Genomic DNA, 288,358 nt, shown 5'->3' with positions numbered 1-288,358 from the left:
AGCGAGTCGACCAAAGTGGCAATTTTTTTTTCTGAGATGTCTGAGAAAGATTACAAAACAAACATTAAAAGGCAACTGATGTGAGCTTAAACCCTTAAATATCCCTTAGATAAAAGGAGAAAACATTTTCACAGGAGAGTGGGGTTCCTACTTTGTAGAATGTCTGGGATTATCTCCTGGAACTACTGACCCTCTGAAATCCACTGCAGCAGAGCTGGCAGGGCCATGAAGAAAACACAATGAGGATGACAGTGTAAAACAGCACAGATTAAGTGAACAAATGCAGTGGGCTGTTAAAGCAGTATTTTCAAGAGCTCACACATACACAGTTGCTCCACATATTTTAGTACATACTTGTGCCCAAGTTCAAAGTTACAAAACTTTGCAATGAATTTTCAAGGGCTTTCTGCTGCAGCATTGCCATGTATGCAAGACTCGAATTGTGAATTCAGGGATGGCCACATCCTGGCTTTAGTTGCACCATCCTTGCTGGTAAAATAAAGTTAGTAAATTGATAAGAACTACTTGGTGGAAGGTAACTGCAGTAGCTGAAATGCAAGATCAGCTTGTTCTTCATGAATGTGGCTGATTTGGTGAAGATTAAAGCGTGGTTTAATATTGCAGCAAAGGAAGCTATAAAATCAAATATTACAATTGTGAAAATACTCCACCTATGATTTACTTAAAGTGGAGCCCCTCAGTAATTACCAGAGCCTTGTGTGTGTTTTCAGTTCTTTCATTAGTCAGAGGCTTAACGAAACCTCTCAAACGAAAGCAGGAAGGGCTGTGTGCTAATTCTTGGTGATTCATTGATTTCCTTCCTTTCATCCCCAGCTAGAGCTTTGCTGGGTAAGTCTGCACAGCAGTGTGCATAGTGCTGCAGTCAAGTAATGCCCGTGTAAGATAGACTCACCAGCCATGGGAAAGCCACGGCAACATGAGCACTGTCCTCCACAAACACCTTCAGTGCCTCCTGACAGACCACAGGGCTCTCTGAGGAATACCTGTCATCTTTAGTGATACTCTCCAATGAACTCTGCAGCAGACAAGCAGGCCACAGCCGTGTGGTTACCAGCCTTGTCTTGCTTTCATGGCCTGACAGACCACTTTATTCTGTGTGCCTGAGAAACAAGGTGACGGATTACCAGCTCAGATTACTTTTATTACAAAAGCAGGCTGTAAAATAAGAAAATTTAAGTTTTAAATACATCTGAAGGTGTTCTCTTCTCTGACCTGTCATACGTGATTTCTCCAAGGTGTCTCTTAGCTGCACTAGCTCAAACTCACTCCGTAAAACTCTCCAATGAGCCCTAGCTTCCGAAGACGTTTCCCCTGTTCCAGTAAGATCAGAGATACCTGTTAGGGTGTTCCTATGTAAAAGTTCATCTTCCAAGCACCTCTTGAGTCATGATTTTTCCTTTTTTAAAAAAATATTATTTAAACAAATCAGTGTAGTGGAACTCAAATGTGTATGTATCTTAAATGAGCTTGTGATGTCTGCAAGGGTATAAATGAAGCAGCATTCCAAACCGTCCTGGAAATATCCTGCAGTAAGATGATTTCTCCAACTGTACTGCTTCAAAAAAAATCAGACAATGTTATGTTCACAACGTACTTCAGATCATGAAACACACCAGGATCCTCATGTCCCAGCTGGAGGGTTGCCTGATAGTCCAACTGTGTGCCTGGAATTTAACTGTGTTTTGACCTGTCTCTTTGGAAGCCCTTGATTATTTATGGGATAATTTTAATAGACAAGATCAAGAACCATTCAAGGTGGCTGGAATAACTTTTTCAAGTTTCTTGCACAATAAGCTCTACCTACCTATGTGTTTTCATTAGTGGTCAGAATAATATCAATAATTAGACATATCACTGCAGTCAGCCATAGAAAAATTATAGAAATTATGACACTTAAAACAGTTGTCTGAAGCAACTGGCATTGGGGAAGGACTCCCACTGGACTGGGGGTTGTAAGAGAGCTTTGATTTAGATTATGCTCTCTTTATACAGCACTTCCCTGACCTGCCAGTGTGGAAATCCAATTGACTTGAGAAGGAACAGGGATAAATCCAGGCTGAAAATCCCACCCTTGACTTCTTTTTATCTTCAAACAACTCATGTATGTTCAGTGAGATTATTCCAAAAGATACTTTTAACATATAAATACTAAAAGCAGCTCCACAGTTTCATTGAATTGCTTTTTCAACTAGTTCCTTTTATATCTGGGCTCTTCTCTTGTATCAGTTTTTACACAAAACAAACAGGCTAAACATTATTTCTGTATTATAACATGAGTGGCATAATTCCTCACTCTCTAAAGTCAATTGGAGTTTTCTCAGTAATGTGGAAAGGGGCAAAAGCTGGCTTCTAATGGCTGTAACACTTGGCCTGTTAAGAGCCGTGGCAAAACAGCTACTGAATTTAATGGAAGCTAGAGCTGCCCTTGGGTTCCTACATCCTTTATTTACATTGCAAGAATATCCAACTGTCCTGTTTGTTTTCCCTCTCTTGAACAGGATCCAATCACCTGTGCTTGTCCAGTCCCTGTATCCAAAGATCCCTATTTTAACTTTCAGAGTCTTATTGCCCCGTTAGCAGATGCATAATGTCAACCTGTCTAGTAAAAGGACATGGCCTAGCTCTCAGCAAAATCAGTAAAACCACTTTTACTAAGATCCCAGCAATGTGAATCAGACACAGATACATAACTGTGAGCCTTCCTCCATGGTCTTCTGCTCTTTAGTTTTGAATTCCTGTAGCCTCTCAGGAATTCTCTTTGCTTTTTCTTCCAAAGCTTTCAAAACAAAACTGATAAAATTATTTTTCTCTCTTCAGCTTGTCAAGGTTCTTCAGTCAAAGCAACTAAATAGTGAATGAAAACAAATTCAGCATAATGTTCTGTAAACAGAGGTCTCAGGACTGATGTGAACAAGACAGGAATTTCTAAGACAGGATAGGTGAGTGGTGCCTCTGGTCCCCTGTAATTCTCTGGATTACAAATCACACCTAATCGTCAAGCATTATTTCCAAATCACTAGCTGAGATACTGGAATTAACTATGCACAAGTTTATTTTTTTATGATTGTGAAAGTGAAGGGTAGCTATAGTCCTGGCCTGAACAGGAGGGCAGGACACAAGGAAGAATCATATACATCATGCATTTTACACAACTGTCACAGGACATTGAAGCCACTGCTAAGATTCACAACTGATTTCTTGTCCATCATAGGTCCAGCAGAGCAACAGCAGCAGGGATTAAGACAATACCATTGGAGCTGTTGAAGGGGAAATACAGACCCAACTCCCAACTTCACTCTGTGACCCATACGTGTCTTTGTATTTTGCACATCTTTGTTCCTGGGAAGAAATGCCTTGCTCTATTCTTATTTCAGACTGACACAACTTGAATCAAATTACTTAGTAAAATTTCTGCCTGCTCCAATTTCATCACTTTGATATTGTGTAGAGAGGAGAAAATTGGCTACTTGTCTTCTAAACAAAGCGAGGAACTCCTCACTTATTTAAGTTGGCTGCCTGGTATTGCCCTCCTAAAAGCTTGTTTAAGGTACCGGTAGCAACACTGTCTGTCGCTACAGGTGAAAGTCCTGAGTCACACTTCAGTTCTCACTCATTTATCCCACTGAATTCTCTCACTGCAAATTGCTCAGGATGTGATATCACACATAAAGAGGATGTGCATCATTATTGTGTTAATGTGTTTTTAGTATCTTTTTAAGTAAACTAATGTTTCAGTACAAAATACCATCATTTTTCAGTTTCAAAGGCAATTTTTTAGTTAAAATGGTGGTTAAGCTTCATTCTTTCCTTTTTCTTTTCCCATTGCAACTCTTCCATTCTGAAATCAGAGATGCCAAGCTTTGTCCTGAAGGAATTTTCCTAGCAGAATTGTGTCCCAAATACTAATAGTATTAGTACCATCCAAGCTGGATAATTGGCAATCCCAGAAGAACTGATAGGATCTGTTGCCTATATATTACTAGCTCAGGGCTATGTAATAGACAGCACTAATTGATTTTCTTTCTTTCCAGTCATACAAGTATAAATCATAGTTAAGAATTTTCTTAAGTAATTTCTATGATAGTAAGTGTCTGTAGTAGAGCATGCTGCCATCAAAACTAATACCTTTGATATGCTTTCTTCCTAGGACAGACAGAAAACATCATTCTTCATCCTGCCATTAAGAACAGATTGGACATTTAAACATGTAAGCCAAAGCTCAGACTACAGTAGTACATGATGTATAATAGAAGGGACCACATATATGTGAGTTCCATGTGAAAAAAAAAAAGCAGACGCTATGAAAATGTAATGATCAAAACACAGCCTCCCTGGCTCCCACTGCACTCAGCTACACTTAACAAGTCATACAATGCAGTAATAGCTACCCTCACAAATCTTTGTATAGATAGTGTGGCATAACTGAGTTGTGGAGTTCCAGGACTTTTAAAGCTCGTTAATTGGACCTTTAAAATGTATTAAATGTCTATTGAAATGCAGGCTGTAACAGCCCCCAGAGGAGAAGGGATTTAATAGCTTTATGTATTTAGGTATATAAGTGTATAAATGCATTAAATATATAATAGAAACATTGCTATATACATGTGTTAAATAAGCACAGGATGAAAACCTCTTTTTACAGAAACATAAATGAGTATGTGAAAGCAAAAGCAACACAGGTGAGCACAAGGTACACATGTACAGCAGATTATTTTGCACAGGCTTTAAAAAATAAAAGGTCAAAGCTTTTTGTTTAAAGAACATCCTGCAACATCTCCAAATAGGATATAAACAACACAGCAGCCACAAAGAAACTCTCTAGCTCCCCAAATAAACAAATGACGTTAGTTAACTGTTGTAAGAGACTGATAGAAACTTAAATAATGCCCCAGATCTTTTAGATCGGTTGAGCTGTGCTGGCTGTGTATCACAGTAGGAAAAGCAAGCAAATCTGGCACTAACCCAGTTTTCTTCTCTGAGAGCTGGGTGGTAAAAGCTGGAGTGTTCTGACATTACTCTGCCCTGTGCTGAATGTCCGCTGCCCTCCCAGGCCAGAATGGTAGCAAGAAGCCATCTGGATATAAGAAAGCCTCTTTCTTTTCACCAGATGATAACACAGGACTCCTTGGCTGTTACAGCCAGGATTGGGTCCATTTGAACTAATGAACCGAATGCATCCCGCAGCATCCATGTGGGTGTAATCGTTAGTCTACAAATAATCAGTATGTTTCTCTATACTAACTGCCTACCATATTTAAATGGAAATGTTTATGGCAATTGAGGCAGGTGGACCAAATAAGCTCAAATAAACCTCGAATACATGGTCACAGTTTACATATATGCCCAACAAAACTGTTATTTGTATAACTACAGAGGTGTATTACTTTCCACAACTTTTTTTTTTTTTCTCTTTCTCATTCTTTACTCAGGCAAAGCTCAGGGGAGCTTCTCCTGGGGCAAGAACTGAGCTGAGTGTTAGGTTAAACATTTCTTTGCTTCAGGTATTGTTCATTTTAACAGGTATGTTATATCAAATGTATATTAATTTTATATTACTAATGTACCGCACTGCATGTATGTACACACATATGTATGTAAAAATTGCAAGCGATTTCATCAGTTTCTCAGGTCAAAACCCAGGAAGACAGCCATTATTACTGTGTAGAACAATGTAAGGGCTGCAGCATTGGTGCTTGTTTCTACGATATCAGTGTCTTTCATGAAACTTCAGATGACTTATCACAAAAAAAAAAAAAAATGACAGTGAGTATTTTCAGGTGGTCAGGTCTGACTTGCCTCAAATTGGTGGAATCAGAGTTAAGATAATGCTGAAAATTTTTTCTCATTCAGTTCACCTGAGATGGCTGCCAAATTTTATTCAGGCTTCCAAACGAGGAATTAAGTCTCTGGAAGGGGCTGCTGCTACAAAGGGGTAAGAGTTTTTCTGCCCATTGATTTCAAGAGGACCCTGATCAGGCCCAAAGTCAAATGTGAAAAGTGGTCTCGTATACTTTTGAAATTCCCTTTTGCTTTCGGATATCAGGGTACAGAGGTTTGGATGGGTGAATAGGTGGACCATAAACAATGATCTCTGCTTCCATATTTACTTAGGAATGCTATACTTGGCACGTACTTCCAGTAGCAGAAAGCTCACTTCCTGATGTCAATATAATATTTGGCAGTTAACACATACTCCCTGAAGAAAACCATGGCACAATTGGAACACAGTGTGCAAGGGTCTACGATATTCAGACACACTGGCTAAGCTTTTACTTTTTCTACAAATCTTACACCAAAATGTGCAACACAAAAGAAAGACGGCTTAGGCACACAACCCAAGCAGACTGTGGGCTGTTGTTCCACAAACACTGACAGCAACTGTTGGAATATTTTCTTCACATACAAACAAATTGCAGTAATCCCTGATTGAAGGCAAGCTCTTGGCTACTTTGCGAAATAAATATTTTAATTGTATAGTGGATTAAAAAGCAAATTACATACGAGCCTGTGCCTATATTATCTAAGCTCCAGGATCCCAGGAACTACGGTCTTGTACAGCACCACACTTGCACAGTATCATTAAGAAATGTCAAGGCCATATTTTGCTCTACCCCTTTCATATATATAAGAGAAGAAAGATTTCAGTCACAAAAACATCTCCTTATTTTACCCGAAAAGTATGCAGTTTCCTTGGGAAAAATAATGAATTCTAATTTGGTTTTGAAGGAAGTAATCTTTTTTCTTGGCAGATCTGATAAAAACAACAGCCCATGATTATCTAATCTGAAGGTCATGTCACACTCAAATAACTAACATCTACACAGTGGATGGAAACTCTACTGTCACCACCCATCATGACAACTGTCGGCAAAATAAAAGCAATGCCGCTGCCTGCCTTCCTGGTACATCACAAATTGTCTAGATGGTAAAAATAACTCCTACGAACAACCCCCCCCAAAATCTGTAATATGTGGATATGCCAGCAAACTTTCAGACAGGAGAGAAATCAAGGTCAGCAGGAAAAGGAGCTTCAGTAACAACCATATCTTTGTAGCCACAGGACTTTAGCCATGCTCTGTCTAAGAAAGCAAGTGGGGAGGGTGATGTCGCTCTGAGGATCCAACATGCCACACTGCGAGCAGATGTGTTAGCAAAGCCTCGTCTTATCCAGGTAGCTCCCCTCTCTCCATTTCCACCTCCCATGCTCTTCCCCCACCCTTGTAATGCTTTCATTTCCCTACTCCAATCCCTCCCCCCACGCCTTGACCATGCCTGACCCCTCTTACCAGCCGTACCTTCTGCCTGGGCACCTCTCCCCGGCCCGGCTCCAGAACACACATGCTGGCTGGGCAATGCAGAAGGCAAAGTGAGGGGTCAGCAGTGCCGATTTCCCTTATGAAGGACACAGCTTGGGGGCTCTCCATCCTCTCTCCAGACACTAGTTTTCACACCCTTCTTCAGGGCCTCGTGTCTTTGAAGCCTTTGGTCTTGCTGACAGTGTGGGTAAAGTTACTCTACGAGCCCAGGCGCTGCAGGGTGAAAGGGGACAGGAGAGGAGCATGAGGCAGGGCTGTGCAGGGCTGCTCTCCTGAGGGGAGCTAAGGGTTTCACAGCCCCCGTAGGGAGTGCTGTGCACTGACAGGCCCTGCCTGAGCTGGCGTTCAGCCAGCCAGTGCTTCCAGCCTCTCATGGCAAAACAAAGCCATGAAATAACTATGTTATTGAATATGTCTCTGTTAATAAATACTAACCGCGTTGAAGCATACCTTAACAGCAGTGGAAGCTGTGAAGGACCAGGCGTGCCCGGGCCTTGCTGCCTGGCCGCCCCGTGGGCCCAGTGCTGCCCCAGGACAGGCCTGGCTGGGCCCTGCTCCTCACAGCCCTGGGGAAGGCAGCAGGAGGAACGACCCTGGCACTTCCTCCCTCGGGGGATAAAACACCATGGCTATCAAACTGTAGGGTGTTCCTTCTCAAGAAAAAAAACACAAAATCCAAACAAACCCAGCTGGTTCTTCACAGCAGCTTGTTAGCACAACAGTGCTGCCAGAGGAAGATCCCTGCTACTTCCCCAGCCCACACCAGATGGCACCAACATTTAGTTAAGATTACAGCCATGCTTTCTCTGCTTGTGGTGGGCAGGAGGTGCTGGCCGCTAACCTGAAAGGTGAGGCTTTTTGTGCCGAAGTGAAGGTATCGTTAAAAAACAACAACCACCACAAAGTACGTTCCTTGTCCATACTTGGAAAAACCTCTGGTTTTTATGCTACATGCTGCCTTCTCCCTTGCAACGTGCAGGGAACCAAAACACCAGCAGCTAGCTGTGGCTACCAGACTCTGGGGTTAGGCTTCATTTTCTCTTAATCTATTGCTTAGATTGATTAGCTCCCTCGTGCTTAACAAGTGGTCCTGACATTATTAATTTGCTGCAAAAGGAAGGGGAAAACTTGATTCACTCAGATCTTTTCAGAGCAAAGCCAAGCAGTGTAATTATTACTTAAATCACCTGAACTAATTAAACTATTTAGAAAAATTAAAGAAATTGAAAACAAGTGAGAAAGAGAAAAATTCTCCCTTTATGCTGCTGTACTGAAGTGCACACCTGAAATCATAGATGTGTCTTCTTCTTTGGAGCTTTTGCCAGTTTAAACACAGTATTTCCCCAGATCTTTTTTCTTTGTAGTTGCAAACCTGTCAAGGAAGAGAAAGAAAAACTTCTCATCATTAATGTTTATGTAAACAGCAAGTGATTGCCACACAGCTGCAGCAGCATGGCTTTTGTGCAAGGGTTCAGTAAGCGCTATGTCCAGCGCTGGGTTTGGAAGCATGCTAGAAAGCCAGTTTTCTTTGTATTACAGCAAAGGCTGTGTGTGAAGTGAAGAGAGGAACAAAGGTAGAAAATTAATTTAAAAAAATTACTTGATCCTCCCCTAGATCCTTCTGCTAGGCTGCTCCTGGAGCTGAGGAACCTGAACTGGGGGTCCTGAGCAAGAATCTGGGGAGGACAGGAGAGGAGATGTTCTTCCTCAGTGAGGACCCAACTGGCTTCATCTCGGCTGAAAGCTGCTGATGTTCTCCAAGCCACTTTGTTGATTGAACCTTGTGTATATCAAAGAGCAGTGGTTTACATTTAAGCAGTATCTTTAAACACAAAGGGCTCCACATGTCTTTACAGCCTTTGTATCTAAATTACATCACCTCCTGCCGAAATTCAAACAGATATATTTGATATGCAAAATAGCTGTAGACTAATTAAAAGCACTGCAGCTAGATTGCTCTGCATGCCACACTTGTACCCAAATATAATTTTATCCTGTATATTTTTATAAGTTAAACAGCGGTTGTATGGGAGGATAACCATGTCATCAGGAGACAAATGCAAGGCAGAAAGAAAAATCATGATCTGATAATAATCAAGGAGAAATACGATCTAATAATAATGAATATTACAGCCTTTGTGAATTTGTAATCAACTGTAATGTCCCTTTTGAACTGAGACCACAGCAATGCTATCACAGTCATGTCCCATTAAGAATTCAAGACACTCTGCTAAGGAAAACCACATTTTGTCTTTTCTGAAAGGAGTAAGAGGTGATTTTGCACAGAACCAGTCAGAACAGGAACAACTGCCAAAGATTTACTGTAGTCAGTGCAGAAATGTCTCCATTGCTTAAGGTAATGAATTGTCAGGTATAAGCATGCAACCGGAGAGGACCAAGCAAGTGATTTAAATATAACATTTCAGAACAAAATATTGTTGGGAATATTTTTGGTTCCAGGAAAAGCAAAAAAAAACCAAACCCCAGAAAACACTAAGGTAACTTCTGCAGAACCGGTAAAATGTCCCTAGTCCTACTCATATGTCACTTGTTTGAAACAAGTTAAATGGTAGCTAAAGAGATACTCCTTACAGAAGAGAGGTATATAGCTCAGTAATATGTTTGGTCCTCCTTAAAACAAAGATTTGCTTCCAAAGGCAAAGTATGTCACGGGCGTTAATACCTGAAGTCACGGGAATTTCTCTGTTTTTTAATGACGTATGCTGTATATTAGGTTTGTTAGTATATAACTGAAAGGGGAAAAATCCATTTGCAGCTTGATTGCTTGGATGAAGAGCAAGTGAAATCACGTTTAGATACTGGAAGTGTTTGAAGTGCAACACAACAAAAGTATAGTCACTCACAGCTGATAATGCTAGTGCTAGCTTTAGTAACAACCAGTATGTCTCCAAATGAATGCTAAAAAAGAATGAATATTTGCCCCCAGCTAATTCTCAGTTCATACCTGTTGATATGGTTAGTTGGTCACAGATAAGTCATCTTTTGATCATGGAAGTATGTAACAGGATCTTTTGAATATTTTTCCTTACTTCTCAAAGAAATTGCGGAACGACATTTGACATCCCATTCCATCTACTTGGAATAAATGTTGCTAGAAAGAACCTGGTTAATTTTGCATCGTTCTCTTGGAAGATATTCATTATGGTCCTGCTATTAGAAATTACTTTTTACATTAGAGACAGTTTGTGCAACTGTGGTTTCTAAGTAATCCAGAATGCAGAAGAGGGAACAAGAAACTTTTTCAGTGACTGAACACAACTTTAAGATTGTTAATGTGCTTTAAGAATTTTGTAGTGTGGCTTTGAAAAACAGAACAGGCTGGTTTCATACATGTTGAAGTTCATGCTAATAGACTGACTGAGGTAATTTCAATCAAGAATTAATGACCAATTACTTCCTCATAAATAAACTCTTTCTTTGAAAAAACCCACATCATATTGAAGCAGAAAACCTAGAAAAGATGTTTATTTCAATGCATTTAACTCTTACTGTCTGATTAGAGAAAACAAAGTTTCCTTAAGAGAGATATTCCCCCCTAAAAAAAACCACCAAAAACAAAAACCCAAAAACCAACCAAAAAACAACAACAAACATCTATTTAGGACATTGTAATGCTTTTTAAGAGTTCAGTATCATTTGTATGAAGAGTGTCATACAGTGTGTAGGGCCTCATATTTCAGTCAGGAAATGGTCTGTTATTCCACAGTTTACAGATAACTATAAACTATAGTTTCTGTTTCTGGAGTCTTCCCATCTTAGACAATTTACAATTTAAGGAATCTTTTACTTGTGTCAACATACCTGAACAGATCACAGAAATCTTCTAAATACCAATTCTTTGCGAACAGAATGGAAACCTGAAGTCAGCTCCAACCATTTCTGTAAAGAGCACTATAAACTGGTTACAGTGAACAGAAGTATCTGAAACGTGTTTGAATTAATAACACTTATGGGTCAACTGAGGAGGGAAGGAAATAGAAAAGGAGGAGACAAGACTGTAGCCCAGGCACGCTGAATAAACTAAGATTTTGGAAGTGCAGCATTAGGAACATAGGAGAAACTAAAGTGACTAAAGCCACTGCAGCAAGCTTTGAGATGCTCAGCGGAGCAGCCCACTGCTATCGTGGGCCATCCATTCTTCACAAAGTCAGGAGCCATACAAGGCAGATAAATACTATATTCAAGTACCAAAAAATATCTAATTTGGTATGGATAGGAAAAGAATTATGGTTACTCCTTGTAAGGGCAGGATCACAGAAGAAATAGGATCTTGCATATAGCTAGGATTTTCTCCTATGCAGCTTCCGTGAAAAATCTTTTTCCACCTCAGCTTGCCAATGTGTGAGCTAAATAAATATGTGTGCAATGGCAGTCCCCACCCTGCAGGGAGCACACTATAAAATACGTTTGTTCAAAAACACTCAGTGGAACAAAACATATATTTAACTCACAGTTAAGGGGCCACAGAGTTCAGCCACATTTGACCAACTTATTGCATGCTGATTCAAGCCTGCCAAAGACAATTTGTTGAAGTTCAGTAAGTATCTGACAAATGGCAGTGATGCTGAGTCACTCCTACATGTGAGCATCTTTCAGAGAAACCCTTTGGTAAGCATAAATTTTCCATTGTGAATGCACCCTAGTCACCAAGATTTCCACAGTAATTTGTAGCCATTGCACCATTTAAACTATCAAAGACTGGAGTGCTTTGAAAGTCCTTGTTCAGCTTTTGCTGACATCGAAAAGCCATGGAGGGCATGGGCATGGAGCGCTGCCCTCCACAACACTGGGAACTCTCTAAAGCTGAGCAATGGTGTACGTATGGCTTTTGGGAGCTGCTGCAAGTTGCTGATCTATGACAGGCAGTAGAAAATGGGAGCTTCACAACCATCTCCCTATCAACATTTCCAAAAAGAAGTCACCAGTGCCACAAAGATGGCAAAAGCCAGTGAGTCTGGCAAAGAGAGTTACTCTTGTCCTCAGCCTAAAGCTGGAAAGAGCTGAAGAAGACTTCACACTGATTTTTAACCACTGCCATGAGTCACCCTTGGATACGAACTGCACCATGCTGCATAAAGAAAAAAAGCACTTAGCATAAATGTAAAAGAAGGAAAGCCTCTCTCTTTTCTGTTTTTCCTTTCCTGTTCTATTAATTTCTTGAGGTTGTTACTTCATTGTCTCCTGGTAGTCACTGCTCCTTGCGCCACAGTCCTTTTTTAATATGCAAATTGTTATTCCTCCTCAGAGCTCCTGGTTTTACCAATCTACATTCAGATTTTAACCAGTAAATTTCCCTTCCTCACAAAATCTCCTTTGTCATCTTGGCTAACTTTTCTCCTTCCATGGCTCTCCTTCTTTTTCCATCAAACAGATTGTTTTCCAAACCTTCCGCTCCAGGTTGCCCGGTGTAATGTACTGGCTGTGTTGCTTGTTTGCATTATGTCATCCCATTGCAGGTGGCCCCCAGCCCAGAGAGGACATTGCTACTTAGCAGAGACTGGAGTTTTACTTTAGCTGTGGTGGAGGTTGTTTGAGCTCCCAGCTCTGCTCCATTACCCACCCCCTAGCTGTACCTCTGCGCATAAGGTGCCTCCTACACGGTGCTCAAGGCTTGGTGAACAGGTCCATCAGGAGGGGATCCACACCCTGCAGAGCTGCAAGAGGAGGGAAACCCTCCAGGTGTATATGGTAGGAGCAAATCCTTAAGCAATGCAGTCATGTGATCCAAAGTCTCTGTTGAATACAAGCGTGCTTTGCTTGTACTGTAAGGGCTTATTGTTGCTATTTTTTATTTTGGCTAAATGTGCTTGGTTTGCCATATGTTCAGCAAACAGCACTGTGACCTAACTGCTACCACCATGCCAAATTTCAAAGCAAAGAGACTGAAGTGATCTTTTAATATAGAACAGAATATTTCCCCCACTTGGCTTTGTTCTGGAAAAAAATACATCACTTTATTTTTACTTATATTTCGCGGGTGCTGCTCTGGGCCATCCCAGAATGGTCAGTCTCATCCTAGATGGTAACATTTGGCTAAACCGTAAGCATCTAAACCCAGGATATTACAGCAGAAAACTGGGTTTGTGCAGTAACATTGAGAGCTGGAAGGCCCTTCCCAGTTGTCCCCTCTCCTATGCCCATCAAAACAAGTAGAGATAACATCTGAATGCATTTGTGTCCAGTTAAAATCCTGTGCAAGTTTATAGACAAATTAAATGCAGATTTCTGACTTCCGGCAAGTTTTATTTGTGACTGCCAGTGCTGCAGCAGTTGATGCAGATGTGCAGGACTGTGGTGGAAAGAGTGCTTCCCAAAGGCATTTGCATCAACATCACAAAACCAGCTTTTCCCTCTCTCCCCAAGCAAGAAAGAGCGGCCAAGATGGATGGCAATTGAGTGACTCCAGGCTTGACATGTCACCTCCTTCCCTATGTGCATTTTTCTGCTCAGCTGGTGGGTTCACCTTCATTGTGCCCTGTGAGGCAGAAGGTAATGGTGTGTCGCAGGAGAGGACTGGTCAAGGAGTGAGATGATAGGAAGTGATGATTTCTGCCTTAATGCCCTTCAACACCACATGTTCATGAATGGGGGAGGAGGGGACCATGTCTGCCACTGGTCTGCGCAGGCAGCCTCACCTGCTTGAGCTGATTCACACGCGAGATGTGAAAAACCCAGACCAACACTTGCACAGCTCTGGAGGAAGGGATGTGGTAGTTTTAACACAAAAAAGTTTAGATTGTCTGTTCCCTCTGTGCAATGATGCATGTAGAAAAATGAAGGGGATTGGGTTCTCGCTGGCTCCTTTCCTCCCCTGCAAAGTAAGAGGCAATCTCTTTTTCAGCCTTCACATCTTTCTGGACAGTGTTTACTTACATGGGTTTAGAGCCAGAGACCATTATGGTGGCATAGGAACTGCTGGGACTGCAGTCGATGAGCAGATTTAATCGGCACACCAGAGCTAAACTTAGTCACCAGGAAAGAGTTTTATTTTGTGTGACTTCAGCCACGTTGGCATTTGATGTTCTGATCTGTTTGTTGTTTGTTCATTACGTCACCACAAGAAAGGGAGAAAACTTCTCATCCTCTAGAAACGTAATCTTTCCATGAGAATTCCTGAAGTTCCTCTCTTTATTAGATTTCCATTCAACTTTGTGTTTTATTTTTTTCTTTTAAAAATGTGCCTAGAGCTGTAAAGCAAGAGGCTGATCTGCTTTTCCATTGCATTCGGCTGTTTCTATGCCAAATCTCAACATATCCAGAGTCATGCACACTTGTTCCCTGCTTTAAAATAAGCAAAGAAATCCATGTTTCCCAGAAGAGTCACGAAAAAAAGGAAACCACTGTAATAAGCCACATTTCTTCCTGAAAGGGAGAAGCAGCAGAGAAAGGAAGAGGGAAAAACAGTAACATAGATGTGTTCATCCTATTAGCCTAGCAACAAAACACACTGGAAGGCAACAGTGCTTTGAGATTAAACACACGGAAAGTCCTCATGTCAACAAACAAAACCAAAAACATATTCATGATTGGGAAATTTCACCTTAACTTGATGTGTGTAATTTTGCCAGTGCCACTACAAGGGAAGTAAATCCTGCAATATCCATTTTATGTGAGGCTATATTTACCATAACAAGATAGATTTGTTCTGGAAAATTTTTTGTCAATATATCCTTTGTTAGGCAGTACCTTCATCTCCTAGCAACAGTGTGGGGAAATCCATCAGAGACATGGAATTTAGCAGCAAAATAGGATGGCTCACAGTAGCTTGTACCCTTTCAGAAATCTTCACTGACGTGCAAACACTTTCATGCACGTACAGTGTCTGTGTCCACTGACAGACTGATAAATTGAGCTGGAGGATGGAAACTGAAAAAACCCCGAATCTCTAATTAAAAACAAATTGACCAAGGCACATGAAACACTGGAACAACTTCTCTACCTCTTGCTCTTGAGAAGGCTCTTTCACACCCATACACATTGCCCACACCTCGTGGGAAATTGGATACATATATGCCACATTTAAAATGTTTAAATGTCATCACAAAACAGTTTTTCCAGCCTCAGAGATTTGCAGTGCCATATTTCTAAAGGTACGACAGCAATAATAAACCTTTTGTAAGCAACACAGGGGCAGAGCAGACAGGGCTGCAGAAGATGGCAATGCTCCTCCGGTGCCCATGCTTTTCAAGGCATGTCCCAGTCTCTTTATTTTTGTCTTTCCCAAGAGAGAACCTGTGAGGTTTAGGGTGGGCTAAAATGCTTTTACAAGTCTCTGAGGGATCTCTTAGCAGAGCTCTGCAATACCCCTCTGATCTGCATGCCGTTCTGCTGGCCGTTTTCCAAGATTGGATTTGTCCCTTGGGCTGGTCCCAGTTTCCCAGCAGGTGGCTCTCTCGGGGTGAAGCTACCATTGCTGCAGCTCAGGAAAGGGAGGGCTGGTACTGCAGCCTTGTGGCCCGCCTGTAGCATGAGGAAATGGGAATTCCCTGTCTGTCCTTGCCTCGTATGGAGCCTTGCAGCTGACAAAGCTTAGCTGTGTCTCAGGTCACCCCATGAGGGTATGAACCCCTCGGTTTCATTGGCTACGTGGCTCCAGAAACACATGGGCTGCAAGAAAAGGTCTGGGATGACATTCCAAAGACTTGGGGGGATGAGTTTAAGGCTTTCTGACTAAAGGTGTCTTCCAGGTGCATGTGCTTTGCCCCACGGCTCCCTGTGCACATTATCACAAACAAGAGCCTCTGTGCAAGCACCAGTGGGAGATTCACCCCACAGCGCCCTATGAGACAGCACTGTCTGAACCAGTCCCTCACCTACAACAGGTTCTTATGGACCACAAGTCAAAGCCCAGTAAAGACCTCTGAAGTCTTTGTGGGCTCACACCCGCACCCCATGAGAAACCTGATTTAAGACATAAATTGGACAGTTTAATCTCCCACATTTGTGTAAAAACAGTTTGTTATACACCAGTCAGATAAGAGGAATATTTCTGTGTCCCTTTACCACATGTTCAGAGGTGGCACAATAAGTGATATCACCTTTATATGTTCAGTACAATGTCCCTTGGGATTGGAAATCTTCCAATATATGTTGTGGCGAGTTTTCTTAATGAAAGAGGTGGCCCAGAAGTACAGTCAAGCACCCCTGAGGGACTGAGGTAGTGTCACATTGTTCTCACAATCCTTATTATCTCAGCTGGGGAAAGAGCAGCCAGCTGAGGGGAGCACCTCCATACCACTGAGCCAGCCTGAGAATGGGGCTGTTCATAGGAGGATGTTAGCAGCGTCATCAAATCAAAAAGAGTTTGGTTTTAATTATGCCTTATAGACATGCAAGGGCTGTAGGGGAGGGTTAATTTGCAACACAGCAAATAAATAGTGCTCAATGCAAAAACAGCTATTCAGATCTCTGCTGAACTTTGAAAAGGAAGTTAGGGAGACAAGTGGGGGAGAAAGCCAGTCTTTGGCAAAAGTCTGTGCTTCCAAGAGAAAAACAGTATCTAATTATTGGGTATTGCTCTTGTATGGGGGAGATCTGAGCAGGGACTCAAACTCACTTATGTCCGTCCCCATACTGAAAAGACTTCTGTTAAAGAAAATGCCAAGACCCTCTGTTCACACTGCCTGACCCTCAAGCATTTGTGGAGGACACGGGAACCATCCCAAGTAAATCTCCTGCTTTAAAAAGGCATTCAAATGGGTGTTTCACTTGTCATCTACCCTCCGATGAAATTAGCTTTCTGACTTGGGCATAATGATTTTAGTCAGTGTGAATTTATATCCACCTAAGCTGTGTTTGCTCTTGAACTTTTTGCTATTGACTCGCACACATGTTCGGTATATAGAGCAAACACTTTGGTGCGAAACAACATCATACACAATGAGTCACCCGTGCTCTGGTCCACAGCCATCCCACAGAGAGCTTGTGCTGTCATTCACTCTGTCATTTGCAAACATAGCTACAAACACTCAAAACCAGACAGTTATCTTGTATAACACCTTATGGAGAATCTGCCTTAAGCAAACGGGAGCCGTGTTAATGTATTTTTGGAAGAGCTAGAATAGAATGATAGATTTTTTTTGGTAAGAAATGAGGTTTTGGACAAGTTCTGTCTAAACTAATGCATCTGAATGCAATGATTTTTAAAATAATTATAAATTAACCTTTGACTTACAGTGGAACCTGCCCTGGTTTCTATGGCAATGTGCAGCTACCATCAAGCATTAACTTCTAGTGTGCAGAAAAAAAATGCATTTACTTTTTCTGGGGAATTGCACTAAATAAATCAACAGCACTAACTCCAGACATCCTGATGCCACTGTATTATTGACTGATAAACCTTAAATCCCTTAATCATGTACATACATTCATGCTAGACCTAACATCAGTCAAAAATGCAACCCAATATTTGAGAACCAAGGCATTTGCAAAATGTGGGTGTTACCATTTTGTCAATTATTTGATGAGTAGCAGCCATAGACTGGTAAAACAATGTCAGACAAGAACAACACATGCCTTTATAGAAAAAAAATAGCATAAGGCCTATATTCTCCTTCAAACTATTTGGAGACTGAAGTATCACATTGTTTGCATGCCCTCAGCACCAGGGCAGGCATCAGTCACTGTCAGCAGATAGTTTAGTTGGCATATCACTGCAAAATTTGGCATCTGTTATTCCCTGAATAAGCATCTTGCCACTGGCATGATTCTGCATGAAAAATAAGCACAAAAACTATTACCACTAATTATATTACTGATATACATTATTTTATATGAAATTGTTTGCTAATACTCGGTTACAGAGTGAAGATAGTATGGTAGATAGCTCATTGCTTCAAAATCCAGTCCAAAATCTTTCACTCCAGGATCATCCTGTGATGAAAAAGGAATTCAAAATGCACAAATATAGAAGTACAGGCCTGCAGTTAGGTGCCTCTTCCTCCTGATGAATACACCCCACAAAAATGTCAGAGGCTTGTTGGTGGAGGTCTAGTTTAAAAAGGTGACACAAAAACTCTGATAGTTTTTGCCCACCAGAGCCAGATGTGACCTTTGAGAGTTCCCTGACATTTTAGCAGATGCTGTGATTAAACAAGGTTAGAAATAGCCAAAGCAGTGCATAATGCTCTTTAAAAATGTGATTGCCCACACAGATATAAATACAGCCTGGTGTACAATTATGTCATCCCCCGAGAAAGAGGGAGTCACACTCAGAGCTGCTGCTTCTCCCGTTGCTCTAGGTGATGAGGAAAGTGGTATGAGGGATTTCCTACCCAAGCCCTGCTGAGCAAGCCTGTGAGCTCTGCTGGCTACCCTAGACTAAGGTGCCCAGCCTTTGACCCTTCAGCTCCCTGCCCCTGAAACAGCTATTTTCCCCCACAGATGCACTTTCAGAGAACTTAGGAAGCCAGAAACGCCATTCAGCTTTGAAACCCAAGTCCAAAATATGGTTGTACAATACCGCAGCTATACTAACAGAGCCTGTAGGCTGTCAATTTTAACCTGTTGTTGATCTTCTTTCTATCAGCACATACTCTAACTGCGGGTATAAAATCTGAAATACTTCAAAGTGCACGCAGATGGCCCAGCTTCTGCTCAGAAACATGGCTTTTCATTCCTGTGCAGTCAGAAACAAAAGCTTTGCATCTCTTCAGAGAACAGGCATTGCTTCACAACATTTACAGTTTTTTGACTCAGTAACCAGTTCCTCCCTGGGGAACCTTTATGTCAGGAAAGACAGAGGGGAAATTGTTTAAAACTTCACACTTAAGTCCATATTGACACACAAAGCCCATCTGCAGAGCCTTGTGCTATCTCTGAGGGGAGAGAGCTGCTGCCTTCCCTGCAAATGAATTAATTTGAGTGCGTGAAGTTTGGCCTATAACAGAAAAGAAATCCAAAATCATTGCCAGCAAGACTTTATTCTCAGACCTCTCTGAAAAGGAGTCAGCCTCAACTTCTGCCCACACGGGTCCAAATAGAGTAGATCCAATTACCCAATACCAGAATCTGAATCAATGCAATTTTTTTGTTTCAGCCAATATGCCCTGCTGTTGCTTATTTATCTTGCTCAAAATTGTAAAATTTAAACACTCAGAGATCATAAATACACTTTCCCAATGTTGGCCCTGAGGGTGTACTAAGGAAATTCATCCTGCAATTGATCAGAGTTGCTTAAGGATCTGTGATCAGCACAGTAAAGCTCATTTCCCTCAATAATATATACACACACACATACACACACATATATGCATTTTTCAATCTGAATGGGAAACGTGGGAGTTTTGCTCCTCCTTCCCTAACCAACCCCTTTTTGGTCTGGGAATACAGAATTCAAATTCCACTGAGCTCTGTCACAGCAAACAATTTCCAAACCATCTGCTATGTAATAAAACAATCCGTCTAGACAAACCCCAAGCCAGGCAACAAATCTGATATTGTACTTGAAGTTATCATAAGTATTAACAACCTGCCATTGCTAACCTGTCAAGCTTCTTCACTGGGAGAAGGACTCACATTTACAGTCTCAGGCACAGGGACTGGAAATGGGAAAGATTTTTTTCCATCATTAGATACAGAAAAGCTGCTCAGAGGAAGGGACAGGATCTGGTTAGCCCAGCTTTGGCATCATTTACACCCACGCATTCAGTGCCTAAGAAATCACTGAGCAGCAGAGAGAGGTGACTGCCTTTGAAGGGACCCGTCTGCTTGCACTGGAGCTCCCAAAGCTGGCTCAGTGTTAGTTAAAGTCAGGTAGTTGGGGTCCCATCAACCTTGCCTCCTCCTATACAATGGAAAACCCAGCATATTCAGGATTTGCTGGCAACCTGCTTTCAATTCACTGCCTCTGAGACAGTGGAAAGGGATCCTAGGTTTACTGAACTCAGACTTGTGAGAAATCAATGAGAAGTATTGTCTGTCTCCAACAACATAAAAAATGAGCTTTGTGTTGTGTGAGCTGAGCTTTTCCTTCCGTCGTCTTTTTTTTTTTTTCTAAGTGAGTTGATTTGAAAAGAAAACTGTCATCTCTCCTTGATAAAAGAGCTCTTAAATACCCAGAAGCACCAATAAAACAGGGCTCTAGTTTCTAGGCATTTCACTGTGCAATTCAGAGCCAAAGTCAGAGGGCAGCAGTCTTTCCAGGGAAGGGTCACAGGGCCAAGAAATAAGTTTCATTCCAGCTGTTTCAGGGAAGAGGTTTTGAAGCATCTTTTTTGTTAGGAAACCTGGGAAACCAAGTTATGGAAGTACATAGGCTGTTAAAAGACTTTCCTTAATCTCATTTTATTCTGTTCAGAAATATTCAGTCATGGGATAAAAAAAGCAAGCAAATAATAAGCATAGTGCTATAACATTTAGACATGAGTTACCTGTCTGATAGCTTTTTTCCCAAAGCCTTTAGCAGCTTGGTCCACTGGAGCTACATCCAAAAAAACCCCACAAACCCCAGCAGGGTCTGACCCAGCACCTCCTTTAAAGCTTCCCTCACTATGAAGCCAAGCAGCCACAGAAATGGAGTCAATGAGAATTAGGCATCTATTTTCAGTGAGAGCTTTTGCATAGCCTACAAAGTGCTAGTCTGTATCAGCATGTTGCATTACATCTGATCAATGGATCGCTGTGTGTCTATCCAAAGTTGTGCTTAAGCATGCAAGGCCAAATTTCCTCTCATGATGGCTGCAAAGGCATCAGGGAGGGTTAATGAGAGGGAGAGAAGTTCATCAAATCTCTTTTGGACACATTTGAGCTAAGCAGTGGCTGAGTAGCAAGGTATGCCCAGAAAGCACCTGGCTGTGTAGATGAGTGGCTGGTCCAAACAAACGTTGTTCTGCTGCAGCTGGGTTTTATTCCCACAAGAGGGGGAAAAAGTGAGGTATTGGGTAGGGACTGGTGCCCTCTGATATGGGAGCAGGGTGACGCTTAGAAACACACTTGGGTCCTCAGCTGAACCATAGCCAAAACACTGACAAAAATAGTTATTCAAGGTGCAGACCATGACACTGCAATGCTTGCAAATTCTGTCATTGTGTTGTAGACCAGTCAGAAATGGAGGATAAATTCCTAAACTGTGAACTCTGATCACAAACATTAAGGCTTCTCAAGTATGACTGGTGAGGTCACAGCATTGACTTTGCCACACTGAGTAAACTTGTGATCTTCATTTTCAGTGCTGAGGTGAGCCTGAGTTGTAACTGTTCCCAGTGAAATTGCACTTGATTTTGAGAAAAATGATGGTGAACTGGTAGAGACAAATCTGGAACAGAGAAGCATATTTGGAGACAGTGGAGTGGAGTGAGTAGTTGAACTCACCCAAATGAGATGATAAGGTGGGATGGTAAGAGAAAGTTAGTGACCCTCTGGAGGCAGAGGTTAAAGAAAGAGTCACCCAGTTGTACCCACCAGCATCATCTCCTCTGCAGTAGGCATGGATATGTTATGATGTATTCAGTCATTAGATGTTTCAAGATTTGCTTTCATGATACAATGTCATTGCTCATTAAACCAAGTCCAGGTGAAGGAAAGGCAGTGGGAAATGGAAAGAAGAGCCTGTAATTAAATCTTGCTGGTTTTGGTAACTGGAAGCAGAATGAAACAATCGACTGGAAACGGATTCTGCAGTAGCTGGATGACAAACTACAGGACATCCATGCCACCTTTAGCAGCATGGGCAAGACCACTTTAAAACCTATTTAAATTCTAAGAATAATAGCTATATTGATTAGGAATTACAGTCAATTTAGTGGTTTCCTTGTAGTAAAGCAGAAGTAAGGTGTTAATCTAAATTGCAGTAAATGTTACAAACGCATCCAATTTTGATTGAACTGCTACCAATGTAAACATGTAATTATAATGAAATCTAAGTAGTAGCAAGAATTGTGGTATCAAGTTCAAGCCAGATCTCAGTGACATTAAGATAATAGGTGGAAGTGCAGAAAGTATTGATCTTATGTGACTAATAGGCTGCTTAATAAAGGGAGAAAGACTTACACATTGAAGAACTGAAGATAAAAAACTGTTAACAGCAAACCTGAAGTGCTGCTTCAGTGCATGCTTGAAATATCACAAGATGTTAGAAAAACTCATTTACAGATTAATATTCCTTTCATATTTATGAAGTATGAGAATCTAGGGTAGTATATCTGTTATTGGCACACAGAACATTGACATTATGAGACATAACTATAGCGGAGGGGTTATACACTTATGTCTGAACATAAAGGAAGAATGTAGTTTTGTTCAGAAAGAGCAACATATGTTTTTTTCTTTCCTTCTCACTTAACATGATAAATCATGTGCGTATGTCCCTCCATTTTTCCATTTGTAAGTTGAAGATAATATTCCTATGGCATTTAAAAGGACAGTTCTGAGAAGAAAGTCATAAAGATAAGGAGGAATGTGGCTAGTGGAGCACTGATTACCATCTTAATTATGTATTCCTTCTCATTACATCTGATAGGATGCAAACAAACGCTTGCGGTTTATTTTCTGTCTGTGAAAGATATGCCCAGTTCAAATTCAGATTTCTGGCATGAGGATAACTCTGGGACAAATGCTTTCAGCCTCCGTATCCACCAAGTGAGAGGTGAGAGGACCCTTACCCACTCGTAAATACCGGCAAGTGCTGCTCTAGGTTTCACAGTGCCGAGTATGACCCAGCTGCAAGTCGCTCAGTCACAGCAAGACAATAACTGCGCTCAGAGGAAGCCATCAAAGACTTCCAAAACAAACCTGCTCTGAGATGAAAGAGAAAATTATTATGGTAATCAACTTTGCTAAGAGAAAAGGAAAGCTGTTTCTCTTTGGGAAATTTTCCAGTGTTGAAGAAAGGGGGGAGAAGGCAGGGAGGGAACATGATAAGGTCTCACACGTTCAGTTGATTGTTCACATCTAACAAAAATAGCCCCAGCCCGTTCACATTGTCCTGCAGCTGCTGGCTTCATCATGCTCATTGTGCGTTTCCTCGTGGCTGAGCAGCGCTGTTGCCCAGTTTCCCCTCCTTCATTTCCTAACAAGATCTGCAATGAACTGTAGGAAAAGCCAGCAGTACTTCAAAACAATGCCTTTCAAGTTTCTCTCAGGCCATCCAAAAACCCAGGCTACTGTCTCACAGCAACAGGCAAGCACAAGTGCAGGTAGCTGGGCCCTGTCCTGAATCAGGATCCTGTCACTTGCATATATTTTTTTTTTAATTCACAGGGCATATCTGCATTTCTGTGTACTTCAAGTTTGCTCATTAGGTGACAGGAGAAGCTTCCTGCACTGAGTGCCAAGGGATCTTAATCTTGGGAAAAGAATGCACACAAGGATGTGAACATTGAATTTAAAAGGTCTCCCTCACCTCTATATATTTAACAGCAAGTGTTAATTTTCTGAGAAATCATTCCTCTATATGCAAGCAGGTTTTGGATAAAGATCAGGATGCTAAAAGTGTTCCTCTTTATTCCTTCACTGGTCTTGGAGCCATTTAAGCTGAAATATCAAATTGACCTGGTGTGGCAAGATTGGTCATATGATGAACCTGCCCAGCTCTTGTGGAAATAAGCCATAGAAATCAAATTATCATTCTCAGAGTGGTATTGTCTGCATACAGAAGTTAAACACCATAGCATCGTAACTGTACACCACAAGATGGCTGAAAAAAATCCTAAGAGTGTTTTGGAGGCTATTAAACCCTCTTTAGCTGAATTTATCTCTGTCTTTCATTCCATCCCCAGGAAATTACAGAACACTTCTCTATAGAGAATTTACAGAAACAAGTATTTTGCATCTATGCACTGCTTCCAGCACTGATTAAAAATGCAAGCTCCCTCTCACGCCCTGTGACTCTTTTTTTTCTTTAAGAAATGTTATCTTCACTGAGGAGTTCGACTTATGCAGAAATCATTTCAGATGTTTTAAATAAAACCAGTGGAGGGAAAGATCTGCTTTTTCAATTGATGTCATTGTTATGCTTTACTATTTGTCAATACCTTAACTGTTCCACTGGTATGGAACAGTTCAAGAATCAGCTTGAACAAAGTACTGTAGGTGAAACAGAATTAACTTCTGGTGAGAGGTGCTGGTTAAGAAGTCCAGATGACTATGGACCAATCTCAAGGCTATTGGGAAGCCCCCTGCCCTGATATTTTGTCAAAAAGTGGCCGTTCAAGAGCAAATTGCTGGCACAAAGATGCAGGTTAGCTTTGCACATGGATGAAGGAAAGAAACCCTGTTTGGGAATAATCACCGAAAGGGAAAAGCACCTGTGAAAGCATCCTCAGTGAAAAAAAAATGTTTTTCCAGCCCTGCTTTTCCCTCAACAATCACTCCGCTTCCTGGACAAGGGACTTGCCAGCCCTGGAAATCGAGCCAAACAGATAAGCTACACTTTGGCTCACTTTATTTGCTGCCAGATCTTCAGTCTCAAAAACACTTAGTGCTCAACAATTCTTAATCCAAATGTTAGCCTTCTCTTCTCTCCTCCGCTCAAATATTTTGCATAGTTTGGAGTCAGGAAAACCTTTGCAGGCATTTTCAGAGCTGCTCGCAGCCCTCGCCACAGACCTTTCCTCCTCCTGGTCTTTACTGTGAGCACTCGACCCTTGAAATATATATTTGGACTTTTAAACAGGAATTTAAGGACACATCAAGCCTCTAAGAATAATTGAGAGGGTGAATAAATGCTTCTTGTGTTTTAGATAACAAAAAAGGGTAAGGGATACTATAAAGCAATGGCCAGTCCATGATTATCCATGACTTCAGGCAGCAGCTCACACAAAAATCATTCGGTTACCTGGAAACCACAAACTAATCAGGGTCTTAAAATTGCTGATAGGCTCTATTTGGAGTCTTTTCTTACTGTAGCTTGACCTGAATTCTCCAACAGTCACCAAAAAGCCTCATTTGACCAGAGAGAACATAAAAGAAGCTTAATTCAATGCCACTACTAATGCTCTGGCATGGATTTTAGCAGCTTTTCTAATATTTTTGTTCAATAACATAGTGATGTAATCATTCTCCCTGCATCAAGTCCCTTGAATTTGTAAATCCAACTTAAAGCTGAAATCAGAAAAAAACGGCATTAATTAGGTATCAACAGAGAAAAACAACAAAGTAATTGTTATATCTACCTATATCTACCTCATCAGCTCTATGACTGTTTCAAACATGCAGTACTTCATTAAGTTGAATTAGGAACAATAGAGAACAATTTATATTGATTAAATGTGAGAAAAAAGATGACATTAAATAAATGACAAGTCAGTTCCTCTGCAGAAAAAGAGAACTGTGCTGACTGTCTAGGCAAGGCATTTTCTTTTGAGTTTGTCAAAGCCTAGGTAAAGGACAAAGCAAATTTGTTCAACAGGCTATCCCTGTTGATCTTGGGAGATGTGGATAAAGAGCAAAGATCAGGTGTGAAAATGAATAGGGCCTGTGGTTAAGTCCTGATGTGCATGGAGAGATGCCATCCGGAGAAGTAATTCAGTATGACCTCCCCCTAATCACTTCTTTCTTGGATACTTCTTGGACTAAATTGTGCATTTGTTGTCCCTAAAGATCTTGAAATACTTACAGATATTTTTCATTATTATAGTGACTGTTTTGAGAGGAGCTGCTGATACAATCAGAGGCAACTGCCACTAGATAAACTGAATCAATCGTAGTTTTATTAGTTTTATGGTTCCTTCATACACACAGAACTAAAATAGAAAAACTGAGACACTGCTTGCTCCCAGGCCTGAGGCAGTTTGCACCTTGACTTGTATAGGCTGTGTCTAGTGAGAGACTGGGCTTTATATCCCACAGAAACTGGTCACATTGTCTAAAAATAGAGTCCCCCAACAGACTACAATTTATTTAGTTTTCTTACTGCTACATCTTACGCCTCATGCATGCCAGGGTAAGCCTAAATAGGGCTGTGCTTGAGATTCCCAGCTACCTCTGCCTGAGCTGAGCCAAGCACTGGAAGCAGCTTATGTGCAGGAAAGGTCCATGTCTGGACCAGCACAGCGGCCGTATGTCAGCACTTCATGCTTATGCTTCCAGCAGGCTTTGAAAACAAGATGAGGAAACTCTGGAGAGAGCTTCAAGGAAGACATTTCATTTTCATCCCCTTATAGCTTGGCAATTACAAATCTCTCTTTGAAGATCACAAATGTGGCTTTAAAATTTCTTAGGCCAATGGGAGATTTGAACAATGTATCTCCAAAATGCCTTCAAGCAAGAGTTACCACAAGCACCCTTCACATTTTCCAAGGTAAGACTGTAGCCCTCTCTGCCCTCCAAAAGACTGAGGGGACAAAACCCCCTGTCTTCAGGAAAGGCAGGCAGCTGCTGGCCTTTCTTGTAGCCCTGAGAGGACACTCTGGAAACAAGAATGATTCCAGACCTTTAAAAAAAAACATAAAAAATGTTTTTCCCAAGGACTACCCAGTGCAGAACCAAAACTCAGGCAGGCTGGCTGACAGCTGATTGTTCACTTCCTGCTTTCATTTTGCTTCTTTCCTTGCTTGCATGCATGAGTGTTTAAAAATAATTTTGCAGTTCTTAGACAGGATACCTCTTGATATCTTATGGAGTACCAGCAGTCTATGGACCAAAGTCTGAGAAACATCTCGAATAAGATTCCCTGCTCTGATACCTATTGATTTACCCAGAGATGCAAAGCACCTACCCTGTCCCAGGCATCTAGGTTTCTCTCTCTGGGACCTAGAAGTCAAGCACTGCAGTGCCTGAAGTTGTTTGTTTGCTCTAGCTCTACAACCATCACAAAAGAGCTTTCAATCCAAAAACCATGCTGGTAATGCTTTTGCCGCCTTTAGGAGCATAAGAACTTTCTCGGGCATATTTAGGAAGGATTAAATACATTTGACCTGATAACAGTTTGATGATGTTCTGAAGTACTGTAAATAAATTAGGGAACCACGCTACTGATGCTGTCCTCACTTTTTCATATCCTATAATAATCCATAAAACTCCTGCACTGCCTTTTTGGGACTGATTTGAAAATCTGAGCTGGAGACAGGCTGCCTCCCATTCTTCTGCAGACAGCTAAGTAAAGACAAAACAGACATGTGGACCTTTGTGAGGATTCACACAGCTGTAGTCATATATCGTATCAACAAAGAGGTTTGACCAGCCGGTTTTCTGTTCAGGTCTGCTGCAGATCCCTGCGATTATCGGTGCCACCTCCTGGTACAGAAACATACTGAGATCCAGCCATGCAGGAATGGAAGGATGAAGAAACACAAAATACCCCAGTCCCCACTTCCTATTCAATTTTTGCTGTTCTCTACAGCCTTTCATGAACAGCTATTTATTTCACACATAATCAAAAAGTTACATATTATTGTAGCTATAAATGAATGAAAGGGCAAGGGAGCTGTCAAAAGCAAGAAGTCCCTATGCATTTTCCTTTCCAGGATATCCATAACAAAGGTAAACTCGAACCAAATAAATGCTCATCAAAGCAGCTGAAGTTGAACAAGAGAAGGCTTGGAAGTTTGAAGTTTTATTCAAAAACATCTGCATTCATTGCAGGATTAAGGAAAATCTCCTTGCAGCATTTCTGAACCTTGGATACAAATCCTGAGATTTTGATTGAAGATTTGAAACTGGGAGTGTTGCCTGTCTCCACAGCTCAGGTATACAATTTACCCTGATTTACCCAGACAAATGAGAGGGAGGGAGGCAAGGCTATAGGTTAGGACACAGCTGCTGGCAGGAGTTGTAAGAATAGGACTCTGCTCAGGGCTTTGCCAACTTTCTTGAAGTGACCAAAGATGTGCCGTTTTTTCCTTTAGCAAGTCAGGTGTTGCCCTCAGCTACTTCACTGTCCTTATCACCCTCAAACAAAACCCCTCCAGCAGTTATTTTTGAGCTCCCCCATGGGCACTGCTTGCCACCTAGGCTCGGTCACATGTTTGCTAGCTTATTTAACAAGAAACCAATTCCCAGAAATGCAGGTGAGGGGGAAAACTGACATACATCCAAAAAAAGCAAACAATCTCAAAAGTCCAAGCACAGGATCTATTTTTTTGGTGATACATTCGCATGCCTTGTCCGTCCATCTTGCACAGAACCTCACAGTAAGAGAAATGACAGTCTCAGGTCTGAAAAAGCAGCAGTCCTCTCCCTTTGCCTCCATGTTAAATGAATTTTTGTTAGTGCTCGCTCGAGGAGAGGGCAGTGAAACATGGCTCAACTTGGCCAGGAAAGGGCAAATGCACCTTGACCTGCTCAGCAATGCCCACTTAGTCAACCCATTGATCTTGGTGGCCCAGACCCAGGCAGATTCAACAGGAGGAGCTGTGAGTGGGATTCCACGTGTTGCAAGGTCCAAAAATTTATTTGGGTCACTATTTCCTAGGAAAAAAAATGCAACCGCTTGTTCACTCTCTGTCCACGGAGAGGAAAAAATGTCATTAGGAGGCAGTGTTCACTTGCACTTAGGTTAATAGGTCTCATTTGTTCTGCCAGTGTGGAGGGAGACCAAAGCAAGAACTTGCAATTCTCCTTTATAATTAAGATAATGTGCTGCACCGGCCCTCAATCATATTTTTGGATGCTGCAGTGTCCATGACACATCTTGGAGAGACTGCTGCTGTGATTAAACATTTTTGATAACCTATAAATATAACATTAGTTGCCTCGGTTAGGCTTCTGATAACATCATTCATTTCAGATTATTCAATTAGTGCAGACAAAGGGGCTCTTTCCAGGAGACATAATGTCATTGTCTCTGGAAAGGAACGTACTTCCCAATGACTGTTTATCACTCTGTAATTACAGAGCTGTAGCAGCCATGCTCTATATTACAAGGAGTCCTTTTTGTGCCCAAGGATCCAGCAGTTCTTTGTTTTAATTTATTTTCCTCTTAAATACCTCCCGCTATTTAAGCAATAATTCCCTGTAAATCAATTGTTAGCAGCAGTTAATGACTGGTTGGTTAATTAATAGCTGAAAGCAAAGCTGAGGGTGTTCGCTGCTCTAACAAACCAGCAGACATTAACTGTGGGATTATTGCTAACATACCCTACAATCAGTGACTTCTTGCAGCGACAGGGTAGCCTATGTATCATTTAAAGAAGGGACCAGCTGGGCTGCACTAGGTGGTGGCATTAGGAAAAATAGTCGCCCACTTGTGGGTTGAGCCACATGCCCCTAAGCGGGCAGCGGGGTAACAGTGTAGCTGCAAACACAGCTCAGCTGTAGGGTCTGGGGTCCAAAGCTCCCATTGCTTTTGGGGAGATGCTTGTGCAACCTTCTCTTACAGCTGTGCAGCTTTGGCTACAGACTGACATGACCTGGGAAGGGTGGTGTGGGAGAGCATATGCCAGGCTTTAAGGGTGAAGTTTGCACAGACAGTGTTTTCCTCGCAGTAGGGAGTGCTCACGCATGGGGCAGGCTGTGCAGGCACCGTGAAAATCTGCGTGGGATGGCTGTGGCAAAGACAGGACTGTCCCTGTGCTCCCCTGGCTGCCTCTGATGGAGTGGTTTGGCTCAGAATCCTGCAGACCCCTCATACTCACACAGGGGTCAGCAGAACCCTAACTACTGAAATCAGGAGCTGCACCCTTGCCAACAACACATCAAAAAAGCCTCGGGTTTTTGCCTGTGTCCGGATTTGATTATTCAGAGTATTTAAGGGTGTCTGTGTTCTGCTAGAGAGCTGCATTAAGATGTTTTTAATGCAACAGTCTGTTCTGCTGCTCTCTCCAAGGGACAGATTCTCAGATAATCTCTTTTCACAACATTCTCAATTAATATTTATATAAGCCTGTTTTGTCTCTTATCTTCCATGAAATAAGGTTTGGAGTGATGCTGCCATGGAGAAAGAAGGAGAGACTAAAGCAGGCAGTAATTGATGTTCACAAAGAGAGTATGTGTAATGGACCAGCTGGCTTATTATGAACTAAAATACTGCAGTATCTTCAATACAGAGGATGGTAACAGAGAATAAATGTTGACATTTTCATGGTGAGCAATGCAAGACCATCAAATCAAACAATTTCTGGCATATAGTCAAAGCAACATTAAAATGGAAACTCAACAGCTAAGAACATTTTTACATTTAGATTTTTCTCCCTGAGTAGAAATGTGCAGCTGTAGGAAACCTCGTGGCATGAGTTCTTTGCACTGACACAGAACCAGAGGTTCCCAACTGGCACTGTCTGACTTGTCTTAAGGAAAAAAACAAACCAAACCAAACTAAGCCAACCAGACAAAAAAGCCAGCAAGAAGCATCCTTGCATGACTGTGCCAGCTCATCTCACCCTGACATTAAGCAGTAAATCAAGATAATTTCTGCTTGTTATCCTCTCCTCAACAAAACAGAACAGTTGCTCACTGTCTCATTCGCAGTCCCCACCTCTATACTGGATGTCTGCTGCCATGTTCTTCTCTCAGCCTTTGCTTTTCTGAAGTGAACAAACCCAATTCCATCGGCATCTCCTCCCAGTTCGTGCTTCCCAGCACCCTACATTCTGTTTTCCCTGGATTTTCTCCACTTCCTGTTTTATTTGCAGGAGAAGGTGGCACCCACAACTGGATGCAGTACCATGGGTGAAGCCAAGAAAGGAAAATAATTGTGGGCTATGTCTTAAGGCTGATACTCCTGCTCTTATAACCCAGAACATTTAATTAATGATTCCATGCAATCCTCAAGTCTTTTACACACATGCTGCTGCCTGGTTATTCCCCCCCACCATGAAGTCTCTCCATCTCTCTTTCCTAGGCACAGCACTTTGGACTGTTCCTGATATAATTGCATTTAAATATTTGAGAGTAATTTCTCCAAACTGTGAAGATCATTTCAAATTAAGATCCTGGCCTCCTAGGACTTGTAGCATCTCCTAATTGTGTCATCCACAAGCTGGGTTTGCTTGTTGTTCAGTTGTCAATAAAAACTCTTTAATAGAACTGGGTATAAGACAAATTGCTTAAAGACCTACTTGAAATACTCTCCCTGACATGATCCAGCACTAGCTGTTGCTGTGGAGCTATTTTTCAACAGGCTATGCACTTTCCCCATTGTAATTATATCTATACCATATTCTTTAGCTTGTCATATATGTCAAAAAGCATTACCAAAAATCAAGCACTATTGCATTTGCTGCTTCCTCTTTATTCACTAGACATGCTAGCATGACAGAGAAGGAAATTAGATTGATTTGATGTCAACCATTCTTGAAAAGCCTGTTTTCCTTGTTGTTTTTTTTTCTTTTCTTCCCTGTGCACCCCACCCCCCCCCCACCCCCCATCAGCTGGCTACTTGCAAATTGATTGTTTAATGATTTGTTCCTGAATCTTTTAAGGGCCTAAGTTAGATTGACAGCTCTGTAATTCCCTGGGTCCTTCTTTTCCCCTCTTTAAAATATAATACACTGTGTTTGCCCTTCTCTTGTCTTTAGGGACCTCCTCACTCCTCTGTGAGTTCTTAAAGATAATCACTAATGGCTCAGCGACTGCTTCAGACAGCGCCTTAAGTACTCCGGGGTGAATTCCATCAGGCCCTGCTGACTGGAGTACATCCATCTTATCTAAATATTCTTTAATCTATTCCCCTCCCCTTCCAGTCTGTACTTCTGCCTCCTTGTAAAAATTAAGTTTAAACAACCGGTTGTGTCCCCTGGTGACTGATACACTTCATAATTCAAAGCAATTAAACATTCTTCAGTATATCGTTCAATATTTACCAAGGTTTATGTTTCCATTCTCCACATTACAATTCTAAAAACCCAAGCTCATCAACCCCTGCTCACTGTCTGCTAAACAGAGATACCACTCTTAAGGACAGAGTCATGGCTGAGGATGGAGCAGAAAGAGGAAATGTGACTAAAAGGTGGGTTTTTTCATTTAGAACTTCAACATCCACTGTCAGACCTGTGCTGATTGCAACAACAGGTTTCCATTCCTCCCCAAGCTTCTCCTAAAATACAACTAGCACCTTCGTACCTGACAGTGTACATGCGGCAGTGTCCATGAGCCAAGCACTCCCTGTAATGAACAAATATGATGCTTTAAATTTTAGAAACTGCTAGGCCTGTTGTCTAGATATGCTCTAAATTACAATACTGAGTCCATGTGCTGTTTACTTGGGGGTTTTTTGTTTTTTAAATTAAACATCAAGATGTGCCAGAAGTCATGGTGGGTTTTCCACGTAAGTACTATGTGGAGATCAACTTCCTTTGCTCTTTCAGCCACCTGATGCTGTAGTACCCAGTGGGAAGATAACTAGGGTTTCCACCTGTGATAGCAGTACAGAACTATCTTTACTGCTGTCTTTAATAAAGTCTTTTTTTGCCCACCTTTCTCCTCAGTAGTTCAGTCATTACAGGCCTGAGTGACAGTTCTTGCATGCCAAGGCTCCCTCTAAAGCAAGGTATTTGTATGGTCAAATAATTAGTTTGTTTTCATTATCAGTTTGAGGGCTTTCTGCTGGCATAAGAGATATTTCATAACTGCAGTTACTTTTTAAAGGTCTATGGGTTTATGCCCCACCCCATTCCTGACAAATCAAAATGGTTGCAAGAAATCAGCTTTTAAATGAAAAGCACTTGGCTCAAGTGAGTGTCACAAAAACCAAGCAAGAAACAGGAGAAATCTGGAGAACCAGTGAAGACGCTCTCCTGTCCTACCTATCTCCTCCACATGCTGAAGTCTTGCAACACATGCTTTCTATTTGACCCTGCTAAGCCTGGATGACCAGACAGCATTGTTCATGGTCTGAAACCCTGCTCGCAACTCTCATATGAGAGTTTGCCCGGAATGATCCCTATATTTGTGACTCATCTGCAAGCATCCTCTTTACCTGATGCCAGATACAAAGGGTATGTTAGGGCACAAGTTAGGAAAGAGTATGGGGTTGCTCACTTCCTTGCCTTCTCTGTGCCTAGAGGAATATTTGAGATTTATCCTCCAGCCCTTCTACTCCTTAGTTTCATGTGTGTGGTTAAGGCTTTAAACTCAAGGTCCAGCTATGAAAAAGTCAGTGAATTTCAGTGTATTACTACCAGCAATTGCTGTGTGTTTCTGAAACTAAGAAGCCCAAATAATCTAGGATAAAGCTTCTGATGGCTCAGAATAAATGTTCGTGTTTGAAGGGATCCATCTCTGGAAATGCACATTTGGAGGAGATAGGTAAAATGAAAATTTAATTCTTCTTTCAAAAAGCTTTTCCTCTATGGGAAGAATGACATTGAAATTTGAAATGAGAGCTGGTTTGAGAATTTTCTAATTACTTTTTTCATTTAAAAAAAAAAAAAGTGTCAAAATTGACCCTTTTTGCAGTAACTTACTAGTTTTGATGAAACTCACTGGCAGCATTGCTGAGGTCTAGAGCAGAAATTGCATGAAACTCAGAAAGGGAGAGGCACACCACAGAGCTGGCAACTGCCAGTTGGAAGGACATTCACCCAAGATAATGCCATTTGCACTTATAATTATCCACATCCTATATGAACACAATGATCATCAGACCTATCTTCTGACAGACAGAAGGTTTTCAAAACCCCCACTATAGACTAACTCACTGCCACTTAAATCAAAATAGATTGGAAACTCTCATGTCTGGGATATTGTCCTGTGGAAAACTCAACTGTTGAACAAGATCTGAAAGAATTAACTACCAGATACAACTGTCCTATAATGCCTCAGGCTTACTTTCTCATTTCCTCCTTGGTCTGGAAACAGCACTGTTGGGTTCCTCAGCTGGGACAGCTGGCTGACATCCCTTCTCTGCTGCTTGCATGGAACAATTACCATGTTTTCTGAATTTGGAAAAAATCATATAAAAGGAGTCATTCTCATTTCATGAATCTTCTATACCTCATCTGATAGACAAACATAAATGCTGCTTAAATGGCACTTTTCTCTGAGCTTTACTGCCTTCTTTCTTTCTTACCCCAACCTTGTTCTTTCCACTATTTTTTCAGAAATTTTACTTTGAAGGACCCTCATCAATCTAAAAATGTTCATGAACCTGTCCAACCTACACTCAGATTATTATCTTTGGATTTTGCATTTTTATAATCTATTTGAGAATGACTGCATTTTCATGCCTAATTTTAAACTCCTACTTGAAATTTTGTCTTCTGTTATGAAAACCCCTTCATAACTCCCTGAGTGAGGAGATGATCAACAAGATGCTCTCCCAATGCCATCTTCCTCAAGGTTCAGTAACTCATCAGGCCAGCTTCAGCAGTAAGCTTCAACTTGCGAATGTTCCAGTTCTCGAAGCACAGAAACCAGGACTATAAATCAGTTTAAGAATCACTTGATAACAACCTATCGAATGAACAGGTTGGCCTTAACCAGAGGTTGAGTGAGTTTAGAAACATTCATGATTTTTTTTTTCCTTTGCAGTAAACCTTTGAACAGAGGTTTTCATGGTAAGAATCAGTAACAATCTCACTGGAATGAGGAACATCTCATCGTTTACTAATATTTTTAGACACCATCATTATTTCTGGGAAAGTAGAGTTGCCCATGGAGCTTTGCTCCCCACCAAAGACAGACCCTTTATCTTCTCTGCTTGAATTTGCTCACCAGCAATTTACCAGAGGGTAAAACTTGACTATTCCCATTGTCTTTGGTAAACATCACTGGTTTAGTGATTTTTAATGCCACACCTCCAGTCTTTAGGAACAGTAAATTTTCCAGTAGAATAAATTCCCTACTACTGCATGAAGGATTCAGAGCTTCCCACTGAGCTGCTCAAAAACCGTTAAAAAAAAGGGGGGGGGGGGGGAGGATGACGACGGGATGACAATGACATGGAATTCACTGTTATCTTTACTGGGAGAAAGAAGGTATAGGCCTTGGATCAAGCAGCTGTCCATGGCATCCAATTATTTCTTTTCATTGCACAAAAGAAAAAAGAAAGAAAAAAAAAAAAAAGAGTACAAGAAAATTAGCTACATTGGTTCAGTCATTGATTGCTGGCTGGGGTTTCATTTTGGGTTGCGCCTGGGACTGCAGCATCAGCAGGAGCAGTTACTTAGGCATGATTGTGCCACACAGCAAGTAACTGGATTGCTCCATGTGAGGACCACAGCTTTTTTCTGGTCTCTCAGTTGTGTGAGGAGGAAACCCGGCTCCCCATAATCACAGGCTGCCACCACAGAGGACACATAACTCACTCCCACAGCGCATGAGATACTACAGCCTTTATTATATGGTTCCCCCAAATAAAAAGAGCCTGTAGATCTTGACTGTGGGATCTTGGAAATTATTATTACTCAAAATACAATTCTAGCAGATCACTTTAACACTGCTTTTTAAGCTTTATTGAAACCAGGACATTTTAACTTGCATCTTGGAAAAAAGTCATCTATCTATAATAGGTTCCTGATTACAAAACCCTTATTATAATATGATCACATATTAAAGCTGTAATCATGCTCAGCTTCCCCTTGTGCCAGAAGCCCTATAATGGAAGGATAGTGCCCTTTCTCAAGTAGTAGTTGTACAAAACCATAATAAAAAAAACACAGTCTAATAAATTGTCAGGAAGAAAGGAACAATTCTGGGTGAAGCCAGAAGAAAACATTAGAGCAGGAAGCCACAGTTAGCTCATATTCTGGTCACTGTTTTCAGCCAGTAAATAGTACTAAACAATCTCTCCTCATTTAAAAGTTATGTCCCTGGAAGTGAGTTCGCTACTGTCTGTAAAACTTACTGTGATGAGCCACTGATACAGAAAAACAGCAATTGTCAGAATGTAGTATCTCAAAACAATCATCAATGATTACAGTCACACCTGAGCAAAACTCTGAATTCCTATGCAAAAGGGAACTTCTATGTTTGTTTAAAATGACTGTAAAAAACAAATTCTAATGCAAAGTTGAAGTTTTTTCAACATGTTAATTTTGACTGAAACAAAATGTTTCAGTTGTGTATGTTGAGGCAAATCAAAATATGTTGCTTTGGCTCCCTTCAAAGTGAAATAGTATTTCTGCATGGCCTAGCAGTGCCTCCCTGAGTTATGGTTTGCATGTTCTCCACGTGCCTCCCACAGTGGAGCTTCCCGTGCTAAATGGATTTCCTATTGCGCAGCTTAGGCCTCAGATAAAGAACTTTATGGCAGGTTAGTTCTCACCAGGAGGCTGCCAGCTGCCCAAAAAAATGAGGGCATTTTTCACTGTGGGATATAGTTAAACTGGCCTGCTACATGCACCGTTTTCTTTCCAGATGGACAGGAACATCACAGTTTGGGGAGCTGCAGCAGGGGAAAACGGGCATAAACATGCATCACCGAGAAAGCATTTAGGGGGTGGTGTAGGTCAATGCTGAACTCACTCAAACTACAGTATTTTGCTTCCATGCTTCAAATATGAAGATTTCAGTCTGTGCTAACCCCATGGCAAGAAAAGATTTCCTTTGCATTTTCCTTCCTGGAAAACCAGAATTCTTTTGTAGAAGTTTGATAACGGAAGAGCTACATTTTAACATGAAATTCCTAACAAACATTTTTGTTTGTATTTACAAGTGAATAACGGGACTACATGAGCCTAGCAGCTGTTAGTCAGCTGTTAAAATATCCAGTAACAGATTAGTAATATTTTGTAATCGGATCCATATTATTGAGTACAAGAGGGCTAAACCCATGGCACAGCAAAGTGAAGTGGTACTGGCTCACAGCCTCTTACACAGTCCCTCCTTCATAAGATCAAGGTATTTTTTTTTGCCTTCAGAAGAACCCTTCTCCCTTGAAATAGCCACACTCCTTAAGAACCTCCCTGCCTCTCCCGGACATCCCCAGTGTCACCCCGCTCCTGCAGCGCTTTTGCAGAACACCTCGGCAGCCAGCATGCTGAGGCTAAACAGCACCATCATCTTTTCTATGATAGCCTCCACCCTCGAGTCTGAAGCAGTATTTTTCCACTTCATGAGCTGCACACAGTGCATTGCCTACAGCAGCTTGTTTGAACATCCTGTCCCCTGGGATGGAGATGCTCAGAGGGTAGGTCCCTGTGCCACCCCCCCATTCCTCCTCCTCCCTGCTTGGATGAGCAGGGCCGAGGGACTGCCACAGAGAAATGGGGGGCTGTGGTGTAAGCATAGCACTGCTGTGTCTCGGCACTGCATTATCCTCCAAATTGAAAGGAAAATAAACAAGAGTAGCACAACACATCTTAATCTTCACTGCTGGTAGCAACAGCTTTACTCAATTTTAGACAGCTATGGAGTAATGAGAATAAATTAAGCAGCAGAAGGAAGGACTCCACTAGGATCCAATAAAGCAGTGGGCATTTGGAGTGCTTTGGAGTGTCACTGCACACCTTCCTTTTTTCATTATCCCCCTGGGTTCTTCTCCACTGCCATTGGCAGCTCTGAGCAGTTCCAGTCCACCAGGAAACCAGCTCCTCCTGCCACACCTATCACCAGGTTTCAGAAACAGCTGTCAGTCCAGCTTGTGTCCATGGGACCAAGTTATGCATGCATGCATACATGCCTATCTTTATCTACTTTGAAGAGTCTAATAAGAAGGCTTGAAATTGTTCGTACCTCCCAGCAAGTCCCCCTCACACCTTTAACTGAGAGCAGCACTTGTGCTTGGTCAGTGCTCCTGATCCCTCCTGTGCTCCACCAGCTATGATGGACATGGTGGGAGGTGTGGTTTCTTTGGAAGGCCAAAGGCAATTTCTCCTTTATAAGTCCCAGAGGAAAGGAGCAACCTCAGAAACACTTCACTCCCATGTTTGCAAAAAAATTACTAGCTGCTTTCAAAGGGCTTTTTTCTCAAAGGTCATCTCAGTTACAGCCTTCACATATGGAGGGATTGGGTATCGTTGGATGCAATAAGGATGGGATTTTAATTAATGCCTGTGATGTCCCTGTTAGTCAGAGATCAACTTTCACCCCCCAGTTTTGTGTTTTGTACACTGCGCAAGCCATGAGGGCATTTACAAATGCAAACTTCCAAGCACATCATTAGGGCACGAATTAGGACAGCTCTTGTGAAATCTCTGACTTCAACTGTGTTTTACCTCTGCCATTAAACTGTCACACATGGGCTCTAATCTGCAGTAATTCCATCTACCTGCACATACAAAGCAAACGGTTAATGGCTCCTTCATAAATCCTGGCAGCTGAGCAGTAAGCAGGCTACGGATGCAGTTTCTGCTAATTAAGCTGAGCGCAAACCTTCTCTTTTCAACACTAATAAATAACTATTTCCCTCGGAATGGGGCTGAAAGAACAGAATGGGAAAAGGTCCATGGCAAGCTAGAAGAGGACATCTAAAAGAAAGCAAGTTTTGGCACAAGGCGGTTATTCCTCATGGCTGCAGTGTGTTCCCTGACACAGGGCAATCCTGGCCCATGTTAACTCCAGTTAGAAAACAGATTTAGCCAAATTCTAGTCACATTTATCCTGCAAGAGAAGCAAAACTACTGAAAAATCTGAAGAACATGTAAACAGCCTTTGATTATGGATAATTACAAAACTACCCTGATCCAAGACCTTAATTTATTTTATTTTCCTCCAATCACTATTTGCCTCCTCCTACCTGAAACACCCCCACCCCACAGCAACTCCTTCTTGAAGCTCATTGCAACATCTCAAGAATTTCAAATGCCTGCTCCTAGAGGAAAATAGTTTCTAATTAAACATACTGTGTGGGTGTGAATGAAGCTGGGCCCACTCCTTGCCTCGCTGATGTCAACAGAGAAATGTTTTTCATTTTTACTGTGAGCGTCAGCAGAGGTAGGGGCAATGGGGCGTTGCTCCTCGACACGGTTTTGAAGGAATGTTCACCAGTATGGACAACTAACAAGGCTTTTCTTTAGGTTTGGCAAAAAAGCCTGAAGTTTTCTAAATTCCAGACTTAATAGTCAGGTTTGACTGGGAGGGTGTGCACTGGAGGGCCAGGAGAGCCTTGCCAGAGGTCAGAGCATGCCCGATGGGCAACAGCTAGCCAAGAAGCTGGGTTGTTCATGTAAACGTTAGCTACTTACAGGTCTACTCTGGACATCAGCATCAGAGCAGAGAATCTTAAAAACCTTCCCTGTACCACATTGGAGCACAGTTTTGTGGGTTTTGAATCAAATGTAAGTATTCAGGGAATGCTAACTGACGGTTTTGCAGCAAAATAGGTTATCTTGCAGACTGAAAAATCTGCCTAAATAATTTTCAGATATGTTCTTTGTTGGTCTGAGGACTCCATTCCAAAGATAATCCTATATTTCATATCTTTTTTCTCTTTCTATTATAATCCTTCCACAGAAACATCCAAAAAAATAAAAGAAAGTGTTCTAACTAAGGACAAACAGGTAGACACAAATCTCACCAACATCACAACATACTACAGTAAGGTGAAGATAGAGCACATTTTCCTTTCATCTAGGTGGCAGACTCCTCAGGCCAGAGTAGCTGTAGGTGTTCAAGCTCCTGATCTCTACCTCCCCAGCTCACCCCTCATCATCTTTCACAGCATTAACACAGCTCTGCACCGCTTGAGCAGCACAATAACATTTTGACCAGTGTGGTTGTAAGTTACATTTGGTAGTAACTCCTCAGAAAACACCCATTTGGAAAACTGGAGGAGAAAAAAAACTAACAAGCTGAAAGTTTTGCTTGACACCACCAGGAACTGCATAGTTTATTTGTTTGTTTGAGATAACTTAGCTTCATAACAGTGCAATGGATCCTGGTAGTGTCAGAAGAGAGATTCTGCCTCTACTCCAGATAAGCCTCCTGCCCTGTATGCAAGAAAAGCTGAGTGTGCTGATGGATTACAGCACCTCATATTCCATTTAAATTCTCAGTTATGAACACTCTAGTTATTTTTGCAACAGTAGCCGGTAAAGTAAGGGCCTGTGTGAAATAGGAAGAAATGAGAAATTTATTATATTTCAGTAACACAAAATTACATTTTCCTTGCAGAGCTACTCAGACTCTCAGAAAAAAAATAATCAGTAGCTTATCTCTGGAGGTCCATCCAGTCCTATATGCTCATCAAAGTTCACATTCCTGCACCTAACGATATATTTTCATTCAGAGCTTAGCTTGTCTGGAGATGGGAAGAAGTGATCTGGTGTTTCATTTTGATGAGGCTAGCACTTCTCAAAGTTCACCTATGAATAATGTTGGCAGGGAGATGTGCATCTAGCTGATTCAGAAGACACATTTGTGTCAAAATCCATTTCTCCCAATTTTCTCTGAAGTGCTTTGATATGCTATGGTACTTCACAAGATTGAAATAAATGCATTTCATAGCTCTCATCTCCCCCAACTTCCACCCTCCCAATAACCACATTTCCATCCTTTTTTTTTTTTTGCAGAAATACCTGAGGCTGCTTTTGTTTTTCGTAACACAAGACTCAGGGTAATTTGAGGACTTCTCTCTTGGACTTGTTTCCCCACAAGCCATAGCTCATCAGCATGGCAGCATCTTCCCTGCATGAGAGCGGCTCCAGGCCTTTCAGGTGCTGAGTTTCCCAGCAGAAAAAGAGTGGTGTCAAAACAGTATTTTCTTGCAATAATTATGTTTTCCCCCACTCCTCTCAAGTGTAAACACGTCATATTGGTTACTCTGATTTAAGGCTCAGTTGGATTTTTGGAGGAAAAAAACCCCAACACCCAAGTGTTTTTGCCTGTCTGTAATGCATACAATGGCTAAATTTTTTAATTACCACAAGATATACTTCAGCACTTTAAAAAAATCCTGCAAATGAGAGACTAACCACCTTCATGTATACCACTGAAATTGTGGCTCCAGCTGTTTTAACTTCCTATTCAGGCCTGTGGAGGAGCGATTAAAGCCGAAGTCCGAGTGATTTAGATGCAAGGCTTAAAGGTATTCCCTCCCACAGCTGCCATCCTAGCAAACATTATTTTTCTTGCAGGAAAGGCAGTAGACCAAGCTATGTGACCATCCTTTAGCCACTCTGGTTCATCACAGTCCTGATGTGATGCAAACCAGTGATCAGTGGTTTTATACTATGTTGGCAGTGCCTAAAATGTAGGCACGTTTCCTTCCCCCACCCCTGGAAGAGGAGCAAAGTAGGCGCAGACAGACAGGAGATGCTGAAGAGAAACCTGCCACAGGTTCTGGTAAAACCTTTGGTGGAAAGCACTAGCCCTGAGCTACATGTTCTTATTAAAGTAAACAGGGAAACACGTCTCCTTTCCAGACCCTGTATGACATGTGGGGACCTCCAGAAGGGGTGAGTGTGGGGGACAAAGCATTCTTTTAACCCTCAGGTTCTCAGCACTAACGTGGTTGTCAGTGCACTGGCACGGATTACCTACACTTAATGTGGCTTTTCATACTGACTGCTTGAACCCCACAGTGTATAATGTTCATGACGTTAATACTTCTTATTAGAGTAAGTTGAAGGATACAAGTGGAATAAAATAATTTTTTTTCGCATGTAAAGGTGGGTCTTACAGACAGCACAGAAATGCTATAATGATATACGAGAAAGGGGAAAAGCCATTGACAGCAAAGGACAAAAGTTTTTTATGTGAACTGAACAGCATTCTTTCTCAGACTTATTTAAAACTGAACCAGATCCATACGGATTAAAGAATCCTCCAATACTATGTTTCTGTGTCATGCCAAGAAAGATTTGCTGTGCCCCTGGGATAGAAGCTGGACTCTTACAGATGTCATGTAGGAAAGCAGAATAATAAGTATATGGGACAAACAAGAGAGAGAAAAAGAACAGAGGCATTCTCCACACCCACCCCCCGCCCCACCTCCACCCTCTTTTTTTTAAAACTAAATTCGAATTTTACTTACATAAAAGTGTGGAATGGTTCTTGTTTTGTCTTTGATTTCTGTGACCTTGTCACAGCAGAATGGCTGGGCTTTTTCTGTTTGCTGCGTTCAATCAGTATAAGACTTAATGAGTACTAGAAATCCCATGCAGGAAGCTGTGGGTCTAGAGGTTGAAATACCAGATTAATCTTGCCAGTTCAAGCATTTCAAATAATCACTAGACCTGCTGAATCCTTATTCAGCTTAGACTTCAAGGGGCTGACTAGTGGCCTGCCACACCAACACCAGCGTTGCAGGGTTGCATGCAGCTGCATGGAAAATGGGTCCCCACCCCATTCCCCATGTGCCTGAGCTGCTCCCAACACAAGATGCAAACTTTCATGCTGATCCAAGAGAAGAAATTTGCCCCTGAGCACAGAAGATATTACTGTGTCTCTTTGGTAGAGGAAAAATTATTTTTTTTTCTTTTCTTTCCCCTCCACCCCCACCCCCCCATAAAACCAGTTTAATTTCCTGACAAAAATGTGGAGGGCTGTGGCTGGGGTATTTCAGAGCCTGAGTAGTACAGATTCCCTGTGCAACACCATCCAGGCCCCTTGGGAGATTTTGAAGACCACGGGCTCGCTGTCAGTGCTAGCCCAAACCCAGCACAAAGCATTGTGGAAGAACATGAGGTTTATTTGGTCCTGCAGTGAATTTAAAGCGAAAGAAGGGTCTGGGGAAAGGAAAGAAATTACAAAATGGGGGCAGCTTGTCAGTTGTGAGAACCCTAGCTGAGGATGCTTGCGTGACCCTCTGATAAGCCTTGACTTACTGAAAGCAAAGAAGGACAGAGAAACAGAGAGGGGGCAAGGAACTGGCAGAGGAACCAGGGCTAGTCCCTGTTTTGGTATCCCAGGAAAATAAGGAGATCTTTCACTGGGACTCAGTACCATGCCTCATAATTTCTCATTGTAGAAAAAGTTTTATCATGTCAGCAAAATAATTTGTAGTATACAACACTCAAAATTTTGATCTGATAAAATAGCCCAAATATTACAGTGGTGATTTGATCTGACGTAGCATAAAACGGAGATAACCCACTCAAGAATCAGCTCATTTTTCTTTACCCAGAGCACCTTTTTTCACTGTCCCAGTTTTCCCGGAGGATGCAGCACACACGCACAGTTGTGTGTCCTTGTACCTCTAGTGCCAGATTTCGGCTTTGATGACCTTCACTGGACCCTGCATAGCTGCCCAGTGCAAACCTGCTGCGTCATGTACAACCCCACACTTAAACCTTCTGGGACTGAACCTATTTCATGGGTTTTCTGCTGAAATGCTGGAGTGGAATGAAATTAAACTCTGGCAGAGAGTCTCTCTTTTTCAGCATTAGTCCTTCCCAGTTTGTAGCTTCCTTTTCTCTCTTGATCCCTCTCTATGGGGGGAAAAATAGCCCAAAAAACTTACACAGAAGTTTAGCCATTGAGTAAAATTTCACAACTTGCTACAGGTTTCACAGAATGACTCAAAGAGCCTATTAATTTGCTTTTCAGATTTTGTAGGTTTAAAAAAGAAATGTCTAGCAAGTCCTACAATCCTACAGAGCCCTGCTGGTTATATTCCTCTCCAAGGCAAGTCTTTCTGCTCCTCTCCTTGGCTAGAAACCCACCACCTCCTCCATCTTAATTTAGATTTTACTTCTGACAGAGCAACATGAGATGCACCATGCCTTCCTCAAGGGGTTGCATGCTAGTCCTCATGAAAAGAGCACACAGTGAAATCTCCAGTGCTCAGGAAGAATATGGGATGAGCTCTACTCAACACTGGATGGAGATGCACTCCCTCCCTCGCACAGACCCCTTGGGTCCCTCAGTTTCCTTTGTTTGAGCTCAGGACCAGCACAGCCTTATTTTAGCTCAGGCTTCCCTGTCAAAACTAGACTAAGCAAACACAGAAGGTTCATCCAGTTTTGAAATGGAACTTAATTTTACCTTAGAAAGAAAATTGGGACAAAAAAACCCAGCCTGAGAGTGTCTAAAAAAATGCTGATTAAATATAACTTGCTCCATAAAGATTTGTTGCCATCTCTTGACAAAGATGATCTGGTACTTGCAACTTCCACTGAATTTCATTCCTATTGTAGCTGAACTTGGGGGAAGTGACAGGGGAAGGATATTAATATATCTTGGGGCTGAGAGAGAGCTGTTTTTCAAGTGAGACAGAAGAATAAGTGTTTTGAACACCTCATACTTCAGTGAAATCCAATTTTCTGTCACAGGTTTCGCACTGAAGCAAGAATGCACTTGGAAGTCAAAGCTGGGGATGCTATGTGGCGTCTATAAACTGCAGACGAGATGAATGCTTTCTGTATCTTTGTTGCTTGCAAATGTACCCTTTGGTCTGCAGCAGGAGTGAGCGTTAGCTGTTGGTGCAAGGCTTTGTGCTCAGAGGACTTCGCAGAGAATCCAAATTGCAGCTTACAGTTCCCTGCTAAGGCTGAAGAAAATATCCGTGAATTCCCGTGCTCAAGCGGCTAAGGAATGATGTCTGCCTTCCAACATTTTGAGAAGGTAGGGCACCTCTGCTGAGATAACAGCTCACGAAGGCAGGCTCAGACTTCAGCTAGTATAAGCTCTCACCAGTAAATTTCTGCATTTAACCCTTGGAGATTACCCTGTGCCACATCTGCTCCAGCTGGCCCCGAGGGAGACAGACAAGGATGAGAGCCAAGGGGTGGATGGAGGGAGCCCACGTTGATGGGTTACAAACTCAAATTGTTTGGGATGGAACATTTGACCAAATTTGTCCTAGCAAAGAACATGATAACAATAACAGCCCTCTTAACAGGATAAAGGCAAATCCCAGCACTGAGGCTGGTGGGATCTCTGAATTCTTTGTAGCTTAATCACAGCAAAGGAGTCAATCATGAGGGTAGCTCCTAGGGGGTAGGTGACAAACGTGCTGGTCTTCCAGTACAGCAAGCCTACAGCTATTTATTATTTCCTGGCTGTTCTATGGGTATAAGACCACAGCAGTGGCAGCAGCAAGACGCTGCCGCCCCTGATTCTCAAGTACAACACCCTGAAAGCATTAGTGGAAGGACTCCCATTGCCCTCCCTTTGAGGCAGAGACCTTAAGACACAGGTCTCTGCTTCTTGGACCGAAATATTTCATTAGCTTCAGCTGAATTACATATAACTAAGCCCTCAGATTGTGTCCAGAAGAAGTAATATGCATTTTACCTCCTGCCCAACTCACCAGTATAAATAAATTAGAGACACACTTTAAGCATGCCATAAACCACTCTTGGCTTAAGTTTATGCAGTCTTAGTAACACTGCATTTAGAATAAACTCCTAAGTGAAATAAATATGGTTAGAAAATAAGGCTTTTGCTCTCCTGGAAACAAAATATATTCTTTTGTCACTACTAAATAATGAGAACACCAGTACAAAACATCAGGAAACATTTAATAGGATGTAAGTGGGGATTTAAATAGATAAAAAGAATACATAGCAGCAATTTTTTTCTGTTCAGGGGAAAAGAACTTGAGACAATCCATGCCATGTCAGAGACCAGTACTTGGCCCTGGTTGTCACTTCTGCCCCTTCACCCCAGGAACGGGTACCACGTACGAGCACAAAAGCCCATTTCTTAAAATAGGGTCAGTGACCTGAATGCAGGAGCTGCTGGAGCTTGAAGCTTTGTTTTATTAATCAGTTTTCATGCATTTAGTTGAGGATTAGCATAGGCTGCCAGCTTTATCAGCATTAATTTAGAGTACCTTGAGGTATTGAGGACAGAGCTGTCTGCTGCTCATATAATGCCAGCGCATCATCCCCACCCCCTGACTGCTAAGGATTAAGAAACCATTAGGCCAAAATGAACACTTCAGATATGCACCACTCATTGCAGCTTTGCAGTCACAGCAGAGGCCAGAGGAAAATGCACTGAAAGTAGCACTTGCAGGTTACTCTGCAGCCAGGGGACGGCTGGGGCTGCAGGGCTGAGCAGGAAGCCCTGTGCACCTATGCTGCTGTAGGCTTGGCCCCTCCCCCCCCCCCCCCCAAGCCAAACTGTTGCCTCCATAAAAAAGCACAACCTCCTAACAGCACAGAGGCCTCCAAAGTTCATTACTGGAAGCATCACATCTCTAAACAATAAGGCTAAAAAAATACCTGAGAAAGATAAGAGATGGGTCCTTTAGGCTGCAGTACACAGACTTGGCAGGCGCCTATGCAGCTCGCTCCCCCATGTCTCACCTACCTTCTGGCTGGCTCACCACCTCTGGCTGAAGCAAGTCCAGCAAACCTGAAGGGCCAGTCATTCCCTTTTTCTCCCACTGATACTTTCAATGGATTATTATTTTTTTTGCCATGACAAAGGTTTCTGTGCCGTAGCAATCTCCATATAGCCTAGAAAGCATCTTGGGGCCAAAAGACACCATAGGACAGTTTGCCTACAGCCTGAAATAGTCAGCTGCAGCTGTAACAGCATCACAGTTAATGCCTCCCTAGCTGAGCAGTTAATGGTTCTCTACTTCAGAAGGCCACCTGGGCATAGATCTGCTAGAAGAGCTGAACATCTCCACTCATCACCTAAACCCAAGGAGTCCTGAATCGGCAACCACCACCTGCATTTGCAAACTTCTCCTCCTGGCTGAATCCAGGCAGCAGGTCAGACATTAGTAAAAAGTCCACAGGAAACCTCTGGCAGCATTTGAGCAGCTCACATATCTGTGTAGTGGAACTACCTAGTCTCAATCTAAAGCACCTGTCTCCCCTTTTGCTTGTTACATGTGCCAGAAATATGGTCAGGTGTCTTCAAGCAGAAGGGCTGGGAACTGTGATCAGATCAGAGTGACAATTTGGGTTCTGGGGATGACTGAGCACCCACAGAGACCTCTTTCTGCCAGAGCACACATCAGACCTGGAAAAGAGACTGTACTCTTGTGTTTGTCTGTAGTACACTCAAAGTTTCCTCTGGGATTCAATTATGAAATGAGAACAAATTAAATTCAGAGGTAAGTGCACCAAATGCACAGTAACATTGACACCCTACTGTGAAATAAAAGACAAAAATCTCTAGGAAGTTGGGATGAGGATGCAATTAAAAAGTACCTATGGTTTGTCAAATCCAGGTTTCTTTAGACCCAAGCTCTACTTGATCCAAGAGTCTTTTTGCCAACACCAGAGCAGAGTATAAAGAGATACCTTGGGCCTGGCACATTTCTCAGCTGAAAACCACAGTCCCACAAACACCAGAGTTCTATCTTGTGCATCCACATAGCTTGGGTTCTCCCACAGCAGCTGTGTTCCTCACTGACCCCCTGCCAGAGGCCATGGCCCTCCCAGAGTGGCAGCCTCTCACCATATCTCAGTTACAACCAGCTGATCACTCTTGTGCAGCAGCTGTTGCTGTTTTGGCTCCTTTGGATAGAAAGATGTTCGAGAGGACCTACCTGATCCCCTGCACTGGTGGGTTGGAGGTGGCAGTCACAGCATGTGAGAAGCAGCAGTCTCTTCAGGCAGCACCGCAGCAGCTGGAAAAAAAAACCATGAGATAAAGCTTTGAAGCAGGAGATACTTTCCCATGCTGGTGTACCTTCTTGGCTGTTCATGCCCAGGGCCAGCACAGCTCGGCTGCCTACTTCTTAGGGACTTCTTACGAGAGGGTGCCGTGCATTGGTATCTGGCACATCTCAGTGGGAGAAATGGCTTCTGGAGTCACGATTGTGACTTTGTACTGATCTTAGAAGTGAGGGAAGGCATTTACTGATTTCACTGTTAGGTCTAAGACAAAAGCTCCTTCAACATAATTATTCAAGACCTACAGAAAGAATATGTTATGCAGTGTTGGTCAGACTGGTCCCTAGCAGGAAGGAGTGACTACCAACAGGAATGAACCAGCAGGTACTTGATGTGTTTATCAGTGTTTTGTACAGGCAGATGGGATTGAAGACATCTGCCTTTATCAGTGCTTGAACAACAGAAGATGTGTTGCAGAAAGACACTGAAGTCCTCCAGGAGCAGTTGTTGCAGAGGTATACAGAGTACTGAAGCACAAGGGCTACCTCCAAACCCTCAGACATAAGGAAACTAACTAGTCGTGGTCCTGAAAAGCAGCTGACCAACAAATCAGCTACATTATAGGGCTGGGACCGAAGTTAATGCAGCTTCTGAACTGCAGCTGGCTCTGCTCTGTCTGGCTCAGGATATGGCAGTGGCCCATGTGCCCATACCTAACCATGTCATCCTGCCCTGGGAGAGACACCGTTGACTTAGAGCAGTGAGAGTGCCCAGTGCTCAGCAGCAAATAAAGCCTTCTCAGGGATAAGCTTCCCATTAATTGTCTCTTTGAAGTCCTATCTGGGGAGGCTGCTATGAAATCCAGCAAGAGAGTAAGATGATTGCTCTCATGCCACCTTGCAACTCACCAGAGAGACAGGAGCACAGTGGTATGGAGAAAATAATTACTCTTTTGTGAGTATGTGCCTGGTTTCAGTTTGTTTAAGTGTCTAGTTCTTGGTCATTGTATTCAATCTTATTTTTATTGGGGTCTTAAAACTTGTTCACCGTGGAGAGGTTTGTACCTCAATGGGAGCTTTCATAATACAGTGAAATACAACCATAAATGACAGAGGCACAGGTTGCTCCTTGGCATTTATGTATAATGCTCTTCTCTTGCCTCATTAATTTTGTGAGCATTTGGGTTTGCTAGAAATCGGTGTAATGTATACTAAATCAGTAAAGCAAGCAAGCTGAAATGCAAACATACTGAAACCACTCTTCCACACTGCATGTTGCTGCAGACAGAAAACTGGTTTCTTGAGGGAGGGAAAGCTGGCGAAGCTGCTGAGGCTGTGCTTTTTCACTGACGAAAACGTCACTGGACACATACCAAGGGGAGTTGCAGGTAGGGATATGACTACGAAACAGGGGCTGCAGCGGTGACACAGGGATGCTGTGGGCAGAAGAGCCACCACCCGCAGTCTGATGCATACATTGACCTGTGGCTCCAGACATTGAATAGCAATGTGCAATACCCTGTCTCTGCTATGCTTCCTTCTTTCCATGTTTCCCCCCAACTTGTTCAAGTGGTTCAAATCTGAGGAAAGAAAAAGCCCAGCCTGTTTTGCTTTGTGGGCTATATTCCTATGGGATGCTGCTCCTTAAAGAGCACAGCTGCATCGCTGTCAGGCAAACAAGCCCGCCCACCAAGGTCCAAGTTTGTTCTCTATGGGTGGCCAGATTATATTCTCTATAAAACACCCACTCACCCACCCACCCCCAACCTCACAGAAAAATTACCAACAGGCATGTAGCTCTTCCACACTCACCACTTTCTCGTTCTGCGTAAACATCAGAATTTTATTTTTCTCTGTCTTCACCATAGGCATTTTTAACCAGCTGAGTATCATTCCTGTTTTAGAAAACATTGCTTGGAAAAAAGAAGGGTGTAAAGTGACTTTGCTTTTTACTACAGGAAAAATACATTATCAGGTGTGAGCTACAGGTCTAGTCCCCTTGGTCTGCGAAGAAGGCCATTTCAAGTCTTTGCAGATTTATTTTCGTATTTTCTTTGACCAAATAGGTCATTAACATCAGTATGTACTGATGAAGTCCATCCAGCCCACTATCCACTGTTCCCCTGGGAAGGACAGTAATGAACGCTAGGGAAGGACCTAAAATAAGAAAGATTATAGCTATAAGTAATCCTACCTGTTCAGCTTCCTTGCATAGGGGTGGCCATTCATGTTACCAAGTTTGCTTCCAAAGGACAGTTAATACAATATGGCTTCTGAGCAGGAAAAGTAAATTTTGGAGAGAAAAATGTTCAGCATTATTGAACACAGACTCTTTTCATTCCCCACCCCACCCCGTCTTTTTACAAACAGCTCAGCTAGAGCATCTTTAGCTGGGTAGCGATGAGAGGATCTGCAGAGAACTGATGGACTTCACAGGTCAGTTGACTCTGCATTACTCTCTGAGAATCCCTCATTTCCCCATTTCTAAAGGCAGGAAGGGATAACAATATCATAATTACCTTGGAAGGGCATTAAAAAGTTTAACGAAGTCATGTTTGTCAAGCACTGGAGGCTCCTTGGGTGTGGTGAGTGCTTTTGTGGCATTACTCTGTGCAGTGCTGGTCTTCCACAAGATTACAGACTAAAGGGGCAGAATTTAAAAGTGACTATTTCCACAGACCTCGGGTTCATGATTTTGCAGGCTCCAGCACAAAGGCACCCCCACTTGTGCAAACCTGCTCTGAGGTAGTTAATATTTGCTAGGTGTTGAAATGCTCAGACACATTTCACCCCAAGGTATTTTGAGCCACAATCTGTGGAAGCCAATGAAAGGGACATACTAGGAAACATGTTAGAGTTCTTCCTGTGATCTTGTGATTCTTTCCCTTGGCATTTTTGTGCAGCTTCAAGCTAATGATTAACTTTCCATTAGCAAAATAAGGGCTATAAATGACCAGGAGAACTTGCTAGGTGTGCTCTTGAAATATCGGTTTGGGCTGATCTGGCTTCTGTGCTGCTCCAGCTCTGATGCATAGTGGGAGCGCAGAGGCTATAAAACGTGCTATTACTGCAGTTAAAAGTCAGGCAAAACTTTAGCTCAAGGGAGCACAAAGACTGGCTTTTTCCCTCCGCAGTAACTGATCAACTAGATTAGGAAAGGCTGGAGTCAGCTGCTTGTGTGGCAGGCTGGCTGTCCATGGGGCACAAGCCGGCAGCCTGGCAGTGGTCTACCTCCCTGAGGGGCAAGGAGCTCAGATGATGTCCCGCAGTGTCCCTCAAGCCAGGCAAGAACAAGAAGTCTCAGGTGGAAGAGGAGAGAATTTGGCAAAACAACCTCCCCAACCCAACGAAGAAAAACCCCAAAATAAAACATAACAAAAAAGCCCAATCAAGAAGATAAGAGCTACTGAGATTCCTCAGGTGGTGGTGGCTGCAGCTGACTATCATGGGTGGGAGCCAGGGGAAGCCCCCAGGGGTGGCCTCAAGCTGATGCTCCAGCACAGCAAGGAAGGAGATGGTGCAAGTTGGTGGCATGCAGAGGAACTGCGTGGTTTGCACCCTCTGTTGATGCTGACCATGGTGGTCTTGGCAGCCTCCAGGATGGTGAGCAACTTGGAGGGATGACACAGGTGGCAAGTTGGCTTGCACCATGGTTTGGTGACCAAGTGATCTCAGCTTTCAGCAGTTGCTAAAAATATGAGGAGCATCAGTAAAGTATCTATGGTAAAACTCAGCGTTTTTCTGCTTGTGTTCAGCCACACTGGTGTTCAGCACCTGTGTTAGGGCCTTGGATACAACGGGTGGCACTTAAATAAAATTGCTCACAGGAGCAAATGCTAGTAGGTGAGGATAAGGATGGCAGAATCAGGTTCTTAACAATCTTGATAGAGACTGTAAGCAGCCTAAAGAGAAGCCTAATTCAGATGCCTCGGTATGCAGCCTTTTTTATTACACCCACAAACCACCCACAACCTCTAAATTGCTATTCTTTAGAAACACCCTGCAGCATTTTCTGGTTTCCAATATACAGCAGTGCTGTAGGCTTAGCTGCTGGATTTGTGCATGCACATGCAAAAATAGCTAATGGAGAGCTTGATCAGACAGCAGGATCTTTTCTCAAATGACACATTTTAGTATTAAAGGAAATGTATTCTGTTATCCTGCTAGCATGGAATAATGAAACCGTAGCTTTTCCTTCCCAGCTTTTTTCCCTTCCTCCCCTTTGAGCCTTGCAAAGCAGAAACAATCCCTGGCTTGTAGGCTGCAGCAGCCCACAGGAGCTTTAAGAATAGCGTCAGAAACCCACAAACCCACACCGTTAATTGGGGACTGGATCACTGGTGACACTTTGGAGAGCCAGGCTGTCATTTCAACGCAGCAAGGTACTCTGCAGTTGCCAAAGCCTGACATTTCGTACCAGAGGGAGGAGGGTCCCGTACCACTGAGAAACGTTAGTTTGGCAGCTTTGTCAAGCAGACCACTGTCTGGGAGATCAAATCCCTCTTCCTGCAGGTCTGTGCCCATAATCTCTGTCCCTCCATACCTCCAAGGAGATGCACAGCTGTCACAAGGAGCGACGAACACACCACTTCCATGCTTTCCTTGTAAAATGTGCATGCATTATTCAAACCCTCGGCTTGGCACTGCTGCCCATATTGTCCAGTCGCTGTAACTCTCAAAGGAAGAGACTAAAGGAAAATAAGACAAGGCTGATATTTAGGCTTCCCTGCGAATGTCTGTTTTCTTTCTTGGGCAACTGGGCTTTTGTTTTAATTGCAATCTCAATTTCAGGCACAGGAGGGAAGATTGAGGGGAAAAAAAAACCAAACCAATTTTCTTCCCTTTCTGTCTATTGGGTGTGGTTTAAGAACAACATCTTCGCAGAGAGCTCCTGCAATCATAAATAAATCTGAACGGAAAAAGAAAAGTGCTACTCCTACTAACAGCTCCTGGCTTTTAAACATACTTTAAAAATATTTCAATGTTCTTCTCATCTTCCTATTCATTTTAGACCTCCATATTACCTGTTGTAACCACAATCCATATGAAGATCTGTGGTACCTTTTCCTCCAGAAGCTGCAAAGCATTAAAGCTGCCGGAGATATCAGAGGTAAGGAAGTATTGTTGGTGTTTTCTCCAGGAAGAGGAACACCACTCACTAGCCTTGGCCTCTCTCCCTGTAGTGCCTTCTTCAGCAGTCATATTTGCAGGTAATCATGTTCTGTCTTGTATTCCCTGTGTCCAGAGTTGTCATTGCAAGCCGTTGACACTGGTCCCCAATCTATCTGTAAGGCCACATACTGGAACAATGCCTCCTCCATGTGATGTACACCCATCTCCAACGCACGAACCATCACATTTAGCCTTGACTACTGTTTTCTGCTGGATGGTGCAGCCCAAGAAATTCCTCTGCCATTTATATATATCCTAGATAGCAACTGCTCCTTTTCTGCAATGCCCTTGAGCTGTAAAACACAGGGCACTGGCCCACAGCTTATCTGCTGTCTTTACTTTGGGTATATTAGATTATTCTGTGGGCAAAAGTGTGGTTCAGAGACTGGGAATTGCCTCATGCTCTAATGTTAGAAATTACTTTAGAATTATAACTGCATATTTATTAGTCTTTCCATCAAATGAATCTGATAGCATGAAATGCAACTTGTACTCTATTATACAAATTCATCAAAGCAAGAGCACAAGAAGCTCCTCAGTTTAAGGTCCCTCTCAAATAAAGCTCCCTCCGAGGCTGCCCCCTGCACTGCCACCTCCTCACTTCCCAGCTCTTCTCTGACAAGGACCACCCCTGCCAGCCCTGTGGCAGGAGAAAATCCCAGCCATTCTCTTGTAGAGAGTTTTCCCAGTGCAGCCCACTCTTACATGTATAATTCAGTTTCTTGCCTTTCTATTGATTCCATAAGCTCTCTCAGAGGCCAGCCACAAGAAGCTGATGTCTCTGCAAAGTGAGAATCGTTTGAAGCACGCAGAAAGGTACTATGCTCTCCTAGCAACCAAAGTTGTAAAATAATGTAATTGTATCCAAAATAATGTGATAAAAGATTATACGATGCTTGTATTGGGTTGTTATGGCAACTGAAATAAGCTTAAATGCGTGTATCCAGCATTTCAAACAAATAACCTAATTGTATGCAAAGTTACATTTCTAATTAATCTCACTCAGTTTACTGTCACCTCCATTCATTCATGTTTATAACAGGGCTGTTGTTAGGTCTTATTTTCATGGCCTTTACTGTGCTCCTGCCCAACCTGGTTTCTGTTTTGTTTTCAACTTTCTTTTCAGTGACTCTGCTGATGTAAACTGTTATTTCACCTCTGCATGTTTGAGTCAACAGATATTTGCATTTCAATGTATCATCTGTAACCTGGTCTTATTTCATTTTCCTTTCTAAACAACTTCGTTGCTTGGGGAAATGTTGTCCTAAGGCGGCAGGATTTACTTAACTCCTCCCCCCAACATATGTTGACGAATAACCAAAACAGCACTCCCAAGAGATGAAAATACTTGACCGAAGCCTGTGCGAGGACAACTCATCAGCTCAGCCACACTGCCAGCAGCCAGGGAAAGCAAGCCACCCAGGGGAGTGATGCTGCGGGCAGATGCTGCAGCCTCACCCGTGCTGGCCAAACCCAGCACCCTCTCACCGATTTCTGTTTGCACCTACCAAAATAGTGGCAAATTTCCCAAGAAAATCAATTGCCTTGCTCCCAAACTCCTGATTCTTATCACAAGACACGCTTTTAAAAAACATTTTCCACGTCTTTCGATTTCTCCCCTTTGAAACTGAATAAAACTCTAATTTCCATAGAGTGCCATCCTGAAATCAGCCCATCTCCTGTAATAGTCCCAGTGGGCTTATGTGGGGAACTAATTGTTTTCTGGATGAGGGTTTTATTCTCTGGTTCATTCCTGAGCTGCGATTTTTTAAGTGATTCAAAAAGATACAATATTTAAACTGATACCTCTGTTAAAATTTAGGGGTTTGTGCGTTTTCTAAATGTCCTCGTTCCTCCCCCATCCTTGCTGCATGTGGGGATGGTGATGATTGCCAGGGGCTCAGCCTAGCACTGCGCCAGGGCTGCGGGTATGAGGGTATAAACCACCCTGCAAAACCCATCCCTGAGCTGCAGCCTCCGCAGGCTGCCCCCGCTGAAGATGCCAGAGCGCCCTGGCAGGATGCAGCTCTGTAGGCAAAAGGAGAGCAGCCCTTCCCCCGCTCCAGAGCCCAACACACAGGAAGGTGGTTAATGGTCTTTTCCCTTAGGTTTTCCATGACCTGCCTCCATGCTGAGAGCACAACCCACATCCCAGGAGCCTCCCCACGTGCTTCAGGTTTTTTTACCTGCTACCTATGCACCTGAAGCAGCACTAATGTGCCAGTGAAAGCTTTGCCACTTTCAGTACCTCAAAAAAACCCAACAACAAAACAGCAGTCAAGAGGATGGAAAGAAGCGCATGGGGATGACAAATAACCTCAGTTGCCTCTGCAGAAGTGTATCTGGACAGGAACAGAGAGGCCCCAGGTGCCTGGCCAGTGCCCCTGTGGAGGACAGCCCAGCTACACAGTGCAGGCATAGTCCATGCTCTGTGGGATGCCTCCAGCAGCACCTGTTTTCCCCGTCTGGTGAAATATTTGGGGCAAACACTGTGCACTTCAACGGGCTGCCCATGCGATTGTAGTATCAGCCCAAAACAAAGACCATCAAGCCTAGAAAGTGCTTTGTGGAAACCAGCCATAGCAATGTGCTAAGCTTAAAAGCATCAGAGCCATTTGCCATGTAAGCCTTACACACTGCTTGGGTTTAGCCCTTCAGGTATGTTTATTTCTAGGCACAAAATTCCCCAGAGGGCATAGCAAAATATCAGGGAAACAAACCTTATGAAAATATAATTTATCCAGCTTTTCTTTCTTTTTTTTTTTTTGCACAATGACAAAAATAAGACTGATAATGTCCTTTCTTTAAAGGTACAAGTAGCTCTTTGGATGCACTAAAAATGCTTTCACAAAAGAGTTAGTACCATAAGGGTTTTTTAAAATAGTATGCTCTATCACCAAATTACAGTAGCAGCATGTGTAATATTCCTAAAATTTACCCATAACTTTCCAGCTTCCATCACAACCTGGGGAGTAGAAAAACTGGTTTAATTTGTCTCCGATACTGTACTAACACCCAGAGAAATGCCTAAGTGATGTTGTGTACATCATATGTTTCACACCAACTGCATCATCTTTCTGCACTTGTAGACTCTATCAATTAACCTTGGGCTGCAATGCCTTTCCTCCATCTCAGCATGATCTGAGAAGCCATCCCACTGGGTTCAACAGGAACAGCCAATACATGATGGTAACGTTGAAAGACAAAGTATATCACAAGGCAGGCATTGCATGGCACAGGTACATGTTTTGAAAACAAAGACCGGGAGCTCTAAATCCCTGAACTCACGCTGAAGGTCAGCTATAGTTTGTGCAGCAGATGACATTTGCTTATTTTATGTTGTATTTGAGTGCCTCGAAACAGGACGCACCACAGCTGAGGATTACACTATTTTGTCTTGCATCATCATGTCCCCTCAAAACCAATTACTTTTGTGGATTACATAAAACATACAATTTCTTTGTAAAATTAAACGTAGTCACTGAGAGCCCAACATTTCCTTTTACCCTTCTGTTGCTCCCACTCCTGTTTCTGTTTTTACAGTGTCACCTTTAACTGATTTCCCTTCCATCCCACTGAAGTCCCCAGAAATTGAACATACCCCTATACACTTTACTCAGGATACCCAGACATTTTGCTTTCTCATTGCCATAGGGTGCAGAGATCCCTGGTGGTCAACTGTTGTATTTTTCAAATGGGGATGGGGAAAGTGACAGTACGAGGTATTGAGATGCTCCTCACTGAGTCCCATCTCGCTTTGATGGGGCCATCACATGAACTGGCTGAAGGGACTCAGGTGTGAGTGAAGGAAGGAGATTTGAGATCATGAGAGGTCATGGAAGAAGCCAACACCCCTGTGGGCTGGGTGAGCAGAGACATGACCGGAATCTTAGTGTCCCAGCGTGAACAGGTCTGGAGTGGCTGGTGTGGGCTGTGAAATTCATCTCGAAATTAAGAGTTCTGGAGTCCACTTCAAATTAGGCCACTTGGAGTCTCCCACCAGACATCCAGAAATGCAGATCTTTAATTTAGGAGAAGTTTTGGAAACGTAACATGGAGGATGACAAAGAAGATCTTGTGTCAAAGGTGACTGTGAGCTTTTGGGGAGGGAAAAGACTTTCAGAGTGAGCAATACAGCACTCAGGAGTTGGAGATTTCGAGACAGAGGCTGGCTAGACTGTCTGAGCTGGGAGACCAGGGCAAAAGGGAGTTGGAAGCCTTGAAAGCAGTGATGGCAGATGAAGCATGCAGAAGAAGCAAAGCCTCCCAGAGGAGAGGCAGTGCAGATCTCAGGCAGTATTTTTCCATTGATCTCTTACCCAGCCTCTCTCTCTCACACTTCTAATACAGAAGGACTTGAAGGATTTTACAATAAGAGAAAGTAAATTAAAAAGTGGTATTTAATGAAATATAAAGACAAAGACTTTTCATGCATAATTATGCTCTTTTGGATTTGCTAGAAAGACCCGTGAGTGTGCATATAGCAGTTTTCTAAGAGGAATGAAGAATCAAATTCCATGTGTTAGGAGAAAGAACTCACAGCTTTTTTAATCTTTATTTTTGCCACTGTCAGACAAAATTTCAAGTTTATATTTATTAGGAATTTAACTAAAATGGGAAACCTGCACGTGAATTTAATTTTTGATAGGTCTGTTTTGCTGCCAAGAAAGTATGAAAATCAGCCTATGACTTTATTTGCTCATGTATAAACACTACAGTGAAAAGAAGGAGAAAGATCCATTATCTTTGCCTCCATAGAGCTCTCAAACTTCTTTTGGAAGTCCAAAATCTTTGAACAATTGAAAATAATCCTAGTGGTAATGTAAGGTAATATAGAGGGTTGGAGAAGTTTCGTACAAAACCATCGCGTGGTAGTTGCTTATCCTGTTTAGGTTCTTTGCATGGTTTCAGTGTGACTTATGCCAGCAGTACAATAATTAATCATTTATAAAGCTCGTATAAATCATGTGTTCAGAAAGTGGGTTTTTGTTCTGGTTAATAAACATTAATTGTATGCAAAATGGCATACAGCAACTCATCATACATCTGCTTTGCAAGGTAGTTATCTCCATTCAGGTAGGAAGATCATTTATTTGGATATTTCTAAGCTAGCCTTACAAGCATTTTAAGCACTTTTGCTAAGAAATAAAAAAGGTACTATTTGTCCAATTGTTATAAATACTAATAAAAGATGCAAATCTAGTCATCTGCATGATGAAAATGGGAAGCTAGGAAAGGCTGGGTTTAATCCAAATCCCTGTGCTGACTCCCTCTGCAGCAGTGAGGAAATTTTCTCTGTTCTCAGCCCCAGTTTTCCCCCTCAAGTGCTAATGCTAATTATACCTGCTTCGCCGAGGTTTTGTAACAAACAGCCTGCATGTGAAAACTACTTTGATGCAAGCAAGAGCCAAGTTTTAGTAATAAACATATGGTGAATGACATTTTGTCTCGTTTTATGCACTGGAAGAGTTTATTTAAATCAGATTTGGAAATGGATAGTGAGTCAGAGAAACACTGTGTTGTTTCTCAATCAATAAATAAATACTTGCTTGTATCCCTTGCTCTAAATATCTGAAAGCCTGGCTCTGCTCCAGGCATTAGGCAGTCAGGGTGCTCAGATTTTTTGCCCTTAGCTTCAGATTTTGAGCGCATTGTCCTCCCTGCCTATGCATGAGTTTAAGGGGAGAGGTGGCAGGTTGGAAAGTGGTGGGACCATCCGAGGCAGCGTTCCAGCACCCACGAGCCAGGGGAACACCCTCGCACAAAAAGCATGTTAAAGGCAAAGAACACCTAAAGAGGAAGATGGACCAAACCTAGATCCAGCCATCCCTAAAACTAGGCAGAGATGGGAATATGCTTTTTAGACTTTTTCCAGTGGCTGGGCTACCATGGCCAGAAAACCCCGAAATAAAATCATACTGGTATCTGTAGTCAAGAACTTCAAACTAATGTATGGATTACATTAGTGCACTTAAAGGCTCTTCATCTTAAAAGGCAGTCACTGACTTGGACAATTTACAGCCATAAATTATTTACAATTGCCTATTCATCAAAGTGGTAGGAGGAGGAGGGAAAGGAGATGGGATCGTGACACAGGCATAACTCTGCTTTGACTCTGTGCAACATTACAAGTGCATGGAGGTTTCAGCAGTGCAAGGAGCTCAAGCCCAAAATGCTTTGTTTTAATTGCAACCCCCTGAAGAGGCAAACCAGTTTTCTTTCATTTATTTTCTCTGGAAAGTTATTTTTCACTTTCAAATTATTTGAGCCGTGGTGATTTTGTGGCTGGGATCTCAGCCCTTCAAGGGCCCGATTGCCTCGCACAAGGCTGGGAGCCCTGGCCCTGCATGCATACACTCCCCCAACTGCAAACCCTTGCAAAGGCTTTCCCAACAGCTTTGCAGGCACACTGCAAACACTCAGCAGAAATTGCTTTCATTCTTTTGTTAATATTTAATGTAAAATTTTAATCTTGAAGGAGAAAGACCTTTTGATTCAGAGGCGAATCTGAAACAATTTTCGTATTAAGACTCTCAATTACTTCTTCCCAAATAAGTGTTTCCATATGGACAGTTGTATGACAAGTGGGATAGAGCTGTTTCTGCTTCCTTCAGCTGCAGCTGCTGACAATTTTCATAACACAGGATGGATTCCTTCACTTCAGCCCCAAATTAACTTTCCAAGATATGTGCATCTTCTTCCCCCCAGCCTCAATCTTAAATTACCAACACTGCAATCACAATGGAGAACTGGGAAACTGAGGTTATAAAAAATGTTTAATTTTTCTAATAGTTTTAATTACCATGTATTTTTAAAAACCTGTGACTTCTCACATTGCTGTGGGATAGCTGTTCTAATTTGAGTGGTGACAATGTATGTGGGTACAGAATTAAATTTAAACTTTTTATGGTTACCAACATCTATCATTAAGCTCTTCTAGCAAAGTAAAGGGTATATGATCTCCAGGAAGAAGCCTGCTCTTCCACCACTTCTACCCCTTATTTTCTTCTCCAGCATCACACAAGAGAATGATGGTTAGGTTTAAGGTTTAGAGTAGCAAGTCAAGTAACCTGTTGTCTCTTCTGTTGGGGATGTCAGTCTCCTAGAGGAGGTGAGGCAGATCCCAGCACTAGACCAACTTCTCTCCTGACACAGCTAAGACAGACCTAATACTACTTGTCACTGAACTAATTTTATTTTCTTATTCCCTCCACAAGCCTTTGCAATTCAGTGGGATGCTTTGTTTGCCAGCGGTGACAGCCAAATGGGTCTGTCCTCAGGAACCTCCAGTGGCTGGATACTACTGGACACGAGCCAACATGTTGAAATTTTGAAACCCCCAGTGACTGCAGAAGGGATCTGAGACTACCAAAGGTCTGGGTGGTAGAAGTAGAAGGATCTCCCTTAAGAAAAGTCATGCTAACAAAACAGTCTCGCTCCTTATCTACCGCAACTTAAAAGGACTTAAGAACAGGAACATCAGACAGTTTTCCTTCAGTAAACACGACAATCAGACTGCCGTGCCCCCTTTTCTGGCCTGGTCTTAACATTTATGAATGCACCGAAGCCTGGTGGGGAAACAGGCAGTCCCACCCATGATGTACACCAGCATCCTGGCTCTTGGGCGTGCAACTTATTAATCTTTCTGTGCATAGAAGACTAACATGGAAAAATAAAAGCCAAACAACAAGAAGAAAAGCAGCAAAATAACAGGATAAATTACTATGCAAAATAAACTTGTCCATAAATTACAGGGTTAATGTTTTATAAATTATCACTTCATAGCTGATCTATTTCTCCGTTAGAAACAGTATTTTGTAATCTGTATGAATTCTACTGCTTTATAGATGTTATTTTTTCTAATTCCCCACCAGAAAACTAAAATGCTGATCCAGATGACACAGCTGGTTAACATAGGCATTGTATTTGCAGATTTCCAAGAAAACTGTCAGGATGACTTGGAAAAAAATGTTTGGTTTATTATTTATAAGAAATGCTAGCTTTCCAATGCCAGCTAATTCACTTAAGATGCTATACCAATGTGCTAGGTTCAGCTGAGCAAGGGATTTCCAGTTTTGCACAATTATGGCTTTGGCAGCTAAATCTGCTTGCAGCAGGGCTTTTTTTCCTTTTTTTCACGGAAGTTAGCTAAATCCCTAAGTTTCTTCATATGCCCTAGAATATAAATCTGCAGGTTTCAAGGCAAATTTGTTTTCTTTTAAGTCATATTAATTTTCTCTTGAATGTAAACCCAAGAATATTTAACTGCTTGGAAATAGCCAGATCACACTGCTGGATGTGTATTTTTGGTCTGTCCTGGATGGTGAGACCTGTGGAACCAGACGATCAGAGATAGGAAGATGAGGAAGAGAGAGAGGATGGGGGGAAGATTAAGGCAGTGGGGGAAGAGATGTTGGGTTTGCAGCGCATGTGACCACATGGAAACCCTTCAAACCACATCCTGTAGTGGCACAGCTGAAGTGAGGGCAACCTTGCTTGCGCAGCTGGGCAATGGGAAAAGAGTTGGTCTGGAAAGTGAGAAGTGAGAATTTTTTTGTGTTGAACACTGCAGAAGGGTGAGCCATGAGTGTGTTTTTAATAACTAATGGAAGACAAGTAATTAGCAACAACATTAATGATCCTAAACGTCATTATCTTCAATCCTCCAAGTGTTTCTGCAGTGGAAAGTATAACCGCACATGTCAAAGATTGGAGGCATCTGGGCCCTTTGCTCCTCCATCTCCAGCTGCAAATCCCAAGCACTGACTTTCATTTCTCTCTGCTAACACCTTTCTTCTCTATAAAGAGAAAGGCTGATGGAGAAGCAATGACCTAATGCTTCCTAACAGCCTTTCTTCTGAAGATCAGGGATTAAAAAAAAAAAAGAACAAGGAAATACCTTCAGTTTTAAATGCAGGCTGACTTTTCTTTTTTTCCTCTTCATATTTTATTCATTGCATGGCACTCAGAAACTTCACGTTTGGATCCTCATTGGGCTGGTGGGACAGTGGCACAGCTCATGGTGGCAGGGACCTGGCAGCAGCTGTCCTGGGCTGCCCTGGCTGTGACAGCAGCTTCCCCTGGTGTGCGCCAGTGGCTGTGGAGAGGAGAGGTTGACACATGGAGACATCAGAGGTGGAGATGCTGCTGTTACGAACCAAATTGATGAACTGAAGGCAACAGGTTTCCTTTCCCATGCAGAGGGATGGGGAGGATGCTTTAGGGCTACAGGCTGGCAGGCGTCACAGCTCCTCCAAGTTCCTGCAGGAAAATGCACCCAGGGAAAGCTTCGAGACAGTTGATAGGAAGCATTGTCTTCATGCACCTGCATGCTGGGAGGTCCCCAGTCATCACTAAAACAAAAGCAGGTGTTTATGCGAACTGCAGTCAAAACTTTGGGATCGATCCCTCTGCAGACCAGTCTATACAGCCATTAGGAGACATCAGGCCTCAGAGAGCATCAGAGGCACTGGAGGCAGCCAGGTACCAGCTCACAGGCTGCCTCTGAAGCCAATGTGGTGGCAGAAATGGAAATGGGCACCAGCAGCACATCCCAAAGCTACCGTATGGCACAGCTCCCGCACGGCGCTCTGCTAAAGAAACCCACTGCTTCCACAAGAGCTGTCAGGCGCGGAGAGGGGTGGGCAGAAAAAGCTCCATTAGCCCCAGAAACCTTGTGAGGGGCTGGCTGCGCTCCCTGACAGCAGGGCAGGGAGCAGACACAGGTGCTCTCCCTCACCCGCTGGCCACTTGTGCGCACGCAACCTGTCGCACAAGCGCTGTGAGCGGTCACCAGGGCTCCATCCTGTCTCAGCAGAGGTGGGATGAAGTTAATTAATCCTTAGGTATTTCTCTGGTTACTATATTAGGCCAAAGGGAGGAGCCAGGAGAAGCGAGCGTGGTATGACCGGAGCTGGGGAGTCAAAAGAACCCTGCATAAATTTTTGTGGCAACTAACTCCGTTGGGGAAAGGCAGCAGTGGTGTGGCTGCAGGCGTCGTGACAGAGCGCTGCTTTCATATTCACGGATTTCATCAATGTGAGGTATGGCTGCTCAATGGCTAAATGGAGTCAGGTTCCTCCTGGGCATCCCAGCTGGGAAGGGCACGGGGGGACCAGGGCTGTAGAGGGACTGGGAGCAGGGGCCTGGTAGGATGGGCAGGCACATGGCTGGTCTATGTGGTGGGGCCTCCTGAGGAGAGACAGTAGAGCCTGCAGGAGGAGCATGTGGAGGACACATGCCTCCCCTGTCTCCAGACATCTTTTCCTAATTCATCCCCCAGGAGGCTGCCTTGCCACTGCAGCGTTTGCCGGGCCACCTGCCTCTGCCTGAAGAGCCACAGCACAATGGTCTGCTTTCATTTGAAACCATCTCCTGCCCTTCAGGCCGTCAAAATAACAAACCAACCAACACCCCCACCCCACAAAACCTGAAACAAAGCAAAAAAAACCCCCAACCTGTCGGTAGGTGGCCACCGTCCAACTGCTTTAACCATGCCTGGGCAACGGGCTCATGGAGATGGTGCAGAGACCTCAGCCAGCCAAATCTGCAGGTCACAGCACTGAGCAGAGGAAACACCTGTGGCCTATTTGTGTACAGCTTGCATGATTTTTCACTGGGCTGAGGCAGCCTGCTGAGGGACTTTCAGCTGGAAAGAAAAGTGAATAAAGCAGTTATGGACAACTTGCCTCAGGGAGCCTAAACAGACTGAAATGGTGGATCAGAGAAGAGGCCAGAAAGCTTCACTAATTAATTGACTGGCAGCGGGCACCACACAGGTAACACCAGCCCCTGCCTGCATCCTGCCCACCGGTCCCACTGGCCAAGGTGCCAGAGGCACACCGGGAAGAGGCAAAAGAAGCACCTCGGCAATGCACGTCTGCCACCGCTTCCCCATCTTCACACTCCTATTATCAATACCTGCATCCTCTGCCCAGAGGCAACCCAGGTGCCTTTATATTTCTTTTAAATGAAGGATACAATTGTGCAGTCCATCAGCATGTGAACACAAGCAGAACCTGGAAGTTTAAAAGCAATCTTTTAAGATATGGTAATCATAAAAGCAAATGCCTCTGCTGGTGCACACGCCACACAATGCTTCCCTGGGCATCACAGCAGCAGCTGCCTGTCCTGCCCTGCAACCAATGCCAGACCCAAAATCCTCCTTTTGCCCATGTGGGGCTGGGGCAGATGAACCACCTTGGCCATGCAGATGTTCCCCCACAAAAACAGCAGTGAGACACCTGACACCAGCAGATTTTGGTTCATCTCAGTGGTGTGAATGGTGGAAAGCAAGCACCGCTGCCAGCCAAACCCTGAGCCAGACAGGCTTCAACAAATCCCTACCAATAACTTGCGATCTCCCTGGAAACACACTGGCGGGCTTTGTAAAAAGCAGGACCCAGATTTATGGTGATGACTTTCCATTTATTTATTTATTTCTCTCCACCTCCCTCCCCATTTCTGTGTCTAAACAGCCCTGGGTTGTAATTAGCAGTGTGCTGCTTTCCCACCACTTACAAAAGCACAGAGAAAACCAGAATGCAGTGGGCAGGGAAACACATGCGGGATTAAATACCAGCATAAATCATTCTGAGGGTGTAGGACCAGGAACAATTTTATTTTTCACATTTCACTCAGTATTTAAAAAGCTTAACCACCTTCAAGCTCCAACAGGCACCTCCTCGCCTCCATTGTGAAATGGAAACCAGCATGACATGTGGGGTTCCCATCCTCCAGTCTCCCCCCCTTCCCCCAAATTCCTCTCTGCCCCCTTGGATGCCACTGGCTACAGCCCAGCCCTGGCTCCAGCTGCCCCACACTTGGCTGTGCACCTCAGATCAGCCTGGAGACCAGACCCAGTACAGAAGTTGGCATTCCTACTGAGGGAGGGATGTCCCCAGTGGCCTTGTACATCTGAATAATTCCTGTTGCTGGCCTCTCTCTCTGTGTGGTTTTTCACCTGCACAACTGGTGTGCCTGGCTCCTCTTTCATCTCCCGGCTTTTGCAGTGAGCAGCAGCCTGTTGCAGGGCTGCACCACAGTCTTCCTTCCTCCCTCCCTCTCTGCCTCTGCTTCTAGGTTTGTTATGTATTAGCTGCAATGGCCTCTGGAAGTTTTGCAACATCATATTTCCCAGTCCTTGCCCTTTTTTTCTCCCCATGCCTCATGCCTCAACTATGAACTATTTGTCCTTTTTCAGGAAATCTGATGATAGAAAGTTTTTGGCCGCTCCAGAAGGCCGGGAAGCTCTAGGAGGCCGGTTGAGCAGGAGCTGTAACCTCTGCCATATTCCCTTCTCCTACTCCTGCTGCGAGGCTGAGGGGGACCCTCACTTCACACCCTCTCCCACTGTGCTCCAGCTCCTTCTCACCCCACATGCACCTCACACTGCTTGCAAAGATATGTGTGTGGCTCCTGCCTCGCTACCTCGCTGGCTCTGACATCTGAGGGTAACTTTTTGTCAGTGGGGACCAGACCCCGATATCCTGCCCCATGCTGTGGGGAGCCTCACACTGAAATCAGTCGGGGGGCGGCGGGGGAGCCCAGAAGCTGCCTGCACTGAGGAGAGAGGTTTCACCAACCAGGCCAAAATAATGTTTTTTTAATCGTTATGACTTACAGCATTAGGAACAAAAGGTCCCAGTTATTTTCCTAATTCTTATTAAAACCAAAGTCTTTTGGGGAGTGCGGGAGCAGACCAATGGGGCAGAGCAGGTACATGGTCCCCAGGTAGCTCTCCCTAGTGCAGCAGGGCTGGGACCAGAGCCAGGAAAGCCCTGGCTGCTGCAGGGACCCAGGGGCACCGCAGCCTCACATCCCACTGCTCCAACAACCCCCAGCTCAGCCTTTGGATGGACAGGTGGTGCAGAAAAGCTCTCACCTCCCACAAGCAAACACAGCCCCCGTGCTCCGGAGGGATGAGCATCACGGGGACCGTCGGATGGCTGGTGTGTGAACCTCCTGTCCCTCCTCAGCAGGGCACTACACACAGACTGATGGACACATGCACGGCAAACGCTGCAGCTTCACAGACATCACTGCATTTCATGCCGCAGCTCTCACTGAAAGGTGCAGGCAAAGGTCTGGCAAACGAAGATTTCCTTAGCCTATAATACTCCTGTGCCTGATTATTATTAGATTTGTACGTTAAACCCAGGAGATTGTCTGGGGTTGTTGCATGTAATTACAAGACCGATAATTATATCAGGTGTAATCTTGCCTTACCTCTGTTCAGCCCAGCATAGATAAGCATTGGAAGAGCTACATTGCTTTAAGCAAGAAGGAACCCAGCCACCAAGTAGTGAAAATGCTACAAATCCCTCCCTGCACTTGTAAGATAAATACAGTCCAGCCTCTTATCAGCTGCAGCACAGGGTCCCAGAGCTAGCCTGTGTGTCCTGGAGAGCACCCGGGGTGCTGCAGAAGATAAAATCATCAACCTGTAATTAACACCGCCACCACTTCAGGGGGTTTGCCCCCAGTGCAAATGTTTTCTTTTCTGGTGAACCCCTGAATGCACCTCAGCAGTTAATGCCCATGCGATTTTGGGCATCACAGACCATATTTAGAAAGCCCACTGTCACCATGGCAACGGGTTTCACTTACACATAGCAATGTACAGGCACATGTGCTCCAAACCTGTGCAGGGAGGAAGGCGATGACACCCAAGCTCCTCACCGAGGGGCTGCATCAGTGCTTGCCACGCAGTAGGGTTAAAGGGCTGTGAGATTAGTAGTTTGGCCTTTCGGAATATTTTCGCTGGACGTTCGAATGCATCGCCTTTCTTCTTCTCCATTTCCATGTCAGGAGTTCCCATTCTTTCTTTTTTCCCATGAGGTAAAATTCAGTTCAGGGAAGGTGTCCATAGAGACGTCCCTGAAGGACATACCTTGCAAGCCTCTGTTGTTCTGAGCTGCACTGCGAAACTGCAGCTCTCCAGGAGGGAAAGGGGAGAGGGCTGCTGGAAGCAACGGGCAGCTGTGCAGCCACAGACCACCTCACGCATCGCTAGGGATGGCGGCAGCTTTCAAAGAGGGTGAGGTCCTTTCCAATGGCCTGGGAGGCTGGGGCACCAGCAGGAGACTTCGGCTGGGGTGGAAAAGAGCAGGGTTGAATTTAAAGCATGACTTACATTGTTTAAATAATCTATTGCTTGTGCTGCCCATTGCTCCTGACTTCCAGTGGCACACTCTGTAACTTCAAGTAGTTTTACTGGGTGGAGAGAGGGGTCACATATATTTCATGCCTGGGCTTTCCCCCCTTGTTTTCTTTGCATTGAGGAAGACATGTGTCCTGCCAGGGAGCCTGCAGGAAATGAGGGAAGGCAGGAGAACTCCCGGGGGAAGCAGCAAGGCATGCTCTTGGGTCTAGGAAAGGGCCATGTCCAACAGCAACACGCAGCTTCCCACTGAGCTTTTCATCTGTAATTTTCAAGCCATCACATTCCACAGTCCCCTGCAGCCATTACAGGTGTAATGTATCCACTGCAATCCACCGATGGAGCAGCTGCCTGCCTGTAACCAAGCAAGCTCACCCTGAAACAGCTATGCCAAAGGGTTTAGTGCTTGAGGCAATTACTAAAGCCCAGGGTTTTATTCTAACAACATACAAATGCTCACATGAGAATAACAATTTAATTTTCAGTGCTCAGCAGAATATGTATTTTTGTTGCACTTCAGCTGTGGCGCAGAGATAAATTATGTGTTTAGATTTTTGACAGTTTTCCCAAAGCTTAATTCCTAGCTGATCTCTTTCAAATGATCCATATTTCAAGGATTTTTATCTGTAATTAATCTTGGCAACAATAATAAGAAAACAACCCTGGAACTTTTTGGGGAAAAAAAAGAAGTATTTTCTGCTATTAAATTTGTACTTTCTCCCATTCCTCTCTCCTGTCCCTCCACTCCTCCAGCCTTGGCCTTTCACTGCCCTTGCAAACAGGCAATCTTCAAGACCTCTCCAGTACATGTGATACCGCAGGAGACTGGAAATATTTCTGAGCCAGGAAATAATGACAGTTATTCCATTAGATACAAAGGTTTTCCTCCGCAAGCTTCACTAAAAAAGCATTACACAGTTAATAACATTACCTAAAATTCCCTACCAGCTCTGAATGGCCCAGATATCCTCTTGGCCTACCGCTCCAGGCTGTATCATTCTCTTCTAAGAATGCTTTGGCAAAGAGTGCCCAACTGTTTGTTATGGTGAAAATACTCTACACATGCTCTCATCATCCTGATGTAAATCCCAGCAACTGACTGGGCAGCCCTGCTGGGCTCCTGTAGGTCCAGGTTTTCTGCAAATAGGTGCAGCGTGCTCCAAGCAGGTGAGTCCCCAATCAGCTGCTGGCTTCAGTTCCTCTGTAGCATGTTCCCACCTATAGAGTCCTCTCTAGCTATTGCTTCACCTGAAGGAAGTAGGGTATGGACAGGCAAGGCTGCCAGGCCAGGAACAGCAAGAAAAATAACAATGTTACCCAGTCATGTGTTTTTTGGCTCAAAAGTGTTGTTTCCTGGGATGTGCTCTGGTTCCTGAAAAATTTTGGCTGTGTGAGCCTCAGCTATCCCTCCCAGCCCTGGTTCCCATGGACCCAGTGCCCAGGGTTTTGGGCTGTGGGTGCTGTCAGTGCTGGTGCTTGCACACCTGGGGCTAAGTGGTTTTCACTGCTGGTTTTAAGGCATTGTTGGGTCTTCTCTGTGCTTCAGCTTTCCCGGAGAGTGGGGTAGAAAGTCCCTCTGTTTTTCTAGGAAAAGGCAGTGAAGAAACCCAGAGGAAGGGTCAGATTAGACATGCTGACACGGGGGGGGGAGAAAACAGCAGACGTGGCAGTGTCCCACTTTTGTATCTTGTCTCTTGATGCCTGTGGGGTAATAAGACAGGTCCAATGTAAAATGCTGAAAAAAGATCATATTTTCTCCTCAGAACACCTGTGTTAGTTAACACATACATATATGTCTATATCTATATCCTTGCAGGCAGAGCCTGTGCTGACGCTACATTCACACTCCTGATTACTCCTGGCTTCTCACGGCTTCATTTCAACACATTAGATACAAAGGTTACACTAGGTTAACTGTGTTTAAAAACATTAAAAGCACAATCAATAAGAAAAGGAAAAAGACAAAGTATTTTCACAGGGAGTTTTACCTAAATATTTGGACTCTATGACTGGCACAAGGGCAAGCAAAGATACCAAAGACCAGCCCAGCAAGAAATTCTGGAAACTGCAGAGTAACTGTGTGCTCTGTAACTACTGCATGAGTATTTTTATCTTACTAGTCAGAATAATTTACTGTAGATCTCATACCACATATTTTCATTCATTATGGAAGACTGCCACAGTGGTACTCATTCACAAGGATGAAGCCCCTTGAGTTTCGGACAAGCAACGTGATAGCTTAGATGGTTTAAGAGAAAACACGTCATTTAGGTGCTGCCAGCCCAGGCACTGCAGGAACCTTGACTGGGAAACTGGATGAATCAGGACCACAAGTACAGACATCGTTCCACCCATTGGCTTCTTTGGGAAGCTGAAGACATGCAGCCCCAGGGAATTCTAATCCAGGTGCACCTGCTTTTACACCCCTTTAGGAGGTCTGCGTGGCTCTCACCCAGTGTTTCTGGCAGGGAGCTTTGCAGGCTCATGCCCCAGCCCTTCCTGGGCACAGGAAATAAGCCTCAACCGTGGCACAGAAAGTTTGCTCCGTAAGCACACCCAGGGCATTTTCCTCCAACTCTGGGGGAGAAAGGGAGCGTTTAGCACTCAGGGCAGGCAGCCTTTATCAGCATTGCTTCAGACCCTGCCCATCTCCTCTAACTCTCAGCCTCCACAGAAGCCATTTGCTCTGACTTGCCCAGTGCCTCCTCGCATGGGTTCTGATAGCTCAGCGCTGCTTCCCCTGCAGCTGAGCCCCCCTGACCCGCCCCCCCGGCAGCAGCGGGGCTTTCTGGGGACGGGAATCCCTGCACCCTCCCCAAAGCCCACATGAGTCATCGAGCTGTTAGAAACAGGAGATTATTTCTGGATTTAACTTTCTGGACTGAGGGAAACACTGCCGTGTCAGCACCCAGCTGTGCTTTTAAGAGGTGCGTTGTTTGGCAAGTCTTGCAAATCTATTTCCATGCGAAAGCACACACATGAATAAGAAAAAGCTTATAAGAAAAAGCTGTGGAAGTGAAAGGGCCAAGAGAAATTCTTTGCTGGGAGATAGTGAAGGCAAAAATGACCATTTATTTTTTCTCCACTAACTAAAATAGCCACGCAGAGGCAGAAAAGACTGGGAGAAGCCCTCCTTCTCCCCCCATCCAGAGCGGATCTCGCTGCTTCTCCCCACCAGCTCCTCAGGAATGATGAGTGTTATCACTTACTGATGCCAACTTCCAGGGCAACGTCAGCACTTCTCACTACACATGCAAAGGCTTTTGTTACCAATATTATTTCCTCAGCTCTGAAAAGGAAAAAATAACTGTCTTATTCTCCTGCCAAGTCACCCTCTCTCCGCAAACACCAGTGTTTTCGTAATACCACCTATTCACAAGGAACGCTCCTGACTTAAGAAGAACAGAAAGCTCAAGGCAGTGACCTGCTGTGATGCTCCTGCACTCAGAACCAGTCTCCATGGAATTCATTGTTTTATTCTGGTTTTTTGTGAGCAGCAGCTGCCTGGACACACAGGCATCTAGGTCCAGGCACAGTGGAGGTACTGGCAGCAGCACAGGGAACTGAGGCAAGGTCACCCCCCGAGGTCACATGGAAGCGTGATCCTGGCTGCAGCGAGAGACACTGCCAGTCCATGCTTGCCTGGCAGGCAGACAGGCAGCTGGCAGTGCCCCAGGGGATCTGGGAAAAGGAACCAGTGGCAAAATGGTGGCTGTGATAAAGCAAAAGAACGAGGGAGAGAAAAGGAAAAGGAACAAGAGGGAAGGAAATTGGAGAGGAAAGGAAAACACGTGAAAGGGAGCTCCCTCCAGCAGTGATCCCTCCTAGTAATCCCCATCACCCTCCAGTGATCCTATCTCCCACTGAAAGCTGCTGAGGATGGACAGAGAGACAGATGCAAAAGGGAAGGGGGAAACAAATTATGATGCCACAAGCATTTCTTGCCTAGCTAAATTTCTATGTACTACCTCTGAGAAACATTGTCACCACCCAGAGTGTCCTCTCCCAACACTGACAGTTGTGGTCTTCCCTTCACCTTCCCTTTCCACCTTAACTTTCACGTACAGATTCCTGACATCCATAACTAACTTCTATTTGCCACACAGCACTGTAGTGAACAGCTCCTCTCACGCACATTTTGATCAGTGGTTCCTTCAAGATTTGCTTTAAATCTTTGCATGTGATTACACTCAGACCAATGGCCCTGCGGTTGCTCCTTTTTTATCTATACTTCTGAACCATATGTTCTCTAAATATATTTTCAAAATATGCCACCCAGTCAGAGAATTGCTATTTGACAAGTAAGCAAACACGGTATTTTCTATTGCAACTGCAGGAAAAACTATTGCATTTTCATTAAATAAGTGCATTAAACTCTGAATTTGTTCCCGTCTTGATCCCTATGGTTCTTGTTTCCATACCCTGAATCTCATTGTTGGCTTTCCTTCCACGGTGCTTTAGCTAATCCATCTACTTTAAACCTCTCCCTTATCCTCATTGCATCATTTCCCACTTATTTATACCTTGCTCTTTCTGTTCAAGTGTCTAGAAATGTTTTCTGCTGCTTTCCAACCACTATCACCAAGACAACTTACTTAGCTGGGCTCATGCTGATTTTCACTGTATTCCTAGCCTTTACTGGCCATCCCCAACTTGGCTTGACAGGCCATTTTTCCATTCCTTGTTAGCTTTTGCTTTTTCTGTTTGAGGCGTCCATTACCTGGTTGGTTTGCAAGTCCTGCCTTACAAGTCTAGTTGAGATTTAAGGTCCTCATAATTCTTGGCTTTTTATCCTGTACAGAGTCCAGGCTTTGGCTTGTCATCCCAGCTGACTTCATGGCAACTCCCTTGTATCAGGTCCGAATCCCTTAGTTACAGGCATCCTTGCATTTAAGATTAATTGATTAAACTCTTCAGCATGCAACACAGCATTCAATCCTGCAATCTGTGCTTCTTCCTCTGACAGGGCTGTGAGCCTGCTCATCATGGGTTTGCCCTCCAAAATGTCATTTCCCATGCCACTCCCTGCTCTCCTTTTATGCATGACCGCGCTTCAGGTCACAGCCTGAACTCCATCATCATCTTTAAGTGCACATCTAGTCTAAGGTGAATTTTATCAGCCTAAATAATTTCTGTCATTGCCTGTCCAAAGCCAAGGTATGTGGTGGAGTTTCTTTATTTCATCATCTCTGTCTTGCAGTGCAAGTGCTCAGGTCTCTGCTGCCACCACTGCCTCTTCTCCTACCTACCTTGAGAAAGTAATGAAATACACCAAGCTCTCCTGCCAGCCCCACTCCTCTTCCCTTTCCTTTCTCTGGTGCCCTGGTCCATGGCTGCAGGGCTTCCTCAGACTTTTGCATAAAGATCAGCTCTGCAGCCTTGTTTAAGCTCAGCCACAGCGTCACCCTCATATTCCCTTCAGAGTGCACTTCTTGTTTTAGAAAAATGCAGTCCAAGTGCAAAGCTTATTAAATATGTACTGAAACCAATAAACCACCAAGTGACAGAGAAAAAATGCATCTTTTCCTCAGGCAACCTCCTCAGCAGGTTACTCCTCCCTCCCCAGGGAGGCACAAGATCAGTCATTTATGTGATGTCCTGATTACACGTGCACAATCTGCACTACAATAATGACTACACAAATCATGTGCTTCAGGGCTTCAGCCGCTTGCCTGCTGAATCCAGGAAAGGACTATTTCCTTCAGTACAAGACTGACTAGATGCTTTTGATAACTTCTTTGTCTTCTGAAGCACCAAGGATCAGCAGCAGGCAGGACACAGTACAGGACAGTGATGAGGGTCCTCCCTCTTGCAATTGATACCTACCTGGATAACTTGCTGATCAAATTTATTACCAAATTTGGCAATAAATATTATTCCAATCTTCCACTGCCCTCTCAGACCGGTGAGGCATTAATTTTCTCTTACCTTCTTGGATCCGATTCTTAGTACATCTCAGCTCTGCAACTGCAACATACCTCTGCTGCTCCCATTTTCTGATGTATGGCTCCCATCTCTTCAACTTACAAGGCCAGAAATGTCTTCACTTGCCTTAAGTTACTAGCATCAATATATGTTTTAGGAACTTAATGGTACATACAGGGAACCAGGGCAGCTAGTTTAACTTGTGGCTCCCCCTGCTCAGCACTGGTGAGACACGCCTGGAGTGCCATGCCCAGGCCTGCGCTCCCCAGCACAGGAACGACAGGGACTTACTGGAGCGGGTTCAGCAAAGAGCCGTGATGGTGGTTAAGGGACTGGAACATCTGACCTACGAGGAGAGATGGAGAGAGCTGGGACTGCTCAACCTGGAGAAAAGGTGTAAAAATACTTGGTGGGGGGAGTAAAAAAAGATGAAGCCAGGCTCATCTCAGTGAGGCCTGGTGACAGGACAAGAGGCAATGGGCACAATCTGAAACACAAGACATTTTTACATGTAAGAAAAAAAAAAAATTACTGTAAGAGCCATCAAGCACTTTTCCCAGAGAGGCTGTGGATCCATCCTTGCAGATACTTGAAACCTGCCTGGCCACGGCCCTCAGCAGCCTGCTCCAGCTGCCCTTGCATGAGCAGTTGGGTTGGAGGAGCCCATCCTGGTGGTGCCTGCTGGCCTCTGTGTGTCTCGGTTCTGTAACCTAGTAGGCTCCTTGGGCCCAAACCACTGTGAAATTAGTCCAGGTTGCAGCATTTCGCTGCCCATTTAAAGCAAAAAGGATTATTAAATACCCAGATGTTAAGAGAAATGGGCTTGCTCGATCACACCGTGGCTGTCTGCACCAGCTGCCTCCAAGATGCAAGTATGAAATAACCACCTCTTGCTCAAGTCTTGCTGTGGTAGGAACTGCCTAACTTAGTGCCCAGACCCAAACCTCCAGCAAACCACCATGCAAGGCTCTGCCCAAAACGGAGAAGAGGCCTTGGTGAACTTCAGAGTAACTAGTGACAGCTGCTAGTGGACTCCACAAAGGAGCGGTCGTTGTCATGTCTGCCATCGTGCCTGCAGACTTCCCACTGGCAGCAAAATCAGTCCTTTAGCACATTCTTTGCCAAGTTACTTTACCTAAAACAAACTCTTGACAGGGATGACAGAGCCAAGGCAGCCCTTCCCTTTGCAATCATGTGCTGCAGCAGAATCCTGCCCAGAGCACACAGCTATCTGTCAACTTGATGAAACGTCGTGGTGCATGTAAAACTAAATCTGCCCTCAAGTTATTAAAAATAATAATACTAATAAAATCACAGCCTCATGAAACACACATTTTATATGGTATACTAGGCTTGATACTGTAGCCAGCTCAGCAAGACAAAAAAAGTCCCCTACCTCTAGCTCCACGAACTCCTCCTTTTTGTGACTCCCATGGAGGTGGCTGCAAGTCCTCTGTGTTTTTACATACATATGAACATACACATATGAACACAGGTGAAATTGGATGTGTTTTTTCCTAAATCACTGAAGAACCAGAAAGTTCACCCTTTTGCAAGCCAAAAATGGCCATTTTGAGCAGAATCAAACGTCCTCCCAAAAGCAACAAAGAAAGCGATCTGCAAACTATTTACCAGATGATGGTTGCTTTGGTGCTTGTATTTTTTTAACATTTGAAACAGCCGATTCTCACATCCATCCCTTTGCGAAAGAAGTGGGAAGATTCATGGATCTGACTAATCCAAGCAACAGTACCTTGAAAAAAGAAGGGAAACTGATTCCTAAGGACTAAAATTGTAAATTCAGTTTGAACCTAGAAAGCATCTGCGAATTTCTGTTTTTTACACTTGGAACTCCACTGTTTCACTAAAAACCAGGGCTAAAGTGAGAGAGGACAGAGATCAGGTCAGTGCTAACAAGCAGCATCTTTTGGTGCCAGTTTTCAGCCCTGCTTTATGACCTCAATTTCACTGGCCAAGTGCTCAGAGAAAGCCAAATTCCTCTAGAGGCTGAAGACGTCCTCCTCTGGCAATAAATAAAGTGTGAAGAAAAATGCTTGAAAGAACTTATATCTGTGCCCGACAGCTGGAAATTCTGGCACAAGCTTAAGCAGGGTTAAACCTACTGCAGTTCTGGGGAAAACCCTGGACAAAATTTGAACATTGTCTTCAGAAAATGTATGCTAAGAGCTAATATACTTCATGTTTAATAGCTGTTGAAAAGGAAAATTATGACAGTGCAGAAATTATAATATATGTATCCAATATACTATCTCACACACTGGGAATAAAGTGGTTAAAAAGTTACAGTAAATCCTGATGTAAGCACCAATGCTATTTTTTTGCATTAGAATAGCATATTTAGTAAAAAGGAAGAAACCTGTACTGGGAGACATACTCCAGTGCTTGACATGTTACTGAGTGAGGCCATGAAATCCAAAACTCAGCCTTCAGAGGCACCAGGGTTTTTCTTCAAATTCATCTACAGCTCCTTCTGCAGCAGGAAAAAGGACGGACCACTGGAAGAGATGGAATGCCCTGGAAAAAGATAACCTTTGGAGTTTTTTTTTTGTCCTTCCAGGAACATTTGAATATAGCCTAGAGTACCCCTCAGAGCCAGTCCAGAACCTGCCCCATGGTACAATGGCAGCTCACTCCAGAAGAGAGCCAAGCCATCCTAGATGGACACACAGGATACTTATCTTGCACGCTCCAGATATTTTTCATTCTTCTAAGATATAAAAAGTTCAAAAAACTTCCTTACTGACCAGGCAGAATTTGTACATTTCCTAATGCGTTATTCAGCCTGGGCTGCCTCTCTTGCCCATAAGGTCCCTGGCAATTACAGCAGGCATTTGCAAACCTACCACTGATTTGTAGCATGGATCTTTTGGGTTAAGCCTACCAATTGAGAAGTCTATGCCACACTGTCACTGCAGAGACGAAAACCCTCTTTCTTGCTGTTACATTGGTGCTAATTGTCTCTACAAAAAAAACTTAGCTGAGGTAACCTACAGCTGTTCACCTAGCACATACACAGGACCAAACTGGAAAGTAAAGTGGTCACTCAAACTTTCACCATTACTTTTTGCAGAGACCATGCTCATTAACCAGATGAACAGCTTCACTGATCGGATGAATTGTCAGACTCTGCATGTCTCTCCCTGTGCTATATTTCTACACAATCTGAAACAAAAATTTGCATTTAAAATTGATCCAGCTTCCTAGTCCTGTATATTATGAATAGTCTTCATTTTTGCCACCTGTCATATTTTCCCAAAATTAACAGGAGCTGAAGTGGGAAAAACACATAAGAGCGCAGGCATTGAGCCAACATTTCAAAATGCTACCTGAAAGGAAGACTAAAGCAGCACCCACAATATTACACCATTTGGCATCACCCATCAGTTCTCTGCAGGATGACGGACTGTAGAAGGGTGCTGAGCACAGTTAGGGAGAAAATGAGAACAAGGCAGAACTTTGACAGTTCACCTTTGACTGAAAACAGAGAGCATTTGACAGCTGAAATTGCTGATTTTTTTTTTTTTTCCTTAAAGGAATATTGTAATTGATATTAATTGACCTTTTCAAACACTCCAGATGAGGGGGTGGGGGGGGAGGGGGGGGAAGCATACATTTTTTTTTCTGCACTCTACCTGTGGGATACGTCCTACTCATTTTACTGAAAATCCAACTTTCTAACCAGAACTTGGGGGAAGTCTGCAGATGTTCAGTAGTCTAAAACAGTTGGGTAAGAAAATAAGCTTTTTCTTAGTAAAGAACTGACCTTGAATTGTGAAAAGAGTCGTTCTTCTCTTACACAGATGGTCTTCTGTCCAAAGCAAAAGAGAGCAACAAGTGCACACGCATGTGCCTGCATGCACTTCTGCAACTGAGCCAGCAAGAAAGGGAAGAGTGCTTAAGTTCATGCACATTTTTATTGAGTAGTAATATAAAATGCTTCTTTCATTGTTACAAGTGCATGCTTTGATTGCCAACATTTCAAAGTCAAATTACAAAGGCAAGGCTGTAGGCTGTAGTGAATTACTTGGGCACTTATACAATTGTTAAAAAATATTAATGGACTGTTTTGTTTTGTTTCTTTTTCTTTTTTAGAATGAACCAGTTGAAACCCGTAACTGATATACAAAGGGAAAAAAGTGAAAAAATTACACATTTTGTGGCACATGACAGAACAGAACAAAATGACTAAACCATTATGACATTAACAGTTATCATGCATTTAGAATTCCACATGTAACTACAAACTTATTTAAATTTCACAAGGTTTGCTAAACATGCTACCCATCTATATGTGCACTGACAAGCTTATGTTAAAAACTTTAAGAATACTCTCCCCTTAGATTTTTCAAAGCTTTTTTTGATTACAAAATTTCAAAGGCATTAAGCATTTTTTTTTTTTAGAGAATATAAAGTACGCCAGTATACATACATTTCCAGTATAAGTCAGACCACTAAGCGCATTACAGTCCCATACAGGCCTATACAGCCATTTTTTCTTAAAAAACATGCATAGGCAGATTTTTACAGAATATAGATGCTTTTCACTGCACTTAATATGGTGTCTTGTTCACTATACTTAAAAATGCACCACTCATAAATATTTAAATTCAGCAAGCCACAACCAAGACTTGATTTACCAAAAAAACCCAGAAAACCCCCCAAACCAAACCCCCTAAATATAAACAGAAAAAAAAGAGAAATATGTTATCATTATTCCAGTTTTTTTTTTTTTTAAACAAAGAAAAGGATAATTGCTGCCAAATTAGTAAGATAAGTGTTATATTTAAAGAAGGGCATTGAAGCACACTAAAGAAACCTGAGGTAAGCATAATCTGTACAAAATTAAACTATCGCTCTCTCGCTCTCTCTCACTCTCTCTCTCCATCTTTTTTTTTTTTTGGCATTTTAAACAAATTTCCAACATTCTTTTTTTTCTTTTTTTTTCTTTTTTTTCTATATTTTTAAAGACTGCCTAATTTATCTCATAGCCATTGTCTGACAAGAGTAGCAAAACATTATCAATAAATAGTCCTTATTTAGTTTGTACATTTTGTTAAAAATGTTTTGATGTTGTCCATGTTTAGTGCTGCAACTGTAAACGTACAATAGTTAGTAAGAAATTAAACAAAGTTTTCATGTCCAGTAACATAATAAAAGGCCTTTCAGTAACATACCTAGACGTTCCCAATGCAGTAGGAAAACACGTTCATTCCCCTAACTTTGCAATATATACCAGCATGAGCTCTCATTTTTCTACAAGCATTTTAAAGGCATATCCAAAGGAGGTGTCTCTCCCCCACCCCCCCTCCCACCAAATTAAAATTGACGATCTCTTCATAGATGATTTTTGTAAACTGAATCCAAACCTGGCCCCCAGAGCAAGTAAGCTATTATCAGAGGCAAGAACATCCCACTGCTGATGTGCAGCAACCCCATCGCGCCCTGCAGCTCAACCCCCCTCCCAGACAGTGGTCACTGAATATTGCTGCTATTACTGCCGTTGCTGTCCATGCCATTAGTCTCTGTGGAGATTGCCTTGTTGATGGAGTTAAGGTTGGCATCGGATGGCACGTCTCTGCGTGGAGGCATTCGCTCATTAATTCGATCTAAGCCTTTGGCCTCCTCGAAGCTAGTGATCTTATGCTGGGGTGAAAATCCTTTGATAGCTAAATAAAGGATTATTAAAAAGTAAAATTAGCAAGGTAAAACTCTCGGCAGCTTTTCCCCCAACTTATCAATGAGTACGAAAGTCCTTCTTTGCGAAGGCGACAATGAGAAGATCTGACAACACGACCGACTCCTTACCGTACTTAGAGCTGGGGGTTAACTACCACTGTGTCTTGCAACACAACTACTTTTTTCAACAGGATCAACTTACAATATTTTGTTTGTTGCCCACTGGGGTTCAGCTTAAAAAGCTAAGAAGCTGACAGGAAACTACAGTTTGCAATCAGGAACCATGTTTAGAGCACAGCCGTGAGCTGGTGAGTTAGCATTTGTCATCATCACTTACAGCCTTAAAGACAGTGTGCCTCGCCGTAACATCTTCATCAGGCAGAACTCCCATTTGACTTTCAAAGACCAGGGGAAAAAGTGCTGGCCAGTTACAGGTGGTGATGACGCAGAGAGGCCAGTTTGCGGGATATACATTAAAGCTATGGGAAATCTGGGGTGACCCTGCAACAGGTTTGCCTTGTGCTCTCAACACAGGCAAGATGCTTGTTGATCACTCAGGGCAGTTATCCTCCCCGACACGTCCCTGGACTTCTAGAAAGAAGCTTGAGTGAAACAGCAGTAATGCCGTGCAACACGAACCAGGGATATCGCAATTTTGGCACATTTGTACAATTTAACTTTGGAAACACACTGACAAACGACCAAAGTTCCAACTGAAGCTGAGGACTTTTCATCTGCTCTTCAGCAGCAACATTGATGAGGCCACACCAACCTCAGAAGGCAGCCACAGGCTGGGGACCGTATCTTTAGAGTGTGATTTTTATTTTATTTTATTTTGTTCTCTCTTTAATTGAAGAGTTGAAGATCTTTAGATTTAAAGCAAAAGAGAAAAAAGCACTGTAGGCAAACAGCAGGTCACAGCTCCATAGACAGTATGTCATAGCCTTCTGTGTGTTATTCTCTGATCTGCACCAAATCAATGCACTGCACTTCCAGAACTGACACTTTTGATACACCACTATCTTAACATGCCACAGAGCAGAAATGGTGTGTTAGTACCAGGAAACTGTAAACTCCCTGGGGAGAAAATGGTAGGGGAGTTTCAAAGATCAAATTCAGTATTGCTTCCCTCCCTTTATCTTCTTTACCCCAAAGTACTCCTGCTCTCCTTCCAATACGCAGTCCTGATTCTGGACAAGCTGGTAACTTCCATTAAAAAAAATAAGTGAACAAACCCAAAACCCTAGAACATCCCTGGTACCAATCTACCACTCCTTGCATTTTGGGGGGAGCGAGGAAAGTGTTTCCATGCTGATATTTTTGCCAACCGTTCCCGTGAAAATGGATAGATCCTGTTTGCCTCAGGATGTAGTTCCTTCGCCAGTTTCACAAATGTTATATTGAAACTTTGTGAAGTGCATGGGTTTTAACATGTATTATACTTCAACTCAGAAGAACAACAACAACATAATGGTGATTAGTTAAGTGAGCAGGGATGGAGCAGTGAAAACAGAACAGGCCCTACAGTGAGTTTTTTCAAGGTTTTGGGTTTTTTTATTTCTTTTTTTTTTTTTACTTTATCTTCTATCACAAAAATGAAGATGTCTAACAAGCACCCAGGCCAATCCCTTAAAGCAACAGTTTAATGGATGGCCATGCTGACGCTGAAACACTTTCTGCATCCTGGAGCTTGCCCGTAGCACAGCCCAGCTGCCGTTACCGAGCCCTGAATCAAACTGCAGAGGAACAATTGGTACAGGGTGAAACATTTTCTCCATCATTTTCTTCATCTACGTAGACTAGTCATTACGACTATGGTTACGGTGTCTAACTAGCCATGATGGCAAATCAAGAATCAACTAGAAGGGTGCATATTGCTAGAATGGGGACGTTCAATCGATTGTGTTTCAAGCTGACACAGTATCATCTGTAATACTGAGGAAGGTGCTCTGCTGTAGTTGCTGGTCAGACAATGAGGATTAGCAGTTTACATTGAGAGTATACTAAAACACAACACAGTCACAGAAAATCACAGAAAACAGCCAAACTGTCAACAAGAATGCACACTGCAGATTAGAGATTGCCGATAGGAATAGATAATTCCACCATAAATAGCAGCTTACTCACTGCTATTTAGAAAGCAGTTGTATTTTCTCTTACTTGTTTGTTCTGTAATTTTATTCACTGCTTTACAAAAATCAAAAACAAATTCAACTGGCCAAAAGGGCACATCTTACCAACAGACAGCAATCATCAAATTTGTTTGTTTGGTGTTTTTTTTTAACTAAAAAAAAAATACCCACAGAAAATTTGAGGGGCAAGAACAAAATACAACTGAAGAATTTTGTTTTAAAGGGGAATTCTGAAAACTCTTCTTCCAAAACTTTATAATGCTGAATGAATATTGTGCCTTTACATTGCAATACGTGATTACTTAGGCTTCAACCATAGTGCTAAAAATTGCTTAAGGGTTAAATTAGGGGTCTGTCAATAAAGCACCATAGTTTTCAATACTAAACATTCGGAAATCTTCTGAGGCAGCCAGTGACTTTATATTTGTAGATAAAATGGTGCTAGTGTTAATGGTTGCTCTAATGTAAATATCCAGTGTGTAAACTGCCACTACCAGAAGAAGCAGACATCTTGCAGACAAATGTCTCATGTTGTTTTACTTTTAAAGAGAAACAGAAACACGCTGAACTGTAACAAAAGACCAATAATTTTTTTTTTTACTAGTGACCTAAAGAAAAGAAACAAACTGAAGGAAGAAAGAAAAAGGGAAAACCAAAATGAACAAAAAGAGAGAATACTCATAAAAAGCTGTGTGTTTTCCTTGACCAGGGATTCCTGAGGATAGTTTGAGGCAGAGACAAGACCCTGCCTCCAGCACACAGCTTTTGAGCTATGCGTCACAGAGCATTTACGAGCTGCTGCCGAGTTATGACCCATGAAATCCAAGTCCCCTGATCTCCTCCTGTGGCATTACTCAGTGTGTAGTTCAACATACAGGAATTCCAACGTGATTGTAACTTTCAGAAAGAAAAAAACACCACAACAGCAGCAACAGAAAAAAAACACCAAAAAATATTTTCCCCTTTAAAGCAATTACATTTTGGTTAATACCGAGCCACAATTGTTAGCCCAACACCCACACAATCTGTACAAGCTACAGCAAAATGAATACACCCAGCAGAGCCCTTATCTGTTGTGGCACCAACAGAAAGGGGACTGGCCAATTTACCTTCATCAGCCTCAATAGCCTCAACAGTAGCTGAAGAGAAGAAAGGGGTAGCAAAACGAATGAGAAAAATGAGCAGAGGATTTTAACTCTAAGAACAAGTCAGTGAATAGCAAAGGAGCTACAACACTAATGTTACTGTAAGTGCTGGATTTTGGCAAAACAGACAAACACAGAAATGCTTACACAAAAACAATAATTTGCAGACTAAATTAAGCTACAGTTTGTTCTGAAGCAGAAGTTTCACAAACTAAAAGCTTTTAAAGACACAGTTGAGAAGTTTTCTTTTGACTCAAAAGAACTACAAAATTAAAATGTCTTCCATATTCCACACCTGACCTGAAAAGGTCATTGTGTAATTCTCCCAGCTTTGAATAAGAGCAGTTTGATTTGCCCTGTCAAAAGAGAAGGAAAAATGGCATAAAGCCATCACACAAAATTCATACCACTTACAATGTCAGTTTGAAAAGTATTAGCCACCAGTACAAGGTAAGGGAGCCACATATACAACTTTTTAGAATGACTTTTCCCTCTCTTCTGACTAAAAGAAACGTCCCCTCAGCATAGGGCAGTTTGCTCAGACAGCTTTGCCTTTGCTTGCAATCTTGCCCAGTCTGCTGCACCTGTAAGCATCCTTTTTGTCAACCCAGTCTCTGAAAAAAAACTTTATAGTATTATATTTAAATTAATGGACATAGGTACAAGATTGAAAGCTGTTGGACCTCCAAAATGGCAAAGCCTGGTCAGAGAGAGAATAGCTTGTAATCAGGAGGTTGCTGCAGTGTTATGAATACCATCAATCACTGTTTTGAAATCATTCATTGTTCTTAAAGACATAATTTCATTTCAATTCTACCCATCAGATTTGGGATGATTTTTTTTCTACAGTCAGAGATTTACAAGCTGATGCAAATCAGCAAATGCAATCCAATATAGCAATGGTACAGCTCAAATATTTAAAAAGAAATTATGATTTCCAAGAACTTCTCTGGTTTAGAGAACAGTTCAAGAAGCCAAGTTTTTAGGAATTCCTCTCTTCTTTTTTTGTCTTATTATCGCCTACATAAAAGCTTTCTTCATCCTCCATAAAATCCAAAGCAATTTTTTTTTTTTTTTTTTTTTTTACTTAGGACATTAAATATTAATTGAGATCAACACTAAAATATGTATGCTACTATCTTGCTGCATAGGGAAGTAAAGGATCTAACCCACATGCACCAAGGTAAGCCTATGTGCCTCTCAAGCTACAGAGCAAGAGAGACGGCAAAAAATCAGGGAACGAAACCAATGCAAACTTAAGAGAAAACACCATAACTAGGATGAGAAATGAAAATGAGTAACCAAATCCGAACCAGCACTGACACAGTAGAAAAAAAAAATGATGACTAATATGTATACTTCCACAACAGAACATAGTACTCTTATTTTCTGTTAATACATATGGTAATATGAATGTGTGTTTAACAGAAACTATGTAAAATTCAGGTTATTTGGTAAATGGGGTACTATGTGTTAACTAATACAGAAGCTTGTGTATAGCATTATTTTACTGAGCCAGGATACTGCAGTATGAGGAGATTTTCCCTTTAGCCATTGTGACAAAAACTTTAGGCAACTTTCTCAAATTAATTTCTTTCCCTAATATTTTTTCAGGGCAACAATAGCAGTTTCCTCGGACCAAATTTTCCAACAAATATTAAGCAACTATTATGGAGAAAAGTCTAGGTAAAAACCACAACCCCACTAAGAAAGGTATCCTATGGAATCATATTGCAGCATTTTCAATGCAGAATGTTACTATGTCTGTAATACACAAGTCATCAAAAAGAAAAAAGGCAAGGGGGGAAAAAAAAGAGGAAAGAAGGTTTACCACCGTATACCTGAATCTTCTACATAAAAGAGATAGTAAAGGGGAAAATACAGAGAAAGAATGCTCCAGGAAGGAAACAGGAAAACAAGAGGCTGAGACTGTGTTAAAGGTTGTAAGGCATTTCTATTTCTTATATCTACTGCCAACAGAACCTCAATAAGTGAGAGACATTCTTGTGTGCCTGCAATATACTCTGCAGCAATACACACAGGGAAAAAAAAAAAAAGGAGAGCTTACAATAGTAAATTAAATACTTTGCAGCTCCTTATTCCAAAAGGAATATTTCATCAAAAGCAGCCCTACTACAGACTTACAGATTTCCTGTAACAAGAAGCACTTGGTATAAAACTGAACTGACAATCTGTATTGTGTTTGTGTACAAGGCAAATGTGGTGTTTGCAAGAGCCTCCCTTCACTTGGGCTTAAATCAGAATGAAATTATTCTCATGCTGTCACCTAGAACTGCTAGGAGAGAAAATCTAATTCTAGAGCTATTTTCCATTGGTGATTCTCTGTGAGGAAGAACAAATCAGATAAAATGAGTGTCATTATCTAAGCTGCACCTTCAGTACTCCATGTATCAAAGGCTGCTCTTAAAAAAAACCAAAACAAACAGAAAGATGCTGTAAACTGTGGAAAGAGTGCATCTCACATGCAATGCTGATCTACCATTCTGAACAATTGATTTTCAGGGACCTTTTGCCCCTCTCTTTGTTTGAAAATCTGTGGCATGTAATGAGTCTTGAGAAGTGGCCTTACATGAACTGCTCACAAATGCTCCAGCACAACAAACCGCCTCTTTTATTCTGTCCTTTATTTTTTTCAGAGAAGACTGCAGTTAATTTTCTTGGGTTCTGCAGTTGAAAAACAATTGTTTTCTTTTACACATAACGACACACACAGGCAAACACGCTTACCGCTTTGCAGTGTTTGTTTTCCTCCAGAAAGCACACCACTGGGCAGCATTCCTGTTGGAGTCAAACCTTTCAGTGTCAGAACACTTTCACTCTCTTCTCTGCAGAAGGAAAAAAAAAAAAAAAGACACCCCAGATGTAAACAATTGTCTCTTTTTTAAAAAAAAAACCAAAAACACAGAACACCTTTTAGACACCTTAAGCTACACCTGCCCTGCAATGATCTGGTTTTCTCCTCACCAGGACAGGCTGAATATCTGGTGATAACACCAGCACCAGTGCAGTTACACTGCTGTGTAAGTGGTTCACCTTTGCACCACACCATACACAGACTCCCACTATAGTCAATACTCTAATCTACATCTATGAAACAACATATGACATAATTTTTGAACATATACATATAAACCCACAAACTCGTAAGGAGCAGTTATTGCCAACAATGTATTTAGGTGTCTTACACCATGTGGTCCAAAATCAACTTAAAATGTTTTGCTTTTGTCTGCACTAGCAGTCAGGTGCATTATTTATTAATGACCACCAGCCATTTAAAAAAAAAAAGGCAGCTAAAAGTTCATTAAAATTAATAAGCAGTTCCACCCTTACCAGCACTATTCTTAATAGTTTTGTATGCTAAAAATGATACTGATTCAAGAAAAATGTTCTAGGAAATCTAAATATATTTTTACTGGTCTTCAAATACATACAGTTTTTAATATATGGCTAGAGGAGTACAACAGCTCTATCCAGATAAGCCATTAAACACAGCTTTCTATGAGCTGTAGTGATATCTGTGATGACATACTTTCTCAGCAGCAAACCTGACACCAATTCTTTAAGAGAAATCTATTTTCAAAGTGCTTTACTTTGAAATACATAACGACATTAAGCTGGAGGAAGCAATCACAAAGACAGAATTTAGTTCCACATTCGCTTGAGGATAATGTGGTTTTGTCTATCAAAACCATCTCTCAGCAATTCTATTACTTAAAATTTTCTTTAGACCAATGTGCCCTGAATTACTCATGTATTTCAAACAACTCTTGTTTACCTACTACATATACTCTTCAAGTTCTATTTTTAGTTTAAAAACAATTCTCCTTGTACATGCTTTTCTTTGTGTCATAGTCAAAATCAAATTGTGACTGTTTTCCTTGTAGGTTTCCTAAGCAATTAGAACTAATGTGACAGCCAAATATTTCCAGAATTAACACAGCACTTTCATCATCTGGAGTTACACACCAAAGTTTTTGGTTTCTCTTGATCATTTGACCCTGCAAGCAATTGCATAATCTGCATTTTCAATTCTGTCCATTTTATCTCTCTCTCTTATTTTTTTTTTTTAATTAAACCATAATGGCACTTCTAGCCTCATCTTCATAGGATAAATTTATTCACTGTATTTTTATTATCTTTAAACAGCATATTCCCATGAAACCTCTATATCACAAATTTCAAGATTATTTTTTTTAGCCTTTGGTGTTCCTTAGTTTCTATCTGATGTCCTTCACTTACATTCTAAAAAAAGGCAAACAAACTGATTAAACATTTTATTTACCTCCCTCCTGTCTAAATATATCCAAAGAAAAGTCAGACTTAAGAAACAAAGCTGGAGAGAGGCAATGACAGGGAATTGTGAAGTCTTCCACTGAGTTTATGCCAATCATTCTATTGTGGCTATTCTCAGCAAAGCTCATTTATAACCTTTGAAACTCCATACAAAGCTAGTTTGATACCTAACTTTGAGACTAAAGTGGCTGAAATGACCTCAGTTTCACATTCAGGTTACATCCTTGAGGAAAGTGGCCACTCAAGTTTGGAGAAGAGACATTCGACTGAGTCCTTTGAAGGTGGTCAAGATCACGTGCTGATCATTTGGAAAGGCTTTTCAAGAATTAGTGAAATCAGTTTCGTAAACCAGCAATGACTCTAACAGGAACTTCAGAGGTCTCTGAAACAGGTTAGTTTAGATGATGGTGCCACCACAGCCTTTGCAGGATTACACACAATTATCAGACACTCGTGTGTTATGTGTGGATTGTGCTGCCAAGACCAAAAATGTAACTCAGGCTTTCCTATAGGCACAGAATTTGCAAGATTAACCTCATATAATTTTTGCTGCCTAGAAGCCTGGCACCTTAGCTGAGGAGAATCAACCTTTTCCAGCAAAAGAGAAAAGGTACTCCCAGGGGAGCAATGATGGCTGGGATGAAACGTCATTCGTTCTCCTAGAAGACTGGTCTGCCAAACTGCCCATTGGAGGTATCTGTTTATTTGCTGACTACACCTCTGACCACAGTAAGGATGCACTGTATTTGCTGGTTAAAGCTAAGGGAGAAGAAATATACTCTTCATCTTCAGTCCTTCCTGCAAAGTTTTAAGGTCCATCAGTAACCAAGAACTGTAAAAGCAGCTTCACTGAGTCAACCTGTGGCTTCTCCTCTACCAGAAACAGTCCATTCTGGTCTTCTGGAGATGCTGGGATGCATGTGGTAGGGGTAAAAAAATCACCTCATGAACAATTCTGAGATGAATTTGACCACTTTTCAGGGAAGATCAAGACTGATTTTCATCAGTGCTTAAAATATTGATTTTCATGAAATAATTTAAGAGGGCTCACAGTTTCAAACAGCGCTAAAACCCTAAGTTATGAGGCTTATGCATATCACTTTAGACAGGACACATGCCAAGAATTATCCTGTACCCTTCTTCCATCCCCGAAACCATTGAAAAGCTTCAGCCCCCATAGTCCCCTTTGAAAAAGTCTTTGACATATAGGTGACGTCAATCACCTGCAAGTAATCAAAACCCAGATATATCAGCTGAGCATCTAATTTCAGGACTTTCTGCCTATTAAAGTCTGCTTTCTGTTGAATTAATCCTACATTTCAAAAAGCGCTCGACAACAAAATACAGCAGATCCAGAACCTGCAGTTCAAGGTTATGGTAGAAAGCCAGGTTTCCCAAACTGTTTGCTCAACTATCATCAGAGAAAACTAATCGTGCTGTTTTACGAAGGTGGTGGCAATGTCAGCTCCAGGCTCTGTGCCAGACTTGGTACAGAGGAGCAGGTGGAAACATTTGATTGCTCCCCCGCCTTGTTTAAGGAAAAGGCATGATGCCAACTTCTCTTTTTTTTTTATGGGTACCACTTTGAAGTAGTTTGTGCATCACTAGTAATTCACATATAACACTTTGGGAACCCCAGGTAAAAGTCCTCCATCTCAGTATGCTATTTAAAGCCATGCTGCTGCAATCTGCAATGCATAGGCAAACTGCTGTGTTCACGTGAAGCCCTACTGACAACCTGCCCACTGCTTGCATGCTGCAGAAGAGTCTCAAATCAAGCAAGTTTGACAGTCTCATCTGAAATTAAGAGTGTAAGTTCTTCAAGGAACTATTTTTAATTCCCCTTTTTATCTCAATCATACAATCCTACCAATATATTCTTTGAAAATTCCTTTATTTTGTACTAACCATAATAGCCATAAACTGACTACAGCAGAGCCTGAGTGGGGGAAAAAAATAATCCCTCTGCTAAAAGGGAGGGAGAACTGTATTTTCTATATTTAGACTTCAGCACAGTACAGCATGTTTTCTGTTCTGCTCAGAGACATCGAATGGAGTGCACTAAACACTGGGTAGCAATTAGTTATGCATGTTCGTGTGTTTGGGGGAGTGCAGCCCAAGGTAACAAGTTGCTGTTGTCTGCACAATCATTTCCTGGGTTTATCATTAAAATACCCTAATGCTTTCATCTTTAATCATCTTTACTCATGGCAGTAGCAACAACTGTGGGTGACAAAGTGGGACAGTTGGCTTCCTTTCTGATGAGACATGATGTGGACAATGCCCTCTCTCCATATTTAACTCTTGCCTCCCAGTGGCTAAGAGTTAATTAGTACACTTGGCAAGCCAAAGTCTTAAAATAATAATTAAAGAGTAATTGCAGTTTTCTTTGCTGATGTCTTTTATTTGTCTGCTTTATGTTCAGCAAAAGCCCTGAGGAAGATGATTATTCAGAGCCATAATAAATAGCAGTATAAATAAACAAAGAAAAAGAAATCTTTAAAAGGTTCCAGTAAAACTTTGTTGGATGGTATACTGGTATACCAAAATATCAATTTTGCTGTTTGTTTAACAGTACTCTAAATAATCATTCAAAGATGTCCTTTAACATTAAAAACCAAATCTGAAAAAGCACAAAACCTTACCTTAACACTGAGAAAACTCTAGCCATTTTTCCTATTGCTCTTATCTTGTTCCTTATAACCTCCTTTCGAGCAGCAGCTGTTGCTCCTGTGGAAAACAGATTAAAACAGTTACAGAGAGCTGTAAACAATATGTAGCTATTCTAAACTCCAAATAGAAGAAACATCATATTAACACCATGGTTTGCCACACTAAGCCATATTTATAGTCAAACGCCAAAATACTATTTTTGTTATGTAAATCTCAAGACTGATGATTTTTTGACAATCTAGTTATTAGTACCTTTAGAGATGTGATCCTTTTCCTGCTACACATGAAGGCTGAATGTTTTTTCATCAAGGTAACATAATTTTCCATTTCAAAAACATTTTCGGAGACCATACTCTTATGAAAACAAGTTTTTTAGAAAGTAGTCATATTGCCAAAAAGTTATTTAACATGAACAGCACCCAAACCATAACAAAAATGTTAAAAGAAAAGCTAAACAACAATAGATTTAAAAATCTATTTCATAATCTTATCATTTTGAGTGAAAACCAATCACATTTCACTTAATTTTCTAAAAAAAAAGTGATTGGTTAAGCTTAAGACCAAGAGGGTCCAGTTAGGGTTTTGCCATCCCAGATAAAAAGTATTTAAATGGTTATAAAACCTAAAGGCAGAGTCCTGAAAACCAGCATGAAATGGTAGGGATTGTGCTGGCTGGCAGTGGTTAAGGGAGTTCCATAGAGCAACATCCTTCTTATCACTGCTACAGCCTGCTCGAAATTACGATCACTTTGAAATTTGGTAACTCACACAATAATCTGCCTTTAAAAAAATAATAAAATGTAATGCTGGAACAGAGACTACACTTCAGCTAAGTTTGCATGTGTACTTGTTACTTGGATATCATCAAAACCTAGAATATTATCTGTGTATCCAAGAAAGAACCACCTGAATGGGAAAAGCAAATAGTACTAAGTAATCAGAATGAGGAACATATTTTAATAAGGACCCCCATGTCCCCAAGAAAATGCCACATTATACTAAGTAAACCAGTTTCAGTTAATTATCACAATCATAACCACATACATCATGAAGATTTCTCCCAAAGGTTTCTCAGCGACAGGTAACCTTGGCTCATATGGATGCTGCCTGACAATGCCTGTCTGGGAGGTTCAGGAGTGCAACCTGAAAGCCACTACGCATCACGATAACGCTTCCTTCTTCACTGCTCCAGAATTCAAGGACAGAAGTGAAAATTTCTATTTTCAATTCTTAGCCAATTGATCCATTTTATGGAGTCCATCATGGAAACTAGAACAGCAGAAAGGGCCAAAAATGAGGGAGAAGGTTATGGCAGCAGAGGGAACAGCCCCAGGGAGTCAAGGTGGCAACAGAGACAGCCACCTGCGGGTGCCGGGCAGGGGAGCAAGGTGCTGCCAAACAGGGATGATGGGTGCCAGAGATGAAAAGCTGCAGAAGACATGGCCACAGAGCCTTGCCATGCAGACCTTCCCTATATGTATTATGAGCACAAAGTTACTTCAGCCAGAAGGGCTCATAATGAAACGTGGGCTCTGCTGAACTAAATGGCAAATGTCCCATCTGCTTCAGCAGCACCAGCGTTTCACACGCTGCTCCCTCTCTGTGCAGTCCTGGCCACTCTGGGCAGTGGTGGAGAAGTTCAGCGCAGCCACGCAGGGAGGTGCTGGGTGGCTTCTGGGAGCTGACTATGCAATAATTCTCAGTTTCAGTTTTCTCCACACATCTCTGCTGATGGCAGACCTGTGGCTCTTCTACCAGGTGCTGTCACCTTTCCTACTGTAGATTTCTCAATTACAATTAAACTCATAACAGTTTGAGACTACTGCTGGAAATGCAAGCGTTCCTGCCTCATGATATCTACTAGATGACTACGTGGCCTGGCTGATACCCTGGCACTTTAGAAGAGGTGAAAAAGTAGTACATCTTTTTTTTTTTTCTGTGCTTGACTTTCAAAACAAATAGTCATCCTTTCTGAAAAACTTTCAAAACTGAAAATAAATTCAAATCCTAGAGCTGTTCAAAAGGCAGCAAAGTAACTGTAGGAACAAATATCACAGATAAAGACATAAAAATGAATTCAGGATGAATCTCACCGCAACTTTTAGCACTGTGGGATTTAACCCCAAACAGTGCAAGGAGTGAGTTTGATAAAGCGGGAGCTCAATAGCCATGCCCAGGGAATCCTGCAAAGCTGCCTGTGGGGTTGCATGTCCCTGACCAGCCTACATACAAGTGGGTCCACACAAGCCACCTCGTACGTGCCCCCAGCTATCACAGTCTGCATGCTCAAATGTTTATAACTTGTACGCTTACGTACTGGGATATGTTCGTACACCTGCTGAGGAGTGTAAACTAGATGTCTTACAATCATGCATGACACTTTTGCATGCACCCATCTTTTGGGGCATGTATAAATGCATTATTTCCAGGCATTTCTAATGGTCCTCCTAGATAGTCTTAAATTATAAGCCTGTCTCTTGAAGTTCAAACTGAAAGAAACTACGCTCAGAATGGCTTTCAAACCTCCCCCACATAAAGATAAAAACATAAAGAAAAGATATAAAACCCAAAGATAAATAAAGTCTTAAGCATACATATCTCATTTTAGACAAGAGTGGGAGAAACAGCTGTAATTCAGCTGTAACTGAATTAAACAATATGTTCATAACAGTTTAATGAAAAAATAAAAAAAACCACAATGATTCAGCTGGGTTCTTCAGGAAACAGAGGGGACACACTCCTGCCTCAGTTACTACAATCTCACTGAACTGTACTCTCAAGACACGAGTTTCAGCCTTTTTTACCCTGAAAGCACTTAAACAGAATTTGTCTTCACCCACCCCCCGCCAAGTGGCACCATCCCTACTTCTTTATTACAAACCCACACTGTTCTAGTATATCTTCTATTTGACCTTTTCCTGTAGTCACTGTTTAACTTCCAGAAGAGTTGAGAACTGAAAAATGGAAATATAGTTTATGACTGAAGTGAATTACAATGCCTTACACTTAAGTATTAAATAAGAATGCAAAAAAAAAAATTACTTAATCACAAACCACAACAGGCTCAAAGGGAGTATTTTGTGCTCATCAATATACATAAAAGGCTACTTAAAAATACACTTAAAAGATTTTGGTCTCTACTGAATTCCCTGATTTGTAACCGATCTGTGAAAATGACTTAAAATATTCTATGTTTACTAAATATTAGTAATGATTTTATTTAGCCTATTTTTATTTTTAAACTCACAATGGTTTATTGCCCTGTTAGTTTTGACTGACTACAACTAACTGGATATAGTATTTGGATTCCCTATTTGTACATAAATCTGACTCACATTTCAAGTGTGAATACTCCCGTTTAGTATTCTGAATTCACTATCACTGTAAATCCTTATGGATGACTTCAGCTACACTTCAGCATACACTTACATGAAAGTAAACGGGTCATAACCTGAGAACTGGCTATGGGTAAAAAGGTTGATTTTTAGCCTTTGCAAACATTGCCTGATACTCTCTTAAGTTTTCTTTTAATATCTAAACAAACCCTACTGGCATGAAGGAACTTAAAAAAAAAAATCATCAACGAAGTCAAGTTATAAATTGGAGCAGAAAAATTATTAGGGAGGTAGAATAAAAGCTTGGAATCTTACTTCGGGAATTTAACAATTCTATTGGATTTTGGATTTGTAGCATCCAAACACAGATCTTGCAACCTGAATATACAGGATTTAAAGCAAAATGTAACTTAGACCTTCAGATTAAGCAGCAGAACAACGACAAAGACTATAAACTCTCAAACTATTCCAAGATGTAGGATTGAATAGACAGAACACAATACTGAGTAAAAAAGCCAAACCTTAATCTCTCACTGGTATCCTAATATATTACATATTATCTAATTAAGCATTTGGAAAATTAATGAAACTTAAGCCTTCCAAATTATTGAATACCTTTCTTCTGTGCATAAATGGGATCTTCTTATGAATTCCAAAGGGGAGGGGGGAAAGAAAAAGATCAGTGATGTTTGTAGAACGAAAATTAAAAAAAATACAGAACATTTGACAACATCAATGGAAATGCAATGTTTAAGTAAAGCCTGAAAAACAGAAAAGAAACAAATTAGGCAGGGAACATCCAAAAGGAAAGAAACAGATTGAGAATGATGGGAAAGAAAAGAAAAAAACACCTTTTCAGCTTAAAGCCTTGTTAGTAGGTTTTGCAGGAAACCAACACACAGGCAGAAGACCAGCAGCAAAGCTTTGCCTTGGTGTTACCAGCCCCATAACACATACTTTCTCCTGCTGCGTTATTGCAGCTGCGTCAACAAGGCTTAATCACTTCTCCAAGACTGTCACCCCAGTTCATGTGGGCATGCCTGCCTGATGACACCTATTTTCTTAGAGGAATCAAGACAATTCTTCCAGTTTATTTATGTCTGATATCTGACAGAACAGCTTACTATCATAGACATATCTGCTGCTTCTACCAAAAACCTGTGCTAACACACACATGCATGTGTTCAAATGGTCCAGCAGCTTACAGTTATCAAATCCAAACACTACCACAGCACAAAGTATTGCATTTTTCTTTGAGAGCAAGACAAGCATAGCACTCAGTGCCCAGGCACAACTGCACCACGACACACATGTTTTGGGGACACTGGTTATCTAGTGCACACTGCTAGGCTGGTCCAGAGGCACAGCACACCAGCATGCCATAACATGGCTCACATGCAAAATGCTTTGGGTGTGGAAACAACCACACCTGGCCAAATAAATGAATAAATACATCAAAAGATCACATTAAAAGGCCCCTCTGCCACCAACTCACAGAGATTAGGTATACACTGCAGCCCAACCTTGCTGGTTTGGAGGAAGAACGCACACAAACCAGTGGTAAAACCCCTTCATTTCTCTTCCAGTTAAAAATTAACTCATTGAAAAGCCAAGCCTCTCATCAGGTAGTATCATGAACACTCTTATCAATTAAGTAACGGAGACCTAATGACAAGGCTTTTTCTTTTGCTCTGTCAGCCTCTGTGTTAGGTACCAAGCTTGCTCCAGGCACAGTTTATGGCACTGAAGAGCTGTGTCAACTTTCGTATGCCACTCTTTACAGCAGATCCAGGACTGTTCACAGCAGAACCAGGTTTTGATCAGCAGGAGATGTTTTAACTTGGTAATTCTCTTTAGGCTTGGACTACAGCACTGTACTGGGGAAGCTGTATTCCAACCAGGGAATAAATGCTGCAGCTAGCACTGTGACAGTGGCTTCTCCACAAGAAGGATGCAAGCTACAATGCTGAAGGCAATACAAAACAATGCAGGTGATTTCGGAGTGCCTTTATGGGAAATCGTGATAGTGATGCATACAAAGCAAGCAGTGCATTTGTGTCAGCTTGTCTGTTATATTACTGCACCCTTTTAATTAGCAGCTTAGGGTTTTTTCAATTAAATGCGTGAGGCCAGAAATGTTGCTAATTAAAATAAAGCAGGACTCTGACTATATGCTGGCTAGGTAGAACTATCTGCAGCTCCTGTTGCTAAGCAATGTTTGATGCACAAACCATACAGCACGTGAGCTAACATTCACCCAAAACATTTTTTGCTGGATCAGATTATATTGCAACCACTGTAGCAAACAGGAAAGAGAAAGTACAGCAAGAGGAAACTATCAGAGACAAGAAAACCTGACTTATCAGATCCTCTCATTTTTAAAGCAAGTGAAATCAAAAGGCCAATATAGGCCAGCAGGGACATATGGGATAAAGGGCACTATGACTGCTGTGATTCTGGCTTTCTCCCACTAAGCATACACAGAAACCGTCTACAACAAATTGATCAGATCCCCATGGTGTCCTTCCTTAAGGAGAAAAAAAAAAAAGTAAAAAAAAAGAATGGGAATACACGCTGTTGAGCATCCTGCTTATGGCTAGATGCAACATGCATGACTTGGAACCAAAAAAAAAAAAAGGGTTCACAAGAACACCATGCAGTGAAGTCAGGCAATACTGATGGTACTTTTGTTTTGAAGAGGAAAGTGAGAGGAGAAGACAGAGGGCAAGAAAGTGTAAGAGAAGATAACAAATGAATGATCAGTGCAAACCATAGCGATGGACCATTCTCAATACATGTGGGAACCCAGGTCAGGGCATGTTCAAACTGCAAGGAGAGAAAGGAAATCAGCAGCAAGCCCTGAAAACTACTGATGATATAAAAATAAGCAATGATTTTAAAGAATCATTCCATCAAACAAAATGCATCTGCTGTTGCAGATGTGGCATTTCCTTCTATGGGAAATACCGCCAAAGAAAAATGTCAGTGGGCAACCAGGACTCTACTGCTGCAGTCCCCCAAGGAGGCTTGACAGAAATTACTGAAGAATAGTAGAAATGTTGAATGACTACAAGGCTGTCAATATATAGGCCTTACAGAAACAGTTTTAAGTCGATAATCATTCCAATCTGTTTCATCAAGAACACAAGTGAAATACACCTTGTAATTTCTCCCCCAAAAGGCAAGGCTCTAAGGAAAAACAAAACAAAAAAAAAAAAAAGGAAAAAAAGAAAAAGAAAAGAGAGAGAAGGAACTCAACTATCTCTGAGAGAAAGAGGATTTTCCTTTGTCATACAGATAATAAATCAGAGCCCACCAGGAAATGGTTACAGATACCAGCCTCTACTTGAATTTAAATCAATCCTCAAGTTTAATTTTATGCCCAAATCCTTCAGTCTCTTCCATGTGTATGATCCCCATGAGCCCACTGCTTCAAGTGGGCTGAGGTACAAGTGTGCACCCACAGCAAGCTGCAGCTCCAGCACCACAGATCCCATTTTACAGCTTTTCAGGGGATTATCCAGGAAAGCAGACACGAACATATGCCAGCTCTGGTTTTAGTTACACATGCTAAAGAAGACAACACTTCTAATATTTTTCTTTAACATAATGTTTTACACAGAGAAATCATTCATACAGGAAAAACTGAAAGCAGATTTAGACAACAGTATTAGCATTACAGTATCAAGAATGGTTTAATTATTCCTCATCTAGAAACTTTAATGCTGTTATATATTGTTATGCAGTGCGCACACATGCAAGCCCAGAGGATTTCAGCCTGTCTCTCTGCTTAGGCACCTGCAATGCTGCAAAATCCATGTCTGGAGGAGTGCCACTAGTCAAAGTCCTCGGGAGATGGGGAGGGGGTTCACCCTCCTCCTAGAAAAGCCGCAGTAGATGCAGAGACCTCCTGCAGGCAGGAAGGCTGCTGTCCCCAAAGACCCCTAATAATGCCTTGGCATTTCTGACTCTGATTTTGAAAACATTTCTGAACTGTAACTTAGGCATGGGAACACCAACACACTAAAATTTAAAAAAGTACTACAAGCACTGGCCTATTGATGCAAAATGGAAGTTTATAGTACAACTTTAAAACAAAGTATTAAGCCAATGCTAAATTAATTAAAAATCCTTCCCATAAAGCCTTTGCTTTGGCATTGCATCAGTGGGATTTCAGGCTGCGCTTAAGTGCTTTCTTGAGCCACGGATTTTAAGCACATGGGTTTGTTGCTACTGTATTTAATTTGACACAGTTTTTACTCATTGTATGCCTCTGTACTATTTCACATGCTGCTTTAATTGCACAGTAGCTACTTATTTAAATTTCATGAGAAAAAAATTGGGCACAATATTCAAACAGGTGTTTTCTTCTCTCCACTGATTACCGGTTTCAGTAAATTCAGTCTTTGTCCCAAGTCCTGCAAGATAATTGTTCACATCCACACTCAGTGGTGGATGCAGAACAGGGAATTCCACCTGGCTTTTCAGAGTAAAATCAAAGCACTATCATCCATACCCTTCTTCTCCATTGCAAAGGAAACATTTGTCAAAACCCATGATCTATCTCCTTTTCCAAAGACTAAAAATAAAGACTTTGAGAGAGAAGTTTAATTATTAATTAAAACTTCCAAATAAGACAAATATTTAATGCAGTTCTTTGCTTTCCTTGTTCACCCATTCTACCTATAAACATCTTGATTGTATTTGGTAGTGCTAGATTTTTCAAGGTTCTTTTAGAATTTTTTAAAATTTCTGGTTTTTTTTTTTTTTTTTTTTGTAAACACTCAAAGCATTCATAGCAAGAACATCAGGAATATGTAGAGTTGTTTTCAGTTTTGCTCAGTACTCAGTAGGGACATTCTGGAAAGCTGTACTTTACTCTTGCACAGCGTAACAGAAAATAATGGCTAATAAAATGAATTGACTTTCAAGATTCCCCAAATTGCAAGGTATAAAGTATTATTTACAGTCAAACCAATGGTACAAGGCAACTTATCATATAAACTCCAACCCAAACGACCAACAGAAGCAACCACTCCTCTCTCGGCAGAAATGTCAGGTGGGAACATTCTCTGGCTGTGTTTGCACATTTATTTTTGTTGATTCTGTTGCTTCTTAAAGCCTTTCAGATACACAAGTGCATTCAGAGGGGAGACTAATGAAATATTTCAAGTACAAGTCTTTTAAAGTTCCAGTACCGATGTTTTGGAAGGGCCTCTGCAGGATGCTTATTTCATTGTCAGAATATAATTTTATTGATATAATTCAACTTTCTATGGGAATTCCTGGGATCTTATGCATGAAATCAACATCTGCCCCTTTGTGACAACACAACTCTGATTTCAAGGAGGGAAATACAGTTTTTTAAACTAAATGAGTGAGACCAAGGAAAGGGTTAGAACAGGGCAGAAGATCCGTTATCTCCTTCCAAAGCATGCAGTAAGCAAATCCACTGGAGTCTACCACAACAGTTGCTTTTACCAGCACAGAACTTAAACAGGACTCAGAAAATCATCCCAGGATTAGTAAATAAACTTTTAAAGTAGTTTTAAGGCAAACACTCTCAATTAAGGGCAGAAGGCTCTTACCATCAAACCCATCTTCCTCTGTCCCCAATTCATCATCTGAGCAGATGTTCAGCACGTTTACCAGCATCTCTGTCACTAAAATGGAAAACAAATGCAAAACGTTGATGTTAAGCTTCCTTGGTCTGTCAGAGAGCAAACTCTAGCTGTAGTAGTGTTAATGAAAATTCAGTACAGAAATGGCATCCACATTTTAAACAATATGACCTTGTTTTATGCATGTATTAATGTAAGTTTGAAGTGTCTTGTGTACTTTCAGTTCAACACAACATTCACCCTTGTAAGATATTCACAAAGGGGTAATGTCCCTTGAAATCCAGGACAAATAGACTAGGTGGTCATTGTAGGCCCCTTCCAGCCAGAACTGTTCTATATTCAATAGAAACATCATTATCAGTGAATTCAGAATACATTCAGCTTGCTTACTTTGCAACCTGGGCACAGAAGGGTCAGCCTGAGGCTATCCCTAACCTGGTCTCAGCTCTTTCTGGAAAGGCAACAGTGAGACACTAACCAGAGAGTACACAGAGTAAGAACAGCCAAAAAAAAAACCCAACACAAAAACCCCAGCAAAAATCACAACCAAGGAAATGTAATTTAGAGATCAAAAAAGCCAAAGTTATGAGGTAAAATGTGAAATCATTAGCAGACTGAGAAAAACTCCACTACATCTACATGTAGTAAGCATTATTAAAAGGGTTACCAGGCATGCCTAGTCTTGCACTAGCTACACAGGTTGAAACTTTAATTTTTTTAATGAAGTTGTTATTGAAATCGTCTTCTGTGACAACTATGACGGCTTGGAACATTAGAAGGGTGGGAAAAAGCTATATTTTTCCTACATTAGTGAAGGATTTAATATTTTCCTTTGACAGGATTAGTGGAAAGATTTTCCACATTAACAACAACCAGTGAAACTAACAACTTCCTACCTTAGTTGGCCTTTGAGGGAAAAAATCTAAAAAAAAAAAAGGAAATAAATAAAAAGCTGTGTAGAACATCAACTCTTACATCCATGAGTTTTGTTTTACAGGGAAAGGGAAAACATTGGTTTCACTTGTCGGGGCTTTAAAACTTCCAAGCAATTGGTAAGAGTGACCACTGGGAAGGCCTTGAAGGAGGAAACCAAAAAGAAAAAGAAAAAAGAAGGAGGAGCATCCAGGGTCTCAGAACCTCAACAGATCTGACCATGCATACCTGAGGAGGCCACTGGTGGGAAGCCTCTGAAAAAATGACCTCACAGAACATCTCACAGAACTCTGAGTATGGAGAACAGGCCCATCTTGAAAATGGCCTGGCTGAGTTTATGGCCAAAGAAAATGAAAGCATTTTATCTGTCAAACAAGAGCCTGCAACACGTGTCAGTGTGGATTATGTAATGTCTCTGTTAGTAGCAACAGCTGTCTATTCTCTGTTAATCCCTATTTCATTGTCTATTTGCTTTGTTCACAGAGACCTCGGGCGTCTCACCAGCGGCTTTCCTCATACAAAAGAGTAGCTGCAAACAAAGCCAGTCATGACTGCAGGTAAGAGCCACAGCTGGCTATATTTCCAATTGCCTATTAAGAGAGAACTGTTATTCCAAGAAACTTTTAAGAGTTTATTATAGTTTTCTGGCAGTAATTGTTGTTGCAGCAATATACTATAATGGATGGATCAAAGCAAACTTCATCTCAGGCCCTAAATAAAATGACTTGGGGTTTAAGCAGTTTGCATTATGTATTCATTTAATATGTTAGACCAAGGTGTTTTCATGTCTTTTGTATTTCAGAGAAGGAAGTTGTCTTCCGGCAACATCAACAGTATCGTGTTTCAATAAAACATCATTTATGTTCTTTAGAGTCTTCTCGCCAGTAATGAGGCGCCACACACCCTGGGCAGAGAAGGAGCTGAGGAGCAGGTTTTCCTTCTTCCTGCCGTCTCTCTACTGTCTCCAGGAACAGTTAACCAGATTGGGTCTTAGCGTCATCAGATCTGTGTTTGCTGGTGAAAAGGCAACCTACCATCATCTTATCAGAAAGGTCAGGTGGGTAAGGATGTAACCATAATGCTGTGAAGCCTGTTGTGATGTCCTTTGAGCCACAAACAATATCCAAGGGAAGGCCCAAAAGCTTATAAAGGAACAACTAGTAAGAATTTTATTCAGTGCATGCATCTCTAGTCCGCAATACCATAAAATCTGCTTCTACAGCAGAAACATAATGGCACAGCCTGGAAAGAGTGGAAATTATAAAAACAAATGAGAAGTGTGATTAACCATTGGTAATCACTTGCCCCTCTGAGGCTTGTTTCTTCAAATTTGTCCTCAAAAGCAAGTCATCTGTCTTCAAATTATTCTTGCCATTTCAAATAAACGAGGCCACATGCACAATGACTAAGAAATGATTTTGCTGTTTCTATGAGCAGAGCCAATTTACATACCTTTCTCACCCACAAACGGCAAGGACCAGGTAAACACATCCATGAAGTTTGGAAGCCAGTATGGATGAGGAGAGCAGTTGAACTGTCTGATATTCATAACATTGTTCTCGTATTTCAATACTGCAGCTAGAAGACAGAAAGGAAAGAAAAGAAGAGAGACGTCAGCCACGTACATGTCACCAGCTACCAGATCAGCAACGCTCAGAGTGTGCACAGCCTGCAGAGCCGCTTGCCAGCTTTCAGTCACTTGACCCAGCAGCAACACTTCACTGCTAGTTAGAACAGGATATAGCCTCAAAGAAGTTGTAAGCCATTTCCAGTCTGAAAGCGGTGCCACCAGCTTCCCCGGCCCTAAGATGGGTTGGCAAGTGAATTAATAACTGTGAGTAATCACGAATGTAGGCTCTGGGATCTGTCACCGGTGGGGAACAAGGCAGAGAATCCACAACCAGCCACTTCACACAGTTGTCTGAGCTCCTCATAACCATACTTTGGAGATAAGAGAGAGAAGCACTTATCACTCAGAGCCTGAATGCTGCTCTTCCAACAAACATTTTCAACATATTTCATTCATAGTGCTGGACAACAGATGATACTTTCTTCTCACATTATTCAAACTCTAGGCACACAAGACTGTGCTCCCTATAGTATGAGTGAATAATATGATTTGCCTTGCACCACCATGTAAAATTTGTATCATTCTTGTCAACACACACACATTCACAGAAAGACTAGATTTGCTAATGGGCAGAAACACAGATATTCATGCCATAGCCACTCTGTAAAGCACTACACGAAGTTCTGCGTTAACTTGCACTAATGGACTTCAGGTTTGTTGTAAACCAAAGTTTTACAAAGCCTATCAGCAAGAAACAGCTATTTATTTCTAGAAGAGACTATAGCTGTTCCCAGGCCCAATGCAGTTAGAAGTCAGACAAAAGAGGGAAAGGCTGAATGTGGCTTGGGCATAACTGAGAGGGCATAGTGTGCAGGTGGGAGAGGAAGGGTCAATATCAATTTGGTTAAGGAGGAGCAAAGTAAACATACTGAAAATGTGGCAGATGAAATAAAATGAACGCTTACTATAAGCCTAGATAACTGTCTTTATCAAAATTTATTTTCCAAAGCATAAAGTTTGCCCAACACTATGCTAACACTGTTCCACACCAAATCTAGACTTTCATGCACTTTAAAAAAAATTCTACAGGAATTAGTGGTTATTAGGTGCTGTAGATTACCCAAACCACAGGCCATTCATTGGGACTGCCTGGAAGAACACAGAATGGAAGCGGGCTCAGCAGCTGTTTGTATAACAGGTCTATTTGTTGGCTTTAGAAGAATGCATTGAGGGAGAGCTTTCAATAATAAGGTCTTTTCAATAAAAATCATGCAGTGCTGGATTTCTATTGCTCACTTTATGGACCAACTGCCTCAGCTTGGGAAACAGTAAAACTAAGTCTCATCCCTTCCTTCTTCTTTTCTGTCTTCTTGCAAAGACACATGTAATGTCAAACCTTAATAACACAATTACTCAACCTGGTAACAGTATCCCTAACTTAATTAGGGTATGTTTTAATTTACATAATCTGTTTCCTGAAATTCAGTAATTTCTAAATTGCACAGGCACAGAATACATGTGCTCTTGGATGTGAACAGAGCCATTTATGAAACAGAAGAGCAAGTATTTCTTTGCTCATGGAGAAAAAGGTAATTTTGAGATGACTGCCTAAACCCAAAGGGACTCATAACTATCCTGAACACAAAGACATAAAAGTTTGTAAACAATACAATTACAGGAGTCTGCAGGCAGGTTCTTTAATCAGCAGCGTGGAACTAAAAGAGTCAACGCAAGCCGAGGCTTCCATCCACTGTCAAAGGTGCTGGCACTTTACAGTTTTATTACCAGAAACATAAGGGTGGGGTTTCACTTTTTAAAAGACAGCCCCGTGAACTTTACATGAAGTTTGCTGGTCATCTCACTACTACCATTTACATATAGCTCTGAATGCAATTGCTGCTCAGATGCTTACTCTCCTGTAGACAGCGCTGACTTCACTATGTCCGGCTGGTCACCACCTGAGCTTGTAGCAGTTCTAGTTCTGTGCTGTAGATGAGCTGTCATCAAATACTTTTTTACGCTAGGGACAATGTACTTAACATACCAGAAGACATGTAGGTAACTTTACAGAAATCATCTTCAATTTGCCTTTTTAAAGTAGGAATTAAGCCATCCTGATGAGATCACAGTAACCTGTGACCTTCAGATGGTCCTCCTCTGCTTCAGTGAAAGAAAAATGAATCAAGGAAGCAACACCCACAATAATGCCTTCATAAACGATGAAACAGCATGAATCAAAAGTATGTCAGAAATACACCACACCAGAGACACATAGAGAAGGAGGTATATCACATTTTGTTTTCCTCTTTCCTCCGGCCTTCCCATCTGTGGCTCCCCAGGGAGGAACATAGTTCCAAGGGCTAGTTATCACTTAACAGCAATGAAGTTGCATGACTGCAATATGGCACAGCACCATAGGAAATGCACTGTATCACAGCGTTGGCTGAAGGAGGTGAACAGTTTCTTCTGATTATTCATCTCCGTCCACTGACTGAAGTGTGTATCAATCAGAGACTTTTTTTGATGCACTAAACTGTTGCACAAAACCAACAAAAATTTATCAGGTTGCTACATGTCTTCCATTTTGTGGCTCATGAGAGTCCAAAGTGACCTGGGAGTTTCTGAAGCCTACTCACTGATAGACACAGAAAAGAGCTCACTAACATTTATGTGAACCTTTGCCAGGCAGACACCCTCCATTTAAATAAACCACATTTGACTTGCCCATCCTAGTCTGACAGTTGGCAGCCATTCTGCTGCTCAGTAAAACAAAAATGGCTTAATACTCCTATTAGCAAAAATGAGAAAACCAGTGTTGATGCTCTTAATATTTCCATCGCTTTTTGGCTGAAATTATATAAGGCAGATTGTAATTCATTCTTCTATTACAGTGACACAACTGCATAATAAAAATAAATAGCTTGTGGCTTTACAGCAAAAATGAGTCAAAACCACAGAAAAAGGACCACTTAATGGTTGTGAAGATTCATTTAGATAGACTAAAACTTCAAATTCATCATCTTAGTGAGCTAAGGTAGTTCCCCTTCCCACTTTTGCTTCAATTTATCTAAGCCTATTTCTGAATTCTGTGAAAGCCAAATAAATCATTTTTACAAGGAACTTTTAAAACTGGCCTCCAAAAAAGCTTGAACCATAAGCAGAACAGTTGGAAAACATAAAATTAAATATAAATGGCTTTAGTTGGGTTTGTTTTGTTGTTTTTTTTTTTTAAAAGGAAATTTATTTTGAGATTACTGTAAAAAATATCTTCACACCTTATTAATTTATATATCTGACTTTCTTACAAAAGCAAGTTCTAATAAAAGTGTTTTAAAAACTATTCTCTGTAAATGACCTGTACAGCTCCTCTACAAATGACTTCAAAAGCCACTTGAAAAAAAATAACACTATACAATAAAGCAGGGTAATAACAGAGAAAGATGTCTTCTGAAATAACCCTACACTTAAAAGAATAAAATAAAATAGGGTAGTTACCAGTATCACAGGTACTTTTCTGAGTTTTTCATTTAAAAATCTTTCATTTAACAAGCACAAGGTACCCCAAATATTTTTATTAGGCAATTAACAAAGATGATATTTGACATTAAACAAAGCGGCTCTTGTTATGAATGTGTAGTTCTGACTACTGCTTAATAGTCAAAAGAAAACACCTAGATCAAGAAGATGCTTCTTGGGTAACAGCAGGAGTTTCCCCAAGCTTTTCTGGCCCCTTGCTTTCTTTCAGTCACAGCTCTTTTATTCCTCTCTGCCGGCTCAGAAAAGGTTTGGGGGTTTCACCTCTGCTTCATTTCTTAGTCTACATTAACCTGATGCCCAAGTAGCTGTAGGAGACCCCAGGTGCCCTGAAAGAGCAGGAATCTTTTGAATGTTATATGACTACAGGCCACGTGGTTGCTGATGGAGACAGAAGAAAGCACGATGGGTTCCTTTGGTTATAAAACCTATAACCGAGGAAAACCCGACTCTCCAACATTTGCTTACTATTACAGGCTGCAACCCCTATACTTTTCTTTCCAGATGTATACTCAGACAGATGCTAGCAGACCAAGCTACCAGTCACAGTTTTATCATGCATAATCACCAACCAGAGCAAGAATCTTATTTTATTATTCTTAACAGCCACACACATTTTAACCTCATTTTGGTTCTCACTGTTGTAAATGAGTTTTAGAAGCTAATGCTTTGTAAAGTGAAGATGTGCAGATATCCCAAATGACATTACAGCTCTTTCCAATGCTAGTAAACTGAGATATCAGATGCTGAAATCACATCAGAGTGAAATGAAACACTAAGGCAGCTGGCAAAGGGCATTCATGCTGTTTAGCTTTAAGCATAACAGGCACCTAAGGCTGGAAATACAGGTGGTGAAAAATGTGCAGGTAAGAAACCTCCTTCAGCTAGAAATGGAGACAGCTCTTCTAACCTTCTCAGGGCCAAATACAAGCAACTAGTACCATCTGAGACCCCCTGAGGTATCCATCTCCTTGGTCTCCCTCGGTTAAATATGAGCCCAGATGCCCTTGTCTCCTGTGTCATACCTGTCAGATCCAACTAGGTGTCTCAGACACCTCTGGCATCTCAAACAGCACTTTAAAAGCCATGTTGGGAGGTTGATTAAGGCCTTCAGCAACACAAACAACATTAAACTGTGTGACCAATAGTTCAGAATTACTGAAAGATATTACATATCATGCTTCAGCATCTCCTGAATCATTTTTCAGTAACGTTTTCAGAGGTAAAAAATAATAAGCATTGTAGAAATACTAGCCCAGAATGAACTTAGATGTTTTTAGATAAACAACCTCAAAATAATTTTAGCAAACAAGTAATTTTCTTGTATTTTTCACAAAACTTATCCCTCATTTAGAAAATAAATGCAGTGAAAGATTTCTCAAATTCTTCATACCTTAGAAAGAATTTCAGTTTCTGATTTTAATGCCAAATTAACTTCTGCATTAACTGCGCAACTGAGAACAGTGCCTTCTTCTCCAGCAGTGTTGCTAAGTAACCACAGCATTTTCTGCCTGAGACAGGTCAAGGATAAGGGTTCATAAAATGCTTAAGGAGTTTAAACATTATCAAATGAAAAAAATATTTTCTATTCAAGGTAACGATGTAAATGATGTACAGAAGCAGGGCTAATTGCAGTTGGGAAAATCTTCCCTTACAGAATCCTTAGGATTTTTATTTTACATGTGTAATTGCGTCTTCCAAAGAAACAGCACAGTAATGTTCAAGATTTTATCAATAGACAGCGAAAATCACTTCTGGCAAACTTCTCTGCATCAGCAATGAGATGGCCTAGATACTCTGACAGCTCCTCTTTAAGAGCTTTTGTTTCCATGACAAGGCCTCATCACAACAGCAGAGATAAAGCATTAAAGAAAACTGATAGGGCAAACAGAAGGTTATGATGCTTTTCTCTCTCCCAAAGTGCTATTATTTCTCAAAGATCATCCTTGTCTCCAGGTATGTTACTCTGCCTTTTTCCAATATGAAAATAATTTTCCTGTTAGATCCATTTGGACCAGGTACATGTCTTAATGTGTACCTATGGTATACCACACGCTGATTCTTCATACACACTTCGTTGATATACGTTAACAAGCATACTGATGTACAGCTGGTTTTGATTTTTCTAGTATCCCAGACTCCCCTGCATACTTTCTATGTTTCTTTCCTTTGTCATCTGCTTTTCCTTTCAGCAACACTATGTATATGTTGCAGCATGTTGGAAGAAACATCTTGTCATTTATTTCGATAGCTTCGGATTCTCTGGTGGTTCTCTCATCACTACAAAACCTAATCATTTCAAAGTGTTCAAAAGTTGTCTGTAGACAGCTAGTTAAAATTGTTCACTCAGCCAAAAAGCATGCACTTTCTGAAGCGACAGCCAGACACTAAAATATGAAGTATTGCAATGATTTACAAATAAATTGCCTGCCTCTGCAGAACTCTGGTAAAATCTTTCACTTTTTTTTTTTGTTGTTGTTTTTTTTGGTTGGGGCACAAAAAGCATTACAGCAAGTCCTAATTAAGGCATTAAGAAGTATTAAATGTGGGAATGAAAATTTAGACAAAGCACAAAGCCAGCAGATCATACAATGCAGTAATTTTTGATATAAATTTTTGACATATCTGTTGATATAAACAACTTCTCCTTAAATCCAGGGGTAAAGCTGTATTTACACAACTTTCTCAGGGTTTCTTATAAGTACAGCCTTCCTCCAAGACCCTGAAGTCACAGGTAACTACTGCAATCCAATTAACATTTATCTTCTTGCATAAGGATTTTTGATCCTCTCCAGAAGGAGTAGTCTTAGAAAATCATCAATGCACCAGTACTTCTTATAATAAGTTTTAATAATAGTCTTAAAGTATCCTTTTTATTTATGCCTTTTAGTAGTCCAAATGAGAGCAGAAATGTTTGAGAAAGCTACAGAGGCACTGAAGTTCAGAATTTGCCAAAAACATATGTATAAATTCCTCCTCCCCTTTGCCAATGCTCTCCATAATAAGGATTACTGAAGGCATTAACAATAATGCAGAAGGATAGTCTTGAAAGAAGAGGGACACTAGGCTCCCCACATCTAGGTAGTTTCTGAGTCTCTGAAAGCATCTCTCTCTTGTCTCCATTAACCACACAGGGAGCCCCTGACAGGAGCCTCCTAATTGAAAAACCTAACTTTGGCACCCGAAGTTACGCATGTGTGTGGGCTGGGGTTGCGACAGGACCAGCAGCCACGTGATGGACAAATTACACACGCAGCCTTCACAAGGGAATGGCCAGTAACCAAAGGGATACACAAAACTCCCTTCAGTGCCAGAATTCAGTGGAGCAAAGCCAAAAGAGATTCCCATAGTGGGTTGGTACTGTGAGACAGCCCATACAGAGGGTACACAGCAGCACTATTGACAGCAGATATGCTGAATGTACTATTGTTTAGATAGTTTACCTTCAGCTACTCCTGCTGAGCCTCCTTTTACTCTGGGAATGTTGCCCCCCTACTGCTCTTTGAGGCCGTATCTGATCCCAGTGGCTGCTCTCCAGCGGGGATTGAATAAGCCCTTAGATAAAGTTGGCAAGGAAGCTCACTCCCCTTCTGAAGTACTTTCAAGAAATACAAGAAAATACATCTGCTTTAACAAGTACAAGAACTATCAACCTGGGGTAGAAAACTAGCATTCCAAGCCCTTTGCAGCTTTTTAAAAAATGTGTTTATCTTGAGCAACACTGCATTTAAAAATGACCCATTCATGTCAGTGGGAGCTGGAGCCTCTCAGGAATTTATTTAGGGTGACTTTACTAGCTAAGTGACAATCAGAAGCATACTAAGAATGCATACTAGAAAGGAAGGGACTTACTATCCTTTTCCAAGGACTGACAGTAACCAAAACCTCGAATGATCTGCAAAAATCAATCAGGTTCTGCACCAGTGCACAATGAGTCAGCTGGCGCAATTGCCCTGTAATACCCCTGAATGGAAAAGCTTTCCTTCACCTCCTGAAATCAGTCAGTCAGAAGCTTTGTGTTCTTAGTTAATTCTTCTTCTGCAAATCAAGGAAGCCAACAAGCAGCCCTGTTTTGGACTGACTCAGGATGATGGTGTTTTTCTTTCTTGAAGAGGGAAGCAAGCATTCCAATGCTATCCATATGAAGATGCATGAGCAATACAGCATGAAAAACTACACGATGGTCTTTAAATGCCAAGAGCCAGTGCAAGCAGTCACACGAAATAATGCATCAAAACTTCTAATGAGAGAAAAGGAGGCAGTTAAACTCAGCAGAAATTCATTACAAAGCTGCTAAAGGTCAGCCTGCAAATTTACAAGTCACACATTAAAAGAGTAGCACACCACTGCTGATCTCAAACCACTGCTGATCTGCCTGAACTCGCTCAGAGCAGATATTGCCAGCTACGCACCCAAACTTCAGCTGTGACCACAGATAACCAGCACCTCTCAGCAGCTCGCCTACAGCCTTTCACGAGAAAAGGCTTTCCACTAGTTTTAAGACCTGCCTGACACAGTGCATCACCCTGGAACAAGGAAAATGACCTCCTCTTCTAAAATGGAAATAAACAGAGGCACTTCTCTTCGCCACCCAAACTCCGTGCTTTCAAATTCAAGATTTTGAATATTGTGAGTCATTGCTTTACATTTAACATTTACCTTCATGACAAAAATCTCACACTGTTCACCCATTGCCTTCATGTGCACAGAACTGCTGCCTCCATGCATTAAGAAACAAAAGGTGAACACCTTCTGTCACCTTACTTGTACAAACCTGTCATCAGCCTGCCTTCTGCCCAAAGCAGCCAACCCAGAGACTAAACACACTTTTCCACCAACAGCAATGATGCTGCCAAGAAAACTAACACATTCCTTGTTTCATCCGGCGCTTTTTGGGCTGCTAGCAGAGTCCATATATTATTTACTTTTACGAAAGTGGCTACTGACAGCTCTGTTTGCATGTTTTTGCAGAATGCTTTTATTAATTTCTGCACAAGTTAATAGACATATTAAGAACACTGACGTGTACGAACCCCATTTCCTAATACTGAAGTGTTTCCTTCCCTTGCATACAGTTCATGGTATAACAGCTTTTAGATTATAAGTTTTAGAATATAAAATTATGCCAGAAAAAGTTTTCCTTAGCAAGTAAAAAAAAAAAAATTTAAAAATTGCTTACTTACTTTGCAGGCAAGCACCCAAATTACAAATGTCTCTTCTCAAGAAAGATTGATCTCTTTGCAATGGAGCTACTTTCAAGAATATATAGAAAAAAAAAAAGTCTGTTTTGCTCACAGAGGAACACAAAAAACTTTAGCTTTACTGGGAATAGGAAAAAGTAAACATTACTGCTCATTCCAAGATATAGGAGGACAGGTTTATTAGAATGCTTTATTTTTAGAAACATGATTTTTTCCCCCCCTTCTTTTACAGAAGATTTCAGAGAATACAAAAAACTAATAAACTCAGAGAAGCTGCAAATACTCATATTCAGTGGAGTTATAGATTGACAAGTGACTGCTTTTTTGTGCAGTAATTATTTTTTTTTTGGCTAATGATATTTCTTTTCCTACATAATAGTTTTCCAGTGATAACCCCCCCCAAAACATAAAGGAACTCAGACCATATCTATTCCATGCTTTATCCACTGATGATCTGTCAAAGTGTGTTAGCTGGCTAGAGGGTTTGCATATACAAACTACATTAATGTTTTTGGAAAGGAGCAAAGATGCAAGTAATTAATTGTAAGGAACACTTGGCTTTGAACATCTCACCCACAGCATTTCTTAATATACTTCTATTAGTTAATAGAGCTGTTTTCAGTTTTGCTTCCTGTGTAACATTTACTTAATAACTTGCAGTCAAGATACAGAAATATCCTAAGGCATATTAGAATCTACAGTTATGTTCAGAGACATACATCTGCCTGTAATAAATTTAATTAATTTGTATTGTTTAACAAATGGAATAGGCAAGAGCTAATAAATAAAGAAAATGGGCATGAACTGATAGAGAAAGGAGTGAAAAGGAAAACCAGTGTAATATGAGTTAAGACAAGTACAGTCCACTACATATACCAAACAGGAATTAAATTCTTACCTTTGTTATTGTATACATCTAGATAGTTTGGTGCTGAAAAAATTGTGATTAGTGAAGGGAAGCCTGTTGTCTGGCTTTTCCTGTACATACGATACCTAAAAGGAAAGAGACAACACTAATTATTGCTCAGTGTTGCATGTATATTTGTCACTGACCAACCATAGTGCAAAAACCCCTAGTACATTACTGCGCTGGCTGATAACAAATGCCAAGACAGAAAACCATGCATGTCTGCTTTTAAAAGCCATAGAAAAAAATATTTTCTGCAGGTGTATTCATTACATTCATTTGGGATGGCTGGGGATGCAACACCATGCTTGAAAGCTGTGTCTCCGCCTGAAACTTGGTGAGCTAGAGGTGGTGTTTGTTACGAATTCACTCAGTGCCTGTCCCTGAAGCCAGGTGGCCTCTGTGCATGCACCCCAGGACTTTCCCGGACTTTCCCTCTGTGGGACTGCAGGTGAAGGCAAGCACCAGCACGTGCCTTGGAGATGCACAGAAGTGCCTTCAGAAGTGCACGTCCTCCATGCCCCTCCAGCTGCCTGCACTCTGCGCATGCAAGCGATGGCAAGGCCAGGGGAGATGGAAAGTATGAGAAAGGGAGGGGAAACAGGGGATCCAATATTTTCGGTGCTGTGTCTAATCTCATCCAGTCTATTAGCCAGTGTATGAACGCTTTCATGTTTTCATTACCTAACCTTGCTGCCTTATGAAAAATAAAAGCCTTATTGGACCAACATATAATCAATCGAGCATCAAAGCTGCAAGCAATTGGAAGCAAACCAACCAAACAGTGCTTTTGTCTTACTAAGACACAAATACTGCTCTTTAGTCTTCAACTACAAGAAACTGAAGAAAGTGACAAATATCCACAATAGTTGCACTGAAACTATTGTGTAGTTTCACTGCAATCCCTTCCACAAAATTTTTTCACCCTTTATTGGAAAGCAATACAATAAAAATGAAATTTCATTACCCATGAGTATTTCATGCCAGCTATTTTTGTCAGAGTAATAGCTTGCTTTTAATTGCATTGAAGTTTTTAAGTATGTGACAATTCAAACATTCAGAATAGCTTTTTATACGCATAGTGAATATCGACCTCATTCCTACAATCTTGCTACTTTATCTTTTATCACTATTCAGGTTGGGTAAAATTTCTACCTCCAAATAAACACATTAATAATTTATGCAAGATATGCAAAGCTATTTATTCAGATACTAATCCTTCATTAACATCTCAGAAGTATGGTACAGTTCAATGAATAGATAGGGTTTGGTTGGGTTTTTTTTGTTTGGTTTTTTTGGGGTTTTTTTTTGTTTGTTTTTTTTTTTTAAAGCGGCATAAGAAGTTGTAGCTTTACACTAACAATAGTTTCATGAGAGAACCATCAACACTTGATGCTTGACCTGGGCTGTTTTTGCACAAGTGTCTTAATAAACTCGTTAAATTGATTAATGATAGTCCTGCATTAAATCATTTTTAGATATCACGCTCCACAAGTTTATTTTCTTGATAAACTGTATAACCACCAGGCCCAGAAGTCTCAGGTAGGTATGAAAGACTTGAATGGATGACAGTTATGGCCTTTGTGAGCCAAATCACTTCCAAGGCATCACGGCAATCAGTGTGTCAGAAGTCTCAGGAACATTTGCAAAACTTCTTTTTTCTGAGCTGAATTTGTTCTCCTTCCCAAGTCTGCCACTCAAGTAACTTTTGGTCATTTTATGCCACTTAAGATCACTAAGGCTAAGTAAGTGGGATATATGAGGGTTCATTAAGTCCTGTAACTCAGTAATAATAATGTAAAAGACATTCTAATGCCAGTGTACGTTTGTTCAGCATTCATAGAAAGTGAGAGCGGTTGCAACTTTAAGTTTTCCAGTTCATTCTCGCTCAGTTCTTTCTTTCCTTGCTCTGTTTGACAATGGTAAGCCATTATACATTATTAGTGCCCCCTCTCCACACACACTTACCCGGCATCCTGGGCTTCATGAGCTCGGAGTATAGATAACAAGTTATTGTGCTGTAGGAATTCACATACAGCAGGGTAACTGTTAGAAGAAAATAATAGCACCTGTTATGGCATTATCAGAAGCACCACATTCAGCTCCAGCTTTCAAAAATGTTTCATCCAACATGCATCATTCATGAAATCAGCCCCTGCTCTGCCAGCAGATTTCAGTAGAGACAACACTAGCAGCAGCACCTTCTTTAATCCCACCCCATAACTGTGTGGAGAGGAACTCTGGAATGTTGCAATTCATTGCGTAACAACAACCACCTTGTTTCTTGTCAGAAAGAAAGTAATTTCATTATACCTTAAGATTCAATGTACTCAAAAAAAAAGTGATACAATGGTTGCTTGCAACAGAAAAACGTCCTCAGCCACTAACTACAGTACCCACAGGCTGTTCATCGGCACCAGACAATGAAGTGGTGTGCCGAAAGAGAGGGAGAAATACAGAAAGGAGAAAGGCAAATCAGTCTCCAAACTGGAGACTTCTGATCTTCTGAACTTCATCTCCTCGATAAACAAGAATTATTTTTCCCCTTGGCAATTTTACATGTAAATTCTGTGACTTCTGAAATCCCCCAAATGTGCCGATTGAATTCCAAGACAAGTTCTATTGTATGAATGAAAAAAAAATATCATCAAGTAAAAATGGTGATAGAGGTATCTCTATCATATTTTTCATTGCACATGGACAGTGTTGTTTGAGGAGAACAGAGGAGCCCTTTCTTACAACCTCAGCACTGTGAAAACCACCCTTACTGTTTAAGACACTGAACACTTACGGAAATCACATACACGAAAAACAAAACATAGCACAACCTGAATGCAGCTTTGACAGCACAAGTGTGAAATATTAAGTTTTCAGAAAAAAACTACTTAAAATTATACCTAACTGTTACAGAACTTAAAATGACTCCACATTTCGTTGCTTTTGAAAATAAGTTTTTTCTGTAACAACTGTTTTCTTCTTGCTTTTAAACCGCTGATGAGACTCCATGCCTGCACTGAAGGATAAAAAGCACGATGGCCATCTATCATTTCAAGACAGGAAGCAAAACCTCTCTTCTCCTGTCATTAATAATTTAATACAGAACCCCAGAAAGCCAGATTCCTGGCTTCTCCTGTCAAAATCCAACTGTAGCAAGAACAAAACTGAACAAAGAACCTGCATGGAAGAGGGTAACGGTGAAGCGGCACTGGAATAAAGAAAGACTTCACAAATTTGACAAAAGGTTACCAGGAGCCTAAAAAAACACAACAAAACAATGCTAAAGGGTGGGAAAGACTTTTTATTCAGATGACACCTAGAGCTCTTCCCTTTCCCCCCTCCTTGGGCCAGCCCTATATGTTTTGTTTTGCCTTATCCAGATTTATTTCCCAGCCTTGAAACCAAGCGATCGTTCAGCTGATTGTTTTATATTTCATGACCTTTCAGCAGGGTGGGAAGTGGGCACCCCTGCGAGGTGGCAGGTGACCTCACCCACACCCCTGCAGCCCAGTGACCCTATGTCTGAAAGGCACTTCTGAACTGAACATTGCTCACTGGCAAGTACGCAGCATGGTATTGGCACCGTTCTGGCTAGCAGCTTAAAGGAGTCGCATTTTAAAACACTGATCTCGGGAGTAACCAAGTGTTACCGCCTCCTGTCACTATCTGAATTTACTTCCAGTCCCAGAGGCTGCCTGCACATCAGCAGCAAGACAAGCTGGCCAGGCACAGGAGTCTGAGCTGGTACTTTCCTGCACCCCCCTGTCCGACTGGAGCTTGACCAGCTCCAAGCACCCTAGCTCCAAAGCCAATGTGGTGGAGCTGCAGGCTGGCACATGTGGAGAGTTGGGCTGTTTTCTGAGCGCAGCCTGCCCCAGAGCAACATCTAACCTGAGACCAGGACCAAAACACAGCTTTTCCTGGATTTGAGGCCCAGGATGTGACACACAGACATTATAATTCCCTCTCTTCTCATTGCTGGGCAAATTGGAGAGCAACAATCAAAGTCATTGCTCAAAAAACCCCATCAAAACTGGTGGCAAAAGGTGTAAACCTCATATAGCAGCTCTGAAACATCATCTGACAGTCGTAGAAAAAGCGAGATAGACCCTACATTAACACCCATTCCCCATATTTATTTTCCACTATCGATTCAACTCTCCCATTGTTCAAATAACAGAACAGTTGGAAAGGTTTAGAGAAGGAAATACAAGGTGTTGGGGCAGACATTAAGGCATCTCCATGATCGCTCCTGTGCTGGTTCTGCAGCACAATGGGCTCACAGCGTGCCTGTAAATAACACAAATTTGCAGAGTCTCTGAATCTCCAAGTGTAACTCACATACAGGTATGTTACAGGATCGTACATACCATCAAAGACCCTGGCAAGAGCAGACCGTTCTGCAGTACCTTAGGGGCAAGATGCAGTCATACAGTTATATTACGCAAAATACTTAAGTAAAAGCTGTTGCTAAAAATACTGAGCAAGTTAAAAAAAAAGTATCTCTCAGCTAAACATTACACAAGAGACCTGCTGTCCCAGCCATGATTTCATGGACCACCTTCAGAGTCCACTTGCAATTGCTTAAGAGACCCATGAATTTCAACTTCATGCATTAAACAGATGAAAACTCAAAAAAAAAAAATAATGCAAAATCTAATGCATCATCTTCCTTCAGTTTATCCAAGAGAAATGCTACGGCTTGCTTCCAGTCTTCCTGGATATTTTGCAAAGCTGAAATGTCATTTGCAGCTAGAGGCTACAAATCCAGTAGAATGGTATATTGCTGGTTTTGGACTTGACCAATCTAGCATATATTCTCAGCTGCAGGTTTGGTATTTGGAATTGTCTAAAAAGATTGCCATTATAAAATAATTTCAATACCCAAATTACGTGGGGTATCATTTTGGCAACTGCAGTGATCTCACATACACTGACAGGCTGCCATTCAAACCACTGGCAAATGAGAACTAATTTGCATACATTTATTTTCATAATTAATTGTGACTAAATGTAGACTTATGGTACATGTTGTTTAGAAATTTTTACATTAACTTCTGAAAACTGGGGTCTATAGTGAAAAATCTGATAGACAGTTGATTATGTTCATTACCCATGCAGCTGCCCAAAACGTCTAGCCTACTACCTTTTCCCCCCCTAGTATTCTTTTCATCCAGTGTTAAGTACTGCTTTTAAAGTAGATATAATGAAGTGGTAAAAAAATGCTCCTGAATAGACACGATAGGCTCTTCTTTCCATTTCAAAAGTACAAAAGTGGTGTGGGTTTTTTTTATTTCTTAATTATCTTACTCTTCATAAATCGTGGAAAATAGACTTCTACTAGCAGAATTTGGCTGATTCTACAGGTTCCACACCTAGAAAGGCAGAGGTGCTACATAGTGCTCCATGCAAATACACACACACACACAAAAATTAAAATAAAAATCTGGCTGCCATCTTCTCTTCTAAGTGAATAGCATGGTATCTGCAATGAGCAAGCACTCATATACCCAGAGCACTACAACCTATGAGCAGTCTATCTGGATATTTTATTTTTAAAAAAGAAGCAGATCAACTCTCAGGCATTTTTCTTTAGCTATTTGTTAACGCTGGAGCTGGGGAGAAGCAAAGTTTCATCGTATGCAGTTATTATATATGTTATACCAGTGTGACAATAAATAAGGGGCTTTAATTTCCAGCACTTTCTTAACATCAGTGTGCTCCTGCCCAAATGTAATTTCACATTAAACAATATTCCCTCGACACAAAAATACATGCCTTCCAGGTAAACAGCAGGAAGTCCTGCAAAATGCCAACAAAATAGATATTATGGCAAAAGTTATCAGAAACTAGCTCCAACAGAAAATACTTCTGCTTGGAAATTTTTTTCTAGTCTTTCTAATGAAAATTATCATTTTGTCATCAAATTCCCTACTAGTTTTTCTGATTGCTACCCTTCCAGAAACACTCTCCTCCTTGCCCTCCTTTGCAGAACCCAGACTGTAACTCAGATGAGCCAGAAATAAAGCAGTTGGCCAACAGGGAAAACAAACAAACAGAACCCCCCCACGCAACAGGCTTTTCCAGAACGACCCAGCCTTCTGCCTGTGCTTCATGTGTCATGTTGAATCATGGAAGAGCAGTGACTCACAGAGAAAACAAAATACCCCCCCTCCCCCCGTAAAAGCCAGAGATGTTACTCCCGGTGGAGTATGTGACTGATATTCCCTACTTCAGCACCCTTTTTTCATTAAAATGCCTCATGCATAGTGTACTAGTTCTGAGGTCTCTTTTGCATGATCACTGATTACTTCTACACAGTTTTGGGAGAGGAGCAATACTTTGCTAATGTGAACCAAAATGGCAGACGTTTTCAGATTGCTCCTCAACCAATAACAGGAAAAAACTGGATGGATTTAATTATATATATTTTTTAATATTCTTCATCAAACCATTAAACCAGAGGTGTAAATGCTTTTTTAAAAAGAAGAAAATCAAATTTAACCCAACAGCTTCTCTAAGATTACATGCACATATAAAAACAGGCTTTCAGCAAAGCCCACAAGCCTCACACTTCAGTCTCCAAAAGGCAAATGCTTTTGGTGCTCTGTCCCAGGCAGCTCCGAGCACATATCTTTCCACGTGCTTTTTCTTGCCCTTAGCTGTGCTGTCTGCAAAGCTGCACTGAGAAGCAGAGCAGAGCAGAGAACTGCATTGGGATTAGAACAAACATGTTATCTTTTTTGCAGAGTCATTCTTTAGGCTTGGATATATTCCCAGGTCTGATGGAGCACATGAGCAATTCTACCAATACAGCTATGCAGATAATGTGAGGGCAGCAAAAAGCTTCTGGCCTGGAAGAAGGAAGAGTGGAAGAGTAGTTTAAAATGCTGCTACTGCAAAAAAAACCCCAGAACATTCACACAACGCTGCCTTCACCCTGAGGTGAAACATGGTACAATCTTCCAAAGCTTTTAGCAGATATTTCTCTAGTCCTTGCATACTCACAAACTTAACAAAAGTAAACCGCTGAAATGATGTGCTGGCAGTATTATTCTGCCCCAGAACATCTGTAAAGCCGAACCATTTCACTGCTATCCAAGGCTGGCAAATGAACTTCTTGACAAGTCTGCAAAACTAGTCACTCTTTGCCACTGCTAACCATTCTGCCTTTGCTTTTGAAAAATGTAACAACATAGTCAACAGCCAAACAGCTTTATAAAACTCAACATTCCTTAAGAACTGATAGTAGACTCACTATGAAAACCCAAGGCTGGACCACCACGCCAGCAGAAAACTTCTGAATATCTGCTCTGCTTCTGAGGCCATCCATTGACTTTGGCCAGGCTCATGCCACTCTCATGCTCTTGTTAACAGTCAGTAATTAACCAAGCCTTATACACATAAAGGATCCCAGAAAGTCAGTGTTAAGCTTGCACATGTGCTTACTCCTGATAGGAAGCCCTTGATATACTTTACATATGATAAAACACTGCTAATTAACTCAGTGGTGCAACCAAACTCCTGATGTTCTTTACCAGAGCTTTGACAATAGGGAAATGAAACAAGCTGGGTGTGGATCCAATCACAATTTTTCACAGTTAGAACCATGCATGCTCATAGTAACTTTGTCCAAATGTGATGAAAGAATATTTTAATTCTTCATCCATCCAGTAAATCTTATGGGAATGATGACATTCCCTGTCCTAGTGTGGCTTATAAAGAAAAGACTTTTCCCCACACCTTAACAATTGCTTAAACCCAATTGCTTAACTTAATCCTTAAGTTAATATTATTTTCAGAGAGAGAAGTCCAGCTGACTTCTTCAAGCTTTCTGATCACTGGAAAAAAACTATTCTCAAGACTGTAAGTAGCAGGATATCTTGCTAAGTCAGATAAGTTTCTTATAGAAATGCCTGGGAGTTACTTTGCCACTCGTCCTCGAAATAAATGCAAAGAGTCATTGGCAAGATCAGTACAGCCAGCTATGTGCAACTAAGTATTCAATAAATAAATTCAAGGCAATAGTAGATAGTCTGACAAACAAAGAGGAAAACTTCTTTACCAGCTGGATCAGCTGGAAAATCGGCAGGGGAAGAGAGGGAGGAACACCACTCAGGGACAAATTAATTCCCTCTCTTGTTCATAAGATTCCCTGAATAGGACATTATTTTGGGTACGGATGAAAGAAAAGCTTCACTTCATTAAAAAACAACTCACAACTAGCACCCAGCTATTTCTACTTTTTCATAAAATTGCACCAACATGACCATGACTATGAAGGATGTACAACCTTAAATTTCAGGAAGAGGAAAGGAAATCTCATCACTATCACTCCTTGCTCACTTTAAAGTCCAGAGAACATTAATAGATTTCCAAGATTTACTTAAATTTCAGAGTTACTTTTCACTGTGGCATTATACTATTGCTGTTTTCAAGGATCCATAAATTTCGACAATCCACATGGCAAAATGCTGCTGCATGCAAGAGGCTTGCATTAAGCAGTGACTCCTAGCACCCTTGAAAATTAAGCTGACTGTTCTTTACATCTCTAAATGACAGGTTAGGCCTGTGGTTTCAAGATCTGACATTTTACAGCGCTAGCCATAACAGTTTCAAGAAGTCTTACACAAAAGGAAACTTCTTGAAGAAAAATCAAGTCAGTTTGAAATTCAATAGGCTATACGTGAGCAACCACCTAAGGTAATGCACTGAGATGCTGGTCAGACTACTGTAAGCTACAATCTTTCTACTTTCCCATTTGTATTTACCTTATACAAATGGCTCAACATTTCATAAATGAGTTTTGGCTGAATGGAGATGAATTCATGTATTTCTGAGCTGGGAAGTCCTGTTAATATGTTGTATGTACACAGTTAGAAAGCCACAAAACCGTCATTTTCCTCATAGCATTTTGTTGTAGGAAGTTTAAATCACAGAAAAGACATTTGAAACGTGCCTTTATAATGAACATGTCTGTTAACTGTAATAAATGACTTTCATTTTATTTCTTGCAATTAAGCAATCAGAATCATCTAGAAATTTTCCTGCCTCACATGTGTGTCTGAAATCTTCCTGACCTTCCTTTAAAATGCCCACTGCTACCTTTTAACTTCCCTTTCTGGAAATGACTGAAGAAACAAAACAAATTTTATTCACTGAAGAATAAACACAGTCCATCCACCCAACAGACATTCTTGAGGGAGGACTGCATAATTCAGTCCTTCCTTTACAAACGTAGCTGGCTACAAACTTAGGGAAATTCACTCCTTTTCTCAGGAAGTAATCAGAAAAGGCAAGCAAAATTAGATGTTGCATACCAATGGATACCTTTTATTTTTTTTTTTCCCCCAGGGATTATCATTAGGTGAGCAATTAACGACCTTCCAGAGAAACGAGGCACTTCTATTAAGAAGACACGAACACTTGCCTTTATATAATCCCAGATAGTGTGACTCCAAGCATCGTCTGCTCGCATCATTAAGCAGTTACATGTCCCTCACGCATGACCTGACAAGTAGGTATCGTCCAAATACCTCCTTTTTTCCTGAAACACGCACTTTTCTCATTATGAGTCAGGACACAGACTAGATCTGGTATATTTTCAGGATAAAACTGATACATATTTTAAGGAAATTTTATGGTAATTTTAAGAAACAGAACTCTGGGGGGAAAAAGCCAACAAAAATCTAAGCGCTCTTCCAGTGTACAGTAAGCCCTGTATCTAAGCGCAAGGCATGTTTGCAAGGTTTTTCACTTTTGTAAGAGAGGTTTACGAGGGAAAACCGCTATTACTCACTGTTTGCGGTGCCTGGGAGTCCCAGGCACACTCTGGCGTTCGGTGCTGCTGAGATGAGGAGGAATGATTTCAGCCCTCAGAGTCATAAGCCCATTTATGCACCGATCAATTGTTTGCAGCAGCATAACACCTTCTTTCATAATGAGACAGAGCATGTTTATGGAGTCCCTTCCAGTCATTATTGATCCGAAGGTGGCAGTGTGACTGGCCTGCACAAGGTGCATGCCAGCAGCCCAGGCTGCACTGCAAACTGCTTCCTTCTCAGTCCAGCCCCACGCTGCAGCAATTACGGCTTGACAGAAGGACTAGGAAAACTAATTTCTAGAAGTCAAACCATCTGCTACCTTCCTAACTAACGTTACCAACAAGGAGGCGGTTGATTCCAGCGGCCCTGTCTCCTGGTTACTGGTGGAAGCCATTGATTTACTTCTGACATGTTACTAAACAGCTACAGGTCAGCTATGTCCAAGGTGAGATTTTCCAAGATAACTGAAAGAGCTGGATTCCTCACTTCTGCTGAGCTTGTTGGGAAAACTTAGACTTGCTTGTCACTAGCATGGGCTGAACCAGAACCGCACCCTCTAAAAGGTTCAACCACCCCTTAACACTTCAATAGCATCTTCACATTTCTTCCGAACAAGAAGTATTTTTTTTTAATTAAGATGTCACTGGATACATTGCTCATTTTGCCATTTAACCTCCTCCCCTGCCAGTTTTGTTACTCTTGTGTCCTTGTAACAACAACAAAAAAACCCCAACCAAACAAAATACGCAACAACAGCAACAATAAAAAAAACCCCAAACAAACAAGAAAAAATCAAAATCCCTCAAACCCGCCACACTGTCAGAGGAGGGTATAACATAATCATCGCCACTGTTCACGAGGTAACACAGGCCCGTCCTATGGGGAAGATGGAATGGAAGTACTGCTTGGAGGTTCTTCTCCACCACTTCAAGCACACCTAATGGGGTGTCCTCTGCCTGCTGCCTACAGGACTCTGTCTACAAACCAAGCTGCCTACCACTAGAAACAGAGAAAGGCAGCAGTCATCACCCAGGCACCACTGGGAGAAGGGAACAGTTTGTTGCTTGCTTTGGTCTCCCTGTGCATTGCTAAAGAGGGGCCAGGGACATGTCCCCTGGCACGCAAGGAAATCCGCTCCTTTAATGTGCAGGAGAGAGAGTCTTCTGGCTCCTTACTAAGAGAGAGAGAGAGAGAGAGAGAGAGAGACAAAAAGCCCCTACACTCAAAGGACAATTACCACGAAGTAGAACAGAAATGGAGAAGAAGGTTTCCTTTAAATAGTCACATTTACATTTGTTTTAGATATCCTTCTATCCCCATTACTATTACGTTTTCCAGGAACATTCTCAGTTATGTTTTAATAACAAAGGTCCATAGAAAGCAATAATTTTGAAGATTATTAATGTGATGTCTTTGCAGCATTTAAGTCATCATATGTTTCTGTAAGAATGTTACAGGCACCAACGCTGTTCAAATCCTGAACTCCTTGGGAAGAACTATTCCCAAACGAAAACAAAAGTTCGATAAAACTGAGAGAAAAAAAGTACCCGTGTGTGGGAATTCACAATATTTACTTACCCTGCAGAGTGATACGGTAGTGCGTTTTCCAATGCTGGCATCTTTCATCGAAAATTAAGTTCTAATTTTCAAACTAGAGATGTAGTTACCTATCCCTTTTAAAAAGCATCACAGTAATTCCCTAAATTACAAGAACAGCCATAAACACAACACACAGGCTTTGGTGAATAAAATTAAATAATTTTAGGGTTTCCCAGTTGTGGGTGAAAGCAAGATACAAACAAACCAAGCATGAATTTACCTGAAAACAAGGCAAGACTGCAGAAAAAAAGGCCCAGTTGTCTAGTGCCACAAACTTCAAGCAAATGTTTATATACCGCAAAACCAGAACAAGTTCATGTACAGAAACCCATTCAAAGTCGTAATACTCACCTGTAGAAGTACGAGCACCCCCTGACTGTGTTGTGAGTAAAGTGTTCCTGAGTCTTCTCATTTCCAAAGTCCTCCAGTGGGTCTGACCACAGGATGTCACACATAGGTCCGTACGCAGGTGGTTCCTTGAATCGATCTAACTAAGAAAAATAGGAGACAAAGAAATACTAACTTCTTTCAACCATGTATCAAAGAAACACTGAAGCAAAGTTGCCCTTTTCATCCCATGGGTGGGTAAACAGAGACCCAAAGCAATCTATTTTTCAGTTTTGGGCCGCTCTCAGCTTTATAGCAACCGATTTTGAGTAACAGTAAAACACTCCTTGCTAACACCGACAAAGAGGAGAAAAAACAGATATAACCAAAAACGAAGAGATACAGTAGATTGCCATTCTATATAATTTTTATGTGGAATTCCCCCCCCCCCCCTTTTTTCTACTGTATTTTGCAATCATTTCAGTAGACAAAAGAGAAGATGGTATTTCTGTATTTTGTAAATTTTTTTAACATCATGGCACTCAATTTATGTGCGTGAGGCACCTCAAGAAAAAAATACTGTAGTTATTTCAAAGCAAGTTCCCATTTTTATTTAAATAAATTTTCACAAAAAAATCATATTTAAATACCAAGACAATATCTCTGCATTACAGCATCTTGCCATGATATTCTTGTTGCTCTCATAACATTAACCTTAATCAAGCAGCTAAAGCCTCCTCTTTCTGCCTGACTACTGGTATTAAAAAATTCAAATTATATGGAATCTTACTGCGAATAAGACAAAGCATGCAAAATACAGAAATATTAAAAATCAGCATTCCTTTGCAAAAATTCTTTAATATAAAAGCACCCCTTGTTAAGACGTGTGTATGAATCAGGCTTGCACTACAAAACATTCTCTACTCTGACCAGAAAGATCAAGTAATGATTTAGTAGCATACCCAACTCATACCCCCCACGCTCCCTACTCCTCCCCAAAAAAATATTTCCAAGAGAAAGAATGTTTGTATGCTTTCAACACTCAGTTAAAAAGCTGTGATGAGACCTCTACAATTTTACTTTTGTGTCCTTGTCATGAAATATTCACGGCATACCTACACTTAACTTATTTCAGCCCTCTAACAATAATGCTTTTGTAACTAAAATTAGCTTTAAATTAAATAAAAATTCATAAATATGCAGAACCAAGATGAATAAACCTGCTCGCAGGGTGTGTGTATGTGTGAAGATGTTAATGACCTTAATCTAGAATCTGAGAACTTTTTATTCTGCCATAACATTCTTGCAAAGCCAGCTAATTTTTAGGCAGAGAATACTTATGTAATGAGATAGCAAACCCTTACCTCAGAAACAAAACTTTACATTCAATAATTTTTAAAAGTGCAGTTAATCTAACTGCTTTTAAATCAAAATGTGGAATTACTGGCTCAAGTTTGTTGTTGGTTTTTTTTTCTTTTTAAAACTGCATTAATTTCTTAGTAGGCTACAAATTAACTTCAGAATATAATTTATCTTTTAGTAACTTTAAAGCTCAGAAGTATACATTCGTGTTTGCAGGTTTCAAACTGCAAGCAAGAAACAAGAAAATCTCTTCTGCTGAGAACACTAAGAATGAATGGTTTAAATACCTGCTTTTAGAAATATCAACTGAGATCTCTTTTACTGAAAAAAGATCTGAAAAAAAATTAATCTTTCATAACGTGCAGCAACACTGGATTATGTGAAGAAAACATCTGACACTGTTCTTTGAACTTTCATGAGATTTTAAAGAAACTTCTCAGAACACGAGAGTACCACTCAAGCATCAATTTACTAAGCTTCACTTCATTTACTAGGCACTCAAATGCAGTACGATTAAAAATGTGGCAGGACCTACAGAGAACGAAGCTCTTGACATTTTTTAAAATAATAATGTTGTTTTAACTATAGTAATTACAATTATACCGTAATTTTTTATTATATCTTTTAAGTATCCTGAGTTTTTTCTACAGCTACTTTTACCTCTTCTCCAAGGAAGTGCAGAGTGCCTAACAAGGCACAAGGAGTCCTCAGATGGTGTGCTTACATTGTGCTAGTAGATTAATACTTGAAAGAAATTCATGCTATTTATTCATTCATTCCCAAATACTTATATACCTACAGATTATTGGGCTTTTTTTAGAACATGAAGATGATAAATACTTTGTTTTACTGGATGCCGGTGATTCCCTCACCTCAATAAAATAAGACTAATAGCAGCCATTCCTTTCATGTTCCATTTAAAGAGACCTTTAAAAGGTGATAATGTCAACATGAACGTCAAAATGACATATGAGCATCTCACACAAATGAACAACAGTAAGAAAGGATTCAAGTTGTAGTTGCTGGTGATTAATGGTTCACTTATTAGGCCTGAACACCATTCAGACTTACTTTTCTGATGTCATCTAAGGTGTTGATCTCTGGAGATAAGCCACCGTGTACACACAGGAATTGTTGGTTCATCAGAGCAGCCAAGGGAAGGCAGTCGAAGGCATCCATGCAGGCATCATATACACGTTCTGAATATTTGATTTTACCTTTTAAAGATCAAGATGGTATCAGAAAGTGCCATCAATATTTAAGAGGAAAAAAGAAATTAGGATGCTACTTAGTTTCTCAATCTGAGGACTGTATCAAAGCTTGCCTCATGCAAAAAATTATTTCGGATTATTGTTATTCGCTGCTGGAAAATTCTTCAGATTCTGAGGTGAAACTAGTGAGAGTTCTGCCAAATTTATTACTATTTTCTAAGAAAATGTAAATAAACAATTTAATATACTGTTATAGTCTGCCATGAAATCTACATAGCAAACCTTAAGAAGTCTGTTGAGTGGTTGTCTTCTGCTACATTACCACTCAATATAATCTCTATGAAGTAATCAGAACTTTAGCACAGTCTCTTGTAATTATCTACAGAAATGCCATTATGAAATGAACGAGGTGGTACAATGAGGCTGAAATGTTAATTTACCAATATGCATATTAAACTCAGTAAACCATGACGCCTTTGGAGCCAATTAATATTTCCTTTATCCCTTACGCCAAAAGGGGAACACAGATTTATGGCAATAGCTTCAGATTACAGTGCCACTGAAACAAACAAAGCTTCATTGCGCAAGTGAAGGTCTATATCTAATGAGCTTCTACATGTCCCTGTATCCTTTCTTGCAAAACAGAAAGGAATTCCTATAAAAAGGGCATACTGCAAAGTTTAAACCTAATTAGAGGTTAAATGTGAAAATGCTATACTTAAAGAAAAAACCCAACAACACAATATAAAAATCCTTTGCATTTTTCTCCTGCCGTACAGGAGAGCCAGTGAGATGCCACCTCCTCCTCAAGCGATCGGGGTCCTGTCAGAGATACCTGAGCTGGTGTGCTGGCAGGGTTTGATTGCTAGGCGGCTGCATGGGGCAGCAAACCAGCAGCTACTGCAAAAAGCAGTGCCAACATGGGTTTACCAAGAGCATCCAGGCTCAGGTGTCTGCACAGTAGCCCTGGGCTGCTTTGCAGGCCAGGCTGGCAAGCTGAAGTGCCTTGATACCTGCAGCACCAAGTGACAACACCCCTGGGTTTGTACAGGTGGTTGGTCACTACCCACTGTGGAGGGTCCAACCCCTTCCTTTCTGCACCACTGAGGACCCTCTCCAGCCTCTGCAAGGTGACTGCCTTCTCAGAGAATGATGATCACAATTTGACATTAATGATCGTTAAGAAGAAAAGTACATTTCAAATTAAACAAGCATCAAATACTCACAAAATAACAAATCAAGTTGTTGAAAAGGGAGTTAAGAGGAGAAAGATTAAGGCAGACTTACATTCTTGCTTAAATGTGAAATACTCTGTTAAATGTCTACATTCATGATTCCCACGAAGTAAAAACAGTGTTTTGGGGTAAAGGATTTTCAAGGCCCACAAGTACAGCACACACTGTAAATCAGAAACAAGAAAAAAAATATAATTCACAATTAAGGATGTAATTCAACCACGTAAGTACAGCTCCACCAAAAATACTAGCAGAAGAAAAAGTATTCCGTGTGAAACATTTACTTGCAATGTGTTAGCTTCACTCTTCATACATTACATGCAAACATTTCTTTGCACTTTAACCTGCACTGGCTGAAACTAGTATCCTATATTCTGATAAAGTTTCACACCTCTGCTCAGTGGTGTACTGCCTTCAGGGGCCCCAGCTATCAAGAAGCAATTGCTGCACACCTTTAAAACAAAGTGCGCGCTCTCCACCTGGTAGGTTAGGCAGAAATCTGCCGTGGAAACAATTTCACCGGAAGATCCATGTTTCCTGGCTTAAGGAAATATTGCCATAGAACAATTTAACTCACACTTCAGGAAATACCTCAGCTTCCAGTATTACACAGTTTTTCAATGAATGCTTGTTGATTTTTCACTTAACATTTTTCTGTACAAACAACGGAGAAAAAACCCACAAAGCTCTTGCATTAAATGAAGTTACTATAAAGCTTCTATAAAGCCTTTTATCTTTCCAGATTTCTATTTGAGATGACATTTCTTCTAGACATGTTTTCAAAGATAAAAAAAGAGAAGCCTGGGAGAGGCTAATCTGTGCTCAGACCTCTCAAAACCACAGGATTAAAATAGTTGTTTTGAAAACAAAACTGACACAGCAATGCTGCATTACAAGACTCTTGGCAAATGAGTAAACTCGCAAACTTAATGGAAGATTTATTCTTTGTGCAGGATGACCCTGCCCAGGTACCTGGCTGACAAACCCACAGCTACAAGGAAGCTGATGGAACTAAGACCCATTCACCCCATGAGATGCACCACCATCTGCAATAACACTGTACAGACCACAATGGCCTCTCAAAAAACTGGGGGTAGAAAACTGTCTGAACAACTTCTATTCCAATCTTTCCTTCATTAAATACCCACAAACTGCAGAACTGTTGCTCGAGAAACAAAAGGTCACAATGCCCCTGCCCCCCAGACTTTCATTTGCAGCTACCTCCTAACACTCCCCTTCCTTCTATTGACAAAAATTATTTATTTACCTTAATAATCAATAGATTGGAAACTCAGAATGTACTCCTAACCAGTTTCTACTAAAGAGCAAATTCAGCATTTTTGTCAGTGTAATGCCTCTGTATTTGTACAGCATCAATTCTCTTCTACAGTTCAGAATGTCTTGATAAACAGCATAATTACATTAATCATGTCTCAACGTTTTGATTTCTGCTCCCTCATTTGCTATGCAGTCCTCATCATATAAAAAAAAGGAAAAAGGATACAACACTTATGTTTGTGCTAAGCCTCACACTATCCATAGATAATTACATAGCAACAGGGGGTTTATACTACTCTTTGTCTTGAATTTATTACATATAAACACCTGGATGCTCTGCCTGCGCTCTGTAATTTCTGTTCTTCTATTCAGAGGGTCTAGAGCCAGGTAAAAGAGCAGAAAGTACAGGCAGCATCCTCCAGGACCTGCAAAATTAATTCTCCCCCTTGGAAACAGATGGAAGGCCTCCCAGCTCACACCACCTCTTCTGCCTCCCAGGCACTATTGCCACTGCAGGAAGAGAGAAGAGACATCAGAACGCCAGGTAGATCATGCTGACGGAAGCCAGCATGAAATTATGGCGTCAGGTCACAGGAATTACCTGCTGTGGCCCAAAACAACACAAAGGGTGAGCCTCGAGAATGTCTTCTCTCTGTACAAACTCCAGCAGACTTGGGTTTGAGGATTTCACTTCAATGGGGAAGGAAGCCTGCACTTCTCCACACCACTAGCTCAACCCTCCGTCTCTTTGAAGATGACTTCTTCATTCCTCCAAGAACTCCCAGAACTTTCTTCTTCTTAGAGCTTACTGGCTAATGCAAAAATTTGATGTAAAAGCTGTGAGACAGTAAGTTTAAAGTGATACCTCCATCCATGCAAGAACAACTCCAGCTTTTAAAGTTGTGTATTAGAGCTTCTAATCTTGCCAAAGGATCTTATAATTTAGAAAAGCACAATGATTAGTGCTTTACTAAAAAAAGAAAAGAGAAGGAGAGAGGGGAGAAAGAAGGAGAGAGGGGAGAAAGAAGGAGAGAGGGGAGAAAGAAGGAGAGAGGGGAGAAAGAAGGAGAGAGGGGAGAAAGAAGGAGAGAGGGGAGAAAGAAGGAGAGAGGGGAGAAAGAAGGAGAGAGGGGAGAAAGAAGGAGAGAGGGGAGAAAGAAGGAGAGAGGGGAGAAAGAAGGAGAGAGGGGAGAAAGAAGGAGAGAGGGGAGAAAGAAGGAGAGAGGGGAGAAAGAAGGAGAGAGGGGAGAAAGAAGGAGAGAGGGGAGAAAGAAGGAGAGAGGGGAGAAAGAAGGAGAGAGGGGAGAAAGAAGGAGAGAGGGGAGAAAGAAGGAGAGAGGGGAGAAAGAAGGAGAGAGGGGAGAAAGGAAAGAGAAGTGGTTTAACCTTCCCTCATAACTAACCTTTTCCATTTTCATAAAGCTTTGGCAACACTGAAGTGACTACTTTGGTACTCAAAATATCATCCAGATTTGGGAAGCAGTAAAAATGAGGAAAGCTGGAAGTTTTATCTTTTTGGCATTTGGTACTTACTTACAGGTAATCTCTTTAAATTTCCTTATCACAGATTTATTTTTTTTTCCCCTCTAGACTCATTGAACTAGACTGAGAAGATAAAGGAGAACCAATGCAGTCCAGAAAGTTCTGTGTTTCCCTGACAGTATTCAAGTAACGTAAGCCTACCATTCATATTTTGTGTTGTCAGCTGTACCATATCAAAGGCTTATTTTGTTTAGATAATTCCTTTAATTTTCTCCCTTTTCTGTTCAGTAGTCCAGTGATGTAACATTGTAACAGTAAACAAGAACTAATTAGCAGATTTTTTCTTCCCCATGCAAACTAAACAGCAAATATCAGGGTGACTATTTTTCATGGCTTTTCAACTTAGTCATTTACATACAAAATCCTTAAGTTCAAAAACAACATATCATGAGCAAACATTGTATTTTTTTCTAACTCTGCTTTGCATATCATGATTCTTACTGAAGTCAAAAGAGTTACAATAATTTGCCTTTGGTGAAAATCTGATCTTACAATGTTCAATTACTTGGTAATATTGCTTCCCAATAGCAAAATTTTAAAAGCTCTCTTTTTTCCTTCAACTTTTTCATCAAAAATATACTACTCATCAGCTCTGCTGTAGTTCTGTGTAACATACACAGCAGCAACCTTGCAATCTGGACATCTCTAAGGTATTTTTGGCCTGTCCCATTTCATACTACCAAAAAAAAATAAATACATCTCTTAAATGCCAGCCTTCACACTGCACCCCTGCTTACTTGCGTAGTCTTTCAGCTGTTGAAATAGCAGATATATTAAGTTTGTAACAAAGAGGTAATCTGCCCACCTCCCACCTTCCATAGTCAAGCTGTTTTCCTGCTGAGGTTCTGGCAGCCTCAGCATCAGGAAAGAAAAGGTCTGTGCAATTAAGCACAGTGTAAGCCAAAGGCATGTATTTTCAAAACAGACTTAGGATTTAACTCCACTGTTGCATGCTGAATTTCAGCCTTTGCACAGTTCAACAGTTTGACACCTCCTGAAATGGAAAACTGAAAGTCCCAGACCTCTTGCATGCATCTTAAGTTATGTGCTCAAAACAAGGAACCTTGGAAAATGGTTACCGTTGCCACTGGATTGCAACCACAGCAAAATCTGTAACACGGTGCACTCACTTCTGGGTGCTTTTGCACTGATCGTGCCAGGAAGAAAGAGATGCAGCTCCCTCTGTTAGCTGTGTGGCTTCGTACGGGTAACAAAAGATGAACTCTCCTTCCAAATGACTGTTGGCATTGGGCACTCCCCCAGCAGATGAAATTAAGTGTGAATAAATGCAAGGTAATTCATACTCAGAAGCATCATTTGAGCCATGCTTTGCTAAGGTCTGTACTGATGCTCTGTGGAACAGTGTACTAGCATAGCTCCTTCACTTGTAACACACACCTCACCTAAATATAAACACTGCATTGAAATAATTATACCATCATAGTACCTTGTACAGGTACAGCTTACAAAAATGGAATAACCACCTCAATGGAAATTGTAATTGCATTCACACTACTGGTATGACTATTTATTAGGGCTTTATTTCAGGGACAAATAAAGATACATAGGATCTGTAACCAAAATACTCACAAGAGATGCAAGTTATTGCTGTTTCTGAACTACCATCCCTTGATCACAGGGAAAGAAAACTTTGAACACTACTACAAATAAAGAAAAATTGTATTGCCTTCACTACAACAAGGACTTCATTCTTTTTGTTTCAAACTTTCAGGGCATAAAAGATGATCACTTCTCTTAAGGCTCTGCTGCAGAACAGGGACAACAAGGTAGTGCCACTTGCATCAAGCAGATCCTCAGTGAACAACTTAAAGTCTTTGTTGCAGCTTGTTTATCAATGTGCTGTTATTTACCTGGTTTTTGTGTTTCTAAGACCAGTGCTTATGCACATACAGGTTGCCTATTTAAAAATTAAAAAAGGCTACTGCTGTGGAAATAGACTTCTTATGGAGAAACAGTGAATTAATTCCTCATGGTCTGGGTCTCAGCTGTTTTAAGATGTTGTTCAAGAACTTATGTTTTGTGTTTTTTTTTTTTTTTATGAATGTCTGTTGAATATTCCCAAGCTGCTTTGGAATCTTGTTTTAAAATCTGCATGGTCCTTTAGCATCTCTAGACTTCAATTATTTTAACTCTCTTCTAGCTAGTCTCCCAGATGATTTTGTTAAAACATCACCTGCAAAACACCGCTACTTGCTTTGTACTCTTTTCTAGTATTTATTATATCTAGACTGCATCACTCCCATTTCAGCCCTTGGAAGGACCTTAAAATATCCAAGAAGGAAGGACCTCTTTTTCAACCAAAAAGTGACTGGAAGATTCTTTCTTTTTCTGAAATGTTCCTCTAATTCTTATAGCTAGAACTTTCTCAACAGGTATCTGTGTGCTGGCTCCTAGCTCTCCTCATTGGACCTCATGTCTTGGTCTCAGTTTTTTTCTGGTACAATGGGTCCCACAAAGAGATGGAAGCAGTGTGGGCTAAGCGGTGCCAGCAACCTCCAGGGCATTATCCCACTTGCATTAACCCCTGCAGCCAAAAGGGGTTCTTGGCATGCTGGGGACCCGCTTTGGGAAGAGCTGACACAGGACCAGGCAAGCTGAGAGGATGGCCCTGGTGCAAACAGATGTTCCAGTCTGGGAATCTAATACATATAGAAATAATCTGAATTTGCTGATTTACTGAATATTCACAGCTCCGAGGAGCACTGCCCAGCAAAAATAAGATCTTACAAGAAGCAAACTCTTATTACAGAGAAACATATTTGCTATTGTTACATAAAAGAAAACAGCAAGAAAATTTTAGGATAATTAAGGTGTAGAGATTTTTTTTACACTGAGAGAAGTGAAACAAACAATTGACTTCACTGGTGAACTATTACTGCCAGCCAAAACTTTTACATTTTAAATCAAGCTGTTTATTGGGAAACCTTAGCACATTAGAGCAATGGAGGAAACCAAAAGGTGTTTATTCTTCCAATAAAGTCCTAGAAAGTGCATGGAGATTTGAGAGGTAATAAACACATGACTTCACTAGCATTAACTTCACCCACAGTTTACTAACTTGAATTTATTTATACATAATTCTTTCCTTGGGAGAGACCAGTTAATAATTTCTAACAGTTTACCAAGTTCAGATGCATCTCAAGTGCCAGATGTTTTTTTAATTGATGCAAAGTCCGATTATCAAATTCCAGACTCACTCCAAACACTTCACTTTATTCTTGCTGGAAATATCCCAAGAAGAGTTTCTTGGTCTGGAATTTTGGTCTTTGTGTTCGAGAAATGAAGATGCATGCATGTTTTGAACCTTAAAACATAACTCCAGTATTATTCATTTTGAATATTGGTTTAATTCTCCGTTAACTATTTCTTAACTGTCTGCTCTATTAAAAATTATCACTATGAACCTTATGATATTCAACTGACATGTAAGCCTGTATGTTTTCATGTGGGACTGAGCAGGAAAGTAATTCCAACAATTCACTTATATAATATTATTAATGCATTCTAGTCAGTATTTACTCTGATTGCAATATTTCTAAGACTGTGATGAGAAGCAGTCTATATGTGTATACCCCACCCCCATCCCCTACAACGCATGGCATTTATGTCTGCCTTTCAAAAGAGAGTTTTCAGACTCAGGTAGAGATTAGTCATTCTTCCTTACAGTACATTCCTGTAGAATTACTTATGCTCTAACTATTCTTTGGTTTTAAAAATAGCCCTCTGTTTTGATCATTTGGGTTTCTTTCCTCCATGACCACAAAACTTACGTGAAAGTGAGTACTGAGGAGTTTCTACTCCAGAGTTTCCATTCCATTCCACCCTGGAATGGTGCACAAGCACATCAGGGAAATGTTATCACTTATGGAGCCAAGGAAACAAGTGTGTTGAATCAGATACTGCAATTTGCAGAAATTTTTTATTCTAAGTGAAGAAATGCTCGGGCTCTGCTGAAAGGTCAAATGGAAAAGAGGCTGCAGCTACAGAATAAAGATTTGGTCTGTGCTGAGAAACCTTGCCTCAGTCTGCCTACAATTTTGACATTCTTTGTTTTACCTGTTTTAATTCCTTTATTAGTCTCTCATCCTGTGACACCTTGCTTAGAACTAATTTTAAAGACACAAAACACATACCACCACTGCCTCCACCGCCCCCCTTCCCTGCCCCAAGCAGTGGAGCTAACTGGTAAAACCAAGTGCACAAAACAGAGCACATACATGAAGGATGGAGCCCTCGGATCAAAAAGCTCTGTGGGGCAAGGACTGTCATTTCTTAAGCAAATACTTTTCCCTTTTCCTCTCTGCATTATCAAATGCCTTCCACCTACCTTATGCAATTTCTTCCTCTGTTCTTAATGATAATAGCTTACATTATATAGTACCTTTCATCCAGAAGAATCCCAAGTGCTTTCCAGCCCACAGACAAGGATTATCTCGCCCACTTCCAGAACTCAGCTAGGTCTAAGCTCAATGGTGTCACTTTTACGCTAGATATCACATGGCAATTGAAGGGATTTTTTTAAAGCTTATATTACTCGCCATTAGTACCTTGGACTACCTACTTAATTCTTTCAGAAAGACCCCAGAACTGCAGTAATCTTCTGCAACACACAGCAGAAAGGGGAGCCAACAGACTGATGGAATAAAAATCACTGTGTTACTGACATGGTAGAAATACACACTGAAATCAGGCTAGGACTGTTTACTACCATGACTTCTCCAACACAAACTACAGACAAGAGCTGGTGCCTGCTAGAAATGCTCAGGGCCCCTTCTTCACCAAAATCACCCCCTACCCCCCCCACCCCCCAACATGCCAAGTTGCATTCTTCACCATTTTCCTTTCCTTGTCGCTACTTACTGTTCTGAGTTCATGCCTGAATGCATAGCTCTACATCCAAATAAATTTACAGAACAGAAACCCGCCTTTCCTTTCAAAGACATTCTTTAATCAAGGTGACAGGTGGGGAGAATTAGTTATTTGACCAAAAAAGTAGTGGTCTGAGAACATCACATACAAAAAGGAACAATATAAGTGACAGCTCAGATATTTCCTTGGTACTGCCAGAAGCCAGTACTGCTTCCAGTAGAAGAGTAGCATTCCAGAACAGAAAAGCTAAATTCAGAATATAATTTGCTAAATATGTAAGTGCAGGTTGCTAAATGAGGAATTTTAAGGGGCTTATTCCCCACCCATAAGCTATTTTACTTTGTGTTATATGCCTTTCTGTTGTTTTTAATTGGTAATAGCCCTGGAGTACATTTTGGCAAACTGTCAGATAAGCACTTGAAAGCTGAAGCAAATCCACTTGTTCTATTTCTTATATTAAAAACATCTATAGAAATGAAGACAAAACCCTCCTCTTCCAGATACAACTTGGGTCACTCAAAGTCTACAGGAGATCAGAACTAGGTTATCACAACTGAAAAATGGTGGTTCAAGACTGAGCTGCACAAAGGTTTAAACCTGTGAAGCCACCCCCCAACATTCCCAACCTTCCCCAAGTGATCCAGCATGGTAATCCACAGCAATAATTCAGCTCACAGTTCACTGTGGATCAGAAAAGGAAGGAAGTAGGCACACATGGCTCAAAAATATAAACATGATCAAAGTGCTGACTTCAGTATGAGACTAAATCCTGACTACATTGACGTCTGGCAGGTGGGTAAAAGAACCTCGCAATTCTTAAGTGTTTAGAGCATTTGCACTTGGAATAGCATATTTCTATTTGTAAAATGTACCAAAAGATTCTGTTTACATTTTAAATTAAGTTTTAACGTGAACTAATAAAGCAAAAGTAGTTGTATGGAATCTTATTTTTAAGAAACTTTTCACACTGTAAATATAACACTGGCAAGACAATGCACTGATCCATTTTACAAACACATTATAAATAACTCAGCTCCTTGGGATCACATATTTTACATCAGTATGGCAACAGTGTGCTAAGATGTGGTATGTAGAACGAAACAGCAGTATATGTGTTCTCGTGTGCTGCCGTCTTATCTAGTCACAGACACATAGCCGTGTATCGTAGGACCTATATTGCTTCTAAAAGACAATGGGTATTCTCCCCTCCTCACTTGGAGTTGAAGTCTGAACTTTTCAGAGAAAGGAGTCAACCTGTAGCTCAAAAGCTGCTGCAAGGCCTTCTGACTGGCCATTCCATGACTAGATCAACTATGATCTGCATGAATAAATGCAGGTCAGGTTTTATTTGATAAACATGCACATCATCTGTCAGTTTGCAAAACCAAGCAGCAACACAGAATAGAAGAAAAAATCCAGTTTGTTTTATGAGCACTGGAACAAAAGATTTGTGCTTGGTATTTGACTTGTTTCTAGTCAAAGACAGGCAGGTTGGACAGGACACTGTTTCTTTCACAAGCTAAAGATGCTATCACTTAACCTCGACATTCTACAACATGATACTGGAGTCTGCACCAGGTCTCAGCACCTTCAGCAGGGCACCTGTACATTCTCTGTGGATTAAAGTGCTGCATCAAAAGCCAGAGATCACTTACTCCTGCATGGAACTCAATCAGCCTCTCCAGCACAGCATGTTACCTGCTGGCTTTTTGTCCCATTTATCCCCTACCTAGTGCTTCCATTTTCATAAATTTTTGCATCCAGGAGACTCAGATTAAATAAAACTACAAGTTAAACTAAACGGAGTTGCTCATCCAGTTTTTCTGTTACGTGTCTTTTCTAATAGCTCATGTTTATTTAGCTTGTGCACACTGCAGACTGCCTTCCGTGCTATATTTGGACAGCCACTAGTCAGCACCAAGGTGTATCCTCCATCAGCTTTCCAGCATGGATACAGTGGGATTTGGCTGGATAACAAGCAACCTTTGCGAAAACACCAATAGTGACATTAACATGGACTACTTCTGCTCACAACTGGTATCTGTGAAGAGCTTCAGTATTCCCGAACTCGTTAAATTATGATGCTAAATACACACAATAGGCTGCAAGCAGTTTCACAGCCAAAACCAGAAGATACTTACTTCAATGCTGAAGTACCCTCTGTCCACGTAGTCCCCCAGGAAGAGATACCGCGTGTTGGCTGGAGAACCTCCCACTTCAAACAGTTTCATCAAGTCAAAAAACTGACCATGGATGTCTCCACAAACTAGAAGAGAAGAGCAGCAATATTCAGATTTACCATGCAAAGATCATCTTAGGCACACACATTCTGAAGTCACTGTCTTATAAGAAACACATTATGACAATTTTGTACATCATCCTCTAGTTAAACGACCAGTGAGAGCCGGCAGCTGCTCAGTAGCTGTTTTTCTATGACATGCATCCATATATGTGCGTGTAAAAGGCTACCAACTAATTATAGGAGAGCCATTAGACAAATCTGACCTACAATTATCTTCATAGGTATCTGTCTATTCTTCCTACTGCCCAGCGCAGTACACAACATTGGCAACAGTGGTAAGACAAACCAAAGTAGTCCTGAAAAAAAGAACATGTACAAGCATAGTTACTCTTTCATTTGACATTGCTGCTCTATTTCTCCTAGTCTTAAACTCAGACAAACACCGGAAGGCTTTCCACAAAATGCAAAGCATGCCTGTTTTGTGTATGCCACTGGTTAAACTGACAAACTTCTGACTTCTAGTTTCTGTATAGAAAAAATGGCCTGCTTCCTTTCCCACAGCATGTCTTCTACACGAGGACAGTGGCTTTTCATGCTTTAACCTCTACCGCTTTATTTAACCTCACATAATTATGATTTGTTTCACTTCACTGCAATGACGTAACTCTAACAAGTGGCTGCCCCAGAAAGAGCAGCCCCAATAAACGTGACAGACAGAGCGCAAGTGGTGTGCCACCGGGGCTAAGTGGGGATGCCTCCTTCTGTGCCTTAGAGTTAAGAGGTTGGCTCAGCTACCTTGTGAAATTGCAGACTCCGTGGTGGGTGATTTTAAGCTCCTGCAGGAAGGCAGGCAATGCTTGTGGAGGACCCCATGGAAGCTTAACTAACAGTGCTGTGTCAAAACCTGCATTGTTTTGCCTTGCTTTGTTTCCTCCACCCAAGGGAGGAGGAGAGCTCCACACCCCCAGTATAGGGCCAAGCCTATGCCTTTTCTGGAAATGATCCTTAACAAAGAAAACATTAACAGCCCTGACTTACGGAGGTCAGTTTGGAATGGTTCTCCCTTCAGTGATCCAAACAAATGCCTGATTTTCAAACTAGAAGGGTGATTATGACAAAACTGAATAAACCAAGGGTTCAACCTTGTCTTGCAACAGCAGCCCAGCTTCTTATTAACTGCTAACACTAAATTCAGTAGACTTCAGATGCTCTCTCTGATGCAATGTTCTTGTTCCATCACAGAGAAACAAACCTCATGTTTGTGGCATACCATGAAGAAGCTGAAGTCACATCGCCACATGGACACAAAATGACCACATAGAACAGCTGTAACACCAGATTCAACAAACTCGCAATGCAGTGTTCAGACATTATTGTCTTTCATCTCAGTCCAGTGTCACATTATATATTTTACTTGTATCACTTTTCTCTGAATGTATACAGTAATAATAGGATCAATATAATATTGTCATTCCATCCAAAAACTAAAGATAAAAAGAATCCCCATCCAAACCAAAACCAACCAAACAACTGCTCCCTGGGTACAGAAAAAACACTACTGATACCCCAGTCACTGCCCTCATGAATATTTATGTGAAACTGATGACACAATTCACCAGTACCAGCTAGGTGAGCGTTCTGTGACAGTAACAGGGTATTTTTCCCCATAAACCAGCATATAGCACTCTTACCACCACTATGTTACATTGTATAATCTTTTTCCTAGTTCATTCCCCCACCCCAAGAGTTTTAGATTACAACCTTCATTTGAAAACCATAAACATTTACAATTCCTAAGAATATCTGCTATTAATCAGGAAAAACAAATAGTATTTAAATCCTCCAATGGTATACCACCACTTTTATTTCTCTAAAAAATATTTGTACCCCAAAGGAAATTTTTGATAGCATTTTCATTTGAACACGTTAATCTACCAAACTAATACACACCGCTTGACTGTACTCCTCTGCATGGACACTGTGGGAAGATTAAAAACACATGTCGCATACTGATGGCCAAGCAATCTGCTCTCCTAACTTCCAGCAAAAAAGCTTTTAGTTATATAACTGTACAGCTCTACCAATTATCACCCGCCCCCATTTGCTCCAAGTGCAAAAACCTGAAGTTGAACAAGACTGAAAGATTTTAAAGGGATTTAACTTCTGCTCTTTCACTAAAGCACAAAGAAACAAGACTTTTGTTGTTGTTGTTGTTACATGGACATGTGTGAACAGGTAAACACATTGAGGCTTTTACAGAGAACCAAGAAGGTTAGAGAGCTTTCTCCAAGTAGCTCTATGTCCATGAATTTGTCACAAGTCAGAACAACAGAGCACAAATCACTGGACAGAAATAAGAAGTGCAGAGCTTAGCAATCCCATGACTTGCAAAATTCTGAACTGGACTTGAGAATTGATACTCAGTGGATACTCCAGGCACTTTGCACACAGGAGCCTACTCTTTTTATACATGACAACACATGCATAAATGTATCCAGGTGAAAAAAAAAGAAGAGAGGGTGGTGGTGGGGGGTGGTGGTGCAGGACACAGCTAAAAAGCCCCTCAAATCCAGCCTTGCCAATTAAAGTAGTTCCAAAAGAGAAGCTTAAAATCAGTAGGTAAAAGCAGTGGAAGGAGGCACTCGAGTTAATATTGAGATTTTAGGTTACTATGGTCAGATCTCAGATTCCTACTGAAAGACTACAACGCTACATACAGTTAATCAAATTGGCACTTTCATGTTGCTTTGCTGTTTCCCATCACTAAGGGCGAGCTTTGCAGTACTGTCCCACCAAGAGCCCACAGGAGAGGTTCTACTATGTCCACTCCATGTTGCCTCTGCAAAGCTCTTTTTGAAGTTCATTATCTTGCCCCGTCATGTTGCAGAAAAAAAATTCTGAAAGTACACTACTCTATATTCATGTTTACTCTTGTACAAGCATTACCTTTGAATCTGTATTTATATTATTATATTATATTATGTATATTATATATTTATTATATATTATATACAAAAAATTAGTTTTGCCAAAAATGCCCTTTTTTATACTTGTGCAGGCCCTTTTTTGGTACTGGAGCATTTGGTATTACAGTTCATTCAATGAGAGATGAACACTTTTCCATCAAAAACCAACAAAATAAAACCCAGCACAGTGAAGCAGGAAATTAAATTCTTAATGAAGATCTCCAAGATCAATATACTTATGGATTTAAAGTATGAACACAGGGAATATAAAACATCATTTGTATGTGTGTGGGATTGACATTAAAAGCAGCTGTATTTGTACAAAATAAATTTATCAAAAGGAGGAATACAGGGTGGTATGTCTTCTATTAGAACTTCACATATTTTGCTATGTCATTGGTTTCCCAAAAGTGCCATCAAGTCATGGCCTTTTTACATTTACCAATTTATGGTAATTAAATAATCTGACAGGATTATTTTTTTTCTTAAAAAGACTGCTTAATTTATCCAGTACTTTTCAACTGCCTTTATATCCTGAAATTGCCAGCTGGGCAACATAAAACAGTGTTTCCACTGGCTTACCGTTTCCAGGGAACAGTTCAGGCACTGAACTTGTCTATGGATTTGTCTGTCTGAGCCTGTCAACAGTGTCTCCTTACCTAACTGCTCAGGGCAGCAAGCTCCACAACTCCACAGATCACTACGTAAAGAACATTTTTAAGCTGTTTTAAACTGATCTCCTACAGAATTCATTAGGGCAATCAAAGTTTAAGAAACACTGGTTGGTTGTGGACTCCTTAGAAATGTATCTCTGTTGAAGTTTTCAGGGAAGACACAGGCCCCTCCAAAAGATTCAGGTTGAGAGGACTGCCCATGCAATTACTGAGAAATCGTATTTCTGAGCAGCTTTTCCTATTTGTTATGATTAGTACTTCAATCCACTACACCATCTTACATTATAGCAGCAGAACTTTCCCAATGTAACTGTACAGAAAATATTATTTAAAAAAAAAATATAAAAATTGGACATTGGGGAGAGAAGGGAGAATTTTTGTTTGTTTGTTTTTAGCAACTGTCATCCCAATACAAATTAAATTATGTTTCTGATGGCTTCATTGCGAGGATGTCCCTCTGCTTTATGTCAAAGGAAAAAGCAATATAGAAACAGGAACCATTAAGTTCAAGTTGTACTAGCAGTGAAGGAAACTCAAAGCTTAGCGGTAGTATTGTCAGCTTATTTATAGAAGACAAAGCAGCAGCACAGTAAGTTAGATTGCAATGATTATTGGCACAAATAAAAAGTCTGAAAGTGCTCTTCAGATACCTTCCTTGAAATAACTAAACACTCTTCGCTACACGAACTCAGTCTAGAGATTATTCTGTGTGGTTTCCCACTCCAGATGGATATTAAGAACAAAATGTATAGTCATAGAACATTAAACACTGTAAATTCAAAAAAAATTCTATCTGAAACAGTTTGGATATGCTGCACTTATTTTCTCATTTATCCTGTATATACTTAATTAGTGTTAGCATTACAGTCTGATAGTAAAATACCATTAATGTTTCAATAAATTTCCATTCCATGTATCACAAGATTATATTCCCATCTTCAAATGTCACCAGGGATTAGGAGCAGCTACACAACACTATCATCAGCTTCAGAAGTAACATCTACAAACGCATACACGTATGACAATTAAAAATAATGAAGCGAAGACACCTTTTAAAGAAGAAACTAACACTGCATAGGGAATATTATCCATCGCTTGAAAACTCATTCTTTACATTCACTGAGTTAGGGATGTCTTTGTACTGAGGTCCAAGAGATTGTGCTTCAGCAAAGCAGCATGGAATACTGCAAAATTTAAGGAAGAAAAACACCCTATGAGTTACACTGCAGAATGCAGACTTTGAGCCACAAAGGGGTTTGCTTTGTGCAACATTTAGGAAGTGTTTAGCTGCTTACCATTCCAGTAGCTAGCAAATACTTCCAAGAGCTTACTGTTTTCCGAGGACATCCAGAAAGTAAGCCTTACTGACAAACAGATGAGCACACCGCATAAACCTGCACTTCTGAGCTGACTATGGATGCTCATTTGTCCAGGTCTACAGGATAGGACGGTGAAGAGGCTGCATACTCGCAGTGAGAAGTATGTCCCAACCACTTCTCCAGGGAAGAAATTTGGAGCAATGAAAAATTACCAAAGGCTGAATGAAGAAGACAAGTGAGGAAGGAATACTTACAAGCAACAGTGGACACACAAAGGCAAAGCAAAACTGGTTAGACAAACTTCTGTAGCTAAGGAGTCAAAGATTGGGCTTCCTTGGCCAACTGATAATAGAAGCAAAAACACCAAAAACACTTACAAGAGCTATATGCCTGAAATTCTCAGGTGCTTCAAGAAAAACTACCGCATTGCTCCTGAAGGGCTCAACTAATGACCAGAAGGCTCTTGTTTTCCCCAAGATTTAACAAGTCACATGAGAGTCACATGTCTTTGATTACACAATATATGAATTTGAATGAGCTTTGTTTCCAAGAGTATGTGTTTTTGAGGAACGTTATATATCGCCACAGCAGTATGAAATGCTTGAAACACCAGAGTTTTGTTCCATATATGTATTTTGTTTTATTTGCTAAAGATAGATTGATTTTCTCCCTTACTTTTTGGAGAACAAGAAGGAAGTATGAAATAAAAGAAGAAACACTAAAAGTTTTATTTGTAGCTGCTTGCTGAAGCACAACTTAAGACACAAACTCAGTGGTTAAGTTACAGACATTGTTTTATAGTCATGCAGTTCTGTGTATAAGTCAGATGGTTTACACAACTTCCAGACTTTATTACTTACTCAAAATAAAGTCAGAATCATTTAGACAGCTCACTAAGTAACTCACCATCCTAAGAAAACATCTACTAGACTCAACATAATGGGCTTTCATATGAATGTTTGTTATATTAAGAGTATTGAACACAGCTCTGTATTTCCAAAAGAAGCAAGATCTCATTCATATTCATATCTGGTTATCTAACATGATTATACTAGGCTTTCATCTATCGTTTCCTTTCAGTCACTGCATGCAAATTGATGAGTTTATACTACAAAACTGAATTTGCACTAACAAAAAACTGCAATTACATATTTTCATAAAGAGGCCTGCTTCACCAAAGAAAGAGCCAGAAACTATTAACCACACAGGTACAGCAAAGGAAAATGCAAATGGACCATCAACACCACGTTTGACAATGTTGTTTCGATGCTGACTTTCCTTCCTTGTACTGAGGAAAAAAAAAGCAGCAGCATCTTGGGAAAAACTGTTTTCTGTGAACACACAAGCACACTATACTGTGTTCTGCTCTGCCAGCACTTGAAACACTAGTGTCTGTAAAGATCAACCCACGCTTACTCTTTGTAAAGGGAGTGAGTGTTCTCCCACCACCCCCTGAAGGCTAGAACAAATTAATGACACTTGAAGAGGTAGAGTGAAAAAGAGTGGGGAAGGGAGAACATCACATCAGAAAAGACCTTCAGGACAACAGTCATTAATATTCTCTGGTGAAGGAGGAAGCAAAAAAACCCCTAAACCATGTGGCAGCAAGCCAAATGTTTGTTAAGGCTACAAAAATATCTTCAGCCCAAAGTTTTTAAAAATAGCTCCACAAAATTACTTTTTGTATCACAACATTATTTGCAGTGTCTCAAAACAAATTAAAACCCAGGTACAGCCTGGCCAGCAGAGGAATGCCTTCATATATATAAAAGATACCAGAAGCAACAGAATGTTAGTAAGCAGGCTCTACCAAGTACTGTAGAACCTATACTGCAGAGAAAAATCCCTTCCTTCCACACTCCTACCCTTTCTGAATTTTTCAGGAGCATAAGTGGGTGACATAGCAGTGCGATGCCAAATGAAAACTTTCAATTCCCAGTCAAAGCAATGCAGCAGAATTGTAGTAGAAACAGGACGATCTGGTGAATAATTTACAGAATTTTTCCAAGATCAACAGGGAAAGGTGCTTTCATCACATATACCAGAAGATGCTGAATCAGGTCACAGGGAGAGAAACAAAATGGGATGGGAGTAAAACAACATTCACTGCCACACACATCAAAGAAACAACTGGCTCTTTCTCTGCCACCCTCCAAGGTCAGCACAGCCCCTGATCATCCTCTGCAGTAAATAGAAAAAGCAAATGCACCATCATTATCTTCTCTTAATGCACCCTCAGTATCAGGGAGCAATGCTTATTCCACAGATAACCCCATCAGAAGGATTACTCGTGAGCAAAGTGCTTCATTGGTGTACAGGTCTGGATTTCCAGCTCATATCCTTAGATCAAGTTTATTTATAGCAATAGGGAAATTCTGTTATCCTCAGTTTTACAGATAAAAAACAAAGGCCTGGGGAAGTTTAAAAATTTATAAGGTCACGAGTTCAGTCAGTGGAAGGGCAAGGACAGCCAGAGAGGAGCCTGGGGCAGGAGCTAGCCCAAATCTGCCTGGGTGCCAACCCTAATGCTGCCCAGAGTCCTGTCTACACATCCCCGCATTGCTCCATGCAGTTCAATGCACCAGAAGAAGAGAGCCTTTTCAATAACAAAGGAAGGTCCTGCAGAGCCTGGCTTTACATATGATGCTCCAAATGAAATTTAGGGAAGATGAAACAAGGCAAAATGGGAAAAGGGCTTCTGAAGAGGAAAAGCTCAAATATGCTCATCTTTGTACAAAAAAGAAGCATTAAATTCATGCTGTGTTTTATTCTGGGAATACCTTCTATTTCCATAGATTGGACTATAATATCCATCTATAACATACATGTTCGTTGTTAGAATTACACACTGTTCATCCTTCTCACTAATCTTGTTGAAGAGTCTGCTAATCGTTTTTTGTTAGACAACATTATTCCAGAGTCAGCAATTTGCTATTAGAAGTGGTTTGTAGCCAGCCCATTGCAATTTAATGTGATAGGCTGGAGGTGTGTGTGTGGAGGTGTGATGATTTAATTCAACTCAGGATCAGGTTTCTTTACAGTTAGTATTTCTCTCAACAGCACAAATCCAAACCCCAGTAAAGTTAAAACAAAGGCACTGGTATTACACAGATATAGTTATATAAAGCCCAAGGAAGCCCTGGGTATTTACAAGGGCTTGATGGATAGTATCCTTGTTTGCTCTTCTTACTGTAGAATTTTAGAGCAGTATTACCCTAACAGACTGCAATCCAATTACCTTCCAAGCACCCAACAATTTACAAGATTTTATGGGTAGCAGCATTAGCTTGTCGAGCTTCAGTATATGAATGCCTAGCATCCAAACACCTAACCACAAAAACTGGATGCTCATGTTGGCTTGTATTATATATTTTCCATTTTCACTGGAGGATAACATTTGTTGTCACAGTTTCATCATTTTATATCATCGCAGATCTGCTTTCTGCTGCATCCCACCCCTACTCAGTGTTTTATTAAGAATCAGAAGCATTACTCTATGACAAAAAGCATCTTCCTTCCTTAACCACAACAAGTTGTCTTGTCAGTGGAAAACAAACATTTGCTTGACACAAATACATTTGCTCATTACCTTTGGATATATAGCACTCTGTATTTCCCAGAAACAGCTACTAAGAACAAATAAAAACACTATTTCTCAAATTTCTGGGCTGTAATTAAGCACCTGGTAATATCAACATGGGAATTTGTATGCACCCTGAGTGGAAGGAACCAATTCAAAGAAGTTCTTTGAAGTTCAGCATTTGGGCTTAACAACAAAAAGAACCAGCAGTGCAGACCTACTGAGCTTCAACCTCAACTTTTGCACCCATGTCTTGAATAGGCTTGAGCTACTATTTTAATCTAACCTTTCTGTACTACAGGTGGTCATGTGCTAGTACATGGGTACAGGGTTAAGAAAAGCAAACAATGTGCAAATTTCCTAGTTCTAGCTCAAGCCACGTAAAATGACTTTTTAAAATCATAGAATCTGAATACCATAACCAAAGTCTTACACAAATCTAATTATTGGTGAAAAATGATTACCCTTTGAGGAAAGTGCTCTTAAGAAAAGCTCTCCATAGTAATTTATGTCCTGGTGCCACACATCATCTGACAATTAGTTAGGGGAGCCAGTGCAAAGAGGACTTGCCCACATTAATCTCCTCTTGCTGAAAACATATACCTAAACATGATCTTGAGTAGGTGGTTATATTCATATCCCAATCCTAAATCAACACGAATCACAGAATGGGTTGGCTTGGAAAGGATCTTAGAGATCCTCTAGTTCCAGAAAAAAACTGCTATCGCTTCATAGCAATTATATAAATAAACACAAAGAAGTCACACTGATGAACAGAATAGTCTTAATTATGCTTCTTTACTATTAGGCATATCAGGAGTGTATGCAATTTAGACAGGACTCTGGGCAGCATTAGGGTTGGCACCCAGGCAGATTTGGGCTAGCTCCTGCCCCAGGCTCCTCAAGCAAGCTAATCAGTCTCAATTGAGAATTGTTTTCTCAAAGGCTGGCTGAGGAGGGGAAAAAAAAAAGTTAGAGGAGAAGAGGGACAAGGGAAGAAATAGTCTTCTGGCCGACAGCCACCAACCACATCACATGCAGCAGGTTGTTCTGGGAGGTAACAGAGTACTGCTATTCAGAAACAGAGGTAAGAAGAACAGATCACCATAAAAAAATAGCTTGCAAAGAGAGTATCTGGTGAAAAAAATAGGGGGGGGGGGGGGGGGCAGGGAATCTACTATACTGAATTGGCGTTTATGGCACTGTTCTGGTCTGTAGTCTGTCAGTAGTCTCAATTATGACATCCTTTCAGGTTTCTACTACAGAGTTATCAAACACATTTTAAATAATTACAGACCAAACATTCCAAGGGGAGGTAAATAAATATTTAATATCTTACCAATCAGCCAAACAGGATTTCAGTGGCATTTGATTAGGTTAAACTTGATATGTGAATTAAGTGTATGTGAATTCAGTATCTCTGTCCAAGGATTTCCACCCACCTTACTTTTTGCACTTGCAGGATAAAGGCATCCATTGCTTGAATCGGCTTCCGCCAAAGAGATCATACGAAAGCAAAATCATGCAATCAGAATATACAAAGTCTGAAAACACTCCCAGCTACAGTTCCAGATGAGAAAAAAATATTCTCACAGATAGGGGATTTTAATAGAAACTTGTATGTACAGATATTAAATAAACTCCTGAGTCAGCTTTTTATATTTCAGGACAAGATCTGCAGGAAGTTCAGAGGATCTAGCTACAGAGATCATTAATTCTGATGGGAGCTAAGTGATTACTTCTTCCACAGCACTTCCTGGATTATCTGGTTTCAAAGAATATGGAATACCATAATCCTCAACATATACATAATCCAAATATTAAATATTTTTAATGTGACCTTATAAAATTTTGGTTTAAAATATAATGTACATCCATTTAAATGCAGCATGTATAATAAAGGAAGTATTTGCAAATACACTGCATTTCCTCTCAAAGCAACAACATTAATAAGGATGTGCTTTTACCTGAAAATACAACAGGTGAGACCAGCAACTGATTCCCTCAGATACCAGATTTTTTCTGAGAGCAATTCCAACCCTAAACATAAACCCAGCAAATCCCATCAGCAGGATGGTAACGATGGTAACGGTGTCACACCCCCAAAGAAGCAATTACCGTCCTTTAATGCAAATCCATGCAAAGTTCCTGACCAAAAAATTGTGTAAACCCCCTCAAATACAGGTTTTTCCAAAACACAGTACTGCAACTGTGGGTGTGCATTACTGAATGGCAAAGTAGCCATATCTGTGTGCCTGTACCGAAAGACTGCTGCACCAGTATGAAATAAAGCTTTGCACTTAATGTGACTGTAAAGATAAGTGGCTGGCTTTGCGCTCTACTGCTCTGCTGACGGCTGTAACACTCAAACCAGAATGTTGTTGGGCCAAATTTCTACTACGCAATGTCCGTTGTCTTCCTGCTTACGTAGTCCTTGACTTCACAGATCTGAAGAGACACAGCTTCACTTGGTAACTACTGGCATTGACTTCAAACAGTTCTTAGGCCAAATTTGGTTCCGCTCCACTCAGTTAACGCAACCTTGTCTTCTGTTGTTACACCTTCTGTCACAGGGATTTCCAAACTGCTATGAAGTAGATAATCTCCTAAATGTGCATTTTGTGAATTCATACTTACTAAGAAAAAGCTATCTGATAAGTAAATCAGTATTTTATCTGGGTTGCAAGTAGTTTCCTGGCTATTCTTAGAAGACTGGGAAATACCTATTGAACCCTCTTTCTCTGGATTTACTTGTCTGTATTAACACCGTAACTCATACTCTTCTTCCAGTGTTGGGACAGTATAAACAGTCTAAACTTGAAGAACTCCTAGTTCAGGGAGAAAGTCTAATCTCTTTACATCTGTTAGTTTTCATAATGAGATGACAGAAAAATCAAAAATATGACAGACAAGAAAATCCCCATCATTTTCTTTCTTTTGTTTTAAATAACTGAAGTCATTTCTGAAACAATGTCCCTTGTGCTCGCTCTTCTTGGGAGGTTGGTATATGAACTACTACTAGACACAAGCATAATACTATAGCTCTGTACGACATCATGTGTTTAAGGAGCAGAGTACTGCTAAATGACTATTAAATCCAGTGCACAAACACAAATCTATTTTAGGAGGAGACACTTACTGTTGAGAACCTTACTGGGCTAGTATCGGCTGTGCTTCCACAACACACTGGGCTAAACAGACCTGTCATTATTTTAGACCACAGTGCACATACTCCTTTGAATATTGTGTGTAACAGTATCCTGGGTCAAAGCATACAGGGCGTTTGTTACAAAGCTTTACTGGGGCACCAAAAGATGACCATTTCCCTGTTTCTATTCTATGCGAGTTGGGTACTAGTGATATTTTTTAACATCACCATGCTCATGCAGTAACTGAAGAAGTTACGCCCTTCCTTCAGAAGAACTTTCTTCTTTAACTCCTTTGCTCTGCAGAATGACTCATCTCAGAAAGAACATTGTCTACTTTTGGCTAAGATCAAATACATTATCAGTTTAATTTGTTCCAGAAAATGTTCTTTCTAGCTACAACTACTACAATACTAACCCCAAATCCATCCATAGTTCAGTTTACTTCTGTCCTGTACACACACACACAAATCCTGTTCATGGTATTAAAACAATTGCATTTATTTTTCTCATTTCTCCATTCTTTAGCATGCACTTTTTGCAGCTTTTAATACAGCTCACAGCTGTAGAAAACAAGGACTGAGGAAACATTTATGGTGAAAAATTATTTGGCAAAAGGAAACACTCGGCAATGCCCAGAGCTAGAGAGTATCTTCTACTTTAAACTATCTAGAGTGTTATTAGTCTGTGGGGTGTTTGTGACTCCTCATTAGCACTAAATTTCAGAGAGATATGTCACTTTCTACAACCTTTTACAGGCTGTGAGGTTTCATCCCATGTAGGCTGCTGATGAGCTGACCTCTGCAGCACATGCTTTTCCTCAAGTAAGCTGTGAAATCTCTGGTCAAAGTCAAGCAAAAATCCAAGGAAGTGCTCCAAACCTCAGGCCCTTATCAAGGCAGATACGGGAGTCACTCTGACCATAATCCTTGACTAGAACAATGAAATCATTGACTAAACCACTGAATCATCATTCACTAAATTCATTAAAACAAAAAATTAGTACCAAAGAGAAAAAGAAAAGGAAAAAACCCCAACCACTCCAAAACCACCTAAACCAAAACCCCCAAACAAACAAATCAAAAACCAAATGCCAAAAGAAAAGAGTCAACTTTCTCACATATTCAGGGAAAATGCACTAAACCCAGCACTTTGACAAATTTTCTTGCTGTCATTGGTAAAAAAAACAGCCAACACACAAGACTCCATTGGCTTTTTCAAGCAATGATGTTTTTGTCTGCATCTACCCTGGGTTTATAAGCTTTTATTGGTCAAGTGATAGTTCCAGATGCTTGACTTTTACATAATTTTAATTAAAATCAGTAATTATTGTTTTGATAAAATATCAGTAAAAATCAGTAATTATTGTTTTGAGAGAGCTGATGCTACCACCACCATTCACATGGTGTTAGCCAGAAAGTTTGGGCCCTAGCACCTGGCAAGAAACCATAACTCCAGCCTGAGTTCAACAGACCTTCACTACAAAAACTGGGTCCACTCAGCTTTCCTTTACTTACTATTTCATTTATTCCTTTATTAATGTCTAATTTGCTTTATTTTCTATAATGTGTAAGTATCTTAACTAATTGGGTCCTTTATAGGAGAAGAATAGCTAACCTGCCATCTTCTACACTGAAGATACTTTTTCACTACAGAATTTATACTATTTCTTTTATGCCTATTTCTGGCTATTCTATTCCTTGCTTACAAGTAAGCAAGAGGTCTTACTCCCAAGAACATGCTGCTTGATTTTATGAAACAAAAACCTTTTACCCTTGTTACAGATTCCTTTATGAAGCACAGACTACTGCTGCTGCTGCTTCTCCCTTGTATTGGTTAGTATAACTGATAGGTCAAATTTAGCTCTCAGCAGCCTGGCAATTCAAGGCAAACAGTTCTCTCATGGATTCGTTACTGTCAAATGAAAAATGTGTGCTAAGAAAAAAATGCACTATTTTCACTTCAGTGACTTCTCAGGCTGCTTGCTAGTCCCTCTGGATTGCAATAACACAGTTATTTGAAGCGACTGCAAGGCAGAAACCTTTCAGGGACATGAAAATAATAAAATTCTAATGTATTCTTAAGTTTGTTAAAGCTTGCCTGTGCTTAACTGAAACTGTAGAAATTGCTTGGCATTCTCCTTTTTTAGCCTCTTGTATCTGGCCAAGTAATAATAATAAAAAAATACCTCTTGGATCGTAAACCTGTATTTATTACACCCAAAAGTTTTCATAGACTCTGAAAAGTTTTATAACCTTCATTGAAAATCTTAAATGATTTTCTTGTGTCTATACAATTTCAATTTGAAATTGTAATGTTACTGAACTTCATAAAGAAAAATGATTAAAGACCTTCAACTGACATCGGTCTATCTACCATAAACAGCTTGCTAGAAAGCTGAAAAGCATGTGACCAAAAGAGCCAAATGAACAGAAGCTTCATACATCGTTGTGACTAAAAATATGAGTCAGTGCAGATAGGATCTTATCTTTAGAAAACATACAAGTAATCAGGTTTCAGAAGATCATCACCCACAAAAGAAAGTGATTGTGGCTCTGTGTTTTTGGTGTCCAAGAGAAGCAGGGATATCTGTGCATCACAGGAAGTGGGGCTGATGAATCTGCTATGAAAAAATGCAAGTTAAAAAGAACAGGCTTTCAACCCATTTTTTTCCTTTCTCATGCTGTCTTGGACAACACACGATTCTAAAATACCATCAAAAAACATTAATTCTCTTAACTCAAAATAATGCATGTAAAGCTAGGAAATATTTGAGGTTTTCCACCAAAGAAAGTAAAAATCTATATACAAAAAGACAGTTAGGTATGAAAATACTTATATGGAAGATAAGTATACATTCTCTGGAATAGCATCTTATCAGGACTACAAAAGATAAAATTAATCTCTACAACTGTTGCTAAGAACAAGAAGTGTCACCTTCCATTAATGTCAGTACATTTTTAGGAATTATTAAAGTCTAAAAGACTAGTTAAGAACTAAATACATGAAAAAAGTCCCCTTGGTTCATTTCAAACACCTGTTCAGCTTTGATTAAAGTCTTTAAGAAACTCACTGAAACTGGACCACATAAACGAGATCTAAAACACTGGAGCTGTTCAGACAATTTCTCTTAAAGGACTAAGGATTAGAAACCCGCTGTGCACAATGTTACTGTCACCTATTCCGCCAAGGACTGACAAACCAAGCACACAGCGACAGGGGATCCCAGGATCTGGACAGGGTCTAGAAGTTCCTCCTCCAACACAGGCAGAGTCTGAGCTGTCCGTCCCTCCGAAGCTGAGCAAGGAGCAGCTTCTGCTCCTGAGCTGCAATGGGGAAGGACTCAGGACTTTCTTTGAGCCCCTCTCATTGATCTACACTTACAAACCAAACAGCAGCAGTAACACAACTGAAAGAACAAAGCCTCAACAGACTTCTGCAGTCTAGCAAGGCTCCTGCACCAGGTACAAATCTTGCAGAAGTTTTCACTTTTTTTCCCCTGTGAAAACAGGTACAATTGAGTTCCACTAATGGTATTCGTATCTCTGCTAAAAACAAACTGTTTAAATATTATATTCTTAGTGAGCCATGACTAGCATGGGTAAATGATAAGGATGAGATGTGATTTCATGGGATCAATGATTCTTAATATTCGCTGTACTCCTTGCCTCAAGCCTTGGCTGGCTTGTTGTATATAACTGAATACAAATAGTTATCTCATATAAAATCATCTCAACTAAAGAACATAGTTTTTGCCATTTAAAGAAATTGGTGGGCAGCTCATACCCAAGAAACTTATTAGCATTAAGCAGTCCCTTCACAATAAAATCTTTATCCACTTACAAACTGACTCACAGTCATTAACTATTGTCTCTTCAGTAAAACACACCTCCAGAAATTTTTGCAAAAGAGAAAAAAATACCCAAATAAACACTTACTGCTTGTTTTCTGGGTGAGTTTTGTACTGGAGTTAGCAATATGATTATCTTACTTGCCTTTAATTATGGTGTCTTTTCAAGCACAGAAGATGATGTTGTAAAATGTCAAGTCCCACATGACTAAAGAGGCATTACAAGATATAGTCATTAAGAACTGGACTAACTCTTTCTTCTTTCTGTAGATCATTCATATTAATGATTTATGGGATTATTTTGTACCCGACTAGCCTAAAAGACTTATTCAGATTGAGATTCTGCCTCATCAGAGGTTTTTATTTGCCACCTACAAGAACAGTATTTCTGGGAAGTTCCTTTTTAAGTAAAAGATTAGAGAACTATCACTGAAGATAATGTTTCAGTGGACTGCAGGACTGTTGGGCTTTTCAAGGCAGCCCTTGAACATGGATGCTTTAATGATCTAGGCTCATTAACTAGAAATATATAAATCATTATTAGAGCAGGAAACAGACTGCAACATTTAAAACTCATTTAGTGACAACGCAAGCAAGTGCTAGCTGCAAAACTCTGGCTTTCTGTTGAATCAAAAATTTAGCAGAAGAATCAGCAGCAGGCCCTTCAGCTACTTTAGTCTGCTGGGAAATCAGGAAATATTTCTGTCTTGTAAATTGCAACAGTAAAAGAGTGTATTGGGTAACTTAAAAGGCCATTTCTATTCCCCGTAGCCTCACTTAAGTTTTTCATCATTCTTCCGTACAGTATTCTAATATTCTTTATTGGCTGATGAAGTTTTTGAGTTGCTAACCAGGATGAAGTAATTTTGTTAGCTTTCTGTTTTTTTTCTTGTATGAAATGCTATTTCATACAAGAGTGCCTCTTGGTTTTTAAAATGCATGTTAATTCAGTATATCTCTAGAAACTAAAAATCTACATATTGGAATTGCTGAAGAATACATCCCTCAAACTGGAGCAATGGTATAAGTGGTGGGAGAAGAGAGGAAAGCACACGGTGCAAGAGGAGCACCTTACGAGCTACAGGAGGTCACTTTACAAGTCCCCCAAACTTCTGTCACGAACAGAGTGATCATTCTGCACAAAGAATGGTAATTTTCTGTGTTCAGGAGGGGTGGGTGGGGGGAGAAGACTGTGTTTTTCTTCCAAGGCCATATGTATCCCGAGCAAAACACATATAAAATAACACAATCAAAAAGGTTTCCTTCTGCTACTTAAGGTAACAATTACAGGAGGAAAAGGGCTGCCTAAATACAAATGAAAATATATTGGTTTAATCATACAGTTTAGCTGTCTGTTGTTGACCTGCCTGTTTAGGAATGGAGACAGTGAGGGGTTCAATGTAGCAGATGCAGGCTTTGCTACATTACAGAAGACATTATCGGAAGAGCAACACTAAGGAAAAAAATATGATAATGCAAAAGTACTGATATATTTGTGAAATAAAGTACAGGCACACTGTTAAAATGGCTCTAAATACATGCCTTACAACTTTTTTTTAATTCCAACTTTTACTCTGCTCTTTCTCTTGTGCTTTGTTTCACCCTATTTTTCAATACTTCAGGACAAAGATGGCAGAGCTACAGCAGGAGGGAAGGAAAGGAGCACGGCTTTCAAGGCCCCTGTTTGTCATGAAACTTGGACTGCATCAAAACCCGGGACACCCAAAATCAATTCTCAGTCTCAAGGCAGGAACAGGCCCATACTTAAGTGACAGACCAAGAATAAATGAAGTGCAGATATGAAAAAAATGAATTCCTGAAGAGAATTCTGAGACAACAGCCATCATCTAAAAATCCACTTGCAGACTTTATTTTTTAATGATTTAAGCCAGAAAAAAAATCTGCCATTCAGAAAGGAATGAGTAAACAAAACTAGTGAATATTCAAAGTTCAAATCAAGTTTCATGCTTAGTTCAATGCATTTTTTACAGAAAACGTCCCCTATAATCATTAGTCTAATGTTACCCATAAGCATGAGTCATATAGAGATTCTGCCTCCCAGATAAAATAATTCTCCCTCATCACTTTCTTCATATTATTAGAGAAGTTTATTTCAACAGAAAAAGCAAAGGAGAAGCATATCATTGTTTCCATTGAAAACAATTGGGAAAAAATCAGAAAATAGTAGCTTCACAACACAAAAAACCACATATGAGGCTATACATCATCATTAAAGTTTAATCATCTCTCCAAGCCTTTAAACCCTACTGTGGTCCTCCAGTTTTCATACTTTACCTATCAAGACCAGCTGCATCAGCTTGGACTCTGATCTGGTATGAATCGAGTGTCCTGAGTCAGAGTCTGCATGAAGGCCTCATTGTCATGAGGTGGTGAAATCACCCTCCCTGGAGGTGTTTAAAAAAACACGTAGATGCGGTGCTTAGGGACATGGTTTAGTGATGGACTTGGCAGTCCTGGGCTAACAGTTGGACCTGATGATCTCAAGGGCTTTTTCCAATCTAAATGATTCTATGAGTCTATCATGAAGGCATCATCCCAATTTCACTGGACTTACACTGCAGCCTGCTTCTGCAAAGTTAGCATCACAGGTGATACATTAATGACGGCACTACACTGTGGAGCCAGGTCATCCTGCCTCATGCTACCAGGCTGAGAAAGGACCAGAATGGATGGGCAGTACGTTCAAGTACCACTAGAAGAACAGCTGGTGGCTTACAGGAGGTGGTATTCCTTCCCAGGAACTATTTGCATCTCCCTTGTTTTTTGTAAAAATAAAGAAATATATATATATATAAAATAAAAAAAGAATACTACTTTAGAAAGATTGTGTGTCATTAGTTTCTTAGTGCACAGTACTCAATGCAGAACTGCTGTCAAACCTTAGGTAACTGTTCTACAAAAAAACCCAGTATCTGCTAGTGAAACTTCACATTCATTTTTAAGGACTGTAAAGGAGAGGGTCAATAGAGTGCAGGGGTAGACACTGTGCTACGTTGGGTAGCCACAGTTACATTAATTACTAAATTAAGCAGTTTTACAGCCTACCATACAATATGCTCACCCCTCACCTGAGAAAACTCATGCCAGTTCTTTCTCTCTCCTTCTCAATTCAGCTTCATTTGATTTTGCCATTCAGACGTAATTCTGTTTCTCTGCATCTTCGCGGGAAAGAGTTCCTGATGTATTTAGTATAGACAGGGTGCGCCTGATGTTAATACTACAGGCATGGGAAGACATTATTTGAAATGTATTTATAGCATTCCCAGTTGAAAAGAAACCATGTAAACCAGCAATCACAAAATCTAACCAAAACCTATTTTCAAGCTGTCTGGGCATCAACAAAAATCAAGGAATACATCCAGAGTACAGCCTAATTTTAAACTGATTCCCAACAAGTGTCATTAGATCTTTATCCTTCACGTCACCTGCTCATCTCAAGGGTTTACCTTTGGCAGGGTGACAGCAAAAGACAACAAAATGAAGACTACAATCCACCAAATCCAAACCGATGGTCACTTAAGTCAACTTTTGGTTAGAGAGCAAGTCCACAGCTCAAAATCTACTGCGTAGCACAATATGCTAACTTTAGAACAGCAATATTATTTTATGATTACACAGGGGACGACTAAAACTCCCAAAAGGACCTGAGACGCTATAAGAAACATCTACAGATTTGAAATAAAGGAAATGAAAGACCCATAAGGTAAAACTTTATTTTCATAAAGTAAAGCCTCACCATCATCAGTGGCATAATCCATACAGGCTTAAGTACATGGGTTAAGGCCTTAACCAAGATGAGCTGTTACAAACCAAAGACTGACCAGGAGACTGTAAAACTAAATTCAGAGTTCATAGGAAGTACCCTCCTCCTCCTCAAATCTCCTTTTCTCTGGCCATTGTGCCTCAGACACTCTAGCCCATGGATGGACATCCAAGCCATATTGGAGTTTAACAGCAGCTGACCTGCAGGAATAGGGAAATTTCCTGAAAAAAAAAGGTAGATTAGCCCACATGAAGCTCCAGGCTCTGAAATCAAGCTAATGCAGGTGTCCATGCTAATCTGTTTAGCAAATTACTTCTGGTTTCTCTATAGCATATCACTGCTACTTGCAGGTAGGCAGAAGCAGGTTTCTAGGTGCAAGCCTTCATACAGCAGGTGAGGAGGGCCATGCTGAAGGAGGCACCTTGCTGGAGTGTTTGATGAGGGGGAGATGTTTTAGTTTCATTCCTACCAATACTTTGGCTTTTAAAGAACAAACAAGTTTAACCACATGTTCCAGAGCAGACTGTCAGTAAACTGACAAGCACTGAACAAGCATATAAGCAAAGCCTGGAGAAGAATTGTTCCCTTTGTCTTATGAAATACTAACCCAGTAACACCAGCTTTATCCAAGTCTGGACAGTGTTACCGAAAGGTAAGTTGCCCTTTGCAGCCCACATTGCTCTCGCACAGAAATCTCTTAAGATTCTGTAAGATGGAAAAGAATCCATTAGCATCCCTATTAGAAAGGGGTTTGAAACCAAATCTTGGGAGTTAACAAGCATGAAACATCAGCCACAAAACACATCTAAAAAGCTTTTTGTTTCCTAGGATGGTTTTGGCTTTTTTTTTTTTCCTTGCTATTTTCCTTAACAGCATGTGAAATAACGATAACAAATGGTTCTCATAATTAAATGCTTCCACATGTTTCTGGAGGCATTGATTTCTTTGTACTTATATACAAGTAAAATGGCTGTATGGTATGCTGAAGCAGAGTTTATTCTTCAAGAGTATTCCTTATATATTTCCTCAGGAAACAGTCACCAGATGCAACAGATATTGACAGCTCTCAATCATAAGGATCATGCCAAAAATAAAGACACTTAAACAACACAGATTAGTATGTACTAAACTCTTGATATTGAAGAAGAAAAAATGAAAGAACTATAAATAAAAAGACCTATTTCTCACTTGATGATAATCCCTAACTATAATTCTGCAGAAGGGTAAAGAAATTTCAGCAGTTCCTTGTTCACTTCCAAGACTTGGTACCTGTCTTCACAGAACAAATCACTTCTGGGTGGACTCAAAGAGGGCTGGGCAGGCTATACTGGCTTTCCAAAACAAAAACTAGAAGATTCAACAAAAGGTCACAACAGACAGCATATTGCCTCATGACTCCAAAACTGATGACTAGACAGGCCACCATAAGCAACAAGGAAAGTTTAAGTACCAAAGAAAACATTTCTTCTACCCTGATATTAGCAGGGAAAAAAAAAAAAATATCTCTGTGACCTTATGATGCTGAGAGTCACAAAAGGAGAAAATAACTTAAATCTGTTTTCATTAACTTTCAGACAGAGTCTAGAAACATGCAATGACTTTGGAAACCTTATAAAACTAATGAAAATGCTTTAGAAATATCAGTGTCCATCTTCTTACTACTCTTAGCTAAAAGTAATTACTGTTAATTAAAAGAAGCGATCCTATAATGGAATTTATCCTCTATTTTCCATCTTACCAAACTCAATTAACAAATTAGCTACCAGAACTGTAATCTACTCCATATATATTACTTCACAGGTTGCAGAAAGCTAACTACCTTTCCAGCTATGACGACTGCAACTTTCTGGTTCATGACAGACATGTGGTACTAAAATAAAAAAGGAGCACAGCACACTTGCAGAAAGGAATCTATATCTCCTTCAAATCAGCTCCCTACAATTCAGTCCTCCAACATGTAATAGCAAGGTTTATATCCTCAGCAGGAGGTTATGTTAATAGCACTGCACTTCCCACATGGGAAGAGTAGCTGTAAGAACAAGTGCACTATCAGATCCAAAACATGCAATTACTGGTTTGAATAAGATAACAAAGAACAAAGTGTTAAAAGATCTTAATGGGAAAAAGCAAAAATAATTTCACACTGATATTGAATGATCCACAGGAAAGACTTTTTTTTTTTTTTTTTTTTTTTTTAAATTCCCAAATTGATAGTATCCTTTTCTGGCACAAGCTGTTATTATTAGTCACAGAAGCTTTTTTTAAAAATTTATTTACTCAAGTTTTCCCAGCCAAGAAATCACAGGCATGTAACCTCATCAGCAGGGAGAACAGATGGACATTCCCAACAGAGTCTCCTGTCCTCCCAGCCCAGCCTCCTCTTCCCAGCATACTTTATATTCTTAAGTGATGGGACCGAGGTCTGGCTGCCAGCACTGCTACCCATGTGCTCAATTTGCAGTTCCCACTCCAGTTATCTGGCCCAATCAGGCATGTCACAGGTGCCAAATATTGGTGACTTAAGATGTTCAGGCTGCTCTGCTTTTCTGCTGACAATGCACTACTATTCCTTCACAAGATACGTATTGCCAACTGATACAACAGTAAATAAAAAAATGCAATTGACCTCATCTTTTAATATTAGCTTTCCCCCTTCCATTTGAAGTTATAGAACTTGGTGGTGTGTTTTTTTTTTTACCTCATTAAAATCAAATAAAAAAAATCCTGTGCTTGTCTACATGAAACCAAACCACAGTACTAAATTGTAGACATGGTAAAAGAGTTAAAAGAACACTTTAAGGTTGCAAAGTATTCACTACCAGAATTCAACCTTCTGTGTGTTATCATCATCTTCAACTAGAGACCACAGTATCACCTCCTTTCTCCCCAGGAATCTTGCCACATGTAGTGCAAAGGACAGACTGCAGAGACTTTCAAAGGGCAATGTTCTGGTTTCTCCTGCTCCAACATATGGCTCCATGCTGAAGCCTTGCACTCTTTCTCTCTCACAACACGATTCAAACACAGAGCTGCTTACTTTCCCCAGGGGTTCTTCCAAGGCATGCAGCACCAGGCGGCACAGGGGGGCTTCAAGATCATAACAATCTTTTCACAGGAGCTGGATTCCTGTTAAATACCTATCAACTCTGCGTATCAATTTGAGATACACAAGGCTAATGCAAACTCTCAAGAAGAAAAAATACCCCAACCAAACACAACATTCAGTATATGATGAATTCAACCACAGACCCTAGTGACTTCATGTGCTGAACTACGTAATTAGCAATTTAGCAAAATCATAAGCCAGGGTTTCAACACAGGAGCTCATATACTGATATAAACCTAATGTAAAGCCAGCTGTAGAACATCTGGGTGGCATTGACAAACAGCCTACACTGCTGGCTCTGTCAGGGGGTGAGGCCTGGGCAGGCAGCAAGCTTCCACGAACAGCAGAGGAACTACAAAAATCACACTTAAGTTTGTGTGCTTGTGTCCTTTCTGGGGGCTATCTGACTTTAAATCTCAGTTCTTACAATTACAGGTTCAGGCATGGGTGTGTTCCTTGGCTATGCTCTAATTTTAACAGCATTAGTGGGGGCTCCCTAGTTTTTGTACTACACAAGCGAAATTGAAATGAAACAATGAAGCCTAAAGATGACTCTATATGGCTAAAGTTATCCCAGATACTGTAAGTTAATGTCCCTGTCGCCTGTACCATTGCTGTACTGCAGCGATTAAGTCCAGCTGAGAGATGTCTGGTCTGATCTTTACAGCCTTTATGTTGCAAATCCGACAGCGTTCCTTTTGGACTTCTGCTGTAATACCTCCAATGGCTTAAACTACAATTTACAATACAATAAAATTCCAAACCTCTAAGTAAGCCAGCAGCGTTTTGAAAAGGAAACACTATTTATTGAAATAGATAGCGCTTTGACTCTTCTGTTTGTCATCTTAGTTCTTCTCTGTGTCCAGTGAACCCCTGTAAATCAGGCAGAAGCACTTACTCCCACCAGCACCTACAACTGGAAGTATTTACAAGAACAGACTTGTGCTTCTAAATTTTCAAGCTACTGAAGCAAGTTTTCTTTGTTTTCAAGATTTGTTTTTATTCTCCAATAGGTCCTTTCCTCACCCTATGCTAGAGCTGTTTTAGAGCTACTTTAAAGATACTTTTTAATTTATTTTTTCAGAATCTGAATACACTTCCATTTTTACACTGCAACACGAGATCTTAAAAGAAACCACAAACTAGAGCTCTGGCTCATGTGTTAATACAAAAAGCCAACATGTGGCAGCTACTGCTACTGTCCTAAGATTGCTTTCTGAAGCCCTCAGAGGAAAAAAAACCCAAACCCTAAAGACCTTCCAGTGACACCATACTATAGGAAGAATTCATTTGTGCACTGAGAACAGTTCAGTTGACAATCTATAAGTCTTGCAAGAACTCAGATGCTTTTCCCTACAGCAGTACCAGTTCAAGCCATAAAGACATATAAAGATTAAATATTTAAAAATAAATAGAAAAAATCCCCCACCTTTAGTCAGTCAAGACATTGTTACACACTAACACTCAATTACGATTTTGAGAGGAGCTGTAATATAGAATTGAAGGGGGTCAAAGCCCACGGTCCTCACATCCTGATAATTCTGCTTATGAATCCTTTAAAAAAAAAAAAAAGAAAAAAAGGAAGGTTCAATTTCAAGTGCATTCATTCTTTGTCCTCTATAATTCCAGCGGAATCCTTCAAGAATATTTTTGCTATGAGGATGAGGAACTTGCCTTATAACTCTCAGCTAACTTCTTATCTTTATTAATAGGTGACCATCAATTCTTGTACCAACACTGACTTCTAAAGAAAATAGGTCATCTTCCATCCAGCTTTCTCCCCTCAAACCTTCTGTTTTCAGTTGGCCCCGTTACACCCCTTTTGCATCCTTCATCCTTAAGAGTATTTTCTCTATACCTGTTTCTGTTTAATGTTATCTTTAATACAAACAATCAGAAATACATGTATTATTTCAGACAAGATCACCAGGGCTTTGAACTACACACTGACAAAAATCAGCTCTACGCTTCTCTGTGTTTATTAGATACGCCTTTTCAGACAGTATGGAATTTGTCTTTTTCACACTTACAGCCATTCTGTAATTAACTACCAAAGCCAGGACTTTCTCCTCCACAGACTGATGAGCAACATGCTCACAAGAGAAACTCTCTGCTTCACATACAAAACCAAGGATTTCATCCCACTTCTACTACTGCGACCTTTAATACATTCCAATTCTTCCCTCATTTCCAGTCCTCCTCTATTTGACAGTACCTCCCACAGAGTGTCCTCACAAAATTTATTAGCACATACCCACTCTCTTATGCCAAGATAATTAATGAAAATATTATATACAATTTGTCTCCTGATCAACCTCCAAGCCTTCTGGAAAGAGGCACTTCCTTCAGCAGCGCTCAGAGCACCTCATCTTAGTGTTACAAGGCTGACAGAGCATTGATGAGAATCAGGAGCCTGGTGACCTCCATGATAACCAGACTGCCTAGACGCCTGGCCTACACCCAAGCTCTCGCGCAGCCAGTCAGCCCTTGAACAAACTGACTGCAATATTACAAAGAGAGTATCTTTATCCTAAGTTATTGTATCCTGTGATATTCTCCTATAATTATTTGTTATCCCCAGTGCTAAGTTCTGCTTGGAAGGATGTGACCTAGCGGCCTTTTCTATTGCTGTTGCCCTTCGTCAGAACTATCTCCCATCTCCAACGTCTGCACACACAGACCGGCAGCTGCACAGGCATCTGGAGAGAATGGAGCGGGCAATTTTGCAAAGTATAATTTATCAGCCACTATGCCTGCTCACTTTTCTTGCCTTTCTTTCCTCTTCTTTCTGATTAACCTGCATTTCCGCTGCTAAATGTTGAAAGGAAAATCATTTAATACTTAGCAGGAATACTGTAACCCAGCGTTGTAACAGACCAGCTGGATAGCTACACTCCTACTTACACACCTTTCCTCCCTTACTCTGCAATGTCACCCACATTGCCCTTAGCATCCTATTCCTGGTTGAGATGCCAACTGTGTCCAAACAACAAAAGAAAAATCAGATCACACAAATCTGTTCATGGAAGCAGACAATACAATCAAGTAGTCAGTGCAAAATTGCTGGGTTATCCTCCCCTCAACATATGCCTTAACAAGGACTTATCAGAATAAAGCCTGTAAGATATAGCATTGTATCAATTCTGAAACTCTGTTTAAGAAACCTGTAATTCACACTGCTATTTATAAGCCACAGAGATGGTTAACCTCCACTACCTAATGTCACCATGAAAAAAACATCTATGCACAGCAAGCTTTAATCATACTGTAGGGAACAGAAAATGGAATTGCAGATGCACAAATTGCTTTTACAGGGCATTATGAGACAGGTTTGCCTTGTCCCTCATTCTTTTTAGGTGCCAATGCACTCTCAGCCACATGACACAACAATACAGCCAACTCTGCCCGTGACTATGTGGCTGTGCATAACTTGGCTTCATTTAGCTTTCCTCCACACATGCTGTTTGGTCCCACAGTTCAGGACTGCAGGAGTCAATATTGCACTGCTGCAGAACTGCCAATACGTTTACTAATGAAACACTGTGCCTTAAATTACAGCCTTAGATTCACAAACGCAAGTAGAACCAGAAAGAAAAACTACACATCATGACACAAATCAAAACTGCAAACAAGCAATTTGTGAAATGGTAGAGGATTAAATCACTCTCACAGAGGCTGTCATAAGCCAGCAACATGCCCTTGCTGCAATAAAAGCTAATGGTTCCCTGGTCAAGGGAGGTAACTCTTCACATCTCCTCAGAACTGGTGAGCACACACCTGCAATGCTGCATCCAGTTCTGGGCTCCTCAGTACAAAACAGACATGGACATACTGATGACAGTCCAACAAAGGGCCACCAAGGTCATTAAGGGGGGCTCAGCATTTCTCCTGAGGAAAGGCTCAGACAGCTAGGATGCTTCAGCCTGGAGAAGACAAGGTTCTCTTTTCAGTGGCGCCCAGTGACAGGACAAGAGGCAATGGACACAAATTGAAACACAGGACGTTCCCTCTGAACATCAGGGAACACATTTTCCCTGCGGGGGTGAATAATCACTGGCACAGATTGCCCAGGAAGGTTGTAGAATCTCCAGCCTCAGAGATACTCAAAAGCTGTCTGGACATGGTCTTGGGCAGCTGGCTCTAGCTGTATCTCCTTGAGCAGGGGGACTGGACCAGACAATCTTCAGAGGTCACTTCCAACCTCAACCATTCTGTAATATGTCCTTGATAACCTGTCATTTAAGAAAAAGCATTTTCCACAGGATGCTCTAAACATTATAGAAATCCCTAAAATCTTGCCTCTCGAGCCCTCAGAAAAGCTCTCCTCCATTTGCTCCAGAAACATCATACAGCTGTAATGTCTCAGGTGCAGAGCAACTGGCAGCCACAAACCCTCTAATTACTGACCAGCAGTCCCCTTTGTCTCTGAAAGCAACATGCTACTGTCATCACACCTTTGGCTCAATAAAAAGCTTTACTAGCTATGGTACTACAGACTAAGTACCATACATTCAGGAAAAAATAAAAACCACAGCAAGCCTCAGGAAAACTTTAGCAGCATGTATTAATTCTGGTGAACCACAGCAGCTGCAATGAAGCACAATAAAGGAGTTCCTCTTTTTTTCTTAGATGCCTGCCATGAGTTATTCATATACAAGCTCCCAGAAAATATTAACAGCTTGCTTTACCTCAGTTTTAGTGATAGAAACCACATGCAAAATCATTGCTTGTACCTTGAAGAATGTCAAGGTCTCAAGGTTGCGCTGACAGCACCCTCTTAGCAGTGGGGCAAAGCTCCTCCCCAAAGACTCTATGCCTGCATCCAGTTGGTTGCTAATGGTTCATCTGCTAATGGTTCATTAGGATGGCCACAGTTCAGCTGGCAAAAATGCAGATGGCCTGCAAAAGCCACACACTTCTTCCAAACACCCTGCAAGGTGGTCTCCTGTTTGCACACTGCTACAATGTCTTGGGGCAGGCTCTTTTTATATCTGCAGAGAAAAGGCCCTGATCATCCTAGATGTTTGTAACCCATGTGCTCCAGATCATCCCAGGTTTGACATATACTCTGATCCTGCCAATCAACACTTATTCACAGGGGAGAGGCTTTGCCCAGGAAGATGACTACAACTCTCAACAGCTCATTGTCCCTTTTAACCTTATTTTCTTTTTGGTACAACTCTAGACATTACTGTCAAAGCTGCAGGTCAGGCTCCCTAGTGGAGCATCAGCCGTCTGGCATGACATGGTCACTACACATGGCAAACATCTGCACAACAGCCAAGCACGCCCCATGATTAGCCTGGCAAGGGAGAGTACTGTTCGCCAGCAATGATCCCTTACCTGTTTAACAAAAGCACCAGATACACAACATGAGTCAGACACCTCCGTGGGTGATTCAGGAGAGGAATTACAGTTTGGTTTGTTTTTCTTGACATCAACGCCCAGGCAAGGAATTGCAGACTCTCTCTTCACCTCCACTCCACAGCAAGAGCCACCCCATATCAGAGACAGTCATCCTGTATCGCAGAAGATCATTCAGTGGCAGTAAAGCAGCATGGGTCACCCACCCACACCGCTGAGCTCATACCTTAAAAGTAGTTTAACCCTTCCAGAAACAATTTCACACTGAAATACAGAGACTTAGAAGAGCTGCCTGCTCTATACCATTTAGGACAAAGACACTGCAAGACTCTTGTCAAAAAAACCTGAACGCTTTCCGTAGCTAACACAATGTTATTTTAAACCCCATTGTTTGGTCAGACTTGCTGGGGAATGTGCAATTAGGCTTACTGGCCTTTTACCACAAGTAAAGTCATGGACAAAGGATTCTTCTGTTGGCATTTTAGTTACTGTTTTCAGTAAATACCATGCCTGCCTCTCAAAAACCCCTCATCTATAGCCATACCAGGTAAAGGGGCATCCTGCCCCTCATATTCTGGGGCAACCCTGCAATTTCAACTGGACATCTAGAATCTGAATTGTACTCCTCAAAGCATGCATTAGCAATGACCAATCAGCCATTTGTATGGTCCTTAGTTTTCCAAGAACAGTGCGTTTTACTGTTTCAGTTTCAAGAGATTAGTCATAAATATTTGGTGTACATATCTTAACGCAGTAACAGCGTGCACTAGAAATTCAGATAAGAACGATGTAAACCAATACTCTAAGAAAAGCAAGCCTATTTTTCCATCACTTATAGAAATCCTTGAAGTCAACTTTAAAGACATGCATTTTCTTGACAGAGATCATTGTCAGGTTCCTCTCTCCATGTTGTCTTTAAAAAAAAGAAAAAAGAGAACACTCAGTCTATACTAAGAATCCCACTTTGGATAATGAAAACTTGACTTCAAAAAAACCGACATCCTTATCGCTTTTTTCTTCATATATACTTAATTTTACATTACATTTTATATAGAAATTAAACTTGCTCTATTCTTTTGTTTCTCTCAACCTAGTTTGCAGATGCTCAATTTCCCTACAGAAGTCTAACCTATCTGGACGCCAGTAAAAATCACTATCTTCAGCAACGGCTGCTTCAAAAAAAATTGTTAAAAATGTTTGTTTGAAGACATACATGAAAACCCGGAGGCTCCATTACATACTGTCAGTTGTTCCAGTAGCTTCCTACTACAGTATGTGTCTGGGGATAATGAGCTGGAAATAATTTCTCCATTAATTCATTTTTTAAGATTTCTATAATCTCTGTATCTCTCTTTGACCTGGTCTCCCGTCACACCTCTCTTTCCTCACTTCCTTCACTGTACCAGGCATTCCAGCCTACCCTGCAAAAGCTGCCTCACATCCTTGGAACCAAAAATGTCACAAGGTCCATGCTATAATTGTCACATCTTCATGATGCTGCTATATTGCAACTCTGGAATTAAAATCTGATTGAGACAGTGGAAATATTTGTAATCCAAAAAAAGTTGCAAAAAACATAGCAAAAGTGTTTAAAAAAAGATGTTAGAAAAAACATGAAATTACATTGTCATACATGCAATAGCTCTCTTTTCACTGGCTTCATACTACTGTGTGTTTATCCTTTTCCATGTTACAACTGAAAAGCAGTGTTCTCTTCTGTGACATGCTCAGCACCACACATTACTACCGTCTCACAGACAAACCTGAAAAAAACTGCTTAAATATTACTGTTAGAATTTTTTGCCTAGATAGTAAATAGTCCAGAAATGTATTTAGCATGACACAATCCCGATACACCCAGCTGAACTGAACAGCCCCTCACTGTTCTGTCTGAACATCTGGGCATCAACATCCCAACTCAGACATAAACTTGAAGTTCACAGGACAGCTGACACAGAAGGGCCACTCTTTCAGAGGGGTGGGAGACAGGGTCAAGGGTCTTACTGAGACTGGACTCTAAGTGACACATGGACTTTATTTTGTTATGTCAGCGCAACATCAACAACTATTATTTAATGCAAATTAAACACACCGAAAGCATGAAGGCTTGAACCCCCTTTTCTTGTCCTTTGTGACTTTCAAAGCATAATTTCTGTTGTTTCTCAAGAAATGTTGACAAACCAGTGTACCAGGTACACATGCTACCTCTTTCCATCTTCCATTCTCCTCCTCTCTCCTTCTCTTTATACCCTAGGTAAAGATGCCAAGTCACGTCACATGACAAACACTTTTACTCTCCTTTGGAATGAGTAAAGCCAGACCATACAACACTACTTCCTTCCCCAATATCCAGAGAACCCCAAATTCAAAGCAAAGGCCAAAGTCACTTTAAAAAAAAACACGCTCAAGAGCAAGAGCAACACAAATGAAAGAGAAGACTTTATAGGCCTTCTTTAGAAAGATTAAACATTGTCTGGATTAAAAGATGGGTATCTTCACTCTGGGCTGGTATCAAACACTGCAGTATATAAACACTGTCATTTCCTTTTATCCAGTGCACCTGCACCAAAACTGGATGGGTAATGTAGTACAAAAAGAATTTTGCCTCAAATGCTGTTTAGCTCAAATTCTTACGTTGATTACTTAGCATCACATTACTACACATAAGCAAAAAAACCCACCAACAACAAATACTCACAACAACAGAGGGAACCAGAAGTAGTGGACAGACTGATTTGTGAAGCGGAAACTGTCTTTTACTAGACAACTGCGGAGAGCTTGGCATAACGGTACCGCAATCTGATTAGCACGGCTCATTACTTCTTTTATTAAATAATAACTTACAATAATGAACCCTCAGATGGTAGAGATGAAAATAATTCAGTATTACAGTAGATTCAGGTGGTACCAAAAACATGACCAAATTTGATTCTTAGAAGAGATTCTAGCATATGTTAACTGATCATCAGGACTCTCCTTCTCTGAATTAACTGCTCCATGTCAGCTGTGTGTATACACCACACCAGGGACACTAACCCCTATCACTCCATCTCCCTTTCTGCTATCTTGCTGACACAGTGACACATCCAAACAGCTAGCAACAACCTTCCTCTGCAGTGGATATACAGATAAAATGAAGCCCACTCATCAGCCCAAGCCCTCCTCCCCTTCACACGCAGCCAGAGAAGCTGGGCGATGCGGAGCCCTGCGCCAGTGCAGAAGTCAACGGTCTTTTCAAAAGAAGAAACCGGTCATCTCAGTGCATGCACAAAAGCCCCAAAGGAAGAGGCTTGTGTTTCAGCACTGTGTTTAGCGCCACAACCACCTGCCTTTTGCCAGAGTCATCTACAGTCAGATAAACAGGACACCCTCAGCAAAGTTTTGATGAGAGTCCCATGTAATACTGATGATAGCGGAGAGTACCACAGGTTCAAGCCTGGAAGAAAATGTATTGGTACTTACTCTCAGATGCTTCAGCGCAGGAGCAAGGGAAGAGTTTTATTCTTAACAGGACAACAAAAACTTGGACTTCTTTTTGATAGTCTCACATGTACATGAGCAAAAGGAAGCGTAGAAGCAAAAGATGAAAGAAATGCCCCAAGTAGAAGATAACACATGCTTATAAATTAATTATATCCTTTCAACCATCAGCTGCTTGAAAAGGACAGCTTCATAAATGAAAGCACCCTGTTACACACCAGAATTTTTATTGCTGCAAACAGAATTAAATCAAAAGGAAAAATGCCTCACTCAAATTTTAGGATAGAACAGCCATTAATCATATGGAGAACTGATGTAATGCACTCCTTCAAGAATCCTCTCCAGCCAGGGATGCTACAAGACACATTCCTTCTCGCTTTCATTCCTAGTTGAGTTTCCATCTGCTGCCAGACTTTCATCAAACCTAGCTACTTTCTATAGAGATATTAAATTAACACTTGCCTGCCTTGATAGCCTATTCTCTGAGATGCAAACCCATCCTGTCTCTCACACAGAACACTGCAAATCTCCCAAGGGTAAGCAAGATGCAGATGTGCTAAAGTATATCAAAAAATCAGCCTATGCAAGCAAGATCAAATTTCTTCTGTAGAGGCCTTTCAAGCTGTACTTGTATGTCTGTTAAAGAGACAGGAAATTTCCTCGAAAGCCAAAGAAAAAGATGCTTCCATGCTGAGAAAGGAACCACCACCATTTTGATACAAGGTACAGTTACATTATCTGCAGGAAATTCTGCACTTTAAAGAACACAACAGAAAGGAGAGGAAAGAAATCCCTCAAATAAATGTGTGACTGCAAAAATGACTGGACACTGGCTTCAGACAAGGGGAGAAAGCAGCGAACACAAGGTTTGCAGGGCTTGCTATAAGGCCAGGAATAGAAGTATTCCTTCTACATCTATTCGCATGCCAGGTGCTCAGCAAACCATGTATTTATCAAAGGAAAGGGGCTATGACTTTTAAAAGCAGTCACCTTTCCTCATTGTACTGTTTAGCAACTCAGTCGGCAAAAGCAGGGAATTAATCTCAAGCACAGTTATATATTTGAAAAAAATCTATTCTCGCCTGCTGCTACTCAAGTATTTCTTTGCATTTCCCATGAAATAATCCAGTAAATTATGTTCTGCCCCACTCTGACCTGTGACTATTTTTCATCTGTGAATTCTGGGTGGTTCCTGTTCTGCTTTTAAAGCAAAGTCAGGCAGCAGATTGTCCCGCATGGTCTGGCATCATTAGATTGCACTCTGCAAATCTGCATTTCACTCTCCTGTAGAGAACCATCTGCTCTACAGGTTTTAGATGCTGACCACCTGGGTAGAAGCAACTTCATTAAAAATATTTTTTAAAAAAGTACTTTTGTGCAGTACTTCCATTTACTTAGGATGTACAACAAAAATAGCCTATTTTTAAAAATACATTACATATACACTTTCCAGTTACTACAGTATCTAGTAACCAAGGAGTTCCTGGTTTTATTATTTTGTTTCAGTTTAGTGTGTTTTTCCACAGTGGAACATCTGCGGAAATTTGATGGATCTTTTCACATCACCACCACTGACTTCCTGTTGGAGTAGATATCTAGAATATACATATGTAGGCTCTAAATTAATTTAAAACTCATCAGGAATAGTCAGAAGTGAAGTTTGAACAGGTAAATAGAATAGTTATACCAAAGAGGAGGGATTAAAAACGTAACTAACTTTGTTTGTTTTAGTTGAAAAATAGTATATAACAACTATGCTCTGAGCTGGGAAGTGCCTCATTAATCCAGTCAGCATGTATGAACTGGGAGCTTTTCAAAACCTTTTAACATCTGCCTGATTCTGTCCCTTGGAAATCCTTTGTCTTTTTCCATTTCAGCAGGATGAAACAAAGACCTCGGCTGAGCACTTTCTAAAAGCCTTTGGCTACAGACAGCCCACTGCACACATCATCATACTCAAATCCTCAGGGGGTGGGGGTGTTGGTACAAGGAAATTAATGCAGTCTTCAAATCCTACTGGTTGCTTGGGTGTTGTTTCTTGGGAGTTCATAATCCATTCCAATTTACCGTTTTTAACCCGACATAATTTGTTTTCTGGAACACTACCATTACTATTTCTATCGCTTATTATTATTTGACACTGCTCCTCTGAATAGTAAATATGCACACTACACGTTTCATGCCTGTCCTGTTCTAGTTGTACCTTTACAGAATACTCTGTATGAGCCAGCTACTGCCAAAACTTTTCTGACAAACATAAAATTAATATACCTTTCCAAAGAATAACCTTTCCAAAGAATAAAGCATCAAACCTCCACATGCTCCAAGAGAATACAAAATGCAGTACCATGCAAAGCTCAAGGCTTTTTAAAATATGAGGTTTTTAAGTCTTTGGCAAAAAGATTAGAGCAACATATCTAGCTACTCTATGGAACAAACATGTCTTGCTGTTCCCAGAAGTATGCGTTTCTTTCAAATTAATTTCCATAGCAGCCTCTGAACCAGGTTGTTCTTTAGGTCTTCCTCATCTCTGCTGGTAAGAAACAGCAGCCCAAATGAACAGAACTAACAAAATACACACACACATATATATATATGCATGTAGTATAAACCAATAAAAAACAGTGGTTAAATACCACTGAGGGTTCATCTGTTCTGAAGTGACTATACCAAACATTGTAAAATAGCATTTGCAGTCTCTGACTGTGCTTGACACCAGTGTTAAGGAAGGGTAATAGCAACATGCCAAAGAGCAGTACCTCCAGGCATGTTTAGACTAAGGAATAAACACAATGACCTATGTTCTTTCCAGGTCAACTGCACAAATAATGTTTTGTTCTTTAGAAGCACCTTTCCTTAGAAAACTTCCAATTAGTTTATTAACCAATAAATTAAGTTTCCCAGTGATTACTACCCACCCACCCTTTTGCCCTTCTCCAGAAACTGGTGTGTGAAGATGCAGTGTCACCGGCATGATCACAGTAGTGATCAGCCATCATACCTCCAAAATCTCTGGAGCTCACAGTTTACAGCTCAATCCAGCTACCACAGGCTTAACTCAGCCTATCAGAAATAACTGTTTTCTTCTTCTGTAGACAATTCAGTGACAAAAATATCATTATAAGCAAGGTGTTCAGTGCTACAATACTACAGCCGCACTGAATTGTGTTAGGGACAAACACAAGTGACTGCTTCCATAGCTGATGCTGTTGCAAAGCAAAAAACCCAAGTGGCTGCCTATGAGCTGCTTATGCTAAGAACAGCAACCTGCCGCCAAGAGCAATTGGCCTGCTCAAACAGTATATAATCAGCTAACAAATGAAAAAAGGAATGGAAAAGGCACATTAGATTCCAGAAAAAGGTTCTACTAGTGCATGAACTAAAACAGTGTTAATGCCCAGTTCTCTGTGGTATTCATTGCTACATACTGTAACTATCTCATGGAATAAAAGATTAAACAGTATAATTTTCTCTGACTTCTAGAAACAACAAAGCAGGAAGGCTGTACAGTACCTTGGGACAACAAGTAACCTAAGGAATACAGACTTCAGCCTTACTTGCACATATGCTATTACAAAAATAGAAGACACCTAAAAGGTGCTTGCCAGACAAAATATTTAGAACCAACTGTTAATAAGCAAATAAAAGCACGGCTGAAAGCTCTGCAAATATGAGCAGTGACACAGAAGAGAGGAGATTTGTGCTCCACTCTGTCAGAGCACACATGGGTATAGAGCCCTTAAGCTGTTCCCGAGACCAGAGCCCACTATATTAAAACTCTCTTCAGCAAACACTCTGCCTAGTTATAAAACATTAACTACAGTGAGAATCATTACTCAGGATTAACAGCAGTCACCTGTTAAGCAGAGGGTCAAGCTTTAAGTTTCCTTTGAGAACTGCAGCACACTGTGCTCGCTGCCATTCTTATTTTCAAAAGCCATACTCAGTAAATGAATTAGAAGTTGAGTCTTCCCAAGTTGGAAGCAGAGAACACACATGCTTAATTCCAGAGCAAAAAGGCCATTTAGTACCCTTAAAATGAGATATTATACTAGGAACTTCAGTAGTGTCACACCTGTTACTGCAGTCTACCCTGGACGTAGCATCTAAAATCACTGCATACCAGTATTCCAGCACTTGCTGTAGTATCAAATGCAGACAAACTGTATTTCATACTATGGGATACCAAAAACACAGATCTAAAAGCTTCATGTCCAACCAAGGGCTAATGTAGTTTTATCTGTTTAAATTCCAAAGCTGTACAACTCATAAGAAACATCTGAGATGAGAACTGTAATAAGTTTAAGCTCCTTTGTGAACAGAAGTATTTTTAATAAACTATTAAATCCCCCCCCCCACACACACACACACAATCATCCCCAACTCAGACACATCTAAAGCTGACCCCATTTTCCTTGAAGGAAGAGACATATTTGTTCCTTACATTAAAAATTCCTCCCCCACTCCCCCACCCCCCTTTTTTTTATAGCAGTGCTGCATCTCTCCCTAGAAGTGATTAAAATCTTTTAGCAAACATACTTGAGATAACGAATTCATCTTCACATTTCCTCGCATCCCAGGAGTCAATTTCAACAGCTTGTTTTCAAACTAAAACTTTGCATTTCCTTCATGCAGATGGATATTCAACAGGTGCTAATGCAGCTCTGTGAGATTCACTGTACATGAGCCTACTGAAGTGTTTCTGGATTAAAGACAGACCTAAAATGGGGTTTTCTCTTTCTTTTTCAAATGCAAGTCCTTTCAACATTGTTTATACTGGGCCTTTGGAAAAAAAAAAAATAATCTGCATTGCTGCAGATATAACTAGTGGCCTTGCAATAGAAGGGTGGCAGGAATTCTTCTCCAGCAGTTGGAGGGGTGTCGTATGCCTTGAGGCTTCACAAGGCACCTACATCCAGAGCAAGGGCATCGCAGCCACCTGGCCTCCATCCTGCCTCCTATACATTCCCCAGACTTCAAAGGGAAACTACAGGGCAAATCTGACTTTCCAGGGCTGGGCAGGGGTTACCACCTTGCTCCTGACATTAGGCTTTGGAGCTGACTCTGTAGGTGAAAGATCTCACCCTTCTGCAGAGGGACCCCGATGTTTTAATCTCACATATGAACCACGATAGCTGATAAAGAGCTGACACACTGGTATCAAAAATCCGCAGCTGTTTCACCAATCTAAAAAACTTCCAGAGGAAGCTCTGCATTATCCGTATATCAGCCCTCAGACACAGCATTTAAAGGACAGCCAAGATAAGTCAAAAAGTCTCACTGGTTCCACGTGTTTCCAAGGAAAGGAAGTGACCAAGAGAGGAAGGGAGCTCCAGATGGAGCAAAGAGAAACAATGGGAAGAGCCAAGGCCAGATGTGTTCAGAAAGCAGAGAGAAGCTAACAAAAGGTCACAGAGACCTGTGAAAACTGATGGGGGAGAGAGATACAGAGGATGACTGGATGAGAACTTGCACAGGGCTTTTGACAAGGCAAAGGTGTTGCTGTGCTTTCAGTATGTGGCAACTTAGCACAACACAAATTGCTTCAAAAACACATTGCATGATGCATTAAAAAACAGGAATCTTAAGTGATTTAGATTTTCTTGATTGAGAATAACCGTTTTCTGTAACCTGAGATAATGTGGTAAATTGTCCCCAGAATCAGAAGTTTAAACTTCTCTCCCACCATCACACTTTCAGCAGGAGGTTCTGGTGAAATAAAATGAGATTTTAAAAAAAATAAAAATATCTAAGCAGGCTTAAGTAGTTCTCAGCCCCAGTATTCAAGCAGTCTTCACCCAAACGTGAAAAGAGAAACAGGTGTAGTGTTGGATGTCTGTCCCAGGAAGGCTAGGAACACCACATCAACCACTGAAGATTCTGCAAAAGGAAAATACACAGGGAGGAGGAGACAACACCAAAAAAATCACCTCTTCAGGTCTCCATGTCCCAAATGAGAAATACAGCTAAAAGCTTCCCACCAGAAAAAAATACATGCTAGCATTCCTTATACAAAGTTAGCTGGCTCCTTTAAGGACAGCATAAAGAGGATACAACCAAGAGCAAGCAGATTTTTCATCACCAGAGAATAAATTTTTTTATAAACAGAATTCATGATTGAAGAGGACAAAAAGTAGCAAATGGATGTGAAGGCATCAGAAATTACTTTTTAACTGATACACCTTGGAGTACAACAAAACAAAACTTGCAAGGGTAGAATTCAAAACCCTGGGAAGACTGCAGCAAAACAGAGTATGGGCATCCCTCCCTGAGAGTACATAATCAGCTAGTATTTGTTATATAACTGAAAAACACAACTGCAAACCAAGCCATAATTTTGAGCACTGGCAAAAGCAATGTTGCTACTCTTTAAGAAGAATATTAGCTTAGTTACTGTAAATGCCTTAAATACCTTTAAAATCTATGTCAAATGTATATACTGTCTGATGATTCACCTGGATAGAGTACAGCATGTGTGCACATACACACAAGTGGATGAAAACTAACTCAAAAAGTAGGCTTTGTATCTGATGTGTTCATATACACATACCATTTTCAGATTTTCTTTAAGCCTAGAACCAAATCATTGACCTCCCTTACACTGGTTCCACAGAGAATTATTTCAATGAAAACAAACACAACCTTTTCAACTTCTGAGCAAATTTTGCAAGTATAATATAGACATATTTACCAGATAGAAATCATAGCAAGGAAGCATCATGCTGTACTGAATTTCTTGATGACAAAAGCATCACAGCTCATTTGACACAGGATGACTCAAATACTGATTCTAGGATTATTCCACAATAATCAGTAAAATCAGCAGATTTTTCTTATAGTAGCAATATACAGACTATAACAAATAATTTTTCAAGAAATGCTGCATTTCTCCTATAATTTAAATATCATACCATAACAAAAAAAATGAAAAAAGCATTACATGCTTTGGCTATGCATATTAAACATGCCCAGATTATATACTTGACTTGACTTTACCACGTCCTGGTATTTTTTCTTTCCCAAGCATTTAGGAAAATACTTTATTTCAAAGAAATTACAAAGTACCTTTAGCTTCCCTCATAAGCAAATGTAATTTCAGCCTGAGGGTTCATGGCAGTCTCAGTTGGTCCTGGCCATTGCAGTCCCCCTTGCGCTGGCTCCTGGTCTCAGACATCCTCAAGCAAACTGAACTGCTTCAGCATACTAAACCAGCAAAAAAAACCAAGCACTATATTTAATTATGTAATTTTCGTGAGGTTAGATTTCAGTGGGCTTAGCATGCTAGAACAGCTGAACAGGGATCCAGGGGAGCTCCTGAGCCCAGGAGGACAGGACAGCCAGTGGGCAGGTCAGGCTGCTGCCACCGAACACCCCCCCGATACGCCCAGCTGACCACAAATGCCGCTCAAGAGGTCACCAGCCACACTGGAGGAAAGGGTCACTGACCTACTCAGCATTTCAGAAAGTGAAAGGAAAATGGAGGACCCAGGTGCCCAGCTCTGCTCATCTGAGGAAACATCTTCTGCAGGACTTGTTCCAACCTTTTCAACCAACAATACGTATGACAGTGGTACTATAATAATTCAATGATTGTCTCAGGCCAAAACGGATACTTGCAGCTACATGGCTGACAAACTAACAGTAGTGACAGTACAAGAACATGCTCTAAATTCCTTATGTAATGAGACAAATTTATTATTACAGCCAATTTTACAAAACTGCCTCAGAATTTTAACTTCAACGCCGAAAAAGCAACAGCTCATATTCAAACTATGAAGAGCAATCTCTTCATATAACTCAAAAAAGGAAGCAATTAAGACTTGTACTTTTTCCAGTATCATCAAGGACACTGGAAAATTGCAGAGAAAATAAGAAGATTGCCAGGAATTACGCTGCTTTTGCAGATGAAAGGATGGGGAAGAAGTGGGAGGAGAATGAGCTATCTTCCATATTGTGTAGTTCATTTTCCAATTGAATTGTCATAGCAGTGCTTTTACTTCAAAGTTTACCACACAATTGCAGAGACATGAACCACTATTAAATCTTCCAAATGCAGTTCAGATTTTCAGTCCAGAACTACATTATCATCTTTGTACTAAACTTTACAAAATAAGCCATTCAGAAAACTCACAGAAAGGTGAGGTTGCTCCAAACCCCAATGTAACAAGCATGGATTGACCAGCTTCTCCAACTCTCTCTCTGCTTCTTCTATCCCCAAACTGGGTTACATTAAGATTTCTTGCTTTTCTGTATCTTAAATAAAGATATGCAGTGTATCAGCCATAACCTTCAAAACATGCACTTGTCAGACTGCAGATCACATCTTATTTTTTGGATGATGGGAGTTCTCTCTCCTGCAAGAAGTATCAAACACTACTGAATTTGGTCTAACAGATGCATTGCACAAATGGCTTCACAAGTGTATTTATGCAATAGAGAACAAGAAAGCAAGGAGGACAATCATAAAAAACCATCAAGCATTGGTTCTCAAAAGCCTCCCCCACTAGACACACTCAAACAGCTTGACTTCATCTGTAGAATAAGAACCTACTGAAAAACCACACACCTCTGCAATATTTTAAGTGTATTACTGCTCCCTTCTGTTTGATCCAAGATTCTTCCCCTGACCATATCTCCCTCACTGTTTGATGAGTGCACTGAAGTATGAACGTACATAATAGGTACAATGGAAACCCAGATTAAGAAGCCACTGAAATGAAGACTCCAAACATGGAAAGCAGTGATATTAATATACTAATCCTATATTTTTTCACATCTATGTTTAAACCATCTAAAACAGCCACAACAGTTTACACCATCTTAAACAGCTTAAGGAAAAGACAGGAGACATGCTACATTGCAGGAAAGAAAGCCAAGTTCTTCTGCATGATTAAGCTAAATGGACAGCTGTCATTTGTCATAATGTCTAACAAAAGATTTAAAAGTCACCAGAAGTATATGATGATAATAGAGAATTCAGAAATTCTTATCTCAATCTTTCTTGCACCACCTTACCCATCCTTTTATCCTCAGAAAGAGGATAAAAGGCTCCCACATCCTGGACAACATTTACTAAATAGGTCACTGGTTTCCCTTACATAGTTTATTAACTAAGAATGTAAATATAATCTCTAGTTTTAAACTTTATCATCGCCCAAAAGACTAGGCTTTTCCTTTTTCATGTGATTTTCACTATACATTTTTTCTGCTCATTTTATACCGATGCTTTCAAAATGAAACAACTATTTGTGACATGAAACACATGGTGTTCCAGCAATTTAAAAATCCTATCCTTCCACCTAGCTGCATCATAATGAAGAGTTTTCTTCTCTTCTATTGCCAATTGCTACAGCAGTGCAGGAAAAGATGCACTCTTGGAACATCTGATGGATCAACATAGGAAGGTGTTGGCCAGAAATTGTCATGTATTAATTCTTCCTTAAGTAGTCTCATAAGATAAAGGTTTTTTGAAAAATTTATAAAACTATAAAATTTTACTCTTCAAAGTATCAAAGAACATCATATAGTTTAACTAAAAAAAAATAAATCTCTAGTGCCCAAATTCTTGTGAGCAGGGTTCCCCCCTCTTCCCATTAGTTGACCTCTAGTATAAAATTCTCACTGGAGCATAACTGAACAAGTCAAAGAATCACCTCTTGAATTTCTATTGGTTCAGGATTCTAAATTATTCTCCTCCACTTTCTCTTTTCTAATATTTACCTTTGAACCAGGCTTCCCATGCCTGTTTCTAAATGATGTAGATATCATGTGAGTAACATATTCTGGTTGAAAAGGTACTTTATTTTAATTGGAATTGAAAACCTGTTTGAGGGGTGGCAGAAGAAAACTGTTCCTATCTCCTGCTATAGTTCTCTCAGCATCTAATTACACCCATAAAGAAAAACAATGGGAGGCTGTGTGTTATTCAGTTTAATGTGGTTAATTACACAAATTCTCTGTATGCATGCAAATACACCAGAGCCTCACAAATGATACAGCACCCACACAGCACATTTATCAGCTTTAACAATTGTGCTTTGGGATTGCATATGGTGTACGCTCTAGGTATAAAAACTTATTTACTGGAAAAGGTTTCTAGTGCACAAGAAAAAAAAATGGAAAATGCAGCAGAACAGACATATGAGAAATTATAAGCATTAGCATCTGTATTTTCCACAAAAGTCTTGTCAATATTAATGCATTTCTTGCAACTAGAAACATACCCTTCTTACTGAAATACCTTTCTCCATGCTTTCCCTGTAGATAGGTACTTTGGGGAGGTCCTTTTTTACACCCCTGCAGCCCAAAATACTAACGTGAGTTGAACCAAATACTTCACTTCCAAAGGTTTGAAGAGATTTGGGCCACCTCAATATGGAATAAAGGTACCAGTCAGATTTTTGTGCAAGCCAGATTCTGTGCCCAGGTACTCCTGAGGACACAAAAATCTATTTAAAATATCACCTATCTGTGAGGCCAAGGTTTCAGTTGAAACAATGACACATCAGGAGGATGGACCCTCTTCATGATTACTTTTTTTTTCAAAGTCTTGAGTAAGCAATACTTTGTGAGTCCAAAGACAGACAGAGAGAGTAGGTGGTTAAGGAGGGTGCAGATGAGGCAGCCGCAGGTACTCAAAACAGCCTTTGAACACCATGCTCTCCTCCATATACTTCAGTAAGCTTAATGGGGAATGATCATCAGTCAGGCACTGCAGAGTAATAGCTCTTAGAGATAGCTCATGAAAGGACTTGGTCTTGAGAAAAGACAGATGACTCACAGCTCAGAGAGCAACTCTTCAATGGCCAGATTTTCAAGAATAATCTCACTGGGGTGGGGAAGGAACTGCATATAGTCCTCCTATGAAGAGTCAAAGAAACATTGCAGAGGCTTAGTCTGATGAACTGGTCTGAGATCAGATGAGTCACTGGGGTTCTTGGAGCAAAACGCACAACGTGGATAATTGATAAAACAGGCTCAGACATTAAGAGGGATAGTCTTGATGTCTGAAGGATATGATGGCTTTTGTGAGGAGTTAACCTCCCTCCCTCCCGATGCAGTTGGAACAGTAGGAGGTCTGCTCAGAAACATGGTGTTAACAGGGAAGGAGGAATGTGTGCAAGTTAGAAGGAAGAAGATGGATTCGTTGAAAAAAGCAGCAGCAGAATTTAGCCCTGATCTATCTTTGAAGCTGGCTCTGCTCTGAACAAGGGGCAGAACCATGTGACTACCAAAGGTACCAGCCAAGCTAAATTATTCTGTGATTTTAAGGAAAGGGCTTAATGCAGGAAGAACATAACAAAAATAACATTATCTTCATTACTGAATTAAATCCTATGCTGAAAAAAAGCTTTTGTTTGGAGAATAAGTCACTGATGCCTAGGGAAAGCATGTGATGAAATAAGAGCAAAAGAACCTGGAAATGTAAGAGAAGACAGGTATCTTTTGGCAGACTAATGCTTTCATTTTGTTTAAACTAGCTAAAGTGAGTCATTTAGCTTCAATAGCACAGCGAATAACTGCTATTGCTACAAAGTTTTAACCTTTACACATTCGATTAATGTTAAACCTTAAAAGCTCTTCAAAGAAAAAAAGCTTTACATAAAAACTAGGAATTCATATTCCTGATATTGTTATAGATTACAAAAATTACAGCCCTTGAGGTTTTAGAACTCGCACAAAACAAAGTTCGATCAACTAATGTAAAAACTTAAAATTTTTTGCTTATGCAATTGAAACACACTTCCTTCTGCCATAAAAATCTGTACCAAGTAAAGGTAGCAGATCATCATCATTTCATTGCCACCTCAATCCCACACAAATCCAGTTTATTTTTCAGTGCGTCCCCAAGTAAGATAACCTGAAATTTTTCCCAAATGCTTGCTCAGAAAATTAGACTTCAAAATGAAAGGCTAACTCACATTAATTGCTTCTGCTTATCTCCTCTCCCACACTTGTGGTAGTCTGGCCTATGCCTACAGCAACACCTGGAGAGCTTCGTGTTCTGGCCTTACCATAATGGTTATTCCTTCTCTCTTGCACATTACAGAATATATAGTCTTGATGGCAGGTACATCAGGAAGCAGCCAGACATACCAAACACATACCACCTAGTCTCACATGAACACTCGTTTACCATGTATGTATGGTTTACTCATATCAAGTAAAATTTTGGTGAAATGGCTATCACCTGTCATAGGCGCTAATAATTAAGTGCGGTTCAGGGACACATTTTCTTATTTGTTTAGAATCTAAAGATGATTTTCTCTTCAAAAGGAGCTTTACCCTTCCAACCGGAGTTTTTGTGATTTTTTTGGAGAAAGAAAGTATAGCCTAGTTTTAGATACGTAGGTTGATCTCAAAAGCAGCTCTTAAGCCTACCTCTCTTTACTTTTAATTGTTTATCTGCACTGAGGCTAGCTTTTTCCCCTCTTCAAGCCTGCTAAGAGCCAAAGGAAATGAAGTGGAACAAAGAAGCAACATTAGCTTTCATAATTTATTGTTACAGACAACTCCGACTATTGCCCAAGACAGAAAGTAAGCCAAGCAGAAACAAAATTGAAGTGTTCTCGTACTGCCACTTCGTCAAAGGGTGAAGTCACAGGATTGATTTCTAAGGCCACTGGCAACATCCCCAGCCCACGCTAGCACCCTGCAACTCTCAGGCTGTATGTACAAAATGGCACTGAACACAGAAGAGAACATACATGCATGAAAGATGAACTGAAACGTGTTGTGGGTTGTCTTCTTTGTTTGTTTTTTTTTAATATTATATATTAAAATCCTATTTTAAAGTGTTGTTTATTAATACAGGTTAATAAAGACTAAATCTTGATACAGTTCGCTCAATTTTATCTCCTTGAGTTTTCAGAAAAAAAAAAAAAATCTAGTTGGATAAACTCCTGCAGTGAACTCCTACATGCAATTCAATGGGATTTCTGAATTCAACCCATTTTGATTAAAGCAATACTTTTGTGGTGTTTTCCACTTGTAAAGGTACAATTTCTTGCAGAAGTGCATTTGGAGCAAGAAGGGGGAGTAAGAGTGAGTGTCAAATATTCAACATGGCAACTTACAGAAGTTGCATCTGAAAGCAATGGTGCTGATACACCTAATGAGCCAGAAGGATTCTCTGCAGCACGTTCCCTTGTGCTGAGCACCAAAAGGATGCTTTTGATTCTTAGCCACAGGCTGTTAAATTGGAACTTAATCCATTACCACTGTTCTTGCGTTGCCTGCTTTAAAGATGACAATGTAGCTGGATTTAAAAAAAAAAAAAAAAAAAAAAAAATCACAAAAAGGAACAACACTGACTTAAATCAAGTGATCCAAGAGGTTTAGACAACTGCTGAGCTCAAGGGATTATTTACACAATAAAGAAGTGGAATGACAAAATTCAGATTTAGATTCCTCTTGAAAATTTAATTCTTGCTGAATCTTTGGCAGAAGATGAGGAGCACAATCCTCCTCACTTATCAAGAAAATTTTCTCAGGAAGTAATTAGCATCCCGAGTGGTATCAATACATGAATTTCAACTAGATTTAAATGCCCAAATTTAAGAGAACAAAGAAGCCAACACAGTCATTCTGGAGACAGCACCAAAGAACCATTTGAAACTTACCATTTAACAATTTGATGCCCTAAAAAAGGCACATAATGACCCCTGGGTCAGAAGAAGAATGCCATGGCTTGACACACTCTAGTATAAATCACATACACTATTTCCACAATCCCCTATGACACTTCCCAAGACTTTCCAAAGGCAACTGCAGATTGAAAACATGCTCCTGTTCAGCATAATTAATTTTCACGATTGGAGCATTTATTTAGTAAGCATAAATTTTACAGAGTTTAAACACAATTTAAGAATATGAGGGTTTTTAAAAAATAATTAAACTATTTAAAACTATAGAGGGTTGGGGTTTTTTTTCATTTAAAAAGGCAGTATCTTCACAGAGGATACCATATACACTTGGGAATTATTCTAGAAATGTTTTTTCTAGATAAACTGTAGAAAACTAAACAGAGAAAGTATCTGTCTCACCTCTGGCAGCATTTTTTAGAAAAATTAAAATGCTTATGAAAAAGCATCTAAAGGCAGGACGAAGTAAGGAGCAACCCACCCCAGAATAAAATCCTTCTATAAGCATGATTTACAACTTCTGATGCTCTCTCAGTTATGCTCTTCCTAAGTGATGACAGGTAATGTTTATAATATCTCTTGGGAATTAATTTACTAATTATCTCTTTTTCACTTGCCAGTGCTTCACAGTCAGGTTTTGGTGAGAGGTTAGACACACAAACATAAAGCACAGAAGAAGGCAAGAGATGGCTGGTGTTAAGCTCCAAAAGCACTGCCGGGCTCTAAACAACAGGGGCACACATCTGTACAGTGACTCCCAAATCACATCAACATAGTGGTACCTCCACCAAGTGGCAATGGTCAGCTGACACAAAACACTGTTTGTCTCTGTCTTGCTATCAGTCCACCCCCTTGCACGCTTTAGTTCCTCCTCTTCTCTCCCATAGCTGTTCCTGGCTTGACTTCAACACTACAGCTGCTCTACAACTGTTGCAGGTAAAGTGTGATTAAGACAGAAACAATCCTCCTTCCAGCATCACGCACACACGAAGTGGGGAGTGCAGGTTCATATGTGACTGGCAGATTTTTGTTTTGCTGGGGGGGAAGGTAAACATATCCTGGAATTTCCCTCTGCCCCCTTCTAGGTCTTACTCATTTCAGTAGCTCCTCCATCAAAAATGGGGAAGGAAGGAATGTGGGTGGCTGCAATTTCAACAGTGATCCCACTGCATTCCCACACCCCTTGCCAATATAAACTATGACCTAAGATTGAGTTAAATTAACCTGAGGCCAGAATCAAAAGGAGGAATAACTAAGCAAAACTAAGAGGACATGAAAGGCAAGAACAAAAGATCTCTTTCTTTCTAATGAGGATTACACAGTGCAAGCGTCATGGTTATTTTCAAAAAATAATCCAAGTGTCTAAGACCCAGAACTACCCAGTCCTAACTAAAATTGTGCCACTGACTACACAATTGCAAAACAAATAAAAAACCTGATGTACAAGTTTCAGAAAAATCTTCGAGAAACTACAATAGTACATCATAGTAATGGTGTTTATGTCTTCTTGGAACAGCCCTACAAGAAATGCTAACATGCTATATTGTTCCGTCAGTATTTTTACATGATGAAGCAGCACCCACATGGTAAATAAAAGGTAAGACTAATGAAGTCCTAAAGACTTAGATATTTGCAAGCAGTTGTGGTTTTTTTTTATTTTTGCTGGTTATTTTTTAATCAGTGCAATTTCTGTACTGACTTGAAGCCCAACACATATTTGTTCCTCCATTTCACAGCATCAAATTAAGCTCCATATCTGAAGGGCATCTCAGATTCCACAATTTCACTCCAGTTTATTTGACTATGATTTTTGCACCAAAGCAAGTTAACTATAGATGGATTATTTGTAAGAACAAGGGAGGTAGTTGTAGAGAATACGATCTGTAGTGTCCACTGTCTTGGCAATAATGATAGATTTAAGCAGTCACTACTAGAAAACATCAGCTCTGCCAAAATGTCAGATGCTAATGTCTGAAGCAGCTCAATTAAGCTACAAGATGCAATCACTTTGTTCTACCAGGGATACAGGCAGGCATATTTCAATCTATATCTGGAACTGACAGAAGCATTTATGGAAGGAACAAATAAAAAAAAAAACACACCTGAATACGTACAGCCTTACATCTTCACTTTCTTTCCGAAGTCACAGTTTTTAAGCCACAAGTGATTTGATGTATTATGAGTTCTCAATAAAGCATGCAAAATAGCTGGAACAGTGTCAGTTTTAATCAGCAATCCAATTAAAGGATCCAATCAAATTCACTTTAGCTGTTCAACAGTATGTTTATATCACAAATTATTTTTAACAGGAGTTTAACGTGCAGGTTCTCTGTATTTTAATAACACATTCAACAGCAATATGTAAAGAGAAATAATTATTTGAACAGCAAACTGTGCTCATGCGCACATTGAGAAAAAGAGTATATTAACATTTTAAAAAATGATGGGAAATATTTCTTCATAAAGTCTAATTCACTATTTATGTCAGAGATTTATTTTTAAGTCAGAGAATACACCTGCCTTATACAGGCTTGTAAAAAGATTTAGACTATGATTTGTTTTCAAGCAGGATGCAAGAGTAGATGGTGCTGTTGATACTTTCCCCTTCCTCCTCTTGGAGGTGGTTTCAACCTGTTCTGTTGAAATGTCATGTTATTTACACAAATGAGATTGTGAATTGATACTAAGAAGAAACCAGTCAAAAGTTTATTTCAAACCGACAGTTACCTCAGGGCAGCCAAAGTTCATTTTCCTATGATGCAGGAGAATTCACTGCAAGCAATTTCTTCTGAGAGCAAGAATAATTTGCTGAAATGTGTGTGGTGCTCAGATGTTACTGGTCCACACAGGGAACGTATACCAGAGTAACACAGAAAGTCAAAATGTTGTAGTTATACCAGAAACATTTGGGACTCATGCCTTAAAAGGCTTGAACAAACAAAATTCCAGGACATTTTCTGAAGGAATACCAAAGCAGTTAAAACAGCTAAAGAAGTTATTCAAAACTGAAAGATACCATTACTTGGCTAAGATACAGAAAAAAAGTGTTGAACTGTAACCTGTTTGGAGGGCAGATGCCATCACTTACATACTCTTAGTATAACAAACAATATTAAAGATTTTTTTAAAGATAACTAATGAGTATGCGCATTATGGCAAAGAAGGGAAAATAATAATTCTTCTGGTTAACACTTACCCTCAGAAGCTGCAGGCATCTAGGCTTCAAATGGGCATTAAAGCTTTTAGATTTGGGAATGTGAAGACACAAGCCACTCAGGATGAAGATTTAAAATTTGATCATGTATATGCTATTTTCATGACACGTAAGTAAATATTTTAGTTACAACACTGTCCTGGAAATTCAAAAGAGTTGCCTCAACAGTAATCATGGTATATTAAGTTTAGAGTATAAAGTAAATTACTTAAGTGAGAAATAGAGAAGTTTTAACTAAACGTGCTTTTACTGAAACATTAATTTCAGACAAACTTTGATTTGTGCTAATAGGCTTAGATCTCATAGGACATGTAGGTCCCTGATAAGAAATCTTGTTTATTTTCCATACTGGAATTCTATCTTAAACTGCTTCAAAGGTAAAAATCAGAAAGAACTGTTTTAGTTTGACTCTCCATTGCATCAGATTATTTACATGTGCTACAGTTCAATGCAATTTTAAACATGATTGTCTTTTTACTATAATGTGGGCATAAATGCTTCTAGTAGCTTGCCTTAGCATTGATCACTTTAGCTAGACATTCTTGATTTTTACAAAGTTGTAATTTGCACAGCACTAGCAACCTACTAATATTATTTTATGCTACTTAAGTAGAGAAATTAGGCAAAGGAAAAATTATGTGGAACATGAGGAAATGTTCAGGCCTAGGAGACCCTACCATCCCATGAAATAACATATCCAGAGAATACCTGGACGCCTCAAAGACCTCAAAGGCACGTGCTGGCAGGAAAGGGCACTCCCTCTATAGTTTTTATGGGCCTATAATGCAGCAGAGGTTTCTGAAGGTCACCAGAGTTGCTGCAGCTCTGACAGAGGCTATCCCCAAATGCCCAAAATGTCTCCCTTCCCATCAATTTAGAGTTCAACTTGCAAAAACTCTCAGCATGCTTATGACAATACAAACATTACAAGCAAATCAAGTAAGTTGTAAATCCATACTGCCGCAACATTCAACCAATCCAATAGAATTTTTACTCAAAGACATTACAATGAAACTGCAAGTGGATGTATTCCCCCTTAGTACGCACAAGGTTAGTTCTTATATACCTACTGGAAATACATACACACCCTACCTTACACTACGCAATGCAAAGAATAGCAAGGAACAGTGGTTTCCTTGTATCTACCACATCCATAAATGCATGAACTGCAAAACCAGGAGTTAGTAGAGGAATATATGGCCAAGGAAAAGACCTGTAGAAACTGAAACTTCCTACACTGCAACAGTAAGCTTTTATTCTGTCTTTATCCAGTGCTCTCCTATCCTCACATACCAAGCTGCATGCACCTGGCATTTCAGGAAGCTTTGAACACAGGACAGCAGAGTCAGGGCTTTCTCAGTAAAGTACCTGAAGGTTCAGAAGAAGATTATATGCTTGTTTTACCTATTTCCTATTTTTTCTAAATGAGGGACTGACAGATGCTGCCCCCTGTGCCTGCACATGGCCTGACTATTGTTACCAGGCCAGAAACCATTATGGTTGCCACTGCTGTTGGTGGCACCCACAGAAACAGAATTGAGAACATCTGTACACAGGCAGCTGCCTTGGTAATGTTCATACATTACAGAAAATCATCACATGCAAAAAAGCACAAGTCTATAAAGATGAATATGACTTAGGGTTTTTTGTTCTTAGTTTACTGGAGGAAGGTCTTGTAAATAACTATGGGCAGAGACTAAGCAAAGGGAATGCACACTGCGTACAAAAAATGAGAGATGTTAAATGTTACAAGAAGAAACAGAGCAATTACTTTTTAAATGGACATTGACAGGGAAAAAAAAGACTTACCTGAAAAACACCAACACACACCTCTGACTAGCTTATTCACTTGTGCAGTCATATATGCAAGAGATATGCTATTTTCATTCAGTATTTTTTAAAATCTAACAATATCCTCAAGAAAAATAATCCAAAAGGTACAAACACACACAATAATAGATATTAAACAAACATACCACTTAGAGTTCTAGGTCTACCCTCTAGTTAAGTATGTTATTTAAGGAGGTATAAATTAAAAATCACAGAAAAGTTAAGGTGGAAATGTCATCTAGAACAACCTCCTCTGCTCAAAACAGGGCCAACTTCAAAATTAGATCTAGCTTTGAAGCTGGAATTGGCTGGTTTTTTAACACCAAAATAGCTGGTGACAACAAATTCTGCAACACGACCTTTGGGTTCTTGTATTTTAATCCTAGCCCCTCCAGATTAGTAAAGCCATTTAACCTCCTGTAGCTGGTAATTTTTGCAGATGTTGGAAAACAACAATTTACCATGTTCCAAAAGTGCAGGTTCAGTTGCTTTGTAAAGGACCACTGAACTGAGGCCCGCTAATGTCAATAAATCACACACCTAGTAATTAAAGTAAACACTACAAATTTTGGCAAAAATAAAAAATATCCATATTTAGGATGTGACAGAATTAAGGTTTCAAGTACAACCTCTCCTGCATATGCATCATGCTACAGATTCCTTAATTATATAGTCACTTTCTGCTCTTTTCCATGCAGTGGACAGAATATTCACCCAGTGAGCAACTTTCAAGTTGTGTTCTCTTCATTGTGTGAAATACGCTTTAGCTACAAACTGTTTATGAACCTTACTCTGAAGACAGCATGATCAGCTTGCTCACAGTCTTGCAACACCACCCAGTATAACAGTATTTCATAATTACTAAAGACCTGTGTTAATTACTGTGTTCAACACACAGGTGAGGTAAAGGATCCATTTTACTGGGAGCCAAACAAGGCAACGTTGCCGTCAAAACTTTACCTAAATTCATTTTTCTGACATAAAACATTCAAAAATCCCAAGAACTTATCTTATAGATAGTTCTTGAATATACAGAGATATTCTTGTATATTCACGCACAGAGAAAGTTACCCATGCACTGAAATCAAAGGGACACATGTTTGGCATGCAGTTAAGAGTGCTCAGTACTTAAGAACAGCAGGTTTTAGATCTGGAAGTGAGGGTCCACAAAAACAAGCAGGTAATTACTCGTCATGCAAAGGGTAGCATACATCCGTTACCCAGAACCACTCTGTTATAGTTATGAACCTATATAATAAAGCCACATAAAGCTATCCAGGTAATCCAAAATCTTGCATTCCCAACTGTTCTTTGGAGCGTGACTTTAGTAAATATTGCCATCAGGGAGGTTCAGACATATACTTCCTTAGCTTTCTAGAAAAAAAAAATCAATTAAAAATGAGCCCATTTCTCCATGTGTCATTATACTGTTATGAACATAAATCAGGACTGGAAATTCTAAGGCTGCCACAGAGAAGTCTTTCATCTGAACACTGAACAGCTGTAATCTGGTGGTAGATCAACCTCATTAAACCCACAAGCTTAAGACAAAGACCACATGCCTCCAAAAGAAGAGGGTATAGATGAAGAAGTCAGGAACAATCCATCTGTGAAAGGTGGTTCCCTGTCCCCTTGCCATCTGCCCATTCCCTGGTGGGTGAAGGTCGGCATGGACACTCCCCATGGTGCTGCAGACAACTGGAAAGCATCCTGGTAGCCCAGGGTGCCTGGCTCGCTTCTTCCCCACACTGGAAACCCAGATTACTTCGCAACCCTTGTGCCAACCCCTCACTGCTTCCAGTCATGAGACAGATCTATACTAGTAACTGCTTCTACCACAGCTGTTGCTCTACAGCCAGGCCCATTCCACCATATGCCCCTTCACCTCCCAGAGCAGGTGACAGAGCAGATGCCTTGCCCAGCTAGTCCCAATACTAGTCCAAATACTGTCAGCCTCTTGCTGATCCTCCTACTTTGCCTGCCCAGCCATCCCCTGACAACCTCTGACAGCCTCTTGGCCATTTTCTTGTCTCCCAAGCTTTTCACCTCTATCACATACTCATCTTCAAGTCAAGTGGCCAGTCTCAATCACCTCCTTGTCATCTCTTGAGCAGCCTGTCACTACTCACCCCTACTTTCAGCCTCCCACTCAATACACTCACTTCTTTTGACCTAATTCTCTCCATCCTTCCCAACTCACATGCACAAGTCAAGACAAAGTTGCCTCAACACTTCCCAGATGCAAGAAGAGTCCTGATAGCAGAGGACTGAGTCTTTCCTTAGTCCCAGCTCTGTTGAGATTTATACCCAGTGAACAGCCAATCTGTCTAACAAATGCAGAAATAGTTCACCTGGGTTATAAGCCAGAACTGTAGCAAACCATCCATGCATGTACATATGTATGTAGCAAATGACAGAATTTGAGCTAAAGGTTGCAAATTAATTAGCAATAATTCAAAAGGCTTATAACCTTGCCAAATTTGAAAACAAAATGTATTACTTCAAAGTGAGTGTCACATTGGTGCTTCCAGCTAACTACAGACACAGAGTAAGTTTCACACATAAATGCAAAATAATGGACTTTGCATTCCACATTAAGGCTGTTTGTATGTCTCCCCCCATCACACAAATCATCTCCTTCAAATCCAGGTCTTCTATGTACCCACTTTGTTTCACATGACTTTGCTTATAAACACAACTCTGATATTTTTTCTGAGGACAATTATATCACCCCTTAAAATAAACAGAATAAATTTTGAGCTGAGGGATGGCTACACAAGGCTTTATGAAAAAACTTTGCATGTTCTTTACCATTTATCAAGCATATCACTGTACTAACCCACAGTGCTCTTATTTCAACAGTTTTGCTGTTATACCTCCCCTTTTTGATGATCACCATCTCATTACCCAGCTATAGGGATATGTTTCTAAAAGATGAATGCATCTCACACAAAGCACCCCATATTAATGATTTATGACTGTCACTCCAACAAGACTGTTTGCCATGCCTAAAATCTAAAACTTATTTTCTTCTCCACTCTGTCAGTGATTTTGTTTGTTCTTCCATACATTTGAAAAAAGCTTTCTTGTACTCCATAGTTATCTCTTGATTGCCTGTGTATCTTGCACTTCGACCACATCATTGGTCAACTGATACTCTCTTTATCTAGTCACCTGCTGTCATACTACTCATGCAAAGAAAACTGTCAGGCCCACAACAACATGCTTCACAAGCTTTCCCAACCGCCCCCTCATAATTTTTTTTTCTTCTTTTGATGATTGCTTTCATAGCTCCAGCTTTCATGTTTGTTCATATAGAACATTAGCGGGGTAGCTGAGAAGTGCTAACAAGCATTAGGAGCCCAGCTTTCCTATGCTAGTTTAAAAGACAGTAGCCACCCCGAAGACTGCTGATCACAATCACTGCATGAGAATAATTTCAAAAGCAGGAACAAAGCAATGTGTAGGCTCAACTGAAAAAAGAATCAAAGACTTAAATTATACCAGTGTTATACAATGGGGTAACCTTCAGGAGATTAATCTCCAAAATATAATTCAGAACAATTCCGATACCTTCAAAAGCATTTAAGAAAAAAATCTAAAGAGAAAAATTTAAAAGACAGACAGAGAGAACACATTAAACATGGACTTATAGAAATCAGCCAGGACATACCACACCACACCTATCCTCCTACAGTCTACACCACTCAATGGATTTTAAAAAATTACACTCAAATAGAAGGAAAAAAATCTACAGAAAAGTAGAATTTTCTGAATGTCTGCTACTCAGTTATGGACATGGTATTGCACACCTCTATGACTTCTGTCATTTATCCTAAAGTGTCAAAGAAAACGTCTGCAGAGCTTCACTCCTAGCCTACTCAGGGGATCTTTTTATTCATCCTATTTCCTTTATTCATACATAAGCCACAACATGATTGACGTCTTTTCCATCAGAATTGTATGGCAGTATGACAAGCTAATTATTACATAAAAGATGATACACATTACCTCTCCAGGTCAATCTACAATCCCCTATTTCAATGTCATTTTTAAAATTACAAGCTTTAATAACTTGTGCATCATTCTAGTCTGGATACTATGCTCTTCAGAGATTTCCTGAAAATGAAGGTTTTGCTGCTTCCGTATAGTTTTTGGTGAATGCTACCAGTACTAATGATAAAGACAGGTAACCATTCTTCTGCAGCAGATGAACCTATTTCTTTAATCTTTGTTAGGTCTCTCCAGAAACAAAAGTGACAAAAAAACCTGCCTTCTTAAACAGAGTTTTGTACTTCGTTTTCATAGTTCAAGCTGGCTGGAATCAGTTACTTTTTGCCCCACAGCTAACTTTCTATGCCACAGAAAATTTCTTGCCAAAAATCCATTCATATCCAATAACAACAACAAAACAGAGGAGGAGGCACATTACAGCAAGCAAATGCATTCATACATTCAGAATGCAGTCAGAGGCAGGAGACAATTAGAGAAGGAAATTCAAAGTATAAGGCATTTCCTGAGGATTAATGAGTGGGTGGTAGTGTTTGATAGTCAAGGGCAGGATGGGTTCTGCAACCAGCAGAATTCATTAATCCCCCAGGCAACACAAACTGGGATTCTGCTAATTTTTTTCCTTTACACTGCACTTGTTATTTTCCTTTAGCATTTAATTAAAATTTCCATTTACTCTGACACCATTGTTCCTTCAGAGCCCAACACTGTCTGTATGTCTGAACAGTGCTACTATGGTAAATTACATCTATAAAATCACGGAATTAATACGTGGTGCGAAGCCCAGATATTTTCTGAAGTTTAAGAAAGTTCTGATCTTCTAACAACTAAAAATGTTCTCTGCCTTAGAAACAGAAGGCTCAGCAGATGTGATCCTTTCCTCTAATTTACAAGCTGCTTGATGGCCTCCATTATCCTAGTGGTAGCAGACAAAAAGAGAATCAAATACTGGAGAAAAAAAAAATATTTTCAAGCTGCCTTTCAGCTCCTTAGGAAGCCACATACACTAATGTATTACTTAACACATCCCAAACCAGCAATCATCCCGTCCATCACCGTAACTCCATACTAACCTGTGACTGGTGCATCTATGTCCAGCAAATTTTTTTCCTGACGGAGAATTGAAGCTCCCTCTGTTATTATTCTCAAAGCAACGCTCTCTTCCAGTCTCCCTTCTTTCATAAGGTGTGCCTTTAAGATATCCACACGAGGTTTTCCATCATTATCAAATACTTCCTTAGCTGTGAGCCGGTGACTTGGAGGAAATGGGACAGCTGAGTGGAAAAAAACAAAAGTATCTGGTCACTTTTTACAGCAAAGGCTCTATTGCTGATAATGACACATTTCAAAAGACACCTCTGCTGCAAAGCAGTGTTAACATGGATTTTCTACTGTCTCATAATTTGTAGTTTAAATTGTACACAGATTATCAAAGATACCATTAAAGTGCATGTATTCTGCTGGCAACATTATTCATGCATGCAAGAACAACTAATTCATCCTTATAAAAAAAACTGAGAGGAAGATTTAGGCCATATTTACAGGTAGATACCTTCAAACAAGCCCCCCCCAAAAGGCATGGGAATATCAGGGAAAGAAGGGAATAAAGCTTAAACTGCTCTAGCAGCACTAGAGAACACTGATATAACACTTCCTTCCATTAAGAGCATAAGATGCACAAACAAGTGCAATATTTAATTTCCCTGCATGGACATACATAGATACACTCCAATTAATATGCTAAAATCCAAGACAGACCTCTCTCTAACAAGTTGGGACAGGGAGATAGAAGATGTCTTCCCTGCATAATAGTTAGCTACTCAAGATACATTTGAAGCCCATCAAAGCGGTCCTGAGTGCCAAACAGACCACTCCAGCAAAGGCAGGGCAGAGGATGCATCAGACTGAAGTTGGAAATAAATGAATAAATAGGCAGGTTACCCTAGCAACATGGCAGCAACTAGCAAGCTGCGTACTGCTGTCACGTAAGGTCTGAGGCATACAGCAAACTTCAGATGCTTCTGCTCTCACACTCTTGGAGCCAGCTGGAGCGAGAAGGCTTGAAGTTGATGCTGTCAGCTGCCAGGATGACGCTGGAGTGTTATCCCAGCTTAATCCCCTTTCCCTCACAGTTCAATCAGAGTGGCATTAGGCACTGCCTGCCTCACCAGCCACAGGATAATTACACTGATCCCTGCCACAGCTGCGGGAGGGTCAGGTTGTTTGGGAGCTCCAAGCAGGGAGCTCTGGGCTGGTCCCAGCTGGCCACATCTGCAGTGCAGCCCTGTCCCTGCCAAAGGGCCTTGTGTCCCGTGGAGTGTCTTACTGGCAGCTCTGTCACATTGTGAGACACAAAACCCTAATGCAGCAGATCAATGTATCTGTGAAATAAGAAGGAAACTGAAGCTAACAATCAGTGTACTTCAGAAACAGCCCACAGATCGCACACCTCATTTAAAGCCCAAGCCAAGAACTCTTCACTTACACTAGAAGTAACAACAGAGCAGATAATAAACAATTTCACTTCATGCAGTTATTTTCCACTGCTATTTTAAACACAAGCATCTTCAGAAAATGCTGGGCTTTTTTTTTTTTTTTTTTTTGGGGGGGTGGGGGTGGGGCGTGGAGCTCAATTTCTTTTTTTTTTTTTTCTCCTTTTTACTGCACCAGCTCCAGCAATCCATTTACTGAAATAGTCTGGTGGGACTAATGAATGTGGGTCTTACCAATACACTGAAGTCCAACTGCTCTCAGACTTAAACATGGCACAAAACAGGGAAAAGGTGAATGTTTGTGATGTCCCAGACATCACTGGGATTCTCCTGAAGCAATGAGACCTACAACCAACATCGAAGTTAAAATACAGTCCTCAGCTCTGGAAAGCCCTGCCACAGAGCCATGGCAAACCTCTCACTCAACTGACAAGAACTAGACCACTTGAAATTAGTTTATGTTTTAAATGGTACTTCTGCAAGAGGTAGGCTGTTAAAGATAAAAACCTCACCCCCTTCTCTGCAGCTACTGCAGTTAACCCCATCCCATGACATTCACAAAAAATAGGTTATATGCTTTGTCAATCTTTCATATATCTGCAGCAGACCCTCAAAAGCAAGATACCTATATCACAGAACCACAGAATGGTTTGGGTCAGAAGGGACATTAAAGATCATCTAGTCCCAACCCCCTGCCATGGGCAGGGACACCTTCCACCAGATCACATTGCTCAAAACCCCATCCAGCCTGGCCCTGAACACGGCCAGGGATGGGGCATCCACAGCTGCTCTGGGCCACCTGTTCCAGTGCCTCACCACCCTCACAGTAAAGAATTTCTTCCTAATATCTAATCTACATCTACCCTCTTTCAGTAATAAGCCATTCCCCCTTGCCCTGGCACTACAGGCCCTTGCAAAAAGTCTCTCTCCAGCTTCCCTGTAAGTCCCCTTTAGGTACTGGAAGGCTGCAATAAGGTGTCCGCAGAGCCTTCCCTTCTGCAGGCTGAACCACCCCAACTCTCTCAGCCTGTCTTCACAGGAGAGGTGCTCCAGCCCTCTCATCATCTTTGTGGCCCTCCTCTGGACCCACTCCAGCAGCTCCATGCCCTCCTTATGTTGGGAGCCCCAGAGCTGAAGGCAGTCTGCCAGGTGGGGTCTCACGAGAGCAGAGCAGAGGGGGAGAACCGCCTCCCTTGACCTGCTGGCCACGCTTCTTTTGATGCGGCCCAGCATATGGTTGGCTTTCTGGGCTGCAGGCACACATTGCCTGGTCACACTGAGCTTCTTGTTACTTGTTAATGATCCCCGCCACCCCCCCCACCTCCCCCCAAAAGTCTTTCTCCTCGGGGCTGCTCTCAATCCATTCCCGACCCAGCCTACATTTGTACTTGAGATGGCCCTCACCCATGTGCAGGACCATGCACCTGGCCTTGTTGAACTTGATGGGGTTCACACGGGTCCACCTCTCAAGCCTGTCGAGGTCCCTCCGGATGGCATCCCTTCCCTCCAGCGTGTCAACTGCACCACACAGCTTGGTGTCATCAGCAAACCTGCTGCAGGTGCACTCAATCCCACTGTCTATGTCACTGACAAAGAAATTAAACAGCACTGGTCCCAATACTGGCATAGTTTCCAGGAGGATCAGCTCCTTGATCTTGCTGGGCAGAGAGATGAGACTGACTGCCCTGTAGTTCCTCAGGCCTTCCTTATTTTCCTTTTTAAAAAGGGGGGTTACGTTTCCCTTTTCCAGTCAGTGGGAACTTCACCTGAGTGCCATGACCTCTTAAATATGATGGATAGGGGCTTAGCAACTTCATCCACCAGCTCCCTCAGAACCTGCAGATGCATCTCATCAGATCCCATAGACTTGTGCATCTTCAGGCTCCTTAGATGGTCTTCAACCTGACCTTCTCCTACAGTAGGTAGTTTTTCATTCTCCCAGTCCCTGCCTTTGCCTTCTTCAACTTGGGCAGTGTGGCTGGAGCACTTGCCAGTGAAAAACAAGGCAATAAAGTCATTGAGTACCTCAGCCTTCCCCATATCTCAGGTAACCAGGTCTCCTGCTTCCTTCCAGAGAGGGCCCTCATTTTCCCTAGCCTTCCTTTTATCACTGATGTACCCACATAAGCTTTTCTTGTTGCCCTTGACATTCCTGGTCAGATTTAATTCTAGCAGGGCCTTAGCTTTCCTCACCTGATCCCTGCTCAGACAAATTCCTCCCAGGCTACCTGTTCTTGTTCCATCTTCTGTAGAATTCTTTTTTGTGTTGGAGTTTCTCCAGGAGCTCCATGTTCATCCACACAAGCCTGCTGGCACTTCTGCCTGACTTCCTCTTTGTTGGGACACACTGCTCCTGAGCTTGGAGGAGGTGATCCTTGAATATCAACCAGCTTTCTCAGGCCCGTCTTCCCTCCAGGGCTTTATCCCACACTACTCTACCAAGCAGATCCCTGAAGACGCTGAAGTCCGCTCTCCTGCACACCGGCATAGCAAGCTTGCTGTGCGCCCTCCTCGCTGCCTTAAGGATCTTGAACTTCACCATTGCATGGTCACTGCAGCTTCACATTCACCACCGGCCCCTCCTTGTTGGTGAGAACAAGGTCCAGCGTAGCACCTCTCCTCACTGGCTCCTCTAGCACTTGGCAAAGGAATTTATCATCAACACGTTCCAGGAACAACCCCCTGGATTGCTTATTGCCCTGCCATGTTGTCCCTCCAACAGATACTGGGGTGGCTGAAGTCCCCCATGACAACCAGGACTTGTGAATGTGAGGCTGCTCCTATCTGTCTATAGAAGGCCTTATCTGCTCACCCTTCCTGGTCAGGCAGCCTGTAGCAGACCCCTGCACGATAATGTCCCTGCCCTCCCTTTAATCCTGACCCATAAAGCTCTTGGTCAGCTCCTCACCCATCCTCAGGCAGATACATGAGCTATAAACAATAATTCATTATGCAACATGGAGAAAGAATAATCACTGCAAGGAAAAGGAAGGTGAATGAGAACTCCGCAATTCTCCAAGCAACCATCAAAAACAAAACCAAAAACCCAGAAGGCTTGCTAGTCCTAATGATCCAATATTTCCTGTGTGGAGGAAGGAGAGGGAAAACTTATTACTCACGTCCAATCAGTTTGGCTAGAAGAAGCACATACCATTAGCTTGCATTCCTTTGCAAGACAACTGCCTCTGTTCTTCCCAAAGGTATCGCAGTGTTAAAAAACCCATGCAGCATCCTATTATTTTGCAGAAACTACTCTATATGCATGTGTGATGAAAGTAGATTTTTATATTTATAAAGACAGAGCAAAACAGACAAGCAGTCAAACAAACAAAAGCTATGAAATGTTACCTACTGATTAAAAGAAAAATATGGCATACCCTGCGGCACTGTAAGAGCTCTGCAGGCAGATTTCTAACACATACCAGTGGATAATTAAAGAAAAAAGATACATTCCAATAGCAGGTGATTAACGATTAATTAGAAAAAAACATGAGAAACTGAATAGACCACAACTTGCATCTTCCATTATGAGAATATTAATTCTGTATGTACACACACACAGAGCTTCCACAGAAGAACAATCTAAGAAATGGTCATGTTCATGTGGAAGTCAGTTAAACATCACTGTTTACTGGTATCACCCACAAACGCCTGGACCAACCAAAATCCTTTTATAAATATAACATTTAATTTCCATTGCTTTATATATAGCAGCATTACCATCTCAACACACAGGTATCCATCAGCCTCTCCACACCTGCCTTCTTTTTCTGCTTTTTCTAAATCTCTGCTATTAGCCCTTCCACCAAATCTTTCGCTCCCAGTGGTTTCGCTTTTATCAGAAATAAAACCCGAGAGCCTCATCAGACAGCAACTGTGCACATAACATGCACAACAGGGAAGCGTGTGGAGCTGGGAGAGGCAGGAGGGGGAAGGAGCGGCGGGCTGAACTGCCAGCACAGAGTTCCTCACCACAGCACAGGCTCAGGAGACATTTTTGTAAAAAGAGGTGGGAATCTGTATTAAGCAAAAGCCATAAAAAAGGCAAAGACAATAACATTTGTGCATACATACCACATGTATTTTTAGGAATTTTAGTGACAAATCCCACTACCAGACCACCACACAAAAGAGTCATGCCAGCTTATCCTGGACTGGTCTCCATATCCATTTACATTTATTTCTTTATATTGGTATTAAGAAAAACAAACTAACAACTATTCACCATGTGGTGAATATACTATACCCTGGTGGTTTGGTAATAAAACACAGACCACAACAAAAAGCAAAGAAACAAAGTTTTTAACCCTTTACCTCAGCCTGTCAGTACCATCCTGACATCTGAAAACACATGAAAATACTCTTTAACCACTTAGGCTTCACCCCCACCCCCGCCTTGTTTGTGTGTGCGCGTGCTTTCAGGTCTCTTGAGCATATTCCAGCAAATGGAGAAAAACAATCAACCTATTTTTTTTGCAGGCTCCTGCAAAACCCATCTTACCATTAACACAGCCACTGCAAAGGTCAGGCACATCATTACTGTTTCTCTCAAATATTAAGCAGCCTCTCTAGAACAAATAAATAAACCATAAAGAGCTGTGCTTAATTAGTGGACCATGTGTGCACACATAAATAAAATACAAGCATGCAGCAAAGCAAGAACGATTTTGTTTATATATTATTAATTTTAAAATGAAGCTGTACACTAAATTAATACTCTCAGAGGAGGCTACCCGTAAGAAAAGCTATTCAATATTCAAGTTCTTGCAAATTATCTCCCTCTAATGCTTCTCCTGTAATTTCATACAACTTATGCTGTATGTAACTATATTTATAGCACACCATACTTTCATGAAAAAAAACCAAAACCAAACAACCCCCCCAACCAACAAACTTTCCTCTTCATTTGTAGGGAAAACACACCAATGAACTGTCATCACCTCAATAACCCAATGAATTGCATTTGTCTGATGACAATTTGCAGTTTTGCATTTTGAGAAACATTGGCACTACAGCAGTGGCTACAGCACAAGTTATTAAATGGTTTGACACTCCACATGCAAAAAAAAGTCAGGTCACTCTGCAGCTTTATTTTGTTTTTACATCTACTTATTCATAACTTTTTAGACTTGCTACACATAAAATTTTCCTGTCATCCCAGAAACTCCAACAAAACTGTATTTTTGAAAGCCAGGAACATTTTTAATAGCTCACTAAGTATTTGCAGGCTGACTGAAAATCTCCCCCCTCCATTTTACAACATGGTTCAACACACGGCATATTCTTGGGCATTCCTGCTGAACAATAACAGCCACCGTACTAGACTATTTACTTTTTAATCAATCAGAGTTTTGCACTTCTGTACCAGGCCATGTATGACCAAAGCTACGGTCCAGTATATAAAGCAGCAGCCAAAGACCAACTTTTTGACCTAACAGCAACAGTTTAACACTCCTTAATTCTGAGTGTGTTCCTGTGCAGCTGCCTACAAGCTTCTGGCTTTCAGGGTTACTATGAGCTAAAAAGGAAGGAACAATGAAAAAAAATTATTTTTTTTTTTTCCCCCCAAGAACACTAACTACTTCAGGTGACAGGAACAAGAGGATGAGTCACTGTGATCCACAGCTGCCAAGGGGAACAGAGCAAAGCCTCCCAGGCAGCGCTGGGCTCACCAAAGTGGTAGCAAAGGGACAAGGTGCTGCCAAAAACGTTCAGCCACCCAAAACTGAGTTTTCACATGATAAACATCCCCCTCCACAGATTTCCTCAGGCAGTACATGGACGCTGCTTTCATCTCTATGAAGATGTTACCTGGCAACACATTCACCATTCAGACACATTGGATCACTGGGATCTTTTTTTAAACTACACATTTTTTTTCTTAGCAGGAATTTTTTAGGAGTAGCATACAGAAGGGCGAGTAATTTAGAAGACAAAATTTCTTTTCAATTTAAAAAATTATACTATAGCATTCACAACATGTGCAAGTTCCTATTAGGTTTTTTGTCCACTTGAATTTTAAGACATTAAAATATGTTTCTACCTGGTAAAAAAAACAAACCCTCAACTATTTATATGGCAGCATAAGGCTCAACCCAAAATTTTATCAGTGGAACTCATGTTCTGTTGTTTTCTAACAAAAACTATCAGGTTTCATTTTACATAAGCTACTGTCATTAAATTAGGCACGCTTGATGATGTAAAGCCTGCCTGGAACCTACTCCTGACTCTGAAACATCACTGGAATAAGCAACCCTTGTAGCCAACTGGTTCCCAGCTGCACGATTAATAGAAGGTCAGTATTATTTAACTTGAAATTTAGACAAAATACGTAAATATCTACAACTAAACACAAGAAAGTATTTGAAAAAGAGAGGATGTTACAAATAGTTAACAAAACATGGCCTTGGGAAAAGAAACGGACACCATAAATATGTCAAGCTGGGGCACAACAAGATAAGCTCAAGAAGAACCAAATGGTTAATAAGACCAAACAGAAAATTACTTGAACTATGTATGAACTATCCAAATCAGCATACTAAAAGATCCACCCTCGAGTAAAGAAAGCCTCCTACTAACAAAAACCCTCTCGCCACTGATCACTGTCAGTGAAAAAAAGGATTCTGTACCTTTAAATGGACACAAGGCTCCTCAGAATCAGTGAGAATTAAGTGTGACTAAACATAATTGTTAACTACTGTTGAAATTGTATAAAATGTTTTACCATGTGTTAAGAGGTGTGCTAGCTTTCTGCGTTTACCATCTAGCCCCCATCCCTGTACAGACACACAATAAATGGTATCTCGGCTCTGCGTGCGAGACTGGCTCATTGCACACCCAGTAACAAACTCCCTTTGTGAGACAACACCCTTTTCTAAAAGATCAGGGTTTCATCTGTCATTTTAAGACATGATGTATCTGAAGACCGAGGATGGTTTTTTTACTGGATCTGCTCACTGGATGGTGGAAGAGTCAGAAATTAGATTCTGGAAAATATACAGTAATAAGAAATTATGAGGATTCTTGTAGAAATTTAGCATTGGTTTTTTTCCCAGTGGCCAAGAAGACCTTGCAGTGTAACCTGAAGTGCTCACAGCTGTACTTGTTTAAAGGCTTAATGTCACTCAAGGACAAGGTATGTTGCTTCACAGAAAGCTGGGGGCTCACACTGGAGGAACTAGTCAATACTGCATAAAGAATCCATCATAAAGAAGATGCTGATGCATGAAGTCACCTTAGAATAGCAGCACTTGTAAACCAAAATCAGGAGTAGACAAGAGGATCGTGCCTCAACAAAGCCCACGTATACCAAATTTACGGAGAAAATAGGAGTTCCTTTGACAGTTATCTCAGCTGGCAGCATGGAAAACAGGCCACGTGAAAAAAGGCAATAGCACCTGCGACCCAGAAATAACCATTATAAAATAGACTTGGCAGCCAGTTGCAGTAGAAATGGTCAGTATTTACTAAAGATCACTGACTCCTCTTCATGCAATATGTTGGGGGGAACATCTTTATCAAACAACAGCTGAGGCCAATAAAACCCACCACAACAGAGCCCCCAAACTGCTGTTGAAGCCATTAACCAATTCTAGTCCCTGGTGTCATCGTCAGAAGGTGCTACAGGCTGGCAAGGAAACTGCTTCACAGAAGACTAAGATGAGCCTTGCTAGCATAATTTCTTGATGTATGAAGGCTCAAAAGTAAAATAAATAAAAAAGAAGAAGAAAAGACACTTCAAATATCCCAGCTCTGATGACTATTTTTAATATTTTCTGACATTTCAATCATAACTGGAGAACACAACAGCAAAGACAGAACTGCCTCAGAGAAGCTCACCTAACTGTGGACAGAAGTTACATTAGGAAGGTGTCTGTAAAAGGAAGGGCTATGTCTACCACGTAGTGTCCCCAGTATATTGCCACCTTGTTTCCAGATGCTAAGGCACTTGATGTGGCCTTCTAGTTGTACCTTCACCCTGTCACTCCTCAAATGAAATGCCCCGCCTAAGCCAAAATCCAACCCATTTAAGCACAGTACAAGCAGTCCTCATGCAGCATAACTCCATGATACCTAAGGGAAGCCGATTCTTTACACAAAACACTTTTGCAGGATTTAAGCCTCAAACTTGCAAAGGAAAGATTGCTTCACCCCCTGTAGCACCTTGTAACTTTACAGGAGAAGGCTGCATGCGACCAACTGCAAAGCCAGGTCTGCATATTGTGCCAGGAGCTATTTTGTTACCTCTCAATGATGTGGATAACGTTTTTCACAGGATAACCTTGTCTCAACTACTTCCGCCATTTCAATGAACACACAGGGATCTTTTTGCAAACAGACGGGTGGCACAGCAGAGAAGAATGGCACTGAGACTCACCATTAGCTTGGAACCACAGAATGGGGCTGAAATCCTGTCATTTCTGTCGAATTACCCAGCTGAAGTGTGGTGGATTTGGTGCCCACCAAAGCTGCTCCAACACTACCCTCCTCAGCTGGACTCCGGAAAGAAAATATAATGAAAGGCTCATGGGTCAAGACAGGGAGATCACTCAGCAACTACTGTCATGGGCAAAACAGACTTGACTTTGGGAAATTAATTTATTTCAAATGAGAAAAAAACTAAACCTTAGAACACCTTCCCCCACCTCTCTCCCTCCTTCCCAGGTGTAACATCACTCCTGAATTCTCTACGTGGCCCCCTTAATGGTGCAGGGGGACAGGGAATGGGGCTGCCATCAGTCCATCACACTGTCTCTGATGCTCCTTCCTCCTCAGGGGGAAGGTCTCACACTCACCCCTTGCTCCAGCATGGGGTCCCTCCCACAGGAGACAGTCCTCCACAAACCTCTCCAACGTAAGTCCTTCCCACAGACCTTCATGAACTGCTCCAGCATGGGTCCCCTGTGGGGTCACAAGTCCTGCCAGCAAAACCACCCCGGCCTGGGCTTCTCTCTCCATGGGGCCACAGGTCCTGCCAGGACCCTGCTCCAGCACAGGGCTTCCTAAGGGGTCACAGCCTCCCCAAGGCATCCACCTGCTCCAGCATGGGGTCCTCCATGGGCTGCAGGTGGATACCTGCTCTACCGTTAACCTCCCTGGTTAACCACAGTAGGCTGCAGGGGCACAGCCTGCCTCACCACAGTCTTCAAGGTGGGCTCAGGATAATCTGCTCTGGCACTACCACTGTCACTGAAGGTCTTGGCCTCACTCCGCGTCAGGTCCGTCTTGCAGCTGGCTGGCATGGGCTCTATCAGATACAGGGAAAGCTCCCAGCAGCTTCTCACAGAAGCCACCACAGTACCCCTGCCACTACCAGAACCTTGCCATGCAAACCCCTTATACAAGGTAAGGGAGTATTTCAGTGTCCTTAAATCTGCATTCCTAACTCTGTCCTTCCAACAAAGTTACCTGTTCTCAGAGGATTCCAAGATCACAGTATTACCCCTTCCCACCACTTCAGAAGTTGCTATGGTCTTTTCATTACACTACTGGCCTTCTCCAAGACATACAGTTCCTAACAATAAGAAAAGTATGTAGCAATACTTTTCTCCAACTCTTTAACGTTACATAACCTATCCCCTTATAAGCTCAGGTCAAACTGTACTTGAAAATAACAACCAGAAGTAGCTATGCCACCTGAAGTCGTCCGTCCCCATCACCACCACCCCTGCCCACCTCAAAATGCATTAAAGAAACACCCAGCAATATAGGATATGATATTCTTAATATTCACCACAGGAAACCTTAAAAACCCTCAAGAAGAATTTACATAAAGATGTTCTTCAAAAAGGTTAGAGCAGTGACACATTAATTCTTACTCTGGGCTCAAATGAAGAGTAATAAAATACACAAAGGCCTGGATAAACACACAAAATTCCCTTGGTGGATTGATTGACAAGTACCCAACCCAAATGCTCTGAACACTTTTATAATAAAGCTATCAGTAACTGTTATCCAAATAAATTTGGATTACTGTAACCAGCCATATCTAACTATTTTTCAATCATTGTCAAACAATCAGCAATAAAAAATGTTTTCCAGTATCTCAAAAAAAACTAAAAAAAACCCAACCCCAACATCAGGACGTTTACGGAAGAACAATTACAGGCAACAGACACATCAGAAAGCATACCCTGAGAGCCTAGGAAGAGATACAGGTTAGAAAGGGGAACAGAAGGAGGTGCACTTTAAGAGAACTGCATGAAACAAAAGCCTTGTAATTCAAAGAAACAGGTATGTTTGAAATATCAAATTGTAGGGTATGTGGTTATTTACTAACAGCATTCCCAGAGTATCTTTTAGCCAACTATTGGAATAAGCAAACAAATCCTAACATCTTATAGAGCACAAAGCAATGTGTCCCTATAAAATATTACAAAAATATATTCTTTCCCTGTGTTCAAGATCATATGCAAGTATGTTTGACATTTATTATCCCCTCTTGTCCATAATTTATGAATTAAAAAAGCAACTACAAAATAAAACAGAGAAGAACAACTCAGTTTAGCAGGAAACATTCCCAGTTAGGACCAAAACATACAGTTAAAACTGGAAAATGTGATCGTAGCTTCCTGGCCTCATCAGAAAAGTTTGTTTTTCTACTTTGTGTGTTACACCCAAGTTTTTCCATAGGCCTCCAACTGCATACTGTTGAGCTTTGTTTTTATTAGCTTTTGGAACAGAGAACAATAATTACCCAGAGTTTAAACTCCCTTATAGGAACAATTCATTTGCAGAAAAAAGTCAGGGGAAAAAAAAACCCCTGTAACAACAGAAAATACCAAAAGCCTTCCAAGACTTAGGTAAGGAATCAGGCACACTCCTCCATCCCCCAAAATACATGACTGCTGGGTATTTTATTTTCTACGGTAAGACTTCACTATTGTTCATAACTGGAATGACCGCATGTGAAATTATTTCAATCTACTGGGGAAAAAAAAAAAAAAAATCGACTCTATGACTCGAATAACCTTCAGGTGACAATCCAGATTTATGGCACCATTTTCTTCTGACCTCCTGGTTCAACCTACTTCAGTCAGTTGAAACTACCAAATTTCAGTCTCCTAGCTGGCAACGTAGCTAGAAGGGTCTCTGCAGAAAACTCTTCACCTAGAAACTGAAATCTTAGTCAAGACTCTCTCACACCTTTTGAGCATAACGGGGTACAGTTACCAAGTTCGGTCAGAAATCAGCTTCGCTTTGAGATCTCTGGCAAAGTCTTCAGTGCCACGCAAAACGGCAGAAAATCAACCGCCCTTTCCTTTCCAATGCTGCTCCATCAGGACGAGGTTTAAATACAATGAAGATGTAAGCTTCCAAAAACTGACCACTGTGCATAGTCTGGCCTTAGTCACATAAATTTTTTAAAACCAGTCCTAGAAGGGCAGATGAGGAACTGCAGGTAAAATAGCCTTTATCTGCAGACATTCTGTCTTCTAACACTGCTTAAATGCTACACTACAGAAGCTGCTCTACTTGAATGTTCAACTCTGCAGACGTTGCTTCCTGGAACAAGAAACACCAGCTCAACTCTTGCTGCCACAAGGAAAAAAAAAAAAAAAAAAAAAAAAAAAAGCTATTCACTGGGCAGAGGAAGTGGAAATTCCTGCTAGCGTTACAAAGTAATCCTTTAAAAAAACCCCAAAATCTTACATTTCAAATATAGGACATTTTGGCATCTAGCAATTGATATCTTGCCCAAAAAGCCTGCAGCCTACAGGGCAAAAACAAGAGGATAGGGACACTAACAGAGCTTGGTACTTTACTGTGTGTATCTTCCAGGCTCCAAGCTGCTAACCCTGACCAAAGGACTTGTCAGCATCATCTTTTAATCATGTAAGTTTTAGTTTTAAAAAGCAAATCTTGGGGAAAATAAACAAAAAACCCAAACAACTTACCTAAGCTAATAAAGATCATGATGGGAAGAACATTTAAAACATTAATGTCTCAACTATTCCATGTGAACTAAATCAAAAAACCACACTGATCTGTAAATGTTAACCTCATTTAGTATTTCGCTGGTCATGAGACAAGAAGTAGCAGATCTACACTAGCACTTCATAAATAAGTCAGGCAAGACCTAACCTGCGTAAATTAAGCAGTAATGCCTTACAAATACAAATATATGCATAGACTAAGTGCAGCAAGAGCCAAATTAAACTTAAAAAGTAGTTTGAAACAGCAGTTGATGATTGGGGTTGTCGTTGTTGGTTGGTTTTTTTGTTTGTTTGTTTTTGTGTGTGTGGTTTTTTTTTTTCATTTTGGGATTTTTGTATCATTATTATTTTTAATCCCAAACAGCTTTGCTTGTTTTAGTAGCATTTTCCCCTTTGACAGAAATTTTAAATCAGTATACTTCTGCACAAGTGAATCTATACTGACTCATACTGGTTTATTCTGTATGAGGAAATGGCCAAGTTCTACACATATTATTGTGAAAAACATCATCTCACAACTACAATAAAACTGAACTCTGCTTATTCAGCCATAGTCAATAGACAGGAAACACAGGACAGACATAAAACCCCCTCGTAATTACTTAAGAAAACTAATTTGTGCCATGTTACACCTACTACTGATCAAATAACAGCCCTTTCTTGTTTAAGGGCTCAGGCCATATACCTGGAAAAACAGGGACATAAATAAGTCTGAGTAATTTTTTATATTTTTTTTTCCTCTGTAGTTTAACAGCTATGTACCAACAATTTTCACAGCATGGTTTGGCTTTGTCTAGATTAGGATTTAGGGACACACATCATGTTACACAGAGACATGTTAAAAAAAAAAAACAAAAACAAAAACAAAAAAAACCACCCAAAACAAACAAACATCACAAAACCACCAGTCTTTACTAAATACCCAAAGACAGTTTAAATGACTGGCTTCTCCTGGAACTGAACTTTAATCAACCCAGCACATGCTCAGCACAATTTGTTTCATCTTGCCTGATATGAGAGATACAGCTTGCCAATTCAAACTAATTCTCCAGTTCATTTAATAGAGAAAATCTGCCCTTTGGTTTCAGAAAAAGCATGAGCAGAAGGCGAAGGGTTCATAAAACTTGCACAGCCCTGTAAGCGACTTTGCCTTTCACTCCTGATGAAAAGAATTTAAACTCTTTCAGTACATCGTAAGAACCGATTGTCAAAAATTACTTCTTCCAACACGCCCAAAGAACTAATTTTCCTGTGATTACAAGTTATTACAGTTCACATAGATCACTACTAAAGATTATGGACTACATTCACCTTCATGCTATGCCACTGTAATGCCATTAAACAAATGTTCTTTCTAATCCAGCATTAACGGATCACACTGTGAGCTTTGAAACAGGGTTCAGCCTGCTCTCGTTGTCTAAATAAAACTCACCAAACCCAGTGACACTGGCATTAATCTGAAGTAACATGGCTGTGAATCAGCCCCGGTATTTTTGTTCAGTTTTCATGACTCCCCTCTACCAGCGCTTACACCACAGAGCATCCGCATGGAAACTCTGCCTTGGACTCATCTGCAAAGCATATTTGTTTCCATCAATTAACCTGAACTGCTGCAGAAAGTTGTTTTTATTTTAAAAATAACACATGCAGGATTGTAAAAAAAAAAAAAAAAAAAGGCAAGCAAATTTGTGTTGATTGGACCATTATGTACTTTAATAGGCTTGGCTCTTTTTTAAACTGTTGCTCTGGTTTTTGTCTGGGTATATGTGGCAGCAACAGTTTCAAAGCCATCAGTATAAGCTTCTAGTCCTGTATTTAAAAGGATCTCTAAATCCTCATTTCATTTATTAAAGATGCTTTTATATTTTTGTAAACCATATCTTCCCTCAAATCTCAATTGCTGCATAATAAACACGTTGGATAAAAATAATTCTGTCTAAACTTACCATTTTGCTGATACTCTCTGAAACATCTTGTTCTTTAATTTTTGTATTTTTTTTTTAATTTAAAAAAAGCAGCTTTATCAGACTATGAGAGAACTAGGAGACCTGTGCTTTACTCCCAGGTCTGTTGGGTGCAAGCAATTTAATCTTCACTTGCCAATGATTACACCCAGAGACCCCTCAGCACCAGGGCGCACAGTTTGGAAACATTCACTCGCACATGTTGGGAACGGCAGCTCTGTGAAGGATGCCTGCATGGAGAACAGCATGGCACAACAGGACTTCCAGCACTTTTTCAAAAAAATCCAGCAAACAAGCACAGTTACCAGAAGGAAACCAAGAAGAGAGGACTCTCTCATCTGCTAACATCGAGGTGGAGGGAGGCCCGTTTGGTCACACCTCAGGTTTCAAATCCCTTACTGCACAACAGGTAGCTTATTTCAAGCCAAGAAAAAAAGTTATGTCAGTCAGCAAGAGCTCGCGGAACTCAGCAGAGTGTTGTGGTATTGAGCTAAGATCTCTCAGCCACCTCCTCTTCTCTTTGCGAAGATCTCAGCTGTAGACCTGTCCAAGCTGAGTTTTGGAGGTCCTCTCCCCTACCCTGACAAGGCCCAAAACTTTTCCAAAGATGACTCAAAAGCCCTGGATCAGACAGGAGGAGAGGAAATGTGATGCTGCAACCTTGGCAGATGCAGGCAGCACAGAAACTATTAACTCATGCCTTCTGCTCCAAAGACCACTTCCACATTTGACATTCAGTGGTTGCTGGGCATAAAAAGAAAGTGACCTCATCTGTCTTATGGTCAGGAATTTCAATGGCAGCATTCCTCTCCTGCATAAGCAACATTTCTCTGGTCCGAAGGAGTCTGAAAAAAATTTCACGCTAAGCAGTTAAGTTTTCAGGAGAAGCTAGGATGTTGCCTTTTCCTCCAGGAAGAAGTAACAGAGTTGTAGTGCACCTTCCCAGAAGGCAAGAAATTTTACTCCTCCTTGACCTGCAAAGTTTTACTGCTATGCAAATACAGCTACAAGATTAAGGAAGGAGAAGAATGGAGGGACAACTGTGCAAGTTATGGCTGCAGCACAGCAGGCTTGCCGTGTGCATATATTTATAGAAATTATTGATAATGAATGTTAGGACAAACAAAATTAAGATGTTTTCCACATAACAAACAGTAAAAACCGGAAGTGGTGAACAGCAGTCAATTGCTCTAGCAAAGATCTCAAGTAAGGTTTTCTGTAAGATTTCTACTTATACATGAAGGTAAGCACCGTCAGCCAAACGAGAAGCCACAGTTGATATTTCTCATGAAAATATAAACCCAGATCCATTCACCAACGGATTGCACATGATAAAACTAGCCTATACATTTTCATTGGTTCTTAATCTCTCAAGATCATTTGCTCACTGTATTACCAAGGGAGAAGCTTACCTGTAAGGTTCATCAGAATTTTTTGATTAAATGACTTTAGCAAGAAACAGGAATTTACTATATGAATCATCATTATACTGACATTACTGATCTAATATAGCTGGCATACTAGGCTATTACCATAATGAAGCAAAGTAGTACAAGGCAAAGCAGGACCTAGAGTAGCAAGCCGTAATTACAACATAGCACCAAAAAGCAATCCAGCATACACACCCATCCAGCATACACACTCCATGAACATGCCGCTTTTTTGTCCCCAACGCAGTGCTGCACTGTTCTGTTTTGTTAGATGTGTTACTTCATTTCTGCGTATCATCTTGACTCAAGGAAAACAACTCTGACTTAAGTGGAACATGGGATTGTTAGTGCTTTTATTCAAATATCAAGGATCTAGTTCCAGCTACTTGTAAATGAAAGAAGCATCTTTCCAAGACTACAGTTACTTCTCAGACTGAACAATGGGCTTGCATTAAGTGGATAATAAAGACGCACAGATAAAAGGCATGCTTCGCAACTCAAAATGAGGGGGCACAAGGCAGCACGAGGACAGAGAATTCATCATCTATTGCCCCATGCAGATTGCCCCACCGGAGCAAGAGAGGCAGCAGGATGGACGGAGAAGCTTGGGGGAAAAGAAAACTTCACAGCCTGCACAAGCAGTTGGAACACAAGCTTTGGGGGTGGGGGGTAGAGTGAGGAAAAGAGCTTCAGGGCTCAACACCTCCTGAAAGAGATCTGTAACCGTGCAGAAGACTTTCTCCTGTTTGATTCAAGTCTTTTAACTCTTTTACATTTGTATGTACTCATGCAGTTTTAATAAACTGCCTTAGGAAACAATCAACAAAACAGCTCCTCACACACTTTTTATTTCTCCTACACAAAACAATTTTCAAGAACTCTGGTGTACAGCTGGCCTCTAAAATCAATTGGGGTAAAAATACATAAAACCTGGCAATTCTGCAGGCATCCAAAATTTAGAAATATTCAGGGTTTTTTCACTGTTTTAAAGGCAAATTTCTGATGTACCACATATTCAAAACCTCTGGCACAGCCTCCCTGTGTTGTGAGCTTGACCTGTGAATTGGTAATACACATGCAGCAAAACCTCTGAGGTGATGCTACATGCTGACCAATGGCCTGATGCAACCCTGACTGTGCTGGGTGAAAACACCACAGAAGGAGCAAAATATTTGCTACATCTCTTCAGCTGAGCCTCCAGCAGGGATCCTGCACATGCCTGGTATTTACTCGCAAGACAAGTACTTCAAACCATCTCTGCCAAGGCTTGCTAGGATTCTCTCCTCGGTAAGAGGATGAATGCCTTAGCAAAGTGGTATGTTGTTCAGGGAAAGGGCAAAGCTCACCTAGTTTTGAGCGTATGTGGGGATGACATTGAAAAAGGGTACATAATATAATTAACTGGAAGATGGAGTTGAAATATAGACCTTACTGACCTGAAAGGTATATGAAGATTTGCATAGCCAGTAAGTACCTCATCACCCCTTCTCTGGATATGCTGCGACCAAGGCAACAGTTACTCTGGGGGACAGTGTAACAGAAGGAAGCACCTTTAATGTGCACAGAAGTAACTCAAAGTAAGCAATTTGCCCTACATGTTTTCAAAATAATCATGTTTTGTGGTTGTTTTTTTTTTAAAAAAACCCACCTGCTTCACACAATTAAAATTAATAGCAAAAGTTCCAGAGATTATGCTTCTTGAAGTAATTTCTAACTTCTGTTAACCTGCACCATCTGCAGTGAATGCAGAAGTACCTGTAAGGTGGACAGGGATTGCACACAGACATGAAGTATTCATAGTACCTGTCTGTGCACAATTATTCTTAACAAAACAGTGATACATTTTGTATCTAACAGACAATCTATTGAGGAAATAACACACACCACAGTGATATCAAGACATATGGCTAATGCCCTCATTACACTCTCTTACATGTTTAATAATGTAGTGAATTATGATTACAGAAACTGTAAATTCCACGTATCTGTGCTTGTTTACATGTTCATGCACATAAATAAAACCTATACGGACTATGGAATTTGTCTTTTAAAGATATACAGAACTATAAAGAATTACTAAAAGCTGTACCAACTTTTATTTCCTTTCCACACTAAAAGCATCCCACATGACATACAATTGAGAAAGTAAAAATGCTTCTTTAAGTTTGCTGACAGGTAATGTTACATTGTGCAGGTGTGAACAAACTATCACTTCTGAGAGTACTGCCCTAAGAAATTAACCCAACTTTGTAACAGTTTGGGGGAAGTATACATCTCATAGTCTCACCGCCTCAGATGAGAGATTCCAGCTGAATTCAAAAGGTAATGGACATTAATGTATATGCTCCCCAAAGCCTCAAGGATCATATCTAGCAAACGCACTGAACAGCTACAAGGCTTCTAAGCTATACTAACTCTCAATCAATATAAATTCAAGCACAAAGCCCCCAAAGCACATTGCCACCAGAAATACCCATTCCATTTGAACAAGTTTTTGAGGGAGTGGGTAAAAAGAAATGTGTCTTGGGGCTGCATGCACCCCAGGCAATTTGGATCCTTCAGAAATAATGTGTATTATATCCAAAGTGCACGCCCAAAGAAACTTCTCAGTACAGGCTACCTTCATTTTGACCCAAATCACTACAGCAACCTTGCCTTTGTTCAAAGAGTATCTTCAGCAAAGCCATTATCTCCAGAGGCAATATTGCTCTGAGAGGAGAACACAAAAAGTCTTTCATGTTCTATGGGCAGCTAGTGGGTAGCTCCAGGTCTGAAGTATTGAAGTACCCTCTTTTATCACCAGAAAACTCGAGAGAGAAGGTAAGCCTTCCAAAAACCCTCCCCATTTCACAGTAAGTTCTGTACAAATTAAACCCAGGCAGACATTGCAGGTAAGTGCTCAAATGAGGGACAGATGTTTGTCTCCTCCTTACCCTAAGGAGTAATTTTTGATCAGGTAAAAAATGTGTGCCCTGTTATGAAGGTCTCCAAAACACAATCAAAAAGGAACAGAACCCCTTTGTTTCCATTTTAATAATCTATTTTTAAGTTTTCCAGCACAGAACAAATAAGATAGATGGTAGCAGTTCCCAACCCTCCCATTCGGCTAACTGTTCTTCTGGAATACCACTGGAGACCTGAAACAATACTTAAAACTTGCTTCCACACTTTTCTAATGGGTTTTTTTCATATTTGTAATGCAACAGATACTAAGCAGAGTGGAATGGCTGCTTTTCTTGACTTAACTACAGCTTTCCAAAATTGCCTACAATAGTATTTCTTCGAATGCAGCCAAGAGCTGCATTATTAATACATTGTATGCACATCACCAGAAAGATAAAGTATTCCAGTATAAAAAGAAAATAGCTTAAAGATAAATAAATTTATAAATAAAGAACAATAACCACTTTTGCACAAGGAATAACTTCTATTTTTCCCCAGAGCATGTTATGACTGGATACACAAAAGCATTTTTCTGTACTTGTTAAAACCAGCTCCTTGTACACTGTTATAAAAGTCATACGAAAAAAAGGCTCTCTTTCAGTCCAGAATGCTCCCAATCCATTAATCTGGTTCCAGTTCTGACATTGAAAAAAACATATCTTTTACCATTCACTTCACACTTCTCTAGTAACATGTCTAGCCTCTCTTATTCTGCTCCCCCCCCCATATACTAAAACATACTATAATTATGATTAATCATCTCAATTACCATAAAAGCAAGCTGTATTTTTCATTATGCTTATACTGTATTGCCTAAGACTTACTTATCAGAACTAATTCCTGTCATCCAACATGTGCAAAACGTCAATAGGAGCTGCAAAGACCTAAGTGATTTGCATCTAATTTGGTTTTGAAAATATGTCACTATCTTCTGAACACTGACATCCAAGTTACATCTTTTTATTACAATGCAATAAACTACCATGGCTTGGAGGAGTGCAGTGCGTGGTGATGGTGGTGGTGTTATGAACTCTATAACTGCTCAAAACCCAGCTAGCACTCCAAGTGTAACTAGTTCTATGTATTCTGCCTACCACCATTGGTGGCCACCACTGTTGAAGTCTATGAAAAAAAGTTGGTGATTGGGTTGTGGTTGGGTTTTTTCCTATTTGGAGGAGCATATCCAAGAAGTAATCCATCTTTGAATACATAACTATCAAAATTTAGTTCTATGTATATTCAAGCTCCAGAGGGTTTAGGTTTTTGCTCTTTGTTTCAGCACGCCTCATTTCCTTCTATCACAGTTTGCAGAACCAGTAAGGTTTCCGTCAAAGCAAACAAGACACAGCACAGTGTCCTTCAGCTCAAAGTAGCTCATTTAAACCATGCATGCCTCACATCACATGCACAGAGCCTTTGTTTATATTACCTCTCTGCTAAGAAAGTCCACTATACTAAAAAGAAGGTATTCTGGTGCTACACATTATGGCAAAAGCTTGTCCAAGTCTTTTTCCAACATAACTTATGCATATTCATTTCCAACAGCGCATTTCCAGTGAAATACACTGATTATGCCATATCATCCCCTGACTTGGTATATCAGGTGAAGAGAAGCTATTGCTGGAATAATTCCAGCCCTACCTGAGCCACACAATCATTACTTGCTTTGCTTTGCCAGAGACCTGCCAAGAGCTGTGGGAACTCCTTGGCACGGCAGCTCATTGGTGCACTCCACCTCAAGTTCCTGACCAGAACTGGTAGGCTTCAGTTTCTTGAACCATTTTCCAAATAATTTTATGGAATTCTTTAATTAACAAGGGTTTATGCCGTGCAGCCACAGACTTCCCTCTGTCTCTTTTTAGTATAAGTGAAACCCCACAATTATCTACTATATTAATTCTTCGTTAATGCAAAGAAATAATGCACAGCAGCAATATCACACAGATTGTAGAAGGAGTATCTTTCACCTCACAACTGGCAAGTTATTTTAGACTTTGAACTACAAAATAGTAGATTTAATTACAGTCATTATTTCTTAGAAGTTGTTTCCTTTCACTATCTATCTCCTTCAAACTTGGTTAATCTCTTTGACTGCTCTGCTCATAAACCATGTCTGATCTTTCTTTTTTAAGAGACATTTAGGTTTCCTGAAAAGGTTTAAAGAACAGTTGTTAACAAAACCATCACCATTTTGTTAGACAAGGAGGAGACAACTTTATTTTCTAAGAAAAAGGATGGTGAAAGACAGGGAGGAAGTTTGCTCTGTTTAAGATAGGGTAGTATTTCTAGCATTGTTGGCTGGGGAAAAACCAGAACACCCTACACATTGAATTAGAAAGTCAGTACAAAAGCACTGACAACAAAAAAAGGAGACACCATTTTTGTCTTTATTTAAAAAGAAAAATTTGGGACATGCAAGTGAGACAGAAAGAGCTGCCTTTTTTACTGTTGTCACTATCAAGGTGATTGCAATGACTGGAATGATAACTGGTAAGGAACTCACCTTACAGAACCAGCACCCTGATCAGCCTTCCAGCAAGCTATTGTCTGTGAAATCAGCAGCAAAACCAATCCTAACCTTTCATGTGTTCTCCTGACCTGTTCCAAGTTGCTTCACAAACGAACAAAGAGAGGCATGTTAGAAAAATCTAGAACTCATCGGATATTGAATCATTTATTGGCCACCTCGCGGCCAGCAATAACTTGCTTGGATTAGCAATTCAGTATTCCCACTGTAAAACAGAGAATAATGCAACAACTATGTTTTAGATGCACATTTAACTAGCTGCTCCATCAGCTCTGGACTGAATTCATAAATGGCTTTTTTACATTACAAGGAAGATCTATTGACCTTTAAGAGGGAACAGTAGGGAAAAAAGAGCAAAGCAAAGACTGGTTTAACTACAACTTTCTGAAGCACAAGTTGAGGCATTTTCAATTATCTTTTATCAAATACTCAGTGAAACAGAGGAGATTAATTTAAGTGCACTTCAACTGAATCATTTTCTGCAGAATCAAGCAGTCTCAAATTGCTCAGCAACTTGATAAAGAATAGAAAATCCTGCCCTTCTCTCATGTAAGTAAAAGGCAAGTACAATGTATTACATATTACATGCATATGACACCAAGGCTTTTCTAAGATTAATACTATCTTAGCATTAAGTACATAAAGATACTAATGTTTACTTAAATAGGATTTAGCATAGAAGAAACAAAATCCTTTGTGCTTAATTTCTTGAACATGTATTAACAAAGTCCAAGACCACCTCTGGGAATTTCCTGAAGCAGCGAAGAATCCACCCCTTATCCAGATGCTGGCAAATCAGCAAGCTCAAACTCCAATTTCTCAAGTTTTATCATTTTTAGATTGTGTTGGTCACGGAAGAATGTTCACATTTTTCTTTGTTTAAAGATTACCCTAACCATAACCTCAAAGAATGCTGGACTAATTGCACTGTCATCCAAAAAGCAGTAACATGGGTCTAAAAGATTTGTCCCAAACTACTCCCTGCTCCCCTAAATGCAAATAATGTTATAGTTTCCACTCTTCCTCATGCTAGTTCAGTATAACATGTCAGAACTAAACCTTATAAGCTAAATAATCATATTAATTTTTAGTAATATTCTTGACTCCTACATCAATGCCATTTTCTAAGGCATCATCACACAATGTTCTTTGACAAAACCTGCATCATCATCATCATCAGGCTCTTTCAGACCCCTGCTTTAATGTCACCTTTTATAGACTAAACCTCATAGAAAGCCTGTCAGCCTGAAAACCAAGAGACTCTGCTGCATGAGGGCAGTTATCTCACTTTTTAAGGTCTCTGAGTTCAAACTTAGACCTGTTTGACAGTTGTGCCCTGTGGGATGCATTAAAGAATCACAGTATATGGATATCCAGTCTTTTTTCATTATCTGAAGCTCCTAAAGCCCATGTCACTGCCCTAATGATTTAAAAATATTTAAACACTAAAATGGATACGTAATGGCAAATTAAAATGGATAAATTCTACATTTAAAACTTTACGGTTAAACTTAATAGCTTCTGATTTAACTCCGGGGTGGGGGGGGGGGGGGGGGGGGAACCACAAAAACCCAACAAACCCACCTACTTACTAAATTCTCAGTCTTACAAAAATGCTATTTCTAAATTACCCAAATCCTACGCTTACACTTCATATGTTGGTAGTATCACTGTCAGAATCTATCCTGCCTATAGTCAGGGGCAGGTACACGGGGAGATCTGTTAATTTGAATCACAAGCTCTTAACCCGTAATCATCACTTGAATCTGCAACCTCAGCTGACAGGACAAACAAAACAGTACTGAATTTATGGTTTTAGTGTTTCCCTCTTCTGCAGGCAGCGAAAATGCTCCAACACATTTATGCATGTCAACTTTAGCAGCAGATGTCAAGTAAGTTAAGTTGTTTGCCTATTTCCCCCCTCTTTGCCCCACATGCTTAAAACCTTCTAAAAGGAAACCCAGAATATTTCCTGGCTAGAAGCTGTGTATGAAGCTATGTTTTCAAGATGAAAAAAAGTAGTTTGGGCTAATCCAGTAGGCAAGAAGAAAATGCTGTTCCTCACAGCAAATGCAAGGCAGGAGACGATGAATGGGTTTTCTGAGGTTCACAGAGTCCCAGAGAACAGAAAGAAAACACTGCACATCCATCTTTTCTGTACAAGGGACTGCACTTTATAATGCCACAAAGCCGAAAAAACAAATTATGCCACCTTCAACCAATGAAGGGCTTTGGCAGAGATCCTGCCAAATAGAACTGATCTAGTTTCCACAGCAGTCCCACTTTCCTCAAACTTCACCTTGAAATTTTTGGGATGCACGCTGGGCTGCATATCCAAAGTTGCTCTTCTCTTTGGAATCCCCCAGTAACAAGATGAAAATACTGAAATCACAACTCCATCAATGCTCACATACAACTTCAAAATGAGTTAGATTTAATTGATCTGTGTTACAGCCATATGTTTCAGCACAAAAGCAAGAGGCCTGTTTCCCCATGCACCGGGTCTATAAACAGTAATAAGACATTACTTACAGCATGCAGGAGAGCTGTATTGTGCAAAACACCAACAGTTCCCTCATTTGAACTAAATTCATATATTTTCCAGCAAAACACAATACAGAAGCATGCTGAAGCTGTATTTATTGCAAAAATCTTGCCACAGGGAAAAATATCTACTATCAAAACCCAAAATAAATACTTCTATATACACATGTTAATGGGGAGAGCTTAAAATTATCTCCTCTGGAATTCAGAATAAAGCAGGAGATGCAATCACACTGCATTTTGTATTCTTTTTCCAGCATTAAACGAAGTCTGCCATCCATGCCATTTAACTCTATCTGGTTACCTGAGAAATGACATTTCAAACACAATACTTAAAACATTCTCCCCCTCATCTTCCAGTGTTCAGAAGCACATATTGGAAAAACCCTAAGGGCAAACCACAAGCACAGAATAAGCACATCTATGAGGCAAGGATAGAAGAGGGCCGTGCATGTTTCTCTGCTAATAGGCTTGTATAGTTAATTCAAAATCCAAAAACCAAAATAAAACCACCTCCAGAAACAACAAATAATCTCTCCTGCAGCTGTAACAGGCAACACACTATTTCCAAATACTTATTTTGGTGTAAATACCTAGCAGCTCTTTAAAGTAAGTTTAAACATAACACATAGACAAGCCGTTCTTTCAAACAGGAGGCTGTGTTGCCTGCCTTTGCCTCTATGTTGTTGATGTTTTTTCTTTCCCTTGCTTCCTTTTCATGAAGCCTTAGGCCCAAGGAAAGGCTCCTTCTTTTCCAGAATTGAAAATAACCCCATAACATCTGGTAGCTTGCATTAGCTAAGCTCTCCAAGGTTTGCCATAGAAGTCAGGCAATATTCACCCTCAGAGACTCTGCCAAGAAAATTCTGAACAATTTTTCCCCCCTAATATTTCTTTTCCTCTTAGGAGCAAGTATTTGTAACATTGCAAGTCAGTCTGCAGGGCTTCATAGCTGTCATGGTGTGGGGGTACTTGGGGTTTGTTTTTTTTTTAATTTGTAGGGGGTTTTTGTGTGCTAAGATATCAAACCAGTATCTAACATCTCACTACGCTAATATAAACAAGCAGCAGCAGCGTAATCCAAGGAAGCTTTTTGTTATATTAGGATTCACTCTTACTTTTAAAAACAGAGGAATGAAAACACCTGGAGTTGAGGAACTTTTTAGCCAGATATGTTTTTGTATTTGCACTCAATGGATTTCTTCCCCTCAATTTTTTAATTCATTTCTTTAATTCTTACAAACTTTCACCATAGCTTACCACAGCATTCAGAACAGCTTGTGGTAGACAGTTTTATAGCTTAACTACACCGCATGGTAGTCCATAACTGCTCCGAACATTTCAGATGTAGGCACAACGCTGTACAACAATGTCTTATGACTTGTCTTTCCCCTAGTGATACTTGCCATTCCCTTTGCTGTGCACTACTTAGCCCTACTGTGCAACAAGCTGCTGCCTTTCCAGAGTTACCCATGGGAAGATGATCCTGGAGCAACAACTAAGCGACAAGAGCCAGGTCACAGCCTAGCATGGTAGAACTGTAATTTTCTCATGTTTCCCATTCCCACGTGTGTACTCACATTTCTCTACATCGAGCTTCATTTACAATTTTGTGGCTTAGTTAAGCAGGGTTGTAAGACAGTTGCACAAATCTTTAGAGCTGGCCCTTAAATACCCTGAATAAATTAGTACTTCATTACCTCACTGTTCACCTGCTCTTCCAGATAATTTATACAGCCAACACAACAGGGAGCAGAAATCTCATCTTATTTTTCCAATACGTATTACAAGGTTTCCAGTTTTCCACAGTTGATACTGCTTATTCCAAAGTGTATTTATACTTGGAAGTTACCGTTGAATTTGACATTTAAGGCTACAGAACACAGTGCTTTTCTGCAGGGGAAAAATACCCCACTGTCTTACTCATACTCTTCATTTTTGGCATCCTCTCTCAGAAACACTTTGTCTCATCACAGAGATCATTATCCTGAGATGATGCAGCCTGCGTGCAGGAATGAGCTATGTGCCATTATGTCTCTTGCAGTAACAGACCTGATTCCAGTTTCACACTGTTACAACACATCACACACTGTCCTTATTTTATTGCTCTTGACTCTATTACAAATGACAGTTTGATCTATTATCAGGGACTTGGCTCAAAGGGAATGTAAAATGAGGAACTCCAACTTCAGGGCAAGTACTGAGCCATGCTACTTAGAAAACTAGAGTGAGATTGTTTAAATGTCATTTCAGCACAAGAAGAAGCTTTTTCCATGATCACAATACACATTCTGGCTTTTGCCAACAATCTTCCATTCCATTTCATAAAATTTCAAGTCCACTAGCTACTGCAGTCTCACGGCAAGATGAACTAATAATCTGGTGGGCCTCTTGCCCTGATGACATCTAAAGCACAGGGATTTATTTTTAAAAGAGTTAACAAAACACAGATTGGCAGACCTGGTGAGACTTCACATGTTTGAGCAAGGCAGTAGTTCAGAGGAGAGAGGAAAGGCAGTGAAACAGCTGGGTGCTTAGACTTGAAAAGAAATCTACCTCAGTAGCTTGTGCCTAACAAGGAGATGGTGCAAGGCTTGCAGTTAAGTTACTAAAGATTAATAAAGGAGGAATTTCTCATAAACCTGAAGTACACAGCTGAAGCTTAGATTAATGTCTATGACCTAAAAGACAGAAGATGAAATCAACAGCTACAGAAGTCAGGAATAAAACTTCCAGCCAGCATATCTTGGTTGCATGCAATACATAGTTACAGTAAAAGATAATAATGGATTTATCACTGTCCCCACCAGTTTCAGCAGCTGACACTTTTTAAAAAATAACAAAGATCAGGTACAAACAAAAATCTGGGTCTAATTATAAAAATATTACATGAAATTACAACCTGCATAGCAGTAAGAGCTCTTCCTGAAGCACAAAAGCAAAAAATGTGCATTATATGCTGTAGCAACTAAGCCAGAAGAAAAGCAGGTCTCAGATCAACTGAAAAAAGTCAGGTTTTGGGTACATAAGTAAATGCTTTGCTAAGTGTCCACATAGGTCTGGATACTAGGATTATAAAGCTGTGTGTGTGGGTGTGCGCGCACGCGTGTGTGTGTCAGCACAGAGGGGATGACATTATTTCCCTACACAGTGAAGTATCCTAACAGTTCCTGCTTTTACACACGTCTCTCTACACTACACATTGTTAAACACTTCATCAACATTTGAGGGCTGGGGTCCCCCTCACCACTGCTTATCACGTCTAGTAGCTAGAAACTGGCTTAAATACAGAAACACAAATTTCTATTCGTAAAACCATCTCTGTATTGCAGCCACATAGCACCATCCATTACCATAGATTTCCTGAAATAGTTAAACAGGAAGATAATGTAGGATAGAAGGTAGAGGCAACAAAATATGAGCAACCAGTGTGAGTTACAAGTTAATACAATATTTTTTTTAATTTACTGAAAAAAACCTCTTCCTTCTGTGATTTTCTTAGTGTTTTTTTTTCAGTTTTGCCTACATTTTCTGATTTTACCAGAAATTATTGCTTGTAGCAGAATGCAAGAGACAGTGAAAGACCTCGATTAGAAATTCAAACACTGGATTTGAGGAAAACTTTTTTATCTTGTAACTCTGAAATGTAGATTTGGTTTGGTCTGTGCTTCTTCACAGGCTTCCCCCCCTCCCCTTTTTGTCCCCTCCCTAATTACAGAAAGAGAAGAGGGGTGCCGTACCTCTGTGCGCCCTTTTTCATTTGCCCAATTGCTCTTTCTGTTCAGACTCCTACTCATGAGCATTTCAGAGGCCTGCACAAAACATTTGGCTGCCAAAATATTTATTTTAATGACTTTTCAACTCATTAAAACATGTTCATCATGGTATCCTTAATAATCTCTTCACATACCACGCTTTTACAGTCTTGCACCAGTAGTGCATCCTTCTAGGTAGTGTGTTTTCAGCACTTCGGTATTGGAAGGAGGGGAGAAGAAATTACCTAAGAACTGTAAGCCCATGACATCAAGGATTTGAGCAGTACTGGGTGTCCAGACTTTGGCCTGTCAGAGGTGCAGCTCCTGCATGGTTCTCTCCCTGATTACTCTGAAATTGCATGGCTTCTGACAGTTGCCAAGTGATGCTGCTTCACTTGCATATGACAGCTCTAACAACATGAATCTGTCACTTCAGTCCAGCAGCGAGAGGAAGATCAGCTAAGGCAGACTGCAGCGGAGGATGCAAAGAGATCAACCAGGAGGAAAGATAAAACCAGAAAGGGCGGCAGCCTGGGCTCCAGAGTCTCCCATCCCTCCAAATACAGTGGTTGCAGAAGACCCAGCAGATCAGCATGAGCTGATAAACATGACTAAACAGCTTCACCTAAAGCTAAAACCTGTACTATACTAATTTTTAATCTTAGTTGTTTTAGAATTTTCATCAACCTTGCATTAATTCTCATTTATATCTTTAGATTCTCACAGAAGGGAAAAGTTCTGAAGCCAAGGACTATGTCCAGCTGAGTTGCTAGCATCTCCAAGGATGGAGACTCTACAATCTCCCTGGGCAACCTACGCCAGTGTTTGATAACCCTCAAAGTTAAATAATTTCTTACGTTTGAACAAAGTTGTCTGTATTTCAGTTAGTGCCCACTGCTCTGGTCCCATCAGCAGGCACCACTGAGAAAAGCCTGGCTCTGTTGTCTTTATTTCCCGCTCCCCACCACCCTGCTGAGATATTTATACGTACTGGCAAGATCCACCCAGGCCTTCTCTTCTATAGGCTGAATAGCCCCAATTCTCTCAGCCTTTCCCCGTATGAAAGATACTCCAGTCCCTTAGTCACCTTTATAGTCCTTTACTGGGTTCACTCCAGTATATCCGTGTCCCTCATGTACTGAGGAGCCCAGAACTGGACACAGCACTGCAGGTGTGACCTCACCCCTGCGGGGTAGGGTTGATCCTACAACCTGGTACTTCCTGCCTGTGCCAAGATACCCCAACGCATGACGAGATGTTGGTGGAGAACCATCAGCTTTACATAACACATATATATGCTCCTCACTTCACTGCCTGGTAAAGCACTGAATTTTGCGCATCTAAGTAATGTATTGCATGTTGGATAATAAGATATAGATTACACAGTTACAGCAATATAAATCTATGTTGCAGCATATCTGTGTATAAAGAAGTCTTCTTATCTGTTGGCTCCAAAGAGCCATATGTGCATCATTTACACAATTGATACAAATCAGTATCAATTGATATTTAAACAATGAGCACAGTTCTGGATTTCTACAGCTTGTCCTACAGCACACAGTGATCTGATGCACTACTGATTTGCAGGAATTTATTACTACTCTAATGGAATAATGTCGTCACAAACTAAGATGACAAATGAACTAAGCTTTCATCTCGAAAGAAGAATTTGTCACAAAATGACAAAACCCATGAAAAAAAATGAATGACAAACATGGATTTACATTTGAGTTAGCTATACTCTGGGTAACCAGAGCATCCATTTGCACTCAGATTCAATTGACAATCTCAACTTTTATTCTGACACATAGAAATACCGGTATTCTGACACTGAGAACAGCTCACCAAAGGAAATTGGGCAATGAGGAACTTCTACATTTTCTTAATAAAAAGAAGAGTAGCCACAAGAAAGTGGTCAGCTCTGCAGAACAGTTCCTCCCTCACTCAGCACGTGGAACTTCATGGCACAAAAACAGGAGTTAAAATTCAGAGGCAAAGGGAAAGTGTATCACAAAGGAAGAGAAACTGGGAGGCCACAGCAGCTAAAAAATAAGCCCTCTGGGGAGACTTAGTTGTGATCGCACAACTGACAGTGGTACCATGATGCATATGTAAGCAGCAGCTGAACAGGTATTCACACTTTAGGAAAGCTTGGTCTGTAAGCTCCAGTGTTTTGTACTGACTTCATGTCTTCTGCTTTGTCAAAAGCCTGTGTCCCACTATCCCTACAAACAACACAGAACCATCAGCTGAAACCTACAGGGGTAGGTGGAGTCTCTTCTGACTCATGAATCATTAAAAAAGCTCTTAAATTTAATTGTAGGACCTCTACATAACAGGAGTAATGTATGTACTAAAAATACATATTATATAGTGTGGGTTTTTTCATTTTCATGCTCTAGGGTATGATCAAAAAGCTGGCAACTACAAGCCAAGGAAAAAAAAAAAAGCATAACTCAGTCATGATCAATCATACTTTAAAAAGCATCTGCTGATGTACTTTTGCAAATAAAGTTCTCTGATGTTAATTACGGGGAAAAAAAAAAATCTCACCTCTAAGCACCAAAAATCCTCTTTTGTCACACACACACAAAAAAAATTACTTGAAAGCACTAAGGGCTAAACAGGGATATGCAATCAGTCTCCCAGTTGTGACTTTCACTCAGCACATACTTAAAACATTACATAACACACACACTAACTTAACAAACCTAGAACTGCTTTGTCCTCACTATATGTTAGACCACAGGAAAATCTTAAAAGAAGGAGGAAAAACAGTATCAACACCCCCCCAAAAAAGTACTAATGTGTTAGTAACTGGAACAAAATGCATTCATTACCTACCCCATCATACAGTGCAACCACACAAAAGCTGCAGCATCAGCCTGATCCTATCAGAAGCTAACCAGACAATTCTTTTATGGTACAACTTGAGAAAATGTTGTATTTTGTTGAGGTTTAAGCAACCCAGGGCTACCTACAGCCTAAATAAACCTTACCAAGGAGAAGTGCTTGGTTTGTGCAACTCTCAGCTGTGACTGTGCCATTATTCTTCCAATAACTCTCAACGAACAGAAACAGCAGCTAATTTTGATTAAAGCTTACCATGCTCTCATTCCAAAGGCCCAAAACCTCTAGATTACTATCAACATCCAAACTAGACAGGGCACACTCAGTACATTGATCAGTTGGTTATCAATACCTAAAATACCTTTTTATGTCTAGCATATGATTGAGAGGAAGAAATCAATTTGCAGGTTTCCCTAGAAACTTGATAAACTGCCTTTGCTCTTGTAAGAAACAGCTTTTGATTTAAATATACCTACAGAAGAACAGAGTGAGGGTAGCATTACTCTTAAAATGTCTATATTTCTAAAATAAGAAACCCACAAGCATGTTTTTCAAAATTAAAATTAGCTGATGACAGGTTTCAGGGGTGATACTGCTACATCAGAACAAGAAGGCCAGTCAGCATTTCTCATTCTTTGTTTTAACATATCTTTGCAAGCAGTTACAAGAAGAACAAAAAGACGTATGAGTACATTTCACTGAGCTATACTCCCTACTGCCCTAATTTCCTAATATTTTGATTTCAGGGAGTTACCAAGAGAGCAAGATGAGGTCTTCCAAAACTTTTCTCTTCAACACTGTATTCTCAAAAATTGGAAGACACAAACGCACACAGAAACAATGGAAAAGCTTTAGCACTTGAATACTGAGCCTCTACCTACTTCGTCCTTTTGATATTCTTGTTCTTCACGGCTTACCACCATTGGCCTTCCTATTCATATTTAATATTGCTATCCATATGCCATGAACATCTCTTTAAATGGAACAGACAGTTGCAAGAAGCCATGAGAAACTTCATTCCTTTGAGTACTGGCATTACTGTCGCTGAGAAAAGAAGCAAGAAGGAAGAACAAATGTCAAGTACATTGCTCATTCACAATCAATAAAATTAATCCCTGCACATGCCCTCATTGGTCATCATCAGAAATCAGTGCAAGACTGAGGGGGGAATGGCATGCCCACCTCCCACTCTGAACACAGCAGCTGAAGAACACGCTGCCTGAGGGACTGCCATGTGATGGCAGTGCTTGCTTGGGCAGTAATTTCACATCTACTTTTAAGATCTCCTGCAAATCCCGGCCGGGAGGATTATACAGCTTTTTATCTGCTTTACAGCAAACAAAGCAGTTGCCAAGATAAAGCCATTGTGCGCAACCCAGAAGCGTTACAAATGCACAACGGCTAACTTGAAAGGTAACAGGAATACCAATAAACTACTACCGACCTCTCTCCTACCACTGTACGACTATACTGGAGTCAAAGACATAACCAGGTTTGAAGGCGAGGGATAAGAAGTGGATAATCTCTGGTTCTTTACGCAGTTCTGACGTGCAGGCAGACCTGTCTGCTACCTTCTGCACCCTGACATCAGAGCTTGACTCTGCCAGGGACTCTCTTCCCCTCCTATGTACTCCTGTAACACTCCCACGTACAAGGGATTACAACAACCCACTTCGATCAGTCACTCTTGCTAAACATTAACACTCAAAATTAGCTTTAGATCATGTAACAAATCACAAAAGCACAAACACACATATTTCATCTACTAATGTTGATTCCAGCCATATTTTTTGTCACTTTTCTTTTTCCTTGTCATATTTCCTGGGACTAAAGGCAGGCTGAAAGAAAATCAGGTTTTAGCCCAAACCCCAACTACACTTCTATCTGCAACTATGAAGTCTTCCTATCTCTTATATCTCTTGTTATCCCCTGTTAAGGACAGGGATTTACAAAGCAGAAATTAAATGTCTGGCTTTAAAAGTTACAGTTGTACATTGGTTTCAACATGCTTTTGTCATCATAAATCCATTTAGCTTGTTGCTGTCCCCATGATTTTATTGCAAAAGAGGGTTTCCAGTTTTGGTTTATGTCTAACAGTTGCAAGAGTTGTCTGTTCTCTCTGTTGGGAGACAAAATATAGGACATTATGCATTTAATCTATAGATTAGCATAAGAAGCATAATCATCTTTTCACAGCTCTCAGGAGAAAGCAGCTGAAATTCAGATGAATACATCAGATACGTTCATTTCCAAGTAAAATACAAACAGGAGGAAGTAATGTTTTGGTCTGAGTTCTTTTACTTAGAAGAGGGGACTAGGGGGATAAAGTCAGGGTTTTTTTCTCAAAATATTGGACCTCCCTTATTTTACTGAAGACCACTTTACATTCGCTACACTAAAACCAGTATGAAAAATAATTCCTCTAGCTCTGCCTGACCCAGTTATAAAATTAGTCAGGTCATATTTAGACTCCCAGAGATTATTTAATACACTGAACATCAAAGCTAGACCAACTTATTCCTTCATGCTTTGTTAGACGAACCTAAAAGTTAGTTCAGTCCAGAGGACTGGCTCTCATATGCTCTAAACATTTCTAGCTTTGCCATGAACCTGCTCCATGACTGCAAGCAAGTTTCACCACTTTCCCATACTCTTTGCTTGCCTACTCTGCATTTTGTCTGAGAACCCAGGCAAACCAGAACCCAGATTAGGAAACCACTTTGGTGACCATCCCAGACAGAACTACGCTGAACACCTTTTCCAGTCCCTTTGAATTTTCCGTCAACGTAACAAGTGCTGAGATGCTGTCCTAAAGCAGAACACTTTCCCAGAGCAGAGACTTCAACTGCAGGAACATCCCGGCAAAGCTCATCCCTAACATACGATTACCTACAGATGTGCATGACTAACCAAGTATCTTTAGACTCCCTTTACCAGCATTTTGATGGCATGATTGAGCTCATTCTACAGGATGAATCTTAAATAGGTTGGATTTGTGCCCCACATGCATGTTGCTCTCCGCTGCCTAAATGAGATTAAGCTGAGGTGGAGACACAGGGCAAGATGAATCTAGCCCCAATTCTCTATACATACCTCATGAAATGGCTTCTCCTTTTCAGCTAAGGCTTCTAGCTGCTACCACCACACAGTTTCAGCAATAGTCGATTAAAAGATTTGAGTCAGCAGAACAAACAAAACTAAAACAAAAACCCCATCAGTCACAGTCCATCCTCTGCTTATATACAACACGACAGGGGCACATGTAAACCTCTCAGTGACATAGCTGGGCTGTCCACCTATTCTGTTTGAATGCTTACATGACAGTAATCAGAAATGAGAAGCTACAGTTCTTTTCTGTGAATTTCTTTTGAAAATGATGGCAACCACACTACCCACATGCATAATACCGACAACAGGAGAAACTGTCAACTTCCACCAGGCTCCCACCAACACAGATGACACCATCTGAGCTCTGAGGTTTAATCTGATTCAAGTCAACCAACCTTCCAAGCCACACTTGGCAAAACATATTTTACTTTTTCCCTTTCAGGAACCTCTTCTTCCCCCCCCACTACAAGCATGTCAGAACATTGCTCAGAGTGACTATCTTCAGAAACAGATTTTTTGAAGTGACATGACAGACTGATCTGTGAAGAAGGCAAAAATGAATGCCTCCATTTTCAACCCATATACTCAAGTTGTAGCTTTCCACATGTCTATTGCTAGACAGCAAAAATAAGTATAAAACCCTGACAGTATGACAAATATCCATTCGAGGTAATGGGTACATTCTAAATGCAAACTTAATTAGAGTGGAATCAAAAAGTTAAGGCGCCATAAAAAAACATTAATAAAATATTGCCAAGGAGTACATAATGGATAAAAACTCCTAGTCCTCCCTGTCCCCTCCCTCCCCGCTACTTCTCCCCAGTCCTTCTCTGAAGTCTGTTGCTTCTATAGACATATTTTGCTTAGTTATGCATTTGTTAAACATTGAGTGCTGTAAGGCTCTGCTCCTGCTATAAAAATCTGGACTAATTTCTTCTTCTGGCATAAAAGCTTCTACAACTAAATAAATTCTTAAAGGACAGAAGCAATTTCCTCCCCCACCTTGGTAGGTTTTCACATACATATCCCCCAGCTGCGGAAGTCTAAATGACTCCTAAATAAGAGGATGGTAAGGCCATCTGTAGAAGCAATATGGTCAAGCTCACACCATTAAGGTTCAAATCACTGCCTTAAAAAGACCTGCTGATGTAACTCCACATTTGAATTACAACAAGTGCAATATTAAAAGGTGAGGATTGTACCATCTACCAACTTATGCCTTGAAAACAGAAAGCAAAACCAGCCTTGATTATGAAATACCTTTCAATCAGGAAACGAGTAACTGACCAAGCAGCAAGTTTTCTCAATATTCCAATTTTACTTTTAAATTTGTTTTTATATTTTATCCTTTAAAGGCAATAACAGATATTCAGTAACCAAGGCAAGTTTTTATAGATGCTGTCAAGAAACAGTCTCATTCCAGCTTTCCTCAGAACTGACAGGAAAAGTTTTCTGTATTTCTGCCATGTAAAGTTAGAGTCACCATGCTTCCCCCAGCCCCAAAAGAGACTCCTGCATTTAATGCGCACTTCTTCCCTTTTCTGTATCCAGCTACTACAACCCAGCCAGACTTCAGAAGCACCACTGCAAGTAACTGAAGGCATCGTTTATTAGCACCTGCAATAAGTAAAATATTTCATCTGTAGGTCACTATCCATTTCATCTGAACATCTCAAAGATCAATTATTCATTTTGTTTAGTACAAGGCAAAGTATTGGAGTAGCTGCACATTTGCTTATTCTCAAAAATCAATCATGAAAGTGTTCTTTTATGTGAATCCTTTATTTAATCTCTTGCTCACTGTTAAACTTAATTGCCAAAAGAAAAACAAACACAATTCCCTGCTATCAGGGAATACTGCACCGAGAACTTTTGATATATTTTCTTTATACTTATATTCTTACAAATTATGTATGTGAGAAGCAGATGATGAGTGGCAATTTGGCAACACTTCACCATCTGCTATTTGCAGATCTAGTCAAACTCGGAGAGTTAATTAAAGATTAAAGACAGGGACCAATACTGTTGAAGCAAAGTGCCATCTTCTTTCCTGTTATGACTGTAAATAAATAACTTTGTATTGAAGTGACCGTGAACAAGCTACCAATCATAAAAACGCAACATCGTTAAGGGTGACACAACTTGCATTAGTAGTATGCCTGTACCTCTTCTATTTTACTTGACAAAAAGATGCTAAAATCACATCAGTTTTATTAGAATACCACAATCACAACAGGCTACCTAAAGTCCTACTCAGGAACAAAGTGTAACTATCTACCACTAAGAAACAGAAACTGTAACTGGAAGCCTTTATATGAAGCATTTATAGAAAATCCTAGCTATTTTTTTTTAGTCAGCTTGCAACAACTTTGACCTTCTATTTCATACATATTTAAGCAAGCAATACTTAATAAAAAGGGAATGAATAATTAGATGATCCTGACAGTTCCCTTTCATTACTACCTCGGTAGCAGGCTACCTCCTTGTCCTCCAGTCTACATCTCTTAAACCACTTCTGCAAGAATCAGCCCATGTTAGAATACCACCTTCCCTCCTCGGGGCTCGCAGACCCTCCCCTCTGCAGCCTCACTTCAGTTGCCTCCCCCGTTTACTGCACCCCTTCTGTCAGGGCTGGGAAGGAGCAAGAAAAAGATGCAAAACTGGAATGGGTGCAAGAAGTCCTTCCGAGGTGCTGATTCAGGTGTATGAAGCAAAGGTTTCTGCTCAACTCCAAAGAGCAGTAACCCGAGTTCTTTTCACAATGGCTTGGAAAGCACCGCTTTGCTTCCTCTGCTACCTGAGACTGCAGCTGTGCTGTGCCAAGTCCAAAAGCAGCACCGGGCTGCTGCACAGCAGCTTGCTGTGGCTGGCTGCCAGTTCGAGCAACGCTGGTGGAGCTGAGCTCCCTGAGATTCCAGTTGCCAGCTGCCCCTGCCTGCTGCTCGGGGCTCCTCTGCCAGCCGGAGAGCAATCAACGAAAACCGTCACGACCGCACGGCTGCGGGACGCACAGGTAGGGAAATTATTCAAGGATGGGAAGCCAGCTTGGAGGATGTTGTGGGAGACAGCAGGAGAGGCCTATGAGCTGAGAAAATGGCAAACTCTGTCCTCCCCCCATCAAACAGAAGGTGGTGATGAGTTAAGAGAGAATTACCGAGCAGTAATTATACTAGAAACAGATTACTTCTGTAGATTGCCAACAGGTTGTTGGCTTTTCAGTTTTGTTTGGGTTTGTTTTTTTAAATTGAATGCCATCAAACATCAGCCTTACTTTCTCCTGTTCATTTTCCCTGCAATAAAAATTTTCAGAACTGGCTGTGAGAGCATCATGACAGCAAACAAGCTCTGATTCACTAGCACTTCATTGAAGCTCACCTCCTATGAGAGTGTTACATAGGAAAAAGGGCAACCAGGAATTTATGGAGCCTGATTTGGGTTAAATAATATCATATTTAAGAAAACCAATGGAACTTTTACGTCAAAATATTTAATTTCTTTCTAAATGCCAGGATTACATTCTCCTCAGCTTTTGAAATATCATCTATCCGCAGGAGATAAACCACTGCATAAAATCAAAATGAATCCAGAAATACTTAAGTGTTTCTAAAATCGTACTTTCTGCCACAAACACCAACTGAAAATTCTGCCCAGTTCATATTAGGTGTTGAGCTTTGAGTTTATGGGGTGAAGAGTGTCATGGCTTAACCCCAGCCAGCACCCAAGCACCAGGCAGCTGCTCGCTCCCCCCACAGTGGGACAGGGGGGAGAATCAGAAGAGCGCGAAAACTCATGGGTCGAGATAACGACAGTTTAATAGGCAAAGCAAAAGCTACATGCACAAGCAAAGCAGAACAAGGAATTCACTCCCCACTCCCCACGGGCAGGCAGGTGTTCAGCCATCCCCAGGAAGGCAGGGCTCCATCACACATAACGGTTACTTGGGAACACAAACGCCATCACTCAGAACATTGCCCCCCCCCCCCCCCCCTTCCTCCTTTCCCCCCCAGCTTTACATGCTGAGCATGACACCCTACAGTATGGGATATCCCTTTGGTCAGCTGGGGTCAGTTGTCCCAGCTGTGTCCCCTCCCAGCTCCTTATGCCCCCCCAGCCTACTCACTGGTGGGTGAGAGGCAGAGAAGGCCTTGGCTCTGTGCAAGCGCTGCTCAGCCATGACTAAAACACCCCTGCATTACCCGCACTGTTTTCATCACAAATGCAAAACACAGCCCGATACAAACTACTACGAAGAAAAATTAACTCATTCCCAAGCAAAAACAGCTGATGATTCCCCTCAAGCTAGTTACTGCACTTAAGAGACTTGGTGTACCACATTCAAGACCGTTTTTGTTCCGCGTTTCCACTGCACCCTATTTATTTCAGGCTGCCTCTGTACCTGAATTCCTGAAGTGAGTATCAATGGTGTATTACAGAAATATTGAGGTTAAAAAAGGAAATGTTGATTGCATCACCCAGAGCATTCTCCTGACAGGGCAGGATTTTGTTCCTATTAGTAAATTTAGGATGTTTTGCACATTCCAACTTGAAAAATATCAACTAGTAATTTTTTTTTAACTATTCTTGTCACTGATACCTGTTTACCAGCAGAGGTTTGAGGGTCTTCTGCTTTCTTCCTGAAAAACTCCACTAAAATTTTCCATTTAATTAGTCCAAGTTTTACATTTCTATTTCTCAAGATTTGTAATTTCAAAACTTGCCCTGGTTCTAGACCCTCACAATCAGGTTACTCCTTGCTTAAACTAGCTACACACATTCAGTCTTTCTATTTCTAAATACACTTATGAGATAGGAAAGAAAGGCAGTAAACACCACAAATTATTTAATATGTACAACCTTGGAACATATGAGGCAAGTCCAAGATGCAGTAATTGGGAAGGCTGTGGTGAGCAATCACCAGGAACACCATATACAGCTCTGGCCACCTGCGATCAAAAAAATAAATTCATACCCTAACAGGTACCCTAAGATGATAACAGCAATCCTGCGTCTGTTTTATGAGAAGCTAAAACTGTTTGTCTCCTCCTGCTAGGCAAAATGAAAGCAGGGGGAAGGGAGGGAGATGGTTGCCTGCTGTAGCAACATCAGAGCCGTAAAGGGGGAAGTTGGGCTCGAGAGAAACCAGTGGGCAGTACTGACCAGACAACAAGCGGGTATAAACTGGTTCATAAATAAGAAGCTTGCCAGACATAAGCACTGAAAAGGTCTCACACAGTCTTTGAATCCAAGTAGAGAGAGAAACAAATCTGAACAGCGTTGAAGTGGAGCTTAAACCACTTCTGCAGAGGGCTGCGAGAGTGCTGAAGGTACCAGATGAATGGATTCAGTGCTCCAGGAGAGGTCCTTCCCTGTCCTGCAACTTCTCCTTTTGTGATTTTAAAATAATCCCTCCAGATTCTCTAACAGTTGCCATTACCGTTCTCCCAATTTTGCAGCGGTGCCATGCTTACAGTGCTCTGCTTTCGCGAACAAGCCACAGAGTTCACATAAGCAGCTTCCCAGCGGATTAGCAACTGCTAGTTCATTATCAACCAATATTTATATATGCAGAAACACAGGGAAGAGCCCTAACAGCAGTAAGGCAGCACTGCTACAGGAGGGAGAGAACATCAGCTCCTGACTTGAGAGGCAGAAATTTCTTCCAAGATCAACATTTGCAGTTACGGTTTGGGTTTCGGTAATACTGCCCAGCACAGGCAACCCTTACACAGTGGGCACTACTAGCATTACTCAGTGGCTACTATATAAAAGATATCTTTATATTTTATATAACATTTAAATGTATTTCATATAAATTATTTTAGTAATTTTATAGTGTGCATACACACGCTTATCTATGTGTGTGTTAATGTATATATTTATATCACACATTCCTATCCAAAAGTTACTTCACATAAATACTTAGGAAAGTACTACTGCACAGTAGCCTCTCAACTAAACATAAGGCTGAAGACTGCTCACATACAGTTTCACTGTTTTCTAATATTTCTATGTTTTCTTATTTGGTGCAAAAGTATGAATAAAAATATAAATAATTTTACAATGTAGTTTAAATAACATTATGCCCTGTGTACCTTTCCACATCACTTATCTTACAGTGCTTTCTGTAAAGGAATCCATTTTGTTGAGCGAGGCTCTTCGGTTTTGAGCCATCAGGTCTCTTCTGGCTCAAAAAGCCAGAATAATTTTCCTAATCATTGTCTTTTTTTCCCCTATTGATAATAAGTTATCTTCAGAGACACTCTGGCAACTGTTTCCATTATGAAACCCTGCTAAGTATTAGGCACTTTCACTTCACAAAACGCACATGGCTAAAGACAAAATAGAAATTGTAATAATTGTCCTTATCACACATGTTATTCCTGCAATTTAACATCCAGATGCAAGGAGGGTTTATCATCTAAGACCAGTATTTTATTTACCTATAAAACTAGACTGCTTCCAACTTGTATTTAAATCTACATGTTGGAACTTCTCTCTTCTTTCACTGATACATTTTTATGACATTGGCACATCACCTCTGTTGATCCCCATATGTAAGGTATTCTTCAGGCATGAAAAAATATATATAGACATGTCTCAGATGTCATTAAGACATCAAATGCTTGATATGTAAGACTTTCTACAACATTATTATTATTTATTAGTTAACTTCAATTAATCTGCCCAACAATTCAATTACCTAATATACAGGTCAATGTATTTCTAAAAAGCAGTTCAGCAAGCAAAATCACCATGCTGTTTCACTCAACCTAATTTCTCTAAGATAAACTAATAGTAGAGGAAGTACTAGTCAGAGGCTTACACATTTGCTTAGAAATGCACAATTAACTGTGAGTCTTGCTAATTCCCAGCTCAATTACTGAAAGAAACGTGATGATTTAAAACATATTAAAAAAGCTTAGCTATGAAAACAAAGAACATGTTAACAGATGTGAGCTTAAAAATCTTAACAAAAAACAAATCCAATGTTCTACTGTTTGGGAAGGATAAAAAGCTTTGAATTGGACAGAAAAACACACAGCCATGTTTCTGAGAGAGTGGCTGGTTTAGGGTTGAGGGGCTTGGGTTGTTTGGGGTTTTTTTTTTTGCAATCTTTTTTTAATCACTAAGATGGCATTAAATAGTTTGAAGAACACTGGACACCTTTGGTTTAGGAAACAGCAGTGTTAAGTATTTAAAGGCTATGAATGCCAATGGTTTTGTCCCATGTATAAGCATTAAAAGTTCCTAAGCATTCTTCTTGAAAATGCAGAAGTCTTAACACCCTTTCTTTTCCTGGACTTTTCCACAGTAGTTGTTTTTTCTTTGCTACTGTAATATCATCATCATAAATATCAGAATTAATTCTAAGTGTAACTAAGTTTTAAATGGTGGCATACGTTTGAATCTTCATCACAGACTTCAAATTTGAGAGTTCACTTTCTGAACTGAAATTTTGATGGACCTTTCAATAAGATTTAAATCAGTCCCTTAGTAAGACAGTAATACAGTAAACAAATCACTCAGATTTGAGAATTTTGGTGTTTACAATTCACATATTCCTTTACTGCCTTTTTTCCCCCCTTACCTTTGCAGTAGGAAGACTGCACACAGTTTTAATAATAGATTTTCCATGTTTTGGGTTGAGCATTAAAAGGTTAGTGGTTTACCAATTTAAAAAGGAAAATGAACCATACTTCTGCAGAACAAACTGAACAAGTTTCCTATATGTTCTCATATTTTGAACAGTCCTGTGAACTAAAATAAATGGCAGACCAAAATGATGGCCTGCACGCAGTGACAAACAGTAAGCAAATGTAGTTTTGGAGCCCATACACTGATCAAGTGTCTTCCATCTTCCATGGGAAAAAGCCTTTACAAAACACACAATAGCAATTAAACCCCACAAAACAGTGAAATCACACAGGTTTGTTTTCAAGTGTGCAGGGAGGAAAATAAGTCTCCCTTGTGAAACACTTTCCAGCCAAGGCAGCACTATGCTACATCTGACAAGGATTACAAAGTTCAAGCTATATGGAGTCCGAAACTAACAGATGGCACCAGACTACTTTTTTGAAACCCAACAGGAACAAGCAAATTATGCTAGGAAAGCAAATACTTAAATTGTGCTAACAATTACCTGAGTACAGAACTAACATGGACCAGAACACCTACACACACTCATGTCCTGGTGCATACACAGCATGTTACAAAAATTTGACATTAAGAAACCAAGGGGAGGGGGGGAGGGGAGTGGAATTGTTTAACTCTAGTTATGGAACATACTAGAACAAAGGCCAAAAAGAAAACCAAGCACCAGAATTCAGACTGTGAGACCAAGTAAAGTCTAAGTATTTGATTCTGTAAAAGACTACTTGAAAAAATACATTGAGAAATCACTCCTGGTTTTTTCCCCTCTGGCAGCAGAAAGAGCTATCCTTTGTGCAATATGGGGAAATATATTTTAAAGTTTTAATACACCATCATGCACATAGCTTAAAAAAATAACAACTGCCTTTACTGCAGAAAAGCACTCGTTATGTTTCCATGTGTACAGACATTAATCCTGGACTCCAGAAAGCATACAGAGCAACAGCCCTGCTATGGAGAAACCAGTACTAGATCGTAACTGTCACACAGGCAGCTATAATGCAGCCCTGAATGCAGATGGCTCAGTAACTCTTCCTTACAAGCTACAGGTCCAAATATTTTGACGTGAAAGAAGGGACTGCCAATTTGTTCCATACAGCATGTTTTTCAGACATTACTAATGCAAAATACCACAGAATGTCCATACACCAAAGATTCAACACTAAAAATCATTAGGAAAAAAAAACATTTACATCAAGAAGAACCAGTGATGGTACAGAGGAGATCCCTTCATGCCAAAAAGGCTCAGTAGTGGTTTTTTTGGAAGTTACTTGTTTGAATTTCCAAGCAGTACAGAGCTTTAATGTTTTTCCTTCTCTTCCATCCTAACACAACTACAAGCAAGAGAAGAGCACTAAACGAAAATTGTCAAATTCTGCTTGTTGGAGTACATGAAGGTTCACAGCAGTTCTGTGCAAGTCAGTGCCAATCTCCTTGCACACTTCCAGTCAGCAGTTAGGCAGCCTTGCATTCAGGCAGTGCTTTGAACTCATTCAGCTGGGGAGTTTTCTCTCAGGTACCACCACTCTCTGTGAACACATGAGGAGTTCATGCACACCCCAACCCCATTAGTCCCAAGGTACAATAATAAAATTGTAGAGTGACACACTGCTTAACAGACTCAGCTAATTCCAAGCAGACAGCACAAAAGCCAAACCCAGCTTATACCTGCAGATTTTCAAAGACAAGAGTAGAAAAGACATCCCCCTTTAGGTCTTCACCACCATCCATAAATTCAAAAGGTGGGAGAGTCTGAAAAGACCTACAAGCAATTTTTACTTTCACTCTGCATAGTTTATGAAACAAAATTAAAGATTTAGTCCTGTTTTAGAAAGAAGCCGTTTTTGCAGACTAGGTGCCAGTGCCAACACTTTTACTGGATGCAGAAAAGCCTGATCTACATAAAGGCACCTGCCTTCAGACTCCAGTTTCCTAATTTTTTGAAGAATTTACATCTCTCAAGCCAAACAAAAAATAAAAACAAAGACAAGACAGAAAAATAAAAGTAAAAAATCACTCCCTTTTTCAAGGGCATTTCTTTTATCTGTTTCAACACTATTACACTTCACCCAAAAAATCAAACATATTCTGAAACAGTACTACTAGTTTACATTCTTATTGGCAACTATACCACCGACCTCTGAAGAAAGTCTACTTTACCCCTCCTTTCTTTTAAAGTATTTCTAGGAAGCACGATGTATGAACATGCAACTCCTCCTTGTGATGTTAAAATGATGTTAAAAGATTTCACAGTTTGAAGCAATAACACATTAATTTAATATTTTAAAGAATGCAAAATATATTAGCCAATGATAACATCAGTACTCAGAACACTTACTTTCATTTTTTTCCAAAATGTTTCAGAGCCAGATACTATTAAAAAGTGTAAACCCTAAAAGGCAGCAGCTCATCCTCAAACCCATCCTTTTTAGTTTCAGACCAAACCACACTGTTGTCTTTCTTTTAAATACACATTAATCTTATTTCATGTGATCTCCACTTACAGTTTTGAATACAAATGGTTTGTGAAAACGTTCAGATGATTTGACTGTGTTGCCCTCCTAAAAAACGTGATAGCTGCTGCTACACTCTTAAAATGTTAAGCCTGCCTGTGCAGAGCCCAGTCACCTTTCCACCTGCACAGGTAGCTTTCAGAAGTTAAAAGTTACAATTCTGCTGAATTCCAACCTTGGACTCAGTACTTGCAAGTCAAACTCCAACTTTCTAGACTTTGCTGTTCTCCAGCATCATAACTGGGAAGACATAGCAGAAGACAGAGAAGGACTGATGCCAATTAAAGATGAAGTTATACAGTCTTTCTTTCTCATAACAATTCAAAAATCACCTCTGTTTAAAAAAAAAAAAAGAAAGTTAAGTGTGCTTGCAAGACTTATTTATAGTTTAGATCACGAAGAAATACGCCATGGTCATGTGATTTAACAGCCCAGTTATGCTCAGTTACTGTCACATTTAGCCCCTGAACCCAGCCTCAAAATTATTGCATTCTTAGTACATACAGACCAGAAATGGGTCAAAGAGCTAGACTGAGCTCTTACCACACTTAGAGCAACAGGACCACACGGTCATTTTAATCCTGCTGTACATGAAGGAGGCACACTAAACTAAATGCATTTTGTACACTCAAAGAATTATCTCCCAAAACCTGCCTACAAAGCTTAATCCCGTATGTGTGTATTTAAATAAAATGCCCCCCTCAAGCTGGAAGTAGATGTATCTTGTCAACGGGTAGCTTTATTTCCCTCATTTCAAATATGCAACTTTTAGAGGATAGTTTAAGCACAAGCAAAACTGATACTGTGTGTGGCTTAGGGCTTCCTGCCCATGGGGCTGGGGACCCCCCCAGCCCGCCCCCTTCCCACAGGCACACAGCACCTTGCTCCCCGTGCTGTTATGGCAGACATCACTGGGTGGCACTGTTAGACAATGTTTGTGTCCTTGTCCAGGTAAGCAATATCCTGCCTCTCCCCCAGCCTCTGCCACTTTTTAACTGTTGGTAGTTCAGCTGTACAGGTTTCTCAAGGATGCTGTTGCAAGCAGCAGCAGCATTGCTCTCCAACATCCCTTTTCCAACTACAACACACTCTGAAACAGCATTCGCTCCTCGTGGAAATGAAACCTGGTGCTTTGCAAAAAATCCAGAAAGTAGGTTTTTTCCTTGCATAATGTAGGTGTATAGTGTTGTATTTGCAAATCCTGAGATAGAAAATAGCTGCAGTAAAATTCCAACATCATTCCCTGTAACTATTTTTACTGTCAATGAAGTCACTGTCCTAACAATCCCAAAATCTGGTTTCAGAAGGGTCACATGCACTAACACTGTTACAGAGGTGCTCCCAACCTTGCCCTGTCTGCAACCAAAGTCCAATTTTGCCCAACTAGAGAGAAAAATACTTAATGTGTATTGCTGAGCTCTTTAAGGCACTGTCAACTACTAATTACTGAATATGACAAGATACTAAAACCAAAGCAAAACTCAATATAAAATAATAAACTTCTTACACAGAGGTAGGTTAGTGGCAATTTTTTTATCATTATTATTCTTCATTAGATTAATGTTCTTTACAGATTAGTATATGTTCAGTGATATGCTCAAAACTGCAGAAAGATATTTATTGAAAGGTGGGAAGGTTACACCTGAGGGCCCCAAAATGTGTGGGCTAGCAGTTAACAGAAATCTCACGCAGGTTCTTCTCCTTCCAGCACAAATTGCAGAGTCAATGTAATATTACAGGATGCAACATTACAGGATGTGGAAAATTGGAAGCCAGTGCCTTGACAATGACATAGGACTTCAAATATAGCTATTATTTGACTAAAAGCAGTCTTGACTCACTTAAACACACAAAAAATTTTCAACTCTACAAATATGTCTTAGGGTCAGAATTTAGCTACTGTATTTCAGTAACACAGATGGTACAGTGACACTTACGAATGCTATTTAAAAGCTTACTTAGTACTATTAAGTATTTGGATCCACATTGTACAATTCTGTAGCCATAATCAACAGCTCTGCAGAAAAAACATCCCTTTTCAAAGAAACAGGATGGGAAGAAGGAGGTAGAAAACTGATGTTAAGATATAATAATTTTACAGCTTATGGATTTTCAATGCTGCACTGCATACAAGGAATTTGGAGTAGTCAAACACTGAATTCAGAGCCATAGAGACCTCGTAACACAATGCCACTGTGAAAAGGGATATTAGGGATGTGAATGATGGGGGTGTGACAGCCTGGGTCACCCAAGGATTCCCCCACACCTCCCACAAATATATGTATTGGATATCACACATGGCATTCAGCTTCCACAGAAGAAAGCGGCAGCTTCTGTGTGATTGAATGAGACAGAGCTGGTCAAGACTTCATTCTTCGCATCTTCAACCTTACAGGCTCAATTATTTTCTATTCCTGCATCTTACTTCTGGGGTTGAGACAAGTCACAGCCACTGGGAAGAAAAACCTAGGTGTAGCCACTCACTCACCATGTTTAACTGATCCTGAACCAGTAGTACATGGCCTGTCACACCTATCACAATGCCACTGGCTCCTGGCACCAGGAAGACTCAAGGCCATGGGGTATGGACCCATTGAGAACCCCCTGCAAATAAATCCACCCTGAAGAATTATTCTGTAGCTGGCCACCTTCTGATGCTTAAAAGCAAGTTCTACTGCAGCTTTGTCTACATGGCTTTGGATGTTTCAGCATCTCTGCATTCAGGAGATCATACACACTGGAGTCATGGCAACCTGGGGCAGCAGAGGAATGCCAGCGTTAAGTTAACCCATAGCATGAACATTTTTTAGTTCATTCCCATGTTGTCAGGGCCTGGAAGCTAAACTGGAAAGTCAACCAAAATAAAGGAAGCAGTCCTACCAAACAAGCATCACATCTGAGCTGCTGCCTGTGACATATTTCTCATCCACAAATTACGATCCTGAAATCCTAAGCAGATGTTTGTTTTAAAATAAAAGCAAAATGTGAACTTTCACACCAAAACAGACACGGCAATGAAAAACCAACCTTAATTCTCAGGTAAACTGACCGTTACTATCTGTTTTATTCTGTTTTTCCCCATCATCATTCAGTCCCCAACATCATGCTAAACAACAGAAGCAAAACCAAAACCCCACACCATTAGTTTAATAACTGGGAAATTTAAATCCTGTGTAGTGTCTCCAACCCTGGGATTCACCCTTTAAACAGTCAGAAATTAATATGCCACATCAGGACTGAATTCGGAGGGGTCCAGAACAGCAGCTTGCACCTAAACACCAACATGAATCGCTTTCCATGACAGTGTCTTCATTAACTCAAGACACTACAAGCAGGAGTTGCCTTTAACGGGTATTGAAAATATTTAGCCCTCTTTCTTTTCCTTTTCTAATTGGCAGATATGTTTCTCTTCTGCCTTACATTAATATTGTTTTCAAGTTGATCAAACCCACAAAATTTCGACTCCACATAATTGTCATCAAGAACAAAAGGGCCCCTAGCAGAACTTTTTAATGAAGCAAAGACTTCAGATCTATTAGCATACACACATTCAGGTCTATTTTAAAAATAGAGACATTTACAGGGAGAGATCTTTGTTTAACCAGAAAGCAGTACTACCGCACATTCACAAGACCCAGCTAGGCAATGCCGGGCTTCGCACCAGTAAAAGCTGTGCTTTGGGCAGCTGCATTTGTCTCTTCTCTCTTTGCTTCTTTACCTCTTCTCACATAAACAAGATAAAAGCCTAACTGAAAAAATTCTAAGAAGCTGCACTGTACGCGTCCATTATTCCCTTTATTTTAAGGTTGATGAAAACATCAGTTCTACGCAGAGAAAATGACTGGGCTGCACGTTATGACTAATGGCCCCAGCTGAGGACAGCACTCCAACATGCACTCAGCCCCAAGCACACACTCACAGCCCAGTGATATGAAGAGCAACTAATTGTTTTCCTTCCTCAGGATGGCTGCCAGCGAGAGTGCAAAGCATGCAATGTACATTTCCAATTTCACTTGACTTAAATGACCAGTATACAAACGGCAATAACAAAACTCCTGCTGATGTGCTTACCTGGTCCTTCTCCCTCCTTCCCACTAATTCTAAAACCAAGTAAATTAGGATCCCAGACTGACAGGTCTCTGCTAACATTTGATGGGAATTAATACATTCTCTGAAGCAGTTAGCAAGGTAAGAAAGGAGAGTTAATCATGACTGGTAGTACAAGAGTCTGAACACACGCTTCACCTTAAGCAACTAAATATTATTTTGAAGAGTTTAAAAAGGGATTAAGCAAAGTGAGTTTTTTATTCTGACATTTTAAAAATACATATATTTCAAAGGATATACAAGTCACTGTGTTAAGAAGTATAATCTACATAGTAAGTTTTCCTTCCTTCTACAGCCTCTCCTACACTAGACACCTTCCATTTACACAAGCTTAAACCATGCAGGCGTTTTGCAAACCGTGTCCCTTTCTTCTCTTGGGTACAGGCTTTTATTAAAAGCTCCAAACTGTTGCCAGTGTGCTGGCTTAAACACTGCCACAAATTACATGGAGGAGACAGAAGATTTCTTGTAGGGCAGATGGCCAGGGCAGGATCCCCATGGGGTGGCAGGGGCAGCCCAGTGTCCCCATCCCTCACAGGCACCAGGGCTGGCCACTGCTTTTCAACCAGGCTTGAGTAAGGAGGTCAGCTGTCACCTGCAACAGGGTTCAAGCTTCTCTCAGAAGAGCATGTTATCAGCAATATTTCAGGATCAGTTTTCAACAGCTGAAGCTGCAATCTTTTTTGCCAGTATTTTTCAGCCAAGAAATTGTACTGCTTCCCCCCTTGGTTTTGTAAGGGCAAGACAGGAGCAGGAGGAGCGATCCAGCTGCTGCGTAGACCACCTCTTCCCCTAACACACCTTTAGCTGTCTCCTTTGCAGACATGCACAAGAATCAAGATGCAAGAATAAGTCATTTTACAGCTAACAAATCAACATACCCAGTCCAGTATCTTCAAGTTGGCTAACACATTCTGACTACAAACACTTCTCCCTGCCCAGCTAAGCAAATCACTTCGTGCCTCAAAATAGAATTGAACTGAGGAGGGAAGCAGGGAGTCATACTTGCCATTTTAAGTAGCTTCCTGAATACCTCCATTTGATACATACCTATACACTTCTGGTCCTGCCAGCCACAAAAAAGCCATAACATCAGTCATATCAATTAACAGTTTGTTTTCAGAAAGTACATCTCCCAAACTACTTTCTTTTCACATGAACTTTTCTGAAATGCAAAAGTCACTGGAGGTATATTAAAAAGAACTTGTTTCCTCTGCATTTTACTGGCCACTTTATTCCTTATCTGATTCACCATGACTAAAATCACTAGAGCAAGCACTACCTTGAACTTGAGTTTGCCAGACCACTGGGGGACAATGAAAGGGAAGGTGGGTTGCACTTCAAATATTCTGGCACTGAGGCAAGAGAAGTGGGGATACTGTTAGTCAAGTTTCAACAGCTCATCAGCTGCAACTCCAGCCCTGATATACTGCAAATTAAAATCCTTCTGGGGAGCCCGAGTGCTGCTTCTGCTACGTGGTCACTCACTCTCTGCTTATCTGTATTACCTGGGCTCAGGGCTGCAGGAAATGCAAGCCTCAAATGCAGAAAGCTGGATCCCATGCCACTTGGGTTTTTAGTATTATTCTTCAAAAAAAAAAAAAAGCACCCATGTCCACTCAAAATCCTTATCTGCAAGGTGGGACAAGAAGGTTTATCCTCCCTCCTCAGGTACTTGGAGTTTCCCAGATGACGAAGTCCATACGTAACTTGTCAAAAAATATTCTATTGCATACCATGAACAGGAGAAAATGCCAATTTCCCTTTTTCCCCCTTAGAAAGTCTTTTTCCTCCTCATAAGAAAAAAATATAAGTGGCAAATAAGCTACCTATGTGCCTCATGTACATTCACTTCTCATGGTGACGCTATCTAATCATTGGATATGTAGAAGGAGGGATGATGAGTATCCAAGAGGTCTAAGAGACAATAAAATACATATCCCCCTTATCCCTACATGCCCTGAATGACGTTCCATCCAATTCGTGTTCCACCATTTGGAAGACAAGGAAATTGGAAATCTCTTCTCTCCTCTGCTGCAAAAAGCTTGAAAAGAAATACAAAGCAATCTTCAGGACAGAAAAAGAGTGGGTGGACAGTTTAAAAATTCAAGACCAAGCCTGCAACAAGAGTTTTGAGACATTATTTCTTCAGGCAGTATGAAGTGGTGAGATACTACATCTCTGCACGTATTCTCTAGAAAAGGCATTTTGCAAGCTCTCTTATCTCATCTGTAGTAAAGGGTTTTCCCCTCCTTGCCATGCCAGCAGGAGACTGCTGTGCAGACAAGATGATGTCACCTCCAGGAATCACCCACCCCCCCCCCAAGCCCTGCCAGCTGAGTCCTCCCAGTAACAGAGATACTGGCTATAAATAGTTATCTGGGGAAAACAAGCCAGTTAAGGAATTCTAAGGAAAACAAGAAATAAGGAAGACTTTAAAAAAATATTTTAAAAGATACTGTTTCTTCACCTTTGGACATCTTAATGATACTGAAAATTCCCACGAAAAGGAAGGAACCACTGGGAGAACCTTTCTGCCACACAGTAACTCTATAAAGCTCATTATCCAAATTTGCCTCTATTCCTAACACTATCCGAAAAGTGGAAAACAACATGAACATATACAAGGTTATTTTCATGTAAATGTGCTTCTGTCATATGAATCTGCTATTTAGAACAATCTCTGGCAAATACAGATATTGCATGCTAAGTAACATCACTCCATGCTTCACAACCTCGCAACACTGAAAGCTGTAGATTTCGAAAGCCTCCTTGTGGGGAGTGCTATATTGTCTTCCCAGCATTGCACACATTTCAAACATTAGCTCTGGGTGCCATAAAGAGTATTTTGAAAGTTCTGTGGTAGTGTAGACATGGGGAAATTTCTCAAAATATGAAAAGCTTCAGTAATTCAGAAAGCCGAGAATACATGCTGCAGAGATTTATTTAGCCTACACAGAATTACAAGTTTAAAAGCCCTCCTATGCAGTTGCTTTTGTGACTACAAATTGTCATTGAATACGTGATGCTCAACACAGGACTGACAGTGCCACTAGCAAAGAAGTTCAGCAAACCTCTGTCAGGAGGTGCCTCAGATTTGTCTTACTTTAGGATGCTCAAAGATGCACCAGCCGAAAACACAAAGCATATCTTGGGTAAGTATTAAGTTTAAATCAGTATATTAAAGCATGTGGAATATTTAAGTAGTATACTGACATCCTGCAAGAAGTAGGAGGTACTGCCAGTATGTAAAATCCTATCAGATGAAAAATAACAAATGTCTTTCAACTAATACGGAAAGTGTTTGGAGCATTTTGTCAGAAGTGCTGGTGTGTGGAAACTGATGCTGAGCTCTGCCTAGGCTGGTCACAGAACACTAGTCTCAGTTTAGTGCAAAAAGCCTGTGTCAGATACATATAAAATACTTACAAAGCCTGAATTTACAACACTGAAAATTATTACTTCAGGTTTTCAGGCAAGTCAAGTCCCATTTCTGACACCACTTGATATTACACATGCCAAACCCCTTGATGAATACCTCCTGCACCTCATACAGTGACAGCAGAAAGTGCCACAGAGAAATAAGAAAACAGACAGCACAGAGAAAGCAAAACAACAAGCCAAATGAATTAATGAGTTAGTTTAAGAGCACAGTGTCAGGGTAGTAAAAATATCCTCTTTAGTGCTGTACCAAATAAAGGAAACAGCTGTCTAAATATTTGTGTTTTTCTGAAAAAACATTACTATACTATGGCAAACAGTAAAGCTAGTACTTTCATACACTGAAGAAAAAAGAACTGACCAGAAGCAGAGGGAACCCTAACAGTGATGTTAGCCAATTAACAAAGTTATTTTTGCTTGAGAAAAACTGCACAAGAAACTTCTGTAGATATTCTGTCAAGGAAGGAAATGGAATTAAAACAGACTAGGCTAATGCAAGCTGCTAAACAAAGGAGCTCAAGTGAAACCAGCATCGCTGCCAACAAAGTGCACTGAAAGAGCTCACTGGAAGATGACTGTCACTTTATCATTTAACCTGCAACTCAATGACCACCACAAAACAGATCTAGGAACTACCTGAGAAAGTCTTTATGGTATTAATTTTACTCTGAGCAATAAAATGAGCTTCCAACGTAATCCTTGAACCAGCTGAAGAGGCAACTGCATCAAGCATTGTACAAGATCGGCAGCTGAGATATAGAAACCCCAATAAAGAGAAAATGTAGGTATTAAGACTAGTCTTCTTTTCATACCAGAAGGCACGAAGTCTGAATACCACCAGGTGCAGCTGCCCAAAGAACAAGGTTTTCCAAATGAAATGCTCCCTTCTCCTCAAGAAGCACCTGAGTGACAAATTAATAGCAGCAGCCTGGAAATCACAGTGTGCTAAATTATAATAATCATCTTCTGTAAATCATCTGGAATGCGTGTCACTTCTGTACAGGGCATTTTAACTTGACTTCCCTGAGACTGATATAAGTGATCAATGTCCTCGATGTTGAAAGCCAATGTTTTGGTTTTGTATGTTTTCACTTGACCAAAATAAAATAATACAGAACGGCATCAATGTCATGCTTGTAGCACTTAGAAAATCAGGCCCTTTTAAAGCATCAAACTTACAGGAATATTGGAGTTTCAAAATTTTAGCCTCTGCAAGTTACACAATGAGAATTTAAAATTGCCAGTTTGCTCTTTGAATTATTATAAATATCACCATTTCACTTTTATGTACTTTCCTCCACCCTCAAGAATAAAATCATTTCACAGAAGGCTCAGATTAACCTCCCCCCTTCACTTACCAAAAAAAGCATTCTTCTCATTTAGCACCTAAATTAAAAGTGAGCTCAAAAGTCAATCTCCAGTAAAATCCCGAACTAGAGCTCCAAAACTTCTATAAAAACTGTTAATCTCCTTTTCCCTGAAATTGCCTCATCCCTCTGTCTGCATGCAGGAGTTAAGACATTATTTTCAAAAGTAGCAAGCATATTTAAAAAGCAAAAAAGTCATTAGGATCTGTAATCAGGATTTTTTTTTCTTCCCCCATGATGTTCAAGCATAACTAATTCTTTAATCTACAGCTTTGTTGTTTAAGGCTAGTGGGGGGTGGGGGTGGGAAAAAAGAAAGGAAAAAACCCAAATCATGTCTTATTCACCAGTGCAAGCAACTCCTACTACAAGTCACAGCAAAAGGCAAGTAAACAATTTATCCAAGTCCATTGCTCTGTGCAGCAGGATAGATCTGGACAGGAAAAGAAAAACATTTTGACTCTAGTAACCACCTAATAATTCTCCAAATACAGTAGTTAACATAGTCAGGCTGGCTCAAAATCAGTAGTTCTACCAGAGGACTACATGCCCGAAACTCAGGTAGGTCAGTGCTGCAGAGACTCCCACGGCACTTACCAACACGTTAGCTCAGGTACAAGAACCAATTTAGCCCTTGTATCAGAGAGACTTGTAGGCAAGTTACCCAGCTGAGAAGCCAACTTGGATTGACTCAGATGGTACACTAAAGCTCACTTTGTTATTTTACCTGCTTCTGAACCTGCTAAACTAAAGGCTTCTTAGGAATCTGAGACTTGTTTTAAAGTCACAAGCAAATCCTCACATATTCATTTTCCTAACTTTGAAATGCATCTTTAGATAAAACTGTAAAACATCCAAGAAATAATCACTTGGTACTATTTAAAGAACATGAAAACTATCCAATTGAAGTATTCACACGCACACAGAGGGAATCCAGAAGTACATGCTGTACTCTTCAGAAATAAGAAGGGAAGCAATAAAGCTACAACTTGCTAACAGAACGTCAATTCATCGCACCGCTGCGTGCAGCTTTACCAAAGCTAAAAAGACACAACCTGAAATCCCAGGACTAAAGAATCTGGACAATTAGAAAGAAAACAAACAGCATTTTTTTTTCCTGGGTAAATTCAAAAGAATATAAATTAAGTATCACATTAGCTTACCAAACACAGTTCAGAGGGTACTGGAGAGAAAGTGAATGTAATCTTTGTATACAAGAGTATAAGTAAACATCAACATCATCTTAAAAAGCAATATTATTAGTGTTAATACTTGGTAGATGAAAGATGCTGTCCTGAAAGAAGCTAGTATACAGAGAAAAGAAACCGAATGAGACAGGTGTAAGGTTTCGGGCTCAACCAATTGCAGTCAGTCTTAAATTACACAAAGAACTGATCATTTTAACAGTGAATGACAGAAAACCAGAACGGAAAAAATAGCCCCTGGCAATCATCTAAGCCTGTTCTTCCCAACTTGTGAGGTGTAATGCACTGTTGAAGCACTGCAGAAAACAAGTGAGGCATGAAGACCCTTCCCCATTCCATGAACCACATAACATAATGAGACAAGAATGTTTAACAGGAAAAATTGGGTATGGACTAGAAAAGCTGTGAAGCCCTGACTAACACCAGTCCCTGCCTCCAGGACAGACTCTGGCGCCTCCAGGCCAGTTCTACCACACACCACATAATTTCCCTGCAGAAGCATCCCAGGAAGCTACATGAACAGAACTAGATATCCCTGGTTACGTCAGTGCAGCTCTAAGGCTGAGGTGACAGGCTCTCAGTGAGGTTAACTTGCTGCTCTGTTGCTTTCAGAGTCCATCTACAATTTCCTTTCCTGTGCTAGGGGACGAAGGGGGTTACCTGCTTAGGCCAGCTTTTACTTGTGCAATTTTGCGATGGTGTCAATGTTGCATCTAACTCTTAAGTCTCTGGAGAATTTCTTTCAGCGTACAAAACATGTTTAGTACTAGAAAATTTCCATCCTGTGTAATCTAAAGCTCTACCACTGTAAGTTAAAATAATTTATTTTAGCCTCAGAAATGAAAAATAGTTGATCTCCATCTTCCTTACACCACCTTTTCATATCACTGAAGATTCAGGCATTCTGCAACCTTTCTGTTTTCTAGCCTACAGAAACTCAAGGCCTTCAGATTTTCCCAAAAGGCTGAGTTTTTCAAACCTCATGCCCTAGCTTTGCTGGAGCCATTGAGACCCTGCCCCCTTTATCTACCGCATCCTTTTATAAAAAGTCTACAGCAGAGGCTAAAAGTACAGTGCTGAACACAGAAGAAAAATTACCTCCTCCACTATTTATCTGACATGTTTCAGCACCTATACAGCCCTAACAAAATCTCAGTGCTATGCACAGCACCCCCAACAAATTCCGTTTGCAACTCACTGCAATTACTGGGCCCTTCCTGGCCAGCATGCTGCCTAGCCCATTTATATTTGTGCATTTGATTTCTCCTAAGTATAACACTTCACAGTTGTCTTTATTAAATTTCACCTCATCGATTTCAAACCATTTTTCCAATTCATCATCTGAAATTCTAAATCTGTCCTTCTAACTGTTTATAATCCTTTCCTGCTTTGTCTTCCAAAAATGCTCAAATTACCCTCTTCAACAGTAACAAATGGTGATGAATACTGAGAGTATCAACTAGTAAACAACTTAAGCCAGCCTCCTCCAGGAATTAATAGTCTGACAGCAAACAACAGAGCCTAGCTCAATGTTTCAGCCTGATTTCTCAGTGGACTGCAGTGTTGCCTGTCATCATCCAGGCAATGGAAAGAAATTATTTCTTCAGCATCTGCTTTAATCAAGCTGATCTCATCTCATCACTGCAAACACTTCTTTCCTCACCAAGTTTGTTGATAGACTGTTAAATGCTAACATTTATTTTGGTGGTCAGGGTTTGAACAGGGCCAATTTTTATATGCATATACCTATTTACTGTCCTAAAAAACATTCTCATTGCCAAAAGTATGTAATTAAGCAGGAAACACAAAGATACCTGGAAAAGAAGTCACTATTTAGGAATGGAACTAATTATATGAGCTGAAGACTCCTTGCCAAGTTCTCAGATGTAAGGCACTTCTCCCAAAACCATGTGCTAAATGGGAATTCACCCTTCCCGAGCAAATAGAAGACACAGGTAAAACTATAGTGTATGATCCATGTACTTCAAATAAAGTAGGAACACATCTAAGTAGATTAGAAGAATATTCACTTGACTGGGAAGCTATTTCATGTTTGTGAAGTTGTACAAAAAAACAACTTACTGTTTAAATCCCAAAATAGCAGCTACTCTTCAGCCAAAACACCATGTAAGCTTTGTAAACAGAGATGAAAATAATTTAATTAAAAGGCCTACATCTTCAATTGGAATTACTGAACCTTAGAGAAAAGACTATATAAACAAACTGCAGTTTAATCTATCAAAATTCTGTAGCATCAGCAGTCTACTGTAACATTATACAGATCGCTTCAGTAGGACAAATGCCAGCCTTTTCAAGAGCTACACATACCTTCCTGTTGCTCATTCTGCACACAAATACTCAGCTCTTCCTTCCAATGCCCATTATTGGTACCATTTCTTAATTCTACAACACCCTAGATTTGCTTCTGGGTTTAAAACGAGACCATTATGAATAATATTCTTTCCCTTAACTCTGCACATTACCTGGAAACTCTCACACTCTTCATCTCCTGCATGGAACGTACATGGGTGCTTCTTCTTCAATGAGGAGACTTCATGAGGAAGCCCAGCTGCAAATGCCTTCTACAGCCCACCTAGGATCCAGCACCTCCAGCCAGGGCAAGGTTGCACCCTGCCAAACACCACTCACAAGCTTCCTTGTGTTGGAAAATACAACAGAAGAGAACTGGGGAAAAGAAAAAAAGATGCTAGATATCATCTCTCAGCCTGAGATGGAGTCATGGTGTAACTGAGACACATATGTGGGCCTGGGAAGCTGCCTTGATCCCACTGCTTTGGGGAGTTCCAGCACCATTCATCTCCTCCTTCTACCTCACCACCAGACCTTCTCGACAGTTTTGGAGACTGCTGAACAAAAACGTTCCCAAAGGGAAACATCAACTTGCAAGTCACACCATGCTTTCAACAGCTTTTATACAGTGTAGCTATTTTATAGTTTGAAGGAAAGCTTCGCATCTTTTTTCTTGTTTCATGCAAGAGTGACCAAGGGAGAACAGTAACATATCTGTAACACTCTAAAAGGAGGCAGAGGTTTGTAACATTAAATCCTACTCCTTAGGGTATCAATTGAAACCTTGTTGTTTATTCATACAAAAAGCAAAGTGTAAATTTCCCAGGCTCAGTTCATACATTTTTTTTCCAGTAAGTTACATGCCAAAAAGTACAAGGACCACCTACTACTAACTAAATAACTTAAGGTATTCCATACTGCATTTCCTTTAAAGTGAAATAAAATAAAGCAGTATTTGGTAACTCACAATATATTGCAACATAATGAAAGTAAGCTTCTTCATGAACACACTCAGGATTTCTTTGAAACACAGAACTAATAAGCACAGTCATTAAAGTTGGCAAATTCCTTCAAAAGGATGTTTTGGGTCATGTGAATCTTACCACTGACAAATTAAGCTCAACACAAAATAATGATAAAACAGTAAACATGAATACCATCCTCCTTTTCAATGGTTTCTATTCCTTATCACTATGCTTCTGTTAAACAAGGTTTGCAGGTCCATTTTCAAAGAAAGGGGGGAAAAAATAAATCTAACAGCAGCATGCTTCCAGTTGAAATATTTTTCTACTTTCAGTTTTTTGGAACTTCAGTTTAATTAACAAGTAGTCATCCCAGCAATCGCAAAAATTGCAAGAGCACTGCTTCTTCTTGTTGTCAAGCACTAGTCAGAATTGCATGAATTATTCAGGTTTTATTGAGCATATTGAGCATAGTAAAGGTGAGATATCACAAATGAAATGCAAACCCCACCTTCTGGATCAAGCCATGTTTTTCATTCATTACATGCTTCATGCCAAGGCTCCCTCAGGCTGCCACTATCAGAGCCTGGTCTTTACACCCCACTTGTGAAATGCACATAGTAAAGATTTATTGAGCAGAAGGCTTTCACAAATCTGAAACGAATAATACCCAAAACTGCTCTGAGAGCAGGTTAGCATCTGCATTAATTTAAGGCCAAAAGACCAAACATTCATCAGATTGGATACCTGGAAATACCCCCAAGAGCACTAAGAGCCTTCTGCTGTGCTGCCAGCAGGGCCATACACCACTGTCACCATCCTGCTCCGTTCCTGCAGGTACGGCCTTCAGCCTGACTCCCCCTGGCATAAATACCAAAGGCAAGACACACCTAACCTTACACTGCTGATGGCCAGCACACTATGCTACACTGCATGTGAGCAAAAACTCTGCCTCCCTTACTTTTGCTTCCATACTGCAATTAAAGTTGCATAGCCACAGCTCAAGAAGACATGGGGCCACGTACTAAGAGACATGGTCTAGTTTCAACTCTGTGACCTGGGCAAGTATCTCCACATTTAGAAGAAAAATGAATGAGGAAACCTACTGAGGCACCATCCACACCCAGGTGTGGGAAAAGGCTCTGCCTTTTGACTCCATGAGCACAAAATGATTATCTGGCCAGGTACCAGAGCACACTCTGATCTCCAGAGAAGGGTGGGAGATACCTGGGAGCAGTTCAGCAGTGCTCAACAGCTGACACGATGTGCCAGGAGGAGCTTCCCACCACACTGCAGTACTGGCAAGGAGTGCTGGGACACAGAGGAACGCAGCCACCACCCTGTGCCGGCCGTGCATCCTCCAGCCTTTCAGGAGTTTTGCACTTTTCATGCTAGTCTGGAAGATTACAAAATATCATATATTTAGCTGATGTTACATTAGCCTGGGTTAATTATATTGTTTCCATTTTGCTGTTAGTACTGGATCTTTAAACAACAAGAGAAATAAGCAAAAGAGTAAGACAGGCATTTTATCCATCACATTCACGTCTTTTAAGCATTAGCAATCAACTCTCTAATTGTCTCTATATACAGTATCAAAAAAACCCACCTAACATGTTACAAGAGGAAACCCAGCAGATTTTAAAATATTATATGAAATGTATTCATACTGCACCTGTACACATACAAGTATCGTCATTATTTTTTCTGGACTCCAAGGGAAGGAAACTCAGTGACTGAAAACAGAAGCTATGAGAAGTTGTCCAAGCATTGTAATGCCAGCAGAAAACAGTGTTGGTCATCTGTTTTGTGAACAGCTAAATATTATAAGTGCAAGAACCAAAAATGATGAGTTCTATAGTTTCCCTCGCTCTATTTCCAACATACTAATTACATATAGACTCTGTATTTAAAAAAATGTCAATTCTAGTGAGGCACAAAACATTAGGCCTAATTTAACTTTTGTTCAGCCTACATTCTTTGGGTCCCAAAGAAAAGAGATGGATACAAAAAAGCTCAACCTGGAAGCCCAGGTCTATATCCCCCCACTCTTTAACCTCTAGGTCAAAATGTTTGGAATCACAGAACATTCCTACGAACAACAGGACTAAATCCTTCACCCCTCAATGAGCAGGAAAGCCTTCCCAAAGGAAGGTGGAAGTCACCACAAAAGGTCCACAGGCAATGGTCTGTCCAGTGGCTCAGCTTTTTCCACTACTAACAAAGAACAGCACTGGGGTTTCCAGCTGGGGGAAATTCAGCTGACCATGGGCAGTGGCAGGGTTGCCACTGGTTTCTAAATAATCAGTAGAAGAAGCATGTCTGATTAATTCAATTTTGCAGCTCTTTGAGCAATGCTAGGGGCACTGCAGCTGCTTGTCTTAAGACATCAGATTAAAAAAAACCCACCATAAAGCCTCACATGCTCCTGCCCACAAATATGGATTTGAATCTATTTCCAGAGGCCTCGTTCTCACTGCTGCATTCATAAACAGTATGGATCATTTTTTAAAGTCACAAGAGCCTATTCTCTGCACACAGCTGGAGAAAAGTTCTGCTAGAACAACACTGGTAAGGAGATTTGCAAGGAAACTTCCCTACCCAAGGACAAACGTTCCTGTGCAAGCACAGCTCTGCATCACTTCAGGACTTTCCAGCATTGGGGAGAGATTTCTGTATGAATAAACAACATAAAGAATATTGGATATAAACGCAAATTCAGATTACAGCAAGTCTATTTACTCTTTCATTGATTTTAGAAAGCGCTTGTGACTTCCCTCTTACACTTCATCTTTGGAGAATCTCATAGCTGATGCACTGTGCTTGGTCATTTAAAAAGCTGAAGTGTTCAACCCAATGAAACCTTTGAAAGAACTTACTGAAGTTTTTCAAATACACAAAAGCCACTAAAGAGGGACAAGTAAATCCACAGCTATACTTTATGAACTCCAGATGTGATCTCAGATGTTCTGCAAAACAGTCTTAAGATTCTTCATTTTAGAATAGTATTTAACAGTAACTTTAATTGGTTATTGTGACTTTTGCCTTGCATCACAGATGAATGCTGTAAGTTTTAGTGATCAGCTAATAAGCTTTTTCATGCTGGAAAGGAAAAAGTAGGATCAGAAGGACTCTGTAGAAAGAAGAAAGAAAAGGGAAGCTGAAAGAAAACATTTAAACTGGCACAGAGGCTTTGAAGAATCCTACAACATACAGAGGACCACAGGCCCTTCCCACCCTTAGGTGAGAAGTTCCCTGATATGCCTGATGTTACAGCGATCATGGCAACAGCACCAGAAATGCTGAAGCTGCTCTGTCTGGATGGTGGATGACTACAGAAGGAAGCAGGCCATCAGCAGCATCTCCTCCTCATGTGGAGGGCAACAGTAACCAAGACATCCTCAACAAGCAGAAGTGACTGGTATTGAATAATTCAGAAACCCTGGGTAGTCACCCACCATCCCCTCCAGAAGGATAGGTGGCAGCAAAATCATATTTTAAACAGACTTTTTTACAAATTATAAAGTCAAAAGGTTCTCCCAGGTCAAGCAAAGCAAGCAAAGTAAGATTTCAGAGATGTTCCTAGCATTTTATACCACAAGAGGATGACAAAGTTTAAAAAGAACTGTAATTTTTATATTAATCACCAAGATATCATGAGCTGAACAAGACCTGGCAACACTTATAAAAAACATAACATCATTAAGTTACTGAACAAGTGCTCTGTACTTGGCTTTAGGCAAGACCCAGAGAAAACAGGTCATCCTCTAGCTTTTAGTAGAAGATGTCAAGGGTTGTACCTCCCTCACAGCCAAGACACCATGCCTCTTCATTACCCTTCCAGCTGACCATGGAGCAGCAAACGAGATGTCAGCAGGAAAAAGCCTTTTGACTCATCTCCACTTCTACAAAATGACAAGGTAACAAGCTTCAGTCTCTTGCAGATATTTGCAAAAGCACCACACAGTTCTTCTACTCAGTCTGAGGCGATGCTGAAACTTCTACAATTTCTAGTAACAAGTTCTGTAAAACACCAGTTTATATAATTCAGGGGGGGGGGGGGGGGTGGTGGTGGTAGGAAACAACCAAATAACATTTTAAGAACAAAAAACTAAGGAAGAGAAATCTTGGTATTTCAATTTGAGTTTAAGATTCCCAATATATTTAATTAGCCCGCCTCAAGACCACCCATACATGATTTTGTAACTTATTTGAGAACTTACCGTCACAGACAAGTAAACTCTGGCTAGCCTCTTGAAGTAATTTAAAATTAAATACTTTATTTTCATAGAAGAACTTAGTCAAGATCATTTACCACCAGCCATTTAGAGAAACTGTTTAGATTAACAGAGATAAGGCAAACAGTATTTACCAGTCCTTAAGTGAATTTCCTCAGCCTTCTATAAACCATTATGTTTATCTGATACATTAAGACAGTACCAACTGCTGATACAGGGAGCACCACAGCTGACTCACATGCTATGCATTATAAGGAACAGGCTCTTCAGCCACACTGCAAACCAACATTAGCAAATAAAAAAAAAAAAAAAAAAAAGGGCTGCATTTTGCCACTTTAATAAGCTGGCTCAATAACAAGCCTGTGAACTGAAAAGACTCAACTGGAAGCTTGTTGCCTTTCCCTGAAGAGGCTTTCTTGCAACAGGTGAGCTGCTGAGCCTGGGCTAAGCCATCCTACCTAGCAAATGCTCCACAAGCCCAGCAGCCAGACGCATTTCTTGCACAGAAATCCATCTACCTGATAGCTTTCGTTGGCTATCATATTAGTTGAGTTGAAGACAAAACATAGTCTCCATACAGCTGAAGCAAATACTTCTAATTTTATTAGACAAGGCTGAAGACAGTGGTCCGTTTCCACCCCTGACCAGTCCAGTACACGGAGGTTTAGGAGCTCTGGTATGAAATATTGAAAAAATTCTACATGACTAGGAATGATTTAGACAAATATCCCCTTCAGCATACTTCCATTTAATTGTGAGTTTAGATGGAAAGTCAGTTTACATATAAAAATAACTGCAATTTAGAAGTGACATATATGGGGAATCTCATCCTAAAACTACACAACCTGCCTTTCTCACTTTTGTATACAAACGGCCTCAGAAGGACAAGACTCCTGACAGCCCGCCTGAGCTAGAACACTGTTACAAGAATATAATTTGTTCCTCCTTTCTACTGACCAAATGAAAGCAGTCTCCCATAGAATATTTCATCTGACTTTCTGTATGTGCTAGAATTAGGTATTTTTTCCAAAAGCCTTCTGGCACCAGATCTCAAAGAACACCAACCTGTCAACACACTTCGTTTTCATCGTCTTTTGGATCATGTCACAAATCAACACAGTTCAGTTAAAAATCAAAAAAAAAAATAAAAAGAAAAAAGGAAAAGAAAAAGAAAAATTAGAGGTAAGGGATAAAAGTGGAAGTAAAGTTAAAATGGGACAGGGTTTCTTCCCCAGATGCCACCACCTTGCAAGCCAGCATCCCTAACCCACAGCATGAGCCATTCTGCAGACAGGACAAATACTCGTGGTCCTTCCTTTCATTAAATGCACAAATTAGAAGCCATTATGAACAGCAATGTCCATTTTAGATTGAATTGCAAAACTAGTTTTTTTAATTGCTGCAAGGTAAAAACATAAAAAAATATTTCTTAGCTGCCCTCCCTAATGATGTAAATTTATTATGCTTTCAATTTTTAAGAACACTTTCTCCCTCTGAAAAGCTGAGAGCAATATATTCTCTATACACAGCTCTTCCGTGAATTTCACAGATTTTCTTGGGGGAGAAAAATCACCACAGAAGATTCAGATTTTATAGAATAATAACTTTGCCTTAGGACAGTATGTATTAGAGAAAATAAGGCCTTTTTTTTCGAAAATATTAAGAGGCTTTTCAGAGGTTATTTGTCTTAATTCATCACTGCTATATAAAAACAAATTACTGCAAACTATACTGGTATCCAACTAGTTTTCAAGGGTCATGATAATCTTTACTTGCCTGAGTGCCCAAGAACATCCTCAAGGTCTGAGGATACACCAGAGTGATGCACATACTGTTCTAAGATACAAGAAAGCTTTTGAAAAGTTAAGTGACCGCACACCTGAGTTGTCCAAATGAGACATTTTGGCCTTTAACATTTACATCCCAGAGCCACAAAGACCCTGGATTTTGACAAAATTAGATCAGAGAGAGGAATAATAAAAAAAAAAAAAGGTGCTGTGAAAGCAACAGACTCTTAAAATACACTGTAAACCTTTAAATATTGTGGTGTGAACAGCTCAACTACTTTCTATCCACAACAATTCAAGTGAAGTTATTAAAAGATAGCAAATATTGCAGTAAAAAAATGAGACTGAAATAAGAAGCTATGACTTCTCTGGAGAAAGATATTTGCTACTGAAAACTTAAGGACAACTTACTGTATTTCAAGTCCAAGCTTCACAGTAATAATTCATATTCTCATTTAAAGGTTAATTCTTGCTTTTGTTCTGGGATCCCAGCTGTAGAGAGAAGGATCATTTTTGGGTTTGTATTTTAAGGTTTTAAAAACAATTTCTGGTAGATTACTGTAAGAAAAATAAACATCCATATCGGATTATATTCTGCACAAGAGGAAATTAAAAGTGATGTGTGGCAAGTCTTCCTGGCTGTTTTACAAGGCATAGGAGTGAACAAAACTGAAAGGGAAGCAAAAGGAATACCACTGACCTCACTGCACTTTCCTCCTGGGAGAACTAGCGGGCTTGCTTCCACTATTCTTCAAGAAAACCTTGAGGTAGTTTATGTACATCAACATAAAGGAGACAACTTTTGGGGGAGGGGACTGGACTTCTAAAAAAAAGCCTGCAAAATGGAAAATCCTCAAACAGACCTAAAAAAAAAACAACCTACTGTTAAAACCTGTCAGGGAAGACAGACTGCACAGCCCGGCACTGCAGGCCAGGTGAGTCAGCCAGGCACAAACAGAGACGCCCTCAGCTCTGAAGAAAGACAAAAGCTACATGGCCACATATGCAGGCATGATTTGTTCCTACCACAACTTCTTTTCACTACTTGTTCTTACATCATCCTTCTTGCCAAAGAACCTGAACCAAATTAAACAACAATGTGAGTTTTGAACAATTTGCTTTTCCACAGAGGCGCACAAGCAAGAAAAAAAAAAACAACAGAAAACAGACCTTCACTTAGGTAGGAGTTATATCAAATCACCTAGATTTTAAACAGACAATGGACAGCATGAGAATATGAAAGCTTACAGATAAACTCATTTTACACAGGTGCATGGAGCATAAGATCTAGGACCAGCCTTCATCCCAGTGGAAAAAGAGGGACTTACCCCACAATTTCAGCCTAGCAATAAAGCAAAATCCATATCCTCTTGCTGTGGGTATTTCTCTATGCCAGAGGAGTAAAACCATTTACAAAAGCCTCATTTTGGAGCTCTAGGTTCCAGCATAAAGATTCTATGAGACCCCCAGGAAGGAGCAATCCAAGAGGGAAGGTTTTTGCCTATCTCTGGGTGGGCATGTTCTTAAACACTGCCTCCTCCGGGGCAGCCAACAGATACCTGGCAATCCAGTTACAGGAGAACAACATCTATTAGGGCCACCATATCCTCTCCAACTTCATGCCCTCAACTCAACCCAAAACACGTCCAGTTTAAAGTATGAGATTCAAATAAATGAGTCTGTAGTCTGGGTTTAGAAGATTTTATGTGAACTTTGCCTGTCAGACAGGAAATATTATAGCTGTAATGGTTTTAGGCTACCACCACTGGAGTGACTATCAGGGTCTGAAAGAAGTAGAAGTTGCTTCCAGAAAGCACTGGCCTTTCCAACCAAGGATGGCACTAACTGTTCACAGCTTTTGCATACAATCAAAAAGAAACATATCAGACTGCAGATTCTTGCCCTGAAATTCCTCTGCATCTCGTACCTACTGAAAGTAACATGGTTGGGCAGTTCTTCATGTGTTGGTCCCAGCCATTTGAGGTGGCCTTCCAAACACAGAGGCCTTTCCAGCAAAACCTTTCCAGGTTTTACCTCCCTGATGTTCAATTCCATTTGCTAGACCCATGAAAAAGCTGAGTCACTTGACAGACAATCCCCTGATCAAGAATTTGGCAGCTTCAGTAGATGCTTGAGAGTCTGGTTTTGGCCTATGAAAAGCTTCAAACTTTGCATGGCTGCTCCTTCCTCCTACTTATTTCACTAGGATACTTTCTAAGCATCTCCATGGCAAACCTCAGATGGGAGATAAGTTTTTATTTTATGCATTTTTGCCAAACACCTTAAGTTAAAACAACAAGAATAGGAGACAAACTAGAACATAAACTTGAAAGGCAAAAATACATAAGGCAGCTACATTGTGTGTGTGTGTGTATATATATAAGTAGTCCTACAGTAATCACAGTATTGTAAATATTTCAAGTACCCTGATTATAGAAGTTGACAACATGCATTCCAGTCATCACAATTTTCTTGGTACAGAAGAAGGGTATGACATTAGACAGGCCACGTTAACACAGGTTTTATGGCAGCTATGTCACCAAAGGAAGAAAACATCCTCTTTTTCATGAGGAGTCCGAATTTGCATATAAAGAAAAAAAAAAAGTCAGGTACAGATGCATACATTTCTCTAAGGTGTGTGCTGATTATTTTTTTTTTTAAATAATTGAAACCATTCATTTGGGTTAACTCAGGAACAAATTTATTCATTTTCAGGAAGATTTAGCAACATGTGACCTAAGATTTTTCTGAGGTGAAAAAAGACAAAAAGTTTTTTAAAGCATCAAAAAATTGAGCCAGTACATAGCACAAAACACGCTAGTACCTCTGCAAGACCTACCTGGCCACACAACTACCCACAGTTATTTACCCATCTAAATGGGAAGTTAAAAGCTGAAGAGGGAATTGCTGGGGTTTCAAGTAGAAAGCTTTTAAGTCTTACCTTTTGTTTATACACTGGTTCTGGTTTGAATACCGCCCCTTCTGCTGCAACACCAGTGAAATCAGAAACAGGTACACATACACGGACTAAGGATGCTGTTCTATCCAGAACAAACCAGTAGCATACCTGGTATTTACCGTTCAACAGCAAACATCCAAACTCTTTCTATTTTCAGTTTTGAAGTAAAGGTTGGAAGCACCCGTTGGTCTCAGCAAGAGGTTTGCAGGGTATTACAGTCCTGCCATATACAAGCACATCACCTAGATGGACCTGTTCGCTTCTGGCAGTTTCTTTCAAGAGAAACCAGCCCCCCTGATGGAGACTTCTAGAAACATGAATAACTAACTAACCTCCTTAGCCCATTTATCGTATTTGGCACTCCTCGCTCGTGAAGGCTACTACCAAATAAGATTTCTCCTTCAAATTACATAAATGTAAAGTTTACACTAAATAGCACAATTCAAGTGGAGTGTTCCAGGGCAAGCTAGTACAAAAGCCACTTACTTTAATTCAAAAGTGCAAAAGTAGGGCCTCCCAGGTTTGTGGAAAATAGTTACATTGTTAGTAGTATGGTAGCAAAGCAGGCAGAAGGCATAAGGATAAGCTTCAACACAGATGCTGATGCAGAAAAGGAAAAGTAATTTAAACTTCACTTGTGTTATCCCCTAGCTGAGCACATCCTGACTGCTGTTGTGTACTGCACCACAAATAAGTTTAGCCTGTTACTTTTCCAGCCTCCTACAGCATGGAAAGTTTCAGAGCTAACCCAGCCTGCTCTTCCCTAGGTCCCTACTACCCTGAAACTCTCAGAAGGCTGACCTTACCTAAAATATATCTGACAAAGCTTGGCAGATAGCATCAAGAAATTTGATGTTGCATGTCCAGAAGGTGAAAACAAACAAAAGCATTACTTTCAACAAGGACTCCAGCAAAGAAACAGTTGCCATGTATTACTCCTGTGTTTACAAATTACTGTTTATAAACGCTCTGTTAAGCTTTGTAAAGAAAATACAGCTTTTCTAAAAGACCGATTCTCTGAAGGAAAAAGGAACACTTTGAAAGGAATGTTTTTCACCTAAATAATCCATGGTACTGGATTAGCATAAACTCAGGTGAAGGTAATTCACTCTGCAGTTAAAATACAGAGTGAAAGGATTTTGCAGCATTCCCTAGCTAGACAGAACATCTGATCTCACCAGCTCTTCAAGTTCACGCAGCTGCTCTGCACATTAGAAAAAGTGTTATTACTGCCAACAGTTATCTTTGAAAAAAGATGAAACCTGCATTTTTGAAACTAAAAAATGCTTCTGCTAAACCTTTAGGGAGGCAGTCAAAATTCTTGCCCCTGCATGGCATGGGAAGAATTCACTGCCCTCACACAGCCCTCTATTTTCTGGGAATCATGACAGAACCAGGGTTTAGTTTTGCCAGTTTTGTTATATTAAGACTTTGAGCAAAAATTTTAGAAGCCTTGTGAAACCATGGTAATTTGTTAATATTTGGTGATAAAATTACTAATTGGAAGCAGCGTGCATCATCAGTTCAGACAAAACATGGTACAAACTGAAGTCAGCTTTTAATCTTGCCCAATATATCAGAGCATCATGATACAACAGATTCAACAATAAATCCCAGCATCATATATCTTCCCTCACAAATAAAGACATGTTTGAATAGCTATAGAGTAACTTTTCCTCTATGGCCACTCTGAAGACGTTTTTTCACTAATATAATCCATAGAAATAATTTCCTCTGGTGACTTATTTGTGACTATGGCAGGTGTCCACTTTACTGAAACAAGCCTTCTCTTTGCATGGCCTGTACCTGTGCAGGAGAAGATGTCATCATCGTCAGAGCCACTTTGGAAGAAATGCCCTGCAGCATGGCTAGAAGAGATATTCCTGGAATAGTCATTCATGCTTCAGGGAGATGAAGATGCGCTATTAACAGCACCTGGAGGTTGCTGGGCTTTCTCATCTGCTCTTCATTTCCATCTATTCAAAGCACCTCTTCAGCTCCTTTGGTGTGTTTAGTTGCCAGGGTCATACGTCCAGGTCATGATATCTACATTCAACTGTTCTCTTTCCTTTTTTTAAGCATCTTTGAGGCAACTCTTCAGCACTACTTGCATTTTTGCAAGCAGAAGTTCTCCAGAACAAGGGATCTTTTGACATATGCTTTTCTAACTACAAATAATTAGGTCAAGGGTTTATTAGCTGCACTAGTAAGTCCCCTTTCCAGTTGTTGTTCAGTGTGTTGCAAAGACAGTACATGGATTTAAGCTTCTTTCATAGGTATGTATGTTGCCCCAGGTTTTTATTATACAGTATGATCTATGAGCACCAAGGCAATTCAGACTTTTAAATTACAGTATATGTCTATCATTTTCCTCAAATGTATCTCATCAACTGAGCAACCCTGGAAGCTGCATTTTCACTATAAAAAAAATTATCTCCATTACCCAGATTAATTATCTATGAAGGTGATCCTACCTAGAGAACTTACTGAAGTTTCTGGTGTGGTAGGCTCTAAGTTTTCTGAAGCAGCCAGCACATTTTTGCCACAGTCAAACTCTTCCAAATACTTATGTTTACTTCCTGTCACCCACATCAAGAGATCCCCTTATCACAGGTTTGATTTTATTTTCACATGTGCAATATTTAGGTATTTCCTAGTCAGCCTCACAGGGCAACATGCATATTCCGAGGGAAACGAAAAAGCACAAGAAAGCAGCAGAGAAAAAAAAATATGCCAGAGAATATTGGAGCTGAAAGGCAATTGCCATCACCCTCAGTTTTAATTGTCATGCCACTATGGAAAAATCAGATTAAGCAAGGACTAGTAAAAGATAACCACTTCCATCCAGTAATTAGAGAAGCGACCTTTCTGATGGTCATGTCAGAAGCATTAGTAATAAGTATGAAAGATTTACATAAAAGCATTTTTCCATTTTTCTTACAGCTGCTCAAAGCAAGTACAGTGGGCATACTATCTGTCCCTGCTTTCAAGGTACACCAAACTCCAGAGCTGTATGTGCTCGGGAGATTCTGAAAATTGTCAAGAGTGATCTGTGCAAATGTTTTGCCAGGAACACTACCAGCTACATATGAATGCTTCAGTTCAAAAAATATGAATAATTTCCCAATACAATATATCTTGCTGCTATATCAAAATAAGTATTTTCAATATATCTTCAAAATAAGATCCTCATAAGCACACAAAGCATTCTTCCTGTAGAATACCTCGTTAGCAGACAATCTTTCATTTTTGAAGGGAGATTTCTGTATTTCATGTTTGGTCAACAGGTCTGTGAATTGAAAACCACATTTTAATTAACCACTTAAGAATTCAGCAGATGATCACAGAATGGTCGAGGTTGGAAGGGGACCTTTGGAGGCCATCAGGTCCAACACCCCTGGTCAAGCAGGGTCACCTATAGCTGCTCAGGGCCACCTCCAGATGGCTTTTGAATATCTCCAAGCATGGAGACTCCACAATCTCCCTGGGCAACCCGTGTCAGTGTTGAAAACTCACTTACTGTGAGAACTGTCAGTTTGAGCCCATCACCTCTTGCCCTGTCATGGGGTACTACTGAGAAGAGCCTTCCTCCCCCTTCTTGATTTCCTCCCAGATGAATGAGATCCCCCTGAGCCTTGTCTTCTCCTGGCTGAAGAGCCCCAGCGTGCTCAGCCTCCCCTCAGGTGAAAGATGCTCCAGTCCCATCGTCATCTTTGTGGCCCTGCACTGAACTCATTTGGGGGGCTGAGCAGGGTGGGTGGGGAAGAGTCTAATGCACATTCAGAAGTCATTGCCATTGAATTATAACCACAAAGATAAGTGCAGAGTAACTTTCTGACTCACAGTACTTTCAAGATTAGCCTAAGTTATACAAACAATATCCTGCAGTGATGTACTGTCTGTGCCAACAGGATACAAGATGTGAGGTCAATACTGCACAAAAAATTCATGCACATTTAAGACTTTCATTAACGGAAGTGATAATCCCTCATCTTCTATGTGGGACATAAACAGTATTTGCATGTGAGATAGGTGTCACCTGAGCTTCAGAGCTCCAAGGAAGCAGCAGTACCTTGTTAAAAAGCAAAGAAGTATGCTTCTCCCTCATGTGCAAGTTCTTCATACGTATAAAGTAACTTTTATTTACATTTAGATTTCACATAGAAACTGCGAGATATGGAACAACTGCAGAAAGTCCAGCAAAGGGCCACTATGATGATTTAAGGGAGTGAAGCATCTCTCCTGTGATGAAAGGCTGAGAGAGCTGGGGCTGGACCAGATGACCTCCAGTGGTTCCTTCTACCTTCAACCTTTCTGTGCTTCTGTGAAGCTGTCAGAGCTAATACCTTTTAGTTACAAGTTGTTGAGAAAAGTTCTTTGACACATCATTCATCAAAATTAAGGATACACTATTTCTCCAGTGGAGTGGTGAGCAGAAGGTTAAATGATAAAGAAAACAACCTCATACCTGCTAAGGTGGTCAACAGCCCAGAAGCTGAACTAATTTGTCAACTGAAATGAATGCAGGTTCTTCCTGTTTTGTAGCACACAAATACGGTGGTTTTTTTTTAGCTCACTCCTCCTTTCCTCCCTCTACCTAAAGTAACCTCACTTCAGCCCAAACAGCTTAAAAGTTGTCATGGTTAACAGAAACAGTTAAGCACTTTATCTCAGGAAAATTTTAAGATGCAGAAAGGCCATTCATTGACCATCTAAACCAAACTTTAAAGTTATACACACAGAATATGTAACTAAAAATTTCACACAACTACCTTTGCCAGTTCTCTGCTCACTGACAGTCAAGCTCCCTAGTAGCTACTGCACAGCCACCTCTAAGATATTCAGCTAAGCCAACATAATTCATCAGGCAAAGCACTCCTAAAACAGCTCTCTGCTTTTAATTTCTAAACTAGACAGGATTCCCTAAATAAAACTTTACTGCACTGAGAACACATACCCTTGTGTACTGCGCCCTTCACTTCTTCCCTGAAGTCCCCAACTGTACACCCAACACACCTTGTTTATGCCATTAGGCTCCTCTCTAGTAATCACAGCCACCACCGTTCGTGTGACACAGAACAGTGGGTCTCTCAGGGAAGATTATGTTCCTGCGGAGGTCTAAGAGCACATCTTTAGTACTACCAGTGTGATTTTAATATGAAGAGTTACTCTATTACACCAGAATAACAAGTTTGAACAGATTTTATTTAAGGCAATGCAGATGTGTTCGTTACTGAAGAAAACTCATTATAAGGGGATCCAAAAAAATTGCACATGAGAAAGGTTCCTACTTGGTTTTCCACTGATAAAACACAACCATACATATATAGAAAAGATTCCAGACTACACTTCTGAAGACACAGCAACAGAAAAGCAAATGATTTCTTGGGAAACTAGCCACCTACAAACAGACAGGACCCTTTGCACTTGCTAGATGACAGCACTGCAAAGTAGAGTTGCACTCAGCTCAGTGTTAAATGAGAGTTAGTGCTGTCCTGTCCTAAGCTACGTAAGATCAGATATAAAAAGCGGTTTAAACCAAAGAGAAATCATGCATGGAAAAGGAAAGCCAAAATTAAGTTCTAGGATGACAACTGGATTCACAGTTTATTCAAGTTAATGAAAAGACTCCAACTCCCCCAGATTTCAGCAGGTTATGAAGCAGGTCCTGCAGAGGGAAATGTTCCAAGTCACAAACAGCAGCGACATATTTTGATACCTAATTGCCACCACTGCCTATGAAGAAATCCCTGGTGTAAAATAGAGAACAAATACAATAATCTGACTTTCTCATTTTGAAAATGGCATGAAAGGAACAATAAAAGAAAGTTATTGAAGAGAACTAGATTGTTCCCAGCTGTTATAAAATACTACAGCTGTTCGTGTCATTGCAGCTAATGACCAGTTGCACTTTTTCAAAGACTGTAACACAGTATGACCATTGTAATCTACATCAAACTGAAACTTGGCGTGCATCATGGAAAAAAGACTAAAAAATTATTTTAATCCTGTTTGATTTTTTTCTTAAAGTTCTGTTCACGGGTTGTTTTTTATGTTTTGTATGAATTTTGATTTTGTATGAATGGTTCTGCATTCAAGTTGTCAATTACGTTAAACTGCTTAAAAACCTATGGTAAAAAAAAGTATTAAATTGTCTTTTCCAGTAATAAAAGCAAAATGCAGGCAAGAAATTCCAAATTTGTTATTGAAAAGAGGTGTTCTGAGTAAAACTATCTCAAGTCCAAAAGGGATGATGAAACATCTTTTCTCTGGAGCCAACAACTGGGTGGGCTTCCCCATCTAGAAGCTTTTACTTGTTTTGTTAACAGCACTTAATATGAACCAAATCAGATTTTTCATAAGGATTCAAATACACAAATACAAAGAAAAGGTTAAAATATAAAAAACTCCACACAGAGGCAGAAAGAATTTTCAGGTATAACTCTCTCTACTGGCACATTACTCCTTGACAGATGGAGAAAAAGCTAGGGGAAAGCCTGTATTCCCACAAAAAATCTCCACAGGACCTGAACATACTATTTCAAGTAATTTCATGTTGTTTCTAGAGAAAATACATGAGTATATGTTCCTCTCCAGCCATATGCCTTCCCCTGCAAAATCACCCATGTAGATCTATAGACCAGAAAGAAGTCACAAGCTGCTGCACTGTTGGTTTGTTTTTTTTTCCCCTCCCTGTTACCAAGGAAATCACTAATTTATTAAGAAAACTAGCATTCATTTTACCAGTCTCTCCACTTCAGGAGATAAAAACACTTCAAAGAGGAATTCCAAACACTTCAGAAAGACTACCACCACATACACTCATTTTCATAGGAACCAATGTGGGATTCAGTAACAAACACAATAAAAACAGAGCATCCCTACCCAAAGAAAGAGAAAAGCAATCGTTAAATAGGTACTTAGAACCAAATGCAGCAATGGAAAAAGCTCTAGAAGCTGCACCTCTTTTTCTCGCTTTGGGCCATCTAACTAGGCTGCAAAGGATTTCTTTCCAAATGATGGCTACTTCAAAACATAAACAACTCGGGAACTTTGCTTGATGTGGCCATACAATTACTGGGCTGTCACTATCAGGCAAGTGAAAAAAAATATTAAACAAAGTTGTACAATCTATGTCACAAAAGTTTCAATTAAAAATTAAAATCCAATCACACACTAAATTAGGCCAAAAGCCTGTAGTTTGGATTCTATTAATTAAGCCTACTGAACAATGCCCAAAGTGAGTGTTAAAGACTGTCTGCAGAATCACATTTGCATAACCCATTTTTTTCCAAGTATTACCAACTTTACCAAATCTTACCTGCAGTTGCTAACTAACTTCTATGCTGGGCTACAAAAACACCAAAGCACAAGTGCTGACACTGCCTCTCTTCTCAAGTTAACCAAAACACACCACTGTCTCTGCTAGCCCTCACAGCTTTCTGCAAACTACATGAGTTGAAACTAACAGTCACGCTGTGAGTTTTCAATGTTACTGCTAAGTAACCTGCAAGCAGCAGCTGAATTGCAAAATAGAGACATCCTTCTGTGACAAGTTGGGTAGAGCTTGAGCAGCACACTGATAGCAGAGTTATTCACTGCGAAGAAAGCCACAGAGTCAGCAGCTAGCTGCAGAATTAACACAAAAGTCTGAGGAAGAGGCAGAACACACTTCCCCTATTCTCATATGCTTCCCCATGGGCCTACAGATGCACCAAAGGAAAGACACCACGTTTGATGAACCTCTTGTGTAGGTACGCACCCCCAAATCACAACTACCAGCACTTAGGCTGCTCGAGGTACTTAGCAGTAAGTGTGAGAATAAGGAGAGAAAAGTTTACAGAAGTATAGGAAAGGAACAGACAGGAAAAGAAAGGGCATATTGAAACACGAGGAAGTATTAAAAAAAAAAAACACAACACACAACTTGCCAAAACGAAAAGAAAGCTGCAACAAGTTGAATATAGCACAGCTTTATTTTGAAGTAAGAAGAAGTTTGAGTGGTAGGCAATCCTCGAACGACGTGTTTTCCAAAACTTCATGAAGTACACCCTAAAAGGAAAGCACACCACCTCCACCTTAAGCACATGGAATTAACTTCTAACTAAAAACACTGGGCTTGACCTCTGGTGCCTTTCCACTCTGCTCCAAACATACATGGTATTAGCTGGAAATTAGTTGGAGATTATGCTGGCATGGTAATTCAATCTTAAATAAGACAGTCACATTCTCCCCATACAGCAGTATTGCCACATGAACATTAACATGACTAACCTTGCTTGTAAATATAGGTATCATTTTTAAAATGCATGTAAATGGCTGTCAAGGAGGTAGTATTCTGGAGATGTTATTTCAACAGTAGCAGCTTTCTGGTGGAACAGTAAATAGGGTAGGGGTAAGTAGTTCAGATTTTTATCTTTAAAAGAGAAATTTATCATAGCACTTATTGTCTCCCTGTTTCTGCATATATGATCTTTTACCTCTTCCTTCATTCAATAATTAAAGGAAAACAAGAAAAACATACCCAGGGTACAACATCCAGCAATAATACATCTGAATCTACAAACCAAGTGGCAGATCACTCAATGAGCTGCGCACTGATGTGAACTAGGCTGCACATACGCTATAATATTTTTCAGAACTGGGATGATACTTTCCACCACTATTGATTGAGTAGCCATAAAATGATGTTTTATGGGGGAAAGTCAGGGTAAACGACTGATTATCAGAACAGGAAATGATTTAAGTGTTCAGCTGAAGAACCATTATGCAATTGTAACTTGCATTTGACTCCTGAAACCACATACAAAAGAATGTAGGAAGGCACCTTTTCACAAAGATGATTTGAAGTGGCTTTTACTTCAAAAACTTGTGGCTTCTTTTATGGCATGCTTGAGAAAAGTGTTAAGCATTATCTCTGTATTTTAAAATACTCTTAAGGAAATACTTTTCTCCACATTCTTTGAAGGTATAAAGAGGGAAATATCCCCCACTACATGCTGCTTCAACATTACTGGGAAACCTTGGATGTATTAATATTCATATTTAAATGAAGTTGCAAATTTTAAATTACAGTGCTGCCTGTGTAATTTAAGTAGGAGCCACTCAGCAAAACAGAATACACTGGGGGGGGGGGGGGAAGACGTGAGTTTGGAGTTTCCAAGCTACAGGTACTTATTTATTGACATTACTCAAAATTACTTTTGACAGAAAAACCCTTCAGAAATAACAGACAGAAAGGAATGTGACAAGTTCTGGAAGCCACGGAACTACAAAAAAATCATTTAAAATATCAAGTTATGTAATCAAAGGTAAATATATTTTGCATTTGGTCTTCCTGCCACAATCTGCACAGAAAAGCAAGCATCTATCATCTCTAACCATGCAACATCTATCATCTCTAAGTGGGATGCATGCAATGGAAGTAGATACCATTCAATTTGGGAACAGATAGGAGAGAGGAAACAACTGTTCTCTACAACATCCCACTATGGAAAATGACTTCAGCTGGCTCACAGTTTCCAATTAATGTAAATGCTGATAACATCCAGCACGAACTCCTCTTTTAAGTTTCTTACCACCACCAGCGGTATCAAAAGCACCAGCTCTCCTCCTAGGCTCAGCCAAAAAGAGCAGGTAACAAAAGACAGCTTTAGCCAAAGTGGAATTTAGTAGTATACAAAAGGTTTTCAAACAAACAAGGCAATTTTGTCCCTCGCCTCCTATCAGTCCTGAGACTCAGCACACTCAACAAGCCACTCATAATACAGAGCATGAGAAAAGCCACCCACCCCTATAGCGCAGCAATAACTACATAAGGCAGGCAGCCTTCAGCACAAGCATGGTTTTTCCCCTCTGCCTATACAGCAAAGGACTTGTTTCACTAAAGGGCTTATTTACAGAGTGATCTTAATGACTAAGAGGCTCAGTGAGTTCACAAATCAAAACAAATCACCAGCTTTATTACACAAGCATAACTGTCAAGCTCTGCACTTTGGTTTTGTTTCAGTTTCTCATTACCACATTCACAATAATTTACAAGTGTTATACACCCATCCCACATATCTACAGGTTTACCTGATGTAAAACACAAGACGACTGCAATACCCAAGCCACATTCAGCTGACAGAATCCACTAGTCTTACACATATTGGCTTAGTTTTGACCACGAGATAAGGACAAAGCTGTTACGTACAAGAAAATAACAAGCTAGCCTCATTTTCTTTATTAAGTAACCATAAAGCCTATGCAAGCTCATTCATTAGTGTTCTGCCCTCAGATGCATCTCGTATCACTTGCTTCACAAAGGTACCAGGGGATCTGCAATTACTGAGTTACCAAAGCTGAGATGGAAGCACACCCATCCCTTCGAATGAAGGTAAAAGCGAATGGCGAAGAGCAGATAATCCCCACCTGTAGCAGTGCCACCTTTCTGGCATAGCTGAAGGTGGATTCTTTAGCTAATAACACTCCTTAAACACAGACTAGGCTTCCTCAGAGCAGGTGAGTACATTCCTAAGTACTATGAGGATAAATTAACTAAAAGAAAAGTAGAGTCAGCTTTCCTGTGGCAACAGGAACAGCTACAAAACAACTACTTCCTTTCCCTCATGAGGATCAGGCAGATACTGAATCTTCAGCACCCTCAGAAGAGGGGGCACACAAACATTTACTTTGTTGTTGTTGGACAGCTGTAACTATACAAGTAACACTGGACCTTGTCATACATTTCCTAACACCCAAGTTTACACCAAAATACATACCAAACTCACCAATGCTACTGACATTCAGGTCATCACATAATTACTCAAAAACTTCTGAAGAGCAGTCCAGCACCACGCAGGATACGTCTATGCTGGAAGAATTACACTCGATTCAGAGACACAGAGGCAGGCTTCTGCAACACACCGATGCAGGACTCCAGCCCAGAGCACAAGCCTTTGGCGAGTACACACAAGTCTCCCTGGACTAATGGAAACTCTAAGCTTCACTGCTGATTCCCATTATTAACAGCAATTTTACCTTTCACGAACCTGAAATTAACACTGATGGCTAACCTATTGATCATGACCTGGCATTCAGATTATATTACAAACAACCAACAGCATGAACACTACAAGACCATTAACAATGACACAGTTTGAAATTCAGAGGCAGCAGAGGCTGGTGTCTAGGTTTTTTGGGTGTTGTCAATTGTTGATATGCGGACACTTCCGCACACACTGCACAAAAGGAGATTACCAAGACCAAGGTTCACAAGCTGTGGCAGCGACCCATCTAAACAGCTGAGATAAAAAGATTTCATTAAAACTCCACTTTCTTTCAAGGGGTGAAGGGGGGGGGGAACCCCAAACCACTCAAGAGCACATAACCATCTGCCTAGAATAATCACAACAATTATTGTACCTAGTTAGCAGGATTTCCAAGAAATACTGACTTTACTTCTTTGTATGACTACTCCAGTTCACTTTCAAAGTTTTTATTTGGGATTACTCTGCTTTAGAGCAGTATTTCTAGAAGGCAGTAACGCAACACTGAATATTTTAAGGAGGTCAAGTAACACGATACACAGCTTTTCCCTCCAGGTCGGTGGGGTTCAAATCTTGCTTATGTCAGTAGTGACCAAAAGTTGTTGACATCAGACAGCTGTTATGTGACCCATGAGGAATGAGCTAGTATCCTCAGTCTAGTTTTTCCTGAACAGGTATTACTACCTTCACAAGAAGCACCTAGCCCACACTGGCTGGCAAGTCTCAGGAGTTAACAGCAGCTTAGATAAGGAATAGCTTCCTCAGTCCTAAAGGAGAACAAGAACTTAAAAACAGCTCTGTCCAGGTGAAGGGTGCATCATCCCTCTAACAAAAAAGCAAGGAATTTCAATTTGTAAGTACATCAAGTCAGCACTTGCTGCAACAGTATGTTGTCCTGAGCCTTGCTCCGGCAAACTTCTGAATGTACAGGTGACTGTATTTGCAGTCAGACCAAACTGTTACTGCTCTACAGGATCACAAAATGCAGAGAGTAAAGGTGAATTGTCTAGTTCGCAGCATAACATACATGTCATCTTCAGAAGGGCACAAGAGTACATCAAAGAATTACTTCTCAAACCATAACTGCATCCTCTGGATTCACATACTTTTCCTTTAGGTCAACAGAACACAGTTGTGTCAACTTCAACAAAAAATAATTTGCTTTTGGAAATTTCATGTCACACACAGGCTTCAACTTCTTCACACTGCGCATTGCACAAAAGTGTCAGATCCAAAAATTTCACTCCAACCATCAAAAGTAATAGTGCACCAGCTGCATAACAGAGGTGGGAGAAGACCAGGACCATATAAGCATTAGGGACTCCTAAGGTTTTTTTTCCCCTTCTCCCAAAAGCATGATTTATTTTTGATTCAAATCAGTTTAAGTACAGTTCAGACAATTCAATAAGCAAAGCAAAATAAGTATGAGATGAGGTCCTCACCTATGGAAATACCCTACTTCTCAGTATATTCGAGCTTCTTAAGCATGAGAAGAGGGGGGGAAAGAAAAAAAAAAAGCACACCCACAGCAACCCCCCGAAGAGCCAGTTCTCAGCCACAAGCAATCTGCACAAAGCTGCTGTAACCATAACCCCCCCAAACCCACCTCACTGTTATGTAACAGTACCAAGACAGGATTTTCACCAGCCAGCCCAGAACTGTTGTTAGAAAGAGACATCTCCTGTCATGCAACAGCAAATTTAAAGGGTTTAAAAAAAATCCAAACAATAAAAACAAGCAAAAAAAGCCCACACATGCAAACAGAAGAGACAGTTTAATCCACAGCCTACATCCATATGTTAAAAACATTTCCTTTCCAAGTAAGGTTTTATGATATTACAACTTAAAAAAATAAAAAGTTGTTTTCACAGGTTCTCTCTCACCAACACTGGAATATCTGGTTTTCCTCTCTAAAATACCAAGGCCCTCCAACCGCTTGTATAGATGCTTAAAAGGTGCCTTTTTCTTTCTTATAATTATTCCTTATTCATTTAACCTTGCAAACCTATTTCATCAGTTGCTTATCTCAAGAAGGTACAAATCATGTCCTATAGGAAAGACACAAAGTAATCTTGTCTTGTATCTATTAGTATTACCACCAATTGTTTTCTTACTCTATTTCCTTACAACCTATACAAAGGCAGTGTGTAAAGTCCCTACAATACAGCAAAGAATAATCCTATTAAGAATCTGTTTACTGTGTACTACTCTTTAGATGCTATTTTAAGACCTTGAAAGGATTTCAATATTTAATAAAGGACTGAACCAGTTAAACAAATCTTCACATCTCCACTGAAACACTAACATTATGAGACAAGTTACCAGGTGAGATGGACATTTAAGCAGCATGTATGTCCTGTTCTTTTTGTTCAATACTTTAACTCAGTTTTACAAAGTTGATTTCTGTTTTAGTTGCATTATAAAAATATCTAACTATACATACTGTAAGTTTTCTTTAACTATACATACTGTAAGTTTTCTTAGAAATAGTGCCTTCAGACATTTGAGACATTACAGGTGTGAAAAATGCAAAAAGCAGTTACTGACAAAACACATTAAGATGCACTGAAACTACTGAGGGTTTTGTAAACATAGAGATAATTCCTATTCATAATGAACATGGACTTAAGCCAAAGGAAGTTCTGCCACAGCAAAGATCAGGACATTTGGTCACGTATTAGGACCAAGGCAGATCAAATCAAATAAATAAAAAAAATATAAAAAATAAGTTAGGCATCCCATAATTGTGAAAATGTCTTCCCAATGGGATGGTCATTTGTTATTTCTACAGAAGATAAGCATCAGTTACACATAGATGCTTGAGGCTTCTAAAGCCTACACTTAGTGTGATACAACAGTAGTAAATATTCTAGATATTAGAAAGAAGGTAAGGTGAATTCCCAAGCCATTTTTTAAAAATTGTAATTACATTTCTTACAGCATCGTAAGATCTACAATTTCACTTGGAGGGAAAAAAAATAAGTAAGAGGCTAAAAGGCACGAGGAGGTAAGTACAAATATAAATACAAAAATATAAGTATTATGCCTTTCCAAATAACACACTGAGTGTTCGGTTTTGGTGTACACTCACGTAAGTACAAAAGCGTATATATACACCAAGGCCATTTCAATTTACAGCCTCTTGGGTTCTGGAAGGATGCATACTGCATCTGGGATCTGTGCTTTTCCACCATAGCATGCTGTACTGGTGCACGAGTTATAACCCAACCAGGTGAAGTACACGGTGTCCAAGTGCACCCTGCGGTGCGGCCGGGGGGGGGGGGGGGGGGGGGGGGGGGGGGGGCGGCAAGCAACTGAACACACACGCACTTCATGCACATGTGCGATTTCAATCGGGCACTGCCCCAGTCAGACCTTGATCTGTACCGCAGGGCACAATATGTTGTTAATCCAAACTCTTAATTTGTTTACAGGGCCGCGGCTGGCAGCGCACGCATACCTCCGACCCCGAGCGAGAATCATGGAGCCGGTCCGTGCGTGTGCCAGGCGCCCCCACGCACATCCGCACGGCCGCGGTACGCCTGCGGGATAACTTCACATCCCCGCAGGCCGGGCCAGCGGTAAGCGCCGGCGATGGAGCAGGAGGAGGCGGCGGCAGCAGCAGCCTTCGCCACCTCCCACAGCGCCCGCGCCCCGCCGCCCCCCTGCGCCCACGGCCACGGCCCCCCCCCCGCGCCCGGCATCCCCGCCGCGGGTGCCGCGGGGGCGGCCCTGCAGGGAGCGAGGGGGGGTGGGACGACGGCACAAGGGGGGGACACGACACGACAGCGCTGGCGGTCCTCCCGCAGGGGGGCTCGGTCGGGGGGCAGCGGAGCCCCGGCTGTCTGTTTCCAGGCATCCCTGCTGCATGCGGGGAGCCGAACGGCTGTGACAAGCGGCGGCGCAGCCTGCGGGGGGGCTCCGGGCGGCGCAGTCCGGAGGCGGAGGAGGAGGAAGGGGGGATGCCCGGAGGAGCAGGCGGGCTGGGGGAGGGGGCCGAGCCCTGCCCCCCTCTCCCCCAGGCACCGGGGCGGGTGAGGAAGCTGGGGCTCCCCCTCTCTCTCGCGCCAGCCCTGTGCAGCGCCTTCAAGGCGAGAGGGGGAGGCGGCGGGGGGAGGAAGGGGGGGAAATGCTGCAATGGAGCGCCGGGCGGGCAGGCGAGGGAAGCCGCAAACCCTCCACTGGGGCCCGGCGCAAGCCCCCGGGCCGAGCCCGCCGCTTCCAGCAGCCGTGCCGCCGGCAGCCCCGCGGTACCTGCCCGGGGCGGGGACGGGGGGGGCCGGAGGCGACCCCAGCCGGGGGCACGGCGGGACGACCCGGCCGAAAGGGCGGCGGGGGCGCAGCACCCACCTTTCACCACCCTGTCCGTCGTCGATAACTTGGGATCAACGGCCTTATGCTCCGACATGTCCGGCGGCCGGGGAGGCGGCGGGGCTCTCCCCCCTCGGGCAGGGCAGGCGCGGGCTGAGGCGGCGGCCGCCGCTGCGGTCAGGGCTCCGGCTCCTCCGCTGCGGCCGAAGTTGCCGCGTCCCGCCGCCGCTCGCTGGCTCGGCTGGGCTCTGCCGCGCGGTGCCTTCCTCCTTCGTCTTCCTCCACCCCCGTCCTCCTCCTCCTCTTCCTCCTCCAGTTAATTATTGCTCGCTTTCAATCACGCCTCCGGGCTGCTGAGAACGGCTCGCTCTTTCCCCCCCCGCCAAGGACCCCGGCGACAACACCCGCGGCGGGCGGCTGTCAGGCGGCGCCGGCAGGAAAAGCCGCGAGTGGACGCGGGCAGCAGGAACAGCCAGGTTGCACAGGCAGCGGCCAGCCCTGCGCTTCCTTCCTCCGCGGCGCGCCGCCGGCTGCTCCGGCTCCTCCCGCCGCCGCCGCACTGGATGGGGATCGGGGTCCGGATCCGTCTCTCCCCCCCGCAGGGTCTCTCCCCTCACTCGCACCGACACCGGCCGCGGCCCCGCGGCGCTGCACACGCTCCGCGGCGCAGCCCCCCTCGCGCCGCCCGGCCCCGCCCTCCCGGCTCCCGCTCCCCCGCGCCGCCATTGGCTGCCGCCGAGCTGCCAGTCACTGTCAGGTAGCCCCGCCCCTCCCGCGCCGCGCCGCCCAGGTGCACCGCCGGGGCCGCCCCGCGCAGCGCTCCGCCGCCGTGCCCCGCGGGGCCGCGGCCCGGCAGGCGCGGAGGGGTGGCGGGGCCGCGGGCGGGGCGGGGGAGCCCGCGTGTGGCCGCGGGGGCGGCCGCCACTCGTCACTCACGGCGGCTGCGGCGCGCCCGGTGGCCGCGCCTGCGTGCCGGGCCGCCCCGCGCGGGTGCCCCGGCTCCGGCCGCCGCCCCGAGAGGGGGCCGTTTGCGACGGCAGGCAGGCACCGGCTGCACCGTGAGCGAAAGGGCAGCTGCTCTGGGTCAGTCTGGGGGTAGCGAACGTGTCCCCGGGCGTGTCCCCGGGCGAGCGGCCCTCCGTGAGGGGCGGGGGGAAGGGCCGCCCCCCGCCCCGGCTGTGCCGGCGGCCCGGCGCGCCTGGCTTGCAGCGCGCAGCCTGCTGCGGGGGCCGTCCCGCCCCGCCGTCGGCTCCAGCGGCCCGGCAGGGACAACGGAGATGGCCAGATGTGGGATGGGCAGCGGTCGTCGTCCCCTGCTGGAAGACGACGAGCCTTACTTCATGTTTCTTGGGGGATTGGAAAGTCATTTTCATCCGTGATGGTGTCCCCCATCCTTTCAGACAACATAAATATTGTTTAGGGCTTGTTTATACATGTAGTTGTTCAGGAGGAGTTATTCCTGACTAATTTCATGACTAATTTCCAGAATAAGGCTGAGCTGTTCTGGTTTAGTTTAATACTGTGATTTTTAATTAAAGAGGAAAATAGGGCACACCTGTCCTGGAAGAGGGATGTTTACAGAGCTGTTGGACAGCTTCTGTGTAGATGAGCCAAGAATCAGCAGACACCTAACCCGGCCTCCCGTTTCCCTCCAGGGTGATGTACGACGTGCTTGCTTAGCAGACACTATTGCTTTAGAGAGCCACAAAGAAAACAAGATGGCAGTTATACATACTCTCTGCTTTGATTTGCCCGACGTTTTTAGGGGTCTTTTTGTTGGCTGGCCTTGTGGTATTTTCACTGAACATGGGAAGATGCAGTATGCGACTGACATTCAGTACAGCAGCAGGAGTTCTCAGCCTGTTCTGACAACAGTGGTGAGCTCCATGTGGTGTGACCATCCTTCGGCCCTATAAGCACAAACTACCTGGGTAACAAAAGTTCCCATTTGAGGTTCCTGTCACAATGGTAACGCAAGAATATGAAACAGATCTAGGGCTCAAGCAAGGGTCTTTTATGTATGCCCAAACAAATCCTGAAGCCCGTGACACGTATGCAGAAGGCTACCCATATGTTAGGCATACTCCATGAAGCACCAAGTGCACAGAAGAATCTGGGCAAGAAAAACAGGCTACATCTTCATCCCCGCTGCTGGGAAGCACTGGCTTAGCGGCACTCAGTGCTCAGACACAGAAGGAGAAGCAGCATGTTAGGAATGCAGTATGGCCAGTAAATTCAGCTCTTGCCTACACCTTGTGGGCCACAACTTCATGAGACGCGGAAGACCAGTTTGGATCTGTCCTTCTGTGACTGCAGGCTGTTTGCATGAGTCATCTGGATTCTTCTCGATAGGCTGCAATAACAGAGACTCTGGGTCTCTCCAGCTTATGCTTGCTCCCCCATTAGTCACAGGACAAGACTTCAGCTCTGATGTTTTAACAAGAGAAGGATGTTCACTGAAGGGCATTCAGTGTCACAACTCCAGCATGTTTGTATTAATTCTGAAAGCTGTCTAGGACTTCTTTGTTAACAGTTTTCCTTTGCTTATAAGTTTTTGATAATAATACGCCACCCAGGCTAGGTAAAGTTCTCCCATTATGTTTCATGGAGGGTCTTGGTTAACTTCTGCTGAACGCATTCGGTCTTCCTTTCCAAGGCAGAATCCCTATTTCAGTTAGTTTGTTCTTTAGGAGTTTTCATATAAGCTTTCATAAGACAAAGGTGAGTACTACTACCAAATAACACATATCATGCCACTTCTGCAAGGTATGATATGGCCAAGATTCAGATCACAGGTATAAGACCTCATGACTACTCTGTCACGGTGTGGTGCAATCTTAACCCCATGACTTCATTCAGGAGCATTCGTAAAATCCTTATCCTTGCTGTGAGGGAGGGAAAGGAAGAGAAAGAAATCGCCGAACACCATCTTTGTTCTCTCATAATGGTAACAGACTAGAAAAAAATCTGTATTTCAGATCTATGTCAGTAGTAAAGGTTGTATAACTATCCCATATTACTTAAATCTGTCCTTTTCCCCCACCTACATAGGCGGTCCTTCAGCTTTTTCTCACAAAGACCTCCTTTACCATAAAGGGAATTCTTTTTCATGGGATCTCAGTCCTATTAGATTCCTTTTTCTCATTTAACAGTAAGAGGAGGACATGAACATCACATCTTTGAATGGAAAGAACACAGTCCATGGATTCTGGGAAAATTCTAATACACTTGACCTCTTGCATTACCAGACCCTAGTAACATAGTTAGTTGTTTTGCCCCCCTAGAGAATCAAGCCCAGCATGATACATTGGAAGCTCTGATCTTGTGGAGAGCAGTCACTTCTGATCACAGATTTTGGAGACAAGGTCTGTGAGAGCTGGGGAAGAGGGATTTTTTTCAAGTCTGAAATAAGTCAGTCCCCACCTCTTTGCCTCAGATGAGTGATTCTTTTCCGTTTTAGCTGAGACGTGCCAATTCTTTTAAGCACACAGCAGCTCCAGAAAGCAGGATCATCCAGCTGAAGTGGAAGGAGGAATAAATGCCCATACAATGAGAAGGCAGTAATTTTAAGCCAGAGTTTCATAAAGATGTACAGACTAATAGATTCCAAATTTTGTTGTATGTCCCATTAAAAATTAGCAATCAAGTTGCCTGGGCTTTATTTCAGCAGCAAGATGAAGACTATGTTCTAGAAATGTAATCATGCATTTGCACACTGACTCAAACAATGAAGATACTGTTTTAAAGTACTGATTATAAGAGATAACATTTAAAATTTTAATCACTATTCTTAGAGAAAAACTGTTCTAGCTACAGGGAAACTATCCTTTATGCGTTAGCTTTTAGCCCCTAGAAGTTCTGGCTTCACATGTAACTTTGACAGTATCTTGGAAGTAAAGAGGAGTTAGAGAGTGCTCTTGAGTATTATGATGGCTGCATGGAAAATAAGTGTAATGAGTTTAGTCTGGATATTGCTGCTGCCTTAATTGATTATTTTCCTGATTTTTCTTTTAAGAGAGATTTCAGTTTACTTCAATATAAAAATTAATGGGGATTCTTAACATCTGTGTATCTAAGTCTATTGCCTAGGCCATAATCTCAATGACACAGTTGTCTACAAGATTAAAACCACTAGTTGCTACTCTGTGTTGCCAGCGCATCTCCAGGAGATGCACCATAGTGGAATCAATGTTCTGTTATAGCCCACGCTCACAGCGTTGACTACAGACAACTACAGAGACCTAAAACTCCTAAAAGAACTACACTTGTCTACATCTGATCAAAATAAATTTGATAGCAAGTGCTGTATACCAGCCTTGGAAAGCCAATATAATTTATCAGTACCCCACATGCCATTTTGTTCTATCTTATCCAAGACAGGAAATTCACCCCCGGGCAGAGCGCCTATATAAAGAACCATATACCAATTTAGATCACCATCAAGGAGCACCGTCTGAGGTTTTTCTTGACAAATGGTATCCCACTCCTTTTCTACCTCAGTACACAAGAGGGAGCTAGATAAAGGGCCTGCAGCAGGTAACAATTCTTTGTATCATCCAAATGCTTTCCGGCTGTGTTTGCAAAGGGATGGAAAGTTCAGATGGCAAAACATAGCCATCACCAAGTGTATCCTCTCCTTTCCCCACGTGTGGTCTTCATGCATCCACTGCAGGCACTTAACCGGTTGCATGTCAGCCTCTCTGGAGCTTTGCATGTTTTCCCCTTGCATACATCTGTTAGGCTGTTGGCTCAGCTATTTATACATGTCCTGGATTTGGTCCTGAGGCTTTTAGCAGAATTTATACACACTGTTAATGGTACTGTGCCTGGTTTAGAAAGTGAAGCAAAATTCTACAGATAGTCATGGAATGGATGATACCAAAATGAATTGTGTTGGAATAAAATGCAAGCAATGGCATCTGGAATACTGAGCAGGGAAAGCAGGTTAGTTCCAAATTCCAAGATGCTGAATCAACACAGAAAACAGTAACAAATGGTTCCATGAGCAATTAATTATATAGAGCCTGATTGACATTTGAAAAATCAACAGGTAGTTAAAAGAAAAGAACACAAGTGAAAGGAAATAACCTTGAATCCTGGAAATAGTTATACCCCCTGCCAAAACTGGCCTGCTTACGACAGCTTTCAATATAGAAGCAGCATAACTTTGGTCATCTAAGGCTGCAAATGAATATTTGTATTCAGATTAAGCCTCTGGTGCAAAACTGATCCAAAAGTCTTGCCTGTAATCCTTAGCAGCACGCAGACTCGAGAGAAATTGTGCAAGGGAATTCCACATCTGTCCCCTTTCCAATACTACAGATAAGTGAGCTAATACAAGTTTCCTCTGCTGCAGTTTCAGATTTCTTAAAAGTTACGTACTTTCATCAGACTACACTAGCAAGCCCAAAGGTGAAGAGCAGGTTAGAATTAAGTTTGGAGACAAGTACTGAAGTCAGCATAAGAATAAGTCAAGACATCAGAGACACAAAGAGTCATACCAAACTGAAGAGCATAGTCAGAAAGTTACAGAGACAGAAGTTTGAAACCCAGAGTCCCTATTATAAGTCAGGGCTGGAACAAGGTGAGGTATAGGAGCATAACACAAAGGAGACAGGAACCAGGGATCAAGACTAAGCAAACAAGAATGAAAAGCAAGAGTCAGAAGCAAAACTACAGCCAAATGGCACTGCAGACTGCCAAGAGCAACTGGTGGAGTTGCCTGACACATCTGCTATTAGAGGAAATTAGCCAAGCCTTAGCTCCTGCACAGCTGGGCCACAGTCCCAGTTGCCCTATTGCATCCAGCTGCAGGGCCAGTAGCCCAGGCAGAGCCCAACAGTGTGGATAAATGTGCTCTGGCTTAAAACTTGACCTGCAGGAGTAGCTTGTCCCTATAAATGTACTGATGCAAGCAGCAGATTTAACTCAACTTATGTATCCAGTAGAACACTGCTTAAATGTGTGATGTACCTAAATGTGTTTAAAAATACAGTTTTAATTAAGCACTGCAAGTCTATGCAGTGGAAACACCTTAGTGTAGAAGAAGTAGATGTATCTGAAGGCAGGCAACAATGCCAAGGCTCCCAGAAGTGGAAAGACACCCCCAGACCTATACCTGCCGGTGTGTGCATCCCCAGGCCTCGCCCCAGAGGCACCAAAGCACCAACCTCAGCAGCTTCGCCTATGCCTGTACTTCATGAAACTGAAAGAAAGGACCCTTGGGAGCAGCTTCCATCATCAAATGATTCTCAAGATGCACAGCCCTGCTATCAAGAATTAGTCACTTGCTCCCAGAGAGTTCATCCTGCAGGATTTGGTTCTTAATTAGACATTGCTTTTAATGGGAGACTACAGAATACTGATTTTGCAATGGGTCTTAAGATGTTATCCCAAAGAATATTAAAATCTTCCAGAAAATATAAATTAAGAAGGGAATGGAAGGAAAGCTCACTGCTTTTTTAAGATATTCTTGTAGTAGCATCTTAGACCAATGCCTGTTTAGAGGGAAAGGAACAGTATTTGAAGGAAATGGGAACAGCAAAATAACAATATACATGTTCATTTTATAAGTATCTAATATATAACTGATTTAACTCTGGTGTGGTATTAAAAACTACTCGTAGCAGGAACAGCTGAAGAGGTCCTGAAGTAAGACTAGATACTCAGTATGTTTAATCCCCAGGATGTTTTTCTGCCTTCTTTTTCAGGAGCAATGCTGTTCTCAGGGACATAAGAACAAAAAGGAATGTGTATAATTGTTTTTGCAAGAGTAGAGACTTATTTGTTTTCATAAAAGTGCCATGATTTTTTTTTTTTTTTTTTTTTGCACCTTTATGGCCAGAAAACTATAGATTAAATCCCTGCTACTTTAAAGGTAACGTGCATGGAACATAGCCTGGAGTAAATGATTTATTCAAGTGCCATCAGTGCCAACTGAGGGCTCAGTGGTAACAAACAGACCAGAACTGGTGTTAGGGGTGAGATAATTAATCACAATAAGTTACTACCCAAGGAACAAACAATGAAAACTTTAATTTAATTGCCAAAAACTCTCAGAATGTAAAGTGTCTTGTGATCTATTATTTAAAGAAGCATAGTGAATATGAAAAGGAACAATCACCTAGAATGTGTTTTCCATACTAACATCCTGTGCTATTTCTTTCCCTAGAAACTTTGGAATGGGAAAAAAAGGACAAAATGACCTGATCTCTGAGTGTGTGTCTGTAAAATTTCCAAATATTTACAAAGTAAAACACTGAAACCTGGACATTAACATACAGTTCAAGGAGCTGTAATGAACACAATTGCTATATTGAATTAAATGTAACTAACTTATTCAAGTTGGCTTAGTGGTAGCATTACAAAATACAAAAATTCAATTAATTTTCAGTCAGACTGGCTATAGTTTATACATTGGGAATCCAGATTCTCACTTACCCCAAGGCTTTTAAACTGCTGTAAGACACAAAGCTGCTTTATAACGGTTATAAGTGACACTTACACTCATTTAAAATCCGTTTTATATTCCTGGGGTGATGAAGAGCAGCCCTAATGCAAGGCAGAACCAGGTTTCTAATTGACTACAAACATTCTCAACTAAGGGTGCAAATTCAGGGCTGCCATCTTAACCAACTGCTGCAAAGGGACTCCTTCACTGTAGCAGTGCCCTACCAGTCCCACAAGGCTTTCCTGCAGGGCAGCTTGCAAGATTAGGTACTACTATCCTTAAAAAAACAACAAAAATATCGGCAACAAAGCTCCTCTCTTCTCCCCCATGCATGTACGTCATTTAAAAACATCAGCCTCTGGCATGCCATAGAACATCCTTTCAATCATATTTTAATCAAATTGCTTTTCATCTGCTTCTCAAGTTTTATGTAAGAAGCACATGAGCTGCTTTAGTCTTTCCTCCTCCTCCCTCACTCCTCAAAAGAAAGTTTCAGTGCTCTGTGCTTACTCAAAGAATGGCATTCAGCACAGCAACAGACACGTAAATCTTCTGAATTGCTAAAAAGGTGCTATCCAGAGGCTGGTATGGCTCTAGATGACAACAATCAAGTGCACAGGACTGGAGAACACAGTTGAAAAGCACTCATATAGTATATTTTCCTTTTAAAAGATCTATATTGGTACAGAGCACATCCATTCCATAAATAGATGTGCTCTACAAGATGGGACAATTTCATCATCTTGACTTTAATGGTTTGTGGAAATAATTTAAAACATAAGCAAGGAACAGACATTAACATTATTCAAAACTATGAAGATGTTGCTTATTAAGTGTAAGCAAATATTTTTCGGTTACTCTTGCTATCCTAGCATTGCCAATAAGCCCAGAACTCATGTTAGTTGTTTTATATGACACTGCTTTCTGCCTAAGAAGGAAATATTTCTCTAACTCTCCTGAAGTTCACAGCTATCCCAAGAGTAATGACTTCTTGCTGGTTGTCTTCCAAAGGATGTTGTCAGCCCTTCAGTAGTTCATTTCAGGCGAAAATAACCTTTGTGCCAAGGCCAGGCCAAGATCATGTACCAAATAAGTCTCATACAAATCTTCAGATAAGGCCTAAATTATATTTAAGCACTACAGTGCTGGCCTTCTGCTCAGTGGTGAATTCATCTCCTATCTGCAAAAATGGGTTTGCTCTGAGTCAAAAATCAACAAGGGCTTATCCTGACCTCAGAGTGGGATTGGTGAGACTTCCAAAATTGAGTAGCCCAGGACACACATACTCTGGCAGATTCTCGGGAGTTTTCCATTTAAATACATCAGCTGGCAGAAGGCTGATCACAACTATATCCGTGGAGGATCTGGATGCCATTGCAATACATCAGTCCGTGGAGGCTTGAAGGCCGGGAGCATCCCTGACACTGTGACTGGTGCCAAACACAAGTCACAGAGAATGCTAGCACCACATGCTAGTGTTGTGTATTCTCCCAGCTGGGAAACAGGGTCCTAAAGAATGTAACCATGTCATGTCATCTACGTATCTACCTATTTTAGTAATTAAGCTTACATCAAAGAGAAAGGGGCAGGAGGTAAGACAGAAGGATGTGACTGCTGCTATGCAGATACACAATTAAAAGTGGTCTACCAATACACCAGCATCCTACCAGAAGACAGATGACTTGACCTCTGTCACTTCACTAAAATGCTTTCCTTTTGTCTCTGTCTTGTCCAGACTTAGCTTGAGCTGATAACTTCTTGCTCAATTTCTTTTAGCCATTGGGTCAGCTGGAAAAAAGGTCTTGTTCATACTGGAAAGAAACAAGACTAATGGATGTTTCCAGCACCATATAATTAGAGCGCAAAGCATGGCCACAGATAAAATATAGATGCATGTAAAATATGGGAACAGGACCTTCTGCCTTACTAATGCAATTATTCATACGCATGGCAACACAAATATGCTGTGGAAGGGAATCTGTGTCAGTGATAATGTTTGCGCAGATATTCACTTGCATATTCATGGGCTCAGATGGAGAATATGCGGTGGGGTATGACTGGTTCACCTCCTTCCATTTCTGTGTCCTCAGAATTTTCCGCCTTTGTTTTCCTTTCTTCTTTTCTCTCTTTTTATTCTGGATTTTTTATTCCCCCTCCCCTCTTATTTCAGAAGTGCCTGGAACAATATTTCAGAAGGTTTATAAGAGCATGTTTCCTCTTAATGATGTAGGTTGCACCTTGCGGTACCATACACATTCCCTTTCTCCTAGAAAAACCTTTGCAATACCAATTAGAGCTACTGATCCCTCCCTCCCTTTTCCTCTTTCCACTCATCTTCTTAGCTCTCTTGCAGCCCACGGTGGGTAGTGATAGGGAGGGATGGATAAGTCCCTGCTGTGACATTTTCCAGTGGTTCTGTCCCAGGAAGAAGCCATTCTGTAGCATTCCCAGAATATACTCTCACAGTGTCCAGAAACACTTTCCAAAGTATTTTGGAGATTCTTAATGTTAAACTCCATTATTGCAGGTGGTCTCCAGTTTGTCCCCATCAGAGTGTGTACTTAGAATGACTTCAAGCTTTCCCTGGCCACTGTCTGTACCCACCTAAATACATTAGGGTAAAATCTGCCTATGTCACTCACATAGGTGAGCTTAGTAAATCTATTGTTTTCCCATTAAAAAAAAAGAAATTGCTAATACTGCTCTAAATATATAGTCACTGCCAACAGTAACACACGTAGCAGCCAGCTTCCATCTGCATTGAGATTTCCCAGACAAGCAGTACAACATCACTCCAGAAACTGCTAAGCCTTGGCAATAATCAAAAGATTGGTGGGGAGACACTGCAGAGATGATGGATAATCAGGCAGGCCAATGAAATAAATATTAGCACAAAACTGAGGAAGAAGCAGCTGCTGATCCACTAGGGACAGACACCAGTCTTTTACCCTGAAGTTCTGCATATTTTGCATATCATTCATATATAATATTCACATGTGAAGATCATATAGGGAAACTTATATGAAATAATGCTAAAAAAAATGCATTGACTTTCTCCTAAGAGCATGATGAATTTCCAAATGAGGGAGGAAGAAGAGAGAGAAGGTTTATAATTTCTTGGTATTTAGCAGTAAACAGATGCTTTCTAGCCTTTCACTTTATGTTAGACTAAAACTATATATTTATTTTAATTCAAGGCCTCTCCTGTTGCTTCTGCCACTTCCTGCTAGGGCTTACGTATCCTTTTAGGTCTTCAAAAGCCACTGCTTGGCATCTTTCATAATTGCTTGTGCAGAAGAGCAAGAATGCTAACACCCTTCTGTCCACCCTACTCACCAACCACAGCAAATTGTTTCCTTTCCCTCTGCGGATAAGCTATGTAAGTCATCAACAAGGGAGTTTCACATTTCAGATTCAAAGACGCACAGCCTGGAAGCTGAACTCAGCAAAATTCAAACTGGAGACAAGACACACATTTTTAACAGTGCGGGTAATTAACCATTGGAAATGCTTACCCTGGAATATGCTGTGACAATTGGAACTTTTAAATCAAGTCTGAATGTCTATAAAAAGATGCTGTCTGCTTCAGTTGCAAGATACTGAACTCGGTATAGAAACCATTGGCCCTGTTATGTGGAAAGTTAGACTAGACTGTCCTAAGGACTTCAGCGGCTAAGAAATAGACTCAGAAAAAGTCAACTGTAAAACACAACTTGCACAAATACTGGTAATGCACACTCTTTAAGAATTCACTTTTGCTGAGAATAATCAAGCACTTGAACTTAAAATTAGCTTTCTGTGGGTGCACTCATCATACTGGAATATAGAATGTATACAACAGAATGTGTACAAGTGGAACAGAGCATGTCTTCAAGTGCAACCAAACCAAAATTCCCATAAAATGTGAACCCTATGTTTGCACATTTTTGTTCACGTATTTTTTTTTTTATCAGTTATTTTTAATAGCCTGAAAATGAAGAACTGTATTCCAGTAAAATAACATAGTGATCGGCTACAGCTAAAGAACAGAAGTGTAGCTGCTTGTCAAAGCCACGTCGCTTAACCCTGCATTGACCAAGACTAACCTGCTGAGACCACCAAGGCACTGCAGTCTGGATTTCTTCTGATACACCTATATGTCATCATCATTTAATTTGAATAAGCCACAGTAAACCTAAGCATAATTACAGTTCTGTCAGACAGTCTTAGCTCCCTGCAAAGCAAAACCCTTTTTGGAGGGAGTGAAGAATAAAACTCCACTCTGCTTTTACCAGCCATTGCCAGAAAGAAACAGCTCCCACTGATGGAGATTTTCCTTGGAGCACTGGTCAGCCAGACTAGGCAGCAAGAAAGCAGTGAAGCTGTTTCCATAGCTCATGCCTTTTTGGTTTGCATAAAGATTTGGGGTTTATCCAAAGAGTTAGAATCCATGGCAGCTTCTCATTCCTAGTAATCACATATTTGAATGCTGAATGTCCTATGTCATCCTGCCACCTCCGATTCATTCAGAAAGTTCTGTATGACATTTTATGCCATCAAATTTATCAATCCAGCCTGCTGACTATGCGAGCCTTTTTCCTAAATACTCTACACTGAGTACCTGTAGGCAAGTAAAATATGCCAAGCATGAAAACACAGAACTGTTTTTCTTAGAAACTCAGTGACAAAGTCCCTTACCTGACTGCTTCATGGCACTGGCCCAATAGGATATCTTTCTAGTGACACTAGTACAAGTTATTGCTTACAGTCCATCATTACTTTGCTCAACTTTATCCAATTATCCATTTGATTTCCAGATAAACTTCATCAATTGGACTAGCTAGATGGAACATTTTAACCAGAACTGTGCCCTAAGATGAACCTTGTTTATAATTTTATCAAAAAAAAAAAAAAACAAAAAAGAAGACAACACTTAGTCCATTCAGCCTGTGCATGAAAACCACTAAAGCCAGTGGTTTTACCTTACTCCTCAATTAGTCCATTTATTTCAGTGAAGCTCCACAAGCTTCCACAAGAGCTAAATATGTGTCCTAGGATATTTTTACTGCCCAGAATAGTCCTAGTGTAATTCAGAGCCCCCTGAGCTAGCACTGAAGTGAGGTAACATGGTGGTCCAGAGAAACTAGGCCTCTTAGGTGATATGTCAAACTGAGCTCCCTGGGACTGCATTTCCAAACAGTAAGACTAAAGTGAACCAGCTGGGGACATCACAGTCCCGCCTGCATAGAGGTCCTGTAGCCACAAATGAGCTAGCTGTTCCTCATTTTGCAACACAAACTCTCCTCTACTGTGTCTGCATTTTTGATTTTGAGAATTTAAAGGAAAGCTTGGAGCTTAGTGCTTTTTCAAAATGTAACACGAGATGTGTATTTGTCCATCACACATTTATGGAAGAGTGGATCAACATGTCTCTCTGATTCCCCTTTCCCATGGCACAGCAGACACAATTTAAACCCCAGTCTGCAATGTTTGCTGTATGCTGATGGCTTTTCCCATGACAGGTTTCAGATGTCATAAACCACAGGAACACAGGTAGGCAGCTAGCTATCGGTGCTGCAAGTTTTTCCTAGTCTATGACTAGATATTAAATAGCTATAACAAACAAGAGACCCCAAATAGTCTTTCCTTAAAGCTGAACTCCTCAGGCCTGAAAACTGCATAGCACGATTCTTTCAGAATTGATCTCCCCCCAAAAAATCAGCAGACTTGTAGGAAATTTTGACCTATGAATAAACAAAAGCTACAGAAGAAGAAGAGACATACATGCTTTGATTTTGCTGATTTCTTCTCTTTTTTGTCTTTTCTCCCTCTTCCCCCTATTTACATGACTTTTTAAACCTAGATGATCAAAGCAGTACCTATTGTAGCAGTACAAGAAAAAGAAAGCCCTTCACTCTAGGTGGTTCAAGCCCACACACTAATGCTGAGGTACCATTTTGATGTCCTGTTCTAGCAACCGTGTAATTTCGTCTCAACTAGCACAATTAGATTCAGGGTGCATGCTCACTGAAAGAGAGATAAACAACTGCAATGGCTTTCAAGATAAGATTTTTGTACTGATGCTCTTTCTGCCGCTGTACCAAAATTCTTGTGGTGAAGTCAGTGAATCACAGTAATATATGTGTTGACAGCTATTTATGTTATGTCCTTTTGAATTTGTAAACAGAATACGACAGAACTAAAGCAAATGCCGAGAGGTTATTTTACACTCTGCTGAACTACATGAAGTGATATAAAGACATTTCAGAAAAGTTTTGCAGAGCTGGGGGAAAATGCTGCACAGTAGGACAAAAATTCAGATTGTGTTGGAGAAAAAATCCCAACATGGTTCCCACAGTGAAAGTTCATCCTTGTAACACCATGCTAGTTCACATTAGCTTCCTATCTGTATAAAACAGATAATTAACGAACCAAGTGTGCACAGTACATGTGTACCAACAGTAAGGATGTGGTGCCAAGGCACAGTCTCTCTCTTAATGATAGATGCATATGCCATTGCAGCAAAGCATCGTCTAAGGACCTAGCACACACACATAAAAACAAACAAAAAGGGTGTGCAAGTTCTGGCCTAGCCACAGGCAGGATGTAGCCCACAGAGCATTTCAGCAGCCAGCCACATCCTCCTCCACTGTTTCTTTTTTAGATTTTATGGGAGTCCCCAGGATCCACATACGAGCAACACTCATTCATTCTTCATTCTGCTCTTTCCCTCAGCCTCCCACTCTCATCCCACTAGAAATCACCTAAGAGAGAAAAATAAACGAGGACCTGAGTATAACAATGTGAAGAGCTTGCTCAGTGAAGCTATAGACAAAACAGATTTGAAGTTAACATTCACAAGAACTCTCTGCTCTGTGTCCCAGTTCTACTTTTCAGACAGCTAACTGTGAGGTATTCAAAGTTTTGGGGTCTTTTTTTGTTCGTTTTTTCTTTGGCCTCACCACATTTCTATTACAGAACAAGTTTCAAGGCAGAGGAAGAGAGTACTTTCATGCAATCAAACCTAATTCCCATTTTATATTGCAGTGACTTCTAGCAAGGCTCAGGCTGACCCAAGGTATGCTCAAACTGATCTTGTGATATTGTGGAGTGGTACAGATGATAGGCATAAACAGATTAACATAAGAATTTACCAGTCTGGTAGCATGGATGTCTTCACTGCTTCAGTTCTCTGTTTAATTGCACAGCACACCCTTCCATCTGCAATAGCCTTTGTCTACTTCATTCTTAAAGAGAAATAATATAGAACCAGTGGGGAGAGGCAGTGATCATGTATGTTCTAACAGGTGAAAAAAAAAATTTATTTTTGTTGCACACAGTCATTTTAGAAGTTATTTATGCAGCGTTCTCATTTACTTATGGTAGTATAAATCAAGAGTATGTCAGCCACTTAGCCAGCATGAAGTTCTCAGAAGTGAGACATCTGATGTTTTCTCAGATCAGAGGGGGTCACAATATTTTGTGTGAATGTATGCTGTCACTTCAGCCCTCCCTGCAAGAAAGCACATTTCCTGCTAGCTACAGGAGAATGCTTGAAAGTGCAAGCACTCTGAGTTAAGAACTTCTAAATGTATTATCGGTTAAAGCATTATCACTTTCAAGCCAATTTCATGATTTTGAACACTTGGGGTTGGCAACAGTAAGCAAGTTGGAACAAATGAGGTGTAAATGCTAAGTAAGGCCAACAAAATATATACTGCACAAAGAGCATCATATATGAATCTGTTGTCCACAGTTCTGTTGGCTGACCTCTAGACAGAATCTGGAATGCTACTTACTGAACATTGTTTCAGTAACTTCTGTCGTACTGCCAAAATCAATACTTCTGTTTGTGGTAACATGGCCTGTTACGATACATGTTATTTAGAGATGAATTGATCATAGAGGACTTGATGAAAATTGGAAAGATTGAGGGAACAGATAGTGTTTTCAGGAAAAAAATTAAAAGACATAGAAAATTTTACTTATTTGGGCAGCTGAGCACAGCAGATGGCAAGATCTTCAGGGAAATAAACACAAAGTTTGGGAAAGCAAGAGTGTGTTCTAGTTGCCAGTGGTCTCATGCAGCAGGAAAATCAGTCAAAAATTAAATAGACACTCAGTAGCACCAGTG

At 40.8% G+C, this 288,358-nt stretch overlaps 1 protein-coding gene and 1 long non-coding RNA gene across 3 annotated transcripts; both read right to left on the bottom strand.

The window, feature by feature from the left end:
• Positions 1 to 3,947: 3,947 nt before the first annotated feature.
• LOC129735395 (uncharacterized) lies at positions 3,948 to 9,368 on the bottom strand. Its single transcript, XR_008730978.1, has 4 exons — positions 8,938 to 9,368; positions 8,621 to 8,709; positions 7,317 to 7,550; positions 3,948 to 4,195 (listed from the first exon to the last, which is right to left on the bottom strand). It is a non-coding gene; the product is annotated as an uncharacterized LOC129735395 (long non-coding RNA).
• Positions 9,369 to 76,748: 67,380 nt separating this feature from the next.
• On the bottom strand, positions 76,749 to 273,477 carry PPP3CA (protein phosphatase 3 catalytic subunit alpha). 2 transcript variants are annotated; one of them, XM_055702597.1, is made up of 14 exons: positions 272,835 to 273,477; positions 190,442 to 190,642; positions 135,301 to 135,425; positions 125,502 to 125,613; positions 124,075 to 124,220; positions 121,666 to 121,805; positions 111,863 to 111,940; positions 109,886 to 109,980; positions 100,135 to 100,260; positions 97,717 to 97,791; positions 88,766 to 88,850; positions 84,555 to 84,652; positions 81,771 to 81,800; positions 76,749 to 78,519 (listed from the first exon to the last, which is right to left on the bottom strand). In XM_055702597.1, exons 1-14 carry the CDS (start codon positions 272,890 to 272,892, stop codon positions 78,326 to 78,328), a joined length of 1,563 nt encoding a protein of 520 aa, XP_055558572.1. In that variant the 5' UTR covers positions 272,893 to 273,477; the 3' UTR covers positions 76,749 to 78,325. The 2 variants fall into 2 exon arrangements, with proteins under 2 accessions (XP_055558572.1, XP_055558568.1); XM_055702593.1 differs by lacking the exon at positions 81,771 to 81,800 and having other exon boundaries at positions 272,835 to 273,475.
• Positions 273,478 to 288,358: the final 14,881 nt, after the last annotated feature.

The sequence above is a fragment of the Falco cherrug genome, chromosome 1 (assembly GCF_023634085.1).
Source record: "Falco cherrug isolate bFalChe1 chromosome 1, bFalChe1.pri, whole genome shotgun sequence".
Taxonomy (NCBI): domain Eukaryota; kingdom Metazoa; phylum Chordata; class Aves; order Falconiformes; family Falconidae; genus Falco; species Falco cherrug.
The sequence above is the reverse complement of the archived record's forward strand: the minus strand, read 5'-3'. Positions and strand labels throughout refer to the sequence as shown.

Excerpts from the sequence above, each read along its gene's own strand:
- PPP3CA (XM_055702597.1), bottom strand. The coding sequence starts at position 272,892 with ATGTCGGAGCATAAGGCCGTTGATCCCAAGTTATCGACGACGGACAGG. Across the intron at positions 111,941-121,665 it reads GGGTGCTCGTACTTCTACAG|TTACCCTGCTGTATGTGAAT; the intron begins GTGAGTATTACG and ends TTCTTCTAACAG. Across the intron at positions 78,520-81,770 it reads GGCTATTGAGGCTGATGAAG|CTATCAAAGGATTTTCACCC; the intron begins GTAAATTGGCCA and ends TCCTTTATTTAG.